The sequence below is a fragment of the Gavia stellata genome, chromosome 2, assembly GCF_030936135.1.
Source record: "Gavia stellata isolate bGavSte3 chromosome 2, bGavSte3.hap2, whole genome shotgun sequence".
NCBI classification, from domain to species: Eukaryota; Metazoa; Chordata; class Aves; order Gaviiformes; family Gaviidae; genus Gavia; species Gavia stellata.
This window is the reverse complement of record NC_082595.1, coordinates 10,948,082-11,196,611: the sequence shown is the minus strand read 5'-3', so window position 1 is coordinate 11,196,611 and position 248,530 is coordinate 10,948,082. Positions and strand designations below refer to the sequence as shown.

Here is a 248,530-nt window from a genome sequence, read left to right as displayed (position 1 = left end):
CCAGGGCCAGTCTGGTCTAAGTGTAAATAACCTCAGGAAATGGGCTTCCTGTGGCATATGCCTTCCCCAGCAACGGTCAGACTACAGGTAATAAAAGTGCATCACTCTCTACAGGGATTTAAGAAAAACTTTACATATGGTGGGGTAGCTGAAGTGAATCACTGCTGACAGGTGCATCAGCCAACCACTAAAAATTAAAAGTTTACTGAAGAAATAATACAGAAACATAACTTCAGTTATGACCTGTGAAGTTGAAATTGTATTAGCACTCCCTCTAGAGCTGATCTTTCTTGACAAAATTAATTAATTTTTATGGACCATAGAACTTCCATCCCTGCACTAGTGCATTTGAGTTTCCAAAATTAAATGGAAATAATAGAACAACTGGAAATGATACTAGAAGACCAGAGGTAAATGAATTTAAAAGGCAGGTCCTAGAGAAAAAAGAAGATCCAGCTGATTTTTTTCAGACTGCTGCTGGAAGGGTTAAGGTTATTTTGTGGGCTCAGATATGTGGGAGGATTACCTTATAGTAAGGTATTTGCAGAGATAAAAATAAGCATTTACAAGACAGTTCTTTTTAAATGATGTTACTGCTAGTTTATAGTTACAGGTTTCTTTACTCTTGTGGCAGTAGTTCTGTGCCGAGGTGGTAGCTTACGCTGAAATTACAGGCTAATAACATTCATCTGGTCACATCTCTGCTACAGGCTACTTCAGCGATCTCTCAGCTGCCTTCCCCCACCTCTTGACATGCTGCCTCAGGGCCACCCCTTGATCAGGTTCAGTTCTCATGATGGTGCTGCAAACACAGTAAGGGCATGGCCTAGGTCCTGTCTTGGCAAACATCTGCCCAGGACCAGGCTGCCTGACAAGCGAACCCAGCACTTGCCTAGCCCCACTGCTGCCTGCCAGGGCCCCTGGCATACACAGAGCTGTGGCTTGGGGAGACAGATAGAGAAATAAGTCCCCTTTAGTACCCTCCCCACATGTGGCCTTACTGTGGGCCCCACACTAAAACACCACGCAGCAGCATCAACACCCAGCCCGCCCTGGGCTCCGCTTTACCAGCCAGTTGCCACAGACCCATTGCAAATCATGCTATGGAGTGCCAAAACACAGAGGAGAAAGAACCACGGAGAAAACCTTCTACAGGACTTGGAGACTCAAGGACCTTTCAGCACAGGAGCCTCTGACTGCGCCACCTCCCAGCCCTGCAACAAATGTAAGGGTTTGGGGAAAACTAAGTGTTTTTAACTCCTTCAAGCCCCAGGCAGGTTTTGAGCTCCCGGCACTCCAGACAGCAGTATGCCAGCAATATCCCAGAAGGTCATAAGGAATGTGTGACCAAGCAAGCTCTGGGTCCTGAACTCCAAGCTTGTCAACTGGAGACATCTCTTGACCCACATTTCACACTCCACTGCTGGTGCTGTCTGCCCAGAATTCAGCAAACTTCGCTCAGGTTATTATTCTTAGAGTTCCTCAATCTGATCAAATCCTGCCAAACATCACTTGTTAAAAATACGAGACCTACAAAGGGTCTTCAGTCTCTGAAGACGTCCTGCTTGCCTTGAATGGTTATGCCAGTAACCACTGACACCAAGAACAACTGCAGGTTTAGTATGAGCTCTGACAAGGGTTAAAAAAGCATAACAATCATTCAAAAACACAATAGTGTACTGCTTTTGGAGTACTTGGAGGCTATGAACTGCTTATTACTTAATGCTGGTTGAGGAAACTTCCATTTAATAAAAGTGACATTTTCAAAATAATAAGGTTTCCAAGCTAAATCTTTAAAACTTGAAGGCTGCTGGCAGCAACACGAGAGGACCCTACGACACTGGTAGAGAGAACTTAGGCAGGGAGAAGAATCTCACAGCTCCTTCCAGAAGACAGCCATGCTCCACTAATGAAACAACAGCAGCTGCTGGGCAGACGGTAACTCAGAGGGCTACAGCCCTTTATACCCCCAGCCTAAGGAAATTCCCGGGCAGTCAGTCCCATTTGCTCTTGTGCCGGTACTGTGCTTTCATTTAGCTACTCCTGCTGCCTCCCTGCTGTCTGCCCCGTTGGTGGGATTGCAGAATGCACTCTCACCCTCTCACGCTTTGTTTTCCTAGGCTTTCCTCAGATACTTTCCTGAGACACAGCTAGATTTCCTCCATAACTGGATTTCCTGGACAAAGAAAATGCATCAGATTCAACTCACCGGACCAGATATCCAAGGCTGTACTTTGGCTGTATTATATGCTTCTTCCAATTAGTGCCACAACCTTAAGCTCTTCTACCAACGCCTGGTCTGCCACTGAGGTCAGAGCAACCAGCCTGCAGGGTCTCAGCACACCTGACTACAGCTGCTTTAGTTGCTGCTCACAAATGAGACATGCCCACCCCCATTTTACAGAGCCATTTACAATTCTTGTTGCCCGAACTGTAATTTCATGCACGCTTTCCTAAAGGGTGCTTTTTTCAATTTAGCTTTCAGCTGAACTGTTTTAGTTTCTATTTCTATCTCCACGCTTCCAATAGCCAGGTTCAATGTGGCTGCTTGTGCAGTGTTATCTTTCTAAAGGAAAATCAAAACAAATACTTTATTTTGACTTGGGGCTACATATGGATTATCTTCACTCTCTTTCCTATCCTCACGCCACAACTGAGAATATCCAATAAATTTTTCTGTTATCATTAGTTCTTCTAAAATACCTTCTGCTTAACTATAAAACTTGCCAAAAAAGATTGCTGGAGAGGTTTGAAAGCGATCCGTATTTCCCTTCACTGCTTGCAGGGAACTATTTCTAGTTAAGCTGTCTTGGTCCTATTGCTGAGCACGCAGTAGCTCCCACTGCACTCAGTATGCTACTGCTGCTTAGCGTTTTCCCCCGCTGAAGAAGAGGCCATAGTCCTCCTTTTATAGATAATCCACACATGTAATATAGCTACTCCAGCACAGTTTCGTTCTCCCCAAGTTGTGTATTTCGGCTAGGAGAATGGGGATGTGGCGGCAAATACCCATATCAAAGCACATCCCCCTCCGATTCGCACATACAAACTGCGGTGACATTCTCAGGGGCTACACGTCCCCCCCAGGCAGGCATTAACAGCAAAGCTGCACCTTCGCCTCATTCCTCACCCACCTGAGTAGAAATACATTCAAGGAAAACTCTACAAGTGAGCAAAGCTTTAAAAAAAACCCCAACAAAAATAAAAGAAACGCTGTGTAGAACAACGAAAGTCATCTCAAAAGCCAACTCTTGGAGGTTGCTCACGTGCTCCTGCCTCCATCAGTACCAGGTGGGAATTTTAGGGAGAAAGGTTGAGAGTCTGTCATGATGGATGAACCTGCTTGTTAAGCTTGTTTTAAACCTACACCTGTGCCATGGGGAAGCTTAAATTTGAACTTGGCTGTGCTACGTGAGGGCTTGAACTTGATTAGGAAGGGGGAACAGGAATGGAAAAGGAAAAAACCAAAAAAACAAGGCTTGAGCACGTGTACTTTGCAGATATGGCTGTGCACAAGCATCTTCATATCTGCTTGTGACAGACATGTTAGGAGTTCAGCTACTCTGGTGCCGCCTTTGGATCTCTCACAGGTTTTTACTCATTCTGCCTTTCAAGAACAGGACAGGTTATTCCCCCCAGCTTCCACATACTGTCACTGAGGTCGTGGTGAATTAGAATGAAAGGAGCAAAAATGCAGTCTTCTAGGTGAAAAATATTTGTATTTGCTGGCATTCTTTATGCGCTATATGCCTGTTGCAGCGAAACCCCTCACCACTGGCAGTAATAAATACCATAGCAACACCACATCCTTCTCAGCATTTTCCAACTGGATCCGGAGCCTTACTAACCACGCTACCTCAGTGGAGCTCAAGGGAAGCACGGAAAGCAGCCAAGATCTCCTCAAGTCTCAGTGCCCGCTGTGGGTGGGCAGGTTGGAGCATAGTGGTCGTCTCTCGCTGACCGAGGGGGCAGACGGCCACCGGGCTCATTGCTCCCCTCGGGTTTTGGTGGGCTGTCCTGAGCGTCTGCCCACACCAGGCAGATTCATTGCTGACACGCACTGAGCAGAAACAGTTTTGATCTTCCTTTAGTGATGGCGGGGGGGCAAATAAAAGACATTGCTATTGCACACATGTGTGAGAGGGGGTAGATTCGCTGCAATTCAGTCCCACAGATTCCCACAGCACAGAAGAGCTGGGTTATACTGGTCGCATTTACTCCAAGGCAAGAAAGCATCAGAGCCTGAGTGCTTCTGACTGCAACAGAGACACTTCAGTGCACCACAGAGCAATTAAAGGACCCCCCATTACCAAACGCAGAATTCCAAACCACGTAAGCAGCACTCACCTCCGCACTCGCCTCCCCACAAGCCCACAAGTCGCAGACTGCCCCGGAGGTCGTTGCTGCTACCCCGGGAGCCGCATACCCAGGCGGGTAAAGCCCCTGCAGCCCAGGAGGGGACCCCAGCAGCTGCCACACATGCAGCAGCGTAGAGGCGAGGAAGGCTCTGTGGGGTCCAGGCCCTCCTACCAGCCAGTGCTACCAGCAAGCGGCCCCTTTACAGCCCTGGGGAGGCTGTTCGTCATTACACACGCTCCAACCCTCAGCTCTCCTCTGGCTAACGCACCTTCAGGCATCTTGTAGGTGCTGCCCTTTACACGCTAACTCATAATAAAATAGGAGCAGTCATACCTGCAGTTACTGCTGAGAGAAGCCAGAAGCCACAGCACACACCCCATGGTCTAGAACCCTTTTTCCCCGCTCTGAACATGCTCCAGGTGCGGTGAATGAGGAGCAAGGGCTGGCACAGGTGTGCAAGGGGGCCACTTGCTGCCGCTGCTCAGCTGAGCCCAGGCCTAATGGGCCAGCGTGTGGAACAGGAACTGCTGCAGTTTGTCACACAAATCTGGGCAAAAAGTGCTGTCGTTAATAACCTTTGGTTTGAAATGCTGTGGGGCTGACGAGTGGAGGGAAGCCGGGATGGGGTACATCATTGTGTGGGCAATGGTATCCCTCTTTGTACTAATTTAAGCTTGCAGCACAACCAGGGAGGCTGCTATGAATGCAGGAAAAGCCCAAGCAAAATAGTGGAGAGTTCAGAAAATGAGAACAACAGCCTCTAGAGACCTCAAAGAACAAAAAAAACGTACATGCCTTCACTATGGTAATTTTCCCTTTTCTAAGAAGTACAGGGAACACTGTATATAACATTAGGCAAAAGAAAGCTAGATTTTCATACTGGCCAGTGAAACAATACTAGCGACTGGAGATCCTGTCACGCCACATACTACAGTGGATGCAGAAATGATGTTAAAAATAGCTCCTCATTGTGCTCCTTCGCTGCTCTCAGTACAGTTTAGCCTCAGCTCTGCAGTCTGAAAGCTTATGCTTTATTGCTGTTCTTTTGAAGACAAGATTCACAATCCCATTACGTGTCCTAATACAGGTGACCAGACCCTCAAAAAAGAGGATGGAGAACGAACCACTAAAGTGGATGCGAAGCTCACAGGGTCTAGGCTGACATCCTGAAGACTAAAACTTTGTATACGTGTCTGGAGCAGCTGCTGGCCCGCAGGAACGGCTGCTGTGTGTGATCCTGTCACGTATGCCCATCCTGACCTGAAAGGATCTCCCATTCCTGTCACATCTGCTTATTGATTTCCTTGCCGAGGTAGCCAACAATATAATATTCATTGCTGCCTGTTGCAGTAGCATCACTGGCGGGCGACACAGTACTCGGTGCTTCCTTCCTGTTGTTTTTGTCTTCGTGTAAGTCCGTGGTAAGGTCACCTTCTTCTGCAGCAGATGACGGGACAGCAGAAACCCCTTTGATCTCTAGTACTCTGGTTTCCAGAGATTTTCTAACAGTTCTCAGGTACTGCAATAGTGAACACAGTCTAAACCACAGACCGACTACAGACACCCTCAGGATATCAAACAATCATTTCAGACAGGTCACAGCCAGTCCTCTGGTGATCTCATTCCTGCTCAGCAGACGCCTGGCCCAGATGGAGTCCACAGTGCAGGACACTGCCTGGGGTGCCAGGATATTCACTTTAGAACACCTGAGTTCAGTTCACAGTGACCCTGGAAGTGTAAATCCTGATTGTCGGGATACACAGCAGACAGAAATCTGAGGAAACAACCGGAACTGTTTACAACCAAAACAGTAATATCAAACTTTACTGATAACACTCGAGATGATACAAACCAACAGCAACAAAATGGCTAGCCAGAAGTTCTAGAGAGTATCTTAAAACCCCCCTGTTGATCTTACAAGCATATGTTCAACACAGAGAAAAGCACACCAAAGCAACTGTAATGTATAAAATAGTTTATTACTATAATAAATAAAATTAAACTTTTTTTTACAAATATTATTTGTGCTTGTTTAAAAATGTTGAATAGGGATATCGTTAATGTGAGTGGCTGCATTTGTAACTGTAACATTCCCAGACAGCGCGTGTACATACATACATACACACACACACAGTCTATCTACTGGCAGCTGCTTTGCTGACCACAAAAATAGTATCTACTCGTTCTCTTTTTCTAGTCATGCTTCACTGAGCAAAGTGACAAATGCAAAGAAAAACAACCAAGAGTATGTGATGGATTTCTGAAAGGATAAAAACAAGTGAAGTACGTTGAAAAGCGCCAAAGCAACTGCATTAACTGCGTAACAATAAAGTGTCCATGCAGTGATGGCGAAATAGTGAAATGCAGACAGGTCTCCAACAGATGTACAAATATTGATTGTATGTAGGTACAATAATATAACACATTCTTTAGAAAACTTAGTATTTCTTTATATAGCAGTTCATCCTGATACAAGATTATTGAACTTCTTTCATCTACAGCTAAAATGATTCTTTTTCTATGTTAGTGTTCACAGATTCAGTGGGAAGAAGAAAAAAAAAAACCATGAGCCTTTCAGAACAGTTAGTGGAAACCCCAAACTGTTTTGTTAACATTAGGCATTTAGATCCAGTTACAGAGTTGTTCTGGGATTACACATCAAATATGTTTACACAACACTCAACAATCAGCTTGAAACAAATTACAGTCGCAGGTAAATTCACATTAGCTTTGTCGAACTGTGTAAAAAAAAAATCTTTGAAACAAACACTTTTGTGATATGGCGGGTTGGCTCCCCGATACACAAAAGTGTTTAGACAATAGTTACGTCTCTTTGTTTTTTGAGGGGAGGGGGCTATTGGAGTAATTAATTATCCTAATAAGAAGGCAATAAGTGGAGAAAGAAATGTGATTACCAGCAAGTGATTTCCAGTAGATTTAGAAAGCTAATCAAAGTGCTTCATCTTTAGGCAACACTGTAAATACTACAGAACATTAAGAAGGAAGGAGAATGGAATCACAGTTTGAATTATATCACTTATGAAGGGGTCTTAAGGCTAAACGTTGGATATATCTTATTGCAAAAAGCTTTATTTTTATTTAATTGAATCAATGCTTGCCACAACAATGTGGTCAAAACTATGTCAGTTGGAGGATACAGTAACCTACTGTGCCTCACCTCAAATTTCTGGAGCTTCCCCTGCACGGGACTCTCTTGAAAAGGTTTGTCTTAATGAATCAGAAGTGCAGCTGAAACACAGACTTTGTTATTGCCGATACACCCACAGGAGACTACGTGGAAATGAAGAATTCAGTACAAGATGCTTTTCACCACCTAACACCAGCACAAGAAAGCAGAGGTGCAGTGACCATGTGTTACACTGCCCATGAGAAGAAGGATAGGCTCAGCACCTTTGAGACAGCCCCTGGTACCAGGAAAAAGAAATCCATTTATTCCACCATCCCTCTTGCAGGAGAAGCCACGAGAAGCACTACCAGGGCAGCTTAGCTTCAGAGATACTGTGAGCAACAAATAGTGGCTTATGAGCCTTATTCCCACCGACTATGATACAGCATTTTTCCAATTTCACATGTATTTCTGTTTTGTGACCATGGCAAGGCTTGCCAGATCTTCTCTCAGTCACAATATTTGCCAGACTAACAGTATAAAGTTGAGGCCAACTAGGGAAACCCAAAGTCACGGCCTTAAAATTTCAACAGTTAACAAACAAGATACTAACTAGGACATTCGGTGGATGTCTACTGGGAAGAGTTAAGCTCCCTTCTTGAACTGGAATCATTAAATAAGGGATGTGCTTTTACTTAACAAAAATGCAAATCATAGACTTATCTATACATAGATATTATATATATGTGTGTATGTACACGCATCTGCAGAAGTGTAATCATACACATTGTTGTTTATATAGTAGAGACAAACATGTATTAAATTCTTTCACAGACTGGTTAAGAGTGATTGAAAATATATCACCAGATATTCACAGTAAATATCTTGTTCGGTTCATGAAAGTGAAGTACTGTAGAAGCAGAACATCACCTTCGAAGCTGTTAAACAGGGTGTTCGCTGGGATTCAGGGCAGCACTGTGAAAGAGATTTAAAGCAAGAATGGTGTTTTTAAAAGTATACATATAATACCAGACAGAAGTAAATGTATCTGAACACAGTAGGGGTGAGGGATGGGTTTTGCTTTTTTAATCCTGTGCTGCATATTAGTATTCTTTCTAAGAGTTTAAGCAGGAACCTTTAGAAGTTCCCATTTTACCAAACCATAACCCAGGCTCTTTCTCTGAACTACCTGCTTTTGACTGAAATCTAATTCCATCGTATAGTAAAAATGGAACAGACCATCTCTTTTAGATTAATGCAGGTATTTAGCAGGTTGTTAAACGGCAGAAGCACTATGCCAGAACATAGCTAAAACTGATGCTTTTTTGGTTTATCTTTTTTTTTTTTATAGTATGTACAAGCATTTGCTTGTTAAGGGGTAGAGTGTCATGTTCAGAGATCATTCATTTCTAAGCTGAAAAATAATTTAAGTGGAAAGGCTTACCCAACATGTAGAGAGAAACAAAAGAAAAAGGAAAAGCTGACAAGTGAAATGGAAGAACAATTATGGTGAGTACACACGACGTCCAGCTATAGGCATCTAGGTGTAAGGCTCAATGGAGAAAGACAGATCTGTAACACAAGTGCTTTCAGTCACTCTCTAATGGAGAAGTGCTGCATCTGTGGAGCCTGGGCACAACAGCAGAGGTCCAAATTAGGCTGAGGTTCAAAGGAGTGATGTCCCATAGCTGGTTAGACAAGGTTTTGCTCATTTTAACCTCTCGGTAGCCCAAGGAATCCAAAGACCAAAGCTCATCCTAGATAGTATATTTTTTTTGAATTCTCTTACAACATATACAGGTTACTGAAGGATTATGCAGTCTCCTACAAACTAATTTTAGTGCCTGCCAGTTCATAAAATCATAATAAAATGGGTCTAATCTCAGTTATAGCTGTGCAAATCTGAATGACATTGACCACTGTCAGTGCTGACCTGGAGCAGACACCCTAAAGGTGTCACTGTAAGGAGTAGAGTGTCTATGGAGTTTCACGACTGTAACAAAATCAAATTTAGCCATAATCTTCAAAGACATTAAATTTTAAGCATAATTCCAGAGTATATTACAATCTTTGAAGGCTTTACAAATGGATTATAAATGGCTTTATAGGCCATTATAAGAGCCTCATAAAAGCCTTAAAAATGGACTCTGTGCTGCACCCACCCGTTGTCAAACAGGGTGTGCAGGAGCACAATATTGTACTGGACTTCAGGCTGTGCTAGAAGTACCCCCAGCAAATGGGGACTTGGGTTCCTTTATTCACAGGTGTGGCTAATTATGGGGCTTTTAGGGCTGACCCTGCCGTGACTCCAGTCCCCAGGCAATCAGCAACACCAGAATAACATTTAACACATCCCTGGGGGCACATAAGAATACCACTGAGAAACATGAACTCAGTATCAGCAACAAAGGGCCAGGTAACCTGCAATTGCACATTTAATTCTATGTCTTCACTGCAATGCTGGAGATACTAGGCACATACTTTGGAGTTTATAAACATGTCCTCCCTCATTCACCTGCGATAAGCTAATTTCCACGTTTAGCCAACAGTGGGTGGGTGGGTGACACTTTCACTAAGTGCTTGCTAAGTTCAGCAAGACTTTCAGCCTTTCAAAAATTTTACAAAGAAAACCTAGTGTCGGGAACATACTGCTGATGAGGAATTTGCCTGGATTATGAAACTGGCTCCAAGTCAGTCTCAAAAACCTTGCTGAAACTTTTGGGTAGTAATTATAAATCCTTGTATATAAGTACACCTGTGGTTTACTTAGACGTAATTTCATTATCCAACAAATTTACCAACTGAGCAGACTAGAAAGAAAAAACCCATTCAACCATTTCTAACTGAAACCATTGGTGTGTGGATTTGTTACGGCAATCACGTTATAGCTATGACAGGTAACTGTTGCCACTTATAGTGATTAATGCACCAAACACAAAGGGTGACTTTGGACAAAGAGAGCCTTCCTCAGTGCTGCATGTCTGCAATGCGTAACTGTAAAGGACACCAGTTACCACTGGAAAAACCTAAACATGGCACCAGAAATAAATCAAGGAAATGGCACCTTGGTTTCAGAGCAAGTCACCTCCCTTCTGCCTTTTTTTTTGGGAGGGAAAAGGTAACCTACAGGTTTGATCCCGATAACTGTTTCTCAGGAATATTTCAGTCCTTGGGTAAGAATTTACAATCTGTGGGCACTTCCATATCGAACCACATTGTAAGACCCTTGGAAGCCAAGTCCAAACCAGCTGTCTCTGGACCTGGAAATGGTGGTGCTGCGCTCGGAACAATCAGCATCTTTGAGAGCAGGGCAGTTGCCGCAGGAACAGATACAAACAAATATACTGACTTCAAGACCTGAGCTAGTAGCTTGGCACAGCACGGCCTCACCACTGTGCCGGTTCATCAGTGGACCTCACACTTCCCCAGGGATGTCTGGCACAGTTCTGCATTGCACTGTGCAAGCATCAGGGCAGCAGAAATCCTTTCAAATCGGTCGTTTTCCTTGCCTCTTCCTTACTTAACATGAACAAAAATCTTCCCAAAAAAATCATGTGTTTTTTGTAAATGACTTAGTACCATGGAAAAAGAATGAGACTTAACTACTCCCACACTGTGTAAGACCTGTTGCCATTAAAAATTAAAACCCAAAAAAGTGTTGCACCATGCTTCTGAGCTCTAACCTACTGTTAAATAGTGAACATACCAGATCAGTGGAGAGAATACTGTGATTATACACCTATATCCCAAGGTGATAACCCAAGACATGATGCCAGCTATGCTATCCTACCTAATGAATAATGAACAGTAGTTTTGGTAAAGTGCTTCAATCTTCCTCAAAAAAAAGTTATGAAAATATAAGTTTTGGAAACATCTCCTTCTTTAAGAAGCAGATCTTTTTGTTTCCTTGCTACAATAGCACTTGTATACAGTAAGCACTGTATTTCTACCTCTACTACCCATTTGCTTACTAGCTAGATTAGCTCAGGAACAATACATCTGGATGTAGAGAAAAATGCCACAATCTAAAATCTTTAAAAGTTTTGTGAAAGCCTTTGGCTACAATGAACATTGTCAAAACAGAGACTTCTGAATAATAGTTCAACAAGAATTAAAAGAGCAGATTCATAGCAAAACCAGGACATAAATGCCACAGTATACTTTCATGGGGAGGCAAATCTGCAGGATCTGTTACTGACATTGACAATACGTTGTGCAGTGGGCTGTGCTCAGGTATGCTGCACACGCAACCCTCCGTCCTCCAGTGGCTGGAGTAAAAAGCAAAGGTAACAACATTCAAAAACATCTGAGACACATGTTAAGTTTTTGAAAATCAGTATCCTTGACTCAGTGAATGAGAATGTGGAAGATCCCATTTATTAACAGACCTGAAATACTGTGGCTACTGGCGAGGATGTTGTTAAATGTAATTGCTTTAGCAGTATGTCAGTTTGCAAGTAAAAAGTACAATTTTTTCATCTTTTTAGCCCTTCCTTGACTACCCAAAAATAACTTTAGTACCGAGTAGCACACATTCTATTGAAATGAAATACATGTCTCCTACTGCTCTTTGCATTATTACAGATATATGAAAATATACTGTGACATTTAACATGCTGTACAGGTGACTGAGACAGTGACAGCAGCCGCAGCAAAAAACCCCACCAAACGCTGAAAACACAAGCACCCTGGCAAGTGCTTATTCTTATAGGCAAAACCCGAGCTAATGACGTAAGGCATGCTCCAAAAACCTCAGAGGTCACCTGGGGCTCACGGGGACAGCTGCTGCTGTCAGAATTCTTATTCCAACATCCCAAGGGAGAGAGGGGGAGCGGGGGGAATGGGCACCAACGGAGAAAAGAAAAACTTTAGAAACTGTACCCTTGCTGTCAAAAAGGCTTCAGAGTCAGCTGCCATCTTGACATGAGGTTGCAATTCCTGTTACCGTACCTTTTTAGACACAGGGAACATGCTTAGTGAACTGGTCCCTCACTCATTTTCAAGAAAGATTAAATTTAAAATGTTAGGGGGGCTGTTTGTTTCTCTGTTGGTTTGCTGTTTGTTTTTAAAAAGAAACACTTCAGCTAGCTCCAAACATGTCTTTTTCTGATTCTGGAGACTGGGGCCTTGATATTTCAAACAACTCCTGTGGCGACTGGGAGCTTCTTCTTGAGGTTAATATCCTAAGTATCTCAGCGAGCTGTTTTTCTATATTGGTCATTTTTGTGTTTAAAGCCTTGATGTCCTCTTTCAACTCGTGTTTCACTTCTAGCATAGTGGCCTGAAGAGTCTGTTCTGGGATGGGATAAAAGGAATGCTTGACTTCGGTGAGGACCGGGCTGCGGTCCTGCGGGCTTCTTGTCTCCCCAACGTTATCCAAGCGCAAGTCACTTTTTGTAATGCCGCTATCACAAGAGTCTGTCTTCTTCAGGGTAGCTTCTCCCGAAGCTTTAGTTCTCTCTGGTAAAGTCTCCATGGACTCTGCTTTAGAGACCTTGTTCCAGTCTTCGCCTTTCCCACAGGCATCTTTGAATTTGGCCCAGCCTTTTCGTCGGGGGTAGTCCCCCGACACTTTACATCCTGCGTAGTCCGATGTGGGGGCCTGCAGCTTTGCCTGGTCAGAGGCCCCAGACGTTGAAGCGGACTGGTACGACACAGGGGTCGCGGGACTCTCCCGTACAGTCACAACGCTGGCTTTGACCACCGAGCGGGCAGCGGAGTGCTCCCCTAAAACGTTGCCCTTCTCCACGTCCAGGTCATCTGGATCTCTGCCCCTCTCTGCTGCGAGCCGTGCTTCCTTCTGCTGCCTGAACCTCTGGAATAGCCGGCGGACTGGGTGGTCTGGGGGTAAGATCAGAGGCGCTTCATTCTTCCTCTTCATTCTCTCCTCTTCTTCACGTTTGACGTCGCTGATTTTCCGGAACACAATCTACAGGGGGAAAGAGATTTCACTCTGTGATTAACTGCACATTTGTTAAGGGGGAAAAGTTGTAGAGAAAGAATTATTGGAAAGAATTTATTTTAACGGACAAATGCACAACTTCTGCACATTTATAGCAACATTTTCAAGTGTCTTGTCTTGTGTGGAACGTGTCTTATTTCATTATTTAAGAGCATACACCATCTGTCTTACAACACCAGAAAGAAAAAAAAAAGAAGAAAAAGATTTCTCCAGTTCTGAGAGGTCAGCAAGGCAGCGCCATTGTAAGTATAATGATCCCAGGAAGTTGCTTGTTCTATTTTGTGTTAAAAGTGACTTCTTATATTTGTTTCCCTGACTCTGTGGTATAGCACTAAGTTTCTAATATTACGAAGAGCCATTGTCATGTCTTACATCCATCTCATCCCAGAGCTCGCTCACTGCCTGCCATGCAGAAGATCTGTGCAGCTTGGCCACTAATGGGGTCACTACAGCAGAGGCTACTCTGGACTCTCCAACAGCAGTTCGCAAAGTGCTTCTTGCCCTCCCACACCTTCTTCTAGAAGCAACTAGCAGTTTAGGGATGAGGCAAAGCTCAAGTCAGTCCCACAGTCAAGGGTACAAGGACAGCGGGGAATGAGCTCTGTGAGAGATGGGGAAGCTGTTCGTGGCTTGGTTACTACAGCAGCTTGAAGAGCTTCATGTCTTGATTTATTTCTTTATTTGTACGGAAAAGGGGGCGCTTTTACACAAAGAAACATTACTTTTCCGTCTACCCTCATAATTATATCTTCCTGAGCCTGTAAGTTAAGTGACCTCTGTGGGAGCAGCCCAAGGGTCTCACAGTACTGATGAAAGCCTCACAGTGCCCTCACACAACCCCGAAGTGCAGCCAGGCAATGTTTCTTCCCTGGACTTGATGGCAATACATCCTCTTGAAAAACTCCATGTGTTTCACATTGGTAGTGGTATTTTCCAAGCAAAAAAACTCCAGTGAGGTATTAAAGGAGAACCAGTAAGTAGTTTGGTTTGAAAATGAGAGGTCCCCTAAGCTGAAGTTTTCAATACGGAGTATGAAAAATGTAGCCCCCAGCTTCTACTGAACGCTGAGACCTAATCTCTTTAGCTGCTTTTGGGAAAATCCACTCAAAGTCCTTACACTCTAATGCAGAAATAACTTTCAGATTCAAATCATTATTAGGAAATGTGTAAATAAACCCATCCCTCTGTTGCAGACAGATTTAAATTAAACTAAACATAATAAGCACTGCTTCACTGGCAACAGAAAATGCGTGTTTCTCCTGACTCCAATGCTTCTTGACAGTTTTGTCATTGTGAAGCAGGGAAAAACCATCTTAACGCTCCGTCTTTGGAAGGAAGACGTTGTCAGACTTGGCAGCGTTTCCCAAATACAAAAGAATAAAATTAGCAGGAAGGATATTTTACTTCCAAGCTGCAATTAGGAAACTAAATGTGAGATAAGAATAAGAAAACAGGGTAAACAGGGTACTCAACAGGTTTTTTTTTTCCCTCAGGAAACTCTATCTGCAGTCAGCTCAGTAGAAAGAGGACAAAGCAGCGTAATCCTTAGAAGTGAAAGAATAGCACTTAGTCACTGGGAAGGGAGAATCAATACAATGCTCCAGGCTAATGGCTTCCCACACGCTGGCAGTGCCCCGCTTTAATTGAAGGAAGAGTGTCAGCCCAGCGTTAGGGCGGCTGCCCTGCACACTCTGGTGGAGCCTAGCGATGCCAGGCAAGGTCTCAGGGGGTCACTCCAGAGCGGGCTGAGGCTGGCTCTGGTGGCACAAAGCCCCATCAAGCCAAGGCAACTATAAGCCAGGTCAATTTGTCTCTGCAAAATTCTGTGTCCCCAAACCCCCTCCTCGCCTGGAGCTTGCGTGTTTGGCGCTGGTATGGACATCCACGTCCCACACGGCGCTGTGCCAGATGGTCATGCAGTTAATGGGGCTTGAGTCACTTTGCACCTGAGCAGTCTCGGTCTGACCTATGTGTCTGTGCTGCGTGTTTTCCCTAAATGCTCAGAAGGGGCATATGACTGGGTGGTGCAATGGTCACCCTCACAGGGGTCACCAGGGAAGGCACCTGGGTGCTTGAAAGAGCTAGAGGCCAGGCTGCTTCGTAGAGTCCTTGTCTAGTCCAACTCCTACTCCACGCAGCCCGTTCAGCACCTTGTCTGGTAAGCACTGGAGCACCTCTCACTATCTATTGACGGGCTTTTGTAACATAAATGGGTAAGTTATTTGACAGCAGCTGTCCCTGCTACAGCACCATACAGATGAGAGGGCAATGGAGCGAGTCTTAAGCAATAACTTATTAATGGCCTAGCCCAACCTATACTTGTACTAGCCATTGCATCTCATGCAGCTGGTAGCGTGGTCTCTATACTGGCGTACACAAGATGCAAATTTACCAGCAAATGCAAAACCGGGAACACTGAGAGACAAGTTGTTGGTAGTGCTTATCTCTCCACAGCCTCCGCTGCTTCCCATTGCACTGCCTAGATGAGCCCTGTTGATGCTAAGCACACTCGGCCGTGGAGGAGCTGCCATCAGCTTTCTTTCTGTGCGGCGGTCAGCCTCAGGGCCCTGAATGTACCTTCACTCCTTTGCCTGCAGGAGATCGGACTGCAACGGAAACAGGAACATATGTGGCAGGAGCAATTACAGAAACACTGCCTTTGCCATGGGTAACTGCTACCACGCTAATAAGACCACTAAATTCCATTTTCCACATGAGGCCTTACACCAGCTACAAGGCAACTACACCACAGCAGCAATCACCTGCGTGAATGCAGAAATGCAATCCTCAGGTCTCCCATCCTGTTCAACGTCTTTTGTACGTATACGTTTATGTGACAAGCTGCACTCATGTGGTACAAATCAAATCTACGCACATTTGCCCAGGGACACAGCCTCCAACTCTGGGTTGGCTTCTTTTAATTAACTCCTAAGACACTGGATAAATACCTGTCAGAGAGCAACTTGTCTTTGGGAAGCCCAGGCAAAGCTGTCACTGGTCTCCTTTTTTGCAAGCTCCCCAATGCCATATTTTCTCAAGACAGCTCCATATTTATGTATTAAGCAAAATTGTTATAACTATGCAAAGCTCAGCAGTAATTGAAAAGACTTCACATAACTACACTTTGAAATTTTTTGTTGCTGTCTTTTTTAAGATTAAATGCAAGTCCTAATAAATAAAAATACAAATAACTGTTTTAAAATTACTGTTTTCTTACAATTGTTGAGGAAAAAGCAATTTTAAAGTGGTTAAACAGCTTCAGCAGCATCCAAGGTATTCAGAAAATGTGGTTGTTACGCTGATGTATGTAAACCTGCTCCCACAAGCAGTAAGAGTGCAAAGGGAAAGAAAATAAATAGGTTTCATTTGTTATAAGGAAGAGAAGTTTGGACCTACACAGCAATTTTCATGTGGAATTTGATAGGGCTACAAATAAGGATCTTAATAAAATGCAAAATATTATGGCAAAGATCCTCAGGTGGTTTTTAGCGCAGTTCCTCTTTATCTCCCTCTCCAAGCATTCTTTTTTGTCTGGAAAGGGATAGTGCTTTGTACCCTCAAAATCTCCTAGCCCGTGTGTTATATGCCACAGGGGTCCTCTACTTTACAAGCTATGTAGTTCTCCATAACATCATCTCCTTCGAGACCTAAGCACACAGAAAAAAATGTAGTGGGAGCATTTTAACAGTATGTGAAGACCAAAATATGGACAAAGAACCTGAACTGAGATGAAATAACAGGAAATTTAAACACCAGGCCTAAAAGTGCATACTTCACACATCCAATCTCAAGTCTTGTTTCACAATTCCATTTTTATTAAAAAGGTGCTGAATATTGTAGCTGCACAGGAAAGCCTCCCAGGCTGCCAGAAATCCGAGTATTGCGGGGGTATCAGCCTAGATTTGCCAAAAACTTGAAAACTAGCTATGTTAGGCACAGATTACTGCAACCATATAAACATTTAACTGAGGCGTGCAGTTATGATGACTCAATAACAATTTTATTTTTGGACAAAGCACTCAGAGAAGTGGAGAAATGTGCTGACACGTCCTGGTGCACTCCTGCACCCGTATGTCCCACTGACCTATGACAGCACACAGCCTGTGGCCACATTCCTGCCTGTGCATGAGCTGTGTCCAAGGAAGAAAGATGGGGTTACACCCAGCACGTTTCCCTTTCCTCAGTATTAACTAGTTGTGAAGGTGAAGTCTTTAGTAAGTTTTGGGGAAAGACTCTGCCTCTTTTTAATCTTCAAAGAATTTTCAAGCTGTATATGTAGAATCAATGTCTTTAGAGATTAAGGTCGAGATTTCTCCCCGAAGTATTAAAAAATTAGGTGGACATAAACGAATACTTGAAACAACTATTTGGTTGTCAAATGTGGAATGCCCAGCAACTGTTACTTGGATTTTCCTGTGCTCAGCACTGTAACCCAAGCATCATTTAAAAAGCACAACATGGACGTTTTTCGTGAATATGACTTCCATAATTTCTTTACGATAAGACCAGAAGAACAGACTGCAATGTGACCTCCAGCATAAGGCAGGCCATAGGATTGCTCTAAAGGAGCATTCCCTGAAGGGAATCTTGTTACAACCAGATTGCATCTTTTAGAAAAACATTCAGTTTGACGGCAATAAAGAATCCATCATCACATCTTGATAAAAGATTCCTGCAATTTTTGCTTCAAGACAGTTTGTCTGACATCAGTCACATTTCTCTTCCTTACTCCCTCAGACACCTAAAATTTCACTTTTAGAATGATTCTAGAGTCTTATGTTCAAAAATCTCTGCAGAAGTATTACAGCTAGTCAGCTACTACTGTGAAGGATTTAGACAGTAATGTTTTACTGATATGAAACAGGCGAAGTCCACATCTTTAGTTAAGACCGCCTTGCAACAAGATAAAAGGCTGACATGTTCAACAGCCGCGCTATCTCATCTGACCAGATGCAAATATAGATGCAGTAATTTGAGTGTCTGCTTCCTTTACACAAAGACGGGGGTGGGGGCGTGAAGAATATGACAGCGGTATATAAAATCAGACATGGCATGAACGGGGGTAGGCGGGGATTGATTATACTGTGTCTTATCCCATACGAAAACTAGAGCATCAAATGACAGCAGGAGGAGTCACATACCAACCAAAGACAAGTTCATGGTTCTTCATCTGAATGTATTAGACATGTCAAAGATGTTAATAAAGGATGCTCTGAATGCAAAAAGTCTGCCTGGATTCAATAGACCAGGCAAGTACTTGGTAGAGAAAGCCATTGAGGGCTACCAAACAGACAAAACTGGTATCCTGCTCAGGAAATCTCAGGAACTGCCACATAGGAAAGTTTTGCTCTTATTGCTTCTTTAGGCATCCCTAGGCAACGCTAAATAATTACATAGGCCAAATCTGGAACTGCTGCCTCACTCACTACTGAGGAAACAGTCCCAATGAGGGTGATGATAGAAGAAGTGCCAGAGGGAAAAACATCAGAAGAAAATATAATAAACGCTCAAAGATCTGAGCCTTAAACATCTGAGCAGGCTGTTCACCTATTTCAGACAAAGCTTTACTCTCATTGCACCCTTCACTTGCATATAGGGAGAGGCAGGACCAACAAGCCATTAGTGAGTAGTACTACATAGATTTGACATCGCTTTGGAACTTGCCCGGGTTTGAATGAAACAGCTAAAAATGGCGTGTTGTTTTGGTACAGTAAGACCACTTGGTGCACACGGGGAATTAAGAAGTCCACTGTCTCTATTTACTCTTCTAATGAACAGCCCACTGAGGAGTTTCACCCGCTCTGAACTGTTGGTAGCCCACAAAACACACTAGAACGATGCTGCCTGCCGAACCGTAGCAAGTCATGTTCTTTAAGACTCTGCACACCCCCAGGAAGGTAACCAACAGAAGGGAGAGGCAGAAGTAACATATTCCAGTCTTGTTGTTATATGATTGTAAATGCAACCACTGTGCCAACACTGCATGAGACAGTCTTAAAGATCAGGGGATGCTTCATTTAAAACATGTTATGAATACACTGAAAACCTTATCCTGTCAAATGCTAAAAATGACCTGCATGCATCTGAAGTGGAAAGGATCTTTTGGTCTTATGCAAAAGCATCCAAATGTCTTTTCAACTTTGATTTGTAAGAACTGATCCAAGACCCACAGGAATAGATAGAAATGTGGATTTCATCATGTTTTGAATCAGACTGTCATCATGAAGTTACAATTATGAGGCTCCTAGCCACAAAACTGCTGCTATCATTAGCTCCGCAAGCTTCCCTTTCCACCTCTATAGCATGCACAAATACTGCAAGATTTGGCAGGTCTTCCTCAGCATTAACAGCAAGTGGCATGGCAGCATTTTCCTCTGGTGCTTAATAATTCTCTTTCACAGATACAGAAACATTCACAGAGTCTGGAAGCGCCAGATATCATAAACAATTAAAAGCTTAGAATTACTTCATACGGTGCTCACAGAAAATGGACTTAAGTGTGAGGAAAACAATCACAAAAAGGCATTTATTAGTATGCAGTCCAACTAGCATCTGCCAAGAACTGATGAAAATATCTTCAGGCTGATGTTAGTCCAATGAAAATTGGATCCAATCTTTCCTTCTTTTTTTTTAAAGAAGAAAGCAAGAGGAAAAAAAAGGAAAGAGACAGAAGGCTTGACAATAAAAGTGCTTTTGACACTGATGTTAAAGAAACCAAAGCTGCATGTGATCAACGTAGTCTATAATGATGACGAATCCCTATAGCAGTGCATTAGCAGGTGTCAGAGAAAATGGTGGAGAAATGAGACTATGTCTTTTGCAATTACATGGGATGGCTTGTCAGAAAGGAGGGAACCACTGGTCCTACCTTCTCACAAAATATAGGATCAACAGTGCAGGCTCATGAAGCTTCCCACCAAAATCTACAATGGGTTTCACTTCCATTATCTATTACCATAGACAATTCCTGGGTTAAATGCTAGTCTCCGTTGCAGCTCTGGGATGTAGAGGTGTAGATGTGTAAGTAGGTATATAAGTACACGGGTCACGTTTATGACAGGTGAGAGTGCAGATCCCATTATGCAGTTCAAGTTTCAAGGCACAATCCTCAAAGTCCACATACCTGTTAAAAGGCTGATCCAAATTACCCAGTTTGTAGTCCCATGTTGTTTGGCTTTGACCCTGGGTTTCAGGAAATGATTTGTGTGTGGGACGTAGGGCCACACAAAAAAGCACAGGTCTGCAATAATGCTGCAGATGTTGGTAAATTCTCTCTAGATTTACTGGCTACAACAGCAAAATTTGGATTCTGCTTCTGAAAAGGAACAGGTTTTTCTCCAGTTCATGTCACATCCATTCAGAGCACTCCCAAACATTTCTAGTTTTGAGTAATAATCTGAAAGCTCAAAGCAAACTAAGATTTGGAAGGTCCTGGCAGTGGGGCTGTAAAGGAGTGCTGCTATCAGGAATGCTGGTATCAGGAAACCTCAGGTATAACTAGGGCACACACAGCCCAAGAGCCAACATGTAGATGGGCACAGCCCTTTTGCATCTCCAAGAAGTCTTTGTCCTGTGGAGAGTCAACCCAACCCTTCAGACAGAGCAGTACCTGCCTACTTTCCAAAAATCGGACTTCTGTGCACTACTGGATCATTAATATACAAGTGTTTGGAAGAAACACAGCTTCATAATTTAATGAGCATCCATGCTATCCAGATGAATAGAGGTAACAAGGTTTTTCGTCTATACAGAACAACATCTGGGCTGTTACTGTCATGAGCACCATCAGCTTCAACAGTACTGAAGCTCTTCTCTGTGACAGCATATTTTGTAGCCTAATTACAAATTCTAGAAATACTGACTTAAATATTAGTGTTTAATCATGTCACTATCATTTATTTAGAAGTTCTGCAAAATTCAAGACTCTACTCCTTTATGTCAAACTCCTCATTCTAGTTCATGTTTACAGGCTATGCTAGTGTTGAGAGAAAAGGAAAAAGATTTTATAAAAATACTATTGAAAATAAGACAGAATTATATGTCCAGAGCAATTAGTGGAAATAATAGACAAAACCTGCCTGATCCACAACAGGCTCACTAGCAAGTTTTGAGGCATCAAGAGATGTTTCTTCCCTAAAATAGGCTCTAGAACATTGTCGTTAGTAAACGTAGACAACCACACAATTAAAACTAAAACCCACACCATTGACACTGGTCAATAGTTTGGATAGACATTCACAACTACACCACATTATAGTTCATTTAGCAACCTCCTTATAAAAAGAATAAAAGAATAATATGACAAACCATGAAAATATACATTACTAAAGATCTACTAGAATGTCATTATTCCTCAGAGGAAAAGGAGCTGTTACAAGCAAATACCTAACATGTAGGCAAAGGCTTTGGGGAAATGATGCCAGATCTGAGTGGGGAAATGTTATACCACCTGAGAACTGCTATGTCCATCAAAATGTGAAATGCTCTGTAGGAACTTCTTGTTTGTGGCAAATGAGGAAAAAACAGTGTTTCTCCTTCCTGCCTGCCAAGTGTCAGCAGTTTCTTGCAGCAACACCTATAACACCTATTTTCACGTTGGTTTATTTTTTTTTCCTTTTTGGCACATGGGGTGCTTTTATATCTGTATACACACATCAGGCACACAAACAGCTCATGTAGAATCATCTTTTACTCCAGATCAACATACTACCCTCATTCTTGGGCAGACAATACTGCCTCAAAAATTGCTCTAAGGAGAGCCCAAGGCACAGCAGGAACTTACTTCTCTGTCATCTAAATTACAACTATACAAAATGTCATATAATCTGTACAATGTGCCTTCTCAAGAGTCAGAGCCTGTTTCCCCAAGCTCCCTGTGGCTTGTTGCCATTTACCAAGTGTTTCCTGAAAGAAATCAGGCAATTTGTGTGAGTCAAGGCTTTGGGAATTCCTCACCCCCCCAACTCAGAGACAGTTTCACTTGAGATCTGAAATGGATGCAGAGGTTGTAGAGCTGAGGAAAGCAATGATGTGTTGAGATAATAGTTAAATTGTATAGTTTGGTTTCAGTGATTACATTTTAGACACTAGCTTGCCATTAAAATAATTTCCTCTGAGTCTCTTTCATGAACTTTTTTTTCCTGCTTTCATTCATCTGCTTTCTGTCATTAGGCTTATAGTGATTGACAGGTATTTTACTTTCCAAGAGGGTATCAAATGTATTTTCAAATGTATTCAAATCAATCAGGCACCATCAGTCCCAAGAGCTGAAGAGTCATTCAGCTACCTTTAAATGCCCACTCACAAGCCAATCCACACAAACACAATGCTCAGTGTCCCTGATGTACAGGGCTTGTGCAGCTCTTGAAATTATAAACTGAGAATTATATTAAGCTCAGCTAAAGTTCCTTGCATAAATTGCCTAAGGCAGCATGAACTCTTCTTTACATGTCTCTCTCTGAGTTAGCAGGCTTAAAGTTCGGCTATAATACTGAAGAAAAACAAACTAACCTGCAGTTTTGCATAAAAAGAGAATAAATCTTCTACCAGACAGTATGGCCGCACAGCCATGCACACCCAAATGCCCAGTGCCACTCAACCGGTCTGTCCTTTCCCTGTTCAAGAGCACTGCTTGGATAACATCACGCTGTTAATAACTGAATGAGAATCAGCAATAAAAAGTACATTACTTGCTATTTCCCAAAGCAGCTGTCAGATCTCTTCAGCCCTAACTAACAGCCCAGAGCTTAAAACCTTGAAGGGAAGAAAACAGTTGACTGTAGCGAGTTGTCTCAGATCTTCTCATTACGAGGAGCTCCTCTTAGCTAGCAGTTGCCGGGAATACGTCTCTGCCAGTTTGCCACAGTCCAGTTCCAGCTGGTGATAAGTGATGGCCCTGTCTTCCTTGTCAAGTGTCAGAACTGATAGCTGTCTCCTGTCTGGTACATGCACAGGTGAGCTAATTAAAATATCAAGAATTGACAGATCCCTCCTAATAACTTCACAGAGAATCCTTTAGAGCTGTACTTCTTGATTTTGTTACAGGTACTTCTATTCTGTAAAAGCAGACACTTAGGTTCCATGGCAAATACACATTCAAATGCTGACAGAGGTAGATGCTTTTCTATCCTATCAGCGTATTTCATTCACACATCTCCAAGTGTTTTACAGCAATTCCTCAATCCTCCGAATATGACCAATGCCATTACTTTTATTTATTATTTACATAGCAGCAATGCTTAGGGTTGTATTAGTCTTTCAGTTTATACACACGCACACAGACCAAAATGCCATTATTCAATGAGGCATGATGGCCTGTTTGATGGAAAGACATTGGAGGCCCAGCACATATTCCAATGACTGATGCCAGCCACACAAAAATTTGTGAGCAGTTTGAAACGTTAGTTGTGCAAGATGCCCCTTTCTGTTATGACTGGTAAAGGTTCACCCTTACAAGTACCAGACAATAGAACCTGAATACAATTTGTCAAAACAGTCATGATTTCAAACACACTTAACATAAACATTCCTGAATGTCTCCTGAAGAAAACAGCAGCTCTAGAAGAGGAAAACTGATAATTCAGCACAAAGCGTATTGTTTCCTCACAATTTTTAAAATATTTATGATCATGTGTATGTCATTAAAAAATGACAAACAGGAATATTGAAAACCTCTACATGCCAACCTCTATAACCAGGAGCAGGAGGAACCGCAAACTCAAGAATCCCTGGCGCCATCAGATGCGAGCCTAAAAGCTGCCTTTGGCCCAGCCTTCATTTGTATCGCACCTCTCCCTCTTGCATACAGATATGGGCAGATATGTATTCACAAAGGTTTATTCTATCCCCAAATGCCATTTCTGTCATCAAAAATTCAGACTGCATTTGCAACTACTTTTGTTAAAAGGTTTTGTACAGAAGAAATGTGCTTGCATCTGACTCTTGGACTCCACAGTCATGGTGCTGTCTCCCTTTCCCTGAGTAGTTGAAAGCACTCATAGACAGCAGAAAGCAAATTCCCTTTTCCCCTCTGCCAAAAGGACTTGAACACTCCTTTCAGGAGCATGCTCCAGTCACCACATCATGGGGCAGGGTTGCCCAGCCAGCACAGAAACTCAGTTCAAACTCCGAGATGCGCAGAGACACAATGAGGGAAGCAATCCCTCCCCTTCCCTCCCTCCCCAGAGCTTTGCACTGTGAGGAGGCAACTGTGACGAGATGCCGCTCGCTGCAAGCAAGACACCATCCAGGATGGCTGAGGCTACTCTGGGGAGAGCTGCTCTCAGTTTCCCCTGCCCTTTCACTTCAGTTACACAACAGGGCATCCTGTCTTCAAGGCTACAGAGCCAGTCTCCGTCTTCTTCACCAAAATTGTTTCCAAATGAGTGAAACGAGGGATTGGAACTGAGGTCCCCCAGCTTCCCTCAGGCAGGTGACAGAAATGGTGCTCCAGCGTGGAGACAGAGGCCCTCACCAGGAGGTGGGATCCCCACATTCTGGTTCCTGCTCTCGCCAACACCCTCACCTTTGGTTCAAAACGGAAAGTCTCAGCTGGAGACACTACGACACCTAACCCCAGAAAGCCCCCTGGATAGCAGTTTTACCATTCTCTTCATCTTCTCAAATCAATGAGAAGAATGAGCTTCCTGAGCCTGAAAGCTAGCCCGGTTTTATCTAATAGCCCAGCTTTATCTAACAGCCACCTCCTTCTGCTTTGCAACTCTAACCCTTCATTTCCCCAAACTAAAATGTTTCATTTCATCTTATGGGCACCTTTTCATTTAAGCTTCCTCCTCTTCCCCTGTTTTTCCACTTCACTGAGGCAATGCAAAACATTTAATTTTCATTTCAGAGGCAGGTTTGAAGAGTTCAGCTGTAGCTTAAGTGAGGCAGAGCACAGACTGTACACCAACGTGGTTACGTGCTTTTAAGCGATCAATAAAATATTGATCATTTAACTATCGTGCTTTGCCATCTCTACCTAACGTCACATTGGGCTAAACTTAAATACCTGGGGTGACGTCTCCTTGCTTCCTCCTAAGGGACACTGTAAACCAGTTTTCTCCTTGATCCACTGTTCTGAGATGAGGAAAGGGAAAGACGTGACACAGAGCTTGCTCTTGAGCAAGCTGTCTCTCTTCCACTGGTAACACTGGGATGGTAATTCTTAACCTCTAAGCCTCACTGAAACATGGCTTATTTTGAGTTTCAGAGTTGTACCAGAATCCCACAGAAGCTACCACCAAAGCCGTATCTCAGATTAGAAGTGCAGTGAAGCCTTGTAATCTCAGTTTAACTCCCCCTTGTACTGAGCCACAGGCTCTTTAGTTCTCCATGTGCATTTATGGTTTATACTTACATAGTATAATTTTCTTATTTGTGAAACAAGAGAAAGGCATTTTCAAGGAGGTTGTCACACTATGTTTTATGTTACCCATTTTCTAGTCTCATATTTCACACGAACTGATTCTTATCCCAAGTGTAGGAATACGAAACACCATCATCCTCACTAGAAATAAAGGCTGTGATCAGCATGCTATACTCTCACTTTCCTGAAAACAGGAAGAACTGCAGACACGGCAAGGTTGGAGAAGCTGCTGGAAGCCCGATGGGTTTTATGCTGCCGTAGACCATGGGCAGGCGCTGTGACATTCTGCTTTGTCACCATCACATTGCGTTGTTGTGCATGGAGAGAGGAAATAAAGGTTTGCCATGTACCTCATACAACCTGGGGTACATAACCAGGGCCTCGCACACTTGAGATCTAGTTAGGATCAGTTCCCAACACAAAGCATAGCCTAAGAGTGGACACTTCAATAGGTGCTGTACATTTTTCTGTTATGACAATGATTGTACTTGACTACAACGTACAAAGTTGTTTAACTGTTCAGTATTAAGCAAACAAAACCAAAAATCATTCTTTTCCTGCTTCCATGAGAGCTCTGCTCTCCTTTCTGCTCTTTCTTATGCCGTTGTAAGACATCTAGTCTCCAAGAATTACTAGTCCCAAAACTCACTTAAATATGTTCAGGTGAGAAGATGGATGATCTTACACCACAGGCATAAGCTGAGACATGAAAAATATGTATCGAGAAAAAGAAACTATTTCCTTAGCAACTGAAGAGTGCAGCAGGCACTTCAGTAGTTAAGTACATGTAGAAATAATACCAGACTCCTTGAAGAGAGTATTTCAACATAATGGAAGAGTGATTTAATGGAAAATTCTAATTAGAGACTAAAAAAAGACATTATTATCCAAAATAAGGTTAGACATGGATCTAAACTCAAGCAAAGACAACAGCAGGTATGGCCCAGTGTACCACTCCGAGTCTCAGTAAGCACTGGTTAGATCAGCCTGTTATCACTGGGTGTGCATATTTGACAATGACACAGCTGAACAATTTAACAGAGAGCTCAGAGAAAATAAGTGTGTTTGCACATACAGCAAACAACATTGAAGAACCTCTTCCTGATGAAGTTTTCAACTAAGAGGTTACGATTCTCAGAAACACAAAGCAGTCATCATTATACAACCAGCACCAGTGACCGAAAGCTGGGTTTTGGCAAGAGCTTCCGCGTTCCACATAAAGGAAAAGTGCTCTTCATTTTTCGCATAATGACATTCTAATCAAATGAATTGCTTTTCGGACCATCTCCCCTACTACGTAATAACCCGTTTCTCATGGGCACTCACCCATCAGTTAGGATTTGCCACCTAACTTCTGTGCACCCACTTCTCTAAGAGAAGTTGTACTGAAATCACAGCTCAAGAGCAGGTGGACCCGAGCCATCATCATGTCTTTCTAATCACAGGCTATCCAGGAGCTGGGAAGGACTAACAGATTTTAGAGGACTCAGAGGCTCATCAAGAATGCATCTCCTCCCCCACCCCTGCTGTCCTCTCAAATGCTCCTGAACTCTCCCAACATGCATCTTTATCACCAATCTGCCCACAGCATAGATTTATATCAGGCTGCAAAATTAAGTCCTTAAAAGGACTTTATCTGGCTCTATGCTACTGACGGCACAGGGGCCTCGCTGCAGAGGTTTGCGCACCGGATTAATAAAACGAAGCTACAGCGCTTTCAGATTTCAAGCAGGTTTTTCAAAAGACCACAGGAGCAAACATTTTCTCTCGAGATGAAATAACACAACTCCTACAGCTCCTGGCGTGGGGACTCCACGTTGCCCCTGTTGAAGCAAGCCTACAGCACGTGCGCACACCTGGGGTAGTCTGCACAAAACAAGTTTGCATTCTTCTAATTTATCCATTTTCCAACACTTTGAGCTACTATTATATACTAAGTAAAGTCTAGAGAAACTTATTTTTTAAAGTTGTGACTTCTACCCCTCCCTTCACAATTTCTGTCTAATACTGGACTTTCTAGCAAACATTTGACTACAAAGGCACAGAAGGGGCAGAGATAGTGCATTCGTTACACCACTGCACTGGCAAATTTGCTTCATATTCAGATGGAAACAATTTGGCTCAGAGGCATCACTGCTTAGTAAATCAGCTGTAATTTCCATTATTCTCATTGTGCTAGAGGAGCATCCAGCCCAAAACGCCTGTTTGCCTGAAGTGGATGGAAGCACCAGGCAACTGCCAGGATCCAGCTTTTGTTCTTCGGTGACAGAAGACTCTGGAAAACACCGTCAGGAATGCATGGCAATCCTGGCAGAGATCATTTAATCCCCCTGAACTCCAAAACCTGCTCACTTGTAACTTGGTTCTGATGCCAGCCCTCAGGACAAGAGTCTCCCGGCAGGATGCCAGTACTGGAGCATCTCTTGATGTGCCTCATGCTTTATGTGGAAAAGCTGTCCTCTAGCTCAGCAGTGGGTAAATGAGCTGCCCCACCACACACTTCGCCTGGGCAGCTATCCCCATGCTCAGAGCAGAGCCCTCAGGACCACCAGCCCCGCAAGCAGAGGGTGGCACAGTGGCACACAGGGCAGGCAGGACGTCCTCGCCACAGGGCAGCACAGGGCTGAGGCAGCACACACGAGTGCTGTCACTGCCTCCGAAAAGTGGCTGAGAACAGCAAATAAACTGCCTGCCTTTGCTCTCTCAAAGCTGGGTCTTGCATCAGAAAAAGTGAAGAATTAAAATACTTGCAAACTGCCCTCTCCTCTCTCCACTCCCTAAAGCTCAGCAGCAGAACAGGCAGGGGACAAAAATCTTTTTCCACCACACAAAGCTGGACCCACGAGGTGGGAAATGCTGGATAGCACCAGCTTCACCCGAAGACCATTTATCTCTAACACGGTGCCAGACTAGACTTTTAAAAGGAGCTTTCTGGGGAAAAAAAACCCCCAAAATCATACATATTTTTGACTTCTCAACTCTCAGAAGGCCCTTAGGAAGATTTGTCAGAAATGTACTGTGCAGGCTGAACGTGGGTGTTGGGAGGAGTGGGAGATGTATCACTAACACCTGCTGCCTGGACGGGCATGATGTGCAGGGCGGTGGGAGGTCTGCATGCAGAGGTGCGCTGCTTGATTGCAGACCACGGCAGAACATAAGCTCAGCTGCTAACAGGCATTACCGTGTAGACAGATGCAATAACTTCCACAGCCGCTCCAAGGTATAAAGTAGGTTTCATTTGTGATGTTGGACTAAATGGAAACACCCTTTGAAGAAGTACTGCCCAGGAATCTTCTCAATTGTATTTCCAAATTCACTTTTTCCCCCAAAAAAAATCTTTCTTATCCAGTTAGGAAAACTCCAGCCCAGCCTCTAACAGGGAAGTTTGCCAGATCCAACATTTAAAACAGATTTTGCCTTTTGTATTCCTTTTACTTAGCATTTGCCATTTCATACATGACTTCTTAGGAAATAAAGCATCTGGTTTATTAATAAAGAGGATTATTTCTAGAACATTAGTTTGGGTTAAAACAGCTAAAATTCAAACTACTGCTCTTCAAAATCATCATCCTTGGAATCCAGTTGAAAAGCTGTTACTTTAGTAAGTCATGCAATTTTTCAGCATTTATCTGAAGTATGGCTATGTATCATCACCTGTTCTGCAAGCCAGCTGCCCTCAGCACATGCTATCTGGAACCCAGTTTGCTGAAAATCTGAGTTACAACAGCATCATCTGATTTTTCTTTGTTTGCTTTTTCATTTACTCTTCTATCACCTGCATCCAACCTTCCAACCTTGTTCAGGTGCAGTGGTGATAAAAAGAACCTTTTAGCTTTGTTATTAGAGCTTCTCCCTTGGAAGAGCCCCAGGTTTGCCAGCAAGGGGTGGAGAGCTGGCTATGAACATCTGGCTGCCTGCTGCTGCTGTAGCGTGCAGACCCAGAAAGATTTAGCAGAGGTGCAGGACCCCCTGTTAGCTGAGTCAAGTTACTTCACAGGGGATATTGTAACTAATCAGCACACAAACCTCGTCTTTCCCTGACTGAATAGAACAGGATTCCTGAGAGGGAAGGTAGAAGTTTTTCTGTCTTAATAGATATTTGGCATATCATGTTGCATTTTATTATCTTCGTGAATCCATCATTTGCTGGATACATCTACCACAACAAAGCTTTGAAGAAGCAATCATCAGGCAGACAAGATGACTTAGCTAAATGTGAGAATACTTTTAGCCCATACCTTGGGGGCAGGGAGAAGCTAGGCTCGCCTCTGCGCCACATCCAGCTACACCAGGTTAGGCGAAGCCTCCACTCTCTGAAAACACTTAGCCCTTGTGCCTGTATTGGTTATTGAAAATGCATCTTGCCCAATGATCCCCGGCATGGATGCTAAAGCAGTGAGTCACTCAATTGCCTGAGAATTTCCAAGGTGTTTACATGCTCCAATACAACATGCTGTTCTTGTTCTCAGAGAGGCTTCTTCACATTCAAAACCTTTTCAAGGTCAAAGCTACAACAAGCAATTACTGACAGCAAAGCAAATGACAAGGAAGCACACCATTCTTTGCTAAGGCACTCCAAAATTTGTTGTTGCTGTTGTCTTTGTAGTTGTTTCTGTTTTTCACAGTCAGAGACTGAGCGCTACCCTGTTACCGCTGTGCCCAGAACTTTAGCTGTGCGTACAGCACCTAATGGGCAGCAGGACGAGGAAAGAGCACAGCTACTCTCCTGCCAGCTTCATGCAGCAATTCACAGACCAATCACACATCACAGATGTGGCCCGGCTGCTCTGCAGCCTCTAGCTCAACCCCAATGAAACGGGAGTCCCATGGCAAGGCTGCTCCGTTTCCCTTCTGGGTACCTCAGGAGACACAAACTAGCCTCCTGAATTGCATGAAAACATTTTGATGACTGTGGTGACACCTGCCAAACAGACGAAATCGAAGCTCCGAACAGACTACGTTATCCTTTCAATATGCACAGACCACTAATTCTCCTAGCCGCAATCTGGCATGATGATCTGTTTTATAGACATGGAACAGAAGACAGAAGAAAATAAATTATTTGTTAAAGGCCACCAGAGAAATCTTTTACAGAGCAGAGGAGTGGACTAGCATCTCCCAGGTCTCAGATTAATACACTACACAAAGGTCCTTCTTCCTCTTGCAGGCTTGGGACTAACTGATCAGAAGCTTTCTATGCAGCTTAGTAATACCAGCCACTGCAGAGGTCCTGCAGGACCTAAATGCTGCATAGTGCTGCATAATGTCAATAGGCTGATGTAGGAATATGATGATCCAGCTATGACTTGCTGGATTTGTAGATAGCTGCACACACAGAAGCTAAACTCAGAAGGTTTCTGGCTAACCAAAATGGCTCCAAACAGAGCAACAATTCACAGACCACATACCCAAAGGGAATATTGACTGGCCTATGTCCTCACTTTAATTGCAGGAACAAACCAGGCAACAAATTTGCAAATGCATCATGCACTGCATTGAGATGTGTTTTAAAAATAGGGGAACCAGGACTAGGATACTGCAGACCCCCTGTGGCTGATGGCAGCAGCTTGCCTATTTTTGTTGCTTGCTAATCTGGCCTTACCAAAGGTGCTAAAGTCAGGAGTCACGGCTGAGCTGAGCTGAGCTTGCTGTTGGGAAGGTCAAGCACTCCCGGGCAGTGGAAGATGCAATGGGAAAATTAATCACCTCTGATGAGGCCATTGCTGCAACTAGGTCTTTTTAAGTCAGATGTTTATAAAAGGAAACCTAAATGCCTGAACAGGAGAGAGTGGCAGATCTACTTTCTCCTTTACTTTGTCAAAGCTGAGATAGAGTCTGGACTCAGATGTATGTCTTCCCTCTTCCCACACTTCACTGCCAGATTGAGGCCTAAATTTTGTGTCTAACTATAGCTGATGGCACCCTCTTAGCACTGGCAGTTTTAAGCAACAAGCAGATGTCACTATGGCCTCTAACACATTGCTGGACATAGCTTTAAAGCATCATGATATTGTTGAAAACATTTCCAGTTCGTATTAGTATTACAAAACCAAACAAATAGACTAGAGACAAAGTTCAAAGTATTTAACAGATAACGAATTCTGCTTTATAACACACAGGAAGCATGTGTCACAAGCAAAAGGCTCAGAAAATTAAATCCTGGCTGAAGAAGCAGGCATCGTCCATACCGTTTCATTTCCTGGCCACTTTCTATCAATTCTGTAAATGTCTGGCAATCGAAACGTCTCCTGCACTCTGTCATCTATAGGAAATAGATCCAGAATCACCGCATAAATAACAGTCAGAAGGAAAAATAAAACCACAAATGATTCAACTAAGGTAAGTGTTGGACTGTGGTTTTACAGGTAGTTCGGTATTAACATGAAACAACACGCTTAAACCCCTCCATGGGACATTTACAGTGCATGTCATTTAACGTTTTAGGCCTTTTCCTGCTATCTACAATGATCTTTTTAAGTTTAGAATAAAAAGCTCCAGCTATAGTCTTGAGTTCACTAACAATGTTTTTGTATGCTCCAGGAGCTCCAGCAGCTGCTGTCCTCCTCGCAGGAGGTGCCAAGACAGAAAGCATTCAAAAGTTCCTGCTGGTGTAATGACATTGTGGAGGAAGACAGGAGATATATGGGAAGTCCTTCATTTCAACTGGAAAACTAGTAAGCACTGTCAAAACCTCAGTCTTGCTGCTCACATAAGAATCAGACTTACTTTTATTATCAACTCATTGTTTCAGGCAGAACTCTAATCTGCAAACAAACTCAGAAATCATTAGCCACCAAACCCAGCAACTTGCCACTTCATATGGCCTAGTAGCTTGAATAGTTTAAGACAGAAAACATATTCAGGACCATATTTACGAAAATACGTGGGGAATCCTCCTCCTGCCCCAAGCAACCCCTGCACCATGGCCATTTCACAGGCTGTTCTGCGCCTTGCCACAGTCACCCCTCCTCACCCAGAGAGGAGGACGTGGCAGGTCTCTCTCCTTCTCAGCACACTGTGTTTGAAAGAAGATTAAATCTAGTTCCATATTCAAAAGGGGTCTTTAACCACCTCAGGAGACAGCTATGAGCTCAGAGGGCTTTTCAACAGTAGGTTTTAGACATCTAATACTTACTGAGATATTTTAATGCCATCATGTACCTATCTTAACTACAGGTGTATAAATTCTTTCATAAATCAAGCTTTGGGATCAGAACAGTTCTCAGGACAGGCCACATTTTCAAATTAGGCACAATTAGAGAAGCATCAGCTATTGCATTCAGGCAGCTGCTCACTGCCTCTGCCACTGCCAAGTCACAAGTCTTCATAAACCCAGCTCCTTTCAGGAACCAGGACAGAAGAGGCAGAAGCCAGCAGGTAAATGACACTCTCCCACGCTTGAATTGGCCTCAAATCAAACTTCCTCTAAAGGAAATATGTACACTTTATTGACAAAGGCCAACAATTTCATGAAAAGATGGAGAAACTGATGACCACTTCAGTGATGCAAGACAAAGACAATGCTTTCAGAAGAATAAAACCTTGAACTCAGGGTACTGCCTTGATGAATCATGTCCCCCTGCAGTGACCAAAATGTTGTTTCTCTCCTCCTCTGTGACAATAAAATAATTTAATGTTTTACAGATTAGCAGATAGCAAGGTCATGTAGTTCTAAAGGACACAATAGTGGCCACTTGTACAAGCAAGCTACCTGACTAGATGGATCTGTCAGCTGCTATGTGATCAATCTTACTATAATTAGCTATTGTTATTAGCAACAAAATTAGCTATTGTTTTCTTGTGCCATAGGGTCCAAGTAGATAACCATTTTTGGTCTACATTTGCTTTCTACTTTACAATATACATTGTTAACTACAGAATTAAGGCATTAATTGCAGAAAGAAAAAAGGACACTGTAGCTTCATAGTGTAAATGTAGGGTATGAATGCCAATTCTATAAATGATTGTTTTGCTGGGAGAATGAAAACGGAAAAGTCTTTGATTCCATAAGACATGTCATAGTCTTTCATATTTTCAAAGGTCATAAGTGGACTTTAAAATTAATGAGTCCTGAAGCTGTTTTGGTTAGCAAAACTCCCAGTAAAAATATGTACTTTAGGAATTGATCCAAAGTTTATAAACAACAACAGACAACTTAATTTTTTTTTTTTTTTTACTACCTATCTAGGCTGTGGCATAAGCTTTGGTCTCTTAAATAGTACCTGTCCACTTCAATACCACCTTTTACCTGGTTATCTTAAGTAGATTCAACTTCATAACAGCTTCTGAGGCAAGGAAAATATTATTGCTTTTGCTGCCTGGATGAAGAATGAAGAGAGTGAATAATCAGCCTAGTCTTTATACTAGATGCCTGCAGTGGAGAGAAAAGCAATCCTAATTTTCCCAGCAATATAGGATGTTCATTGTAAGAATAAATACTCCAAGGAGACATATATGATCGCAGAACAGTTATATACAGTGCATTTAATTACCAGTGCTGTAAATAAATGATTTTGACTTGTGTAATGCAACAGGAATAAGTGGTCCCTACTTTTAGTTCACTGTGATCAGTTGCTTTCAGACAAAAAGGAAGGCATAGTGGTAAAGTGGTGATTCTAACCGCTACCACCGTAATGGAAATGAGAGGAGTTAGTTTATCCAAGGGCATTAATTTGACCACACTCTACGAGACTTAAGTTCAGATTTAAAAAATTCACTTCAGGTAAATGCAAATTGATCTCACTCCCACAATGGTGTGCAGGTCCCATGAATTTGCATTATTGTAAAGAAACTTCTATTGCCAGGTTAAGCTTCTCAGGTAGAAAACACTGCATACACAAAGTCTGTAATTTGCATATCTTTCCATCACCAGAGGATGATACTTCAGCTTCTGAGTGGTGGGGGATTTCAGCAATTTCAAAAACAAAACCAGTTTGATTTAAAAGCCTAAACAAGTTTAAACAGCTAGATTTTCAACGGAGCTCAACACCCTCAACCTCCCCATAGCTCAGTGGCTACACAGAGTGCTCAGCACCAGAGCTGACTTCAAGCACCACTTCTCAGCCTCTGCGAAACCCTCCACAGACAGCCCTCCCTCACACACACATGCACACATGCTCAGAAACGAACTGCACTGGTGCGAGGCTCAGGCAGGGCTCGAGTGTTAAGAAACCCCAAGCTCTGGTTGCCTCTGACAACTCTCCCATTATGCCATGGTCATTATTTATGAAAGCTCTGCCCTCTAACCCAGGGCTCCTGCGTTATGAGCAGTTCTGAGTTCAACAGGTGCTAATTTTCACAGAATTTTGCATGGCCTGGACTATCAACCACTAGCATACGCAGCATCCAAACCCTGCACAGCCAACAGAGTAATTTCCTCATGGGCTTTTCTTGTTGCAGTAACTTTATCCTTTCCAAAGATTAATGAATTCCTCTTTGCAATGCCCTGCGACACTACTACCTATTTACCTGCAGAAAAAAGATTGCACGACTACTCCTAGTACAGATTCATGCTTTATAAACAAGCCAGATTGTTTCTTTAATATCAATGCAGTAGTTCATCCTTTAACTTAAATCAATAAGGATCAAAATAGGTTATGACTTCTATGCATACAAAAAGGCTTGAGACAGTCTGTAAACAGCTGTATGGATTTCGTGGAGCTTGAAGAATGACTTTGTCGGAAGCACGGAAAGTTGCACATTTTCAAATAGTCGGAAAAGGAAGGAAATGTCATCAACTAGTGTTAGTGCAAGTGCATCTCTCAGGAATGCCAGAAAGTAAGTAGGATTGTGGAAGTGATTAAAGCATATTGCAATGCAACACTTACACATACATCTCAACCCATACTCCTTTATACATATAAGTGATAACTTAGGGAGAACTCATCAAACTATATACTGTGATTGATCTTCCTGTAAGATAGCTGTTTGTCTTTTTTTTCTAGGCAGCTCTTTAAGGAAGAGGGAGATAGAGGAAGAAATAGCAGTTGGAAGCAAAGGATTTCCTGAGAATGAAAAGTCTATTTTCAAGAAATTTTTTAAAAAAATCCAAAAGAAATAAAATCGAACGTGCATTGAATTTTTTTGCAATGAGAACCAATGCTGTGAAAATAAAATAATAAAAAAAACCTCTCCAAAGACCTTTGTATGCTAGGGCAGTAGAAATTTTTCTTGAGTCTAAGGAAAATTGAGACAGAGAATAGCTATGACTCAAGAAAAGGTATCTTCTGAAATGTCTGGTTTATCAATTTGATACATTTACATTGAAGAATGTTAAAAAACCCATGCAACGGAACAGAAACATAAGAGGCATGAGTCAGCAACAGGACAGGTTCCATCTTTCATTTGATTTAAAAGAGCTTGAAGAACCTCTGAAACATAGAAGCATTCAGAAGCATGTAACTTGAGGAACTTTATACTTTTTTTCAATCTACACAACGGGGAATGATCGTACAGAATGAATGGGTGTTTTGCAAAAGCCCTGCAGTCGTAGTGAGATGGCTGGTGCTACACTGTTCTTATACAGCATATGTGTATGGAAATCTGTATATCATATTTATATGCTACGATATATTTACATTGTATGCAAAGATTTCATGTGACCAGAACAAGAAGGTGCTTCCTACACTGAAAATACATCATTTGTACTCTATTTTAATACAACTGACACCAAGTAAAGAACGATCTGCAATGCTCACACTGTGCAAAGCCACCCTTGCTCTGAAAAGAAGGAATTGTCAGCTTTCCAACAGATACCTGCTGTAACTCTGCACAATGGAGACAAGATGCCTCGGCTAATGGAGATTTCATTAAAAACAGGCAGTGGGACGCCACTGAGCCCCGATGAGGAGCCGCTTCTACTGCTGATGACAGTATAATGGAAGCATATCCTGGACAGATAACTTTCGAGAAAAAACTCCCAGTTAAAAGTTAGTTTCATCACGTATCCATGTAGAATAACTGTAGGAAGCTCATCTTAGACAGTACAAAAAGACCAGACTTCTGAGACTGGTCACGAGAATCCAAAATGTTACAGGTTTTCTCAGTCTCCAGACTTCTTTCACCACCAGTTGCATTCATTTTCTCCTATTCTTATTTTTAGGAAAACATAGTTGGAACATCTCTGTGAAGTGCCACAACATGATTGTGATGCTTCTAAAAGAAAACTGTAAGGTAGGTAAGGAGCAGAAGCCAAGCTCCTTATCCCAGAGTGAAATTAAATGTCCAACAAATGGCTGACGCAAGATACCTAATCCTCAGCACATCAAGAAGGCAACTTCATTGTTTGTCTCATGCACTAGAATTACATTTTCAGAAGTCTATTTAATCCCTCAGAGATATCATTGCTGTGTTCTGGTTTTCCCGCTACACTGGTTCAATCGCCCTTTACAATGAAAATCTTAGAGGAGATAATTTTGCCTCGGCTTCACTTTTATTCTGCAGGAAAGGATAAGGATGCTGAAAAGGTACCTTATAAACCTAGTGCCAGCAGAGCAAGGTCTCCTCTGGTGACAGTGCTGTGGACAGAAGCTACAGGCTGCTGTCCTGCATGGCCACTTCCAGACACTTGTGTTAAGAAAATCGTTCTGGACACAAAACTCTGTGAAGGACCCAATGCTGCTGTAGGTGGTACAAGGTCTGGGAGGTTGCCATAACACAGACAGGGCAATAGGTCTGTTAAATTTCACTATGGGCCATTCCTGCTCTTAAAATAGCCCAATTTAGGAGCACACAAAACTCCTTCCGATCACATCCTTCAGAGGTCCAAGTTCAGCATAGCTTCACTGAAGTTACTGGAACTGCCTAAAGAGAAAAGTAGTTACCCAATCACTGAAAACCCTGGTTTCAGTAGTAAGAATAAAACTATACAAAAATCCAGCAAATGAAAAAAAAATCTGAGTAATTTTGGAAGACATTCAACCTTTACCTCACTTCAGAGCTTGACATCATCGTATTTCTCTTACCAATTTCTCTAAAGAAGTTTCACAATATTTTTTTGATCACAAATGTAAATGTTACAAAACATCTTTAAAGCTTTAGTTGAAGTAACTTCCACAGCAAGCTGAAATTGGGAGGCCAAGTGCTGCACGTGGCTGTAGTTAGAACCATACTGGAGGTCTTAGGACACCTGAGCCACAGCACTTACAGGTGTAAGTTCCCTACAAGTCACCAGCACTTCTGTTGAAGTGCAACATAGTTTAATAGCATAAGATTTTACAGGAAAAAAGGCTTTGTGGCAAATTAAAAGATTAAAAAATTCAAGTATCTAACAGCATCTTACAGAGATGTTAGACAGTTGCCTACGTGCAGTCATTATTCTGCCTTTATTCACAGACCCACATCACTTACTGTGCTACAAAGTTAAAGCCAATGACAGATCATAGCCTTTTCACATTCACGTTTTGCTCAGCCTGAATCTTTAATGTCCCTATTTTACCATCCTAGATAAGTAAAAAAGTCCTACTGAATAGCAGTTCAAAAATGAGTATATACTACTGCCTATTAGTGTTATCTTTGCTTCCCTCACCTGAGGTATACTTTAAAGCAACAATCTACGTTCAGATCTGCAGTGCAAACCCGCTACAAATTTCATGCACTAAGGTTAAATGCAAGTGTGCAGCCCAAACCTGCATTTTTCAGACATGTAACTCTAGGAAATGAGAAGTAGTCAGGAACCCACCAATACATTACCGTTTTGTCCTGCCTTTAAAATCCTTTCAAAGGTTGACAGGAAGGCAAGTACACGCGCAGGTCTCCAGGAAGAGGTCTCCAGTCCCTCTTCCCATTCTAGAAAGGAGATCTTCTGGGTTGGGCTGCTCCAAAGTGTAGATGCAGGTGTTCAAAATTTGGCTTTTAGGGGGCTATCAGCAATCTCTGTGTATTGCTCTGTGTGTCTCTTACAAAGAAGAGTAAGCAAATTTCCAGACCATGTGTTTTTCATATTTATGTCTGAAAATGCAATGAAGAAATTGGTTGAAGAAATTGGTTCTAAAGCCAGCAGATATAAAAAATAGCCACTACTGACCAGAGGAGAACAATTTTAATACATTAATGCCAATGATAAATAGTAGAACTTGTACTTGCATGAGCTACCCCATATGAGGGCTTCCTGGGAATTTTTAAAAGCACATACATTGAGGGTTTTGTTTTGGTTTTTGTTTTGTTTTTGTTTTGTTCGGGTTTTTTACAAACTAGTATCTGTGCAAATCAGTTCTGAAACCAAAATACAGCACTCAAGAGAGGCATGTGGATTTATGATATGCTTTTGGGTTCAGAATCCAAAAGAACATATTAAAACACTTTTTAGAGATACATGCTATATTTCCTATGCCATAGCTAAAATCTTATTCCACTACTGTTCTGGTGACTCATGGGAGTACAATGCCAATTTTCTTCAATTCAATGCTTTTGCATTAGAGCAGGTAAAAGATACTGCTCAGGCTCAACAAATTGGGAAATACAGGCCTTATTGCTCATCCTTATGAGATGAGCAGAATGGGTACAACTTTTAAACTGGTTTTATAACACTGCATTTGATCAATCACAGCTGAAACTGAAAGCTCTCTTTCAAAACCTACGAGATGTTGTTTGCATGATTTGCCCTCAGTTCACACATAAGACACAAGAAATGCCATTGCAAAAAAATGGCGAGGAGAGAGCAAAGCTAGGGGACATCACAATTGAAACAAGATTGTGCTTTGCATGCATGACCCTTGTGCTAAAATACTTCATTCCCTTCTGTACGATGCTACCCTATAAAAAGGTCAGATATACCGTATTACCAACCTATAAATAATTCAGGGTTATAAAGCTTCTTATCTGATGTTGAAAATGCAGAGGGCACACAAGAGTGCTCTTTGAATAAAGTCTTCGTAAACCTTACAGATCAGAGTATATTAAACTGTGCTGCCTTTACGACAACCCTGAAAAAGGATGCATTATTCCCTCTGCCTACATCGTACATCACTGGCAGGTCCCTGGGACTGTCTGCCCAAGTTCCCAGTGAAGATACATTGCAAAGAAGTTTAGCTACCCCAGCTCCTGACTCAAAGGCTGAGTGCACAGGCTAGTCTGGGCTCAAAAGCTAGAAAGAAACCATTGATTTGCATGTAGCCTCTTTCACACTAGACTTTGCACAAGCACAAAATAATAGCTGATGTTTTCCACAATGAGCTTTGGTCTAAATGCTCAGGAGGGAAAGATACGCTTTTTATCACCCCAGTACAAACACAGATATCTATCAGAAATCAGAATAACACTGACTCCACACTTCCCACACATTGCTGCACCTGCAAACTTAAATATGCCAAAAATCAGTGAATACATTCTGGTGACAGCTCTGATACCGCTATCCATACATTGCCATTTTCATGTAATGCATAGCTTGCTTTCTCTGTTTCTCTTAGAAGAGAGATTTTAAAGAGTACTATCAGAACTTTTGGTTTCACAGCTATTCCAAGTATTTTAGCATATAGCTTTTCAAGTTGTTGAAGTAGACCTGACATTAAATACCAAAATGCCAGCCATTTTAGAATCTCATCTTCTGACAATTATTAACAAAAATTAAATCATCTTATTTCTTCCTTTCCTTACTTGTGACTTAGAAAGTTCACCCTGCTTCTGTATAAAAAGAAGGAAAAGATGGCTTTGAAAATGACTGGACTTTATAAGCTAAATCAAAGCTAAATGTTTCTCTTTCTAGATGACATTTTAAAATATTTGCAATAAAGCAAAAATATACCCTTAATCTGTTTGAACCATTTTTCCTCTGTATATATTTTCCCACTGTTTTTATGGATTAAAAAAATGCTTCAAGAAGAAACATCTGTTTGACCTTAAAGCATACAATCTGTCCATTGTCTCCTATGGAAAACAGAAATTATATTGATTTTCCAGCTTTTTTTTCCTCCTCTGAAATGGAAAATTGAAAATTACTTCAGCATGCTTAGAAGACCTTAGCCTAGATCTGCATGGTCCAGCTGGCAATTCTGTAGGCCAGATTGATCCTTTGGGATTTTTTTTACCTGGGCAACTACCTTTTCCTCTGAAGAGATTGGGAACAGCTGCAGAGAACAACAGCTCAGCAATGACAGATGACTGTCCCTGTCTGTGTCCGTACCTACACCCCAAACTACAGCCACATCAGCCACTGTGGTAGCAGGCGTGGGGTTATGATGCACCTAAGATGCGTCCCAGCACTTAAGAACACTTATCAGTAGGAATGGGGGAGACGGGGGGGAACCATGATCAATCTCTGACAGCTGATGGGGCTGGATCTGCAATATTATTATGTGAATATTTCACTATCATTGCTGATTGTTTAAATATCAGCCCAAAGCACGCTATGTGCTATACAGGCATGCAAAAAGAAAAATCCTTGTCTCAAAGGGAGGCGTGCTGTCCTACATTATATGGCTACCATGCAGAGAGAGCCTTGAACTGCTTCCTTGCATCTTTGGGCGCATGTGTAGAGAAGCAAGCTACCCGCCTGTCTGATCAGGGGCAAAACATGAGTGAGTCAGCCCTCAGCTCCTACCCTGATGAACAGCCACCCAGCACAGGGGGAAAAACCCCCTAGTCAGGAAAGGTAACAAATGCAACACTTCTTCTGGAGGCTGTAAATTACAATTTTCTCAGAACAAAGTGGGGAAGTGATAATTTTTTTTGGATGGCAAATCCTTTCTAAGGTGCTGTGAGGAGCAGCACAGCTGCATACTGCAATTTACAGAAAGATTATGAACTGTGACCGAAGCCCATACTCCCCAAGTTAAATCACTCCTTCTACAGGACTGAATTCTACCGGAGACCTACTGCAATCAATCACATTCTCAGAGAATAACAACTGCAGAATGTACAGCAGCACAGCAGCATCTCGAATGGGAAGAAGAAAAGGAAGAAAGAATACAAGGAGAAATTGTCATGACTTTCATTTTCTGAGTATTATTCTTCCTCTTCACTTGTTTATCTTGTGCCAAAATTCTTATTTCTGATACAGAACAGGAAAGCAGGTCCCAAACACATTATATAAGTGCCTTAATAATATAGTCTTAAAACTTTAAAATGAGTGCTTACAATGTTTTTTTCAATTTATTTTGGTGAGAGAAATAATTAATATTAATGCAGGGAGCACATTATCAATTTACATTCATTTTGCTTGCTGTTAAATTGCTGTAAATCCCCCACTCACTCTTATTACTCATTGCTATTTTCCTGCTCCCGCGGTAGCTGTAGGAGTGAACTCTCAGCTGCTGTCTGTCCACAGCACGTAGCTGTCTGTCAGTCAGCTTTAGAGCATTAACAGTCATGCTCTGATAAATCTGCCATGGTAGGAACAGGATTAGGTCTTATGTTACTTTAGTAGATCAGAACTAAGCCTTGAATCCTCGCGTACATTACACACACACACCAGCAAGCAAAATACCTTAAGTGATTCAAGAGCCCTGTAGTACCTCAGCTTTGCACCATTTGTTATAAAGGCTATTAGGTAATTCAATCAATAGGAGTCTTGTGTCGTATGAGTCATGGTGTGGGGATGGATATGTGCTTCAAACGAGTGATACCAAAGGAGCCCCACCAAGGTACCACGGCAGAGCCAAGGAGAGCATTGCTGCCCAGGAAAGGCACAGCAAGGGATGCTTGAGCACAAAGCTTTGTGCCAACAGCCTGCCCTGTCTCCTTGACTGCTGCCACACACCAAAGATTGGCCAAAGTAAAGGTGATTGCAATGCCCAGCAAGCAGCTAAAAAAGGGATGACCACTGAGAACAGTTCAGTGGATGGTAACAGTGACAACGGCACAGACTGGTTCATGGACTGAGTGCAGGCGTGAGGCTTTCCAGAAGGCTTTCTCCTCGGTCCCCTGTGCCGAATGCCTACTCTTGCAGCCCTGGCCAAGCCTCCTTCCAGGGGCATGGGTGAGCAGCATAAAGGGACACAACCTGTACATCCATCCTGTATCAAAAGCTTTGTGCGTATGTACCCCTAACACATGATTTGGGGAACAGGAAAGCTTCCCCTGTTCATGATAGCCCACATGGTAATTTGTTTTGTTTTAGAGAACCAAACATCTCACTTATCCAGTGACCTAGCTGCAAAGACATTACCCCATCCACACACTCCAGAAATGGTGCGAGAGCAAACAGTATGTTCTCTGAGATCCCACAGCACAGGGCAAAATTTGCCTTGAGGACTTCCATTGCAGCTTCTTGTCATCATTCTCCAAAGACAACTGTGGCTTCAGGTCAGCACAGACAAGCGTGACCCCCAGGAGGGGCAGAATTGCAATTGCAACAACACATAACAAGTTACTGGCCATAGTTACAGATATCTCTTATTCTACAAAAACACAGTTATACAGATAGGAATTATTATAGCAATATATCAAATAGAAAAGCCGTGCAAAACACACAGCAATGGAACGATGTAATGGCCACATCCGCTGCTTCAATTTCAAAGGAAATCTAGTTTTCTGATATTTTAAAGCACTTCAGAAGACAAAGGTAAATACTCTGTCACCTCTAATCAGCTGCAGCTGCAAACAAGGAATGAGCAATGACACCCATGAATGTAAAATCTAGAGCAGTTAACTGCTTAGCTGAGTGGACAGTCCATTTGAACATTTGGGAATCACGTTCTTTTTTCAAACCTAGCTGATAACAGGCATACAGGCACATGGCAAGACACTAGAGAGAGGCTTCCCTTGGCCTAAAATGTACGGCTAGGCTACCCAATTAATATTTCTGTAGTGACTTGTGAAACTGAAGATATCAGATCAGCCGAACTGTGCTGAAACACTACCGTATTGGGAATCCACTGCTGCTTTATTATAAAGAACAGCATTAATGTATTTTGTAAACGTTGTATGCTTTATCATATACCTCTAGATGGGAGTGGTAATTATAACCACTATTTAACATTTTGCTTAAATCTACCTTGGTCTTAAACCCCTCATTTGTAAGAAAACAGGGACCGCTCTTAGGTGTCACACCCTGGGCACGCAGCTGGCTTGGAGGCACATTCTTTCCCAAAGGCAGTGCCTGATCTCTGTTTTCTCTATTAAGACTAAAAGTGCCATGCAGCTAAACCACATGTAAGCAACAAGTGCCTGAAGATCCACTTGCATTTACACTTTCCATATTAAAGGAATTATTAAAGAAAAATAATCAGTCAGAAAGGGGCAGTTTTAGAGAAGGACAAATGAAACTTTTTTCAGATCCCTTCCCTCCTCAAAAGCTATTTCTGGCTTTGCTTTAAAACTGGCTGAAAGATGACAGACATGCAAATCCCTTCCCCTGGCACGTGCTCCAAGAGGAGTAGAGCTTCAGCAAAAGGAGGAGCAGAGACCGAAGCTGAGCATCTGCTGCATTAAGTTGGAGCTCTGCGTCTCCTGGAGCACTCCCCACACCTTCCACCCCCATCTGCCCTGTACCACCCGCCTCTCCTATGAACCACTGCTGAAAGAGATGGGTCCTCATTCTTTATTTCTCCTTCCAGTTCCACAGCAGCCTTCTTGGAGCAGATTCAACTCCTCTCCTGGAAGGTCTACTCCTCTCCTGAACTAGGGAACAGCCACCTCCCACACAGTGTCCAGACAAAGCCCTAAATAGCCCAGGTGCCCTTCTCAGTGAGAAACCACCAAACTGTTGGCTACCGCTGCTACAACAGAAACTGCTACTGGAGTGGGGAATAATTTAGGAAAATCTCAAAGGGACAGCAGGAAAAAGGCAAGCAGAAAAGAGGAGCTCAGCTCAATCTGATTTGTAAAGCCCTGGGCCAAGTATTGCTGTATTTGCTGTATCCTACTTTTGGGACCTGTACGTGCGCAAGGATAAGTCTATAACATACATGCACTTTTCCCCAGAAGGCACCTTTTCAGCAAAAATGCTCAGTGAACTTCCAAGTTAGGAAACTGTGGCTTCAGTTACCATCGCTGTCCCAAACAGCATTAAAACGTCTGTGCAGTTCGTCATGTCAGCTACCGGCTGAACATCTCCTCCTACCTCTTGAGGAAGCAGGAAAACCCCACTTCATTTCTGATGAATGCGACATCAATGTTTGCATTAGACAATGGCAAAAAACACCCATGTCTGTAGAAAATCAGAGGCAAATCTCACTCAGAAATGAGCATGCCACCTGTGTAAGCATGCAGTATCTAACCACTAGGCAACACAATTCCTTCAGTGTGTCCCCTCAAAAAACCTGAAACATGTCCCTGCTTTCTAGCAAACCATTCTGCAGACACTGGTAAGACACTTTCCAGCCTTCCCATAGGACATGCAAGGAACAGCAGCTATTTTTCTCAGCTCAATGGTAGGGTTTTAGAGTATGAAAAGGCTTTAGACACTACTTTTGTACCACAGAAAGGACCATCAGTATCCTTCTCCGTGTGCTGGCTTCTCAAATACATGCTACAGAGATGGTCTTAACAACTGGGGATCAATTTATTTCCCTTCAAAAAATGAATGGAAAATTCTGATGAAAACCAGCTTCTGCTTCTCAGAGGAGGCATTTTCAGAACATCGCACTAGGATGGCAAAGCTGCTCACAGAGAGCTTGCATCAGAAGGGCAAAAAGTCACGAAAAAAGGTGTTAGTGGAAAAAAGCCACAGTAGATAACCTTCCACAGTAGGCAAGATCCATTTGCAGGAGAAACTGTGGCTATCCCTTTAGCCACCTTTAGTGCAGACCTCAAGGAAGACAAGTAGTAGCCTGGTTGGAGAAATGGGGGTACCTCTGTCTGAAAGGTCTAGAGGAGACACCCACTGACACATACCTCAGCACAGGGCCATTATCTGCCACTGAGATTTCATTGAAATAATTTCATAAATAACTGTATATACATCACTTCTATTGCATTGGTCAAGCTGACAGCTCTTGCTTATAAAATATAAATAGAAGAGATAACAACAGGATTAGTTCAGTTTCATCTAACTCAGCACTGTTAATATTTTTCCATAAAAATGCACTCAGGAGTCTGCATTGCAATCATCCAGGCATAACTTTGTTATCATGAACTAATTATTATAGACAGTTTGCAATGGCTACACATTTCTGTCTCTAGTAAACAGATTAAATGACTGCAAGATGTCTACAGCAATAATCATACAAGCCTGTTACAGTGAAAACTCCATTTGCTGGGTCTTTGCCTGTAGGACTGCCAGTGAACATTCAGTCTGAACACAGTGCCATAGGGAAAAATCTTTTGTAGAAAACCAGGAAAAATATAGCTTCACTTTCATAATTTTTTCCTCACAGTGAGAAAACAGTATCTCAGTGCTACAAGACACACCAAGTTAAAGAAAGTTCATCCTCTCCCCCTACACTGGTGGTCAGAAAGAACAAATATTAGCCAACGTACAGAGCAAGAGAGTGGACAGCCTACAACAATGCAGGACACTGCTGATAAGCAACAGCATTGCCAATGATCTATCTACCAATTTGCAGTGATGAAAATGAAACCCCATCTCACTGATGGTTATTTTTCTACCTGGGCCTCATCACTCTCCTGTAAATTCTTTCCTGGAATTTACTGGAGCTGACACCAGCCACAGAGGCAAAATTCAGGCACACCACCCATACAAACCTTTTCCAAAGCAATTATTTGCTTCTGGTGCTTTGGCACCTCCAACTGACTGACAATAAATCATAGCTGTTGGCTGAGTCAACGATTGTTTTAAATGCCATTGTCTGTAAAAACTCATACCAATTTATTGGTGCTATGCTCCGATGAATGGAAGAAAACAGTGTCAAAATCCGTTTTAGAGTGATACCTTTACTGTCAGTATTTTGTAAACAACGTTGAGGCGGATCTGGGTATCAAAAGGGAGCATGTAAATATTTTGTTACAGCATTTATTGCAGGGATTTTATAAATAAATAAATGTTTATAAATGTATATACACAGAAATTGCAATTAAAAGTTCTTGGTTGATTTTGTTCAGTCCCTTTGTTCTTTGAAGTAAAATTCAGGCTTGTAGGAACCTCATAGTACTGTCACAGCATTTAACTGGAAATGGCTATTTTCCACCATTTGCTTTGATGATCTCCCACAGAAGTTTTTCTTTTGCTCCTGGTGACAAAATAAACTTGGTGCAAAGTTCCAGAAATTTGTGATACACATCTGCAGAGCCTGAATTATAGATTTTGCCAATATTCAAAGAGAAAAAGGCAGAAGCAGATTATATACACAATGAACTAGCAGCTTTCTTCCTTGGTCTTAACCTGAGGGTTGAAACCAGACTAGCTGGCTAAACCAGGATTCACAAGAGTTTCCTAGAGGCACTTTTATGAAGAGGACAAAAAATAAATGCAATGAAGTGTAACGGAACTTGTTTGTATCACTCAATTGCCTAGAAATTACCAGGTATGTTCATACTACTGTTGGAAACCTATTATCATTAACAACCACATTGATTTCCATTTACAAAGATGTCTTTGAAAGAGATAATTGCCCAGTTTGACTAGACAATTCCCTTTTAACAACACATAGAAATCTGTGGCATTACAACCCTCTGCTCAACAGCTTGTTCTCTACCTATGCTATGAGTGAAAGACATAGTAAAGGAACACTGGCTCTTTTTGTATTTTATGATTTATGGTATAATTCATGCGATCGCAGTGCTTTTTCCTTTACTGCCCTCCCAGTGTGACTTAAATCTGACTTGGAAGAACGGTAGGTAGTATTTCTGTCGGTGTGTAAACAAACTACATCCATTAAAACCATCAAGTGTCTCTATGTTCATTAAGATGACAACCAACTACTGGTTCTGGTTTTGTGATGTACACTTCACTTGAAAAAGGGGCTGTTGGTATTGCTCTGCTAGTCCTTTAACAGAGGAGGCTGTGATCTCTGAGGTGCGATGCTGAAGGGGAAAACTTTGTGTAACCTCTGAGTCCCGTACAGGTTTCATCAAAAGGTTGGAACAAATGGCATCATTCTGCCATGATGGAGCAGAGCAAAGAAGAGCAGGGCTGGTCAGGGGTGCTGATCACACACAAGAAAAGGCAAAAGCTGTTGCTGATCTTGTGACTGATCTTGTTGATCTTGTTGCTGATCTTGTGCCTACTGCCTAGTCCCCAGATCAGTCAGTTCTGAACTACTTGAGGGTGGAAGGGCAGCTATCAGGAGATGATTTGACCTCACCTACGTCAAGTTAGTGGACAGTATCCTTCCTTCTAGAAGCAAGTTTTAAAAAAATTACTGATCTCCCTGTGACTACCTCTCTTCTAGAAATAAAACTTCTGATGTATAAACGTGAAAGCATAGACCAGCAACAGCGTCACAATCTTCAACAAGGATAATTTGCCAGCAACTCCTAGACTTTAATTTGAGAAGGAAAGAATATATTTAAATTACATTGGAGATTCAACAGTTCATAACAGATTTCCCTCAATTACTATGAGAAAAAGCTTTTCTCTTAGTTCTTTTATAATGTTTATTTGCCTTTTAACTAGTTTTCCTGCAGGCAGATACTATAAAGGCATAAAGGCAAATTTTTATACTGCAACATCTTAAAGGCTGCATGCCTGCAGCTACCTTAATGTTACTCTTTATTGAAGTCAGCACCATCAAATTTATCCTTTTATCATTCATAATCTTCAAATAGCTGATACAACTGCGCTAAGATCCAAACACTTATTTCCAATGCATCCAGGATCGAGCCATTTATTTTGCTTGACTGCTGACAGTCCTACACAGTAATAGGAAACATTTTTGATTAGCTGAACTAAAGCACGCTTCTAGCAAATGAACTCTTGATGAGGGTGCCGTTTCCTATCGTTCACTGAATTTGCTGGAGTTCTCAATATTTAAAGTTGCTTAGACTGATAGTTCATTTGGGCCGGAATTTTATTCTTTATACCTATTTGTACTACAGTTTATAAATTACTATGTCGATCCTGAATGGAACACATGGAATGGGGTAATAGAAATATTTCAGTTGCTGTAGATATAAGGATTTACCTTATCTGCTTCTCTGTCCAATATGGAGCCAGAAAGATTTTACTCTTTAGGGTTTCTGGGATTATATTTTTCATTATTTTAAGCCAAGATCTTGACTTTTGCTCTTCTTCTGTGTAAAATTCCCTACTCATCCTCCTATCCATTAGAGCCATTCAAAACTTAACTTACTTACTGCCCACACCATCACCTGCGCTGATCCTCTCTGGTTATGTGACACAAACCAAGCATTCTTCCCTGCTTTTTTTCTCCTACTGGAATTACATCAGACTTATGATGCTGTCAGAGGACAAAGTTGGACCTTTCCTAATGACTACACAGAGAATCAATAAAAACCTAAAAATACATTTCCCAAATAATTCTATAAAGGTACCTTTTCTGCTCTAAAAGTCTATTTTGGCTAAACACACCCTACAAATATTGGGCCTTACCCTCTCATAACAGCTCAACACTGGGATCTGTATTATCATCAGTTTGTGCTGCAGCCTTTAGACTTATTCAGGAGGGTTTGTACAGTATAACAGGGGTAGGCCAGTGGGTTGTGCAGCAACAGAAGGCAAAAATAACCCTATGTGATTTCAACATAAAGGCAAACTCAACCACAAGTGAAGAGTACTACAGTGTCATTATCCTATGCAAAATGTGTATGTAAATGTAGAGGAGATTCCCCCTATGCTTCGCTAAGCACAGGTGCGACCTCCACATTTATATTCTTTACGGAGAGTTCAGAAAGCTTCTCCTCCTCTCCCCCATCCCTTCCCTTCATGTCAGCCATGGACTTTTCTGCATTGGCAATTCCCTGAAACCACCACTTACTTCCAGTGCCCAATTTGAACAGGAACACACTTTCCCCCTTCCCTCCGAGGAAAAGGAACATTTCAAACACAAAGCAGCAGAGATCTTTCAAAATCCCTCTGAGAAACTCATGGTCTCTCCCCAGTTCTGTTCATCTTTCATGCTCCCCCTGGCAAACACTGTCAGTGAGCCCAAGAAGCAAGGACTGCACGCTTGGGAGCTGCTGGTGCATGGTCCTCAACTGAGGTTCCTGGACAGTGGCCCACCATAGGGAACAACGGAAGGAGAGATGACATTTGTGATAAAGGAATATTTCAGTTTCCTCTGACATTTAATTGTCCACAGTTGGCTTTTCTTGGTTGTGAATGCTATTCTAAACATCAGGTCTTTGTTGCATTAAATGCCTGTCCATTCCCAGCACTAGCAAGCTCCTGCAATGTTTTGCTTCCAAGGCAGAGCACAGGTTCTGTAAAATGAATGGAAACGAAGAACAGATTTGGGGGGCAGGGATGCAGTAGGGAATAGGGAGAGGTGTTCCCTACAGTAAACAGTTCATATAGACGCACTTCTGTGCTTTTCTCTCTATAACATGATAGCAATGATTTGGGGAGCACTAACAAGATCAGTGTTAAAAATGGATTAGGAGCAACACCACTTTTCTTTGCTGGGTCATGCTTTAAATATGCTAAATAAAAATCAATTCATTTTGCAATCAATGGAGAGTTAAATCACAAAACATCTTTTCATCATTTCTTCGTCAGGAATACTTCTGCGTGGCCAAAACATTACAGCATACATTCAAAGTTAGCAAACAAAACCTGCCATTTTTAGTGAATGTTGTGCTAAGATTGCTTTTTATCAGGGCAAAATCACCAAAATAAAGACACAGTTACTGTTGTGGCAGCCATGATATGAATCAAGAGATTCCTTTCACATTGACTTTTCCAGTCATGGGTAAGTGATAGAGAATCATTTAGCTTTTTAAATGCCAGCTTTCTTTAAATCTGAGCTGGGGTAGTTGTTTTCTCTGAGACGTGTTTGAATCCCACCACAATAAAGCCACATTTAAAATTAGCTAACAACACAACTCTGTCACGAGGCTAACTCTTTTCTCTCAGGAGGAGTTAGAAAAACTTCCCGTATTGCAATACTGCAACCTTATCAACAAAGCTAATTCTTACTAAGCTGTTATTTTTACTGTTTGAAATCCATTAACATCACCATTTAAATATAACATACCTTATTTTTGCATTTTAAAATGCTGCTTTAGAGGATTTATTAAGTTATAATCAAATGAGAATCTAGCCCAGGCTACAGAATATACCATCTGACAGCAAAATGGCACAGACTAAAAACATACTAATTTATCTTTCTACTCTGTAAGAGAAAGATTTCACCTCTTTTAATTGTCTTAAATCAAACCAAACCAAACAAACAAAAAATCTCTTAGCTTAGTCTCCTTGTGGCAAAGAATCATATTAAAGGTAGATACAAATCAATGTTACCTTCTCAATCTATTTTCATTGCCCAGGCCAGACAGTCCGTTGGCAAGAGGCAGATTTAGCACAGAGGGGTGATTTCAGTGACTCGCAGGCACACCGCTATTGTATAATCACGCAGAAGAAGATGCAGTGGCTTCAGCTCAAATTGCTTATTTGTGGAAGCAATTAGAACTAAGAGCAGAATAAGGCAGTTGGTAGACGCATTTATGTAATAATTCAGAGGTGATGGATGCAAAAACAAAGGAAGGACATTTGCTGCAAAAGTTACTTGACTTGATGTCTCAAGACTGACAAAACCAAGTAATTAGATGTACATAGAAAGAAGCCATGCTGGAACAGACGCTGAAAGTGGAGGGCTTATACATGCCTCAAGCCAAAGACTCTTCCACAAAAGTGTGTGAACGTTTGTACACAGAGACCTGTCTGTGTAATGCCAGCAAGATTTGAGAGGGCAAAGGAAGGGGGTGTGAAGAAGGGAAATGCCAAACATACTTTTTGGCTCTTCCAGCGCTTCCGGCTTGGAAATACTGTGAAACACAGAACTGACTCAGCAGGTTTCAGACTTTGCACCTCAAGCATAGACACCCTCACACAGGCACGGTCCTAAGGGCCTGTGTGATTCCTCTGATAACATGGAATAAAGACAGTAATAAAACAATTCTTGCCAGCAGGATAGGGGAACATATGCTCAGAAGGCAATGACAGCTTCTGCAGGTCCAGTCCTGCGCTGTCACAGACAACCGCGTTCTCTCCATCAGCTTACGAAGTTCTGTCTTGGACCTAGTTTAACTTTTTTTGGCTCTTTAAAAGCCAGTTTCAACATCTCATCCTTTCAATAATGAGAAACCTTATTTTGAATTCCATCTAAATTTATGCGTGATCAATGTAGATCTATTTGGCATAAGCCTTACTCTTTCTTTAGTAAGTAATGGTCCTGAAGTCCCATTTTATTTCCTCTTGGAGTTCACCACTATAATATTTTATATCAAAAGCAATGCTATGCCATTCTCTGCCTTCAAATTAAAGAAAACATATTGGCAGAAGACTCTGACCACCAACTCTAAAAGGGTTGGAAGAAGAGTATGTCTTAAAAGACCAGCACATGAAAAATAAGGATTACTGATGGATGCCATATTGACCTTGAATCAGCCTGTGAAGCATTCATTGTGGCCAGGAAAATGTTTTCAAAAAGCCAATTTTTGCAGCAAGGGCAGGCTCCCAACTGGCAGTGAGGTTGCTCCATATCTGTTAAGAAGCAGTACCCTGTTTCCTATTACTTGGAAATTGTTGGGATTTCTCCACGGTTTCTCCAGGTAGCTATTTTTTGTACTATCGATACTTATTAGTTATAAAAGAAGGACCATATTCCTAAAAACATGTTGTCACAGTATGTTTATTTGTTATTCAAGTAAATATAGTAGTTGGAATTTAAAAAAAAGTTTAGGGCTTTTTATTGACTAATTAAGTTACCAATAAGTCTAGTGGGATTTCTATTTAGTGCCTTAATCAGATGGCCACTGTGTGAAGTAAAATGTAGTTTTGCTATATGAGTGTATGCCTACATCTTTACCACAGAATAACAAAATACATTTCTGTGAAAACCTTTTCATATCCAAAATCTGTGGCTTGTGACTAGATTCTTTTTCCTTTCCCTTATTTCATATTGAAGCAGCTATTTTATAAATAAATGTTACAGCAGACAAATATAAAAGTTTTTAATATTATTTTAGTGCTTTTAAAATTACAGCCTAATTTAAATAAAAAGAAAAAAGTTGATTTAAAATATTTTGGTTAGCTATAAAACACAGGACCAATAAAAGACCTTGAAAAGTAATGCTAAGAAGGGTATAAAATAACCTTGCTGCTTTTTTCCTATTTTCTTCATAACAGGGAGAAGACCATGCTATCATCAATATTATTGCCTATCATGATCATTAAAAAGCCATGAGAATAGCTTTGGAATTCACAAGATTAAAAAACAAAACCACCCTGCTTTTTAGGGTTTGTACCATACAAATTTCTGAAGATTTATAATTGTGGGATTCCTAAACATATGAGTTGGGTTCTTGCATAGATGCTTGTCGCCAGGAATTGTTCCATCAGGAGAAAAAGCACCAAATGGAGTATTTTTATGAAATTACAGGAGCTGGCAAGCACTGTGACTCTTGCTATTTTATTGTGAATCTTAAACTTTTATAGTTTAAGATTAAACTTTATGGTTTTTTTTTAATGGCCTAGTTCTCAGAACCAAACAGTGCCTGCAAATGAAAATACTTTCAATATGCAAAAAGAAAGAACAAGCTGTTGGTCTACACGGTAGGTTGGCTAGCTCTCAGAAGTGTTAGTTTAAATGTGTGGTTAAAAAATTCTTCAGCATCATGTGCAATGAGATTTCTGGCCCATCCTGAGCCCATCATCTTATACCATCTGCTCTGCTTCCATGTGCTCTCATGAAGGCAGCTCTATCCCCACCTTTGAACCCCAGTGAGGCAGAAGAGATGCACGCTGCTGAACGTTGGGCAGGTGCACTTTTTTCTTCTCTGGCTCTTTCATTAATATCTCTCATTTTCCTAATACTGTAGTAAAGGTAGAAAAATAGTCAAATACAAGCCATTCATCATCCGGAGTCTGTGCACTGAAACAGTGCTGGAAATTAAGTAGTTAAAAAAAAATACATGCTTTTTTAACAGAGGCAAACAGTAAAAGTCCATCAGAAAATGGAAGAAACATTGAGAATTATCACAGCTTCAGAATCTGAAAATTTCAAAGCAAACAAAGGGAAAAAAGGAAATCGCTTGGGGAGTATGTCTGCAGGTTTGTTACACCTCATTCAAGCAAATAAGCCAGCCTCAAGTGGGTTCAGGAGAGGGAAGTACACCTTGGATGTAAAGACCGTTCAGAGCAAAATGCAGTTCTGCATTAGGATTAGATTTCATGAAGCATTCACATCTCAGCACAACCTGGAGGCTAAACAGCAGCAGACAGAAACAAATGGGGGAAGGAAGAGCAGTAAAAGAGGAAGAGCTTTATCCCATGTCGCTGGTGTGCTGCTGTCAGTCTCTGGCTGCGTCGCCATTTATTTTGCAGATCTCAGCTAGGATCAGATTTTTCTGTAATTCCAAGTATGTTTTACCTTTTCTACAAATCAAAAATTTAAAGCTATTACCAAAAACCAAACCACTTATACTGCAATATTTTATTTTTCCCTACTGTGAGAGAATCTCAGCACTGAGGCTTTCAGAGTAATATCAAAGAGAATTACAATTATATAAGCAAAATCATGGGCTTCACTGTAGAAAAATGAAGTCAACTAAGCACCTGAAAACTGAACTGAATGCCGAGATACTCAACTGTACAATGAATGGAACAAGTAAAAGCAGGTCACTACACAATTTTAAATACTATGATGAGGTACATTTGGAAAGGAAACAAATTAAAGCCATTTCTACTAACATCAATGACTTCAGTTTCACAGGAATTACTCAGGTTGCTCATCCACGTTCCCCAAGACTCATCCATATATCTCTAATATATCTAGAGGACAACATGGAGAATGTCATTTAGAAGATAGACGTGCAAGAAGGTAAAAGGGGCTGGGAATGGAGGAGGGGGGAGCCAGTGCTGGAGTGGCTGTCACTGTGACAGAAGGAGGGGGAGCAGGGTCAGGCAACGACGAGTGACGCAGCGTGGTCACCACCCCCGGGATCTGAAGTCTGGAACGTCTGAATAAAGAATGTATTGGATTGATACTGCGGGGGAAACACTAAAGCACTTATCAGCCAAAGTCTTACAACCAGCTTCCTTACCACTTCTGGTTGTACAGCAAGGTGTTAACAAGACCATACTCCACACAGTCCTACGTGGCTTGGGACCCGACCGTTTTCCATCGCAAAAACTATTTTACTCAGAATATTCTGCAAAAATGCTTGAAGCAGCTCGTTCACTTCAGCTCAATCCCTTCCCCGTGTTCAGCAGCTCACCAGCAGCTCTAGTTTAACAACAGCAAAAGATGGTCCAGGTCACTGTTCATTTTGTACAACCTTTTTCAGTGTTGTTGACAAAACGCCTCTGATTCTAATACTACTGACTGCAACCAAATGTCATGAATTCATTATGGATTTCATTCCATAAATAACCATTTTGCTCTTGCATTATTAGATGCTTTTAGAAGTAATAAATCAATTAATAAACACAGCAAGTGGCTTTTCTTTTTAAGTGCTGACGAGGTACAAATTCTGTTAATTTTAGATGTCGAAGTCTATCATTAAACTAGTAGGCATACTCCGCATAATAAATACCCAACCATCACCCTTAATTCCAGTTTAATGTTTGAGCTATGACACGGCATTTACATTTGGGAAAAAAAAAAAAAAAGGTTGAAAATTACCCCTGTTGTGACCAGTTATCCTGAAAGAAATGAGATTAAAAAAAGCAACTTGTTACAGGATTGTTTTTATTCCATTCTGTATGTTTTAGTAATTCTACTTTCTTTTTCCATATAAATCTTTTTGTTCTTCACGGGAATGTTCTGATGGGAAATCACAGAACATACAAATTGGCGAAAAATTGTAAGCAAGTTGTTAGAAAAATTGGTAAGAACAGCAATAAATATGCAATTTAACTACAGTGTATGCATAGCTATGAAACAACTGTGTGCTTTATTCTGTCTGGAAATGCTGATTTGCAAACACTGGGGTAAGTAACATGGTTCTAGAAGGACATTTATATCCCATAGCAAAATGGATGTTCACATTCTAGCAACATGAAGTATTTTTTTTCTTTGGGATCAGAGAAAGAAAAACTGTAACCCAAACACCCAAAACTGGAGAGAAAATAAGCAGAGTTTGCCTTTTTAGAGGTATGCCCAGAAGACTTGAAACAGCCCACGCTAGGAGGAAAGTGCTACAAAATGGCATCGTCGAGTATACCAAACTATTTACATTTGAGCCCCTTTTTCTCTGCATTGGTTTCTATATTTATTTCACACAACTATTTTCATATTCTCAAAGAGCTGAGGTTGAACTTGGCTGTTAAATTTATTCCTCTATACCAAAGAATATGTTTCTCTGTCAAAGACTTATAAAAATCACCTCAAAGAAGTTGACACCTATCTGCAGCATGCTTAGCTTCCCAGCACAAACTGATACAAACAGAAATCTAATCTGATGCTTTTGTTTCTGAAACTCTCAGTGGCATAACTCAGATGCAACCAAGAGAAACATGGGAAATAAATTTGCCCATCATGAACATTTTATGATCATTTGAATTTTGTGTCATGTTACAGGCCATATACTTTTCAGAATCAGAAAAATTAAATATGTCAGACATGCTCAAAAATATTGTTAAAAAATTTAATTAGCCCAGTATTAATTTAGAGAAGTAGGGAAATAAAATTTTTCATTTAGAAGACATAATAATATGTTTGGAAAAAAACCCCTGTAACTTAAAATAATTTTTTTGCAGTTTCAGAAGATGTTCCCTGTTAGTAATTTCCTTTAAAATTTCTCCCTGCTCCTCAGAAGATTTACAGAAGGAGTCTGGGTTGCTGGGGTTTTATGACAAAAGGGAGAATAACTAATATATGTACCACTGTCTTGCACTTCTAAGTGCTAACTTTAGTATTAAGATTTATTTGTAAGAGTTACTTTTCCAAACTGGCTAGCTCTCTAATTTTACTGACTGAAAAACAATTGAAACTGGGGAAAGGACACTCTTTTCCCCTCATTCCAAATTCTTTTTTTTTTCCAGCATTTCTGTCTGTTTGTTTGTTTTCTATTAGAAGATAATCAAAAGGACGTTTTCAGCTAGAAATAATTTTTTTCCTTTGAAAAATTTCAAGGGAATAAGTAACCTTTTTGGTCATTTGCAGTACTGAATCTATGAAGAAAATGCTAGGTTATAGCTGCAACTACTCTCACAGCTCAGATCAAGTCTGATTTCTGCTATCTGCTAATAAAGCACTAACTTCACAGAAGAGACCATCTCACAGATTCTCAAAGTGCTGATTAAGCTTTTAGTTTAATGTGTGGTTACCTTAAAGTAAAATATGTTTCCAATTTAAAAAAAAAAAAGTAATAAATGAAAGGTTTGCATTGAAGGAGGTAGAACGTCTGTACACTTAAGTTCTTCAGTATATACTCTTCACTATACATTGTTCAAAAAAGCATAATGTTGCCCTAAGCAAAATGATGTGGAATCATAAATGAAGGTCACTGCAATGGTGGCTGAGCCACCTTGTCTCTCCGTCAAGGAGGAGTGCAGATCCACTGCAAGGAGGAGAGGTGGTTGACTTAGGTCCTGCCAGTAAGAAGCACACAGGTAGCATGATCTGGGGGAAGCATATGGGTTTCCATTGCTACCACCATGGATGAACTGCCAAAAGTGCATGTAGCTCCTATACATACAGTAAGCAGAGCCAAATGGCTGCTAAGCATGATCACTGTTGACCATACTTTTGGGTCAAAAGCGAAACTTCAAACATGTGTAAATGTATTCACCATGGATAAGAAAATGCTTACATTGGCTGCCATCACATTGTTAAAAATAGAAAAGGGAAAGAACTGCCCAAACATCTATTCCATTTCTAAGCCAAGGAAAGGTTTTTGTTTGTTGGGTTTGGGTTTTTTTTTTTTACAGTGTATACTTCAGTCATCTGCCCAGAATAGATGGGCACTGTGATTTACATTTCTTTTGTGGTTCCTTTTAATGAACTAATTAATTCTACCAGTAATGACCTAGATAGTGCTTAAAATTCTTCTTGCTACAGGAAATAATTTGCATAAAATAATAAAACAAGAGAAATTTTTTTCTTGCTGAACCTGCACTGAAATATGGCACACAAGAAAACCTTATGATCTAGCATGTTGCAGAGGAACATATATCCATCTAGGAAATAATTCAGACCTCACAAAGTAACATGCAAAAGTGCTTGTCCCCTGCCACTATTGCTATTTGTGAAAAAGCAAACTGGGAGAAACCCAATAGTTTAAATCTGTTGGCCTTGAACTACCCACTCATTGCTATTCACACGATTACCAGCCAATATGTGCATTTCTATTTCTCATTTCTCCCTGGAACTCATCTCTGGGCTGAATCACAACTACATGAAAGATGCCTTTTCCAAGGCAGCAGCATTTCAAAATTTAGTGTGTACATCAAATATTGTTTGCTTAGTTTGATCACATTGCTTTTACTAAACAGTCCCTGAATTATTGCAAGCAACACCCAACCCTCTCTGCTGTCCCTAGAGCCGGCAGATTCTCTGCAAACCACCTCATGATGAAAAAAGTAGAAAGGGTTTGGTTAAAAGGTACTTTTCAGGAAGTTTGTCAGCTATAGCAAACCAGTCTCATTCCATGCATTTGCTTCATGGGCAAAACCAGCCACACAGTCTCAAACATGTCATGAAAAAGATACTGGTTATGAACGTTTCAAGGCAATAGTGAAAATGCTTTTTAACTGGAAAAGCAATTCCAATATTTTAAAAGAAAAGAAATCCAAATGTTCCAGAAGGGAAGAAGGACTATAAGACATTCTTCCGAAATATAAAGCAAGGTCTCTGCTTTGACACACCTACCTGCACATCCCACCCAGACACTTCATCCTTACATTGAGAGTTAGGAAAACAATGACTGAAGGTCAGTCAGGCAGCATAATCCAAAACCAGATTAAAATATCCTTCTGTCTTTTCATCCTTTTAAAGATCCCAGGCACTACTGTAAAGTTTTATTAGGCCTAAGTTGTACTAGCTATGTTTTGTGTTTAAAATCAAAAAGTAAATTAACCAAAACATAAACCTGAAAACAACAGCAGGCTCCAAAATTATTCTCTGCTATCCCGCTGACACACAGATTATTTGTTTTTAATTTCCACCCAGTGAGCTGAAAGCAATACACTCTTCCAGAATTTCTTAGACACACGTCCAGCTTTCATGCCACTCGCTCCTCTGAGCAGCTTTGCATTACCATCTCTTCTTTTTCAAAATGCCTCTGCTGTGCGAAAAATAGCCTCCCTCCTCTACAGCACTATTCACTTAACATTGTGGTGTTAAATAAATATTAATATAAGACTAGACTCAGGCTCTTTTATTAGTAGTAAGTGGTACCTTACTCTGCAAATATTTCCATTCTCTTTAGCAGAGCAAGGTATTCCTCTGCAGAAGTAAAGGAGGCTGAGCCTGGCCCAGCCCAGCAGCACCATTTACTCCACTTCGTCCACGGCTCAACTCAGTCCACTCGGGCTCAGACACAGACCACCTCCTGCCTCCGGGGGGGAGAGCAGAAGATGGAGACAGCCTTGCAAGACACCACGCTCAGGTCTGGAGCACACGGACATCCGAACACATCAACCCCTTCCACCACACCGCAACACCATGCAACCCCCTTCCATCTCTTTTCCTCTTGGAGAAGCGCACGTGAGCGAGGCCAGGGCACGGCAGGCTGGGCCAGAGCCTCCAAAATGCAGCTGGCGTCTAAGCTGCACCCAGTGAACGCTCAGGTGCAGGAACAGCCTGTCATAAACATGCACATTCACATACTTGTACCTTTTTTTTCCTCTTGGGTTAGAAGAACAGAAATCTAACTCCCTTGCTTTTCGAAAAGGCAACAAAATATAATTTGGAGTTATCCAGGCTTGTAGCCACTTACTCATCTAACCAATTTACCTTGCCACATATCATCAGTTTGTAAAATATTCCCCTTGATTCAAAGACTCGTCTAATCTCTCCAGTTTTACTTTGTGGTACTTAGAATAAAACATCAGACGTTATGCTGTTCTATGCCATTTCTCCACAGTAAAAAAAATCAAAAGCTGCAGCTTCTTTTGCTCTTGTTTTCTGCTGATAGATTTTTTTTTCTTTCTTGACTCCTGTTTACTATTTGTATTTTAATGTATACTGGATTGAAAGACTGTATTTTTTAAAAGACAATGTTTAAAGGTATTTAGTCATAAGACACATTCAATCCAATTCATACACTGAATTCTATTGAGCTTCCTTCAGCTTGTCTTCCTACGTCTTTCTAGTAACAAGAAGCCAGCAACTAAAAGCAATACTTAAGTTCATCCCATACACAAGTTACATATAAAAAAGCATATAATTTTCATCTCTGTATCCCCCATCTAGCACTATTTCCAGATTTTCCTCACCATTTTTATTTCATTAAATGCTCTATAGTTTGCTGAGCACTTATTTTTTTTAAACAGGGGGGGCTCTGGCTTGCCACTTTGAGCTTTTTGATATACCACATCACTGAATAAACTGTAAAAGGATAAGGTGTGACTTGTCTTCATTCTACTTCATCCAGGGTTTGTGCTTATCATCTAGACGCCAGTTGGCTTGAGATGTGCTCTGATGTACCTATGGAACACAACCATTTCCCTACCCGATTCTAGTGTATTTTTCCTCTCAATCAGATTTCTCGCATTTTTTGCTATTACAAAGAAAACTGAGCAATAACAGCTTAACAAATCACTCATTATCAATCCTCGTATTATTTTCTCAAATGTTCAGCCTCCATGTACCTCCATAAAGTTCTAAATGGATAGTCTGTTGAGAGTCACTAAATAAAAAATTCTCACTACCCTCATTATGTTCGTTATTGCTATCTAAAACATAATTAAGCATCAGAACAGTTACTTTGCTGTGGAACAGAAGGCATAATTTTCCTATTTCACCTGTTTGTAAACTGAGTCAGAGGAAGGTCAGTCAACATTTCCAAAGTGATCTCTGTTTCAGGCAAGTCTACTTTAGACCTCTGATTCGAGACAGGCTTGACAGGAGCTGCAGAAATGTCCCAGTTTCCTTGATAACCAGGTCCAAAATTTCTCCAACCACACAATCAAAGATTTGGTCACCCCAAAACCAGAAGTATGTGGCCATGATTGTTCAGGTAATCTCTATGGACACCACTGCCACAGTAGGTAGGAGCTATATAATGTATTCAACTGCACAGAATTTCAGATTTATTAATAAAACTCATCTATCAGAGTTAATTAATACCGCAGAGCCCAGAGAAGTTTTGATGATTCTGCAATTTAGCTATAAAAAGAGATTAAAGCTAAGCGAAGGGTCTGATGACGTACTTGTGGTTCCTGAAGTTGACAGTTTGTACCTAAGAAGACTAAATTGCCTTGTCCATATTTGTCTGTAGTTTTGGGTAGTATTGCAGTATTAAAAAGACAAGATTTAAGCTGGGGGCTCTTTGTGCTTTATTTTTAACTTTCTGATAAGCAATCAGACTGAAACTTTGAGAGTTAAACTGGTGATTAGCCTGAGCCCTTAGTTAGCTGTTAAATCAGTCAGAAAAGGTATGAAGAAAACCAGAAGCAGCAAACCCAGAAACTCTTGTACTGAGATATGCATAAAGGCTGCAGGGAGAACAACTTCTTCATAGTGAAACCTGTTTTCATATAGACACTGTGCATCTTGGATTTTGGCTAGAAGATGGTGTCCCACCATCTTCTTGATCTTCTTGATTAAATTCTTCTTGATTAAATTTTCATCTTCTTCTTGATTAAATTCTCCAAAAGAGGAAAAAACCCTGTTATCTGCCTTGCATGGTACAAATTCAAAAAATGCTGGTTTATCATGGAAGTAAGCTCCTCAAAAGAACTACTTTGAGTCAAGCAAAATGCTCTCAAGGGTTTTTTTTCACTTGTATTGTTTTGTACTTCCAAATTAAACCATTATGAAATGAAACACCTGACTTTGAAAATGCGAAAACAATTTTACATTATCATTTTTTCTCATCATTTTTTATTAGTTAAATTCAGCATGAAGCTGTGAACAACAAGTAGTCTCACATCTACCTTGGGGGTACGGGAGATGAAGAGAAGAGAGGGAAGGAGCACGAAGGGGTCTACAGGGAGCTATAAAATCATCAGTGTCACGGTAGAGGACAGGGAACAGTTGCTCACCCTTTCTCTTCCAATAAAAGAATTAAGGGGTATCAAATTGTATTAGCAGGTTCAAAACAAGAAAGGCAGCTCTTCTCACGGAGCTGGCTACTAACCTTCAGATCTCCTTGTCATGGGAATTTTTTAATTTTAGCTTTAAGGAGATTCAAAAGGTACCAGGACAAAGTCATAGAAGAAAAACACACAGAGGATTATGAAATACCAGCAAACTGCTTCTGGGTGTTGACTGACAGCCGGCTGAAGATAAGCCAGCAGTGTGCCCAGGTGGCCAAGAAGGCCAACGGCATCCTGGCCTGTATCAGAAATGGTGTGGCCAGCAGGAGTAGGGAGGTGATCGTGCCCCTGTACTCGGTGCTGGTGAGGCTGCACCTTGAATCCTTCAGTTTTGGGCCCCTCACTACAAGAAGGACATTTTGGTGCTGGAGCGTGTCCAGAGAAGGGCGACGAAGCTGGTGAGGGGTCTGGAGCACAAGTCTGATGAGGAGTGGCTGAGGGAACTGGGGTTGTTCAGTCTGGAGAAGAGGAGGCTGAGGGGAGACCTTATCACTCTCTACAATTACCTGAAAGGGGGTTGCAGAGAGGTGGGTGTTGGTCTCTTCTCCCAAGTGACAGGACTAGAGGAAATGGCCTCAAGCTGCACCAGGGGAGATTCAGACTGGATATTAGGAAAAAGTTCTTTACTGAGAGAGTGGTGACACACTGGAATAGGCTGCCCAGGGAGGTGGTGGAGTCACCATCACTGGAGGTATTCAAGGAGCGTGTGGATGTGGCATTGTGGGATGTGGCTTGATGGGCATGGTGCTGTGTGGTGTGGGTGGGTTGTTTTGGTGTGGGTTGTGGTGTGTTTTGTGGTTTGTGGGTGGTTTTTTGTTTGGTTTTTTTTTTTTTTTTTTTAATGGTTGGACTTGATGATCTTACAGGTCTTTTCCAACCGTAGTGATTCTGTGATTCTGTGATCTTTTTCCCTAATTGGTTGGGTGCCAGGAGATTATTCCAAAAAATACTGTGACATTTTCATCCTGCACTTGTGCTGTCCCCTAGGCAGCACTGCTGGAAGCTCTCCAACAGCAGACACCCTCTTAGATGGACCTCTTTATGCTTGCACCTGCGCTCTTAAGGAGGTTGAGTAAATATCTGAGGCAAGATACCAACCCAGCTAGAGCCACATAACTGTGTATTACTATCCTGGACGACGATCATCCGTTTTTCTCTTTTACATGACTGGTAGAAAAGGAGACAACTCACTTTTATCTTCACCAAGTAATTTGACTGGCTTTGCCAAACTGTATTCCCCCCCAAATGAAGGTGGTTTAGAAACCACAGCATTCAAATATATTCTCAAAAGATGTGCTGGTAAAAATGCAAGCACAAGCACTCCCATTTATCAGGACAAACTGAATGATTGCATGCACAGTTCTGGAGCACAACTGCACTAAAGCCACGCATGCTAATGCTTGCAGGAAGAAATGAATACAGAGTAACCCTGGAGCTGCCTCTGCCACTAAGTGTGAATTATAACATTGTAAGTCCAAGTTTGTGTATCTTTAAATGTTTTAGGCAAATAGTTACTTGCACTTACAGTATTCAGGCACAATTTACTTTGTTTAACTGTTACATCAGAAATTCAGCAGACTGCCCATATACTTTGAACGTAATAAGGAAGAGTACATATTTCCTAAGAATTTGATAAAAGCTTTTTACAAAGGTAACTAACATAAAAACCACAGACATCAGTTTCAGCAACAGTGTAAATTAAAAATTCCAAAGAATCTTAGTAAGGAAAGAAAGAGAAAGGAACCCAAAGTCAGGGATTTAGACTTAACAGGATTTATCTTGACATGTAAAATGGCTCCTATCATGTTGTTCTGCAATCTTGAAATTCTAATACGATGATACAAACCCTAGACAAGAGCTGGAAGTAGGCAGCATACGTCCCTGCAAGCACTTTGGACTTTACTCCAGACCTATTCCTTCTGCACAGGAGCAGAAGCCAGAAAGAGATGTGATTTATTTATTTTCAACAGTTTACAGATCTATTAATTCCTACTAAGCAAACATATGACCTGAAAACCTATGTGCAGTGTCCTAGACTTTATCAAAAACCTTCCTTACGTCATTGCTTATAGGCAATGCACTGCCATCATACAAAGGTCTGAGAGGAAAGCAGAAAGATACTGCAACAGGCACAGAATTTATATGAGTGATTGTTATTTGCACTACAAAAAAAGAGGCTCAACATAACAATAAAAGATTACAGGAGCATCCCATTGTGATTTTTGATAGAATAAGTAATACTTAGTATTCAATCAGATAGCTTTACAGTCATGCAAAAGAAGAATGCATCACAAAGGCGCAGAAGCTCTTACTATTCAGGCTGACGCACAAGGTTAAAAAGAAAATCACATTTCTATTTTTGGTCTCTGTGACGTTGAGTACATGGGATGCATGTAAGCCTAACAACTACCATTTAGTGATTGCAAACATTTAGCAGGCATGCTGACAAACTCTGCAGAGACAATGCCATGAAGGAGACTTAGGATGAGAAGGAAAAGCTGCCTACCTCCTCACACTGTGAGCAGGAGGCATGCCTGCTGAGCAGCCCCATCTCACCAGCCACGCGGGTCTCACTGCTTGTTCTCAGGGCAGAGAGGGGTACATGTGACACGGGGTCCTGCCAGCATCCCAGGGAAGTGGGAAGCTGCAATGGGCTGCAGCCAGCAAGGGACTCCTGTGCAGTCTGTTCCCAAATGCTCCCTTCTTGGACATGACTTGGGAACTTGCCGTGGGCTCCTGGCTGTCAGGATTCACTAAGGATTAATGAAAAGAGCCTGCTCTAGCTGACCCTGCTTCAGCATAGGGAGGTTGAAAAGATGACCTCCAGCGGTCTCGTCCACCCCCAATTGGTCTGTGATTCAGTGAACAAGTGAACTGAGAGAAAAGTCACCAAGGTACAAGGGATGCTAGCACATTCCTTTATGTTGTATCTGAGCCTGTTATCATAGATGAGGCTGTAGGTACTTTCATACCCCAGAGAAAGATGGTGAGTGGAAGCTCACTATGGGAAAACCCAGTCAGCCCTTGCTCTGCTCCTGAGGAGCCCTTGGGAAACAAAAGTACCACAGCTGGGTATGGCACCAACCTAACTGTCCTTGGAGGTTCACAGATCAGACACCCCTCCTCTAGGTAATTAATTTTCAATCTCACAGCAAGAATTCAAAAAAAAAAAAAAAGTATTTTAGTATAGTGGCTGCACTGGAGACAGCAGAACTGTGTTGCTTGGAGTTCCTTTAGGGTGACAGAGCTCTGCCTCTCTGTCTGAGCTGTACCCAAACCTGGCAGGAGATTCTAGTTCCAGCCAGTCCGTAGAGAAACCTCTAAAGGACACAGTGTCCCACTACATCTCGAGGCCAAAGTCAAACTGCCACAATAGCACAAGGCAACAGTGAAATTAAATTGCAGTCACTCACTCTCTGAAACCTTACCATCAGATAAATGACATCACCACAAATTAGGCACTGTGGACGTATATAATTAAGTCAAGGTCAGTCATCTCTACATAGGGTTCTCTAGCTAAGCATAGGATTGTGATTAAAATAAGACTCAGAGATTTCTGTAATTCAAGATTTCAAATGACAGGTTTTAGTGATGTGTCACTAAAAGACACTCTAATACTGCAAAAATGGCTACAAAATGCAGCTTTACTTTGTAGGTTTCCAGTCTAAGAGGTATTACGGCTTGCTGGAAGTGCCACTTCACTGACAGGCTCTTTTTCAGGATCTAGCTTACAGAGAAGCCACCCCAGAAAGTGCCTAAGGACCTGGACTAGCAAGCTGGCCGTCTGGGTTTAGCTCCCGAGTCTGTCACAGATTTCCTGTGTGAACTTGGGCAAGACATTTAACGTCAAGGGATCAAAAATAAGAAAGATGTAGAGTAAAATTATTAATAAGGTTAAGTGACTTTTATGGGCGACTGGGCCCTGACAGGCTTAGGAAATCCCTCAAGGTACTGAACTCTTTTGTAACTTCCAACCCTTCAGACAGCGAGAGATTAATTCCTTGTCACTACAACAGGAATCATGCATCATCTGCCTTAACCTGTTTTCCTTCAGACCAGTATCTTTGACATGCTGACTGCACCTTGCAGGCAGCAATAGGCAAGTCTGAGGGTCTCAATTTGCTAAAGACATTTTACTGTTACTGACTTGAAATAATGGAACATCATCATCACAGCCACCCACTGCCCTCAACCCTCAGTGAGGGCACAGGTAAGCAGGAAGTTTCAGCACCTTGCAGTAACAGTCATCGCTGCCCCAAACCAACTTTTTAAAATTAAGTCTGGAGTCGGAATAGTGTCAGACAAGTAAATAGCCATCACCGGCATATTTTGTGTTCTGAGCCAGATCTCTTCAAGTTGAAAAACAAAATAAGTTTATTCTGGCTGGCACAGCAAAGTCAATTCATCTACTCAGGAGTAGCCTGCACCATGAGCAACACTTTGATCATCTCAGCTGTCTGATAGAGAGTCTATCCCTTCCCCTCTGATGCTGAGCTTATTTACTCATCTCAATTCATTCTTAATTAGACTACAGCCTGATATACAATGCACAATTTCTAATTACTGTAGACCACCAATGCAAATCCTGAGTACCATAATCTTTTGTGATAATAGCATATACAACCTCAAGTTTTCACGGAATTCCCAAGGAATGTAAAATCTTGCTCAGTTTCCCATTTTCTCCTCAGATCCATAACTTCCAGGGGTATGTTAAAACCATTTAAGTTCTAGGGGAAAATCCTTGTAAAATCTTCTGTCCATTGGTGTGGAATCACTTCGTACTGTAAAGGCAAAGCCTACTTGTGCAGGACACGAAGGCCTCTTAGGGATCAGAAATACCAATAGAAATAGTACCCTCACAAACCTTTCAAACTTCAGTCTAAAGTTGATAGCTCTTTCGCTGGCCTTTTCTAACAAAAATAATGCCACACGTGCAAAAAAAATTAATGCAAATATATAGTGAAAAGTGAGAATACCCAACTCTCCCCCAAGGGAGGAGAGAGAGAAGGCATGTTGGTCATGTTGCGAGATGCCCTAGACAGGGGGCAGACCCTACACTAAAAATGTAATGAAAGAACCTGCCCAGAATCAGAGAAAACAAAAGGAATGGAGGAATGGCAGCATGACCCACAGCTCACTGCAAGACTCCACAGAGCTGGCAGACCAGGGAGGGGAAAAAGGCAGCAAGAGATGACAAACCTTTTTTCGTAGGGAAAGTTACATGCAACAGTTGAATCTATCAGCTTGTTCCTGCCAAAAAGGGGAAGACGTCACTAACCTGCTTTCCACTCCAGCTCCTTTCTCAGCCCTGCTTCCCAGCCACCTCTTGTGCCTGCTGATACCCAATGGTGCTCATCAGACTGGAATTCCCATGACCCATCCTCTCTCTTTTTGCCAGGTCAGTGAACTGAATGGGCTTGCAGATGGGGTTTGAATAGTGTCAGAATTGCCAGACACAAAATAAGTGACAGCAGTATGCAGCCAGAAACAGGGAAGTGGATACAGCAGGAATTCCTCCCTATTACCAGATCAGGTCAAGCCACCTCATGCAATTTTAAGTTACTTGAAGCTACTCAATCTTCTAGAATATAATTGTCTTTCAAAGGAAGTGTCTCAAAGGAAGAACAACCTGAGAAGCCCCCCATGTAACTTTTTGGATTTATGGTATGTTCCAGAATCACACACGGGAGAATGCATTTTTAGAAGCACTACTTGAGTGCAGATAAACTATCACTCTGAAAAAGCATACAGAAGATCTTCTTACAGTTATGAAAGGTTATCTAGTCTTCATTGTTCAATGGAGATGCAAAGCTGGTTTTTTATTGTGAATTACTAACATCTTTATTTCTATATATACAGAAAAGCTCCATTTTTCTCAATACTCACAAAACCTCCTTAGGTATGAGATCTCATGGAAGGAGTTGCATGAATGGCTCTTTACCTTTCCCGGAAAAGTGTAATGCCTAACAGGGCAATAAGAATGATAACAGGTCTCCAGCACTGAAGAAATGGTCACAGATAATGAAGAAGAACTGTTTTAGGGGAGGAAGGTAATTCAGAGAAGACTTCAAAGTGATTTCCTTGCAGTTCCAAATACTATTAAGAGATGATAAAAAAGAAACTTGAAAAAAGATAAGACAGATGAAACAAAGAGGGCGAAGATTAAAGAGCTACTAGGAATAGAAAGGGCACAAGTTGAAAGCTAAAAGAAAAGTGATTATCTAAATTTCTTAATGCACAAAGTACCAGGAGATGTATTGAAAGAAGATGTGTCAGTCGTTCCAAGAGACACCATCCCTGCTGTGTTTGCCCCTAGAGCCAAACTCATTACCTGTAATGATCATTAGGAAGAGGAAAGATCAAGTACCCACAGGCTTTCCCTTGTTCAGCTCAGCTCGACCAGTAGGTGTCACAGCAGTCAACGTTATCGTTGTGCAGCAATTTCAATCCACGTAGGTATCTAGTTTGAAGAAAGCTAAATTACGGTAGTTAAAATAAATCGGGTTTAATAAAAAAAAAAAAAAGAAGTCGTCATTAGTCTTTTCTATGACTCTCTATCAGATATTTCAAGTATCCTTAAAGAGCTTGGAAAAAATGCAAACCAAACAGATTGCCAAACATGTCAACAAATACCACCACTCCTACGCCTGCACTTAGGGCTTTAGTGAGGCATTAAATACTCCACGCTGGCACAGGTAAAAAGAAGAGGGATGCTTACTGCCCCCTCCCCAATTGTATTAGCCAGCCTAACCGGCATGCAGGGCTGAGGTTTGTTCCCAGACATGCCTGGTCTGCCAACTACAGCTAGCAAACGTCAGGCTGTCACAATATGAACGTAAAGCCAGAGCAGGATGAGTCGCAGAAGAAAGAGAATTTCAAAGCAATTTTTAAAATTCTGTACTCCAGAAGAAATGGCAAACAAACAAACGCATCTGAGAGAGCTCCTTGGGTCTAGCTTCCTTCTTCCTGGTGCATACGCTCCAGCAGCAAAACTTTGGGCTGAATGTTTTCCTACCCTTCCCCAACACTAAGGGAAGCAGATGGGCTCTAATCATACTCTGATATAGCAAAGAAGAAGAAAAGCATATGATGGCATCCCTCATCATGAGTCTGCCTTTATGCTTGCCAGTCAGCTGTGCACATATAAAGCGATCATGACTTTGTTTGGCATTTCCTCTGGAACATATGGTGATTTACTATGCAGTTTACAGCATGTATTGACACTGTTTTGAATTGCACTTAAATCCTTCTCTACTACACGCACAAACATAAATACATGTGTTTTATGTTTAGGGGCATGTCAACCTGATAGCAGAAGAGTCCTGCCAATAGCTATACAGCAGCTGCTGAAAGCCCTCCTGTCCCCAGTGCCCAGAGATTTAAGTGGGAGTAAACAGCTTTGTATTTCGGGGGAGACCATGGCAATTTGCTACAAAGCAAGACAGCTTTAAACAGACCACCTGTGCCCAGAGGACACCCACTGCTTGGCTGAGCACACCAAATGGTTTATGTTTATCAGCATCCAATCCTGCTCTATCCTTTTCTGCCTAGTCCCACTGAGTAGTGGGTTGCATAATGATCCAAGAATAGATCACTAAAATATGAAAATTACTAGACATAGTTAATAATAATCCCTGCAGCTACAACATTTTTCATAGCAAGAAATGGGCTGGCAGGTTACACTATTTAACATCCAAGATGTGAGTCTGAGCAAAAAAGAGGGAAGTCATAAGCACATCAGTCAAAAAGCCCCACAGATTTAGACAGTGCTCAGTTTATTACCAAGATACAGCAAGTGTGACAACTGGATCTTCAAAAACTGTGCAACTTTGGAACAAGTAACAGTTTTCTTTACTCACCAGTAACTGGAAGTGCCAGAAAATACACTTTTTTTAAGTAGCATTAATATGAAGAACATAAGTTAGATTTAGCAGAGTCTGGGATTTCACTCAAATTTCATAAAATCAAGAGAAATATCAATAACATGTCCTGTGAAACACCAAGATTGGAATATTCTTTTATTGTATGTTTTTCTTAGAACAAGAAAACCCATTGGATCGCCGCTGTATTGTCTGCTGATCTTTACATAGTCATATTTGTAACACTCTTGAAAGACTTAAGAGAGGAAACATAGTTTGTCTTTTAAAAGACAGAAGAAATTCCAGTGAACAACCTTTTAACCCTTCACTCCTAGGGAAAATAAATGTAGTGCCCACAAGATGCATCTCATCAAGAAAATGTAATTGTGTATAATATTAGATAGGGCTCTACTTCACCTTGCTTTTAAGAAGCTATTACCATTTGGTGTTCTTAGTGCATAGACTCCACCTTCTTTAACACAGACAAACTAAGAAACCCTACCAAAATAAACCAGTATACTGAACATGCATTCACTTCTCCAAGAAAGAGAAATGAGAAGGAATAAACTACATATGGCAGATGTTCAGATGTTAGTGCTTTTGCTTTATGTCCCACCAGAAGGATAGGATAACATGGTGATAAAGGCAGAATGAGAGCCTACGTAAACCTGAATAGAACTAAAGTTAAAGAAAAAAAAGTAAATATACTATTGCTATTTTAGTGGTACGAGAACTAAAACTAATTAGGTGAAAACAGGTTATTAATAGCACTTTTAGAGCCTGAAAAATGTCACACAAGCAAGAAGTCTGCCTTTAAACGTCTTATCTTAGAGTGCATTAAGCAAGACAGATAAAAAGCACTCATGATTACTCAAGGTACTTAGGTTAGTGGTTCACTCACCTGAAGCTCCCACGGTTCTGCAGAAAGCTGCTGACTATTGGCTTTGAGATCTGAGAAAACTTACTAATGACCAGAATGACGTGAACAAGAGCGCTTCAAAGCATCAGGTTCAGTCATCAAAACATTGCTTTCAACAATGGCTTTATCAAAAGAGTTAGATTTGTAAGTTAAAATCAGACTATTTTTGTCTCCCACAGCCCCTGCTCCAATCTCACCTAATGCTGCATGCACACAGACCCCCACTTAAAGGAGGTAAGAAAAACCCTCAGTGTTCTGCATTAAATAGCTTTCTGGAGACAAGTCATAGTCTTGTAACTCGGGCTCTCATGATGTAACTCACTCCAGGTTCTAGAGGGGAGATGTTCTCTGGAAAGCACAGGTTTCAAGGGAAATCAAAGCAGCAGCTCCTGCCTGGGCGGCAGCAGTAGAATCATAATCAAGGAAATAAAAGGAGCTTGATGGAACCCTAACAAGCATGAGTCAATGTATTTCAGGCTTGTCTGCCATCAGGAAAGGCAGAGATGCTTTACCAGTGCCCAATAAAAAGAGCAGTTTAATTTCTAAGGTCTAGCAAGCAGCTTGTTCCAAATCTGTTGTTTGCTTCATTCGAGTATAAAACAAAATCAAAATTAAATAATTTGTCTGTTTCTCTAAATCACTTAGGATATCTAAAGGCAATTGAAGCTTTTTAGTAGTAAACAAAGAATATTCGGATTGCAAAACAATCTTCACGAATTAATATTACGCTATTAAAGAAAGTATTTCTGAAATCTTTTCTTGTTCACTCTCTGCATTAAGTGCAAGTTACAATATCTATACCCTAAAGAAAAAATAAAATGGGAAGCTTTCTAATGCAATGATGATTAGAATGTCCTAAGATAAGCGTGTGGGAACAAAAGAGCTACTGATCCAGCAATAGCCAAAGAGCGACTAACATTAGCTACCTTTACACTTCACCCATTACAAAGGTAAATTGTTTAGCTTATTATTATTATTGTATTAAAAGACTTCTTCCCACCCTACTCCCACCTGCTCGCTCTTGCCTCACTGACCATGCAAAGAGGCGATTCAGCATGTACAAAAATAAAGGGACTAGAAACCTCTGGTTAAAGAAGGATCAGGAAGTTGTTCAATAGAAACATTCTCCACTGATGTCAGATCCATTTTAGAAGGCTCCCAGCCATGAGAACTATTCCTATTTGCTTGTTTGTTGTACAACTCCATGAACCACAAAATACCCTGCACTGAACTGTGCTGGATATCAAAGCAACACTTTATGCTTTGAACAGTTTGTGCTTGAAACATCTGAATAGCTCAGAAGAACAGTAATCCTCTTAAAAAGCTTATTTTCTTCCAGATCAATTAACGTTGACACTTCTACAGTAAAATTAACAACATTCAGTGTCACACTGCCCTATCAGAACATTCCTGAGTACTGCACACGCAAGATGGCCTCAGGCTGGAGCATGAATGTTGTCTTCTCAGCTGCTGCCCAACCTGGTGTCTCCAGCAGCCTCTAGCTGGTCTTCAGTGTATCCCTGAGAGGGCACCGACTGCCAGCTAAGCCCATTTAGCCTTTAATACACACACTGTTTGTCCACACCATGCACACTCCCATAACACAAAGCAGTCCTGTGGAAGGAGTCCTCTGCTACCTGCCAGCATCTCTTCAGGCAAGGTGAGAGGAATGGAGAAAGAAATCAGAATCAGTAGAGATGCAGATCTTTGAGGTCAGCCTTCCTCATCTGCCTCCCTAGGCCCATCAGGGGCCGCACCTGAAAAGCTAACCACCACTGACCCATAGGTGCTTCTCCCAGCAGACCTGTTTCACATGGGGCAGAACACCCTTTCTCCCCTCTTCCCCAGGCTCTTGGCTCCAGCACTGCGTCCTGAGAAGGTGCTCTTACAGCTCAGCAATATGACACGGCTCACAGACCATGAGATGTAGTGGCTGTCTGAACGGACATGGCTGGCCCAGGTCACCTTCAAAGGCTGCTCAGAAGGTGTGGGGCTCACCTGCTGGTGAGCAGAACGGAACAAAACACACACGCAGAGTAATTCTCAAGGGAAATCGTGACCTGGCAGGCACGCTCAGGCAGAGACAGGCAGTGTGGTATGCTGAGACTAGCTTGGCACATCCCAAGTGCACACATGGTTTCTAAGTGAGTCTCAGTAGTCTGACAAACCCACATTCGGCACTCATCCAGCAACTGTGGAGCAGCAGCCTCCAGCTTCATCACATGTTGTTTTGCTAAGGTGGGAGGACTGCAGGATGCAAGTATATCTCTTCTGGTCCTTAAAGCAGCTTTGTCACTCATGTTCACATGGGAAGAGCAGGAGCAGCAGGATCAATCATGCACTATTTGGGTTACTGTGTGCAAACACCAATTAAGATTGCTTTTGATGATCACCATGGCACAGACCCAGCAGCATGACCTGCCCAGTGGAAGAGGTGGGCTCCATATCCATGCTACACAGCTTTTGAAGAAGCATGTCGAGTACCCCTGATTCTAGGATGCTTTGTGATAGTACTTACTACATGATGCAGCCTGCACCATCGTGGTCTCACATCACTTTCTAGAAAGCACTGTGTTGGTAGGGTTAGACTTGGGGACTAGGGCAATCTTGGATACTAGGTCATCCAGATAGTTGAGAAAGCACCTCAAGTGCAGTAATGTCATCAGAAGGTGCTCCTGACTTCTTCATCTCCTTCTGTTGGCTGCTTTAATAATATTCCTCGGGGGTCATGAGAGCAGAGATGTTGCTGTATTGCAAATTCTGTTGGCAGGAAGGGGTGGCAGATAGGCTGTCAAATGGTGTAATCAGAAGGGTTTCCTTTGTGGCCAGCTCGGGGCAGAGTTGGTAAATAAGACAATTTGAGGTTGCCCTTTATTGCTTTTATTGCGTCCACCTGGTCTAGGAAAACACTGAAAGATAATGAGCTGCCTCTGTCCCCAGTCACCTACTGCTGTCCTATAGCTTTGTGGATTGCACACCAGCTGCTCCATTCATCCAGGTTTTTCCACTAGTCTCTATTGAGAGATACCAGATGCTCCACTCTTTCTCTCCCGCCTCTTTCTCTCTTTAACTTGCTTATCTACTGAGAGGCTCTCTTTGTACATGCAGTATTCAACAGGGGAAGAAGGACAAGCTTGTGTTCAAAGTACCATTTTTCCAGTCTCTCTTGACAACCTTGTCCTTGGTTTTGCTCACGCAGTTGCTTCCTTTAGCACACTTTGTATGTACTATTAAATACTTATTATTCATAGAGTGGCTTGTCTTTCAGACAGAGAGCAGACACAAAGGCCTTCTACAAGACTGCAGCACAAAAGTAGAGTCTGCTCTTCCACTACACATGGCATAATTCAACGTGCTACGCTACATGCTGCAGACCTTCAAAGTTCTTCTACACTGCGTAGAGCATACGGCTAGAAAATCCTGGTTCTGTTCCTCATCATCACTGAGAGACACTGCACAATCCAGCAAGCCACTTTTTGAGTTTCCCTTCACATAAGGACAAGAAATTATTCAATATCTTATAAAAAAATAAAGAAATAAAACCTCTCATGAGATCTTTGAATGAAGTGCTCCATATGTATACCTTAAAATGTTCAGTAAGGAAATTTCAACATGTAAGACAATGACAATATTATTAAAGGTAATCTGGTAGGGGCCTTATAATTTTACAAAGTATGCCTTTCTGAACGGCTCTGTGGTGACAATGATGGGGTTTGGAAAATCCTACTGATTGGAAAATGGGGTGAACCAAGCAGTATGCAATATTTAATGATAGATTTTTCAGAGAGCACATTAAGAAACACCCCCTCAGTATTTTTGAAGTTATGCCTTCATATCACTAACAAATATGCTAGATATCATAAAAATAACAGAGCAATAACAAATTTAGACAAGCTGCCATAAATTTCTGAAATATATTACAAACCAGAAGCCACAAGTTTTTCAAACTCCCTTCATGGCTGTATCTGTGTTACAGGATGGTTTGGGTATGAATGATGAAGGTCATTTATGAACTGTCTTGATTGTCACAAGCAAATTACAGTTTTGAGTGTTACTGACAAAGAACATCATAATGCTTTAATGTTAAAGGATAGAACTGTTCCCAAATGACATCCCACATAAAAGCTTTTCATTATTACTTCTTCCACTTACTCCAGTAAATTTGTCATTGGACTAAGTGCAAATCTCCTCTTTCAGAAAGGGTACAGGATAATCACTGAAAGCATGTAAGCCATTGAACTTCCCAATACAACTTTTACTCCTACAAGACTTGCTGCTTGAGTAATTTGAAAAATGCAGGCAAGGGAAATCAAAGACTAATAATATGCTTCTAGACTATACCAAAGTTCTAATAGCAAAGCAAATATCCATTTGTTAGAGCTAACGCTATTTTCTTCCTCTGCTACTGCTTTGTATCTTAACATGGGTAAAGATTACAACATCCTCATATTTAATCTCTAGCCTAAACCATCTGATCAAGTATGTGGTGGAAGTCAACAGCAATTTTGTTTTCGTTAATCAAGATAATAACTGGCCATAAATAACATCTTTTCTGTTACTGTGAAGTAACAGTGAAACCTTGGAAAACAATTAACAAATTGTCCATCCCCTTACTTAGAGGAAGAATGTAACATGCCTCACTTCTGCAACAGTGCAAAGAATGCTGAAGTTTACATGATTTATTCAAATTTTGTACGAAAAACAGGCAACAGTCTTGATGCTTGGAGGCACAGATTTATCTATTCTGGTCAACCTGAGTATACTATTAGGTCTTTTTAAAGAGTAACGTCCCGAGATTTTCGTGGGGTTTTTGTTTGGGTTTTGTGGTGGGTTTTTTTAAGAATGAAGGAAAAAAAGATTTCCAAAAAGGGAACATAATTCTGCATTTTCACACAAAGACAATGCTTATGGCAGTTTACAAAGTAAATCATCCGATGTGTTACAAATAATTTTGGCAGAAATTTTCTCAGATTCTCTGATGCCAGCTGTGTAAATGAATCACAAAATAATTTTGTTGTGCAGTATATTTATTACAGAGCATATGGGAGAAATGACCAAGCATGAAGTTTATCAGGATGGTGGAAGCACATCCTCTGAAATTTTAAGATGAAGGCATAGTACCTTTAGAGGAATTGCAAGAAAAGGCCACGTTGGGCTGGCTGCATGGTTCCTGGGGACACATGCTGGGGACCTGGTGTAGATGTGGTTTGCCAAAGTCACAAAGACTTGGAACAAGGCACGGATTGAGTGTTTTCCTTTCTGTATTTGGAAAAGACCCCAGAAGATGATGACAAAAAGGAGAAACACCTAAATATATGGGAACAAAAGCACACAGTATTCAAGTCTCAAATATTACTTTAATTGGGTGTCAGGTTTTCACATTCATAATGCTGTACTAATTAAAAATGGATTTAGCAGACTTAGCTCCTGATAAAAATCTGGCAAAAATATTATGCAGTCTCACAGCTGCATAGAGAGATGATGGATTTGGACCTGTGGTTAATTAAGATCACTTCACGTCCAGCTGCACAGTTGTGTGTGGATAGCACTATTCCCACTCCAAGTGCTATAAAGGCAGTATTTTGGGACACTGAGTACGCTCAGAGTAGCCTACCACTGTATGCTCCTGCTTCGGTTGAGGGAGATATTACAGAACTCCGTGTGTGTATAAAAAGTGCCTTTACACAAGACACCAAAGCTCACACCCCATTCTGGAATGTAATAGGTAGAAAGAGAAAATTAATGGAAACCAAAATAAAGTGAAAGCAAGAGGAAGAATACTGACAGTGTTTTCAAGTGGAGCTGAGTGTAAGTAAGTTGCCTCAGCAGTTCACTAATTTAGAAAAATTACCCTAAAAACACTTAGTACATTCATTTGCATAGGGCTTTAATAGTCTACATCAGTGTCAGGTATCACAATTCTGTTTGAAAATATGAATCCAAACAGGTGTTTGACATGATAATGCACTTCCTTTTGAGGAAGAAATCGTACACAATTTGAGGAAAAACCCAGCTGCCTGCTGCAAAAATAATACCAAATAAAGAGGGGCTGATTAATGATCCTACACTCAAAGTATTTCAGTAAGTTCTTATACTGAGCCACAGCCCAACGCAACACCCTCCTTACCACTTGACTTTAGCTGTGGCAATAGTCGGTAGCTACAGTCATAGCAGGTGATTGGCAAGGTGCCCTATCAAGTTTTGTTTGCAATTGGTTCATTCCCATGATGGTAAAGCTTACTGGATTTCAAATTCAAAAATTTTCACAAGGCCACACCTAGTAGTTACTCCACTTCACGTTCAGCAGCCAAACACTTCAGTGTCACACTGGAATGGGCAGCAGCCTGTAAAGCAGGTTGACATCAGACACCAAATTACCTGTGTGACTCTTGCAGCAGGTTTGAGACTAAGGAATGTAGTACGCTCCTGGCTGTATTCCCCCAGCAAGATACTTGTTCAAAGGCAACTAGAAGGCTGATTCTCAACAGTGGATACAGGAGAAACATCAGTTGTCTAAACACGTAGGATAGTTTGACACAAATACAGTGGGCACCTCCCAATGTTCATAAATCAAGCTGGGAAACTGCTTTGTTTCACACAAAATCTTAAGACCATTTGTAACATGTAAGGTGAGCTACTTGTTCTATGCCCATCATATATCAAATAGAGTCCCTGGAGGAGCTGTGGAGACCCAGCTCAGGTACGCAAAGAGGAAAAGGACCTCCTTTGTGTCACTGTCCAAGAGCTCACAATTACAATAAAGGTCTCAACATTTAAGCAAGAGAACAGAGGACCTGTAGGCAGAGTTTGGTCTGGAGCAGGGATCACAAAGTCTCTACACAACATTAGCAGTAACCTCCAGAATTTTACTCCTTTTCTATAAGGGGCAGTTATTTCCGCTTTCATTGGAGAGCTGAAGAAAAGACCAATCCGATCACTTAGATTATAAAGTTTGATTGCTCAAGGATGTAGGTTTGCCACTGTAACTCAGCTTTCATATTGCACAGCTATCTACATTCTCTCTCCTTCATGGAGTGCCTTGAACAGGTTGAGTGTTTGGATTTGCAGTCCTATGAGTTCGGCTTTTAGTGACCTTGGAGAAGACCAGAAGATCAAAGCTGTTCTGCCGGGAAATCACACCCTTTTAGTAAGAGTTTGTCCCAGAGTCAGCTGCTTCCCAGACCACAGACACCAGAGATCATTTTTAGAGTTGAAAAAATAATGATACAGGAGGGTATTAGGTCACTGTTCTGTCTTTTGCTTGGTCAGTAATGCTCCACAGTGTATGAAGGACCAGGGTATATGAGAAAATAGAATCACCAGTGCACAGAGGTTACCAAGGCATTGACGTTGGCATTACCAAGCCATAATTAGTTCCGTTATAATAAATGATAGAACATGGCGCATACAGGTAAAAAAGCCTGGGCAACAACATTTGTATATTAGAAAAAGTGCATAATACTTGAATGACTTGAAAGATTAAGCAATAGACCAGTCATTATACATCTATATACACACGTACACACACAGGGATGACAGGCACCAATAAAAAATATTTTTTATTTTTTAAATTAGAAATCCAGAGAGACACTGAAACTCTGGCCACTCGGTCATGGTAAGCAGTAGAAGATAGACTTCAAGCTTTGGAGAAAGGGTAGGAACTCTTTGAATTCCCATGGAATGTCCCCCTCCTCTTTGTCAGCATGGTCCAAAAGTGGACTAAGGCACCTCAGTATACTTAACTGTGAGCAGGTGGTAGTGCGCTATGCACGTACTGAAAATGAGAATAACACACTGCACAGACAGGCTGCTGTTCAGCCTCCCTTGTGTATCCGTATTACACTTCTATTTATCTAAGTCAAGACAATAGTAAGAAAAATATGAGTTTAAACTAAGGACTGATCCCTCTTACTGTAAAAAACCTCGTGAGCATTTCACTGTTTTCACAATGAAGATCAGATTCCCAGACTGCGTAAGAGCAGTTACACTGTCTTTTGGATTATCATCTTCTGTCCCTGGTTGTGAGCCAACATTTAGAATTTCCCCAGTTCCTAGGAAATTTATTTTCTATTTTAAAAAGGCTTAGGGGAGCTATTCTGAGGAATCCTCATTCACACTAAGTAACCTTTATCTATATTAAAAGTATTTCTATGTTTTAGTCTACATGGGTGGAGGAGGGTAAAAATCAAAGTAATGCATTTTCTTCTGTTGGGATAAACAAGCTGGTGTGGGTGGTTGTGCATGTTAAAAATGAGAGAAAACCCTTTTTTAATGTTAACTTTCTATTACTCATCTGAAAATAGCTTCACAAAAGCCAAATGTGCCTTTTTTTTCTTTAAGGATTAAAATAGTCTGAAAACAAATTTTATTTTAATTCACCATCAACCTTGTTAACTGTATTTTTCATCTACTCAGAATAGCTTTACCATATATGGGAAGACTTTATGAACACTCTACAGATTTTGAAAAGGTCAGAATTTTTTTTTTATATATTTAAGGCTGAGTATTTTATGGGTCATTGAGAAAAAAAAACTTTCAAAAACAATTCAAGTGGGTCTACTCAAAGTGTGATAAAACAAACAAAATATTAATCCTGTTTCTGGATTAATGAATGAAGTGCTTGACCTCAATTTCAGGATGACCAGAACTTGTTCCATTTACCACATCTTTTTTCCAAGTACTGACATATAACTGGAATGTCTTTCATTGACATAACATCGACATAGTTTTCCATACTTCAAAAACACACTGGGAAATAGCTAAAATTCTGATTTTATAAATTCAGTCTGTACAAATTTAATTTCTAATTCAGTGATCAGAATGCAAATGATTGTTATATATTTAGCAACCAATGTGGGAAAACCTATAAATCTACCATAGCACAGGACAGGAAATTTTCTCTTACTGAAGATACTTCAAGACAGTTATGGTTTTAGTATCAGCTTTATAAAAGAATTATATTCTTCCATTGTAAGATGAATTGTAATTCAAAATTCACCCTTACCAGCTCTTCAATCAATTTCTTTTATTGATGGTTACTAATACCTACTGATCACTAGGTTACATTTAATGGGATTTACTAGTGAATGACCTATCAGAATTTCAATAAACAAATTAATATCCCTTTGGTGAAATACACATCTTGCTTTGTACAGTGTACTAAGTTATTTCTTTATAACAGTTGTACAGACATTATACTACAACTTCTAAATGTATGAAAAATTGCTCCTTATTCATAGCAGGAGAAGGCATCTCAAACAAGTGATGAATTCATCAAATCAGTTTAGAAGGGATTAGTCATTTAAGAGCATTTTAAAGCAGCATTTTGCTACTTACCCACATAGATTAAGCTAAGTTACAGCTAAAATTGACGTGAAAATGTATCACATACTGACTACAAGCAACAGAACAGTTTTGTTGTCTGTATTGGGTTTACGTGGCAAGGATTTGGTAGCAGGGGTGCTGCAGGGGTGGCTTCTGTTAAAAGGCACCAGAAGCTGTCCCCATGTTGGACAGAGCCAGTTCTAGTCAGCTCCAAGACGGACCCGTCGCTGGCCAAAGCTGAGCCAATCAGCGATGGTGGCAGCACCTCTGGGATAACGTATTTAAGCAAGGGTGAAAAACATTGCGCAACAGCAGCCGGGGAAGAGAGGAGTGAGAATATGTGAGAGAAACAACTCTGCAGACACCAAGGCCAGTGAAGAAGGAGGGGGAGGAGGTGGTCCAAGCGCTGGAGCAGAGATCACCTCACAGCCCGTGGTGAAGACCATGGTGAGGCAGGCTGTGCCCCTGCAGCCCGTGGAGGTCCATGGTGGAGCAGATATCCACCTGCAGCCTGTGGAGGGGAGCCCATGCAGGACCAGGTCTTCTGGCAGGACCTGTGGCCCCACGGGGGACCCAGGCTGGAGCAGTCTGTTTGTGAAGGACTGCACCCTGTGGAAAGGACCCACGCTGGAGCAGTTCTTAAAGAACTGCTGCCCCTGGGAAGGACGCACGTTGGAGAAGTTTGTGAAGGACTGTCTCCCATGAGAGGAACCCCACACTGGAGCACGGGAAAAGTGTGAGGAGGAAGGAGCGGCAGAGACCAAGCGTTATGAACTGACCGCAACCCCCACTCCCCAACTCCCTGCACTGCTCAGGGGGAGGAGGTAGAAGAGTTGGGAGTGAATTGGAGCCTGGGAAGAAGAGAGGGGCAGGGGGAAGGTGTTTTTTTAGATTTGCTCTTATTTGTCATTATCCTACTCTGATTAAGGAAATTAATTTACTACCAATTAAGTAATTTGTTTTGCCTGTGACAGTAATTGGTAAGTGATCTCCTTGTTCTTATCTCGATCCACAAGCTTTTCATCTTATTTTTCTCCCCCTGTCCTGTTGAGAAGAGGGAGCGATAGAGCAGCTTGGTAGGCACCTGGCAACCAGACAAGGTCAACCCACCATATTGTCTTAGAACTTCTTTGTTAATTAGGTCTTCTATTGTACATATACTTCCCTACTATGTAAACTATTTGTCTGTAGCCAGATCTTCCTCTGTATAAGCATAGGACCCTAAGGCTCAAGGCCATATAGATTTAAATAGAACAGAAATAACTTTAGAGTTTAAAACTTTTGGAAACTAAACTATAAGATGATGTCTCCGAAAGGTAATGGAGTTCCTCTGGGCTGAATCACTGTAGAAATATGAATGTTAATGCTTGCCGCTGGTCAAATCCTCTCCAAGCCTGGGTATTAAGGATTTATCTGAAGGTGTCCAACAAGCTGCAGGAGAGGAGAAGGAAGAAATCCAAGGGCACAGCCTCCTCAGAGCATGGGGTTTCAACATCAGTCACATCACTTAAATCATTCATAGCAGACATGAAAACCTAACAACATGCAACGTGCCTCAGAGCACTTTCAGTCCAGGCTGTAAAGACGATTTGCACAAAAATCTGTGAGCTAGATGAACAGTTAACTTTTATTTGTCTCTAACAGATGAGTAACTTGTCCAAAGCCAGAGAGAACATGCAAAAATGTGATGTGGAATCTACCAATGACGAAGCAGAATAAAATATATTTTGCTTAGATTAGCATGGAGAAACAGGGAATATAAGAACATTCAACTACCTGAACAGCTTTTAAAAAGCAGCATAGAATTGAGTACTTAAGTGTTTATTTGCATTTGGAAGGGGTTTTGGAAAATTACAACTTTGCCTCCTGGTCAGCTAATACGGCATAACTTCCAAGCCACAGACCCATCCAGACGTCTCAGTCGTGTCCAGTGTCCTGGGTTTTCAGCGCTGTAAAATGCATGCCAGTCAAGCGTCAACCCCCTCTTCCCACAGGACTTGTGGGATTGTTTTGGTGAGTACAAACACAGAGAAAGAAGCAGGGCTGTCAGTTTGACCATTCTAAGATCCATCATCAAATGGGCCAATATTCTAAAATTAAAACCTTTCACTCTTCCCATTTTAAGAAAGCTTTGTTAAAATCTTCCAGCAATTCAGCCTTCCATAGCAGAAAAAATTCTGGGATACCGTTTTGAACCTATATAATGAAAAAGAATTGGAAAACTTGTCATGTGGAAAAGCAGAATACAAGGCCATGGATTGCCTCTCTGAAAACAACCTGCTGCCAAGCCCCCTGAGATTTAAAATCAAGGCTTGAAGCACTCCTAGCTGAAATGTTTGATCTGAGAGAGGTTCTTTCTCTAGTTAGAGCTTACAGTATAAAAAGAAGAAAGGTGATGCTAATGCTGAAGAGGAAAGCACAATTATATTTTAAAATTGCTTTTAGAAAGAGGTGGTGGAGCCCTGTCCACTGGCACAGTTGTAGTGGTTAGCTTGTTCTATGCCATTCCATGTACAAAAGCAAGCAATCTTACGCCGGCAGGGAGACAGACTATTCTGTTACTTCTTGAGAGTGTAGTGATTGCATGTTCTGACTAGGAGATTTGGCTTTAAATCACTAAAACATGCTTGCTTTGTAAAAACACAGAGTGTTCTTTGCCATTTCTTTCAGTCTTACAAAATCCCAAATAACATGTCTACATCCTATTGCATTCCTTCTTTTATTCCAGGACACAAATTTCAGCTTCTGGAAAAGCTACTTGCGCTTTCTATCACGATACTCCAAAGCATTCAGAATTAGTCATTTAATCTCTATCCAGGCTAAAATGGCTTACCAGAGAAATCTCAGCTTAATAAATTATGTATAAGAATTCTCTCTTTTATGCAGCATGTGCGATCATTTGAGCTATAACATCATTTATGGCTGCAGCAGAATGAACTGAGCAAATACACTGTGGTACAACCCAGCGTAAGCTAATACTGGTCACAAAGCTCATACACATGGGAAGAAGCAACTGCCAAAACCAGAACACTTGCAAGTGCTGCCAAAGGCATTTCATATTCGTAAAGGTGCCAGCAGACTTGCACCTCATCACAAGCAAAAGGCAATGACAAGTAGCTATCACGCAAGCTTCTCTCTTCTTACGCTTCTACTAACCCGGAGCTATGAAGTCCAGGCTGGAAACCCAGAAGTGTTTAAATATTTGTTGGGGAAAAACAGACCTCCATCCAGCCTGTGAATCCTGCTGCCCTCCAAAGCTGGAACATTTCTCTTTTGTCCAGCACACTCTCCATAAGGGTGAGTTTGTCACTTGGCCATCCCACATACCCCCAGTGTCTACACTTGGGTTCCTCTCTGAGATTCCAAAACTGGGGAGAAACATCAGGTTTACCTGCTTTAATTTCACAACATAGTTACAGCAGGAAGTGCTCTGAGAAATCCTCTGTCAGCTTCCTTTCAGCTGCAAAGCCCTTGAGTCTGACATACAGCCACCTGCAGCCACAAGCTGCAGTTCCAGTTTCTTAAGATGTTGGAGAGAGAGATGCAGCAGCTGATTCTCCCCCTGCTTCCAGTTAGGTGAAAATTTCAGTGACTGGCAGAGTTAATTAAAGGTCTCCTTTCTCTTCCCCTTTAGGAAAAATAAAAAGTTTTCTACGGCTGAGCTCCAGCCAGAGATAACTAGACAGCTAATAACTTCAGGAGGGATTTTAGTCGCTTGAGGAAACTGCTGGGGGAGTCACCTGACAGTGAGCTGGCAGTTTTAGAAAAGAGGATATTTATCTGGTGTTTGTTGAGAAAGTGAAAGGAAACAGTTTTCACAGCACAGACACAGACAGCCATGGCCTGCCAGGGACAGAGCACTCAAAGCGTCTCCCTCGGCCACGAAGTCCTCAGATATCGCAAGCAGTAACATTTCGTAACTGCAGCCCTGTTCTAGGGAGGGCATAAAGGGGACACACAGACAGAAGCATCCTGCCATCCCAGCTCAGCTCAAAGCACATTCAAGACCAGTAGGAAGAGCAGCACAAGGAATGGAGGGAAGACGCTTTTTACTTTGCCTAAATTCGGCTCTAGAGTTAGCTAAGGTCAAGACTTTTGGTACCATACAATGCACCTGCATGTCTGCTTATTTCTGTCACAATCATTAGCAAGTGGATCCAGAGCCCAGTAAGTGTGGGGGACATTCATAAGGTCATCAGTGCTCACTGACTCCGAAGAGTCTGGGAAAGGGAGTCCCATCTCCATGAGGGAAGGGATGACGGGAGGAGACCCAGCAGACAAGGAATATGTGAACATGGTGAAAGAGTGGACCAATGCTAAAGCTCACTTAATCTGAGCGAAACTTGGCTGGAAAGCACCTTGCACTGTGCAGTGAGACTCAGTACCATGGCCAAGTGAAGGCATATGCACCCTGGAGATGGGGACACCCCAGAGGAATAACCAAGTCTAAAAATATACCCATGAGATCCTTCAGGCAAAAAAAATCCCCAAAGCTGCTTTTTCATGTATTTGTAATCTGTACGAATATATTTGGGATGAATATACAGTATCTACACTTCAACTAGTTGAACACTTTTGGAGCCAGAGAAGAAGCTGTTTATTGAAATGAAAAGTGTAATTCTGGTATTTATATTCCAAAGGATATGCAATACATCACAAATGTAACTCACAGAAGGTACCAGTTCGTCTGAATTCTACAAAATTCCATTTGCAGAAATAGACCGGGAGAAGTGTTAGAAGCGACAGGCTGGGGAGCTATTTCTATAAAAGATTTGCAGATATTTAAACCAGATTAAATTCCAACTCTAAAAAGTTGCCTTTTATGTGCATTATCTCCAGTCTCTAAAGTATCGTACCTTCTATGCATTTCCAAAAGCATGTATTATTTACATTATTTAACATTTGCATTCTGATTGCAATCAGCCTTCTTTCAAGAAAATAAATAAAATTACAGTCTGTTAACCTAGAACCATCAAATTCTCACTTCCATTATCAATCAACGCCACTTTTCTGCTGACTGCAACTCAATTAAAATCCAATTATTTGAATAACTGGATGGAAATTGCTATCATAAAATGTACCTTTTTATTAGGAACATTTTGTGTAGAAAATTGACAGCACAGGAATTATGATACTGTGGTTAAAAAGTGTTTTGTAACCTGGGCTGGGAAAAGGTACACCAAAGAACATGGAGGGAAAGAGTGTCACTTCTGGAGTAGGCATTTGATTCCAAAATTGGGACTTCTGGCTCAGAGCAGATCCAAAATGATATGACTCTGGTAGTGTTACTGTGAGCTTTAAGAAAGTTGGCCCTTCTATGCCTCAAAGTTTGTTATTTCTACTGATGTCAAAAAAAAAAAAAAAAGTAGTTATATATTCTTAGACCATCTTACCACATTGCCCACAGTGTTATTTTAAAATATGCCAGTCAGTGATACTGATGCTTTAGGTGATGTCAATACCAAATTCTTTCATTTCTTTTATTTCTTACATTAATTAACACTAGGTAAGTAGCTGGTTTTTAAACTTATAATTAACTGGACATATCTCAGTCTTCTTGCAGCTGTATATCTTCTCCTTGCCCTGCAGGAACTCAATGTCATGTGAAAAAAAGGTCCTATGAGGAAATCTTCAAGTATAAATTTGCTTCTTAGTTTTTAATTACAAAGCCTCTACCAGAGCTTTCATTTATTTGACCAAAGTGTGGATAGCACATTCTTCTTTGCCCAATACTGAAAAGCTGAACTCTTTGATATTGATGACATATGCAGATAGAAAACATCATCATACTATTTTAATTTCAGTTTGCCAACTCTAGGTAAAAAAAAAAAAAAACAAAAACCAAACCCCACCAAAATCGATACTCTAGGCTTAAAATCTAATTTTACAAAACCAACTTCAAAGATGAAAATGTTTCTATTTTTTCAGGTGTAATTATCTAGGACTTACTTGGCACCTGGAAGTTACCATGGAAAACTGTTTTTAGGAACAAAAAAATCTCCTATCAAACATATTTCTTTAGCTGATCTCAAATATCTTGATATCATAATACTTTAAAAGCAAGTAGAGGTGCTCCAATGTATTTATTTTCAGTGTAATATTTTTGTCTTCTACATTGCATCATAAAATCATATCAACTGAATTACACCTACTACAGTTTTAATGAACTTCTAGGTGGTTCACTGAAGATTACACAGAGAATTTAAAACAGGATATTAGGTTATGATGATTCACATTTGACAAAATATCTTGAACTGGCACGCAGGAAGAAATGAGGAGCCAAAAAATCAAGGATAAGAAAATTGAAACATTATAGATAAGGAAAGTAATTCCAAAATGTAATTGCTACTAAAAGAAACACCTGTTGACAGAATCAGTCACATTCATATTACTTTTCCATTGTGATTACTGTTGTTGACTTTTGTTCCATCTATTAGATTTCATGCCTTTCCTTCCACTTTCTTTATAACTTCAGGCAACACCCTTAACATCTTTTTAGCTGCTTCACAAACTACATTTGCAGAAAGTAGTGGACACTTTTTATCACAAGTGTATGACAGTTCGCAAATACGCTGGAATCTGTCCACGTCATAGAAATGTGAAATACTTTCCCATATGCACAGTCCAGCTCCCTATAAAACTAGCACTGGAATAAATACTTATGGCCTTTTGACTCTACATGCTATCAGTGTCTCTTAGGCAAGCTCTGAAAAACCTTCTTATAAGAGAGGCTACAAAGAATGCCAGAATTCAAACAATGGAGTTTTTTCATACAGACAGTCCTTAAAGTGTTCATTTACATGGTGTATGTTAAAATCAAAGCTACTTACCCTTTTTCTCAAGTTGTAGGTTAAAATGAGATTTCTGGAGAAGGAGTGTGAAAAGGCTGTATAGAACTCCAGCACCTTCTGCAAGGCATCTCTCTTAATCACATGAAGATCACAGTAAGTCAAAGCCCTTACATTAGCACAGGACTGGGCGAGGGTAGACTCCTTCCAGAACACATCACCAAAAACGTCTCCTTTGCCTAGAGAAAAGCAGCAGTATTGCTTTCAATAACAGTACTATTTCCATCTCATTTATGCAGTCAAGGTTCTTCTATTTTATGTGGTCAGAAAAAAAAAAATCTTTGAAATATTTCATTGATAACCTTTTCCACTATCTTTTTGTTAATTACAACAGCTCAGCAAAATTTCGTAAGAATAAACCACAGTCAAAGTGTTTCATGTGACAAGTTCCCTTTAAATATCAGTAAAGGTTTTCCTCTACAAAATCAAGAAAAAGCAGTTCATTCTTGGTTCATGTTCTCTTCTGATCCCTTTCAAAGACATTAATTAAGAGGAAATGCTTTTTCCCTTTCTTCTTTTGACTAGCACGCAAAGGATTTGTTTCTTACATCTATGTTGTTGAGTTTTCTTAATCTGGCTAACAATTACCCACTATTGTGTCAATAAAACCATCTTATATAATGCATCAGTGCAGTTACAGGCTGTAACAAAACACCACTATACATCAGTATTGAAGTAAGTTTGCCCTAGTTCGCTAGATCATCACCAGAAAAGTCTGTCTTTACAACAGTGTAAGAGAGCAGATCTCACAACTCTGGTGGCTCTAGTGCATTGCAGCTGGTAAGAGTCTCAACAAAATCCTTCAGTAGTTGTGCATGTCCCCCCCATATAATACAGCAGAGGTTTAAGGTAACAACGTAGTCCAAACCAAGAAGAGTACAGGTTAGTTATCACCAAGATAATACTGACAAGGCAAGAATATTTAGCTCTTACACACTGGAAGAAAGAAAACACGGACATTTCCTTACAACCTTCCCACATGCCTGTCTCTATGAGCTTGGGGCAGCCACTGAAATCCCTACTGAGGAATCCTGCAATGAGGGCATTTGCACCAGCCTGGGCACTACAACGCAGGGCAAGTATACCAAAATCTGCCTGAGCAGCAGCTCCCAGTCAGGATTTCACTGGTTATACCCCAGCTCAGGCTGTGCACAAAAGGGAGTGTTTAGGAGAAAGTTACAAGCTCCTTTACAGAGTAATGGTCTTTTTTTTTTTTTTTTTTCCTGTTTTCCGACATATAATGCTAACAAAGTAAGAATATTCAGTTGTTACCTGCTAATGAAAAACCATTCTTGTTTTGAATGGTATTTTCCTCTTAAACCTCTGCTGTGTTGTATCACCACTGCACATCACTTTTAAGACAAACAACAAAGAAATACGTTCACGGTGTCTACCAAGTTGTGGTAGGGATGGACCAGATGGTCTCTTGTCATATAAGTAATACTTTGCCCATAGCAATTCTTAAAGCCAAAGCATCAAAATAGAAATTACTTTATTGTCTTCACCCAGGCCCTTTTAGATTTCATTCCCTAATAAATAGTCATGTATGAAAGTCTATATGAAAGTCAAGAGAACTATCATGAGTAAAGAGGTCAAGAAAACTTCTAAATTAAACGCAGAACTCCCATCTCAGCCCTTGAGCTGTGCTTCCACCATTACATAATCTCTTCCATTAGATGATAAGCATTTTCTCTTTGAGGAGAAGCTATCAGCCCGATGGCAAGCTACGCTGTAGTGCAATAAGCTGTGGTTCACACTGATGTCCTCCCAGCCTTCCACAAAAGCGCTATGCAGTCCACCTGCCAGGGACCAGTTTAGTCCCTGAACACTTTGGAGGAGCATAGACTATATTTCCATTTTAAATGCATATATACACTGAAATCACCAGTTCCATAAGCACATTTTTTCCTCACAAAGTTAGGCAAAGGCACCATACTGACACCCTTTCTTCCACCTCTAGCCTCTTTACATAGGATAGTGCCAACATCCAGAAATACTACAAAGGCTGCATATCAGTAAGCATGGTGATAGTCCAATAGCCCGGTGCAGTAAGCAACTTTTCATTTTAATGGCAATGACTTTTCACGTTTTCAATTATTTAAACATATGCTTTTTCAGTAGATACATTAAAAATGGCCTAAGAAAAAAGCTTCCATGCACTTAAAATAGATCATCATCTACAAGGCTTTTAGACAGACAAACACACAATATATTGAAAATTGAAGTGAAACAATTTTTATGCACCATAAAAACTGATATGCTTCACTGGGTAAAAATGGATTGTTTGCCTTTGGAATAAATATGCTTTTACTTGCAATCTTCCAGGCAATTAGCTAAACAACTGTTTTAATTAACACTCTGGAATCTATCAAGTATTGAAATGTGCCATTACTGATGAGCAACAGATAGAGCTGGTAGTCCAAGCACAGGGGAGAGGAATTCTAGCTCATTTCTAAGCATATTTCTTAACATTTCCAGACAAGTTTCCCTACCTTAAAATGACAATAATTATTGCCCCACAGTAACATGAAGAATGATTAGTACAATATAAGTACGAACTGCATGGTGCTGCTTTGCCTACATATGAAAAGACAGAGAAGTTAGTTATGTCTTACTCTTTTTACAATTTAATTCTGCTTTTCACATAACACGGAAAGACACAACTGTGTCCTCCTATGGCAGCAACCCCAGCTTCCCCTTGCTATTTGTAACACCCAAAAAACTCCCCTTGCTACAGTTCCCTGCCACCCCAGAATGCCGCTTCCCATTGGTGGCAAGAACGGCACATGAAGGAGCTACGTCTGCTGGGTGCCCACTGAGCCCAACCAGAGAAAAGCAACACATGAACCACAAACCCAGTCTGATCACAGAAGCCTCAATTTTTAAGAAACAAACCAGGCTAAAATAAGAAGTTGTACTGTTTTCTATCATTAACAATTTCCTTGTCGTTAATTGAGTTAACAGCCAGTGATGTAGTAAAAAAAAAAAAAATAAAAAAAAATAAAAATCAATCCTACATTACAGTTCAATTCCCAAAGCAAGGCACACATGCAATCATCACACTGCTTTGTTTCTGATTCAGTTTCTAAATGATGCATACCAAAAGAATCAATCTAGATTGCCAGACTCTAAAAACCTTGTGTTTGACATTCTTAGAAAAATGGGGAAAAAAGGAGCAGTAGGAAGTCTTTATAGCAAGCAGGAATTAAAATTCCACCCAGGAGTATCTGCACTGGATTAAAACAATTGTCCTTTTATACATAATAAGGAACTGTATACCATCTCCCTTCGTTTATATGTTCTCCATAAAATAAGATCAATCACTCAGGAAAAAGGAAGAAAAAAAAAAAGGGCAGATGAAGTGGGTGTTTTATCAAAAACATCTGTAACTGGAAAGCAAGAAGAGTAAGGTGAGACTTCTAAGCATGTCAGAAGGTGGTTGGCAAAGTCTAATGGCTGCATTAGAGGACCTGAGTCAAAAGCCTCTTTTTATGTATAACTCCAGGCTTTATATATTTCACCTTACCTCTGAAGAAAGATTAAAAAGCTAGAGAAATGCAGATGGCCGTTTGTTTGTCAGTACTTTGCATTTCTCATTCCCAGCTTGCTGAATTCCAGGCATTTGCCAGGAACACTATCTGTCAATCACACTTAAAGTGGATGATCTAAGCTTTTACCATCAATCATTTATATTCCCGGCTGGATTTGTGGGCTGAGGACCTTTTCCACCATCAGCTCAGTATGCACTGGAAAGCCAAATAGCTTTCTGCCTTTTATGTTTGCTTGTTTGTTTTAATTATAACAAGTCCCCAAACCCTGATGTATTTAAACACTGAAGAATTATTTTATAAAACCAGCACCTTCTGTTACCATATTTATTCTTTCCCAATCTTTTCTCCATATCAAATTTGCTATTCATCTTGTAAGTGAAAAGAGGATTTCTCTGTTACTACTGCAAATTCAGCCGGAGTCAGGCAGGTCAAGCCACATCCACTCTCTCTCCTGAAAGTAGCACCAGCAATGAAAATCTGATCATTGCAACTTAGCCAAGTGTTTTGCTAATCCTGTTCAAGAAAAGAACCACGCTTGCACATTACAGCTGTATTGCCTTGATGTGCCTATTGGAACAACCCTTAGTTTCTTCACTCCTACAAAGGAAGTATTGAAGAGCTCTCAGACAGAAGATATTCCACCCTATTCTGAAAAAATATGACTCTATGTGAAATATTTTGACTGACAATCTGCTTAGTTCACTTTTGGGTTCTGGGTGTCTGGGAGTCGTGGTGCAGTTTTCGTGTGATAGCAGCTGGGTGAGAAGATGAGGCCATAGATTCATGTGCTTGAAAGTCTTCCAAGTCAGTATGGACTTTGATGAGATTCACACGAATCCACGGATTTTCAGTACATCAGACAAAATATTTGTTAGAATCATTCTCAAATCAATAGTAATAGTAGTTATAGCAGCCAACACTGGAATCTAGCTCAGGTCCCTTCCAGATCTGCCTTCATCTGCATCTTTGAACTATGGAAGAATTGTGATCTGACAGTCTCAGCAAACCCAAAGACAAGCTAGCATGACCAAACCCTGCTTGATGGTACCTCAGTAGCAATGCAGCACTAAGCATATCTTGGAAATCACGTGTCAGCAAATACTGTTATCTGTGATTTTGATCCACAGCAGCTGCCGCACCTGCACAATGACTTTCCCAGCACAGCTCCCCAAAGCACCCACGCTGGCCTGCACCCTCGGGATTTGTTCTCCACCTCCAAGCAGTGGGAGATACCAACCGCCATAAAGTCAAACACAGATCCTTTGTGTGCCAGTCTCTATTCTAGTGACTGCTCAGTTAAAATGCTGGTGAAATTTAAAAACAAACAAAAAACTTGGCCTGCCCCCTCCCCCCAAACAGATTTGAACAGAACCAGAGGATCTGAAGTTAGTTCACGTCACAGGGTCCTACCAATTGTATTCAAGCATAATTCCACTAAGGACAGTGTATTTACCTCTAGTGTTCAAAGCCAGTGATGTGAGACTCAGGCTACCCCACTCTGTGACCGCCATGTGTCTATTTGGCTTATACTGAAAATCTTTCCCTTCCCTCTCTTCCCTCATCTCCTCCTCACCTGAGTAAGGCATGCAGTTTAAATTTTCCCATTTTACAGAGAGAAGAAAGATTTAAGGAAAATAGAGGCACCAGAGCAAAATAAAATTGTTTCTTCTTGGTGCATTGTTTTAAGACAACAAATACCTGCCAGCCAGAAAAAACAGAGCTACCATTTGGCATCAAGGTAAAGTACTCGGTATCTATCCCACAGATAAACTGCACAACTTGACAGCTACTGAATAGCCTGTAGTTTGGTCCTCCAACACAGTACAGCTGGCAGGAGATGATGCATGGAAGTGATTTGCTGCTTTGGATTTTCTTAAGATTTCTCAAGTGCAAACTGAGACACGTAATGAGAAGTGAATGGCCAACTGCACGGCAGAGAATATACTATTTTTCATTAATCAGAGGTTTTAACCACTCTTTTCCTCTAATAAGACCTTAAGGAAAAAAAGCCAGAGTATCAATGCCACAGAACACAAATGAAGTCTTACAGTGATGATAAACTGAAGTTGCACTTTCAGTCATTTGCCTAGTGCACAAATAAAAACACAGTGTATCTGTTCATGTTTTAAAACACAGCTTGGCAAGATTTTGCAGACAGTTTACTATACAACTGCACCAATTTTCTCTGTTGAAGCACATTACTGTGCAGACAAAACAAAAACATTTATTTTAGAGCACGGGATGAGTAGCAACAGCAGGAATTAGTTACAGCTAAGATTTCTATTATTATTATAATTAATGTGAATGTTCTGAATAGAGCATGGATTATATTTCACTACTTGACTTATTGTGATGAGAAGTTGACTTTCAAAATGTCAACTGGGTCCTACCAGGCTTATTCACAAAAAGCTAGGAGGCTTCACCAGAATCTGAATCTTTTATCCTTATTTGCTTTTTAATGGTTACTGGAAAAAGTGTTATAAATACGTCGGCAGTTTGTACAAACTCTGAAGACATGGAAGTTGCCACCTCAAACAATTAGAGTCACAAATGTATTTGAATTTATTTGCATTGGTTAAGTAATAGGAAAAACACAGCTCAATCTGTGTTGTCATCACATGGACAGTGCTAGTTCTCTAATCAGAAAACCTATATGAGAGGCTCAAATTGCAATGTCCTCAGAGTTATTCCTTGATGACTTAGAAACTGGCTTTATGTTATAGCTATTGCTTGAAGCTTACATAAAAAAAACCCCCAAATTTTGGGGCTTTATTTCCGACAAAAGCATTCAAAGAGTTTAAAATACTAGATTTTGCCTTCTGAAATATATAAAGTAAATATATTGAAAACCTCATAAAGTTCATAGCTATAGTATACTTCATTTTATTTAATATTTCTAGCAATACCTTGAGGATAAATTTAACAATGTTTCAGAAACATACCTCTGAAGAAAGTTTGAATTTGAAACTTGGAGAAAACAAAGAAAAATAAGTGTTCCATGAAGATTTAATTTTGGAATTTTTTTTTAACCTGGCTTTTCAGTGAAAAAAAAATTATCCTTCTTCCTCCAAAATTCTAAGGCAGAGACAAAACCCTACCCAAAACAAAAATAAAAATTAATTTAGTGCTTCACCTGCCAGAAATCAAGGCCTTTATAGAAACCCAGTTTTGATTTCTTTGTTAAATTATAATTTCTACCTCTTCACATCTCTGTTTGGAGTACACAGACAAATGTGATGCGTAAGCCTTCCAAACACAGCCCGAGATACCAAGGAACATGCTGGAACAGAGAGACTCATCTCTACCACATCTCAATTTCAGCTGCCCGTGCATCATGGATCACTGTCGCCAGCAACCTGCCAGACATTACCACCTTCCAAAAGGGACTTCTTCCACACGTGGTGGTGTCAGACTGCTTAAGAGCACATTATGCCAAGTTGCATAAATTTGCAACAATAAAACGTGAAACCGTAGAAAAAAAATAATCAATTAATTTGAAGTACCAAGAAGTTCATGACCGAGACCTCTATCCACAGGGAATTCCGCTCTTCCCCAGTTCTTCCAGCAAGTCATTCATCAAGTGTTTTAAAAATCTGTTTCTCCAATACACTGCACAGTCTTAGACCATCTACAGACATCAGTAGACAGGGACTTTGGTGATTCCTACTTTTAATGCTCTACCAGAAGTTAGACGCAGAACAAGTAATATCTGGCTGAAGTCTCAAACAGGCAACTCCTGATGTCAGCTCACACTACATATTCTACGTGTCTGGAGCACAAGAATAAGGAATACTCTGTCCAAAAACACCACTTGGAATAAACCTACATTTCTCAATAAAAGTTTTAGTGCTGCTCCTACATCCACCGTGATATTAGAATTTTGTATTAATGTAAACCTTTTTATGTCAATCTCTTTTAAAAAGTTTAGCCTGATCTCCATTTCTAACTCTTTTGCTAATACTGTGCTTGGACACAAGTTCAGAAAATCAGACTTTTAAAATCACTCCTTCAGTTGATGTTCACTGAATCACTTCATAGAAACATGCAACTTGTCCAATCTGCCTATATATGTCAACCTGAAAAAAAAAAAGCTTTAAACTGTAAATAGAAAACGCACAATAGAACTACTGAACATAAAGCTGGATTTTAATGTCAATCATTCCTTTTTCAAAGCACTGCTGGGCACGTTACAGTCTTATTCAACAGCACAGACAATGCTGTGACATTAGATCATAGAATCATAGAATCATTTAGGTTGGAAAAGACCTTTAAGATAATCAAGTCCAACCATTAACCTAACACTGCCAAGTCCATCACTAAACCATGTCCCTAAGTGCCTCATCCACATGTCTTTCAAATACCTCCAGGGAGGGTGACTCAACCACTTCCCTGGGCAGCCAGTTCCAGTGCTTGACAATGCTTTCAGGGAAGAAATTCTTCCTAATATCCAATCTAAACCTCCCCTGGTGCAATTTGAGGACATTTTCTGTTGTCCTATCGCTTGTTATTTGGGAAGAGAGACTGACACCCACCTGGCTACAACTTCCTTTCAGGTAGTTGTAGAGACCGATAAGGTCTCCCCTGAGCATCTCTTCTCCAGGCTAAACAACCCCAGTTCCCTCAGCCGCTCCTCATAAGGCTTCTGCTCTAGACCCTTCACCAGCTTCGTCGCCCTTCTCTGGACACGCTCCAGCACCTCAATGTCCTTCTTGTAGTGAGGGGCCCAAAACTGAACACAGGATTCGACGTGCGGCCTCACCAGAGCCGAGTACAGAGGCACGATCACCTCCCTACTCCTGCTGGCCACACCATTTCTGATACAGGCCAGGATGCCGTTGGCCTTCTTGGCCACCTGGGCACACTGCTGGCTCATATTCAACCGGCTGTCAATCAACACCCCCAGGTCCTTTTCCACCAGGCAGCTTTCCAGCCACTCTTCCCCAAGCCTGTAGCGTTGCATGGGGTTGTTGTGACCCAAGTGCAGGACCCAGCACTTAGCCTTGTTGAACCTCATACAATTGGCCTTGGCCCATCGATCCAGCCTGTTCAGATCCCTTTGCAGAGCCTTCCTACCCTCAAGCAGATCAACACTCCCGCCCAACTTGGTGTCATCTGCAAACTTGCTGAGGGAGCACTCGATCCCCTTGTCCAGATCACTGATAAAGATATTAAACAAAACTGGCCCCAATACTGAGCCCTGGGTACACCACTTGTGTCCGGCCACCAACTGAATGTAACTCCATTCACCACAACTCTTTGGGCCCAGCCATTAGCAAGTTTTTTACCCAGCAAAGAGTACACCCGTCCAAGCCACGAGCAGCCAGTTTCTCCAGGAGAATGCTGTGGGAAACAGTGTCAAAGGCTTTACTAAAGTCTACCTAGACTACATCCACAGCCTTTCCCTCATCGACTAAGTGGGTCACCTGGTCATAGAAGGAGATCAGGTTGGTCAAGCAGGACCTGCCTTTCATAAACCCATGCTGACTGGGCCTGATCACCTCATTGTCCTGTACGTGCCACGTGATGGCACTCAAGATGATCTGCTCCATAACCTTCCCTGGCCCCGAGGTCAGACTGACAGGCCTGTAGTTCCCCGGATCCTCCTTCTGGCTCTTCTTGTAGATGGGTGTCACATTTGCTAACTGCCAGTCAATTGGGACCTCACAGTTAGCCAGGACTGCTGATAAGTGATTGAAAGTGGCTTGGCAAGCGCTTCTGCCAGCTCCCTCAGTACCCTTGGGTGAATTCCATGCGGCCCCATAGACTTGTGTGTGTCTAAGTGGTGTAGCAGGTTGCTAACCATTTCCCCTTGGATTATGGGGGCTTCATTCTGCTCTCTGTCCCTGCCTTCCAGCTCAGGGGGCTGGGTACCTGGAGAACAACTGGTCTTACTATTAAAGACTGAGGCAAAGAAGGCATTAAGTACCTCAGCCTTTTCCCTCATCCTTTGTCACTGTGTTTCCCCCTGCATCTAATAAAGGACGGAGGTTCTCCTTAGCCCTCCTTTTGTTGCTAATGTATTTATAGAAACATTTTTTGTTGTGTTTTATGGCAGTAGCCAGATTAAGTTCTAGTTGGGCCTAGGCCCTTCTAATTTTCTCCCTGCGAAACCTCACGACATCCTTGTAGTCCTCCTGAGTTGCCTGCCTCTTCTCCCAAAGGTCATAAACTCTCTTTTTTTTCCCTGAGTTCCAGCCAAAGCTCTCTGTTCAGCCAGGCTGGTCTTCTTCCCTGCCAGCTCATCTTTCAGCATGTGGGGATGGCCTTCTCCTGAGACTTTAAGATTTCCTTCTTGAAGAATGTCCAGCCTTCCTGGACTCCTTTGCCCTTCAGGACTGCCTCCCAAGGGACTCTGTCAAACAGGCCAAAGTCTGCCTCCCGAAAGTCCAAGGTAGCAGTTCTGCTGACCCCTCTTCTTTACTTCTCCAAGAATCAAAAACTATCATTTCGTGAACGCTATGCCCAAGACGGCCTCCAACCATCACATGACCCACAAGCCCTTCCCTGTTTGCAAACAACAGGTCCAGCGGGGCATCTTCCCTAGTTGGCTCACTCACCAGCTGTGTCAGGAAGTTATCTTCCACACACTCCAGGAACCTTTGAGACTGTTTCCTCTCTGATGCATTTCCAGCAGACATCTGGTAAGTTGAAGTCCCCCACAAGAACAAGGGCTAATGATTGTGAGACTTCTGCCAGCTGCCTACAGAATACTTCATCTGCCTCTTCATCCTGGTTGGGTAGTCTGTAACAGACTCCCACCATGATATCTGCCTTTTTGGCCTTCCCCCTGATTCTTACCCATAAATACTCAACCCTACTGTCACCATCATTAAGCTGTAGACAATCAAAACACTCCCTAACATACAGGGCTACCCCACCAACTCTCCTTCCTTGCCTATCCTTTCTGAAGAGTTTACAGCCATCCACTGCAGCACTCCAGTTGTGCGAGTCATCCCACCATGTTTCCATGATAATAACTAGGTCATAGTTTTCCTGCTGCACAATGGCTTCCAGCTCCTCCTGTTTGTTGCCCGTGCTGCGTGCATTGGTGTAGATACACTTCAGTTGGGCTACTGATCCTGCCACCTTCAAAGATACTGTCTTTAAAAATAATAAGAAAACTCTAAGGCTATCCATAATCCTGCAACCACTTCTTAAGCCTAAGAGCATAGCAGCTTGGCATTTTTAACACAGGCAGGTGGACCTAAATTTAAAACTCAGGTGAAAAATGAAGTAGAGAAATAAGGGACCTTTTCAAAGACTTGGCATTAAATAACAACAGGCCCCAAACCACACAATTAAATTCGGAAAATGGAATTGTACACAAAACAATTTAGTTTAGGAAACCTGAGTTAGCTCAGGTACTGGGAACAGTCTAAATATAGCAGCCTGGGCTCAGCACAGTTAACTTATCCAACATCTTCAAGCTTGCTGAGAAGCAATCTTCACATGATTGTGTAGAAGATGCCATGCTTTTCCACTGAGAAGTCCTAAGACAGACAATACTTCTGCACTGCTATTTTCCCTCCTCTAAAATAAACCATCTCTGTGGTGCAGTTGCCCTTGCAGTTTGCACTGTCCTATCTGGATGCAAATCTGTCCCACCAAAATCTGAATCAAGCCTCTTGTGTCTAAATCTGAATGAAATGCTTATGGCTAAATGAGTAAGCTAAAACAATTGTAAAGAAAACAAACAATTATTCTTATAACGTTCCTTTAAGATTGCAATTAGATCAAATTAAATCAGCAGGAATTTCTCCACACAAAGCAAATGAAGCATTTAATATCCTGCTGAAACAAAACATGGCAGACCAAGCTCTCCTACAACAGCATGTTAAAACCACAGTCTCCAATCTTGTCAATGTTATAGCTTTGTAAATAAAAATAAAAGATCTGTATTTCAGGAACATTCAAATTTCACTTCCTCAACTCGTATGTGATCTTAAAAGTAAATCTATGTGCATCCTTTGCAAAATTCTCCCCCCCCTCCGCCCCGCCCCCCCCCCCCCCCCCCCCCCCAAAAAAAAAAAAAAATTTACATATCCCACTTGGTCCCTGATAGTGAAGAAGGCAGCCAGGTCTAGACTGTAAATTCCCATTCTTTGACATTCTCTTACGGCATACTTTCATACTTACGTAATATCTACATTCTGTTATTTCTCTTCAGCTTTGATAGCAGCAAAAAGAATAGCAACAGCAAACTGTCCTTGTGGAGGGCAATGATTTTCCTTGCTCATAATGAATTACTGCCTTGATTTCCCTTCCTATCTTATTCACCTTTACCTGCCCTTTGTGGAGTCAGGAGTGGAACTCAATGATTCTCATGGGTCGCTTCCAACTCAGGATATTCTATGATTGTATGACCAATACTCTTTGCTAAACCGGAAGTCAATAAAAAAGTTCATTCTTTTGAATGTTTTTAGCTCAAATAAGGATAGCAAGAACATAATAAATGCAGAACAGCTGGGATGCAATACTTGGGATAAACTGCTTTACTCTTGGGATAAACTCTTTTGTGTGGGGGTTTTGTTTTTTCTTTTTAACTAAACCTTCTAAGTAAATGTGATTTTCCTCATCCATTACGCAGCTCTGAAGACACAGTTGTTTTCAAGCTTTGTTTTTTAGTTGTTAAATAAAGGCTTAAAGGCTCCCAGTCTCTAATTAAATCCACAAGACTAACCTCCAGTCTACCATCCATACATGCAGGGCCCCCTTGCAGGGATCAGCAAGACCACTTCAGCAACTCTGAACAATTCACATAAGTGAAGATCTGCTGCTCAGTCAGGCTCTCTGGGAGTCATTGCCAAATTCTGCAGAAGTCTGAACATTTAAGGACAAGACACTTCTTTCCCCACTGCTACCTAGAGAAAAAAAAAAGGCTTTCACCCTAATTTCAAGGGTCTTCTCCTTCCTCTCTCTAGCCTTTTACTGGAATATTTTCCTGAATTCCAAAAATTACCCCAGTTTCAAGCAGAAAGGGTTGGAACCAACCTGGGTCCAAGAATCACTTGCTTCCTTCAGATTTCCTAGAGAATAGGGATTTTCTCTTCAATCTTGGACTATAATTATGTCAGTCATATTTAACTTAGAATTTATTATTTTCTAGTAAGACCAAAAATGGTTTTCTTGGTCATTCAGATATTTGTACATACACATTAACACAATATAAATCCTTTTCTAACAAGGCCTCTTATCCAGTCCTTCCATGTATTTCCAGAAAATACTCACAAAAAGTTAATTTTGATACTATGCCATTATTTTCTATAATTTTCATTAAATTTTCTATGCACACATGCAATTGGAAACATAACACAAGAACTAGCACTTCCTCTAGCAAATGGTGTGGAGAGATTAAAAAGGTCCAGACTAAAAGGCTGGAGGACCAGGGAAGTACCCTGCTAGCCCCAGCAATGGCATATCATCTGCTCAGCTGGACTTCTACCATTAGCTTCTTGATTACTGCAGTTCCAAACAATCTACATTCTCAGGCTGCACTAAGGAAATGTGTACCTTTGTAGTGTAAAAAAATGTAAAAGGTGCATTGAAAGACAGTTTAGGTCTTCAAGCTGCCCTAAATGAAGAAACAACAACTAGCTATGCAGGCTTATTTCACGCTTCTACTACAATCCCTTTTCCCCTGCATATTTTAAAGAAAGCTGCAGCCAGACCTTATGGTCCCTGCCCAGAACACATTTAATTCAGGAGGAATCTTTTAAGATGATATTTGTTAAGTCAAAATGTAGCAAATCTCTCCTGAACATGAGTAAATTTTAACTTTTCAAAGACCTGCTATAAAGTCAGGTTTTCAGATTGCCAATGGCTCAGCCTGAAAGGTCTGCTCCAAAGCAGAGAAACTAGAGCTGCCGAATGAAGTGCATGTAAATGGTGATTGTTTTTAACAGTGACAAAACAACCCCTTTTCTCTAACCACATTTGGATAAATGGGCAAGTTTTTAAGCAAGAGTAGCTCAAAGAGATATGTGAGTCTCAGATGGATAAAGCAGCATCAGCCCAAACGGGTAGGCTTAGAAAAGTTAAAAGCAAAGCTAAGTTGAAAACAGTCTTTTAATGGAAGTCCTGCACGACCTGTGCTTCACTCAGTTCTCTTCAGGGCAGGGACCGTGTGATTTGTCTCTGTCTTCCACGAAGTGCTGAGTGTACGTCAGCGCTTTACCCTACGCAACACCAACTGTGTAAATGGAAGAACAGTGAGCTACAGAAGACAGAATTGTATTTCATCCAAGCAGCTTTCTGCTAGCTAACTTTCACTTCTACATAACCCCACTCATACACTTACACATTAACATAGAAAACCATAGTAATACAGCGGCTTTTCTTGCTGTCTTCCTTTTCTGACCCATTTGTATTAGAATGAATCACAAATAAATCACCTGGTTTAAATGTAATTTTCTACTTTTTTGGTTTTCTTTCTTTGATACGTCAAATCCAAAGCTTGTGTTGCATGAACATCAGTAATTTCTTTACTTCAGCAGAAATTTTGGACAGAATTCAAAAATATGTCTTTCATCCCAACAAATCAAACTTCATATAAAATGCATCAATTTCTTTGAATTTTTACTGTAAACATTGCAAAGAATTTTTTTTTTTATTTTACTCATTTTTATGCTTGTCTCTACGTCAAATTAATGGTGAAGGCAATCTTAGTACATTTTTTCACTGCTGACCTGTGTGCAATTTCTTCCAACTCAGTACTCATATTAATCCAAGTCAATCAAAGTCAGTGCTTTGTTATAAGAACGTAAGACTGAACTGAGAATATATCTGTCTCTTGGGTATTACACAGAACTGATCTGGAAGGATATTATGCAAGTGTACACAATACACTCCAAATTCCAGGGCTACACGATACACTTTTATATACTCATCTGCAAGGCTAAATGATTTCAGAACTTGAAAATGTTTCATATGAATTGGATCCTTTAAGGATTAAGTGTAGTTTGCCTTTGGTTTATGTAATGCCGTACAGCAGTCACACAGACTAATTTAGACATGCAATTTATTTCTCTATTGTAAGGAAGATACAGGCTATATTGCAAATTGCAAAGGCTGCTTTATTAAGTGACAGCTAAAGCTGAGCAAATAATCCACCTTGAATAATTTACGCACTTATTTTTTATTTTTATTTCAAGAATGTCTGAGAGAAGATTACGTTCTCTCCGACATACCTGTTAACTGAAATTACCCTACAGAATTCTTCACATGGTTTGTTGTTACATGCCTGATGTTCATAGCTATGCTTAGTTGTGATTGGTAAACAGAACTTATGGCATAGGCTGTTCTGACTGAATGATCAGTAACAATCACGTTTCTTGTACAATGTAGATTTTTTTTTCCTTGTAGTGCCTTGTTATCTGGTGTACTTTTATAAGGAAATTGACAAGTTTAACTGAACATGAAATTAAAAAAAAAAATCATTGCTATTCTACAGATAAGAAAACTGGGAGTACAGGCTGGATCGATAGGCCAAGGCCAATTGGATGAAGTTCAACAAGGCCAAGTGCCGGGTCCTGCACTTTGGCCACAACAACCCCAGGCAACGCTACAGGCTTGGGGACGAGTGGCTGGAAAGCTGCCCCGCAGAAAAGGACCTGGGGGTGCTGATCGACAGCCGGCTGAAGATGAGCCAGCAGTGTGCCCAGGTGGCCAAGAAGGCCAACGGCATCCTGGCCTGTGTCAGAAATAGTGTGGCCAGCAGGAGCAGGGAGGTGATCATGCCTCTGTACTCTGCTCTGGTGAGGCCGCACCTCGAATCCTGTGTTCAGTTTTGGGCCCCTCACTACAAGAAGGACATAGAGGTGCTGGAGCGTGTCCAGAGAAGGGCGACGAAGCTGGTGAGGGGTCTGGAGCACAAGTCTGATGAGGAGTGGCTGAGGGAACTGGGGTTGTTCAGTCTGGAGAAGAGGAGGCTGAGGGGAGACCTCATTGCTCTCTACAACTACCTGAAAGGCCATTTCAAAGAGGTGGGTGTTGGTCTCTTCTCCATAGTGATGAGTGACAGGACAAGAGGAAATGGCCTCAAGTTGCGCCAAGGGAGATTCAGACTGGATATTAGGAAAAATTTCTTTACTGAGACAGTGGTGACACAATGGAATAGACTGCCCAGGGAGGTGGTTGAGTCACCCTCCCTGGAGGTATTCAAGGAGCATGTGGATATGGCATTGTGGGACGTGGCTTGATGGGCATGGTGTTGTGTCGTGTGGGTGTTTTGTTGTGTGGAGTTTTGTTTTTGGGTTTTTTTTTGGTTGGACTTGATGATCTTTCAGGTCTTTTCCAATCTTCGTGATTCTGTGATATCCTGACCTATCTCCTGCAGCATCCTTCGGTAACATGGTGGTTACATTATGCAATGCTGAAGGAGAAGAAAGTCCAACTGAAAAGTGAAAAACTTAATTAAACCACATAATTTCTTATCAGGATAGAGAAACCTTCAACCTGGGGGAGGAAGGTACACACATGCGTGGAAGGAAAGGGGTTCCTTAGTCCAGAAACTGAAACACAAAAATTGATAGACATTTATCCAAAACGAAATCTCACAGAATCGCAAACAGATCCCATTTCATTTTACTTTCCTCTCTGATTACAATATTTATAAAGAAAATGACAGAGCTCATCAGCTTTAGTGCGAGCCAGAGAACTGGCTCTAAATTCCAAAAAAATAAAGGTGTGGAGGGAAGAGGATCAACAGTTACTGTCCCAGGAGAACAGCAATAACAAAAAATTTCTATTCATTCAGATACCAAGGGATCAGCCTCCTTTACCTATCACTCTGCAGCAGCAGAGATTAGTGGTTCAGGTTTCCTTAACACTGATAGAATCATAAAACCTAGGACGAGTGTTTTCTAAAGCAAGTATTATGATAAAACATGGAAGTTATTGGTAAAGATGAGGAGAAAATCTGTATCTATAAAGGACATTTTAAAAATCCTATTTCAATGCTTTTTACCTATACTGATTAAATAGAGCAGCAAGATGGTTTGAGGTTTTCTTCTTGTGATGGACACAGGAGGAGGCATTATGGGATAAAAGGTGACACAAACTGGGAGGCTTTAGTTTGTTCTACAATTGCTGTGTTAATTCATGAGAGTTCAACACGGCAAAAGGTAGTAAGTTCTTGATGTGCAACTTAGAAAAGCAGAAGTTCCTAGTATCATATAGCACTGAACAGCACAGGTGATTCCAGAACAAAAAAGAATCAGTTATCTCCCTACTTTTCAACTTTTTAGTTTCTTGTGTGGCACAAAATATTATTAACTTGATTCCCCAGGACACTAAATTCATCCTATGCTATATATACAATCTTATTCAGAAGTAGAGAAAAAATGAACTCAGCATATTTATCAGCCCCTTATTTTCCAGTAGACATTCCTCTTAGGAGAGTTGGGTGTATGTGTTCAGAAAGAGTAAGATTACCAAGCTGTTTTCTTCTCTTTTTCCGGGCTGCTATGAGTGACAGATACTGGATTAAGCCACCGTGAGAATTTACCTTATCACAAAAGGGTCTGACAGAATCAAATGATAAGTATCACCTCCTCAATGCTTCAGCACACCCCATGATTCATCTACATCTATTGGATTATCACACTCTTTTCTCCTAGCTTTGCCTCAGAATGTTGTTCACACCACTATCAGCTTCTTTTTAATGCCTCCAACCTAAAGCTGTCATTCCAAGTTAACACAAATTGGCTCTATATTTTTATACTACTTTGACTGTAAAAGAGAGAAATATTATTTCAACATGATATCCTAAATAAACCTAATTGGAAAATTTTCAGCAAAAGTGGATTATTATCGGGGGGTGGGAGGGAGGCAGGGAAGCCAGGCACTTTAAAAATAAGTTTTCTGAAGTCCTCAATGGAATTTCTAATGAAAAGAGATGTGGCAAGACAGGGAGAACCCCAAGAATGACCAGGATCCCAAGGCTCCAGTACAGCCTCTATTGACCAGAAGAAATAGGGTTGAAGCAATCTGGAGATGAGATGACTGCCCTTCCTATTTACCTATGTGGAACAAGAAGGACAAGTCAATGACTCTATGCAATGCTCCTGCATGACATTAAGCAAGTTTTTTTTCCTCTGTCTTTTGATTTTTCCAGACAATAAACATCTAACACCATACAGCTGACGAGTTATTAAAATATACCCCAGCAGGCTGTGGCAAACCTAACTTGACTGAAGCTTTTTAAAGAATGAGTTAAGTGCTTGAGTAGAAGAGGCTATAAAAATGCTCTATGCATCTGTATTTGTGCACAACGCATATTATCAGCTGTGAAACTCACCCAATATAGCAACAACTTCATCATCCTGGATTACTTCCAAAGACCCCGAAACCACAAAGCAAAGGCTGTCAACACTCTCGCCGGCGTGGTAGATCAGGTCTCCCGGGGCACAGTGCACTGTCTGAAACTCCATGGCAAGCGCTCGAAGGCAGCCGTCGCTCGCCAGCCTGAAGGCTGGGTGCTCCTTGAAAACTTTGCGGTTCAGATGCACGCAGATATCTGCTCTCATGTCCTTAGGGCATATCTGCAAAACCTGAGAAGGAAATCAGGCAATCAATTCCTAAGCATGGCTTATATGTGCCATGTGATTATCCCTAGTTCACTACACAGGGTTTAAGAACTACTTTCCTCCTTCATATAAAATTTCTAATCTCAGTCTGTACATTTATTGTTGTATTATTTATACACGAGCCACAATACCTGAAAGAAAATAACATTTTCATCTCAGCAACATGTTCTGGTGGATATTGAATTACCAGGATAAGGCCTCAGGTTTTTAAGACAATAAAATTAAGAGAACAGCAGTACAGTAAGTGGTGGAGAAGAGATTCATGAAGAATTGTTTCTAGTGGGTAGGTCACTCTTTTCATAGGCATATTCCATGAAAAGCCTGCACAAATTATGTGTTTCAAGTGAGAGAAATATTGTATAGAGGGGAAGTGCAATCTCATATCCCTTTAGCAAAAAAAAAAAAAAAAGGTTATTTAAAGTTTCATTAACTCATAATATTGAGATTTGCAGGTATTCAAATTCACCCCTCAGTGCCAGTAACAGGTTTCTTCTTCACAGAAGAAGAGACTTTAAGGTAATATATTGTTGAGCAACTTTTGATCTTCCAAACGCAATGTTCCTCATGGTAATTCATGATGTGTGCTCCTAAGGGTACACAAACTGACACTTAGCACAGCGGGTACCAGTCAGAGCCATTTCTGAAGGTTTTTAATATAATACAGACAACCAAGTGGAAAGAATACAGAATTATTACTGCATGTACAGATTAAAAGTTCCTGGCAAAAACACTGGAAATACATAACATGAGCAGGGTTTTGGGATGACAAAATCCTTGAAGGACAGTCTGTGATAAAGTACATCTCAGGATGTATTATCTGAGAAAAACATTGAGTAGTATAATTCTGCCTCATTTTGTTTCTCAGTAAGAACTACTCCATCCAATTAAGGAGCACTCTGGGTGAGCGTCAGAGTTACTCCCACACATTTTCCTGGATGGAAAGAGATGGCTGCTTCAATGCAAATACTCCTGGAAAACATAAAAGGTAACACAGGAAGCACTATGGCTATACCTACACCTCACAACAGGGCTCTGTGTAAGATCTGAGCAGAGAACCACGCTCATACTCTGTGCACGGCACTGGTTCCAGATATTACACTTGCTACTCCAACGGCAAATGACTCTACCACCAACATTATCATCTTTGGCCCACCTCCAAGCAGACCTGCTATTACGGATATTACTTCTGAAAGAGATAGATTTCTATAGTGCTTAAGTGTAGGGCGCTCACGGATGATCTCTCTCTGCCCTGCAGTGAGAGGCAGCCAAACCTGCCAGTTCTCAGTTCTCCAGGCTCACAAGAATGGGATGGGGCAGCAAGACCAGCATTTAACATGGAACACAGGCAGTAGCCATAGCTGTCATTGCAATGATCTCATTTACTCTGGCAACAAAAACATTCTGCTTTGGCAAGCAGATGCTTGCCAAAGTTTAGCACTGGAATTACACACACATACACTTCACAGTTACTTGAATATCACACACAAAAAGGGTTGTTTTAATAAAAAGAGGAGTAAGAAAATGTGAATATACAAGAGAATATTTAAAATGAGGCTCTTATCCAAAAAATCCTTGGTTTCTCAGTCTAAGAGGAAGTTAAGTCATTTTCTGTTCTCCATTTAGAGAAGTTGTCTCCTGATTTCACAAAAACAAAGAGTGTTTAAGGACATTTGAAAGTTACAGACAAACAGCAGAAGACTTTCATTTGTATCGGAGGTAAGAAACATATCTTCATGGATTAATTTTAGAATCTTTCAGCAGCTCTTGGTTAAATTTTGTTATACTGGCATTTTCTAGACTTACAGACTTCACTTTTAGCTGATTATTCAATCCTTGGCATGCCTGCAGTTAACACTGAACTGACAAATTTGTGGCCTTCAAAACAGCAAGAAGATTGATTCTGTGCTAAGTTCATCTTTAAATATCTGCCTCATCTGTAGAAAGCTGCACTGCATTACACAGCAGCACAGCTACCACTGGTCTGTCACAGGAGCAATACATGTTTCATTCATTGCATGACATCCTAGAAGTTATACACAGGCATCAAACCAACAGAGCTCAGACCTGGGAGTTTATGGATTGGCACAGCCATTAGTCGGTCTTATACCTCTTATACCTGCTAGTTTTTGTTATGCAGATGAAAGTTGATTTCTTCGTTTCACAGTCATCACTAGTGGCAGTTCAGCTATGAACACACCAATTATTGACATCAACACCATATTACGCTCTTTGATGTCCTGACAATTGGAGACATTTTTTCCTGTTTATTAAAGTAATTCTCAAAGGCTAGAGTGAGTTGTGCTTGGTTTGGTTATCCTGCTGTCTCCAAAGGCATTCCTAAAGCATTTATCTCCTTACCAGAGGAAGCCAAGAATGAACTTTGAAGATAAGCTAAAACAAACATGTTTTACATAGCAATTTTTTCTTGTTGCTTTGTTAAAATGATGAGAGGAGCTTGTACTGGAGGGGTGAAGGAAAGCACCAGCATACACTATGTATCCTCAGATGTTGTCTCTCCACCTTCCCCAAATGTACCTGCCTCAAACTCATAACCCAACACAAAGATATTTTGTGAGAAAACAGGCAGAGCGGCTTCTAATCAGCACTATCCAGTACTAAAATACCGTTTCTTTCTGAAAGCTAGTATGACAGACAGTGCTTCCCAGAATCATGGTCTGGGATCTAAACGGCAGATACACTGAAGACCATTTAGGAAAGCAAACAGTACCCTGTGTACCCATTGGTCTCCAGACAGCCCAATGCAAGACCACATCTGTGCTACTCTTTCGTAACAATGCTTTAACAGCTAGACAGAAATGAGATTGTTTATTCTTTAACTGCATCATCTACAGTTTAGAATACTAAATTAAGCTGCCAACCAGAAGGCTGGTGACCAGAGCATTGGTATGATTTCCTGAATGAACCATCCCACAAATCACATCTCTTTTCAAGCAGAAGAAAACCAAGTATCTATCTCCATAAAAGCTGACAACTAATATGAAAGCATCAAGTAGTTGCTTTTATACATTTGTTCTGGTAAAGGGCCATTTATTATTTTAAAAGACACAATGGGAATTTACTTATTATCATCCTAACTCATTGAACATTTGCCTCACATAAGGCAGATTTCAAACAGTACATTATTATTACAGTAATGACTTCCAGCTTTCATTAATAGCTTTAACCTGCACACAGACTATTACATTCAAATTCTATGAAGACAAAACAAATTTTAGTTTGTATTCAGGCCCACAGAACGACAGGGGTTGGAAGGGACCTGTGGAGATCATCTAGTCCAACTCCCCCGCCAGAGCAGGTTCACCTAGAGCAGATTGCACAGGAATGCATCCAGGTCCAGATGGAGACTCCACAACCTCTCTGGGCAGCTTGTTTCAGTGCTCTACCACCCTCAAAGTAAAGAAGTTCCTCCTCATGTTAAGACGGAACTTCCTATGACCAAGTTTGTGCCCGTTACCTCTTGTCCTGTCAATGGGCACCACTGAGCACAGAGCTACAAACAACTTCACACAACAGAAATATTGCAAAAAAATCTCATTTGAAGAAATTCTGAGGTTGTGTTAGAACTCGGAACTTTTTGTTTAGTTATTTTCTTTGTTTACTGAAAACCAAGGTCTTTCCTTCATCTTTATACTATTTCATGACATATCACCAGCAACACATACATACTTTTACCACTAACATATGTCAGTATGACAAAATAGGTGAAATGCTGTATTTGAAAGTTTAAAATCAAGGGAAGCTACTACTTGGAACTATTTAAAGAATATTTGTCTTCTTTACTAAGAAAGTACCTCCTGTTTATTTTAACGAAATACTTTCAGGATGTGACTTGTTTCCTTGCAAGTTTAATTTACTTACCTTTTCAGTATCTATTCCTCTGGACATTGACCAGGTGGAAACGATGTAATCCATCACACGTTCACTCAGTCCTTTAGGGACCTGGTAGAGCTTTAGAAAGTCCCGGACACTGTTCAGCATTTCATGATATCTGTTTGTATTAGCATACATTTGCTGAAATATGGTTGTCACATTACCAAAAATGGTTGCATACAGAAGGGCTGTAAAAAAGAAGAAAAACAACAGATATAATACATAATAAGTTGTGATGATCACTCTGTGTTCTGCTGTGCTTTAAGACTGGGAATGCCAGGCCCATAGAAATGCATGCAATATCAGTGCTTTGTTAGGAAGGCCTGATGAGCACAAGCATTTTATAGGTCACCTTCAGCACTACAAATTGAGGACCACCACCACTTTTGTGATGGCAAGTCCTGTAACACAGAGTTCCTGAAACACAACTACTTGTCTTTGTCCAAACAACAATGCAGTAGTATCCAAACCCTTGCAAAACCACAACAGAAGACAGAAGAATTTTAAGACAAATAGCTTGACAGCAAATACTTTAAAATTTCATCTCTGGTTTATAGCACCTGTGTTGAAATGCCATCAGTGACAAATTTCCAAGCTTTAAGTGCATTACCACAGTAGTAAGCAGAGTCATCATTACCCACCCCAGTGTGACAACAACAATGCATCAAAGCAGAAGATGGAATAAGTAATAAACAGCTACCATGTGTCAGTGATTTATAGATGTAAGTTTAATAATACATAAAAACTCACACTATGTTTTATATTCTTCAAGAGGAAGAAAAGCAAGGCCTTAGGCAAGAGGTAGAGCCCTCAAACACAGACCAAATGCTGCACAGCTCTTCTGACTTCATTCAGCACAGTTATAAAGCCAGCTGGTTTATCAAGACAGGTTTAAGAATAAACATGAGAAAGAAAAAAAGGCAGTACTTCCAGGTGTGGAGAGAAGCAGATGAAAACACGCAGGACTTGAGAAGGTCTGCCTGCCAAAGCCCAAGACAGAACGGCAGGCTGGTGGAAGTCTCAATGGTCACGTTTTGATGGCTTGCAGAGGCTCTTCCAGCCAGACCAGCCCTGAATGAAAGGGAAGGACAAGGAAGCCTCAAGGGGAGCTTTCCTATGTTGTGATTCAGGTCAGTGAGAGGCTGGCTGTAGAGGGAGAGGAACAGTCAGAGAGCAGATGAGCTGATAACCACCAGTAAGTGCTCTGGTTTGCTGAGGAAGTTCTTCCTCTTTATCATTTCCTGTCCCCCAAAACAGGCACCCAATTGTCAGTATCTCTTCCACTAGAGATAAAAATAAATAATTGAGAATTCATATTTATACAAAAATTTAAAAAATATATTTCCTCATCCCATTCATTCCTTTGAGAATGCAGCTATTTATTCAGGTCAGTGTTACAGGCAGATATCCTGAGCTAAACCATACTGGCAAGTCTAATGCAATGAGTACTGAAGAATGAAGAAATGCTTTAAAAACCAGATTTACTACAAATACTCCTTAATCCATGAGTATTTTGTATTTGAACATCATTACCTTTCCCTAACTACATCCTGTTTTGCTTTCTGTTATGCAGATGCAAACACAACCCTACAATATTGCCACCTTAGGCCCTACTTACATGGACTTTTACCAGGTTCCCTAAAAGAAATCGACCCAGGGCCTCCAAAACTGCGAAGTCCCACTGGAAGGACGCTGCAGCAGTGCAAGGCATCCACAAACATCATTATCCTGCCAGCCAGTATAACACTGAAAATAGGTGACAGATTAGGAAGAGGGTCACAAGCAAATTCTTATCTGTAGATTTCTGGGCAACCATACTTGTGCGCATACAACTATCTCTTGCTCTCTGGTGAACAGCTGAGACCTGCTGGTTCAGTATCGTGGGACATATAGCCCTATGCCAGCAAAGATAAAATGGAGTCCCCACTCTGTCCCATTACTGTCCAGATACATGAAGCCTAAAGAAAAACCACAAATTTCGTTCTTCATTTTTATTATTATGAGGCAAGCAGTCCTAGAGCAATTTCCACTGCAAATTGCAGCTACTATGCTCCAGTATGACAATTATCTTGGCAAGAAAAATTATTCCTGCCTACATTAATTTTAAAAAAAGAAAAAATGCCCAAACTTACCATCCTTAATTTATCATTAGCTAACCACTTCATTACTATTAAAGACACATTAAAGCCAAGGATTTTTGCAGTCTAATCTTAGGTAGATACATTAGCATATTAAACATTGACCTCTTCTGCATAGAAATAGCTAGCTGTGTACCTTTCCTTCTTTTCAAAGGAATAATGAAATGAACCCACTGCAGTACACTGCAGCCTCAGAAAGATTTCAGAAACACATGCTTTACTACAGGAAGAAAGTTGGGCAATTTATAACAGAGCAAAATATCCAAATCCTTGTTTCAAGACTGACTGAACACCAGCATTAGACCACTGCCTTGTAACAGCAACAGTGCAGGTCATATGCCAACATCTAAAGGTCCCTGGAGCCCTTGACCAGAGTTCGTAGTGTTGCCCTACAGACTCTGTAGAATCTTTCAACTCCTTAGCAGTCCTATGTGTAGGGATCACAGGAATTAAGGAAAAGTATTTTAAAGGGTGTAGGAGGATGGGAGGGGGAAATGCCCGTGTGTGGGATGGATTCAGCTCAAGCAAGGCTACAAGTGCACCATGCAGAAAGGTCACAAATTGATCTGACCCCAACAGCTTCCTTGGATGCATCAGCTGGATGGGGGCTGTGAGGTGGTTTTTGAGGAACTGTGTCCAACAATAAGCCTGTAGCAACCATGCCTACACATCAACCAAGGAGAAAATTTCTTCGGCAGAACAAGCAATAGCCTGTTCTAACACTGCATACAAAGCTGCAGTACATCAAGCAGACAGCAAACACCTCCTCTCCATGAATGTCAAGATCCCTCAGAAAAGATAGAGCCCCCCCCAACATTAATATTCTTTTCTGACAATAGATAAAGAAAAACACATTGTCCCCAACAATGTGGCTACCCATTTACAATGCAGTCTGTGTCACCCCATTTAAACCAGTGTTTAAATAACGTCAAAGATAAAAGCATAGTAATTTCAATAGCCAATTACCCGCACAAGTGAATCATGAAGGTCAGACACAGGTTGGAAAGGTCACCAAATCATCTGCTACTTTTAATGATGTAACAAATAAGAATAGAGAAATAAATACAAGTCAGTGTAGGTCTCAGCTACCACAGTAAAAGATCTGGGATCTGATTTTAGAATTATAAGAGGAAGAATTTCTATCTGTAAGAATGAGAGGTTTGCAATTACCCCAATTACAGATGTAAGTGCTGCATGCGGTTCCTGAGATGAATCATCAGATTGATGATGATTTGTTCAAAATGCACTCATCCAAAGCCCTTGCATACAAAATGTGTGCATAAGAACTATACAGCAACAAGTGAGACCAACATCAACTAGTGAACAACCTCTTACATCTTGCCGCCAAGACTTGCAGTGCTTTCTAAAACTGAACTGCCTTCATTTTCACTTTCTGGAAAGCTGATCCAGAAAGTCTCTTGGTCTGCATGTAAGTTCCACTTAACAATTAAAAAGACAAAACAAAACCCTTTTACATACTTAAGGAGTAGCCTGTTCTAACCTAAATACCATTCAAAGAGCAAGCACCTGGATTTACAAATAGTAGATGAATTAAATATGTAATCGCACTTTTGGTTCATTAACAAGTTCCTAGTTTACAACAAATTATTGAGTTCATAGATGGCTGGGAGAAAGCACAGCCTTGAAAACATGTTGCACTATATTACTTCGCACCGAAGACGAAACATAACCATGAATCAACCACAAAAATTGCACGCCTCACAGGCATTTTTCAGATAACATGTTGTGAGGTCACACAAAATTAACATTGATCAGATAAAAAGAAAAGCAGAAATTAATAATTGTATGGATTATAACATAATTATATGAGAAAAACACATTGTTTTTAAATGTGCAATTAGAACAATGTAAGAGCTTATAATTGCTTGAGATTAGGGGTCTTGATTAGTGGTAATTATGCCTGCTTATGGGTAGAGAGCATGCAGTTAAAAGAAAAATGCTGAACTGTTAATTACAGTCTGCAAGCAAATACCAAACTGAACAGGTATCTATCAACGAATTGTTTACAGCACAAGTTTTGACAGAATCGTTGAACTTGCAACTTGAAACCAAAGCATCTAAAGTAAGATTTACTTATCGAGTATCTGTATAACCTTCTAGAATAGTACAGCATTTTAATAGGTTGCCCCATTTTCTATTGACAGATACAGAGCTGCTTAATCTGCTACTTCTTAGGAAGCTTTGTATATTATAAAGTTTCCTATTTGCAATCTTTTATCTATCTTTTTTTATTAATACAATGTATAGAGATATAATTTCGTTTAGCTAGTAAATAATAAATGTAAACAACTTAGCCATAATCTAATAGGTCAATTAATATTATGCACTTTATGAAAATTCGTAATACAGTTACATAACATTTTCACATGGTGTGAAACAAATTACAATTGCTACTATCTTCTTAGCACGTACGTCAATTCCTGAATTTCACAACTTGGGGAAAAAGACATTTTTTGAAGTGAAAGTAAATTCCCAGAGGAGCTCTCCCCCATGCTGTTTCAGTGACTTTGATCCTCCTCTTCCCACAGCTCTCTATTCTCCCAGACTGAACGGATACACTGCTCCACCTCCCTCCTCTTTCACTCCATCAGCTTGTAATTTGCACCTCAGCTTAGGTACCCCACAAGCAAAAGCAAGGCAGTAGCAATGGCAAAGATCAAAGAACTGGCATACTACTATCAACTGAGCAAGTCTGAAAATCAATTCAATGGCAAAGAGCAAAGCAGAAAGCCTGAATAGGCCATGAGGGACATGAGCATCAAGCTATGTGGCAGAACCACTTGACTTCTGGGATGAAAGATGAGAGACCACAGGCAAATTTTATTAAACTCTTAGTCAAATCCTACTGCAAATCTTCTCACACTCAGCATCACATTTGCTGAAATCACCCTGCTGATGACAGATGGGATATGCAAGGACCACACACGGGCTCCAGCTACAATGGAAATGTCTCCCCTGCAGAAGGATAGGCCACCAGTGAGGACACAGTTGATAAGGGCTAAAGAACATCAGAGACATGATTTTTTTTTCCTTTTCCCATCACCAAAAAACCAAGAACTGCAATGAAATGAAAGTCAGAGACATAAACAAGGGAACAGCTGCTCTAAGAAGCCACTTAAGCAACTACCAAGGACTACAGTAGTAGAAACATCTGTGCACCTTAAAATAGGCTGTCTGCAGTGTGTAAGGGCAGAAAGGGAAGAGTTAAGAAAAGCTATGGAACAAACACCACAAACAGCTCCCGCTGCTTCTCTCCTCACACCCTTTCCTAACTCTACAAAATAAAAGCAGACTGCTACTACAGCAGCACAGACCCACAGGCGAATAACCTCCTGTTACCTCAGGGACTTGAAACCACTTACATTTTGCCAGTTTAAGGCTTAATATGGAAGAAGAGAGGTAAGTGTTGGTAAAACACCAAACCTTCCAAAGGTGCTGAATTCCAGCATCCCTAAGGATGCTTCAAAACTGACTTCTTTTTATTTTGATTTGATCTGGTAGCACCCACACAGCTGGTAGCAGCAATCACAAGTGTTTTGGCTCACAAGAATTTCACAAGCCTGGGCATCAGCAGCAGCACGAATCTCTAACAGGTTTTGCTTTTGTCTTCAGCTTGTTTGGGCCGAGATAAACAGCATGGGAAAACACACAGACCAAAACTGATCAGAGGAGCAATCAGAGCCAAAGTGAATAAAAGCCAATAAAACAAACTTCAGCATCAGCCCTGCAAGAAAGCTCTCCAACACAAACAGCTCTCTCTAAACTCACAGCGAAGGGCCAACACCAGTTTGCACTCTATGAAAGGCTGGATCTTGAATCCAAGAGCCTGCTTATGAAAAGAGAGGATGAAGGGCCCCCGGCAATCCGTACAAAGGAAGGGTGGCTATTACCTCCAGGGCCAAGGGTCCTACCTCTGTACAGCAGCACCTGACTAAATTAACACAATCCCACTAATTAACACTGCAAAGTCTGGATTTTGGCTAATTAAGAAGTCTTCAAACAAGTAAAATGGCAAGAATTCTGATTCACAAAACTCATCATTCATTAGTTTTGACAGCTACAGTTTAGTACTATATTTACACTGAAAGGCACTGACAGTCATCCAGTGGGGGATTTAATGACAGCCACAGACTCCACTGCAGCCAATATGCTTGCAGAAAAGCAGATTACTAAAGTAATCAGATGCACAACAAGTCGGAACTAGTCTGTGAGGACTTGGATGTGTTCTTGGTTGCAAAATTAAGGATTAAGAGTCTGGTTATACATTACATTTGTGCTGTAAAGGGAAGCCAACAGAAGACGACACAAGCATGACACTGAACAGAATTAAAGAGAAGAGCATCCTGGATACAGAGAGACTTCAAGCTGGTAGTCTTTGAAATCCCTAACCACAAGCTTCTCTCACCCTTCAGGGAAACAGGGCTGCATGTTCCTATTCTATAAACAAACAGCACTTACAGACCAACGAGTTCACCTGATTCTTCTCACTTAAATTATCTGAAGGCATCAATATTTCTGCAAGGCCCTGTACTTCCACTGACTGGTTAATCCCAATGGGATAACATCATTTTACATCCAAAGGTGCATCATAAACCAGATATGAAGATATGTTCTCCCTCAACTTAAACCTGCCAGATAGCCATGACTAACTGCAAACACAGTAATGCCTAGTAATTAATTGAAATTAGGGCCTTAGCCCTTGATACCAAAAAGACTTTCTAAGAACTGTTACAGTTTAATCAATGAGTCCACAGAAAGTTCCTTGCAGAATCAAATTTTATTTCAGTCAAAATACACCAATATGGGATAGCAAGAGCAAAGGCAAGATGATTTGCAAGAGGAAACGTCAGCACGATTACTCAAAGGTAAGACTAGAGAAAAAGGAAGATAATTCCACAGAAATGGCACTTTCTAGTTACCTCTCCATGTTTTATCCCCCACAAGATAGATTCATCTCTGATAAGGTAAGACAGAATGGCCAGGAAATGTACTGATTTTCACAACTAGTTAAAACAACTACAATTCCTGTAAAGAACAAGATATTTATCAGAACATCTTCAGGAGGGTCATAAAAGGTTTTATTTGTGGAGCAGGATCTTGATGATGCTCTATGTTTTAAGCATGTGTACTTCAGTGAATGCTAAGCCTTGCTCTAGACTAAGCAAATTTGATTATCAAGAGGAAACTAACTGTACAAACAGATTACAGCTGCAAAAACCATCTGTATTCCAAACATACGGGGCCAGACTCACCAGTGGGACACTTTTATCAACAAGGGATGACTTCAGCTCAATGTATTCACTAGCAGGTTTTACCATGATGAGAATTATTAAAATGGCAAAATCTGATTAAATCCTCTGCAATTTGCAAGAAAGGACACTATTTTACTGTTTTGTAGAATTTTATGGACAATAAAATTTAAATTGTCTAGAAAATTGAAATGGATTTCCATTTCATTTCCCAGCACTAATGAACAGATCACCATTTAAATGACGACTGAGCCATTTAAAGGCATCATTTTTCTTCTACAATTTATACAGGGTAATGCATGGCCATTTTCAATTACTTGGTTAAAATTAAATCTCCAGATACTGCTTCTAGGTTTTTACTGTCTTGCACCAATATGAAGGCTTTTGCTTTGAAAGCTGTTTTTTATCTACCCTCAACTTACCTGAAATGGTTACCCCCAATTAGAAGCAAAATCTCTCTTTTTTCTCTCTTTTTTTTTTTTTTTTTTTTTTTACATCTATTACTGAAATGGAGCTACACATAAAAAAACAGTTAGGAAAAGATTAAAGGAAGCAGTGAATACAAAGGAAAAGTTGTTCCCTTTTCATGTGAAACTGCTTACATAAGTAGTTTTTCCGATTCCTCTATCTACTCTATTTCCCCTATGATTTGTATGATGTTTTCCACAAAGCCTTGCAGGAGGGAAATCTAGAGAGGCTCAAGGAGACAGCCTTTTATACAAACATTCTGGCCCTTTCCCTACAATGCTGCCACACGTTCTGCTGGGCTTTGTACTGCTGGCTCAGGCCCATTCCTGTTGACAATTCCTGAGCCTGATTTTGCAGTAACCTACCTGTGGCCTTTGAGAGTTCAGAACTGGATCTGAATTTTGCACACCAAAGCCATCATCTAGCATTTAGGCATACTGAATTCTGGACTCCACTTCCCCCCATCATTGATGCAACGCAAGAGTTTGATGGCTAAAGTCACTTGCTGACAGCTGCCCAAGCAACATTCTGCAGTGTGATTCCTTTTGGTCATTGCTCCAGACCTCATTTAATTAAGATATCTTACATTTGAGGAAATATTTAGAGTAATCCTTTGTTCCCAATGATAAATGAATTCAGGTAGATTCCCTCTACTCCCACCAGAGTGCCCATGTGGGAAATTGGTAGTTGGCTGCGTTTCTTGCTGAGTATGTTCAAATCTGAATCCACTAGTAAGACTACAAGGAGGAAGGACCCAAGGTCCCCCCTGAGGCTGCAGTGATCTCACTTCTCATTAGGCTTAAAACCTCAGCTCAGCTATGCACTGAAACATAGGCTTTAAACACTACTCCACAGGTGTGAGCATGTATGTCTGTGATTAAAATTAAGGACACAGTTAGGAGAAACACTGAGACAAAGAAGCTCTCTTCGACCACTAACTTCCATACACTGACTTACAAAAGTTTTTGCTGTCTATGTAGCAAGTACATCACAGTCTTTTTTTAGGCATTGTCTTCTCTGAGAACAAAAGAAAAAGTAAAGTTTTAATGCCTATAAATTATCCCAATAGAAAAGCAGAGTGGGATGAAGGTACTATGGTTTCATTGTGAAGTGAACCAGAGGTGGGTGGTAGAGTGCTGGCCTCACCCAGCCAGCTGATGTAAAAATTGCACATCCCTTGTCCCACAGACTCCAGAGAGACGTAACTTCTCCAGATTAACTGCATTGTCCCCAAACCAAAAACGAGTTAAACAAAACCCTCAAAACAACAGGAAGCATGTCATTGAGATGAAGCCTGGGTCTTCTGTAGCTTACCTGGCTTACACTCACTAGCACCCTTCAATCTGACTTTACTCCAAGCGGTCACACTGCAAAACAACCAGTGATCTACACATTGGCTGCACAGAGGGGTTGTGTTAATGACTGAGGAGCTGTCAAGCCTCTTCAGTTGACAGGCCAGCCAGCTACAGTTAGGAGTACATCTGCACCCAACAGGATGAATGGATACCTGAGGACAACAATTAATTCTCAGTTGAGATCAACTTTGCTGTGAAATTAAGCTCCTAAAGTTATTGCACTTAACTGGACTGTGCTGTACCTGACTGCTTTGCTTCCCCGCAGCTCAGGCCCTGAAGCTTCTTATGCAATAACCTTGGCAAGCCAGGCTCCTGGAGTGGTGTTACTTCAATAATCACAGAAAGACTGCAAGACGCTCTTCAGCCAACACTGAGTGACCCGCCAATCCCATCTTGCACATGCACCTCTTTTACTTCTGGGTGCAACAAGTACAAACAAGTTATGTGACTATATTCCATACAGGGTTTTCAAACAATTCCTAAACAAACCTAAAGACAAACTGGTCCAAAAGCTTCCACCTTCTGGTGTCATTAAATAGTTACAAATATTTAATGGTGTTTATAACACAAATAAGAATACCAAAGTTTTTAATCATGTTGAGTAAGCCAATGAGGTCTGAGACAAAGACGACATGCACAGATGAAGACTAATTTGAGGTGATAAAGACTAGTTGTCACTGGAATGACTAGGTCTGAGTCACGCTCCTCCCACACACTAATCACAGATGTGCTTGCAGACCAAAAATCAATAGGTACATACAGTATGTACAGGAATGTGAAATGGGAAAAGCTCATAAACAGTTGCTTCTCTAGGGGGCCTGCTTTCCTGACGAGTGAAATGACAGGTTAGTGAAGACGCATATGGCTTATCAAAAAATAACTGAAGCAACTGTTCAGGTTTTAATGAGAAACCATGGATGACTGCATGTGAGAAGAATACTTTCCTCTGGAGTGGTGAAGAGGGTTATAGCCCAACTTTCAGAAATGGGTAATCATTACTGTTCCTATGGCTCCAATCTTGAAGGTGCTTGTCTTCCAGGCTGACTCTGCTGTTTTATTAGAAGTCAGCAGGACCAAAAGTAGCAGTAAAGGTAAGCACGCATACAGCTGGGAGCTCCACACCTAACTTCTAAAAAAGATACATAATTATATTCAGGGGTAGATGTTATTGCATAATTTCTTTTTAAAGTAAACATTACACAGACATCATCTGACATCTAAAAAATGTCAGGTACCTGTGTTTTGTGCTTTGGTGAGTTTGTTAGCAAGCCAGCATAAAATGCGAATATATTTGCACATATACAAACTTGTATAGTCAGAAGTAGTGATGTAGTAATATCCCACTGGGACCTTTTTAGACAACTATACTGCTTGTGCAGTGCCTGAACCAGTGAGGCACACAAGAATGGCATTTGCAGATGCTAATAAACTGAAGCTGGCCAATAGAAAGTACAGAAAACTCTCAAATGTAATGAAATACCTCTGTCAATAATTTGCAGCTACAAACCTTATCCAGTAGTTAGGCACACAAAGATTTTCCTTGCTTAGGGAAGAATGATTTAGGGAAGACTGTAACTATACTCCCCTGCAACCAATGTATATCTGGGATACAACAGGCCTGTGTTTCAAATATCAGTGCAGGAGTAGAGACCTGAACTGAGGTCTCCCATGTTCCTGTAGTGTTCCTTCACCTTTAGGTGACTGGCTATTTTGAAAGAAAGAGAAAGGAGAGGAAAAGAGTTTTTACTATTAGACCTGTTCCAGTCTCCATAAATGCAGCAGGTATATGAACCAAACATTTCCATATCCTTGGAGCCTTTTAACCGTGAAGTAGTTGATTAGAATGGGGGAGAGGCAGATATCTGTGGCCATAAACACAGACCTATCCACTTTCACCTCTGCACAGAGTAATGAATTTTCTGGCAGGCATGCTCCAGGAAGCTTTACTTGGCCAGCCCCAGCAGGTGGAGAACACCTACTATCCTAGCACTCCCAAAAGATCCTAGGAAAAAGGTAATTTCTAAGATTGGTTTAAGCGATTTCACATGTGTGCATCAACAAAGTCTTAGGAACCACAGGGATGGATATAAGGTTGCTGTAGCAACTGGTGAAAGTAGCCAGAATCTCAGTTTAAGGTAGCCCTAGCACATCATCAGGAGTCAAACCTCAAGGTAAGCTGTTCATCACTGTGATACAGGACACATAATAGGAGAACAATGGCTCCTCCTGAACTTAAATCCTGATCTTCGGATTCCAAAACGAAAAGTTCTGACAGTTCAGATCCCTACTCTCTGCTGACACAACACTGAATCTAGCCTAATCCAGCAGCAGTCCCAAGAGAGTCATTAAGGAAGCATTCCCTGACAATTCTTGCAGATTGGGGATAATTTTCAGAACATCAGAGGACTTCCAGAAGAAGAGTTTTTGCAGTTATCAGTCTTTCCCTTGTTTAAGCACTGAAGAACTTGCCTTCTGTAATTCTCTGCCACATGCAGTATCACCTAAGTAGCATCAGATCTTCTTAAATTCTTCCTTCCCACTGATGAAGACAACAAGAAGATCTTACAGCTCATACAGTAATTGGAGACTAACAGTAGGAGTTGGCCAAACAATTGTGGTGAATATATTCCATGTCATTTACAGGCATTGAAGTTATCAAACTATAAAGAAGTAAAAATGCAGGAACTCATTTTAGCACTTAACAAATTGTGGTAATAACCTGCGTGCTCATCTTTTAAAAGCTATGTGAAGAACCGTTTGTAAGCTGTGCGTGCTACTGTGAATATTCATTTACTGGTCTTAGGAACAAGGCAAGGATAAAATGCTTTTCAACAGCTCGAATTTTGATATTATATAGCTACTACTGGCTGGCTGACAGATATTAATGATTCTTGACAGAATACTTATCTTTGATCTGTTGCTGTAATCAATCAGCATATGAGCACAGGGCTATTAAAATATTTTTATGTCAAGCTCACTTGACATGCTTTGAATGGTACACAGCCTCAGCGCTGGGTGTTTTTTTTTTTTCCTCTAGGTTTTTGGTTTGTTGTTTTGTTGTTTTTTAAAAAAATAAGAGCGTCTACCTGCAAACCACACAGCTAGATTTTCTGGATAAGCGTCCTTTGCAGCTGTCCCTAAAGATCATTCCTGATGCTGAGCATTCAGGATCCAGTCACCATGGTTTCAGCTCCCTCGGACAAATATTCCTCTGATGGATAACCGTCTATCCTGCCCTTCTCCATCTACCCCACATGTACACACATACTCTTCTCTAAACCATTGCCCCCTGTCAAATTCTTGTCATCTACCTGGCCCAAAATTACTCTTTGGGTTTCCTTCCAGAAGTTCTCCCCTCCTGTTTTCTTTCACCTCTTCCAATTTTCTATTCAACACTCTGTCTTCCTCCAGCCTTTCAGAAACCTGTCATGGGAGCAGTGATTTAGCAGTCTCTCTGCATCACAGAGCCTGCAAAATTTAAATCAACAGCTTAGCAGACCCATCAAAGAGGCTGCTAGACCTTCTTGGCCTCAATAGAGAAGCCTAATGACTAGGAGGGAATCAATGTTAAATTAGATGGTCAAGAGAACAAGGAGTCTTCACAGGTTGGAGGAGGAGAGGAAGGGGAGGGACAGGGATGCAAGCCTAAATAAGTAAGAGCAGGATGGAAGAGCAGAAAATGAAATGTAGGTGAGGTTAGGAACGTGGAGTACAAAGCACCATACGATAGCTGAACTGGTGAAAAATACAGGGAGAGTTTAAATGTCCCGTTTTCTGGACAGGCTTGCCGTTACTGATACCAATATCCTCAAAGTCAAAAAGACACACTTCAGTAGCCCTGCAGAGGGAGGAAGTAGCTACACAGTGGTATGGTATGTACAGAGCACAGTAAAAGACGTTCTGTACTAGCAAGATGTGAAGACTTAGAGAGGCAAGGCAGGCAAAGCAGACACACTGAGCAGTTTGCAAAAGGTCACACGGGAGGGTGTGTGACAGAGCTGGGAACTCAGCCCAAACCTGCCAACTCCGGTCCTCTCCCCGATGCACTAGCCCCCACTGGCTCTTGCACTGTATTTGCAGTATTTTTCAGCACTGATAAGATATGGAGCAGGGTTTTTTTCCACCTTTTGCTTTGCCCTTTGCCTATCAGCTTATTTCCTTCGCAGGCCTTAACACCCATTTTCTGTGTCCAGAACCTTGTGCAGCTTCTAGAGGATAACAAGCACTGATTCTCTCTGAACACTTAGTAACCAGCTCCTAGGAGAAAACAGAAACACTGTCTCTGGGTGAATCTCCATTTCTCCAGGAAAAAGAAATCGTACCAAAAACCCGCTTAATGAAGAAACTGTTTCAGTTAGGACGACATTCACTAAGATCAGTAAGTGAAATGCAGCAGTAGTAGGCTGAGCTGTGGCTAACACGCATCCCTAAAAGCTTTGCCTGAAGAGTGTGTCAGCATTGTGACTGCAATGCAAGACACTTTAGACTGTGCAAAGCAGACCAGAGAAACACACTGCCTGTAATAACAAATAGTATGGTGAGAATGTTGTCTTTGCTAGAAGCTAATGAAAATAAATTGCTCTTTTTTTAATATCTTAAAGCAAATACTCTATAATTTTTTTCTCCATTTCTCATTTTTTTCTATTTAGGCAATAAGTCAGAAAGACAAAAGAATAAACACTTTAGAACAAGCCAAGGGGAGCAGACAACATATCCAGAGAGATTATCGCAGAGGGCACTAAAAAGAACAAAAATATTGGGTCCTAACAGTATCCTTCATACAAAGCCTAAGTAAACAGGTTGTCACAAGCAGGGTATGGAAAGGAGGGATAGAGTCCTTTGTGCTACTCTGCAGACTGGCAGAAAAGAACTTGAAGAGCTTCTGCACAGCCACAAGTCTCTAAACAGCATTTCACTTGCCCAAGTTCTCCTCATCACTGTGCCATCAGGGACAGCATCCATCCATCTAGAGATCACTGCTTCACAGTTGGAAGGAGAGGAGATATTGGTTCTTCTGAGTATGCTGCCAGTATCTTGAACCTTTTTTCCTCCCCAGCTGTGTAGATCCATCTTGCTAGGAGCCTTTCCTATTTGACGTTATTTTTCTACCACTGACAAGGCAGAGATGTGAAATCTCAAACAGTTCTAAACGCTACCCCTTCCATGCTTCATATTAGTGTGGTCTGAGGAGGGCACAGGAAAGAGGGAAATTGCTCAGCAAACCATTTTTGACTGGAATGTGTTTTCATGTTCCTAACCCAAGTGCAGGAGGGAGAACACACATATGTATATCACACAGAAGATTCTTAAAGGAAGTCTTTTTATACTTCACCCCACACATCAAGAATATGTTTCTCCTTCCAGATAATGACCCCTGAGATCTGAAAATCTCCAGCAGTTAATGCCCAATCCTGACTCCCTCTGCTGGTACCTGCATACAGTCTCCTCTTCCTCAGCCTTAGAAGAGGAGCAACGTCCTTTACTGTTTCCAACAGCAGTATGGTAGTCGGAATGTGCTGTAACAGCAGTTTCATGAACATTTATAAATATTTTGTGAAGTGTTTGAAAAAATACTTTGGAATGTTTGAGTGTTCATTATCAGGGTTTTTTCCCTTCTGTATTATACTACCCTTGTACTGTCTGATAGACTCATACTTCCAGCTAGACTAAAGTTAGAACAGAATTAAGTTGCAATGAATATAAAACCTTTACTTGCCTTAAATCTGTGGTTTCATACTCCATGCAAAAAGGACAACTGTTAATAAAAGTCTTGAAAAAAATCCACACTTCTTCAACATTAAAATAAGAGTGAAAGCACAGACAAAGCTTTAAATACTAGAAGTTGCAAGCTGGAAATGTGGGAGCTCATTAAAAAAGCACTGCACAAGAATGCACAAGGCAAATGCCATTCAAACTTTTTCTACTCTGAAGTTATTTAACCGTCACAGCAATCACAAGGGGTAAGGCAATGTATAAAGGAATTGGCTTCTGTAGTCTTGCTGCTGTTCAGTCTTCTGGAAAGGTATTCACTGTAAAAGTGCCATCAATTTTAAATGCTTCTCAGTTCTGAAAAGCAATCTTTCTAACCTGAGGCTTGATACTTCAAGCTGCAGAGCACCCTCAGTTGCAACAAGCCAAATGACATGGGGCTTCTGAATGCCCCAAAAGACCAGAACCCCAAAATGGGGGCAAACTGAAGTGATCAGCAAGTAGAAATACTTGTTTTACACACACAAGCTAAATTTGTCCTTTTTATTTTTTTGTCTCACCAATTCCAATAATCCACCATTAAGACAACGTAGTTCCTGCATTAGTTCTTTCTGCTCATTCCCTGAGCATTAAAAGCTAAGCTAGCTGTGCAGTGTCAGGGAATTCTACATTTACATATAATACACATTTGCATGGAACTGCCCACTTTCCTTTTTCACTTCATTTACAGCCACCGACACTGTTCTGCACAGACTGGATGAAAACATGCTACAAAATCAGCATGGAAATTTTTATAGGCATGTAAATTATTACAATTGCTACAAGGCTGTGGACTAACTTTGTAGTAAGTTGTAGCAATTTAAGTACTCAAATTTAAAAGATCTGAGGTATTGTGAAAAAGGTGTAGCAGCATCAATGTTGCCACAGGACTCACTGCAGCAGAGTTACAGGCTTTTCTTGCTAAAGTGTCCATTTCTTCTTTGCTTTCTGTCAGCTAACAGTCCATACAGAAGACCTACATTTCTCCTTGCTTTCAGGAAAGCCACAATCTTGCCCAGCCTTCCCAGCTGTATGTTCAGTGAATTGCTGTGAGGGGACACAAGTGTGGTTGGCTTACAGGTGCTTGGCTGAGCTGAACCTAGCTACCATCTCTGATGTTTAGCTTCTAGGCACAAACCTTTAGTATTGGCTTTATGTGTAACACATCTCATTTCTAAAACTAGTACCATCTCCCCATGTCCACACCTCCTTATCCCTCTAAGGTACTGCCAAAGTACCCCTGAGGAAGGCTGCTCAGTTCAAGAGGAACTAACAGAAACCACCATGTCATTAAATGGTATTCTATCACCAGGCTCCCATTCAACAGCCCAACATTTGCACTGTGTTTGGATTGCTGTTATCTGGTCTAAAAAGTCAGTTCAAAGGCTGGAGCTTTCACACAGATGAACAACTAGACAACATGACGAGTGGGGAAGGAAAGGAGCTTCTTCACTGACCGAGTCCTTCTCTCCCTCACAGGTACTCCAAGAAGAGCATCAGTCAGGCACCCTTCGGCTGACACACTGAACCACTACGCTGACTCTTCTGCAATAAGAATTAACAGCCACTGCAATATCTCTGTGCAGAAGATAAAGGAAAAGCAACCAGAACTGAAGAGTGCAAGATTTAATCTGTGTCTCTGCCGTTATCTGCTTCCAAGAAGTCAAAGATGCTACATTTCTTTTCTACCTTGAAATAAGTTTAAAAAGTGCTTTCCACGGAAAATCCACATCCTTGCTGATTTGCAGCAGACCTCTGCAGACTTTCTAAACAGCAGAAACTCAAAAATTCACTGCTTATTTCACCATGGCTACCAAAGAGGGGAATATCTCATAAAGATCCAAACCAGCACCTTCATTTTCCTATCATGCTATGCCACTGCTGGTTCTGCCAAAGCTGACTATGGAGTTCATTATGGCTCAGCTCCCAAATCCTGCCCCTTTACAAGTCAACAGCTCTCCAAAACAAGCTGTCATGCAAAACAGCTAATTGTACTGGGAAAAAAAAGAAAAACCCTACAGCAGCAAAGCAAGACTTTTTCTCTCAGGGTCTGTGCATCCAGCACAGCATCCATAAGCATAACACAAAGTACACATAGCACCAAAAGGCAAATAGGTGTAAACTAGTATAAAAAGACTCTCTCCCACCACTCTAGAGAAGAGTCATACCTTCGAGAGCTTCAAAGAACAACAGTACAGAAGTTGATCAATGGCATTTAGAGTTTGACAATAGGGTTTTAAAAGAGAAAGTTTAAGACCAAAGGGGAAAAAGTTTGTGCACTGTTGGTGACAATAGCACGCACTCACCACTCAACTCTGCCAACCCAAACCAGCAGGTTTTAGAATGACCCCAACTGAGGGGGAGCCTGAAGGCAAATGATTAAACAGCTGTTGTCCAGGACAAGAGTTTAATTAATGTAATCACACCCATAATTAGGTTAATTGCAGCACAAAGGCATCACCAATTAACTCACAAATTGCCCACATATCTAAAAATCAGTGCCTGAAATGAAGGACACACAGCACTCTCTGGTATCACAGTGGGCTACAGAGGAACACAGCAGAAGGGAATCCACTCCCCAAAAGACGACACAAAGGAGGATGCTTTTAAGGATCTCGGCAAACAAAATGGCACAAAGAGCTCCAACTTTAGACAATACAAAACACACCAACAGGTCACACTTTGCTGACAAACAGACACGCTAACAAACACCTGTGCATAGCAACACAGCTTGGGCAAGGTCTAGCACAGAACTGACTGTGCAGAAAACCATGTCTGTGCTCTTTGAGGCAAGCTTACAAAGAGACAGGTACCAAACATCAGCTTAGCTAACCCAGTAAGTACGTACTGTCCAGTATTTAAAAGTTCACTCTGTTCTTCACCTTTTCCCAGATGTTCCTAAGTTTCACATGTGCCCTGGGCTCTGGCAGCACCACTCCTCTGCCAGACACTACTGCTGCTGCAGCTAGGTTGCCAGCCCATGCTGCTTCTCCCGGTGGGTGCTTCCCAGTAGCATGCTGATGTGGTCAGCCTGCCAGGTTGGGCTGCAGGCACTGGCAGCTAAAGGGTGCCGATAGGTCTTAGCTCATCCTCAGGGCAGTGGCTTTCAGGAGCTAAACCTGCCCATCTTTTCCTGAGTCACACTAAAGTCAGGTATCTCCCTGTCACTTCCATGATTCATTCTCTTGTGATTCATCCAGAGAAGGCAATGCATATAATTTTTATGTCTATTCAGCACTTCTACTGACATTAAACTATGGATATGGCTAGCTCAGTAACTGCATAATCTTGCGTGTCTTTCAAGGCCAGCATTTTCCAATGGGTCGCTATTAAAGATCCTTACGTTGGTATCTTTCTTGAAAGAAGGCTTGAGTTTTTTCTAAGAATTCTCCTCTATGAGTATTCTCTTGCTGCCAAATTTCAATTTCCAGCCCTGCTGTTCTTATATATCTTCTCTGAAGATCAAAATTTCCTTTGTTAAATGGACAAACAACACCCTTGCTCTCAGAAATGGCTGACCTTGATTATCTCAACTTGGAAATTGAAAGATTTAGAAAGTTAGGAACATGAGTCAAATGGAAAATAGAAAGAAAAAAATGTGCAAACAATCCTAATTATAGATGTTGCTACATTTTGTTTGTAATATTATCATGATGGCAGCAGACAGATAATAGCAGTAAAATCAGAAATGGTAGGAAGGACTCAGAACACAAGCAATAACATCAAACACATCATCAGCCTGTGGAAGGCACAAAGCCATCAGTAAAAAAGCTCTTTGTTTTGGGGTTGAGTTTTTTTCCCATTCTAATGGGAAGACACTGGTCCAATCAAGCTGTTTTGAATTGATGATCATAGTTGTTATGCTCTGTTTACTTGTCTGATTGTAATTTTTAAAGTCCACAGTCTGAATTACAGCATACCCAGTGTATTCAACTACACAATGATAAAACACAGAAAGAGCAGAGAGATCACGCAAGGAATACAGAAGCACAGTATGGTTTTGTTGTTGCACAGATATCAGCGCTAAGCTTATCAGCTGACACTGGGAAGGTGCAGTCATCTCTCTCACTAGAGAGACTGCATATCTGCAAGTTGCAGCTCCTTCCTGACAGGACCAGAAAAATTAATACCAGCATTGAAAATGCAGTTGTTTCCACAAATAACTAGGGGGTTTAAGATGGCAGAATTAGCCTATGCTACTAGGCTTCTCCATTAAAGTTTCTCATTCACATTTTCCCCCTCTATTAAAAATACCCTGCTTAGGTGCCATTGACATCTAGGTAAGTACATCATTAACCTGAAAAATCATATACTCTTACACCCATTCCCTGTCTTCCAAGGTCAGGGTTTTCTGGTGGGTCACCAGCAACAGATATTTATAATTCTTAAGACCAGGTTTGTTGGGTTTTTTATAGGTGCTAAGCACTCATAGCTGTATTTTGTGTCAGGGACTTAGCAACATAAAGTCAGGTTTACCGTGTACCAAATCAGGAGTTGAAATACAAATTATCAAGCACCCATGAAAATATTGGTCAAAATAACTTGCCAAGGTTTAACAGAAAAATGATGTGACAGCACACGAAATAGTCTCCAATTCTGTCAACAGGCAATTTTTTGTTTGAACATTCAAAATTGACATAATTTGCAAATCCACCCCAATAACATTATATGAGGAAGAGCAAGTACATTTACAAGCAGGGATTCTGAGTCAATCTCAGAAGAAATCCAACCCTTCAATGAAAGATGTTTTGCCTTCCTTTACTGCAAAAGCTCTCAAAACACTGGCAGCTCCTGCGGGGCCAGAACCTTTGAAACTCCTCCCAGAACGCTTCAGGAACAGCATCGCTGGAGTCAGCAGAGGAGAAATCTGTGCGAAAGTAAAATCTGATCCTTAGGGTAAACAGGTTTTTTTGGATTGTGTGTTGATTATTTCCTTCAGTTGGCACATTTATATGCTGCCCTCTCTCTCCTAGAGGAGAGAACTTTTGACTCATTGAGAACTGGGGCACACAAGAGTAGCTTGCTTTCCCTTCCCACCCTAGATGCAGCTCAGCAGACTCTGGAGAAAACTTACTGGTTTTCAGCTATGATTACAGCTAGTGCTCTTTTTTCACTTTAGATGAATCTACAGCCTGTTGAACTGTGAGAAGGAAGCAATCCTGTAGCATTTAAAATGACCTGCAATTAACGGGCATTTCAAACATCAGGTCATTTGGGAAAGTAGCCCTGCTTTACAGGAATGCAATTGGTCCACCAGGCAAAGGGCGACTGATGGCAAGCTCCTCCAAAGCTGTTAAAACAGAAGTACTACTGTGTAGCTATTGAAGGACAAAACTCTCCTGTTAGCAAGCAGTGTGGAATTTGGCTGTGCAGTCTCAGGCAAACATTACTGCATATCAATCATTTTGTGCCTCACTGCATAGAAAATGGTACAAAACCAGATACTTTCCTCTTAAAAGTATAAAGCAGTACTCTCTGGCAGTATAAGGTTAGAGACAGCAATTACAGGAGGAAAGCAACGCTAGCAGCACACATACACGTGCAAACATAGATTTAAGTTCTTTTTTTTTCTCCACCCATACTGCGTTCTTCTGGGAAGCAGCTTCTTTCACTGCCCATTTACCCAAGATCAATCGAACTCTTCAGCTATCTGCAGTATTACCTTAAAGCCTGGGCCTATAAACCCCTGCCCCCTCCCAAGCCCTACCCAGTCAGTACACTATGTTTTCATATTGTATGGGATATCTGGCGACACCCAACATCAAAAGCTTACAAGAAACATAATCTCTCATTCATGTGCAGCCACCAAATGTTTTCCCAGATTCTTTCCCCACTGCTCTCTACTTTTGACACTATCTCATATTAAATCTCTGCTAAAGAGAGATCACAGCCATGATGTGGCTTACAGAACAGCTGTAGGAAGGAAAACGCTAACTACTATGAGAACGGTATTTATGTCATCAACACTGATTTATGCACATTTGTGCAGACTGTGCAAGGCTAGAAAGTTACTTCTGTTCCTCAGCAGTTCTACCACAGATACTCCCCCAAAGCACCAGGAGAAGATAAGCTTCATAGCAGACTGCTGTCCTTCCCAACCAAAGGCAAACAGCTTGAGAAGTGTGGCTGCACTCAAGCTCCCTTATCTTCCCTGCTTTTCTGAATCTCTTATCTGCCCCACTATTTCACTGGCCACTGTACTGCTGAACTGGACATTTCACTGTGCTATGGACTCTTGCAATCGTACCAGTACTCTATGTACCGAACCATTCATACCTTTCTACTATAGTTGCCTGCTGCATTGTATTTTCCATTTTAACCCAAACTGGTAATGGCTGTGAGTGTTTTTCTCATGTCTGGCTGCCCAATGATACAACACAATGGTCCCATAAAACATTAGACTTCCCTCCAGTCTTCTGTATTATTGAAGTCTGTGTACGAATAAAAAAGAACTCCATCCTGGATCTGAACTACACCCTCATAAGGGAGGTATCTTTTATACTGGCATAATCACGATCAGAATCTCAGACACTTTGTACAGTACAATAATCAAACCTGATAAAATCAGTACAGTCAACTGGCCATATTTACCTCATGCCCCAGCATGCACTCTTCCTCACATAAATAAGTATCTCAAATTCCCTTTTCAAGTCTTTGTCTGCTTCAAAGCATCATGCTTCAAACCATGCTCTTTCAGCCGCAAAGATGGAAGAATGGAAGTATTATTCATCTATTGGACTACAGGCCTGTAACTAGTATGAGGAAACAACCATCTTAAACATGCATCATGTAAGATTCTGGTTTTTGGGAAGCAGTCAAAAAAGAAGTTTAAGAGTTTGAAATGGAAAAAGAAGAAACCTTCATTTCAACTTCAGGTTCTGTTTCTCTGTCTCAAGGCCTGTTCCCCCTTTTGTGCACCCACACACACCCCAGCATGAAAGCAAAAGCAGCAAGGGAAACTCAGTAGCTACATGCTTCCATCTCACACCTGTCAGTGCATTTACTAACAGACCAACAGGAGCCCAAAAAGCAGATGGTCAGCTGTACTGCCCAGAAAGGACAACCTTCTGATGCCATTACTGGAAAACAGGAGCATCCGTCCACTTGGCAGCTTCAAGTCACACCCCAGGAGATGCTTGGCAGTGCCATACAGATCTCTGCCTCGCAGGTACTGCTGTTCCCATACTTCTAAACACAACTGGAGAAGCTTTGATGGATTTGTCTATCATAGTTCTCACAAGGAGTGTGCTGTCTTCTCTTACACCAGCAAGAAAAAAGAAAAAAATCTGACCTGCCTGCCTCTTCCCTTTTCCTGTTTTTTTTTCCAGAAAGCTCCCCTCATGGTCAGACAGCATATTCTAGTGCCATTCCCAGCTTGTACTGGGGACTTACCATGCTCAGGTGCCTCTCAGGAACACCTACACCAATGCAGGCAGCATGGGGAATAAACACAAGGAGCTAGAAAGACTACGTATAGTTACAGGGAGGAGACCTCATTGGGATCATGGACACATGGTGGGATGGTTCACACAACTGAAGCCCTGCAATGGATGGATACAGGCTTTTTAGGCAGGGCAAGCTGGGAGGGGCCTTGCCCTTTGTTTGAGAGAGCAGCTGGATGCATGGAGCTCTGCCTGGGGATGGTTCAGGAGCCAGTCGAGAACTTATGGGTCATGATTAGTGGGTAGACCAACACAGATGCCATTGTAGTAGGTATCTGTAATAACACCTGTTTGCATTTTAGCAGAACTTCAAGCTCAAGTTAAGATTGATGCTCTTTTGAGGGGCAGGTCCTTCCCCACCTCCCTGCATGAAGTCTAAATACATAAGAAGCACAAAGAAGGGAAAATAGGTTATGGGAGGTAACACCACAGGTTACACTTCAGGTACAGGACTCAGGACCCCTGTGTCACACTACAGGGCACTAGCAACTAGATCCCAATGCCTCTTCCAGCCAGCTTCTCGCACAGCTTCCTGTCACTTAAGTTTATTACACACCTGAAGGTTCAAAGCAGTATTAGACATTATTTTCTCTGCCTGAGCAGATCAGAACAACATAATAAGCCAAAGGTAGCACATAACTAGGTCTTCTCCGCCTTTTAGCTGCCCACAGTCAGTGTGGCACCTACATGACACAGTGGTTCTCTCCAAGTGATTTGCCTATTTGGTAATTCCTTTATGATTTTCAAAGGAGGTTGCTAACTTTATGTAGAATAAGGCTCCCTTCCAGAAAAATGCTCATTTTCCCCTCCCACATTCTGTTGCTGTTAGCTCATTATTAACCTGCAGTCAACTTATTTGCCAGGAGTGTGAGAAAGTCAGTTCCTGAAAATTTTAGTTTTGGCATACTTAGTTCCTGATAAAATTGATTTTATAATTTTCCCAGTCATGTGAAGAAAGGCTTTTATGAAGAAAGAATAAGTAGAATCAAAAATATTCAAAACAAAAGGCAATTAAAAGTGAATCAAGAAATCAAAGCCTATTTGCATCTTTGCAATACAGGAAATCACCTTTCTTTCCCCTCCCCCTGCATTTAAATGCACCAAACTGAATGAGAAGCTTAAAGTCCAACAAATATTTACGGAATAAGAAGTTCAAGGAATTACAGCTTATAATAACTTCCCTCTCCAAAACCAAAAGGGACAGAAGAAGGCGAGTTGAGTGTCTTTTCCAGTTTCTTGTTTCTTATGAAATTCTCTCTCTGAAAAAAACCAAAACACAAAACCCAGGATGAAGCTGCTAGTGTGGGATGACAAACCTCAGAGCAGTGACAGGCCCAGAAATGAAGGTTTATACAGGGAAGTGAGAGAGAAGTAGGAGGAAAGAACTGGTGGTCCATTATAGGAAAAAGAACTGGAAATAGGAGAATAGCCACATCAGATTTAAGGTGCACTTCTATGAACTATTCTCAGTGGATACTGGGTTATTTCAAACAACACAAAATCATTGCCAAACCTGTGCGTTTGATGCAAAAGGATGCACTCTGTCCAGGACCACATACACAAAACACCACGGTAGATCTGACCATTAGGAGGTAGAATTCCACTCATTTGCCCTCTGAGTATGAAAGGGGTGAAAGATTTTGAAAAAGGAAAATTAAGATAGGGTTGGTTCAAAATTGGAGCAACTGTGCTACTTCATATTTTACAAAAGTTGTACTAAAAGTACAAACTGTTGATAAGTGATACAACTATAGTAAATAACCTTATGGTTTTCAGAATTCACTTAATGAACTGCCTAGCAGCTCTGAGACTTTTTAAGGTCTTCATGGACCAGGATGATCCAAAAACCCTGGCATTATTTTCCATGCTTTTCTAGTAAAACTTAATTTTACCAGAAAATAACTCACAAAAAATCTCATTCAAGTTCAATTTCAAAGACAGAAATTAATTCTATATCTTAAGTCCAATTTTCTCTCCTTCAATTTGGCCTCTGAACACTTGCAAGATGTTACCAGTCTCCAGCTGCCTCTTATTTTGTAGTGAAAATCCCTCAGGATCTATCCATTAACATTGAAGAACTACCGAACCATGACCATGAATCATCCCACTCACCTGCATGTATCAAGCAACTCATTTTTGCTTTTGAGATGGTGGCAGGGGAGGGCAAGGTTTGCCTATTATCTGACCAGAAGAATTTACTTCTATGCCACCTGGTACAGCTACTGGTTTGATTTCAAAGAAGGAGGAAAAAAAAAGCATTCCCAATTCGTGTTGATGTGAGTAAGAACAGTCAGGCTTTAATACCTCAACTATTTCATTCCTTACCATAAGGCACTTTGGATTTTAGACCCTACTGGCTGTCAAAACACTTTGGTTAGAAGAATACATTTTCTACTTTCCTTCCAGGCAAGAGGGCCTATTAATAAGTTACTTGTCTCCTTCCACATTTTTCACACCAGTTGCAGCAAAAGTTGCTGTACTGTGGATAAAAGATACTGACATATTCACATATATTCGATATTTTCTCAGATCAGAATTTCTTCCATCAGGCTGCTGCTGCTTATGATAGGATACATCTTCGGATAACAACTCAAGTCCAGATCTTGAATATTTCAGAGCTCTCAGCTCCGAGCAATAAACCACATATGACCCACAGCAACATCTACATCCTCTAGACCATTACTTACCATTTTTATAAACTGACAAATCTTTCTTTAAAATACACAACCAGCCAAATGCATTAAAACTCACGGATCTGGCAAGCATAACTAATCCTTATTCATTCTCAAGATGTTATGAGACAGCTCATCTGAGTGGTTAGGGACGTCTCATGATCCATAAACCACTTACCTATTACAGCTAGGTAAGTTGTTTCTACCCCAAAATTTTGTAAGCTACAGCAGATCTGTCTGACTCCAGTAGCAATTAGACAGTAAAATAACTATAGGCACTTCCCTTTCCAACATTAACTTGAGTTAATGATGTTCCTTCAGAATTCAAAACAAGTTGGTTGCACATGCTGATGAAAGTTTGAAAGAGCCAGCACATTTCAGTGTTTTAAATCTGCTCATAGGAAAAAATGTTAGAAACGGCCTAAAGAAAGCAACATTCTGCACTAATAAGCATGTGATATGAAAGACATCAGGTGAAAAAGAGAGACATCCACAGCTGGGATACCTGTTTATTTTCCTTATCCTCCTCATTACTATTACATAATTCAAGGTAAAAATTTAGAAACATTGTGCAACAAAGAGAAAAAAGGCAATTATCTATAACATTACTGTAGTGTGAGCTCTCCCCCACATGCCCAAAAAACCCAAACACTTTACAGCTCTCATCTTCTTTCCTGTCAAACAGAACTATTTTTTCTCCATTTGCATTTACAGTCCTTTCAAAAGTTGTCCAGTGTTTTGGGGAGCAAGATTAAACTGCAGACAGACTGTAAGAACCTTGAGAATTAAAAATTTGCACAAAAATCTCATTCAAAAATTATCCTGATTGGATTTGCATGATACTGACGGTGATTTGGAGTAAAATTTCCAGTCATTGTTTAGCAATTAAGTTCTAGTACGTTCTGAGATAGGGCCATTCCCTAGATCCATTAGGCTGAAGTACAGCCTGAAATTTTTTAAGTCATTAAGGCAAGATGACACATCATAGGGCAATTCATCAGGCATATATATGTGATATAGCTCTGGAATTTTTATCTTCTTTTTTCCCCCCCAACCAAAAGTACATAGCCAATTTACCCTTGCCATTTGAAAATTGCATTTTGCGGGAAATTTAATAGCAATAATTTCATCTAGCTTTAATGTGGTCATATACACTTTAAATAACAAGAAAAAAAATATTGCTTACTCACTTTTACATAGTAAGAAACAACATCTAACACAGAGTTAGTTTGTGTTTCTCCAAGCAGCCCAGGAAGCAAAGTACCACATTAACATACCCCCAAACACCATTCTATTTCTTCTATAAATATTGCTTTGAAGTGTGTTGTGGTGAGGAGATGACTAACCCCATATGAATGGGGCACTCCTCATAAAGCCATGGTCGTTAGCTCAGACAGATTTATTAGAGCATTAGCATTGGCGTTGTGAACCTGAAAAAACCTTCCAGTCCATCTTAGCCTGGAGAAAATGATTTTTGTAAAAGAACCCTATTTACATACGTGTCACCTAAAGCGTGCCCTTTTGCTGGCTTTGACACCAGTGTTTTATGTTTCAGTAGAAACAATCCTTAAAAAATCTGCAGGCCTTGGACGACCCTGTCCAAAGAGGAGGCAACTTTTAAGAGCTACCGTTCAGGGTTTGGAGCTTGCTATGTTGTGAACTCTATCAGCACTGACCGCATCCCTCCAGCATGCCTGTCAGTACTGAATATCAGTGAAGTAACTCTGTATGGGCCAGATGCTCTGGTTCATCAGTGGGTCTGAAAATGCCACCATGACCTGGTGCAGTCCCATGTTTACTGATGAGACATACCGATGGGCTTCACTGAAAACTGCATCCCTTAGGACTCAACTGTCTGAAGGATTGTTTATACAGCTTAAAAGAATGTCGTCTATCCATTTTTTTTTAATCACAATGACTTTGGGGTTTTGGGTTGGAGGGGGGCAGTGTTATTTTTTTGGAGGGTTTTGTTTGGTTTGGTTTGGTTTTTCCTCATTCTTTCTCTTAATAAGAAAAATTGAGGTATTTTCACATTTAGAGATAACCAGACCAAATCCTGCCCTGAGAGCCAAACCCTCCTCCTAACCTACAGAGAAACTCTATTCGGATTTTCTGCTGGCCCTACCTCTTTGCTGAAACTTGGTGTAGCTGAGAAACATATCCATGACAATTCTGGTGGTTCATTCCAATGGAGAAAGCATCCAAGCAAAATTACACTCAGAATTCCCAAACAGTTGCTTAACAATTATAGCAATAACGCACCAGCTCTTCAAACATTATGACTAGCTTCAAACACGAAGTAATAAAGCACAGCAGAGAGGGGTGAGGGAATAGGTCTGGACTGTCCCAACTTTAAAGAAATAAAAATTAAAAAAAAAAAATCCAGGACTTTAAATTAGGAATTACTGGCTTGAGTAGTGTTGCTGGTGGCTAAGATAGATGAGAATGAAAAGCAATGCAAAACTATCAGCCATATGGGAAAGCATGCCAACCGCAACCTCAGTGGCTAGCAAGAAGTCTGTGGCATCTAAGAGACTTTTGTCACCTTGCCAGGGTTAGTGACAAAGAGCAGGTATCCAGGACACCACTTTTGCAAGGCAAGGTTTCTTCTTCCTTTCCCAGCATGTCCCCAAATCAAAACATCGCACTTGCAATAACCATGAATACAGAAAAAGTTGCTTTGAGTTTGAAGTCTCATAGGCCTTTGTGCTCAGCCGGAGTGATATCCTCAGCAAACCTGGCTGGCACTTGGCCCGTGGCTGGCCCTCAGTTTCAGGCCACCAACTTCCAGCAAACCCAATTTCAACATTGCCCCTGCCCCCTGTTCCCTAAAAGGAATACTAGGGGTACACATGCTTCTCTTATCGTTAGATACATGTTTGGTAAGTAGCCACACAGCATGGCCACATCCATTTGCTCTAACAACTGATGAACTGCATTATGAGGGGAAAATCATGCCTCAGAAACATCAAACATGATATGATGCTGCAACGCATCTGTATCTTGTTCAGGTAGTTTGTTAATAACATTCTAGTTTTCATCAGTTTGTCGCTACCCTTGTTCACAAGAGCCTCTGAACACTTCCTACCCTGCTGGGGGTCACCAAAGCACTCTAGTCCTCTGTGAGGCTGTGAAGGAGCAACACTGACCCGTGTGTCATGATACCAGCCACCAACATTTTCTTGTATTTCAGAGAGTTGTTCACATTACTAGGGCAGACTTCTCTTCCTTTCAGCACGAGTGCTGTAAATAAAACTACCTAGTTATGTTTTCAAACTTACTTAATGTTATGTTTTTATGTCTAATGAGAAAGAAGCTATTCACAGACAAAGCTGAACAAAGCTGAGACAGCTACTCCACGCTCCTGGAATCTGTGTCTACCTTAATCAGAGACAGCAGCTGAAGTGCTGCAGGACTGCATGATGCTTGTGTTGCACAAGACCAATGAAGATGAGCATTTTTGATCTCTGGTCTGTTTTGATTAATGAACTCAGTGGCTGAAAATTTATTACAGTATGTGAGCATGCGTGTCCTCGAGTCTGACCTTTTAACTCCTACTTTTGTTCTGTTTCTATGATCCCTCTCACTATCTGGTCTAATTATAATGTTCACAGGGGAATTTATGATTTAGTTTAGCATTCAAACGTGTGCCTTTTCCTTAGTGAACTTCATACTTCGGATGAGTCAAGCCCTGTAGTTTCAAGGAAGTTCCTACCTAACAAGGAGAATTTAGCGTGAACAGGCACCAAAAGCTTGGGATCTTTCAGTGCAACTGAGAACACTAACAAAAGGCTCCCGAAATTATAGATTTTGCTTAGTTGCTCAAAATCCAGATAGGCAAGTATCCATCAGTATCATGGTATGTTAAAAGTGGAAAATGCAAAGCATTTTTAAAACTGTTCATCCCTACTCCACCTGCACAGCAAGGGGATTGCTGACACAGTGCCCAGATATGAAAACTGCAAATGAAAGTCCTGGGGTTTCTGCTATTTCTTAGGAAAAATAAACAATACGCAACCCAACCTGACAGCTTCACTGAACAAAATATACGAGAACTGTTATTTTGAGGCATATGTCTCCACAGGGAAGAAACTAAAAATTGAAATAGCTTTTTTTTCCCCCCCAAGTATTAAAAATGGAAAATATATCTCTTTCCACAGACTCAGACAGCGGTTTTAAACCTGCTTTTATGTAACATCAGCCTCTCTGAAAGATCTGTCTGTAGACATATTCCCTATTAATTAGCAATTTAGTGGCCATCTGTGAAAAGGGATAAGCAAATATGTTTTGATGCATTTAAAATAAAGCTGAGGAGTTAATTGCTTTTACTTCCAGTAGTAACACTCATACTTCTCTCTATATATATACATGCATACAATAAATAAAGTGAGGCAAAACCATGGAGGTCAGTTCATTGACAGATGTGAAGACAGTTTGCTTTACAAAACTATAATTTACCATATGTTCAGGAAAACCCGCTACATAGTAGTATGAATTGTGTATCTTATCAGAAGCATCAAGCCTCCACAGAACAGAAATCCTAACAGCAGCCACTGGGTACTTCATCTCTATTTTAAAGTAATTTGTTCTCCGCAAACAGATGTGCATTATTTGAGGTCAATCAAGAACCTTTTTCACCTACCCACATCCCTCTTTGGTGGAGCTGACCAACGGACCATAGATCCCCAGGGCTACACGATGAGTATGCTGCAGTCCCGCACAAATCTAATTAGGGGTTGCACCTACCCATATCAAAATAACCAACAGTAAAACACTTTCTCCCTGAAAACTGCAGCCACAATGAGGTCAGTAGGACAGCACGCGCAGTCACTGCATTTGAGAGCACAAGAACACCTCCCTGCAGAAGGTTGCCCCAAAGCAGAGACCAGGGCCACTGAGACCAAGCCATGCTTTCTTATACTTTGTCCCAGTGTAAAACCAACCAACCCAGCCAGTCCCACAGGCTCAATACCCACAGACAGCTTATTCACCTCAATCATCCCTTCCCAGTGTCTACACACTGCTAATATGACATACCCACCCTTCCTTCTGCAAGATCACATACCTTAAACTTTTTACTAGGACAACATTTGCACTCAACTCAGCCAAAATTCCCACCGGTCCAGGATAGCTTCACTAACACATCTCTAAATTTTTAATTAAAAGTTACCTGGATTTATTATTTACCATAATGAAAGATTGAATAAAAGAGAAAATGGAAGTGGTCTTACCTACTTTTTTAAACAGCTATCTGACATTATAGTGAAGTACTGTTACTAGTGGTCAATGGGTCTCAAAGAGTTAATGTAACACAAATGTATTTCTACCACAGGATCAGATTTACAGAGGGAGCAAGCAGTGAGTAGAAGGGGATACATCAGTGGCTGAGCAGCAGAGAAAAACAAATTTTGTCTTATGGAACACAGAACATAATTACAGAGTATTAACTCCATGTCTGTGCATAAGCATACTAAACACAAATGGCAGGGACACTAGTTATGAACTGCTTACGCTTTCAAATACCTGTAATAATCAGAGCCCTTTTGACACAAATGTCCTGTTTGGATGTCACCATAGTCCGGTACTGACTGTACCACAAGCCTTTCAGTCAGTTTGCCAGTGGAGAAGACAGCAATACATGTCTTAAAATCACTTGTTTGCACAGTAACGCGTCTCCTGAAACAGAGGCTCAACAGACAACACCCCAAGAGCAAAGAAAAAAGTATTGCTGCTACTCATGACTTTCCTCCCCAGAAACTATTCAAGATACTCAGCCAGTAAATGAAGTAAACCAAAACAAAACTGAAAACAAAGTTTGCTAGAAACAATGACCAGAAAGCCTTGCAAAACTGCGCCACCTGGCAATGCTCTTCAGGGTAGCACACGCCATGTCCAGCCTTCCCCAGAGAGACAAGAACTTTCTCCAAACATGGAGAAAAAACCATATGCTCTCTTCTTCTTCTTTTAAGCATAAGAATATATGTGCGATCTCTCTCTATGTAAACACATATGCTATGTACGTATGTCTATATGCATGTGTATATATATAATGTATTTATTCTTAAGTTCACTGACTAGGGAGAGTTCACACTTCTATAAGCAAATTCTTCCTTTCCCTCCACCTGATGCCAACGTCTGCGCTCCAGGGAAGCAGTCCTTGAGTGCCCCTACTAAACCATGGTGGCATAGCTCATGGAGCAAACTGAAGTCAAGACCATTGACAGCAAAAATCAGAGGGAGGGTGAAAAGGCAGCGCTATGACTCTAAGCTGGATCCAGGAATGAACAAGCACCACACTGTTGTAGTTTCTCGGTCAGCCACGAGTGGGAGGCAAGTGCCCACCGTGCACTGAAGTGGGACCTGCACCCTAACTTTCTGCAGCGTAGCTACACATGCCGTGCAAGGCAGGGGTGAAAATGTCTGCGACCCCCACATGTTGAGCACCATCTCCATTTCAAGAAATTCAGTTTCTTCTACAAATAAAGAGAAGATCAAAATTTCAAAGGTGATCTTGCTAATAAAACTGTGACTGTGGGCTTAGCTGGCCACAGTATTGTTTAACAAGCCACTGTTCTTTTGACACAGCGCTTATTGCTATTCAAAAAAAAAAAAAAAAGACAGAGGATAAAACGCACAAAGGAAATGTTATCATTTTCTTTCCGCTCATGTAAATCTGTCCCCATCAGGCTAATGGAAGTTTTACTATTTATTCACAGGAGGTTAATTGGCCCAAGGGAAAAAAAAATTACTTGCTTATTAAAAATTTCCCAACTATTTAAAGTAAAATTTGTCTGGAATCACTTTGAAATATTAATGCTGGCTGTTACACATTTGTCCCCAAATACTCTTTTTTCTTTTTATTACACTATAGTGGCAGTTTTGGAATCTTAAAACCAATCGTGTTAACATATTGTCTTACTCGACTAAACAAAAACAATAACATCCTCAAAGGAAAAGTGAGAGTGTTGTTTCCATTTCATACAGAAAAGGTTGTAAAATTACTTTACTTATTTCACTGTACTATTTAAATATACAGGTATGTATTTTTGCCTAGACTATACCTAGCCACTTCAAAACCAAGATAAATTCACATAGTTCTTAAAGACTTATCCTTTAGCAGGAAGTAGTTAATGGAGTGATATGTTTGAGGTTGGACTCAGCAAATCCCACCTATCTTCAGTTGGAGTTTTAGATAGTCAAAAAATTAGGCTCCCTCTGCATCCTTCATGGAAAGAAAATGGCATTCCCTGTGCTACTGAAAGATAGCAGTAGCTTTTGAGAATGTGTCACTAGCTAGGTGCTAAAATAAATGCAGTGTTAATGGCAAAGTATAAATGAGAAATCATATACCCTTTCCTTTTATTAGTGGGCAGTAACACGTCAGCAGAACTGATTTGAAATTACTTATTTCTGATGCTTTGGACATCCACAGCCTCTATCAATCCCATGTGCAAATCTATGTGATCTGACATCTGCAAAATGAGGACCACAACAGGAACATGTAGCCACCAACTGTGATATAAGTGAGTAGCTCAGCTCATAACAAACACGTTACTTGGCCAGGGACAAATATGAATTTCTGAGTGATGTACAAAAGCTTTCACCAGGAAACTTCTTTTCCCTCCCCCACATCTATCCCCCACTTCTATCCCCCATACATTTGCTACGTACCTTTCAGGTTCCCAACAGATCAGACAAAATTCTTATAAAATAGCCCTAGTTCAAGCTCAGCTCTATCAATGTTTGAGAGCTTAATTCTACAGGCAAAATAGGGTTATTTTAACATAAAATTTTATGGTGGAAGAATGTCTGTCAACAATTAAGCTCTAAATAGCTGCAAACTAAACAAATCAGTCTTGTTCCTCCCATCTTGAGGAATGACCACAGCTCAAAACTTCAGCATGTTAAAAGCAATCAAGACTCTACAAAAAACAGAGGTAAACTCAAAGATCGGATTACTTAGATGCCATTCCCACAAACACATATTATGAATAGTCCTAATGGTTTCCAAGCAGTTGTTCACAGAATAAAGGTGCTTAGATACACAGACAGTTATAGGGTTAGAAATGTAAGATTACAGAAGTCCAAATACAAACAGAATTGTTTCTCTCAAATGTGACTGCATTCACAAGATTTAAAATTACCAGAACACTTATTTTTTACAACTTGCTGAAATTAAAGTTCATTTCAGAATTCAGAGCAGGTATCTATCAACATTAATCTTGCATAAATTCAGTTTCTTTCCACGACATTTTCATATGAAGCAGGTACAACTCCAAAATATCCCCATGTACATTCTTGATTTTATGAAGGTTATGTTCATTCAGTATTCATAGTACTAAATAATAATATTGAATAATACTAGCTATTCTTGTCTAGCTAGTATCATGAGCATAACCCAATGAACAATAAGCCAAAGGTCAGGATTAAACAGGTACCTTCATCAGGAAATATGTTTGGAAGCCTGTTTTGTACCACACTGCTGCATTGTCTAATGCACCTTCTCACAAGGAAACCACATAACTGGCTCCAAGTTTCATAAATTTCCCTTCTGCTACACAGGTGTTTTAATAGGATGATGGGGCTCTTAGCAGTGTAAAAAGCTAGAAGAGCAAAATTAATATTTTTTATAGCTGAAATATCCCAATCCTTATGTGATCAAGAATGCTTGTCTTTATACTTCTTCTCACTAAACTTCAGCCTGCTTAATACTGCACACATAATCTCAGTATGTAATTTCATTGTTGCTGTAAAATGACACACACATCAGAATCAAAGCTTCACGTTTCTATCATAACAGGCACCGTGCTGTTAATGGAGTTTTATTATATATTTTCTTTTCATTTTCTGCTTAGCGAGGATTGACTTTTTTCTCCTCTAGATGTAATATTACCATAGAGAAGCTTCTCTCTCCATACAATGATATGCTCTTCCATGTACAAAGTAGAATTTTTTTTCCTTATTTTGGTTCAGATTCCACCTTTATCTAGAAAAACATGACCTAGTTTAACGGTGGCCACCGTATGGCTCTTAACTCCAAGCAGCTCTCAAGGCATTTTGATTGCAAATCCTGCATTGAAGTGACATAACATGGCCAAAAGCTGGACAGCTTGGCAATATGAATCCCTTGTGACAAGGAAATGTGAGCCAGAGGTGCCCAAGGCCAATATCATCCCAGCTGCTTTAGGATCTGACTGTATGCTCAGCCCACAGTGGAGTTTGTGGTGTCTAGAAAGCTACTGTTCTCTCTCCCTTATGAGATGCTCTTGGACCTCCTCCCACTCACCGACCCACTTGTCCAATATATACAGCTCTCAGACATACAAAGGTTTTGCCACATACGAAATGGAGGCACAAACGTTGTCTGTGCCCACTCTGGTGTGTTAATTTTTAATACTTCAGGCTTTACACATGAGAATATTGAAAGGATATTGACAGAATATTGCTTCCAAAATGACTGAGTTTTTGCTAGTCACAGCAATACTCCCACTTCTGATTTTATAACTAACCAGTAAGAAAGTGTGTAATAACTATATTGCCACCAAAAATATTTTAAGATGAATAATAATATTTGACATAATTCCAGATGTTCTTATGATATCAGTATTCATGACACACGGCTATTTGGCATTGTGTGTGTGAGAGACAGAATCTCTAATACTTACAGCCAATCATCATCATAGCAACAGCAAAGATCTTCTCCCCATCTGTAGTTGGAGCGATGTTCCCAAATCCAACACTGGTGAGGCTGGTCATCGTAAAATACAACGAGGAGATGTAGACTGAATCTTTGCTTGGCCCACCTTCCCATTTTCCAAAGCCCGATGAGTTAAAGCGGTAAGGTGTTCCTATTGACATCCCCAGCTGATAGAGCCAGCTCTCAGTTCGGATCGTGTTTGTATCCTCATCAATAACTTCATAGTCTCCTATGCTGTACCAAATGCAGGCCAACCAGTGTGCTGCAAGACCAAACACGCACACCAGCAGAACCAAGACTGCTGCTCCGTATTCAATGTAGTGGTCCAACTTCCGAGCTACGCGACCCAGACGAAGTAGCCTGACCACTTTAAGCGAACTGAAGAGGCTACTGATGCCCTAGGAGGATAAAGCACAGTAACCATTAGAATTTAATATTAAAGCAACAATATTCATAACTGTGGTTTCCAAAGACACGAGGTGATCCATCACAAATAGATGGTCAACAGATAACACCTGAAAAGAAAGACTGTGAAACATGAAAAGGTTAGTGACCCTTTTCAAGGACAGACATATGAACTCTTGTCTTCATCCACTAACATTTTGTGGGTTGCTCTCTGAACTCCCCTTTCAGATGGTTTAAATAGGTCTACAGATACGTTTGTAAAGGCTTCAAATGACAGACTATTTATTGCACGTCCAGTTGTGCAAGTAGACCACCCCTGAGCATCCTGATGCTACTTTAGGCTTACTGAAAATAAATGTGGAAGTCACTGACCATTAAACTATACAAATCTAATGTTGAGAGGAACATCACCAGACACCTATTGAATTCACTCCAGCGTCTGGAGTCATGAACCTCTTATGGCTATTCTTGACTTCCTTACAATCCTGGGCAACGCATGTCCTCTCATGTCTCAGATATAACACAGCTTGCAGTATTTAGCTCAAACGTACCAGGAAGATAAATAAGGAAGGCCAAAAAATACTGGAAGTACTTGGTGATTTGTAATTTTTCAGTGTAACACGGCATTTCCTATTACTTTACTTCCATATAAGAATTCACACATTGATAATAAGTCCTCTGACATTTCTCACATAGACTACACCAAACTTAACTATTTCAGATATCTCCCTGTCTAATTCCCACATCATATTCTTTTTATGACAGCTTTGTTATCAGTGTAGTATTTCTGTGCTGATACTAATACGGCTTCCATAAAGCATGTAGGATTCCATAAGCCAGCATGTAGGATTTTGTATTGTTAACTTTTAGAAAGATTTGCAATCCCATGCGCAATAAGTTAAATAAAAAAATTCAAAGCCATTTGGGGCACTAGAAGATCTGAATAGCCTTTCATAAAAAATCCTTTCTTCTTTTTTCTACTCCCTCTTATCAAGACTGTTTCATACATAGAAGTCTGATTAAAATTTAAGCAGACTGGTTTAATGAGTATTTCTGGAAATGCATAATTGCATACTTCTGGTCACCAGCTTTTACTGGAAGTTTGTTTATTCCTGCATAAATACAACTGCTTCAGTATCTTAGGCTGGTTCAATGCACTAGAAGAGATGTTTTATTAAATAATTACATAAAGCATATTGACTCATGTTCCCCAGGACTGCAGCAATGAATTTCCCCTTTATTTCATGAATTTGTCATGATTACATTGACTCATTTTCAGAGACAGATGTAATTTGTTACCTGGGAACACACTATCAATTTCTATTAAGTATTTGGACAAGATCTAACAAAACCAGGGGGAGGGGAGTAAAAAGGAAGGAAGAAAAAAAAGAAAGGAAAAAGCAGCCTTCCTTTAAATCAGAGATATTTGCAGAGATCTGGAAGAGACCAAGAAATCTATTCTTTTCATTCATCTATTCATTTCTTTCTTATCCATGCCACACTTTTCAAGTCACTGATGCAAAAATTCCTTCACAAAGTAGAAGTTAATCTCCATTTCCCATTCATTCCGTACCCAGCTTTATTTTGTAAACAATGGAGCAAAGCCATGATGCCAGTTCAGAGAACATGATACAGAAGGCATAAGGCCTTCATTTCCAGGAGAGGGAAAGCAGGTACTTCCGAACACTCAGTATGGAGAGGAAAAGCAAAAGGGAGAACACAAAAAAACTATAACATGATAACCATATTTTAGAACTGGATCTGCAAGTCCCTGCATGACAAGCACATACAGTCTCTACATTTTAAATATCCACATTCTGACATTAAAACACAGCCTTCTGGCCTTTTTCCTCAGGACCAATGCCCATTTCTCTCTTTCCTCTTTACAAACTTTAAGAGCAAAACAATAATGTTTTATGTTTTGAGAAGCCTCCAGTAATGGCCTGCTTTTAGCTTCAGTCTCAAAGCCAAGCTTTTTAATCACACAGTGCTTACAAGTCTCAGGCAAAGGCAGGAAATTTTTCCACCCCAGCATTCTAAATACCAGTTTTCTTTTTGCTCAAAAATAATGGTGCAAAATTTGTTCTTAAAATTAAAACTGATCACTGGGATTTTAAAAAAAAAAAACACAAACACCAAAAAAACCTCATGCTATTTGTCAGTGAGAGTCCTACCAAAGACAAAAATAATAATGATTCAGGAAGGACTTCAAAGTTTGGAATTTTGTTAATTCTTATTTGGGGGGGGGGGGGGGGAGGTCAAGGACTAGAAATACTTGGGGTAAAAAAAAAAAAAAAAAAAATCACAGAAGGGGAGTTTAAGAAATTTGATATGAAAAATGAGAATACAAAATAAAATATTTGAAAATAGATTTAAAACATTTAAGGCAAACTACTTTGCTTTCAGAGTACTCTTATCCTAATTTCCCTTGTGAAAATCACAAAAAGAAATTTAGTAAAAACATTTCAAATGTGATAGAACTGCATCATTTGGGAGAAAGAGATTCTACCAAATTCGGACCAGAGGTAGAGAGAATTAGGGTTTTTGTACAAAAAGAACTTGCTTATTTACAGAAAATAAATACTTGATTTGGTTGCATTGAAAGGATGCATTTAATATTCAAATTAGTCAATATTTCACCTGACTGCATTGTCAACAAGATTCTAAAAGTTCATAAAAAGCTAAAAAAAAAAATATTATTTTTATCTCAGCATTAACAGTGTTTTCTATTTTATTTCCTCAGAGGAAATTATTTATCTACTCTAAATGGATCAATATCAAGAGGAAGAAATGCCCAGGGAAATAATTATTCATATAACTCTCTTAAAAAATTTCTGACAGAATTTCAAATTGAAACAATGGAAACTTAATAGACTGTTTCATAGATGATACAGTAGAAAAAAAATCAGATCATTCTCCAATACTTTAAAACAGTTATTTTTGTCACTAAATTTAGCAAGCAATATTTTAATACTCACAGGAATAGATCTGCTGGACTCAAAATTGACATTTTTAGACAACCACTGTCCAAAATAGAACTGTACTTTTAGATTACTGTCCATTTTAATGCTCTTATCAGTACAGATTATTTTTATGCTTTTATCTTACAGATGGCTCCAAGATGTCACACAAAAGAGCCTGAACTCAATTTACTCCTCTTTATTGTGTGTCCCACCCTCTTAGCTCTGCTATTCCTATAATCTTTGAGAGGCAGATTAAGAAACACCCAGAGCTCCTTTTGCCCAAAGGACATAGATAAACCTCAGTTCATAAAGAGCCAGCAATCGTACTACAGGTCCCAAACAGGCACCCCCAGATGCTCTGCTCTAAAGGATCACCATAAGGAACTTCTGTGTGGCAGGCAGGGAAAGGACAAGACTAAGTAATATCCCACAAAGTCCTACCTGGGCCTGACTTACAGTTCCACCTATTAGTACTCTATTCAACAGATCCCTTCCCCTAGGGGTATGCAGAAGCCATAGTAGAAAAATAGTATATTTTTACTATATTTTGTTACGGAGATCACTTGTGTGCAGCACGTAAATATGCAGCACCTAGTCAAATATGGCAGAAAATTCTGAATTTCACACAAACTTACATATGAAATTGTTTGAAGTAGCTGAATGACACTAAATAAATATTCTACTGCTGTTACCTGCATATTGATGTTAACAAATATTTAATAGGTTGGCAGTTTTACTTTCATTGCCAGCAATGGCTGATGCACGAAAATGGAAGAATCTGTAGCGAGTCCCCTCCAAACCAAAGGGCAAGCTCAGAGCCCTGAGGGCCAGAAGAAATAACTCTATTCGCTGACTGAGCAAACCTGAATGTCAAAAATCCTTAAAGTAATAAATACAACCATTCCCCTTTCCTCTCCTCCCATGCAATCTTTGCAGAGTGGAACTGCACCTCAAACACAACAGAAAAACAGATCAGCCTCAGTTCTGGAGGAAAGCAGGACCCAGATTTTACATTTAAAGAGAATGCTTCAGAAGTTTGTCCATTAAATATTGCCAAAACTAAATTTCCATCTATAATTTGTCATTAATTAGACCTACTCACTAGATACTGTGCACATTTACACAGAATTTCTTTTGTATCTCTTTGTTTTGTGCAAGACATGATCTACTGCCAGTACACCCCTTGTCTCACACTGATATCAGCCATTTAAGTAATCTTCTCTCCAAACACAGGATCCAGGATACCCGTGTTTTGGCTCTAGCTTTGCATCAGACAACCTAAGATTTGTGCCATTACTTCCATCTCCATAAAAGATAGAGAAGAGATGCTGTGATGAATTACTGTGTGAAGTGTTTTGAAAACATAAGGGCTGTAGCAGAGTAATTATTAGTTACTTGTGTCATTATGGCTCCCAAGAACACTCGCAGTGGACACTACAGTGCTAGATGCTGTACAAATAAAAAGCAGTTGCTGCTGTTCATTTGCGATGCCAAATTAAATTCAACTCAATTCAATGAATAATAAAATCCCACCTAGAAAAAACAAAATACAAATTGTTTAAAGAACAGCAATAAAAATTAACTACAGCCAAAAAAAAAAAAAAACATAAGAAATAATCCATTTTCCCTTCCAAACAAGATGTAGGATGAACAACTTCAGAAAAGAACTAAAATGCAACTTTCATCCCGCCTCTTACAGCTATAGTAACACTAGCACTTTAGTAATGGATTCGATCTGCATGAGAGTATTCACTTTTTAGGTCATTATTTACTTTCCACCTGTACACAAAGCAAGCACTTAACCCAAGCATTAAGGGCTTTTTCTAGGCTCAAAGGAAGTATAGTTTACTTCCTACCTACTATCTATTATAAAAAGGAGAAATACTCAGTATTGACACAAATCTGTTCTAAGTCTTCCAGCACTTTCCTCTCGCATCACAGAATCACTAAGGTTGGAAAAGACCTGTAAGATCATCAAGTCCAACCATCAACCCAACACCACCATTGCCCATCAAGCCACGTCCCACAATGCCATATCCACACGTTCCTTGAACACCTCCAGGGATGGTGACTCCACCACTTCCCTGGGCAGCTTATTCCAGTGTCTCACCACTCTCTCAGGAAAGAATTTTTTCCTAATATCCAGTCTGTATCTCCCCTGGCACAACTTGAGGCCATTTCCTCTTGTTCTGTCACTCATCACTTGGGAAAAGAGACCAACACCCACCTCTCTGCAACCCCCTTTCAGGTAATTGTAGAGAGTGATGAGGTCTCCCCTCAGCCTCCTCTTCTCCAGGCTAAACAACCCCAGTTCCCTCAGCCGCTCCTCACAGGACTTGTGCTCCAGACCCCTCACCAGCTTCGTCGCCCTTCTCTGGACACGCTCCAGCACCTCTATGTCTTTCTTGTAGTGAGGGGCCCAAAACTGAACACAGGATTCAAGATGTGGCCTCACCAGCGCCGAGTACAGGGGCACGATCACCTCCCTGCTCCTGCTGGCCACACTATTTCTGATACAGGCCAGGATGCTGTTGGCCTTCTTGGCCACCTGGGCACACTGCTGGCTCATCTTCAGCCGGCTGTCGATCAACACCCCCAGGTCCTTTTCTGCGGAGCAGCTTTCCAGCCACTCGTCCCCAAGCCTGTAGCATTGCCTGGGGTTGTTGTGGCCAAAGTGCAGGACCCGGCACTTGGCCTTGTTGAATCTCACACAATTGGCCTTGGCCCATCGATCTAGCCTGTCCAGATCCCTCTGCAGAGCCTTCTGACCCTCGAGCAGATCAACACTCCCACCCAACTTGGTGTCATCTGCAAACTTGCTGAGGGAGCACTGGATGCCCTCATCCAGATCATCGATAAATATATTAAACAAGACCGGTCCCACAGCTGAGCCCTGGAGGACTGTAACTGTTAAAGTTCTGCCTTCATCTCAATTAAAGTGACATGCAGGAGACTAAGAACTAACCATTAAAAGAATGAGAATGAAACAGGAAAAAAAAAATAAAAATTAATTATTAAAAAAAGGGGGGCAATGAACCAAATTTATCACTACCGTAAGTGAGGCAAGAGCCATGGAAAGCACTGCCTTCTTTCTTGACATTTGATTCAGAGGTCAGCTGTGCCACAGCCTGGCTCTGCCTACCTGCAGTAACATGGCAGCCCTGTCAGGTCATTATTAGGACTTCTCATTTCTCTTATTTGCCTCTTCTGATTTTCTTAATTAGGCCTGAGAACATGACCTTTCCTACAGTGTGCCATATTTAGCAGTCAACAAATGGATAACGTTATGTGCAGAGGTCAAAATCAGTATCTAAGGTCAAAATCAGTATCTAAACCCTCTGGTTACTGCTGTGGTTTTCAGCACTGAAGAAAGTAGATCTCTAGACTCACAAAGATTATTTTAGTCAGACATCTGTGAGCTTGGTTAGAATTGAGGGAGAAACTGCTATAATTCATTTATAAGGGTGTGAAAAGGGATGGAAAGGCTGATTTTTCATTTATAAAACTATGCCCATGCTTGCCTTACACACATACACGCATACTCAGGAAACAAACTACTTTTTTTTACTTTTAAAGGAAGAACAAAGATAAAGATAACACACAAGTAATCTAAAGAAATCACACTTTCCACACTAACAAATAAAAAATTTACCCCGACAGACAGCAATCTGCTTCCCAATGCTTCCTATGCAAAGCAGCCGTTAATTTCAGAAGCTTTTTACTTATCTCAAAGAGGCAAAACACCCAAATAAGATTTAGCGTTACTGGCATCTAATACCACTCCATCTTCCCAATGCTAATCCAATCCCTAATATGAAATAGACTATAAAGCAACCATTTAGCTACTCAAATAAATACCCTTTGCCGTCTCATCTGACTTTCTGCCTCAGATCGATACAAGTATGCTGAATGGGGGAAAAAGAACAGAGTAACTGATCCCCGTCTGTGAAACATGTTTCCCTTTATATGCAGTGTAAGTATCACTCTAACAGCAGCTTTTTGAAATAATTCAGAATCTAATATATTCAATTAGCTCTCCTTCTTGAACAAAGGCTATCACCACACATTATCACTAGAAATGTAATTCAGCATTTTAATTCTCTTAGCCTTATACAGATTGAATAGCTTATGTAGAATACTATTCTCTCTTTTAACAGTATGATAAATCACATCATGATTTTTAAAGCTACGAAGAAGTAGCCCTGAAACCCAGTAACACCCTTACTTATCTGTGACTTAGCAAAAAGACTAATCTGCACATTAGTAGCGCAGAAGAGGAGCTAATTGGCATCTCAACAGCCACAGCAGAACCTACAGAGTAGGTGCTGGGCAGGGACACAGCAACACATCCTTCTCTGGTATTCTCTTTTGGGAGGGGGTATCCATCAGCAGACAGTGTAGATGTCTCTGAGCCATCAAGGTGTATGAACCTAGGGGAGACCAGGAAAGCAAGCAGAATTGAAATTAATTAAACACCGTATGCAGGCTTGGAACAAAGGTGAGAATTTAACCCTAAATGGGTTTAATGGCAGAAGAGCTCTCCAGCACCTATATACAATAGCAACACAATTTGGAAAACAGAGGATCTGGGGGGAAAAGGCAGCCTGCCCCTTCAGAGGGTAGCATAAAAGAAGCACTTCATTAGTAGCATGGAGGTTGAGTTTATAAGGAGTGAAGTTAGAGAAACTCATCTTTGATTGAAAGAAAAAAAAATAGGAGGAAAAAAAAAAAAAACAGAGAGAGACACCCTGAATCAAATCCTCGAGAGGCTGTGAACAGTAAGTGCTTCTTTGCCTCCCTGGTTTATCCTGGCAATCCACTTCACCGCAGGAATCTGCTTTACCCCATTTGCATTTCCCCAAAATACTCCTTCCACCTACCTCCCTGTTAAGGAGTAATTCCTGCCTGGCACAGCCCCTTGGGGCCATGCTGCAGTGCAGAGGCACCTACAAAAGTCAAACAAGCAGCACTCCCCCTCCATTACCACCTTTCCTTTCTTTTGCACTCCCCTTCTTCCACAGGTCAAGGCCCCCAAGCTCCTTCTGAAGCTCCCAACACCACCTAGGAGCCACACCAACAACCCCCCTAGCCTTGGCCAAGGGCCTCTGGCAGGTTACAGCCCAGAGCACACACGTCCCCTGGGCTTTGCCCTATTTCTCAGGCATCTCTCAACAAAGGAACACCCAATCAAGTAAACCTCCACCACCACCACATCCCCAACCCAAGGTCTATGCTCCAGCCCTCCCACTGCCCCACCTGGGTACAGTAACCCAATTGCTTGATTATTCCCCAGGAGCACTGGTAAGGAGTCACCCAGGCCAAGGGGTCTCACCAATCCCTTCTCATCTACTTTCATCACATCCAAGAACCACAATTTGCCGACATTTCCTCTATGCCTCGATCATACTCTGTGATACTTAGCTGTTTTGTTATAAGCATTACATAGCAAGTAGGTTATGACTACTTTAATTTTAATTAGCCACAGAAAAATATTCATTCATTACCAGATTTATCAATACCCCAGGCAACGCTACAGGCTTGGGGACGAGTGGCTGGAAAGCTCCCTCGCAGAAAAGGACCTGGGGGTGTTGATTGACAGCCGGCTGAATATGAGCCAGCAGTGTGCCCAGGTGGCCAAGAAGGCCAACGGCATCCTGGCTTGTATCAGAAATGGTGTGGCCAGCAGGAGTAGGGAGGTGATCGTGCCCCTGTACTCGGCGCTGGTGAGGCCGCACCTCGAATCCTGTGTTCAGTTTTGGGCCCCTCACTACAAGAAAGACATAGAGGTGCTGGAGCGTGTCCAGAGAAGGGCGACGAAGCTGGTGAGGGGTCTGGAACACAAGTCTTATGAGGAGTGGCTGAGGGAACTGGGGTTGTTCAGTCTGGAGAAGAGGAGGCTGAGGGGAGACCTTATCGCTCTCTACAACTACCTGAAAGGGGATTGCAGAGAGGTGGGTGTTGGTCTCTTCTCCCAAGTGACTAGTGACAGGACTAGAGGAAATGGCCTCAAGTTGCGCCAGGGGAGGTTCAGGCTAGATATTAGATATTCTTTACTGAGAGAGTAGTGAAACATTGGAATAGGCTGCCCAGGGAGGTGGTAGAGTCACCCTCCCTGGAGATATTCAAGGAGCGTGTGGATGTGGCATTGTGGCATGTAGCTTGATGGACATGATGCTGTGTGGTGTTGGGTGGGTTGTGGCTTGTTGTTGTTGTGTGGTGGGTTTTGGTGGTTTTTTTTTTTTTTTTCCAGGTTGGACTTGATGATCTTACAGGTCTTTTCCAACCGTAGTGATTCTGTGATTCTGTAATAGACTCACATGCAAAACACAGTATTGCCTAACTGGACAAATCCAAATAAGAGAGGTAAACTACACACTGTTTCAAACAGATTTCATATTATACAGCTGTTTACAGTCTAAAAGAGTTTAAAAATTGTATTTTCCACTTTGCAAAATTCATCTAACCCAAAATCTTTTTCTATGGACCCCTGTTTATTCCACAGAACTATAAATATGATAATTTATTCCCTTGCCCCTTATTGCAAGCAAATGGTAAAAAAAGTCTAGGGAAGTTGCATGCTTTTCAGTGTAGCTACTTCAGTAATTCCTAGATAGCTGATTTATATTAGTGTGAGATATTATTCCACTAATAAGGTTTAAATTAATCTATTGCAAAAGTACTGCCTCAGAGAGTTGCCAACGATCTGACCAGCAACATATTCATTTTTTCCTCTCACAACTCACTGTTTACTTTCCAGTCACACCATGCTCACTTAGCACTAAGTAGCTTAATTTACTTCTATTACTCCTGTATTGTGTTTTTTCTGGGACTTTTTTTATCATCATAAATTTTGCCCTTTCAAAGCTGTATATCTTCTTTGCCTACATGCTAGCTTCTCTCTTATTCATCCACTTAAGTGAACACTAGATCACTTATATTGAATACATCTTTCCTGATGATCATCTTCTATGCATATGATTTACTTCTCTTCTACCTCAAATAATAAGAGTGATATATGGTTCTCAATCTGGCATCAGCCAACAATTGATTATAGTGTTCCGTTCAAATATAGATAGCAATTACTACTACAAACTCCCTATTTCAGAGATTTATATGGTGGTGACATGACTGGATTCCACTTCTACCATGAGATTTCACAACAACAGTGTCACATGTCATAAGTCAAATTTTTTCCAGTATAAATTATATCTTATGGTATTATAGCTGAAAACCACAGTATAAAATTGCTCAAGCTGACACTCCAAAACTATGCTTCAACTTGCCTTTGGAATTCAAAGTCTTGAATTGCATTGTTCTTGGCAAAAATTGTGGAATTTTCTTTAAGCCTGTTTTTTATTAAACCTACTGATTGATGTCTGAACACAAAAAGATAACATTATCCCCCAAAGTAGGTGGTATTTTCTTAAGTGAGAAATAATACTAATTATTTCTAATAACTAATGTTATTGTGATCATTCAAATTGAAAAGAGACTAATACCACGTGTTTTAAGGGCTGTGTAAATTTTAGAGCAATATTTTCTTTTCTTACTCAAACTATACTACAGCATGACATATTTTCTTAACAGTAGAAAGTTGAAGCCTAGCATTAAGTTGATTCATCAACCAGTGGAATATTTTTTTTCTTGAAGTTCTACGGCATGTCAAGAAAGTAATTTGTATTTAACTGTATAATTAGCTTCCCATATAGAAAAGCCAGGAGAAACATTTATAACTTTTCTTTCATTTGGGTAACAACGGAAATTTCTCTACAGCTATTCTTTCCTTTATTTGTTGAATGCTGTTCATGTCTGAATATGAAATACTGTACTAGCCTCTTTAAGCACAGAACTTGAGATCAGAAGCTTCATACATTCTCATATTTAATTCTATGGCCTTGAACAGCAATGTTTTTTCTTTCCTCTTCCATCTGTAGAATGTGGCTATTCATACTTAAGTGCCTCTTCCATTAATTGTAGTTATTAATAGTTGTATTGATTAATAGTTAATGAATTCAAAGTATTTTTGTGGACAAAAATATTCTCAACAGTGTGGAGAGGAAACTGGAATTTCAATTATATTAGGAAATGTGAACTGAAAATATACTAATGTTCCAAACTGCAACAAACCCAAAGAATTTTGAAATGAAAAACACGGAAATCACACTCAATTTTGTTTCAAGAAAATATTTTCCATTATATCTTATAATGGAATAATGAAGTAAATTGCAAAACAAAAAGTTACTTCAAAATAGAAAAAAAAATTCAATATCAGAATTTTTTAAAATTAGTATCTGCTTGTCAAAAATATTGATCAACTCCAGTTTAATATGCTATAATTAATCTTATATTAGTGGATGACTTTAAAGATGACAAAAATTATTTCATTATTAATCTATCAAGACCTAAGTGATGGGACAGTCCCAAAATTACCCAGAGCCAGAAAAGCCTCAATACCCTATATACACAGCTTTTTACTTCTTCAGCTCCAGGTCCTGTGTCCCTTGAAAATCAATTAGTCCCCATCACAGTAATTACAGCATTCTTAAAAACAAATTGACTTGTCAAGTTAGTTCCTCCATGACATCCTCAGTGTCTTCAGTGATGTTTCTTTTAACAAAGAATGACAGCAGGCAGAAAAAACAGTGACCTTCCACCTGCCCCAGTCCCCCTTCGCTATAGGGACTGCAACAAAGCCAGGATTCTATTTCCTCATGTTTAAAATCATATATGGAAAACATCAAAACAGGAAAATAGCAATTCATATTCTTCATCTCATTTTATCACCACTCTTGACACTGGGTATCATTTAATCTCTGGCTATTTTTCTGAGAGTATTCACATTAGGACTAAAAAAAAAAAATCCCTGCAGCAGCCATGGCCACCTACTAACTCCAGTCTCCTGGCTCCAAGGGAATTCCCTTTAGCAAAACCAAAGTGACGCACAGATAACAATCCAGTTTGGCTACTTATAACTTGAGCAGTGCAGCCTCACAGCTGACTTAATCCAGCTGTGAAGTAATATGGTCTGCAATTCAGGGTGACAGACAGGTAAAATTTAAACCAGCAAGTTTGAAAGAAAAGGAGTTGACCACAAGGGAATCCTCTACACAACAGAGAAGAAGATACAAGGCAAATCCTTTTTATTTTCAACACACTTTGAATGTGGGGTTTGATTTTTTTCTTCTTCTTCTTTAATAAAAGGTTATCTTTCTCTCTACAGGCAGTTCATGAAACAGTGATCAGCATATACTGTCCTAAATCCCCACCTGATGTGCACTACGTTATTCTGCTGGCATTGCTGGCAAAGCCCCTCAGGTCCTGTAAACCAGTCTATGAGCCCTTAATAGAAGTACAGCAATTTACACAAGTGGAAACTCTGATCTAATGACCCTACCATGATTTATACCAGCTAAATGTCAGAACCCACTCCGGGAAATACAGACGAACAGTCTTGAAAGGATAGCATCAAGAAAAATGTTCTTTTCCTTGGGCACGATAGCTAGAATAACTAAAACTAACACTGTTATACTGATTAAGCAGAGTGTTGAAGAGCCATAGGAAAACTGAAGTACCAATCAGCTCCTCATTGTTACAAGGCAACACTGAGACAGAGAACCTGGAGAAATTCAAACTCACACAACAAGAATTTCTCTGCAGAATTGCTACCATGAGTCTGAGAGCGCCTGTGCTCAGCTCAAGGGTTGTCACAGCCACTGGTATAGACATGTTCCTCAGGGATGTTCTGTCGGTCACATCGCCAGTCTACAGTTATGAAATGTTCCTCCAGCAAAATCATCAGCAGGTTGCTACTATCTGCAGCGGGTGAGAAAAGCTTCCTTCCTTTTTTTTTGTCTCTTGCTTTTTTTTTTAATATTTTTTTTTTTTAAATTTAAATCTTTCAGCCTAAATGTCAGAAACTGACATATAGCCACTCCTTCCATTGCTTTATCAGTGCCACAGCAAAGTAATATGTGAAAGCCCTGCACAGTAATCTGCAGCCTGGGTCCTTTTTATGACAAACAAATATTTAAGGACAGGTCTCACAAGGCTTTTTTGCTTGATCTCATTTGTGTTATTTCAGTCTGCAGCTTTATATAAAATGAAAGCCTCTCTAGAGAATTAAATATCAAATAACATTATGTTTTTTCCACTGCATCCAATAGTTTGCCTACTTGTCCTCAAGTCATTGAGCAAAATACTTTAAATACTTTAAATTTTATAAAAACCTGTGTTGCGTATTTTTACAAAAGTAATGAGGTTTTATGTTTTTAACCACATATTTCACTTGACATAATTTTCTTCTAATAACTACGTGGTCCTTTATAGCATGGGCATATTTTAAAGGAATTCATAAAAATTAAATTTTACAGGCTAGAAATTAAATACTAAGCACTGATGAGATGTCTATGTATGTTACAGGTTTAGTACGTGTCACAGATAAACACAGACACCTAATTAGTTGATAGTACAGATTTTATAACATGTAATTAAAAAGTGGACTGCTGGAATCCTCTTTAAGATTTTATTAACAATTCATTAACTCTCTGAACTATCCAGGCATGGAAGCTTAATATATTTTGTTTAGGAATATTTTCCTGGCAGCCTGATCCAGGAGGAGAACATGCAGTTAAAACAGGGTCGTATTGTGGTTTTAAGTGTCTGAACGTTAGTTCTTTTGCTGGCTTCTGACCTGTTCCCAAAGAAATGAGAAAGAATTAAGGAGGAATCTAGATATCCAGATTTCTCCCTATGCTTTCCTCTAATTATGCAATTACCAAACAAGCATCAAACCAGCATCTTCAATTGCTTCACCTTCCTTTAAAACAACTGTTGCCAAACAATGCTGCATAGATCACCAGGTACCCACACAGTACTTTCTAGTGGTCTAAGAAGATTTAGTGAGTCACTGCCTGCCTCTGCCACCTGCTATATTGTATTAGAAGCAGCTGAGAAAAGTGTATTATACTTTTCAGTTGTTCATGTGAAGAATTACCATTAGTGGACATACCCTGTTCAGTCAACAGTGAAAGCAAGAGAACCCTGCCCCAAGAAACTATCTTGACACACCAGTTCAAGCTATTCATGGTAAGTCAGATGAAACAGTTTTCCTCAGTGCTGTACAGAGGTTCTGCTGTCTGCTTCTGCCTGTCCTCCTGAACTCTGAGGATGTAGAACGAAGGAAAATAAACACGGATTTCTGACACCAAAAACCTCAGCGTCTCCCAGTGCAGTTAAAGATGGACCCTTCTGGCTAGGACTCATAAGCAAACTTCTATATGGGCTGAGACATATATACACTAATTCAATATATTTAAAAGCATACATTTCTTTCTTCTCTCCCTTCCCCTCCACCCAACCATTAAGTAATAATTAATAGGTGGAAGTGGAACTAGTATACTAACCTCATCGACATTCTCAAATGCATTGATGACATCATACGGCAAGCATGAGAGCAGATCGATCACAAACCAGGTCTTCAAGTAATTCATGCGAATCAGCTTTGGGTCAGAGATCACCTCTCCTGCTGGCCCCACAAAGGTGGTATGGAAATTAAGCACAATGTCTACCAAAAAAATGACATCTACAATGCTGTCGACTACTAGCCATGCCACATTGTTCTGTTTGGTTTTAAAGGAGACATTGTAAGGGACCAAAATAGCAGTGTAGAAGGTTAAAATCAAGATGATCCAGTCCCAGGTAGTCTTGAAAACACAATAATGCAAAATTATATGCGGCGGAGTCTTTGGGGCCTCTTGTTTGTACTGCGGGAGGATTTCAGAGCCCAGCTGCAGTACCTGTAGTCACAGAGATTTCAGGAGAAAAAGAAAACATGCTTAATTTTTTAACATTGTTTTTCACATTGTAGATTCTCAAGCTCAGTACAACAGTTGATAAAAACGCATGTTCATTAAATCCTTTTATCACCACCAAATGGTAAGCAAGTCAGGATAAGTATTCTGTTAAACAAATCAGCATCAACCTAAGAACAGTTGTTGTTTCTTTTAATGCCATTAATTGTTTTTTTGACACTAAGCCTAATGTGCTGGCTCTCCAAGACATATAGAGAAAAGACAGTTCCTTCAGCAGTCTAAATAGATGAAACAGATAAATGATGGGCAGGAAGGCAGTTGCAAATAGAAATCAATGGCAAAATCAGGAACAATACCGCAACTTCTGACTTCAAGTCCAGCACTGGGACCACTGGACCACATTGCTTCTCAAGATTGTCTATTTAACTCTTTACTATATCTGAAATAGTCTTATACCACAATCTATGATGAATGCACGGGCCTTTGTTCCTCTTCTCTGGGCCATGCAGGACCAAAGGCCATGGATAACTATTATTAGGCTCAATAAACTCATTTTGAACTTCAACTTTTCACTGAGAGAAGATCAGTGTCTTCCCTATCTGATGGTGTACAGTCAAGTTACAATGCAGTTAGGTGTGAATTCAAAAAAGTGCTGCAGCAAAAGCTGATCTGTCAGCATGTGTTTTAAACCCTGGGCCTTAAGCTGGGCACATGTTCCAAGTGTTTTGTACAACTGCAATCTCAATCAATGCTGCCCATTTTAAATCTACTGTCTTTCCAGTTCTGCACAGTAGTGCAAAAAGAGTATGACCAAGTCTTTAAATCTTGGGAACTGAAGTTTCTTTTACATACCTATGAACAAGAATGTGTTTGTTTACATCTATGGATATACATGAGGGTGAAACCAACATGAAAGACCTGTCTCCAAATAAAGACAAGTTAAATTTTAAAATTAAATTTACCCTGAAGGAGTTATGGGTGAAAACTGAAAGGAAGATGGAGGTTTCCTTAAGTGAGATGTGTTTGCTAATGCCAAACTCATAGAACCTGTGAGAACTATTTAGGAGCATGGTTCCTTTTTCACATTTATTTACATCATAGTTCAGAGCAATAGGGAGCAGAAAAGGAAATTAAATGGCCACCTTCTCAGGGAAAAGATCAGACAACATAGCTATAATAGGAGGATGTCTTCCTTTCATGCTCCTTATCTCGGTTTTTTTAACGTCAATTATTTGGACACGGGTTTTTATCTGCAGGCTTTTCTGAGTGCTTTTTATTATTCTTTTTTTGTGAATTGGTGGGCTTTTTTCCAACAGATTAAGCCAAAAGGGACAAAAGAAAACAATCGGCTACAAGAGTCCTACTTGGACAAAACAGCCTCAGAACAAGTTCCCTGCTGCTTTGAACCTCACATAATCACTTACTCTTGAGCACAACAGGGGTCAGACACTGTAAGATCACAGTCCCTTGCACATGTGTAAATGACAATGGGAGCTGCAAGCCTGCTGACTTTGAGCCCAGTATGTTCTCCAGAAAAGTAGCATGACCTGCTCAGCGAGACCTGCATGTTAGCACAGAGGCATCAACAGTTTGAAAAAAAATAGGAGGACTTAGTATTTTTGTTTCACTGAGTTTCTAGAATGACAGCAAAGAGGGAAAAGGAACATTTTCCCCTAAATAGAACCCTTGCAGACCAAACTAGGACTCAGACATGTCCACTGCAGTATTAAGTGCTCCTCCTGGTCAGAAGCAGCCACTCCTGACCCTGATTCATGCAAGTTCTCCATACTACGAAAAGGAAAGGAAAAAAAAAAATTAAAAAAGTTGCCTTGTGGTGAAAGGACCTGGAAGCAGCACAAGACAGAAGCAGTCTTTTCTCTGCAGGAGGCACTGGCCAGCCAGTGCAGTCCCCAAAAGTCACTGGTAGTGACTGGAAGAGGCACAGGTTGTGTACTGAGTTAGTATGTGTACTCACGAGCATCGTTCCCTTCAGGGCTTGTTTGCAGTCCCAGCGACAAATGTTAGGATGTCTTTTCTCAATAAAAGTTCTAGCTCAAGATCAATATTGCATATACTTCCTGCCCTCCTTTTTTAACATTGCAGCTGTACCTGCAACTGCAATCAGTTGGAAAGCATTGAGCTACTATTGGCTTTTATGAGGATTTGCATCAGTAGCAGCCCTAACGTAAGATCCCAAACCTGAAATACGCTTCACTGGGCAAGGAGAGTCCTCTGTAATATTCACTCACTGGAATAACTGATCAGCAAAACCAAGCACTTTCTATCACGTAGTAATATTTTTCAGTCAGTTAACTGGATTTCAATTCTAATGCTGAGATCTTGCTAGCGTGGAGAGATTGTATCACCCCATCAATGCAGGCTGAAAACATAATTGTTTCTTTTGCAATCTCATGTCTCCTAGAACTTATTTTTTTAGCCTCTGATATTATATGAAAAAGTCAAACATTTTGGTAATCATTCTAATCAGCACAGGAACCTCAACCATGAAACACTGAAAAAATAATTTTGTTAGTTCTTGTCGGATTGATTCTTATATATACACACGTAAGTTCTAGGCTGAGAATTGCTTAATGCACTCCATTTTGGCCACCACTGGTCTTTTTGTACTCCAAGAACTTGTGGAAATTTTGCATCATCCAAACTAAAGTTACTGGAAAATGTACTAATGTATTCCCATATACCTGAATAATGGGAACAAAGGCAGGAACAATCTGTTTGGCAATAAAGAAAGGGTTAAATTATGATGTCCGTTATTTTGCTGTAAATCAAAAAAAAAACAAACAGTAAAGCCAGTGGAACTGCAGGGATGTAAAACTGAACTGAATGCAGACAAAAACAGACTTCTAGTTTCAACTTGTTAAGAAAATAAGCAACTTTGCTGCTTCAGTGTTTTAAATTGTCATCACCAAGTACAAAGCACTCTCCCCTAGCTTGTTTGAGATTCAAAGGGCAGGAAAATAAAAGGATTGATGTATCCTTCCCTTTTTATTTAGAAAGTAAATGTACTCTATCTGAATGGCTAGGGACCTTATTAATAAGTCTTTTGAACTTCCACTACCACCTTGGAGTCTCCGGTTAAGCTCTACCAATGGCTATCTAAAGTGACCAGGGTCCGTGGCGTTAGCTGGTCTCCAGTGGAAGGATGTGCACCAGCAGTGTGGGTATAAATCTCAAAAGAAGGGGCAGGGACAGGGCAGGAGATGGGCATCAGGGAATGAAGTTGGGATATCAATCATTCGCAAGGTGTGGAAAGCCACCTGCAGCAAGCCTGGGATGTCTCCAGTCTTTTGTTTGGGTAGGGTGGGGGTGACAATTTCTAGCCCCCCCTCCCTCTCACTACATCACTAATGTGGACCTTGTAAAACCACTCCATCTTGCTGGCATTGCTGGAGAAATGAACTGCCATTTCACAGCTTGAGATGGAAGAAGGGCACTGCCCCAGCTCACACCACCTCTCCTGGCAAAGGCAACTTGCTTTACAGATTGGCAAAGGTCTTGCAGCCTCCGGGACTGCCAGCCAAGAGCTTTCAAAGGCACCAAATTCTTCTTTTCATTGAAGGAAGAGAAAAATCCCTATAAAGAAGCTTAATTATCTCAGAGAACAAGCATGTGCTTTTAGCATTAAGTACAACAAGACAGCTCAGTGCTGTACAAAAATAATGGAAAGAGGTCCTCAGAGCTTAGTGCTAAAGCTCTAGGTTTTGTCATGTTGCTGCACTGGAAGTTTGGAGAGATCTTTTCTCCAATTTTCACACCAAAGGCCACACACAGTCCACCCCTGGGTCATCTAGAGATTAAGAGCTATAAACCCCACCCTCTCTGCACTATATAGCAAAGCCAGGTAGATGCAAAGAGAAGTACCTTCTGCCCTATTCCAAGGTGCTCTTGCTGCACTCCAGCCTCTAGGGAGAGTAGTGCTAACCTGAAACACAGTATTTGCTGAAGCAGTCAGGTTTGGCTACCCACCCACATGAACTAATTAGATTCAAACTGCTTGTAAAGGTACTTTTCCTGGAGAGGAAAAAAACCCCAAGAGATTAATATAAAAGTAATCATGAAGAAAATGTACACAACTATATAAACCAATACACTGAGCTTCCACCCATATGCACTGAACAAATACTTCATTACTATCATTTTCTAAATAACTGAAACAGCCCTGGTTTTGGAAGACTTTTCTCTATTATACAGTTATACCATAGTGAAAGAAATATTTGTTTCAGAAAGTTATTAATGAAAGTATTATTCCAATTACTTATGATTCATCAGCCACTACAGTTGTATTATCTGCGTTTATTATTTGTGGTAATGATGCATGATGTTTTAATGGCTCTCTAAAGCTGGAGAATATTATTTCAAGAGCAGAAATGACAAATTTCATCATGGGTTTCACAAGGCTGTGTTCATTTTTTTTTAACATAACAAAATAAAAAAAAAATATCCTAGATTTGTTAAAAAATGGTGACTATATCACCAGTCAGGACTCATAAAAGTGCATCAACAAGTGGTTACAATGATTTATTTATAGACTGTATGACTGGGGAAAAAAAACCCTACACAAACAATCATTCATTTTCAGCTTAATCTCTCTCTTTTGTGTTTTCAACTGCATATATTTGCTTTCTCTTACTCTCCCTTGCTTTTGTTTTCAGAGGCACCCACACAAATTGCTTGCAAACCAAGGGCTAGGTGCTAAGCCTCAACTTGAAGTAGATTTTAATGGCAGTTATAAGTCCCTGGTAAACAAGGTTTAAAAAAAAAATGGCAGAAGTTCCGTTATTAAGCAGTGCTGCTAAGCACCATTATAATTTTTCTGCTTTTACTTTTCATAACTATCACATTTTTTAAATTATGACACAACCTTGTTTACCCAGAACTGCCTGGTAAATATACAAAATACATCAGCTAACACCATAGGTGCAGAGGACACATGTACTATGCAGTGACCAGGAAGAATGGTTCCTACAATCAGCTCCTTGATGATAAAGCCACAGAAATGCATTAATTACTTTGTACTCTTATTGCAAAATGTACTCTCAGAGTTACCTAACACCCTTGCATTAATTGCATAATTAATTTAAGCAGTTTTCATATGACTGCTATTTGAGAAGTCAGGCTAAACAAATCTACACATACTGGCAAAAGTCAGAGACTGAAGCTTAATAGACACTGCTTGTATTATCCACAGCCTGTGAGTAAAACAAAGTAGTTTGACACTAACACCTTTCTTAAACTAATATTTCATAAACAATAAAAGAAATTGTAAGCTTTTGTGGCAGGCTCCTGTTTTGTGTTTGTACAACACCTTGCCCCACTCAGGTTCTAGGACACGACTGGCTCCTCAGATATTCAGAAATATAAGTGATAAAGAATTAAGAGCAACACCAATAATATTCCAATAAATGAAGAGCCTTCCGAGCAAACAAGAATGATGTGAAATGCCATAGTGAGTAGGAAAAGAAAAAGGATGAATTTTAATTTGAACTTAAGATTTCAAGCAGGCTACTGCAGAGATGAAAGAAAAAAAAAAATATTTGAAAATACAACAGTTCAATATTATTGAGAGATCTTTCCAGAGTAAGAAGCCTGGCACCCCATATGTCTTCAAAGGAAGAAAAGTGGGCTTGTCTGTATGATTATCTGCACTCTGCTTCTCTCTAGTGTAGTTCTATTGACTTAAGTGGAATTACAGCAGATACACAACAAGGTACCTAACATCACAGTTGGGGCTAATGTTCTTTTTAAAATAATGACTGCAATATTCAGTCGGCAATTAAAGAAACTCATTTCAGACATGTAAACTATACACTTGCCCTTTATTATTTGTAATGAATCAACTGGCTGTGCCAGTTAGAATACTTGCAAAGACTTGTTGAGCACATCAGCTTGCAAGAAGTTTCAGTAATGTGTGGTCACTTAGATCCAGACTGAGGTTCACTGAGCCAAACAGAATAACCTTAGACCCTTTGCCTTACATTCTATTGCCTACATTTTAGCATGAACTAAAATTCAAGGGTAGACATCTAAACAGAAGGAAAGATTATTTGATGCTAAGCCTTGAGTAGGATTAGGAGGGAGACTATTCCACATTCCAGGACACTAAAGCCACCTCAGGGTGGACATGTAATAATCACATGGTATTCCTACAGTATAGTGTCCATGTGAATGTCTGCCCCTGCCCTGTGGTAGTATTATCTATATTATTTCTGTACTTCCAACAGAAATCAGTTTTCCATTCTTGACTGCATCTGTATTAAATACTGAATAGGTAAGCTCCTGGCCGTGGGAATTTCATTGTCACGTGATAATAGTACCGGCCTGGGTAGGAGTTGTTTATTTTGCATAGAAGCTAAGACGTATACAGGGCAAAATTAACAGAGTACTGACCATATGGAGACCCCATGGAGCCCATCAATGGCTTACACCTCCAGCTACACAGGAAGATTAAGAATAATTGACAAGCATCACAGCTGCTGCCATGGCATTCACAGCAATAGGTGAAACAAAAGTGCCACGTTATATTGGCCATGCTGTCATTAACACCATATCAAGACTTCCCCTAAGCTGTTTTTACACCAGGGAGACTCTGCTGCTTGCCCAGGAGACAGCTACAGGAAACCTGGGACAGTCTCTCCCCCTCGTGGCGAAAGCCCTAAACCCCCAAGTACTTCAAGGAGCCTTCTCTGCCTGGAGCTTTTCTCAAAACTTTGAGAGTTTACTTAAATCACAAGGTTTCATTTTCCTAATCTGTCTGCAGTGTTGCTTGTGGCATCTTACAGCTGTTCTGTCCATAAAACCAGAAACTCAAACATATGTTTTAACCAGTTTGTAAAGCAGGATTAGGATCCCACTGAAAAAGAACTAGACACAAATGAATGCAGAGAACAACCACGTCAAGGATTTTCCAGAATTTCCTTCTGTACAAGCTTGAGTTTTTCTCACCTCCATTTTACAGAAGTGAATAGTCCAAGATCCTACTAACATTGAGATCCTCAGAAGAATGGAAACTAAGCAAGACAATATTACTTTAATAATAATGCCATTATAAGACTTTGCTGAGATATGGAACACAACACTGCAATTCGGTTACATGAAGTCTTTTGGACACCTGTTTCCATTCCACTGTCATGGGACACATTTCACAGCACATATGCCATATTCTGAGCTCCCATGTGTGCCACCAGGCTTCAGATTCCAAGGGCAAAGGGGACAGACAGTGCTTGGCTCATGCAGAGACAACGTACCCATAAAGGCTAAAACATTTCTTTACGTCTTCTCAGAGAAAGAAAACGTTACCTCAGCAAGTCGTGAATGCTTGTGAACGTTCTCTCCTTTCTGCACGCTCGGAGCAAGCTGCTGCAGCACGCCTCGGCTGCTTGTGAGGGCACGGGTCAAGCGAGCAAACTTTCCCCAACCTTGAGAAAACACGCAAGATTATACACATTACCAAAAAAAGCTGCAAGTGTACTACATAAAGCCTCCCATAACTTAAAAAAAAAAAAAAAGATAAAACAGAGCAGTCTGCTTTAATACTGACCACAAGAGAGTATAATTTAACCAAGTACCAGGTAAAAGCAAGTCACAAAATAGGTGTCAGGGTAGTAAAGTAATAAAACCCATGACTGCAGTGACTTTGTAGTCAATGGCTCTACAAGAGTGCTGTTACATGAACTGCATCTTTTGTAAGGATAAATGTCCACTTTACAATAATCTTCTATTAAATCCAATGGCCAAATTTGGATCTCACAGCACTGCAGAAGACACCCCAGACTAATGAAGACATAAGACTAGAATCACACACAAAGAAAATTACAGTTGCCTGTAACAGAAGTGAATCTGGCTTCAGATGTATTAAGCATAGATCTGGCGTAAGCAGAGAAGGTAATGAAAAGCAGAGCAGACAAAGCAAAACAAAATCATTAATTTTATCCTCTCTAAACAAAAGGGGGAAATATACAAATAGATTTTCTCAAACTCTAATAAAACATTTAGCAGCTTCTGGCAGAGAAGTCATATGCTGAATTTTAATTCAGAATATTTTTTTACAGTCATTTCAAATACCCCTCAAAATAGAAGGCCTTGAATGACAGTCACAACAGCTAGTTACAACTATAATCTTTATGAGGAGTACTTTGCCATAACAAAGTCAAGCAGAGGTTACATCTGGATATTTTTGGTACTCTGAAAGGAAAGTATTAGTGCATTTAGTCCCAATCTTGAAAAATGGTAGCACCACCTGGGAACTGTTAAGCAGTCTCACCTCCTACTCCAACTGAGGATGCTCAGCACTTTGCAGATTCAGTTCTTAATGAGAACCTGGTTCTGGAAGAAGTTCCCTTCACATTATGGTTTCATGACCAAAAGAAATGGTACTATTAGCAGTGACTGTTTTTAAAGACCGGTCTGGAGTTTAGCCTGCAAGTGATCCATGACAAGTACAGGAACATGGGTGGTTAAAATACTGCCCAGTACTTTGAACATATCCTTGCTTGACATCTTACTTTAATGGAGTTTGCAGGAACATATTTGGTAATTTGAGAGGTGAGCACAAAAAATAAACAAATTGCATGGATCCACTATTGAACAAGATTTTCCAGGGCACACCTGAAAAGAGAGTTTAGCATTTTCTCTTTTAATAATATGCAAAACAATGCATTTATTAAAGGGAAGAACTAAATTCATCATACCTCTCCAATACCAAGAATAAAACGGAAGATTTTCTTATGCCTTAAACCACATCTTAAAGCAAGCCTGTCACCAGTAATTCAATAGCCAAGTTGAGTAGAATTAGCCAACACTTTCAGACAGTATTCAGCAACAAGTAGATTGAATGATTTCCATCCAGGAAGCCAGATCTTTCCTGGTAAACCCATGTAAGATTAGCAACTATACTAAAGGACTTTTTCTCAGAGAAATAAATCAACATGACAGAACCTCAAGTAAGGTCAGTTTGTATCTGTTATAAACCTGACCCAAAGCACTTGATTTCTCACAATACATTTCCACAGAAGGTGGTGGGTTTTGGTGGTTCGGATTTTTTTTAAAAAGATACGTTTATAAATGAGTATTCTTTCTCTACTGTACATGAAGAAATCCAACTACAGTTGATAGGCTAAGGCTTGAAGGCCTTACTACCTTCTAACTAAAGTGAGTAGAGGTTAAAAGAATGGATCAGGTGGGAGAAACCATTCATAATGGCTAATCTTCAGCTGATATACATCAGACTAGCCTTTGTAAAGCCAACAAAGCTACAGAAACCCACACCAACCTACAACTTTGCTTTTCAAGAATGTATATGCCAGCACTACTGCATTTTCTCCCTGTTTTACAGGACCATGGGAGAAGGCTATCAGCATCGGTGTATTTTCAGCCATTTAAATCCAGACTGACGAGGCCCGAGGGACGTTTGTTCCAAGAGGATATAAACAATACCCCCGTTTTCCAGAGCCGGGAGACGGGTGCCACGGGAGCGGCGGGTAGGGTGGTGTCGCGCAGCCGCGGCCCTCGGTGCTGGCCATGGTGCTGAAGCGACGGCCGCGCTGCGTCGCGCCGCGTCGGCTGCAGCCCAACAGGGCTTGCTAGCAAACAGCAGCCCTGGCGACAAGCAAAAAAGACAACAGAGTTCCAGCTTCACATGGGAACTCGAAATCTGCCTCCCTTACCAGACACATAATGTTTATAACGCCAACTAACACAGACAGCCCCTTCTACTAACTCAAAACAGACTGACGGGTAGGGCATTTTCCTGGAAGATTCAAAATTTGGTTCAAAAATAGAAGACAAATGTGGACTGTGTATTTTCTTCTTATCATCGAGTTTTCTAATAATTGGCCTATTCAGACATAAACACAGAGACAAGGAAAAGGAAACACCTCACGTGAGCTTTCTTGCACAAAAGCACTGCCAGACATCTGTGGCATGGTTTGTGGCTGTGAATGCTGGGCACCTTCAGGTACCTCCCCCTCTTCCCAAGAGTCATCTCCTTTTGAAAGCTACAGCTTAACCCATTCCTCTGTCCTCAGCATCCCCTATAAACACCTCCCCTGCCCTGCATATTGCAGATCTCATTTGTGGTGCCCAAATGGTATGTGAATGAACTGTTCCCACAAACACGCGATCTCTTACCACATACTCCAAACTCTGATCTGAAAACAATATAACTGTATAGGCAAGAGACTGTGTCAAGAGGCAGGGGTTTTTAGCTTGGCTTTTTGAACCAGTGCTGACCTGAAATGGCACGGTAGGAGTATATATCCTAACTCTCTCCATACATTGGGTACAGCAAATGTGAGCTCACTTTGGAGTTACATAAGCCACTGTGTGATGAAATGCCTAACACCAGGCACTGAATCACAGTGAAAATGTCCCAGGTGTATGAATCTCATCTTCAGGACAGAACACTCTCCTCCTTGTATTGCCTTTCTTTTTTGTGAAAGGAAGATAAAAATGTGGGAACTTTGAAATATAATTATAGCAGACCTGCAGATTGTGGCATAGGGAAAAGAAAAAGAAAATGAGAGAGAATGCCAGTACTAATCCTACTGAATAACTTCTCCAATACTGCTTGAATTTATTGCAATTTTTCCTGCAGAAGCCCAAGGACAGCCTACAACAAGTCAGATACTTATCCAGTGAAGACAGGTCAAACAATGGACTTAAGCCACAAGAGAGAACACAAACATTAAATTCTGAGGGTCGTGGAGCTGATTACAGGAAGAAGTTGGAGCTTTCCAAGACAAGAAACTAGGTTTCAGAATGATGTAAGAATATATTTATGTTAGTCCTGCTAGGACAGGGAGACCAGATGATATGGATTAGGAGTACTCTTTCAACACAAGCAGTTGGTATATTCCTACATCCATTCTTTTCCTCTAGAAATAGGGAAAATATAAATTAACTTGAAATCTAATGACCCTAGGTGATTCTTATATAGGCATATATATTCCTCAAACAGACAAGAGCACACACAGCAGAGAAGACAGCTTGGAATTCAGGAACCAAAGCTGGATGCCAGCCCCATGGTTGTGCTTGCCTATGCCTCTGTCTTTGATTCTAACCCATTTTTATCATTGTTTGGTCTCCTTTTTCAGTTCTGCAGAAAACATCATGCAGGGACAAAGCAATGAGATGGCACTAAAACATCTCCAGCTTCAAAAGGACGAAGAGCCTTCAAGATTAACACCACTGATTTCAGCTGTCCTGCATTCCATGATGGTCTTTCAGTTTTCCACCATTTCATTACAAAAAGCTGAATAGAAACTGCTTCTGAAAACACCCAAGAAGACAAGATGCCTACAACAGGGACAAAAGCTGTCCCCTGAACTTTGTTTCATGGGGAAACATGGCATTGAAATACACCTTTGTGATGTGATGTTTAACTCATCAAGACTTCTCTTCTTTAAGAGATGAATCTTCATTTAACAATGCTCTTAAGTTGAAGAAACCAATTTTCTGTATTTTGAGGTGAGCATGATCTGTTGATATTCAATCCACAACAACATTTATTGTTTGTAGGTAGTTATTTGTTTCCTACCACTCTCCTCGATTTGATCATGATGACACATAAATTCAAACATTAGGAACTGTAGCAGTTAAAGAACCCTTGTTGTCAAATTGCTGATCCATGACTTACACAAACCCTAGAGTTAGAACAAGGAGACATTGCCTGCTAGAGAATAAGCTCATTTGGTCACAGGTCTATTGTTCACACAGAACTGTGTAAATGTGAGTAAATCAGGATTCTAGCAGTTTTTGCCTCCACTGAAACCACCTTTGTTTTCTTGCACATCAAAGATCCCTGCTTACATCCATCATGCCTCTCTGCAGTCTTAATGCTTCTTCCCTTTGAAACTTCACGACTAAAACTGTCTTATTTTTCCATTTGGACTGGGAAAGCATACCAAAGTTTTTTAATATACTCACCACTTCCCTTTCATTTGTTTCCTTTTTTAAGAAAACATTTCATCTAGATGAAAGTAGAGTATAACTTAATCAAAATATTTCAAACACTGGCTTTGCTCATATAAATACATCTTTAAAAACGGAACAAAAAAATTAGACAGCAACAAAAATAACAGAAACAAAAAGGAAAAAAAAGGAAACACTTGGAGTTTTCCCTGAATTAAGATGGAGGAGGCAATCAAAATATTATTTTTTGCATAGCCCTGCTTGTGATGCAAAGGACAGCTTAGCTGCAAAAGGAAATAAAGCTTCTTCTGCAGAGGAGATGATAACTAATGATTGCTACAAAGCACAGGAGGTTACAATAGCTAGGAGGCTAACAAACGTTCTCCTATGAGATTCAGTGATGTTGAATTTGATCACCTTTTTGCATAAAAACAAAGTATCAAAACCAAAAATCAGGATTCAAAGCATAATTTCCAAACTTTTATAAAGCAGCATAGATGCATCTGAATATGTTCACATTGTATTTATAGATGCAAAACCTGTTCAGGCAAACTTCTTACTAGCTACTCAGAGAGCAGGCACAGATTCTATTTGTCTGCACAAATTATTGTTTTCATAAAGTGATGCATTCCACTTTATACACTATTCTCAAACATCTCATACTTGGTGTGTTAGATCTCAAACCAAGACAGACATATGCAGAAAAAATGCATGAATTCCAAATATAGCGTATACTCTAAAATTCAGCTAAGAAGGTGACCTATCACTTCACAAGCCAAATTTAGCTATGCTATAGCTTGATTTTGCCTACTTCTATTCAAGTAAACCTATTTTTTCCTGATTTTTTTAAAGGGGCAAGCATACGGGGAAGAGTGGAAAGAGGCTGTTTAAAAACACTGTATTATCAACATCACTGACACACTATTTTTAAGTTGTTTTATTCAGAATGGACTATTTTTTGCTGCATTTAAAAGCAAATGTACTTCTATGGCAGTCATAAAATAAACATCATCTACATTATCTGAATCAATTAACAAAGACTACAATTAGAAGTCTACTTTTTACATGACTTTAGAAATATTTTTTTGTTTCATCTATTCCAATGTCTGATATTATTAATAAAAAAATATTAAGACTTAAAAATGGTACCGGGACCTTCCACCTCTCTGAGTCACTTTCATATAAAAGATGCCTATTCATTTTTGTGTACAGGTTAAACACCTGTCATTAGAGCTCAACACTTTTCACTCAAGGAGTCACTACATCATTTGCAGCTGAACAATCAGGCTTCAAATTGCCAGCAGGTGATAGAAAACTAAGATATGCCACAACTAAGCAGGTTTAGACTGACAGATGAGTTGCTCTTAAAATTGATCATGTTCTTGTACTACGTCACGTTTTTCTCTACATAGACATACAGGCATTGTTTTTGAAAAACTTAAATACTTTATGCTGTGTCACTCTGCAACTATGCAAATAGCACATACGTTAATAAAATATCTTCATTTGCAGGCAGCCTATTACATCGTAAGTGGTCATATGCACAGGAAACTGATTTCACATATAAACACAGTAAAAGTAGTTGATAAAAGCTGACTGAAGGTGAAAGAAGGAAAAATAATTGATTTAGCAATCAGTTTTCAGTTGTTTCAATTAAACAATAAATCTCTAAGTTCACAGTTTTAAGTTTTCAGATTGGGAGTTAATTTGGTTTTAGAATATGAGAAACATTCCTATGAAAATTGCTATCCTTCAAAAGCATGCTACAAAATTCCTATGTAATGTTGTACATGGTGCAAAGAATATGCCTTCTTCAAAGCTCAGGTCTGTAAAAGCAATGATTCTTAGAAGAAGCTAATACAGTTTTACCTTTTCTAGATCTTCCAAAAATGTTTTTCCCCTCCATGAATCCCAGAGCCCACTACAGACAATTATTTGACACTCCATACCTGCCTTTTTTTTCCCCCCTCACAGTATACAATTGCACAATGAGATCTAATATTAAAAGACATGGTCATGCATGTAAAATTCTTTAATTGTTTGACAAATCAGCTCTTCTTTTCCAAGAAATTGCTCATCTAGCCATCAAGTGACACATACAGTATCACCTCCTGAGATGCATGCAACACAATTCCAAAGCTAGCCTATAGCAAATAATTTACGGAAGAAAGGCAGGCACAGGGAATAAATTAAGGATTAGAACAGAATGTGCAGTTTCATTTATATCATGTTTGATCTGTGTATACAGTGACAGAGAACTTTTCACCAGCATGAAACTGGTGCAACTTCATTAATTTTAGGAGATGTAGAAACAATATTTGGAAGACTGACTTAGTGCACGAACTCTTCTGTACGTAAAGTCATAGCACTCACGGAAGGAGTACAAAGCTGTGAATCAGTGGCCTCTAAATAATACATACAGTTCTTTTGTCTGCAACTTTTATTAGTCACTTAGCCAATTTCCATGGGCCAGATGAAGAAATTTTACTTATCATCTTAACTCCTCTGCAAGTTGGTGCACTTATGTGTAGGTTTAGTGCTTATATTGCTTTAGATATGGAACTGCTAAGAATTACCATGATTACTGTAAGAACAGCATGATTTCAAGATCCAAAGGAGATTATAAAAAAAAAAGTAGCATTCCCCTTCCTTCAACAGACTTCTCTTGAAAACAAAAAAGTTACAGTGTTTCCTTGTGTTGAAAGTGAAGGACAAACTCTTTTCAGAGTGCATATCACTATCACATTAAGGATCTTCTGCAAAGCCAAAGAGAAAAGACATAGCTACCACACCTGACTGAAAGTCCTGCTTATCAACTGACTAAATGAAGCAAGGGCTTTCACTCCCAGGAAATAAACGAGAGCCAGCTTTATTGCATCATGCTGATTTATCTTTGCTGTCAGTCCTCATCAGGATACAGTGAAGACCACTAGGCGGCGAAAAAAAAAGTACTGTAGACCCAGCCTTTCCTTTTAGTTTTATTGAAGCAACGAAGAACCAAACAAATAGCATTAAAACCAGAAAAAAATAACGCACATAGCCTGGAAGAGGGTATGTTTGTCAAGGTTGTACTTCCTTTTTCATGGTAACAGGTGTTTCCACTTTGAGAAACTACATTTTTAAAGAATAACACTTTGAGCATAAACGTAAATCAGTTCACCTTCACAGTAAGTTTCCTGTTTAATTTAATACTACAAATATTATTAAATACTAAAAAAATGCAAACAACAGGAGAACTTACAGCTTTTTTTACCCCAGAGGACGCAAGTCTCTGTAATTCTTCATATGGGTACAAAAAGTCTTATTCTGTCAGGATCTGAACCTGAGTGCAAGTTTATGCTGCTGTCACAGCTGAGTTTGCTTCCAGGTTTCCAGGGTGTAACTCAGCAAAGGGTTAACAGCAAAACACAGCAATGCTACTTCACTCACCAGGACAACCTAAATCTGACTCAACTTTATGCTAACTATATGTTAAAGGAAACTAGTCCAGAACTTTAATATAAAGAATTCCATAATAATGGTAAGTAACATCGATCCAGGCAGAATAAAATTATTCAGATCTTTGCTAGACTCAGACAGGGTTAATTCCTCGGTTTTTGCATACAGTCTCATGCAGAATTTGTACAGGGCCCAAGACCCTTCAGTTCCCTCTGACATCAAAGAGGCTGTTTAGCAACATTATGACTCCTTGAAGGCTATGCTGGAGTGTGGATTAATAATGAATTTAAAAGGAAGAGCAGCACCTATTTGCAAAGTAAACTCTGTTTCCTAAAACACTTGGGGGTTTCATTAGCAATGACCCTTTCCAGTGCAGGCCAGAGCCAATTCACTCAAGAAACCAGCAACCATTTCTTGTACAAATGCAGTTCCCGGTGGCATAGCTACAAGCTATTTTAACATCTAATTTTTTGGCTTTGGTATTTAAAGGACTTCAGCTCTTTCAAGACCAGGGCAAACAAACAGAAGCAGTATAAATATATAATTGTGAAAAAGACAAACCTTTACATGAATCATCCTCGATGGGCTGCTTGAAAGCTGTTATGTCATTGAAAGTGCAAAGAAATAAAACCACTTTATCCTGCTCATTTCGAATTGGAGCAATTTTCACAAAGAACCAGACAGGTGTTCCTGGAAACAAACATACCAAAAAGTTGGTCAATGGTAGGCAGAACAGTAAATGTGCTAGTTTAGAAGCTTACACTTCAAATCAGCCATCTGTAAATGTTACTTTAACAGTGGGTTTTTTGCAAACACCTATTAGGAAATAATAACAAAGCAGCTGACAAGCCTGTTAGTTAAATTCTCTTTTCTGGTTCTGACAAACCTTTTACTCTTCAGGAATCACTCGCTATTTCTGGGCTTCACCTACAAAGCGAATACCTGAACTTGCGAACTGCTTTGTGATCTCCTGAAAGAAGAGTCCCATATACATGCAAAGGGTGCACACAACACAGCCTTGCTGGGTCTGTGCAGGACTTGGGAACAGGCCAACTGTGCCTAGACCAGGACCATAATACAGAGCCTCAACTCAAGAGCGTGACCAGTTTAGTTGACCTTATACTTCTCTGCAAACAGGGAGCACCATCCCCTAACAACTACATCAGCCAGCTTCAATAGACAGGCTCTGGGAGCTCTGGTCTAGCCTGCAAATCGTCCCATGCACAGGAAATCATTTGCAAACTGCCTTTCAGCTTGTCCTGAGCCTGCTCACAATCACTCTAGTGTGAAGCAAGACTCCACTGAATTCAGGAAAGAACATGCCATCAGGACCAGGCCATGGGCTGTGGATAGGAGTAAGTTGTACTGCATAGAACTGTTCTTTTCTAATTACTGCAGTAGATAAACTACTAATAAAAACTGCTTGAGAGATCAGAGCCTGCACATCACAGAAAGAGATGATCCCAGATACTGACCCTTCAGATACTGCTGTCAATTTTCCTTGACATCTATCCACACAGATCACCTTGAGGAGAGAAACTGTCAGTCAGCCCTGCCTTTCTGTATTTCTGGCAGTTCTGCTGAGACTACTGAAAAGACTCTACTGATAGCAATGAAGTTCCATGTAACAAGACAGTGTCTACCACTCTCGTCTCACAGGAGTCACCACACCAATGTTAGTGATATTTGAGTATAAGCCGGTTGGAGGGCTCACAACAAAGCAGTTGGCTCTTGTATGTCATAATATGGCCTCCTTGAAGGCACCAATTTTCAGTCTGCAGTCTTAACTTTGGTCATAAAAAGATGACTCCTTCTCCAACAGTGAGGTACATGGCAATCAGGAGACTCCAGGGTCACCAGGCCTGGTCCTGCAGGGAGTTTGTATGTGAGTTTTCAGACTGTCTCTACACCCTCAACAATGATGAAAAAACTTAACATTGCTTTTGCATGTATAAGATGCAAGAGCCAAAGAGCGGATTCAGGCTTGCTTGCTGTAAGTAACATTTCTCTTGAGTCTCCCTTGTGAACTATGCTTAAGAGAAGGGTCTACCTACCAGGGGCCATTATAAAAATCAGCAGGATTTTGACCATCTGGGAAAGCCAAAATAAAAAGCACCACACATAATTTTTGTCACTCATGCAGGAAAGCCTATTTTAGAAAAGGTGATCTTAGAAGACTATTTCTTTTCTTTCTCAATCACAGAACACTCCTTTAGCCTAGAGATCAGATTCTTTTTCACTCGAATTGATCAGTATTTTAACATGAGTACTACGTGGTATGTTTCATGCAATAGTTAGTTATAACTAGGGCCACTTGTCCTTCCTGACTGTCCAAGGTTCACAAAGAAACCTCAGGTAGTTCACAAGTTACTGTTCAGTAAAACAAGCAAAGGCAGCTTTTTTCCTACTATGTCAATATAAAAGATCTTGTTACTGGTACCTCACCTGGCTGTTTCCCAGCTTCTGTGCTTAGCAATCTTTTCTGGCCACAGAAAGCCAGGGCATCTCCAAGACCCATCGACAACTTCCATAAATGAAATTCAATTCCTAAGGTGCCCACTGTGCCTGCATAGCACAGGCAGTTCCAAACCCTGGCTAAGATTCCATGCCATATGTACAACCACCTCCTTAAACAGCAGGGTATATGATGCATGGAGGCCTCTGCTCAAAAAGCAGAGAAACCCAGATGGAATCACTGATGGCCATTTCTGGAGCATGCCTACATGGCAGAAAGTATTCAGGGGTCAATATTTTTTTTTTTTTTTTTAAAAGAGGTAGCGTTCCTGAACAGCTCCTTTCAATAAAGTATGAGCAAACAAAAATGCTAAATGCAAGAAAAGATTCAGCAAAGTAACTGTGCCAGTAAAATCATCACTAACTTGCTAATGAGGTTAAAAGACACTGCCACAAAGCAGCCAACAGCAATTTTCAAGACAGTAATGCCCTTTACACTACCATTTCTCAGGAACTCCTAAAATTGCCAATCTCCATTTCTTCTTGCCTACTTGTTTTTTCCATCTTCACATGTGAACTATTCTGAGGCTGATCAAATCCGTATCTTGCTTTTTACACAGACTCCTTGGTGACTAATTGCTTTTTATTTTACCCACTTCAACACTCTTCACTAACACTGCAACTTTCTAATCAGCCAGGATCTCCATCTACAGCCTTGCATTTTGATCTCCATCTATGTGCACTTGCTTTTTTCATTAGGGGTTTTTTTTCCCCCTCCCCAAAACCACTTTCTATTGTTTTGCTACTTCAAGCTACAGCCATTCTGCTATGGGCTGCTCATAATATTAGCCTTCATAGCATTGAAGCTGAATTACATACTCAGCTTCAACTCTGCCTTTCAGCTATAAAAACTTATTACTCTGCTTTTGAAGATGCTGTACACATCACAGAAACAGAAAGGATGCAATTCACCCTCTTATTCTGGCTATTTGTCAGATGCATGCTGTCATCTTTTTATGATTATGGTATGATATGTTGTTGCAAGATTTTTCTAACATGTTCTGAATGCAGCAAGAGGAAAAACTTTTTCTGATAACCTGTAGAAGGCTGCTGCAGGGCAAGGAGCTTATACCAGCAGGGTTCTCACTTTCTGACTCCCTTGACTCCCACTCCTGTGCTGCATTATTTATAGTAAAAAGGAAAAAAACCCACTGTTTTACCTAGAACCATGTGTAGATCTTAGTGATGTGCCCCAGAGGCAACGAGAAAGAGCCAGATATCCTTGATAGCTAAAAGCAGGTGCTTTTGATGACTGTCACTATTTGGGTACCCTTATAATTTCCAGAGTGTCAGAGTGCTACGAACAGGGTGTATTCCAGGACAGAACATGAAATCAAGGTGGCACAGGTGGTGCCTGTAAACTATCTTCCAGTTTTGGATCTACACAGTAACACAGCAACAGCAGAAATAAGTAGATGGAAAATTCTGCCAGGCCATGTATCTACCTCCACAACGCTATTTCAGTATTTTTTACCCTGCAGTGTGTTTCCCACCATCTTGTCAGTCTCTTCTGTGAATAGGAGGCAAGTGGATACAAAAAATACAATCTTGAGGTGAGTGCTCACAGTGTTGGGTTACATGGGCTTCCCACAGTGCTCTGCAACCATGAGCTCATTCATAGCAGAACTGGGATCTGAACTGTGGGAACACTTTGAAAGGCTCAGCGAAGATGTGTCTGTGCTTAGCTTTTTTCCTGCATACTGCTTTAATTATCAGAAGAATTTTACTTTTTAAACATTAAACAGTTTATTTAACTATTAAACAGGAAAGCTTAAAGTATAAACCACTTATAAATCAGGTCGGAAACTAGAATTTCAGCCTTCTACAGACAGCCCTCATACTCTTGGTGTCAAAGCGGATGTCCCTGCTCAGCCAATTACTACTGGCAAGAGGCACAAACAAGGTCATTTTAATGAAAAACGTGATTTTCAGATTCAGCCTATGGGTTATTCAGGCACTGAGAGAAACTGCAGCATGTTTCAGAGCTCTCATAGCAAAACAAGAGTTACTTCCCCATATGCCCCCAGTTTGCACTGATGTACAGCCATGCAGAGACTGTTTAGCAGTGTTTCCAACAATACATCTACTTTCATTTACATTTTGGGTTCAGTCCTGGCAAACTCTCTCACTGGTGAAGTGCAATGATAATTCCAATGCACAAACAAAGAAGTAAACACTCGTGAGCCACGTTGGCTTCTGTTAGATTTTGAATCAACAGTGAAAGAATCCAGAGTTTGACTAATGGCATAGGACCAATCCTCCTAGGAAAGGGAATGTCACTTAAAAGCTGGTGGAGAAGCAGCATGAACTGGGATGAAATGAAGGACCAGCCTGTCTCGTGGTTTTCCATCCTGACAAACAAAAATAGGCTACAACGAATATCAAAATCGCTGTCTAAATGCACTCTTTCCCCATACCTTGAACATTCTAATCAAAGAGGTCAATTTACCAGCTGTGTTTCAAAAGTACAAAAAGTGCACTCCTTAAATAAAACTGCAATAAGCAATTTTTCTTTCCACAAAGTAAAATAAAATTAGTTTATAAATACAATGAAAAAAACATGTTTTGACAATTCAACTGATGTCTTCACTGCCCTTACTGAATGGGGCAAGCTTCCTCAAAGCAGCATAACCTCTGTATTACTTGATAAAGTCTCAGTCAAACAGTCATCAGACAGGTATTACCCTGAAGATATAAACAGTCAAGCAGTATGGAAATGGAAAGGACAGAAGCATGTGCTGAGTCTCCACCAACTCCTACATGCAGCAATGCAGACAGCAGGACTTCAGTTATATAAACAGCACAGCTGACCATTACAGTCACCCCTTTTGGAGTTTCACTTATGCCCAGGTACTCAGCATGAGATTGTTCCTCTCTATCCCACACAGACTGAATAGTTTGCCCAATATCAAATTAGCAAACCAGCTGATGAGGCGTGATCAGGAAGAGTTAGGCAAGCCACTATATCCACACAGATTTTAAGTAGGAGCACAGAGGAGCCTCTGACATTTGACCATGCAAGACAAAGAGCAAAAGTCTTCCTATAGACTCTACCTTCTAGCAGAGTGTGCGCTGAAAGAGAACAAACCAACTCAGTATGTAGGAGTTCACCACTCTGTGCCAATAGTAATAGACCTTACAATACATTTCCAGCACTTTAAAAGCTGTTACCTTCATGTTTTCTGCATCTGGTGCTGCTATGCTCTGGCAGCTAATGCTTCTATAGGTCAGATCTTTACATGCTAAGATAAGGAAAATCAATTTCAGTCCCCAGAGATGGAATTGCTACACACAGGGGTTATTCTATGACACTGGGACAACACAGTAGGAAAAACATTCAGCGCACACCCTTGTACTGCAGCAGTGTTGATATGGTTTACCTGATTCTGAGTTCTCTGAAGAACAGAAAGTGAGTATAACGAAGGGGGAGACACAGGGAAGTCTTGAAATGTTCTTTCCATTTACCCCAGATAAAATATTTAAGGACTACTACTGGGAAGTCTCATTGCTCTGAATACATTTAAGGAGATAACAGCAGGTCTTGCTTGGCAACACATTTGAAGTAGATGATATCAATGGGAATTATGAGTTATGTTAATCTAAAATAGTTTGATTTGACCTTTCTAAAGGTAACTGAACTCATGCAGATGGATTTCACAGAAGAGGAAATGCATGTGTGCATGCTGCTTGACAAATATGGAGCTAGATTTCAATAGGAGGCTCAGGAGCATACATGCCACTTTACTCCAACACCCTCATTCTTTCCTGCTTCTGGCCCTATGCAGTGATTTGGTTTAGCAATTTATGTACCAAAGGTTTCCATCTGCAGACACTAGAGGCACAGCACACACAAATATAAATGGTTTTAACCAATACCAGTTATGAAAAATTCTCCCTAGTGGTGGGCAATCACAGGTCTACCACCCTGAAGTGAATTTTGCTCTCTATAAGTTCGGATGGGGTTGTTGTTTATTTGTTTTTTAACATCTGTAGAAAGCACTGGTCCCAAAGATAAGTGTAAGCAGAATCTGCCAAATCTCTATTTTGGGGTTATTTGTCATTCTTTGACATTTAAGAGCCTTCTAATACACTGTGGGGGGATGGTGCATATGTTAAAAAAAAAAATCCAACAAACAAAACAAAAAAAAAATCCACACAAGTATTCATGGTATTAAATTTGTTAAACATTCAAGCACCCAGAAAACCAGGGAAGTGAACCCCAGCACAAACTGAAAGGGAAGCCCAGCCTTTGGGATTCTCACCGTAATATACGTACTCAGAGAAGAGCTACTGCTTATCTGAACCACTTTGCAGTGTGCAGAAGAATTACCTACAGCCGACCCTTTGGCTGCTGCCATTCCACTGGCCTCACCTGTAGAAAACCTCTGAGAAAAAAAAAAAAAGAGAAAAAAGGTGTCTTACAGTTCTCTGCAGCACTGCTGCAAACTGTAAGCAATGGGAATGTCTTTGCTCAGACAGAGGACGCTTGAAGGCTCTGTAACTCTTTATGCATTTTACCTTTGAAGAGTCCAGCCCACTTCAGATATTCTTCCACTGAAGCAGATCAAGTACTGCATAGGAAAGGGGGTTAGATTTCAAATGGGCACCACCTCTTCAGAGGCAGACGGAAGCAAGTGAATTTATATTCTTACAAATTTTACTTCAGCAATAACGGAAGCAAGTGCATCTAGAAGAAACCTGCCTTTGCACTGCTTGTAACCCAGACCTATGTTGTAGATGGAAAACTAGGCAATGAAAGTCCAAGTTTAATTTACTCAGCCATTTTAATTTTTGAGGCTGACCATAAAGTGTAAAAACCTAACAAATGGCTGTCAAAGTCTCATAATAAGTCAGACTTTTAAAGCTGCATCAGTTCCAATAAGCTAAGATATGAGTAAGACTAGATACAAAATATTTTCGAATACATTAGGCTGTATCCTTCCTTGGTGTAAGTTAGCACAACTCCACTGATTTTAGTGAGAATTAGCAATGTTTTCATTTTCCCATATAAAAATAAACAATACTTCCAGCATCACTGGACACTCACATCTAATCAAACAATGGAACTGAAGCTCTCACATGAAATTACCGTCAACCTGTCTGTTGTCATTTTGCAGTCTAGATTAAAGAAAGCTTTCACTTTGTCTCCTTCCAGGTATGGCCGTGAATCCCCACTGAATGCAACAGGATGGCATCAGAGCAACAACAATAAAAATCTGGTGGCTGTGCACCTGCTTGCTCCAATTGCTTCCAATTATCCTGAATGAGCTTTGCATTTCTAGGAAGCAATTCTTCCAGAGAATAGCAATGATCGTCACATAAATAAGCAAGGGCCTAGCCCAAGGAAACATCAAATCTCTATCACATTTTTACTTCAAGTTCTGAAAAGAGGGAGGACAGTCACTTTTGGATGGTGGGAGGGCTGGACAGAGAAAGGGGAGACCAGGGTAGAGACAGTATCCATAAATGCAAACATGATGAAGGCAGAAAATTGTATCATTCTTCTTTATACTACAGTCTACGCTGTTTCTAGAGTTGATGCTGTGAATTGCAATGAAGCTGGTGGGCATACTGTACCTATCAACATCTGGATGGGATATTTCTATAGCACAAGCAAGTAAATACTAGCACCGGATCACCACCATGGAGAGTGCCTTGTCAAAAAAAAGCCTATCACTTCTAGTAGCACTACTAAGTGTTTCAAAATATTGCTGACATATCTAGTGTAAGATCAGGACATGATTGTTACTCAGACAGAGAGAGATGACTGCTGCTCATAAGGATAGAAGATGAAGACTGACCTGCACTAGCAACATTGTATTTAACTTGAAACCCCTGCTTTGTTTTCCTTTTTTCCCCCAAAAGGATCGATTTTATTGTTAAAACAGCTAGAAGTACATTAAACATACAGGCTGTGGAAAATGTCCCAATTATTCAACAGCACAAAAATGGAAGAAAAACTTGCTATTTATCATGACTGTTAGTTTATAGGGAAGGAGAGGACAGGTAAAGAACAACAAAAATCTACTTCCTGTTTAATTTACTGGCTAATTTGAAGAAGAAAAACAGAACGAGGGAAGACTAGAGAGACCAAAAAAAATAAGAAACGAAGAGCAGGAAAAAAACATGCCTAACAAAATTCAAGGTGCGTTCCAAAACCTTCAAACTGAGAGTAGGTTGAAATCAATCATGTTCATTGCCCAAGCAGGCAACCGCCATGGTTGCAGGAAGAGTTAAGGTGACCAAAGGCAAGACCACTTAGCAGTCTGGGTGCTAAGTGACTGGTAAACAAGCCAGTGTTTTTCTATGATGAGGCTTATTCTGAGAAAAAGCTACAGGATGTCCTGGTTTTGGTATTTTTCAGTTACAAGTCTCTAGTGTTATTAGTCAGTCTCTGCAACAGTAGTTAATGTACCTCTACAGCCATGAATTTAACAAACGTAAGAGCACTGCTTTTTGTTAAACTTAAAAGCAAGCTCTATGCTTTCCTTTTTCCCACGCCTGTGACCCTCTGTGCACACAGCAGAACCATCGCAGCTCTGCTTTTTGGCATGTCGCACAACACAGCTTCTGCACAGCTGGGCTTTGTTCTAGGCCACCTCTCCTCAGGGAAGTGCACAGCAAGGCAGGAAACATTCCTCACTCCATGGTTACCTTGCTTTAATTCTGCATAAAAGACAGAGAGGCCCCAGGCTCTACTACAGGCCATATACTGCAGCAATGACAGAAGAGTAGCTGCATAGCCTCTTGGTGCCAAATCACTGTTAACTAAGAGAGAATTCCAGACCCTCCTAGACCCCATGACTGCAGCTTATTTACTTGGCTTTGGATGCATAGATGTGATGTGCATATGGTCCCTACGGCCACTAACTGAGCTAGGAACAGAAATCAGCTTTAAGAAATAGGTAAACATTGAAGGCAGGTAACACTAGAAGGAAGGAAGCACAAAGCAAGGCCATTCAGATAGCACATATAGCTTTTCAAATTAGTTGGACCAGCAAAGCTGTGCTCCAGAAAAGCCCTGAGCAATGGCACCGTGTCAGAGGTCATGATGCTCTGAACAGGCTAAAAATAAAAGGAAGACTAAAAAAGAGATGAAGCAAAAATGTCTTAAGAATTTTTTCTCTCCCTAAAAGATGACAAAAAACAATTCCATGTACTTTTACACCACGACTTCTTAGAAGAATAGATTAATTGTGATAGAAAACAAGCAGCTCCACACATCCACAGATCAGCACTAGCATACATAAGCATTATCTTTTAGGTTTTGTGAAGTGCCTGTGGTTCTTTCAAACTCCAACAGTCAGTACTAGCTGGTCTTTTCCACAGAAAGACTGATGGTTCACACATACAGGTAGACTGGATTACCTTTCCCTGAAAAAACTGGTCTTTCTAACAGAAAACAAAGCAGCAATGAGGTTAATTGTTGAAAATTACATCATAGCAGTTTATGTTATATTTTGTGGTTAAAGTCCCTCATTCCCACCAATGCAGAACTGATGAAATTGATCAATTATAGCTGTAATGGGAAGGAGCTGCTAGCAGAACGCTTCTGCAAGGTACCCTCCCCTGTACACAGACACTACCAGTTCCATGATTAGAAGGCAAAATTGTTAAGAGCAAAGTAAGTTACAGAATGCAGACTTTCAGCTTAACATTTGGCCAGGCTGAAGACCCCAGTGTATTTACACTTCAGGTGACATTAAGTAGATGAACATAACTGTGCCATGACATGGTCCAAACTAGATGGGCAACAGGTTTTGGGCAAGTAGTTCATCTGCTGATGTGTACAGTTACAGACAGACTGAAATTCCTAGGAAAAAAATCATATCCCAGTTAAGGAATTTTTGTCCAAAGCAAAAGACAGTTTTATCTGAAAACATCAGAAATAGTTCAGCTTCTAAAACAAAAGATGGGTTCTTCTTATTCCAGAACTACATCTAAATACTGGCTTTGCTATATCAAATTTTTAAAAACTGAAAAAGTATGTTCTCTGTAACAAAAACCATTTGCACAAACCTAGCTTGTGTATTATCATTGCTGATGGAATATTGAGTGTTGTCTTAAAGCATCACACACAAATTGCTCTAAATGTCAGAACAAATTAGAGAGCTTCGTCTGCCTCCCTGAGTGACTTTCATCCCTAATGTTCTCATTTCTCCCTTATAGATCAGCTGGTAGAACTGCGGCTTATTTAGCCCTAGATAATGCACAGTCCTCCAGGCTGACAGACTTGCAGTTTACACTATAATTTAAAACAACTTCATACATCTATGTTAACGAACAAACCAATCAACTACTTACTGTTCTTCTTGTACATTAAGATTTCAAAGGAGTTCATCTCATAGTTCTCAAACGTTTGCCGGACCTTGTCAATTGTATCTTTGTCTGTCAGCTCTCCATACATAAAACTGCAAATAAAGCGAGAAATTCAAGTCAGATACTAGACAAAGACACAAAAACATTTGTTTACAGCGTGAAAAGGACCTATTTTAGAAATAGCCCTTCTTTGATTTTGTTTCACCTGGAAAGCACATTTGACAGATGCAGCCCCAGGAGATAAAAGACAAAGCTGGAATAAACAGACTACTTTTCTCCTCAAGCAACAAGCACAACACTACAAGCTATTTAACAGAAAATAAATCTGTTCTCAAATACCTGCAGGTGCTGCTTTTTTGCATAACTTCTGCTCTGTGATATCCTGATAGCTTGCAAAATCCATCGTTGCTGTAGACAATGGGCCAATCCACTATCTGGGCATTACCCAAGACAAAATTAGTATCTGTTTGAAAGAACACATCAGTTAGACATTAGACAAGGCTATGGTTGCATTAGAGGAAATACTCATTTCAGGACCCAATCTGGATTGCTTCAGACCCTGCACAGTTTTTCCCAGATACTATTCCCACTGCAGTCAACAGGATTATTCCCATTTTTAATTTTAAGTAAATTCCTATTTTAAAAAAAAATATTAATTACTCATGCAAAGCTTAAGAGGATGGTTTTATGGAAGTGAAACACAGGATGGTTAAGCAGGTAAAATTCATCTCTTGATTGAGGACAGAGTCACCAAACTGTTTCCCTCTGTGCCACATGCACTGATTCACCGTAACACTCAGTTTGAATGTGAAGCCTCTTACACAGGGCCAAAATGGCACATGACTGATATTTCTCCTCTCTGAATGTAGACACAGTGGCTCCTCTCAATACAGCCTTCACTGCTGGCCACACAAGCTCAAATACTTCTTGCGTGACGTGTATGGCACAGCGCTCCAAACTAGACACCAGACAGTTAGGGTTAGTACTTACAGCAGTAGAAAGAACTTTTTGTTTGCTGTACAAGCCAGAAGGAGTTTCAATCGGTAAGAAAAAAAATTGAGCAGGATTCATGCCTCCATTCTCACTGGATCTGTGCATGCTACTTTTTTTTTTTTTTTATTGATACCTCATTCAAATTATGAACATACTCAATGCCAGGCCCAGACCTTGCTTTTTTCTGCTGGTTTGGCTCTTGTGCAGTCAACTAATTACACCTGTGCCAAGACAGACAGCAGTGCTGCTGCTTGAGCACTGGCAGGCAGGCAGGAGATGGTGGCTCCTGTCACAGCTGCAAAGATGCCCTGGCTTTTGAAAGAAAGGCTAGGCAGCCACATGAGGTTGAGGCATCCATATTTAAGGAGAGCCTTTAAGGGTGTCCACTATGCTATACACTTTTCAGGATCTACCCCCAACTGCTCAAACATACATAGCCATCATTAATGTTTCCTGCAACCAAGGGACACAAGCAAGACATTTTAACTATTAATTTCAAAGAGTTTTGTTTATTTTAACTTTCCCTTTCAAAATCTTTTGTCCTGTTGCAAACTTCAAGTGGGTTTAAATAAAACATTCCTGTAGCTATCTAAATCTATTGCCCAATCCCATGAGCATGATTAAGTGTATCTTTATACACTCTTTAGAGTGAAATACACCAGTAGTATAACTTCAGGGCATTTTAACTGCTTTGTTTCTCAGCCTTTGTTAAATACCACAGGTTTTGCTTGGTTGAAGCACTTTGTTCCAAAAACAATACATGTCTTTTACCTCTTCCTATGAATAAGCAAGCCAAGTCATCTCTCATTGCTAAAGCAAGTGCTTTTGAGTGTCTATTATAAACACTACATTGCACTGTGTGAGGATATTTTTAAATTTTCATCTGGAAGTACAAAAAAATGACAAAAAAATATGCAAATACAAATGTTAGGCCAGGTCCTGCCCTGATCTGAATGGTGTTATTTCATGCATGCATTTCTTTTCACCATCTCCCCTTCTCAAAACGTAACTTACCCTTCTCTCTACTTCCTCAAGAGCTCCTTGAAGAGCTTCTATTAACTTAAGCAGTGACCTTCCTTTCACACTTAAACCTCAACATTGTCTTTGGATAAATAATCTCTTTTTTCATTAAAAGCTATATAGGGCACTTTTCTGATGACCAATACTGTCCTAATCCTACTTTATCCAGCCTTGCAATGCTTCTGTGAGGCATGACATTGCTTTTATCCCCTTTTTACAGGTAAAAACAAAGCACTAAGTCCACAAGGGGATTTAAGCACCAAAAGGCGAGATTGCTACAACCTAGCCCCTAGATGCCCAGTTCTCAAAGCCTTGGGAGCTGAAAGACCCATGTGCAGTCTTGGTGAGAAAGAACTGAAAAACATTAGCAGAGCAAATAGAAACCTGCCCAAGTTAAACTATGGAAAACAATAAAAAAAGGGGATATTTCAAGGGGGTTTTTTCCCTTTCCTATAGTACTTATGATACCTAATATTTTAACATAAGCCCAGTTCTCACAGACAATAGCCAAGATTCTTTGCCATTATTGCAGGAGCTAAAGAATCCCATTCCCACTTGCTTACCTTTTGGCCCAATGAAGCCTATGTTTTTTTGGACTGGCAGTTTCCAAAGGATGCTTAGAGAATACGCAAATATTTCCCTCCTCCCTGGCAGCCTAGCAGTTTGGGTGTTTTCCTACGAGATGTGCGGGCTGCCTGAGGGCAGTGAAAGCTCAGCCTTCATTTCAACTCCTGAATGACCATTCTAATTATCAAGTCACTGAAGAGAACAGATGCCAACATTCTCACCATATGAGTTTTTAAGTCAGTGGGACTTGGCTGTTGTATTTAATGCATCCCTATTAGGCAATCCTGTTAGTCTACATTGGGTAAGCCTCTCTGGCGGGTGGAGGTAGAATGCTTCATTGGAGAGTCCAGGTTGTGTTTAGTTGTGAGTTACAACCAAGCTGAGAGATCTTTATGTACATACAAAGCTTCAAAGGCAAAAACTTGGGCACCTATCGATTCAAAGAGCAAGTCAGAGGTTTTGATGTTTTGTAAGAGTGTCTCACTTCTAGCTAGTTCCCACTTCATGCATCCTCACCCTTCTTTGATCCAGGCTTTACATAGCTTAGAAACACACAAGAAGTAAATACTACAGTTGGACCTATTCTCTGGACTCAACACCACACCCCTGATGCATCTTTGGGCTTGCTCCTCCAGCTCCATTGCCACACTTTTTTAGTGCTTGCCCTGGGGTGATCCCTAGACCCTGCATGGATCAGTGCTTGGGAACTCCCCATTTAGCTGAAAGCCTGCAGAGAAGCCATTGGCCCCTGTGAGCACAGCAGCCAGGCAGCCGAGAGAAGCTGTAGCGTACCACCATCCAAACAGCCAAGCCAGGAAAGAGGTTTCCAACCCACCACTCTTTGCCAGCTTTCCTTGGGAGGTTACCAAGCTCAGGATGATCAGTTCCTCTGTTCCTGATTTTGTTGCAAAGGGAGAGATGACTGCAAACTTCCTATACCCACTTTTTAACTTGCTGTGGCCTAACAGCCCACAGAGTGGGAGCCCCAGCATCTGCAAAGAAAGGGTCTTGGAGACAAATAGGAATTTCTTTCCAGTTACTCACTCCTCTTCCCAGATGTCTTTAAAGACAAAACAATGACACAACGGTGGTTCTGTGCCTACGTGGAGAACATACCGTGTTTTGCCTGTGCGAACACTGGCAATACACAGCATAAAATAAGGACTCCCACTTATAACTCCCCTGCATAGTTTATTCTGACAGATAACCTGGAGGTAGAAGGGCTGTTCGCATTGCTATCACTTACATTCAATTGCACTGACGTCCCTGACAATGTGCTTCTTGGAGACAGCTCATAATCTGTTAAACAATTGTTCCTAACATAAGAAAATATTAAATAACATCCACTGAGGCAAATATTGTCTCTCCATCTGTAGGGACACAGGGTCCCAGAGGCCAGGAAACAGCTGTGGCTTTGTTGCACAACAGGCATGAATGAGGGATGCTCTAGTGAACTCTTTGAGCATCTCAGGACAAAGCCTCTTGGGGACTCACAAGTGGGTCAACAAGGCCAGGAAAGGAGTTGGTCAGAGGAAGACCATGAAGAAATCCATTGCTAAATTCTCTTCAAGAACAGGGGTTAAAATGTACATGTGATAGCTGCAGTACTGAAACTATTTAGTGACTTGAAGCACCTCTTTGAAAGGACTCAAAGGACTCCCTTACCAGGAAATCAATTTCTATCACAATGTCAATTGGGTTAGTGGTATTGCCTGGCCCAAGGAGAAGGTGTAAGGATCATTGGTCTTTCTTATCAGCTCCAAGAAGAACTGAGTTAGGAACTGGAAAGGGTAGGCTCATATGAAAGAAGACCTGGGCTTCTGGCTTGTGCTGCATTTGGCACAACCTGAGCAAGACCATTGGGAGGCATAGAAATGCGTAGAAGCATAGGACAGAGCACATCATGCTGCAGAAACACAACTAAGAACTGTATCATCTCAAAGGCAGCACAGTTACTTGCATAAGTAGGGTGGGCCCCTGTGATGAGAGTCTGCGGCGCTGGTTACTTTGTGAAATGCCTCACTTCATATTTTCTAGCCTGCATTTTCCACAAGTCAGTTCTGTTCACTGCAGTATATCCACATGTCAGCCTTCGCACACTCAAATGTCAGACCCGTTTTGGATTATCACTTTAAACTAGACATGGCTGCTTTAAAGCAACAAGAAAAACATTTTAACTCCTTCAAAAATGTAAGAATGGATTTTGCTCAGTCACTGAAACCAGTACCTTCCTCCACTCACAAAATACACCATCAGAGAAGAATCTTTCCAAATAACAGCGACCCTTTAACAACAGCAATAGCAAGTCTCTGGAACACCCAGCTTCACCAAAACTACTGTTATCTACTGAATCTTGTTGTTACATATAGTGCTTTAACCCAAACTGACCATGAGCTCAAACCCCCAAAATGCCTGAGGACAAGAACCACCTCACAGACACGTATCTGACCAGGACTAGCTGACTGAGGAGAGGTCACCTCCTTGCAAGAGCATGGAGCAAGTTACTGAGATGCTTCCTCCCTGCCATTCCCCTGCCCTGCTGCACATTTGCGCCCATAGCATCCCAGCCTCTCCTGTAAGGTTGACCTTGCAAAGCTGAGCCCCCCACTTCCTTCCAGAGGCCAGCACACAAGTTCTGCCTTCCCTGTCCCTTCAGTGACACATGGGCCCTCTTCCAGGACACACTGTTCAGAGACCAGTAGCCAGATGTGCTCCCGCAACGTTGCTAGACACATTCCCACATTGCTGCCTGCACAGAGGAAGCACACAGAGGCAACCGAGAGGAAACCTCCACTCAGTGAGTTGTAGTGCAGGCTGTGGTAACAACAGAGGCTGGTGCCCAGTGCGCTTTCAGATGTGTATGCAGGTCCGTCAAAGCCCCCCACAAGTGTGCTCAGGTTGGCGCAGTGCACAAATGTCATTTAAATACATTAATATATTTTCCCACAGTCATCACACAAATACAAAACTCAAAAGATTTGCTCCTAATTTATTCCCCTCTCAGTGAAAGGAGAATCAGGCTCATCATGGTGAGAAGATCTGCTCTTCACCAAACTTGCTAATTCTCACATCAGTCTCCAACAGAACAGAAATTGCCCTTCTCATTCCAGACCACAGCCTTCATCATATTGGGTGAGGACATAACCCTGGTTATTGATACCAGCATGTCTTTTTTTATCATGTCTCAAACTCCTCCTATGGATCTTCAGTGGAGCAAACCTAGACCTCTAGCATTACAAAGTACAAACCACTACTACAGCAGAACTAAAAGAACTGCTTAGTAAACAGGTTTCTTACCCTACCTGTGGTCACTGGGGATAGGGGTGGGAATACAGCCTCCTTAGCTACTGTTACATTAGCTGGGCATAAAGCAACATAGGTGCTATGTCACAGCCAGCGTAAGAAATGCGCAACTGTCATATGATTAAAGACTGTATCACAGACCTTAAGTACAAGGGACAGAAGAGTTTCTAAACAATTCTGGTATTTACGAACTTGTGACTTTGCATCACAGGTAGCATCATTTGGATATAGGGAAAAAAGAGATGGTTTCATTTTTGGTAAGGGGCACAATGCATGGAAATAGAAGGTTGTTTATAAGTAGCCCTGTCAAAAATTGCTACAGTCACACAGCTCATATTATGCTTTTGCAATTTGCAAAGGATAGGCATGTATGAATTTTTGCTCATGGTTGGCCTTAGCTTTTAAAAAGTAGAACAGAAGCTTTTAGTCACATTGATTAGTTACATTGTTCAAATGTAAGTTCTGAGATCAAAATATGGCCCTATATCAGTACAAATAAGTCAAACTGAATTTCAAGCATCTATTCAATTCTTTCTTTGCATACATGGGATTCAAGGCTCGGGCTGCAGGAAGGAAAGACACAGGAACCAACCAAATTTGCATCTTAAGAGAAGTACTGTAACTGTATTCAAAGCAACTACAGAGCTGCTCAAAGGACCAAAAGACTATTCACATAGTAGAATAAAAGTAATAAGAAAAAATTCTGCTCTTCCACTCACATTCTCCTGTAGAAGTCAATGGTGTTACATGGATACACACACCCACTCAGGATCTCCTTGTATTCATTCCTAGAGTGGAAGTGCGTCAATGTTTAAATATCCCATTGAACAACTTGATCTCTCTATAGAATAATGATACAGTGGCCTCAAAATTGTACATCCTTAATATCAAGACCAAATTATTTTAAGCTGTAGCCTCACTCTAATACAAAACAACCAATTATAAAACCCTATAGATAGGTTCATTTGGGCTTACATATTTTATAAACGTTTTATATAACTATTTATTTTACAGAAAGAAAAATGGATTTAAAAGCTCCTTGGCTGCTACAGCATGAACACAATCCACTAAATGCAGGTATTTCTTGCTTTATTCAAACATGACTTACACTGTCATGTGTACTCCAGAGCATAGTGCAAGTACAGGCTGAAAAGAATTATTAAAAAATTTATTTCATCATACTTACCACAAATAACAAAAGAGACACTAACTAAAACGACAACTTCAAGTGACTCAGTCTGAATCATTACAGAAAATGAATGCTAATTTCAGCCAGCAGTATAGATAAAAACTACTGGTTCCATCTTAACATTTGTTATTTTCATTGTTATAGCAAATATTTCACAGCAGGCCTCTACCATGAGAAAAGTTTCAATTGAAAAGAATACATCCTTCCAACACTAGTAGCTGTAAAATCTTTATGATTATCTGTATTTTTAAAAAATAAAAAAAAATTAGTGCAGAATAATGGAACAAGAATAGCCGAAATGGAAAGTGCTGTCATATGTATTTTAGGCAAAGCATCATTCTTCGCCTATCCCTGAAGTACTGTTCATACCGAGAAATTAAAAAAAAAAAAAAAAGACAAGACATTTAGACAAATGTGACATTAGCATGAGATAATTTTCAGAAATTAGGAAGTTCATCAGTTGTAAGAGTCATACATTGCACCATCCTTAATAAAGGACAAAAATACTGTTTAGCAGTGAGACTTCACCATTTAATTGGTCAGGGTTTCCCCCCCAATCTGATCTTAAAAGAAATGTTTTAGTTGCATCAATTATATGGGTCTTCCATCAGTTTAAAAAAAGCCATTTGATTTACTGATTATAGCTACAGCCATCAAAAGCCTTAAAGCATTTGACAAGACCTAAGTCCCCGCTCACTTTTAGCTATATGAGTTACAAAAATGCATTAACAAATTCTCCAATGAATGGGTTTCATTAAGATTTGGTTTACAATCTTGTTCTAGGAGTTAATGCAGAAATGGATTGATATGTTGAATTATCACAGTAGAACTTCTTGAGCTTTCAGAACATTAATTTTAAAACACATTATCTATGATCTCTGTGCTGTACTTTTTTTTCTTACTATCTATAAAAGTAATTTTAAGGAAATCAGGTCATACCTTTCTAAATGCATAAAGATGCACACACAAAACTAGAAGCTTCTGGCCTAGTAAAAGCCAGCAAAAAAACATTTTATATTCAACTCAAGTGATACTGAGAAAAAAAAAATTAATAGTGAATAGATATTTTGATATACTGACCAGTTATATGAAAAACATGGATGAAAATAAAAGCGTCTCCACAGTTGTTAACTTAGAGAAGAAGGAAGATCAAGAAGAAACAAAACCTTTCCTTTGTTTCATTCTCAGTTTGGGAAAATGCCCTTAACACGGAACCTACAAGTTGTCCCCTTGTGGTTTTTGAAGGTCTGCTGCTTTCATGGCTAATGTCTTGTTCTAATCAGTGCCAACAGACAGACTTAGTACACTCATGGACTTTACTCAGCCAAAAGTGATTTTACAGGAAATCTTTAATAAACTGAGTCTTGCAGGATTAGATACAAAAGGCTACAGACTCAAGTTCAACCACTGGGTGCCCGATTTGTAGAGGATAACATTCACTTTGCCTTGCATAGGGCAAGCCATAGTAATGGCAAGAGAAACAAAATCTTTGGCTAAAGACACTCTATACATATAGCACCATCTTATTACCGATCCAGCAGTCTTCCATGCACTTTCCGTGAGGTGTGACACTGGCAAAGAGCCTTCCATGCAAGGCAAGGGAAGGATTCTCCAGGCCAGACCCCTCTATTACATTACATTGGGGTTTTTATGCTGAAATTAATCCACTGAAGTCTGGAAGGTGGAAGAAACTTTAAACTGGCAGCATGGAGCAGAAAACCTCCTGCATATCTGCTATAGCCTTCCAAGTCAGCCCAGGTGGGAGCTTTAAGAAGTAGGATAGCTTAACACAGACACTGCACCTCATAAGGAATACCTCAATATTGCTCTTCCCTGTGCACAGTTAACTCTGTCCTTTTCAGTACTTTCACATCTAAAACAGTCACTAAAATGCATTTCTCTATTCAATAGAACCTCACTAGATCACACTAGGATGTAATTCACCTGCAGCACAATGCTTCTGAGCTGGTCCTCTGCAAATAACGAATTTCACCCAGTGTTGCTTGAGGAGTCATTGAAAATTATGGAAATCTATGAATTGTCAGGAAACGAAACATATGCTATCAAAAGGAAACAGAAAAGTATACTCCACCCCAAAAATGTGCTTGCTCATTTCAACAAAAGCAGTCTTGTTCTCAGTATGAAAATATTTTCTTGATGACTGATGGTATTTACCGCAAATGTTGCAGTAGTATGAGGCACCCCAGTGATGCCCAGGACCTGACTACCCTTGGCACATCACATACAGAAGAGTGATGCAGAGCTTGTCTTGTTCATACACATAATCCCTACAAACATAACAGCTCAGTAGTCTGAAAGCAATTAGACCCACAACACTTAAGATAGTAAACCCTACCTTTGGGGAAGCATGCCTATACTGCTTCTGAACTCAAATCGCTTTAGCTGCAGCCAGATCTGCGTCTCCATACCATCCTGCGCACTGCTTTAGGTTTTGAAGAGAAAGCAGGCAGGGCCAGGTTGCAGCAGACACAGCACTGTCAGGTTAAGGATCCTTTGCAAACATTTCATTAAATGAACATTTTATTCAAGTGCAAAAGTATGAAAATAAGACTCAGTTTAGTTCTTCATTCTCTGTTAGTTTCCTTTGCATTTCTCTCTGGCTGAACACAAAAACAGGTTTTTCAGTTTCAGAGCTGTTTATAATAAAGTTAATTTCTCTCCTAGGTCTCAGGCAATGGTACAAGGTTAGCATGCCCAGGTTGCAGAATGTTTATAGTACTGGGACTTTATAGTCTCCAATGGAAATAATGCCATGAATCATGGAAATGTCTGTCATTCTCAGGATTTGTGTCTGAAGGTGCTTTTTCTTTCCCTCTACAGGGAACTTGCTGCATTCTCCATCAAAGGGTGCAGGTTTGCTTCCGTACTTGACAATCTCCTTAGGGTATTCCCAGGGGATTTAGTGAAAGCAAGACTAAACTCACACAAGCCTTATGCCCTCTAACCTCCTCTTCTTCCAGTCTCCTTGTTTTGTCAATAAATCAGAAAAGCATCTGTGACTTCCACTGACATTCCGAAGCCGTATAAACACAAGGCTTGCTTTTGCCATCCTTGCACATGCACAATTATCACGTACCTCAGTGAGAATTTTGACCAAGGAAGGACTTCAGAATCTATCTGGCATTTACATAAACTGAAAAGTATTTTTACTTCCAGTTATTGATAAAGCATTGGAATATCACGAAGAATCAGTATTCTCTATAACATACTGCACCGTTTCAATTGGGTGCCTTGGCCATGAACCAAGATTATAACTGTTATTGTTATAGTGCTTGTATACTGTGGGTATATTAAGTTACCCAAGAAAAACATTAATATCACATTAGCAGTAACCATCAGGGGCTAGTGATTCTTTACATACTGCACTGTTTTACAGCATGGGCTCATTTTCTGTCCCATTGGGTGTTCCAGTCTTTAAATATTTCAATGATTCAAACAAATTTTTGTCAACCAAGCACTACAGCCAACATTTATTTTTCTAGCTCTACATGACTATTATAGAAACACAGCTTTTAAACGTTAAATACAAAACAAGCAAGATTATGGTGTGTCTCATTTCAAAGAGGAAAGAGCCTTACGTTCACACTTCATCCAAATGTCTTCTTGGGAGAAGAAATCACAGAGGACCAGATGAGGTCCACAGGTCTAGGTGGATGACACTTTATCTATTCCTTTCTCTGTGTGCTACCATAAGGCCATCCCATCCCAGGATGGGCTGAGAAATTCTCAATTCCTTCTTTACTCCACCATGTTGACAGAAAATACTGTGCAGCTTCTAACCCTAGCATAGTTCTTTTGCCTGGCATTTTGTGCATGAGAACCTGTCTCAGTGGATTTGCAAGCTAAGAAGAAGCTCTCGTCCCTAATAACTGTAAAGGAGACGATTCAGACCAGTGGAGTTTGAGGTGGGTCTTGCTGCAGGTGCTGAGATATAAACATGAACAAAATACTAACCCTAACAGAAAAACCCTGAACTTGCATGCTTACGTACATTGCTATTACCTTTAGCCATTGAAGGCGCATCAGCTTACCAGTCCCACATCTAATATGAAAGGCTGTCCAAAGAATTATTTGTTAAACTACTGGTAAAAGAAAGTATAATTAGTGCTGTCCTTAGAGCAATGCTTCCAAAAGAGGTTGCATGCCAATTACTTTGTTATTGCCATACGGCCTCTTTCACTGAGTTAACACCCCCTGCCCCAAAATAGAACACACAGCACAAATGTGTTTTCGTCAGTTTACCTGTGGCTGTGCATGCATGTCATATACAAGTACCTTTAAGTGAAGCACTTATTCAGTATTTATTCCTGTTCTATGACCAAATTCCTCTCCTTTCAAAGGGAATCCTCCCGAAACTAGGAACATTCCTATATGTGTATCAACTCAATATCTGTTGGCACTACTTAACTTGCTTGCATGTGCCAGCAAATACAGTTTGCCAACAAGCCCAAGGTTTATTTGGCAAATCCCAAATGGCCTAGATAGTTTCATTGTGGGTCACATTACTACCCAATCGAATGAAACCAAGAAGAGGGAGCCAAACCTCAAGCTTTATGGGCCCATTTACGCACTCATCCTGTGGGCATCCCAAATCATCTCAAAGGCCAAGTAGGCAGGCCAAGACAAGACAGGCAACAAGGAATGGGCATGTTTCCATAGTGCCCCCACGCTGGCCAGCACAGCCAGCGCCCTGAGCACAGCCAGGCTGTGCACAGCCCTGCCTGACGAGGAGAAGAAGGAGACTATCCTTGTCTCCTGAAAGAGACGGAGGTTAGAAGAGGCTGATGGTCCCACATTAGAACTCATTCATACAGCATTGGTGTGTGACAGCATCGGTGTGTGACAGCATCACATTTATACCAAAGCTGGACTGGGTCCAGCAAAAACTAGAAGGCACATTACAGAAGAAACGGGCTTCTAAACCTGAGTCACTTCCTTAAGCTTCTCCTAATATGTCTGAACTGTGCATCATTTCCTACCAGGCTTAATCTAAAAACTTGTATTGATTACAGTCCTCAGGACTTGCTGAGCATTTGGAAATGGAGTGCTATCATTTTACCTGTGCTGTCTAGCACCACGCTCTGTTATGACACCTTCTTAATATAATGGGGGAAGAGAGGACGAAACAGAGCATAGCTTCTGCTGCATGACTCCCCCCCCCATCTCCAAACCTCAACTGATTTACTGCATCATGGTTTTGGCACTGAAAGTCGAAAGAGAAAATTGGGTTTTAGTTAAGAAAATAATCTACAAAGTCAAGACAGTTTTGACAAAAGCCTTCAATAACTGGTGTTGGAAGATTAGAGAAGCAGCCTGAATGTGATGAAATGTAACATGTCATTTTTTTTTAAAAAAAAAAAAAAAAGAGGGCAAGATTCACTGTACAAATGGCGGGTATTTTTTTCAGGAATGCAGCTTCCAACCCCTTCCATTCTACAGGAAAGTTGCAGAGAGAAACAACCTGTAAGAAGAACCTTCCAATTTTATGTGAAAATATGGTCTTATCAAAGGCTATTCTCCAATAATATCACCTAATTGAAAAAAAAAAAAAAAGAAAATCATTCTTTGGATAATTTGAGTTTTTAGCTGCTTATCTAGAGTATTAATTGCCTTTGTCTTGTCAGAACAAACTGATTATATTTTAATTAACTCGTCTTGTCTTCAAAAGGAGCTTGATCCTGCATATTCTCAATCATACTACAAGTTCTGAATCCCTTAAGTAACCCTACTGAAGTCAATGGAAGCATTAAAAATGGCAGAACTTGGGCTCGGAGCTTCAGAAAAAAGGCACATGCCTCGGTTTAAACAAATACATAAACGCTTGCAGGGTCGCAGGCTTACTGAGGGAGCAGCTTTTGGTAAGTCCCTAAGTGAAAGAATCTGGATAACATTAATGCATATTTGCATGCAATTGTGAAATTCGAGGCATTTTCCACCCCACAGTTTTCCAAGAGAAAGACCTGGTTACAGTGCACTAGGAAAAAACATTATCTACCCTCAGCCCTCAAAATGGCAAACTCTCTCCTCACTTAGGACAAATCTTCCCTTCCAACTCGGACAGGCAGCCCCCGCCGATCCCCCAGCACCGGCCTTCCCCCCCGAGACCACCTTCAACCCCCGCACCGCCTCCGCGGCCGGAGCCGCCGTGCCCCCGCAGCCGCAGCCCCCGCCGAGCGCCGGACCCCTCCGGCGGCCCGACCCGCCTCGCCCCCCGTGCCGGGTCAGGCTCCGGCGCTGCCCCCGGCTCGCCCCGCGGGCGCGGACCTCGCCCCGCACCGGGCACAGCCCGGCCGGCGGCTCTCCCCGGGCGCCCCGCCGTGCCGGCGCACCTGCAGCCGGAGCCCCGCCGGGAAGCGGCCGCCCCGCTGCCCGGGCCGGGGTTGGGGGGGGCGGTCTCCGCAGGACTTGGGCAGCGCAGCCGGCCGGTGGCACCGGCCTCGGCCCCGGCACCTGGGTGCGCCGCTTCGGCGGAACCGCCTGGGAGCGGCCGGGGCTGCACGCCCCTCCGCCCGGGGCTGCCCCCGCCGAGGAAGCGGCAGGCTGCCTCGCCCCGGTGAGAGCTCGCCCTCAGCCCGGGACGCGGGCGGCGGCGCCTCCCCGGTCCCCCCTTACCGTTAGACCTTCGCACGATGTTCTCCAGAAACGTGTTCTGAGGCGCCACCAGCCCTCGCCTTCCCCCGGCCATAGTCGCTCTGCGGGAGCGCGGCGCGGAGGCTTCGCTCAAGGCCGCGCCGACCCGCGCTCTGCCGCGCCGCTCCCCACCCGCCCCGCGCGCCTCATGCCTCCGCCGGGACCGGCACGGCTGTGCGGCATCAGCCCTCCCGCCGCCTCCCGCGCACCGCAGCCCCGCGGCCGCCGCCGCGCCGCCGCCGGACCTCCCCGCAGCGCCCCCTGCCGGGCGCCGCTGCGCCGCGCCGCCCCGCCGCAAGGCCGGTGCTACAGCGCCATCGTCTGGGGGCGGCGCGGCGCCGGCGCTCGCTGAGGGGCGGCCGGCCGAGCCGCCCGGGCGCCCGTGGGGGCCCCGGAGCCCGCCCGCCCCGGGAGCTCGGAGCCGCCCGCCGCCACCGGCACCGCTCACGGCTGCGCCTCAGCGGGAAACGCTAGGGTGGGGCGGGCGAGGGGCCGGCTCCCCAACGGCCGCGGAGCCTGCGAGGGCTCTGCCCGTCAGGGGGCAGACGGCGCCCCGCGGCGCCCTCGTCACCCGCCCGGGGGCGGGGGTGGCTGCGGCTGCGGCGGGGCTCGGCCCCCCCCCGCTGCGCCCCGGGGGCTGAGGAACTGCAAGTGCTTTGAAACCACTCACAAACCCATGGCGGCAGCTCGGCGGGAGGTACCGCCGCCTCCCGGGAGATGCCGCCGCCTCCCGCCTCAGGTGGGACGCCGCCGCCGAACACGGAGGGCTTCGCTCTCAGCCCCCCGGCTGGCTGCGGGCGCTGGCCGCTGTCACCCCGCACCGCGTTTCACGCTCTCCTGTCGCGATTGCTGCTTAGTATTACCTGGTCAAACTGCTTAACAGCTCAGTGGAAGCGGGGAGATAAACTACTTAAACACAACCTTTGACAGGTCTTAAACTCTCTGAAATATTTGATTTGCAATGTTTTTTCATTCAGGGATTACAAGACTGTGTTCTTTCCCCCTTACCAATCTATCAGTAAATGGAAAATACTCAGATCAACTCAAAAGGCAGATTTTCTTGCTGGCACTGGCATTTACTTGCTGTAATGCCTCGTTAAGTGCAGCACCTTCAGGCTCCGCATCTCAGGGCGTATTCAAGACACGAGTGTGTTTCCACAATGACGTGTGTGGGGAAAAGCTATTTCTCACAACAGGAGCAAATACAGCACAGCAAAGACGATGGTCCATGTCACTCAGGCTTTTTAAGCGTTAGCACTGCTCCCCCCGCATTTTGGCACTGCCCAGCTAGCTCTCTCGCAGGTAATGCTTGAGCCAGGGCCACAGCACAGCCAGGAGCCACAGCTGGCTCCAGCGCGGCCACAGGCACGGTCCGATTGAGCCACGCAGCGTGGCCCGCGGTTGTGACCGAATGCTGACTCTACGCACGTGCTGCCACAGAAGCCCAATCTTCCTGTCGCCGACCCGCTGCCTACCACAGCATTTTTAAGCGACCAGACACACACTACGTGCTGTGAAGAGTTGAGGGGTGGAGGCAGGTGACAACTTTGTTGCAGCAGGAGCTACCGATCGAGTCCCAGAGTGTCCTAGTGTCAGCAGCCCCTCACACAGCCGGAGACCTGGGTGACTCCTAGAACCCCAGAATGGCCCAGCCCTGCTGCCAGGCATATGAAGTAGCTGTGCCACGGAAGCCACTTTTAAACTGGTCATGAACTGTATGCTGGCCATCCCTGGATTTGCTGCCAAAGAGAGACAGGTTAGGAGAGAAAAACCAAGCGCCTGAAGTTGCAAAGAAGCTACTAATTCTCCCTGAAAAGTTGTTGGATATTGAAAAATCCCATGGAAGCATTTATTTGAGTCTTTACACATCTAAATCTATCCCCAACAACTGTACATATGAAGACCCCAGGTTACATAGTTCCTGCTAGCTTCAGCAGCACAGGCCAAACCTGAAGAGATCTTAAACTCTGGCAATTTCCCCAGAAAAATTGTAACTGTAACCTTTGACACCGAATTTACACAACTGCTAACAACCAAGAGTGAGGTTTTGAAAAACTGGGATCTGGCAGACTGTTTCATTATTCCTCTAAGCCACTGTGCCAGAGGGCTAGGTAAGTGCATGCTATCTTAGCTTCTGCCACGCTCTGCAGGAATATCTATGACTTGGAGACATCTGGCAGCTGGCATACAGCACAGAAACTTTGAGGCCTTTAAAGAAAAAAAGATTTTAAACTGAATCAGCAAGTACACAGAAGTGGGAGCAAGGGGACACAGCATAAGAAAGAAAAGCTGTATTTTTTCTGAAACTCCATGAAGTGTGGGCTGGCTGCAGTTTGTGTTGCATTGTGTGGTCCAGTCTCTGATTATGTAGCTCTGATTATCTAATTTTTCAGAGCACCATGCTTAGTCCCACAAGTTCCATGTCAAAGGTACCATTTTAGCTAGAATGGGGTTTACATCTATCTCGTAACATTGCAAATGCATACAACATTACAGCAAATGGAAGATTTCTCCTTTATCTTCAAGCTCCTTTAGACGTTTTCCCCTAAATATGATGGAAATATGCATCCATATGCAAAATATGCAAAATATTTTGCAAATTATAAATGCAAAATTTATAATTTTGCAATATGATTGCAAAATATGATCCCTGCTGGTGGTACGAGTTTTTCACCACTAGCACAGAGGGACACTGTGTTAATGTTTTACTGTGATTATTTTGAATTCTATACTCATTTTCTTGCCATTACTGATAAATTTTGCAAATGATACAAAGCTGGAAGCAAACCCTCACTTGAAGCAGCGCACATACACTGTCTGACTTCATTATTAGATGGTTACCTCACTCCAGCTGTCATTTTTTTTGAAAGTTGAAAACAGGAATTGCTTAATTTGCTTGTTTGCTAAAGCCTACTCGACAGAACTTAATACCTAACACTTCCACTTAAGGCTAATATAAAAGGTCATAGTTTGCTATAGAGGACATTCAGCTGTATTTTATTACACTGCTCTTTCAGCCTGTTGTTTTTTCCTGAAAAAGGCCCTAGGTCAGGACTTGTAGTACCCCAGTACGTGACCGTCCCTTGGCTGCAGAGCCTTAAGCTACTGCTCCACAGTCACTTTGAGCAGCTGTTGCTGCAAAAAGGACAGATTTGCCTTCATCTAAGCTGTGTATATTTGCCACCCCACTTGAACTGAAAACCAGCCTGAAAAGAAACCCAGCACTGGTGGTGAATGAAGAAAGGCAGTTGAGACACCTCCCTTTTTGGCAGCAGCCTGTATTTGTGCCAACCCCTTTACTAACATGGAGTAAACTTCCAGTGTTGGTACATACAAACATATTGAAAATTCTATCATCAATAAAAACATTAGTTCCAGGCACTAATTTGTGGGAATGTCCCTAAACCCCATGGCATCTATGAAACAAAAATGTTGGAACAGGACAGAGCTCATTTCTTCCACCTCGTCACAAGGCTCACTCCTGAGAGATACTCCTCTAACTTCCTTTAAAAACTTCCCCTTAGTCAGCCATACAATGTCTCTAGGTAATCTGTTCCAACATCTAACAAATCGTGTAAGAAAGCTTTTCCTAAATTACTGCCAAGTCATCTGGTCTTTAAAGCTAGTAAAAGCTCTTTCTTCAGCCGACACAAAAATCACCAACCCTTTTGCAAGTTTTCAAATGCGTGAAGAGTTGCTATAATGCTCCTCTGTCTGCTCTCACTGCCTTTCAGTCTGAACAAACCCAGTTCTTCCAAAGCTGCGCAAGACTTTTGCTGTTAAGACTGTCAGTTCTTTGGGACTTGCCGTTTCACTTTTGCAGCACCAAATCAGTAAAGAAACACAGTGGTTAGTGAAGTCTCATATGCTCAAAATTTAATTAATTTATATTGAAAAGCACTGTTTTTATTCAAGGCCTTTTTTATTCCTACTGTTTTGCACACTTTTGTTGCCTTTTTGTTCTTCATAAAATAAGTTCTTTGTAAAAAATAAACTGTCAAAAACCATAATTACAACAATGCAAAGTTGTAACAAACTACCACCAAACCTGAAAATAAAAAGAACATTCAACCTTTAAATTTAGTTCCATTTGTATACTACCATATGGCTTTTGCTAAACTGTCAAAATAAAATACATTAATTGATAGGCTTAAATTACAGTAGGTAATGCACAAGTTAGTCTGTCATACAGACACTAAACAAAAAAAGGAAATTCTGAATTCAAACTAAGACAGAAAAACAATTATAATTTTTTTTTTTTTTTTTTTTTACATTAAAATCAATAAAGCATTTATTATTCTTACCCCCAAAAGTTTGCAGGCTAAGGCCTCAATCTACATACACACATACATGAATACTTAGTTGCCTGTGATTAACATTATTTGTTATCTTACGGAAAAAGCAATGAGAAACAAAAGTCAGACCTTAAAACTAAGGTGATTCCATAGTTTAACAAGTACATGCATATCTATCAAAAGGAAAGAATTTGGGAAAACATCTGTGCATCTTACTGAAACTGTTCAATTTATTTCTGCAACTCATTTTAACCAAAACGCTCCAGACATTGGCAAAATTCAGCCTGAGGTTCCTAATGGTCCAATTATTTCTGCAGTCTAAAATTAAACAAAACGTTTAACTCAAAGAAATACCCAGTTACACAGCAAACTGTAGACCTAAGAATTAAGGAATGTTAGTATTCCCAAATAGACATAACAAATTTGTCAAAAAATAAATATGGACACTTTTCCAATTTTGGAATTAACTGAATTTCCTCCAGACTTTTTATGGGTAACAAATATGGAAAAATAACTAAAAAATCCTACATTCTGAATGGAAGAAAAAAAAAATCACAAAATGAAACTGATGAGAGAGTACACAGCCAGTTTTTTATTTATACATCTAACATTTGGAGTGTGGGCTAAGAGGGAAGAACTGTTCCTTCTTAGAACAGCTCAAAGGGGCATAGAAAAATTTTCACCATTTGGACAGCATGTCCATCTCCATTTCTTTTAACAGGAGATGGCATGCTGTCCTCCCAGATTTGGGGGGGGGGGGGGGGGGGGGGGAACAAAAAAACTGCAACTCAACACAAAAAACATCCCCACACATCCCAATTAGGACACCAGCTACTATCACCATTCTCCTCACTGCAGGTGTCTCTACCCAAGCCTCTCGGCTCAACCCTGTCCTGCCCTGCCCATGGTCTCTCCCAGCCTCACAGCAGAGGCAGTGACGCACTGAAGTGTTACTATCCAGAAGAGGAAAAGAAATTAACAACAGTTTCTTTGGATCCAGGTGTGGTAGGATTTTATTAATGTTTTTATTGTGTACTTCAGTTGGCTTTGTTTTTCCTGTGTCTGGGTCAATAAAGAACAAGGCAAAATGAAGGAACTTGGGGGCAGCTTGCTTGAATTCTAACAGAATGCAGGGGCACCCACTAAGTAATTGTAATAAACATTTTTATTTGCATGCCCTGTCCACAATAAGCCTAGGAACCCATAGTTCTGGGCAATAGTTTTTTGTTAAGTAGCAAGGAGCACTGCAGGCTGTATTACTGTGTTAAGTTACTGACTGCTTTTTTTCCTCTCAACTGTGGTCCAGTAGTCCCTGATTTAACATTATAAAAAAGCTAATTTTAATCCTACATTTTCATAATATGCTGTACAAAGAATAAAACCAAAAACTAGCTGTTTCGGTCCCAGATTCAGAAAAATAACTCCTAGTTAGAAATATGCTTGCGCTAGCTATCAGGTCTTCCATCTCTTTTTTTCCTACTTTGGCCCTAAAACATCCCCTTTTAGCTACTGCCCTTGATCTAAACCACTCAATTAGCTTTCTGAACAAACCTTGGATTCTACTATACAGCAGTTTCCAGCAATGTAGTAATACAAAGAATTCCTAAATAATATGGATTCAGACTCCCCAAATTATAATATGTAGCCTAAACTCTGTAGTTTAATTTAAAAAGCAGAACAATCCTAAAAATCTCATTGCTTGTTCTTTGGACAGAAACATCCTACCTGAGAGGCTGACAGTGGTAAAGACACTGCTACTGCCTCTTTTACAGTAGTCTCTCCAAGAAATGCACCTCAAAAAGTACCCAGTATAAAAATATACCTCACACAGTAAGTTTCTTGCACTGAGCTTGTATTTCATAGCTTTTGCCTTAAATGTGCCCAGAATTCCTGCTTTGGAGTTACGTATTTTATAAAGTTGATCTCTTACCTCACAACCTTACTGACCAAATCTGCTTGTACAATTTCAATTTTAGAAGATTTGTCAACACACAGAAACCAACTCCCCCTCCAAAAAAACCCCTACAACAGGGAAGAAAAAAAAGCAAAACAAACTCTTCTCACTTGATTTCAAAGTTTTACTAAGCTTAACATTTCATCATGTGTTTCCCACTTACTGATCTTCCTGTCAACAGGCTGGATTACTGGCAGTATTTGCTTTCTAGACAGGACTTTGTTGCATTCTTTGACAATGGGAGGGATATGCAGAAGTAGCCAACAACTCAGGAGCACAAATCTGGAAAGAAAGACAAAAAAAAACAACCCACAACATTGTAACTAGCTTAGTACTGCCACTTTTTTAAATTTAAAATGTAAATATAGTGATTACCAATTTTCTCATTCTAACTAATCTCTTACTGTTATCTTCTGCAGTTGCACTGAGAAAAATTCCTAATTTTCTAAGTGTGATCATATCTTAGTAACATTTTTCCCAGGGCCTTTATCGGCACTGGACTCGTATCTAGTCCTAGTGACTAATATCACACGACCCTAAAGTCTGATGGGCTATTGATTTTTGCAAACACTTGGACACCTGCTGTGTTTTTTCTATGCCTTTTCTAACTTCAGTTAATTTTTTTACAACATATTCAGCTCAGGCACTGCCAGGTACAATGTTCATAAAGAGCTCACATTTTACAGATGTTCAGTCATGAATATAGATGCTCTATGAAATTCAAAGTTTTTAAACAAATAGAACAGGATTCCTTGTGCTTTCATTGATTATTGTGAAGCAAAGACTGCTACGAGTTAATTGATATGAAAGCTTCTGTGTAGAGTCACACAGTACAGTGAAATATCAGGACATTCTGTAAAAAAGATGCACCGTAATATCCAAACCTCTCTCCAGCTACCTAACCAAAATACAGTGTATGGCACAAAGGAAAGTGAAGTTAGGGAATGAGCGGTTAGGCTGGGGCACATGCTTACTAGCAGTGAATGTTTATACATGAAACATCAGCAGAAGCATCGTCTATCTAAGATGCCTTTGGCAGTTCTACAGTATCTGTAGGGAGTGGATCTCAAGCAGTGGGCTCAGTGTGCAATTCTGAAACCTGGATCATCTCTTTGGTTTTTCAGAACACAAGATGCCTAACACAAATGGACCTCATAATAGGCTCCCAGGCTATAACATATTTCAAGTTTTAATTAGTTAGACCCTTAAACTGAGGATAAAAGCCACCTTCATTTAAATGGATGTAATTTAGATGAAAGGTAGTGAACTATATATGAGCAAGTAAAAACCTCACCTCCAGCATAAGAGTATTTAATACATTGGTTGAGAGTGAATTTGAAGTGGGTATTTTTCTAAAACCTATTGTGGAAACCAATGATAGCAAGGTCCTAGTGGTATCCAGCATTTTTCACCCTGAAGTTATATAAGCATGAGGTTTTGGTTTTCCTCTTGGTTTAACAAACACTCCAACAGAAATACTGTGAAGTACTGAATCTTCCCAAGGAGGATTTTCCTAGTGTAGACTGATCCTTTATGTATTCATAGAATGGTTGGGTTGGAAGGGACCTTAAAGATCATCTAGTTCCAACCCCCCTGCCATGGGCAGGAACACCTTCCACTAGACCACGTAGCTCAAAGCACTGTCCAACCTGGCCTTGAACACTTCCAGGGTTGGGGCATCCACAATGTCTCTGGGCAAGCTCTTCCAGTGCCTCGCCACCCTAACGGCAAAGAGTATCTTCCTTTTATCTAGTCTAAATCTACCCTCTCTCAGTTTACAGCCATCACCCCTTGTCCTATCACTACATGCCCTTGTAAAAAGTCCCTCTCCAGCTTTCTTGTAGGCCCCCTTCAGGTACTGGAAGGCTGCTATAAGGTCCCCCCGGAGCCTTATCTTCATACCGTACCTTCAAATGTAAGATTCTGGATTTCAGTTTTATATTTATGTAGTTTTATCTGCCTCAGACAGGACAAGAGAGAATCATCATTCCTGAAAGCATTATATAATACAACCTGAAGAGCCAGACGCAGCCATATTGATTTGTTTGTTGTTGGGTTTTGGTTTTTTTTATTGACAGAATACACTTAAGAGAACCATTTGTACTCCTACAAAAATGCAGTGAAATGGTATTATAACAACAATTTCCATGTGGGAAAAATAAACCTTACACATTTCAGAAAAATTAATTAACAATTGTATGCTTGCAACTCCATGTTATAGATATTCTCAAAGTGGAACCTCTCGCTGATCTGTCCTAAACTGTATACCTGAACTGTGGATCATCACATCAGCCTGTATTGGGTTTGCGTGGCAAGGTTTTGGTAGCAGGGGGGCTGCAGGGTGGCTTCTGTGAGAAGCTGCTAGAAGCTTCCCCTATGTCTGATAGAGCCAATGCCAGGTGGCTCTAAGATGGACCCGACGCTGGCCAAGGCTGAGCCAATCAGCGATGGTGGTAGCACTTCTGGGATAAGAGATTTAAGAAGGGGGGAAAAAAAAACTTGCGCAACTGCAGCTGAAGAGACGAGTGAGAATATGTAAGAGGAACAACTCTGCAGACACCAAGGTCAGTGAAGAAGGAGGGGGAGCAGGTGCTCCAGGCGCCTGAGCAGAGATTCCCCTGCAGCCCGTGGTGAAGACCGTGGTGAGGCAGGCTGTGCCCCTGCAGCCCATGGAGGTCCACAGTGGAGCAGATATCCACCTGCAGCCTGTGGAGGACCCCACGCCGGAGCAGGTGGATGCCCGAAGGAGGCTGTGACCCCGTGGGAAGCCCACGCTGGAGCAAGGTCCTGGCAGGACCCGTGGACCCGTGGGGAGAGAAGCCCACACTGAAGCAGGTTTGCTGGCAGGACTTGTGACCCCCCAGAAGACCCACGCTGTAACAGTCTGTTCCTGAAGGGCTGTGCCCCATGGAAGGGACCCACGCTGGAGCAGTTCATGAAGAACTGTAGCCCATGGGAAGGACTCACATTGGAGAAGTTCATGGAGGACTATCTCCCATGGGAGGGACCCCATGCTGGAGCAGGGGAAGAGTGTGAGGAGTCCCCCCCCTGAGGAGGAAGAAGCAGCAGAAACACCATGTGATGAACTGACCACAACCCCCATTCCTCATCCTCATGCACGGCTGGCCGGGAGGAAGTAGAGAACTCGGCAGCGAAGTTAAGCCCAGGAAGAAGGGCGGTGGGGGGGAAGGTGTTTTAAGATTTGGGTTTATTTCTCATTATCCTACTCTGATTTGACTGGTAATAAAATATACTCATTTCCCCAAGTCAAGTCTGTTTTGTGCCTGACAGTAATCGCTGAATGATCTCTCCCTGTCCTTATCTTGACCCACGAGCCTTCCATTCTATTTTCTCTCCCCTGTCCAGCTAAGAAGGGGATTGATAGAGCAGCTTTGGTGGGCACCTGGCATCCAGCCAGACCCAATACACAGCCAAACAATAGTTACAGTAGGAAAAGATATGATACTTGAATAGCAATAATGCTTTGGTACCTACACAGTCCAGCCACACTGACCTCCAAAATCCAGCATAGCTCCGTAACACTGGGATTTCTAAGAAATAGTGTATACTTTTCTATAGAAACCATGAGATGGAAAACAAAAATACAAACTCGTGTTAATACCTCAGGAACCTTCATTTGGTCATACAGAGTCAGTGTTATTTTCCACTTTATGCTCCCCACCCCCTGCCCTTAAACCACAAGAAGCCAGGTAGGATAAGATATGGAGAACAAAATTTAGCAGGAGGTGCCAGTATGCTGTAGCATGAAATGTTATTACAGTCCAAGGCCCAAGACATACAGCAAAACAAGCTGCCACTACTTGTTACTACACCACTCTCTATACTTTTTTTTCACATGCAAAGATACGTCATTTTCCTCAAATGAAGTTCTTAACACTACTACCTTTGGTTCTTTCAAATCCCTCAAGATTACCCCTACAATGACACTGCATCTTAAATGGATGGGTAGTACAGGATTACAGTAATTTTATCCGGTTTGTTCACATTAACATATTACTGATGCTTCCCTTATTCTCCCTTGGTTTTCCTAATGTTGGTTACAGACACTGAATGGATCCTCATTAAACAGTAAGCTGTTTGGGGCAAGGTTATCTCTTTTTCAGGATTAGGCTCATAACATAGTAACATACCAGAGCATAATTTTTTTTTACTCTGATATGTGTTAAAGGACATTTCTCTCAAGGAAATGAGTGTTTGTTATTGTTAACTGCAAGGAGAAAATCTTGCACAGTATGTTCCTGTTGTAATGTTACTTCAAAGAAGGAAAAGGGGAGAAAAAAATAGGAGGGAGCATAAACATCATTAACTCACAGCAAATGGTCACCTCTTCAGGTACAACAGCAACGGACAACCTGACAAGAAAGAATAAAGCATGGGTTTAGCGCACATTTCACTAAATGCATGAAATCAAAGCACTTGTTTTGCTTTGCATTTAAATAAAACCCAAAAACTAAGCAAACAAAAAACCCCACAAAAAATCCAGATGCCATGCAAGAGAAGTAAAATTACATTTCTTACGGAAGTCCAACAGGTTTAAGTATCAGTTAGGTGAGATCTGCTTTTCACTCAACAGTCCTGTGAAAAGTAGTTCAGGTAACTGTATGCAAAAGCAAGACAGGGCAAAGTAAAAGCACACTAGCTTACCAAAACAATTACAATGACTTTTTTTTTTTCCTGTGAGAAACAACTGGCCTAAACCCATATTATTTGTACAGAGATGCTGCCATTTCAACCACATACACGAGCTATTCATACACGGACTGAGAATCTTCACTGACAATACCAAATGCCAGTGTTCTGATTCAAAGACATACTGCTATCTGTTACCAAAATTTACTTTGAAGAGAGTATGGAAAAATATAAATGATGTCTGTAAACTGACTTTGTGAAAAGACCTATTGTCCTGAGTTAGGTAACATAAGATTAAGCCAGCTAAACTCAGGCTTTTCCCACAGTGTGTCAGGATAATCAACTGGACACAGAACTGTCTTTACTTTCTGTAAACGGTACAGCTTACCTGATATTTAGGTTATCTGTAGAGAAATGAAATAATGAGACTGAAAGGGCTGATCAGGAACACCTGTTCCTCCTGTCAAGAAAAAGAGGGTATTTGGAAAATTTTTCATTTTTCCTTTAAAAGGAAAAAAAACCCCATCATACAGTGTCAGTGGAACTCACTGCTATAGAAAGTCACTGAAACAAGAATCTACAAATACTTAAAGGTGGAACAGATATTTTCATAACACATCTAGAGGAACTGAAATTACATTTTTTTTTTCCCCAAAAGATACTAAGCTTTACACTTCAGAGCTTCAACAAGTCGTCTTAGAAGACCAAGAATAGGCTTCTTGCCAAGAGAGAACGGAGATTATGGCATCTGCCCCAAAGTAAGTTCCTCTGTAGACTTTGCTGTTCGTAACTGCCAGGATCAAAGTACTGAACAAGATGGATGTTAGTACTAACCCATTACGCTAGTTCTTCGATAAGCCTTCCTACAGTGCAACAAACCATTTCAAAATACTATTTTTAACAGAGTGCCAAGTCCTAACATTCCCAGCTTCATTCAACATATCAACCGCTAACACCCACAGCCGAAGTCTCAAATTTTGGCAAAAGTTTCAGAAGAGTATCATATGATCAGCTGGTGGCAGGTATTTAAATACAGAAAAGCATTTACAACTGCTGAAGTCATCAGACTTCTCAAAGAAACTGCAACATGATTTTCTCCATTTCCCAAGAATAAGTTACTGACTGTCCTTATACAGACAGTCTATACTCTGTAGTGCTAACTAAATTCCATCCAGATTTGGAGAGCAGATAGCTCTTGAAGCCTATAACTGGAAGACAGCACTACAAAAATAAAGCAAACAAAAAAAAAATCTCAAATCTCAGCTGGGGGATATTAACAGCAGCAAGTCAGTTAGCGAATGTTTTACTGTTGCATTTCACTGACCAGTTATAGAACAAATTTTTACTGATTTCTGCCTCAATAAAACATTAATACTAGAACTCAGAAATAGTCGTAAGTGCCCAGATTGAGATCGATGGCCTGATTTTCCAGAGCTGTAGAAACCCCATGGCTTCCATCATCTTCCACTGGTTCCACTACACCATGGAGTCTTTGCAAAAATTTGAGAACATTGCATGAACAGAGCAACAACCACCAGTCTGAAAGAACTAATAAATCTCACCCTCACGGTCATCCCATTTTCTCTGTGTTTCACACAACACGTGTTATACATTCGTGATTTTTCTGAAGAAGCATCACAAATTAATGTGACCTGCTTCTAAAAAGATCTAAAAAGACACAGATTTTAAATGGTATAAAGGACATTCCCAAGCCAGGGAACTGTCAAAATGCTCTTTCCAAAAAAACCTGAAAGAGTAGAACTGTCACCATAAAACAAAAATGCCAAGCATGTGATCTGCAGTACTCTTCATGAGCTAGACATCTCTTAGGCGAGATGGACATAACGTACAAGAAAGATATCGAGGTGCTGGAGCACGTCCAAAGAAGAGCAATGAAGCTGGTGAAGGATCTAGAGAACAAGTCCCATGAGGAACAGCTGAGGGAACTGGTGTTGTTTAGCCTGGAGAAAAGGAGGCTCAGGGGAGACCTTATCGCTCTCTACAACTACCTGAAAGGCAGTTGTAGCCAGGTGGGTGTTGGTCTCTCTTCCCAGGTAACAAGTGACAGGATGAGAGGAAACAGCCTCAGGTTGTGCCAGGGGAGGTTCAGATTGGATAGAAGGAAAAATTTCTTCCCTGAAAGGGTTGTCAAGCATTGGAACAGGCTGCCCAGGGAAGTGGTTGAGTCACCATTCCTGGAGGTATTTGAAAGACGTGTGGATGTGGCACTTAGGGACATGGTTTAGTGATGGACTTGGCAGTGTTAGGTTAACAGTTGGACTCAATGATCTTAAGAATCTTTTCCAGTCTAAAAGATTCTACAGAAATGTAGGCATGTGAAACCATTTAGCATTTTAAGAAATTATTTTCTTCTGAATAAACAGTCTTTGCTTTCCCAGAGCTCACTACTATCATTATCCGCCACTGCAAGGTAATAATAATGAATTGCAGGAGTCCACAGTCTAAAAGCCTGATTTTAAGCAGTGAATTCCAAGAACCTGCTCCAACAAAAATGATTGCAAGAGGCCTCAAACCTGCGTGGAGCAACCTCAGAAGCCATGTGGGTTTGAAGCTCAGTTAATTCATGGATAGCAAAAGCTGTTTCCCTTTGAGCATCTATTTCTACTGAAACATTCTAGCAACCGTTAGAAGCAAGAACTGCTTCACCTTCCTTGTTTGCAACCTCTCCATTCCTTAATTCCTTTCCTCTCTGTTGCAATCCACTTTGCAGTCCAGCAATCCCTCCTCTCCTGCCCAAACACAACCTTTCCCCCCCAAACTATGACTCTGGGAAGTAAGTTTTAAGAAGAAATGCATAACCTCCAAGAATGAAAAACTTGCAGGCTCATGAAAAGACTCTTTAGACTGGCCCAAGTCATACCTTCTGCATGCATTGGTTACATTGCTGTCCTCTACGGCTTACGTTTAGAAAGAAAGATTAAGAATAAGGATATACGTGGTAATATTAGTCTAAGCCAGTTCCTCATATGTAGTGTCTACAACAAATGCAGGACCAATCTCACATACAGTTTACTTTAGCATACAACATTTAATCCAGGAGCACCCAGATACTGAATATGACAGAAGAATTATGGAGAGGGAAAAAAAGAAAAAAAAAAATTAAAAAAGGAAGATTTCCATACAAGAGAAGGCATATTCCAAGGCAAGCTAACTTTGAGATTGCATGGGGAAAAAAAACTCACTACACGCATTTGCTATTATTTAAGTGCTTGACTTAGTGAACATGTGCTTTTTTAATGTATCCTCTGAAATGCAGTTTTAACAGTAGCCACGCAAATACCAGAAACAAAAAGGGGCAAGCTCTTAAGACAATTCTCCTCCCAGTCTTACTGACAAGGAATCTTTCTTCCTTTCAGGTGATTACCTTCACAACACTTAGCACCTTAACAACTTAGCACTCCTGAAAGCTGTAATAGCTTATTAAAATTTCCAGTGGCTTTACCAGTTAAGAGAACTGACAGATATATGCAGCCATAATGCTGCACGTATGCCCAAACCTCACATCCTTCGAAAATAAAGCTAAAAAGCCTCAAGTACTGTTTTATGAGAACTAAAATAACAAAGCCTAATTTCCTGCAAGTTTTCTTATTGATTTTGCATCTAAAAAGTGCAAATGTTGGTTGAAGATTTTCCGGTGGTTCTGGTATTTGTGAGTGCTTTCTCTTATGTGAATTCTTTTGTGTACATTAAAATGTGAGATTGCATTACAGCTTCTTTTTCCTCGATTGTTGAGGCACTTGCAGGTAGTCAACCACCTTTGCTTCTACACTCTCCTTACTAGTCTTTTTTTCCAACTCTTGGAGAGAGATAAGAGCAAGCATAGAGGAGTCAGAGCTTGTTTTCTCCCACTTTTGATGGTCAGCTGCCAAAAGCTTTCACAAAAACAGTTCTTCAAAGAGTAAAATATTCCCAGAGCAGGAAGAATCTTGACAATATTTTTCCACCATATTCTAGGAAGCACATGTAAATCAGAGATTTTTCAAAAATGTAGAACTTTACCATATTGGGCTGATTTCAAGACAAGTATCAAACAACAGCGCCCTGCAAACACAACAAACTACCTCATGTTACAATCCTACTGTAAAGCACTAGGGACACTTAGTAGTCACAAGGAGGGACACAAGTAGTCCTCTTTCCTTAATCTCACTGTAAGAAAGCCACTGTACCATTCTAGCTAGCACTCTTCAATCAATCAACCAACCAACTTGGGGCAGACGGCCGCCTGGACAAAGTTTGGGAAGAATGGCTGAGATGCGACCAAGTATAGTGGATTGTGTCAGACTGTCTTAGTTGGAACATAAGCCTTGACTACAATATATAGCAAACGTAACTTTAACAGTTGTTTATACTTTTTTCCCCACATCAGGCAATCAGACTGCCAAGTTATCACTGCATCATTAAAAATACCTTTAACACATAAAGTATAGCCACAACATTAAATGCATTTGCAGAGAAACAAACCAGACTAACGCATGTCCAGATTAAGTACCAAGACTGTTACCATACTGTAATTCAGCCTCTATCTGGAGCCAGTCTCAGCCTTTTTTTTTTTCCTCCTCTTACGACCTGGATATTTTGACACGAACTGGATGGTGGCACCTGAGCACTTGGTAACACACTGGAATGACGTTAAATAAATAAATAAATAAATTCTTTTGCGCATTTAGAAAGAAAAATCAGCACCATTTCACACAGGCTTCACGGCACCTGGAACTACCTGCCATGCTGCCCGTTTCTGCTGCCGGCTTCGCCGTGCCCTCAATCCCCTCAACCCGATTTGACCCCGGTTCCCAAAAGCTGTGGCTACGAAGGCAGCCCCGCCGGCAGCGCTGCCCAACGGAGGAGGCTGCAGACCGCGCCGGCCCCCGGCCACCGCCGGCACCGGCTTTCACAGGCGGGGCCCGGGCCCAGCCCCAGTCCCACCCCCACGGTGACCGCCCTCCGGCCCCGCCGGCGGCCGCTCCTCTCAGGCCTTCCTCCGCCGCCCCGGCCTCACCCGGACGCTGCCCCACAGCCGGGCCCCCCACCCGCGCGCCCTCCTCTCCCACGCAGCCCCCTGGCTGCGGCCGCAGCGGCCCCTCACCGCGGGCCGTAGCGCCACCAGCAGCCGCACCGCACCACCCCTCCCCGCCGGGATCCCTGCGCCGCCGGGGGAAATAGTCCCCTCTCCCCTCCGCCCCCGCCCGCCGGGGGAGCCCCGCGGAGGGGCGGCGAGGCCCCCCGACGTCGGGGCGGGCGGAATCCTTCCGCCGCGCCTCCGAAGCTCTGCCGGTATCCCCGCCCCCTCGGCTAGATCCGGCCGGGCCGGCGCGGAGGGATTCCCGGGGGCTGCGCGGCGCCGGGGGAGGGGGGGCGGTGTGAGGGGGGAGGAGGTGCCGGCGCCGCGGCGGCCCGAGGGGGGGGTGGGGAGGGGGCAACATGGCGGCTCCGTATTAACTTCCCCCCCTCGGCAGCCCGCGCTGCCGCCGCTCTCCCCCGCTCCCCTCCCCCAAGGCCTGACATGCCGGGTATGATGGAGAAGGGAGCGGAGCTCCTGGGGGGCAAGAGCCGGGCAGCCCCCAACGGCACCAAGAGCAGCAGCCCCTCCAACGGGCACTACTCGGAGCCGGAGAGCGGCGGCGGCGACAGTGGCGACGAGCACGGTGCGAGCCTGGGGCCGGCCCCGGGCCGCCCCGCCAGCGGGGAGGTGGGGGGGTGGCGGAGGCGGCGGGAGGGGCGCCGAGCCGAGCCGCCTCCCCCTTCCCCGCGCCGGTGTCGCGGCGGCGCGGGCGCTGCCGCCGCCGTTACGCCGCCGCCGCGCGCCTGTACTGCGGCGGGCCGGGCCGCGGCCGCGTGGGGGGGCGGCGCGCGGGAGCGCGCGGCGCGGCCCCGCGGCTGCCGGGCGGCCCCGCGGTGCTTAACGATGGGGAGTGTCTCCCGGGAGCCGCCGCCGCCGTCCCCATTGTTCCGCTGAAATAAACTCCCCCTTCCCCCCCTCCGGCCCCCTCCTCGGCGGTCGTCGGGGCTTAATCCGCGGCGGCGGCGGCGGCGACGGGCGGGGTGGCGGGGGGGGAGGTGGCTTATTCCGCACGGCCGCGGCGAGGCGGCGGGGGCTCCCGGGCGGCGCGTCCGCCAGCCCGCCCGCCCGCCCGCCACACGGCGGTAGCCTGGGACGGCGCCCGCCCGGGGACACCCCAGCCGTTAATTTCTCTCCCCCCTTTGCGTTGCAGATGTAGGAATGAGGGTCGGAGCGGAATACCAGGCGCGCATTCCTGACTTCGAGCCCGGTAAATCGCTTTTCGGCTGTAACCTGACATCTTGCCGCCGCTCCCGGGGCGGGAGGGATGGGTTTGGTGCCGGGGCGGGCTCGGCTCGGCGCTCTGCCGCCGGCGGCCGCGGGCGTGTATTTATTTTGCTTTTGAGCCTTTGTGTTGGCGACCCGGTGCCGGCGGCGGGCGGCGGGCAGGGGCGGCATCTGCTCCCTGTGCACCGGGGGCGGGGGGAAATACCCACTTCGTTATCAGCCGTGTTATGCGGACCCGGCGGGGGGCGGTGAAGCAGAAAAAGGTTGGATGCTTTTTCTTTTCTTTTCTTTCTTTTTTTTTTTTTTCCGCCTTAAACCGTAACGCGTATAATATATTAAGAAGGTGATTTGAAAATACTTGGCGAGGGGTGATGGATGTTCTCGGGCGAGGGTGGGAAGTGATGCGCCCAGCCGGAAGCAGAGCAGACCTGGCTGCGTGCTGGAGGCGCTGGCTGGAAGATGCGCTCGGTGGGAAACTCCTGCCCCCGGTTTTGTGTGCTGTAGTAGCCTGGCTGGCCCCGCTGTTGCAGGCTGAGCTGCTCCCCTCCGCCTTCCTCGCCACCCCCCAGCCCCACCCCGAGGAACACTGGGTACGCCCGCAGAGCCTGGTACTCGGTTTTAGCGAGTTAATTGCTAGAATGCTGTCTTGCGTTACTACGCTGAGCAGTGAGACCGTAGGAGCGTTTAGCAGTTCTGCTGTAGTGGTCAGATGAAGCCTATCTACTTTCCTGTTCTCCAAACAGGCTCCACTGGTGTCAGATGATTTCCTACCGGAAGAGGATTGGGCCAGAGCTTCTCACATAGTGCCTCCTAAAGCTGGAGCGAGCCCCTCTGGATGGGCGCAAGTCCCCACAGGCCGAAGAAAAGGCCGGGGGAAAGAAAGGGGGAGGGTGGGATTAAACGGATGCATGATCTTGGCATAAGGGAATGCCTTTCCCCTAGAAAGGAGCGCGTAGTCTAGGTCTCTTTGTTAATACGACTAACCTTTTGCAGCCTTTATTTTTACATTGCCTACATAAAAATAAACATAAATAAAAATGATCGCTTCTAACGTGCAGCCTGGGCTTGTTTTTCCAACAGGCCACTCAACTTAGAAAAACACATAGTGTTTGTTTTTCTTTTGATTAAAAGAACTTCTCTTCCCTTGTAGGACAACTGAGGTTCTGTGGTTTCAATTTTGTAAACTATATATGCAATAGTATCGTCGCGTTTGTAACTACAGAACTAATTTTATGCTTTCTTATAACCAGACTTTTTAGAGCTCCTAAGTGTTCCTGGGGGGTGGAATTCAACTGATGCTCCTTTCCCCGATAACTGGCATAAATATGTACTCCTTTACTTTATCAATTTCCTTAATGATGGAAATTTTTCTCTAATAAGTCTTGTGTAAGAAGCATAATGTATAGTATTGTTCTTCTTAGTGTGTGTATTTTGATTATTAGGGCAAGAAGACAGTAACTTTTTTTGGAGCACCTAAGTCTTACAAAATTAAAAAAAAAAGTCCATGAAGTGTAAAAGTACAATACACAATTACCATGTTAGCAGATTGGTTATCTGAGGAGATCTCAGCAAGATCTCATGCTTTCATCTGTTTGGGTTTTCTTTTTCCTGATGAGTCTTGAGGCATCATTTCTTAGAGATGGAAGTAATACTGGACAAAAAGCTGTGCTCTTATCATAGCTACACTTAGATTACTGGGGTTTTTGTAGCAAATGATGTAATGGACACTCCATCATGCTTCTAGGTTTGCATATATGGACATAGGCGCTATCTCTAACTAACTTTAATGCTCTTTCTTCTTGGCATTGTTTTAATGCCTTTTTTTGAGTGTTTACCAGGTATGTTAGAATGTGTGTTTATTTACAGTACTTTGAGTGCTGTTTTTCTAGCACCCTTAAAACTAATAGGTGGGAGAAGGGAATCAATGACGGATGAAACTAGATAAAAGTCTAAGATACAAAGTTAGTCCTCTGGTACACACACAGAATACTCAAATGAGTAGAATAAATACCGATCCTTTGGCCTCACTTAGCCTGTGTTGAAAAATATTCGTAAGCAATCATCTATGACAATACATTGAGTAACAGAACATTCATGATTAAAGTTGTGATGGTAGTAAACGTATTTTTTTTTAACTTGAGTTCATGTCTAAAATAAGAATTGTTTTAAAGAAAAAGTGAATCAACTCTTTCTCAGTGTCTCTTGGAAGAAGTGGATTGTGGTTGAAGGCAGCAACAATTAGGAGAGTTTAGTTTAAACATACTCTTTCTTACGCCTTCCCCTATCATCCCCTTTTTACAAGCAAGCCTTCAGATCGAGCTGTAAGGGAAATAGCATTTTTAATTGTCCCTAGATACTACTGCAATGAGATAAATTTTCTCACTGCAAAAAATGGTTTTAATGAAATAAAAATCCTAAATCTCCTTACCTAATTTACTGAGTTAATAAACCATCTCCTGCACTCCAGATTTTTGTCTCCTCCTGCTGGTTTTCCTATAGTACTTTATATTCTTGAGGTGAAATTTTTTCCGCTTGTACTTTCCGACCCACCTATAGATGTAGCAGGATGTTACAAAGCTGATATCCTTAATGTTACAGGCTGTTTGCATTCTCTTGGAAAGCATAGTAGGGAATGCTGTCACTGAAGATGTGCCATACTCTTGTGTCATCCACACGTCAGATAACTGCTAGAGAAGTTTTATTCTACTTGGATTTGGACTTCCCAAAGGCTTTAGTGTGAAATTTGCTTGCTTAATGCTGTAATACTTATTTCCCATTTACCCTCTTCTCAGAGGTGCGGGCAGGCTGTCAAGAATGTTTTGTACCTATTAAGGTCACTTATGGGAATCCATTTCTGGGTACACCCTTATAACTCTTCTCCCTCTAGTCTTCCAGCATGAAAACAGGCTTTCTTAAATTGAAATTATTAAATGGTGTGGTGAAGTATATAAATTTTTCCATTTATTCCATGCCATCTGTCCTCACATTCCCTGATTTTTTTATTTATTTGTTTGTTTACTTATTTTTAAGATTTCCAGTCCTTTATTTTACAAATTTAGTTCTTCCTCCTGTTAGTTTCTGTGTTTCTGTTCCTAGTTTAAAAGCTTAGTCTTAAGCAGATGATGGTGCTTTGTATGCTGGAAACCAATATACTTTTAAATTGCCATGCTGCTCCACAATGTCCTTATTAAGTCTTGTATGCATCCAGATTTTCATTTTATTCTCACTACTTGGAGTCGTGTACAGAAGAGCATCACCCGTATGTACCTAACTTCTAATGCTAAGCTGAAATTTAGAAAGTGCTGGTTTGCTGCTACAGTTTCTCTATTCTGGAAGCAGTGGAGAGTGCCTGTGGGTCATCTTCAGCTAGCCCCTTTCTCTAAGTGGTATTGGCAGAGGAGCACAGCAGCTGAAGTCCAGAAACCTCTTCCTAAGTGGCTTGAATGTGGTGTTTGGGCAGGGGGGCACTTTGTTGTATTTGAGATGTAACTCATGGTCTTTCTCTTCCTTACTGGCTTACAACTCTGTTCTTATAGCATGCTTTGGTTAACATGTTGCCTGGTATTTCTAGCTGCTGTCTACAATAAGAATGGATCTTGCAGGTAAAGATCATGTTGCCCTTGAGACACAGCACAGCCTTTTTGGGGGGGAGTGCAGCTCACTGGAATACTTGGGGCACAAAGGACAAGAAGCAGTTCTCATAAAGGTAGATCATGGTCCTGCATATGGAGATGGAGGGATCCCTGTTACTGTAGCTATGGACGCTCTGTGTTGAGGATGAGATGCCTTCCTTTGAGCTACCTGTATGCATCCCATCCTTCCTTTGTCATCCTTGCTTTCCTTTTGGCAGTGTGGAGATGCCCCCTGAACGGACACAGTTGTCTGATTCCTGCTGGAGAAACAGCACTGCTTCAAAAGGGTGTTCTGGTGGGAGCTGCTCATTAGTCATGTGAGAGTGGCACCTCAATAAGGGAGTGTCTCCCCATACATGATCTCCTGCAGGCTCAAATGATAGGACTCTGAAACTAAGTTTTTTCACTTCAGTACTTGGATATTCAATACCTGATAGTATCTGTGATACCCACTTGTCTGCAGGTGTCTGGCTGTTTTTTTGGTTTTTTTTGTTTTTTTTTTTTTTTTTTTTAAGGAAAAGCCAAGGGTATATTAATTTTAAGTTTTGACATTTCTTGCTTACAACCTGAAATTCTGATGTTTGTCTAGTGGTCCTGTTTTCTCCTCATCTCTTGGTTAAAGAGTGGAGTACAGGGTAGCTGTCATTTATTCATGATAAAAACTGAGTGAACGAGAGAAATGTGCCTGTAACATGTTTGCGTTACTCTTCATGAAATATTTGCGTTCCTAATGACTAAAAATGGCATGCTTTTTTGTTCTAAAGTAGAATGTTATATTAAGGAATTTGTTTTTATATAGCAAAACCCTTTCAGAGTTTAGTACTGCTTATGCCTTGAAACTGGTGCTTTATGAATGTATGTACATTTTTAACTTGTTACAGAGTTTATGGTGCATTTAGGTTATCTGTCTTGCACATCTCATTTTGGACGATGCATGAGCTCTTTCAGTTTTTCTCATTAACTGGTTTTCAAGTTCACAGTCATAATGGATCTAAAGATTGCAAAGATGATAGCAAATACAAAACACTGCCAAACTGAAGAGGGAAGAGCAACAAAACAGTAAATAATTAGAAAGCACTAAGTTGTTCTCTTTTCCAAAGCATTGATTTGTTTTGTTTTGTTTCCTTCAACAAGATGTGGAACCTAAATATAAAGTGTGGAGGCTTAAAATGGAGTGAAAAGTTATGTTTCAGTGAACAAAAAATCTGTCCCTCTGCAAGAAGGATGCAGGGAAAGTTCCTCTGAGGGTGATTCCTCAAGGAATTCATATTGACACAAGTGTAAATGCTCCAGTTGTTCAGCAATGTCTTAGCAAGATAAACTGTTGTAAGGAAATAGATTGTAAGAGGCTTTATGTAGTAGCGTACATTTGTAAAATATAATGAAAGGTAAATATTAGTTAATGCTTTTCCAGTATTGGGGAATTTCCTTTTCTTTTACAGTATGCTTTTTAAAAATCAAAGACTCTGTGACTTAGTACTTTGTACAAAGTTGCATCAGTATTGCAAAAATTGCTCTGTCTTCCTGATAGGTTAGGTAACTTGGACTGCTTCCCTTGCTACATTGAGGTGGAGGTGAAGCACAAACAAAAAAACCACAACCCCCCAAAAAAACCAACTGAACAAAAAAAGATGGCTTCTGCACCTAACTACTTTTTACAGCTACACAGTTTGGTTGGCTATGAATATCAGAATTACATGGCTATAAAAATCAAAACTAGAGAGAGATGAACAACAGTATTTTTATGGTATAGTTGTTAGTATAGTTCCTTGCTGAAAGGATCAGGGATGGTGACTGTTTTCTACCCCCATCTCGGGGTTTTTTTGTTGTTTTAAGGAAGCCTAACTTAACACCGTAGATCTTGATACTCCTATGATAGTGGTAAATGTTAGAATACTAATAGACAATCATAACTTCTGGAGGATTGTTCCAACACCAGTACCTCTAAATTTTGCACCCATGCCAACTTTAGCAATGCCAACTTTAATGCTCCAATTGTGGTAATCATATGTGGTCTAATATCCAGTTACGATTGAACCTCGTAAGAGTAGTGTTCAAATTCAGCCATTCAATGTCTTAAGAAAATAAGGTCGAATGAATGTTTTTTGTTTTTTTTTTTTCCCCCCACTCCTTAGTGGTTGGGCTGGACTTCCTAATATGGTTGGCTTTTACTTACTGTCCTGTGAATAACTGTTCTCTAGGTCATATTTATAAATACTGAGACATACTTGTTTTCTTACAGGTGCCACAAAATACACTGATAAAGATAATGGAGGGATGCTTGTATGGTCTCCATATCATAATATTCCAGATGCCAAGTGTAAGTCCCGCTTACGAATTTGGATGCTTAAGTATAACTAAATAATTGTTTCTGGTGTGCCTGTTCACTCTTTATTTTACACACAGTGAAACTGCAAATTAGTAAATTAAACACAAAGCTTCTCTTTTATTTTTTTTATTTAGAGAACTCCGGGGAAAGGAAAGATCGCCTTCTCTTATTTTATAGTTAAGTCTTTGTTTCAAATCACACTGCCTGTGTTATATCATCATCAATGTCTGTGAAACCTTTAGTTATTAATAAAAGAATAAAACATCTAAATATGAGGAACTTGCTGCTCTAAATTTCTAGGAGAAGGAGTTGCAGTGGATAAATTCAGAAAAGATGTGTTAAGGTCCAGTTCAAGGGGAAATTATTGTTGCTGTCTTAACAGGAAAAACTGAGCATTTTCTCCCTTCAAAAGTGACCTGAAATACAGGAGTCATCTGACTAAGTGTGATCAATTATCTCTTTAATCTAATTTAAACCTGCCTCCTATGCTAGAATTTCCCATATGTAAATATAGGGGAGTAAACTTTAAGGGTGCAGTCATGAGCCTGGTCCTCAGGACAGTTTCTACCTATTACCAGTAGTTAGAGGTTTGTGTCCCTCTACATTTGAGGGATCATACCTTCTACTACTGCAGAACAGTTCAAAATAAAATACAAGTATGATTATTAAACACTTTCATCATTCCTCTAAAGTACCAATAACTCTTTCCTGCAACAGTTCATGTCGAGGACATCTCTGGTCCATTTGAATAATGAGGATACAATTATTTCCTTTCCTCAGTCATGCTTCCTTTCAACTACATTTAGTTGCCACTTAATTATAAACCGTAGAAGGTGAGTGGGAAGACTTTGTTTCTTTAAAAATAAAAAAAGTACCCACTGAAGATCAAAACTAGCAGGACTTAATTGCAAAATGATGGAAAGTGTTCAACTCAAAGCTGTCTCTAGTATGGCCAAATATGATTTAACAAATACGTTATTGGCAAGTTTGATGACCTAATTATTGAATTTTCATATTCTCTATTGAAAACTGTCTTCATGCCATGGTTAAAATTAATGTTGGTCAGTAAAAACTATATTAATATCAAGGATATGTATAATTATTGATCTAGGATCTCTTTATATTAATTTTTAACATGTTTGGGAATACAAACAGTAGAAGTAGTTCAATTTAAAACTGACCCAGGTGTCTGGACATCCCCCCTAGTGTGTCCGTGTTCTTAAGAGTGGGTTCCAAGAAGACACAGCCTTTCAATAACCATCTAGTCTCTGATTTAAATAAATAAATTATGAGCCTTTGTGGCTTTGTTGTAGTAAAAATGTGAAAGAAAGCTTCTTTTTCACTGAGAATTAGCTTGTGTAAAAAGTTTATAGAATTAAATGTTGGGTTAAAGACAGTGGGCTTATTTGTTATTAATAAAGCTGTGAATATATTTAACATTTCGGGGACCTGGGCCTATGCAGTGTATTAAAGCATGGGAAGACTGTTTTTCCATATTAGGTGGCTAATTCTGTGTCACCTTATAGCAGAATAAAGCACTAAAGACTAATTCTGGCATTGCTTTGTTACAGTGGATGAATATATAGCAATAGCAAAGGAAAAACATGGATACAATGTGGAACAGGTAAGTGCTATGAATTAAGAGTGCTCATTTAAAGGATTTTTTTTTTTTTATATAAAAGTATATCACAACTCTTTTTTTTCCCTTGGTTACCATTAATTAACGCTGTTTCTCTTCAGGCACGGCAGCAAACACTGCAGTTATATGGATCTGCATACAGTTGTGGTCTGGATTCTCTGCAAAAGATTGAGCTCTTTGTTTTCATGACATGCTCAGCTTGTAATGTGCACTTTTGAAAGGTTTGGTATGTTTCTTGATACACTGGGCATGTCATGCAATTGTGTGTGTATATTTAGCTAAAGAATTTCTTAGGAAAGCAGCTTACAAATTTAATGTTTAATTTTAGAATTCACATATGGTACAATTTTGAACCATTAATTGCAACAGGGACAGTACTGGAAAGGTTTCTTGCATATTTAAAAAAAAAAAGAGGCAAACCAACTTTGAGTGTTCTTTCAGAGGCAGGAAAACAGAATCAAATTCTAGGTTTGAGAGTAACATACAGGTTTGCTTTTTTTTAATAACCTTTAGTCACCATGCCGTAAAAAGTACAGGATATAACTTTGCTAATCTGCACTTAGTTCTATTGTAATTTTCTTCAGAAATTAACCAATTTGTGTAAAAGTGAGCTTACCTATTGCAAAAAAATATTCAGTGTACATGTGGAAACAAGTTGTATGATCAAGTTTTGGAGGATGGAAGCTCATAAAAGCAAAGACTCGCTAGTCAACTGCTATCTGAAAAAGATGCTGCCAATGTTACAATGTCCAGAATATTTGCAGTTTGGTGATGTTTGTTTATGGCTTGGCTTTTTTAGGCGAGAAAGGGAACTGAGGGATCTCAAAATAAGTCTACAAAAAAGACTAATTTTCAAAACAACTTCTGATACAAAATATTTGTAGACTGTTCACAGTGGAATAGAAATTATCTTTGCAAGAGGTGCTTGTCACTTGCCATTTTAACAAGAAAAGAGGCTTTCTATGTCCAGGTTACTAGAAGATGTGAAATCAGGGGTTTGGAGAGCTGATGAACAACTGGTGATCATGTCTGCACTGTATGGTTGAAACTGAGTGGATTACATTTCCCAATTCCCATGCCAGACTTGGCATCAAATCTGTCATTGATTCTCTGGCAGAAAGTCTAATCAGTGTAAAATTCTTTAAGAATAACGAGAAATGAAATTATGAAGAAAATATCTTTAAATATCAATTCTTATTAGGTGCACATGACATGGAAGGGGCCTTGCTGTTATTTGTGGATTGGAGAGTTGTATAAAGACCACTCTCACTTTGAACTTTCAGGCTTGCATTTTGCATGGTCTTCTGACTGCTGAAAAGTTTGTTTGTTTGTTTTTTTGAGTGGGCTGGTAATAAAGGCCTGAAGACCTGTAAGGAACTGTGTAGGTCATATATGCTTGTAAAGAAAGAAAGCAAGTCAGATCTAAGCCTATCAACCTAGTTCATGCTGCTTCAGAATTAGTGCTGCCATGCCAACCTTAAATTGTCTAGCTTTCATAGCTTTAATGAAGCACAGACGTGCTCACTCTTCATATTGTCTCCACAGAGAATTTTGTAACCTATAGTACATAGCCCATAAAATTGTAAATACGTTTTGAGAAGGGGTTCTGATAGTCAAATTATATTTTAAATAAATAAATTGCATTTTTTTTAATTTAACTTGTCTCAACATTTTAGAAAGTTGACTAAATCCAAAAAGGGACTATTTCTTTTCAAAGGCTCTCGGCATGTTATTCTGGCATAAGCACAATATTGAGAAGTCTCTTGCGGATCTCCCTAACTTCACTCCTTTCCCTGATGAATGGACAGTTGAAGATAAAGTCCTATTTGAACAAGCATTTAGCTTCCATGGAAAGAGCTTTCACAGGATCCAGCAAATGGTAAAGTAATACTTTCATAAGAAGCATTAAACAGTTCAGATGCACAAAGAACAAAGGCTCCTGTTGGGGTAAAATTTCATGTTGATTTCTGTGTAAAAGCTTCAGGAACAACTTTGAATATAAGATTTAAGTTAATTTCATCATAACTTTTGGACATGTAGCTTTTTCACACTAATAAAAAAGCCTTTTAGCCCCCCTCCCCCTTTTTAAAAAATTTATATGAAATACATCCCTCCTTTCCATCTCATCCATGCATTTAAGATATGTGGGTAAAGGTGGTTGTAAATAGAGCAGAATTATAATCTTAGGTGGAATTTTAATTTTAAAAAGTATTGATATGTTAATGAATTCTTCTAGCTTCCAGACAAGACTATTGCAAGCCTTGTAAAATATTACTATTCTTGGAAAAAAACTCGCTCTAGGACAAGTTTGATGGATCGGCAGGCTCGAAAACTAGCTAATAGAAATAATCAAGGTGACAGGTAAGTTTGATATCCCTAAGTAGCTAACCAGAGACTGAAGTCTTTCTAGGTAGAGATGTCGGAGTAATTTCTTCCAGCCATTATGGTTCAGCATGAACCATGTTTTTAGGTTTGAGCATCTGTAGTGATGTCTCTGCTTTTAGCAAGGGGTTTGGTACCTGTGCTTTAAGAACTATATCATGCAGTCAGTGTGAGTTGTAATAACACACTTGAGTGCTTTAAGGGATAACTGTAAAAACAAGGGTTTAAAAAGCCTGAAGTCTGGGGATGTCGTTTAGAAATAATACTTTATTTGAGAAGTTTAACCCTATATTATTGTGGGGGGGGGAGAGTTTGCTTGTGGGTGTGGGGGTTTCCTGGGTGGGATGGGTTTTTTTGTTTGCATTTTTTTTTTAACTAGAATGGAATTAAAACTGAAAGATCAACCACTGTAAAGAGTTGTAGCAATTAGAATGCCCAAGTACTGTTTTATAACGAAACTTTATATAAATATAAATCTTATTTTAGGAGACTTAGAACTGCTATCAGTCAAAGAGAATTAGAACTCAATTTTAAATTGTTTTGGGTAGGAGGGAATGATGTTTCCCCTACTTACTATGAAATTAAAATTATATTGCACTTATATACCTGAGTATTAGCTTGTACTTTTTTAAAAGTGATTTAATATGTTGAATGTGTAACTAGCATAATCATGTTTATATTGGAAAGTATGATTTTACATCTACAGAAAACTACCTAGCTAGAGCAAAAGGGGAACTCCTGAAATCTAAAATTCGTGTGCTTACTTAGTGACCCTATAGCTGAAAAATTACAGCAGAAAATAAATTTGCTTCTAATACAGCATTTTGGGGTTTTTTGGTAATAACTAGAAATTTTTGTTGTTTTTCTACATTAATTTATTCAGAAATTATATTGTGTGAATGACTGGATTGGACTCAGCTAAACTAACTGTTACCTTTTCACTGTTTTCTCCTTGATTTAATTCAGCAGAGTTCACTTCCTCCCCGACCCCCTCCCCAGTTGCTAGATCTTTAGCACTTTGGTGAAAAAGCAGTCCTGTATTTTCCCATCTTACATTGTCCCCTTTTGCTCCCCACAGACTTCATCGAGGGTTCATACACCTGGTGTGGTGGTTAGAGAACTGATCTATTAAAACTAACGTGGCAAATGAAAGGTTATTTCTAGCCTTGGTATAGTTGACCGTGTAAGTGTTCATGCTGGCACAAGTGGTTGAATTGAAGAAAGGTGACACCAAATTTTTTGGCAGCAGTACCAGCACTGCTAAAGTAATTCTGAAACTACAGTTTAGGTTTGCTTGTTTATCATAATAATTATTAGAATTTCATAAAGGAAGTATGTTTGTAACAGCTCTCTTTTGAAAACTATGAATAACTTTGAGATGACATATACTTAGGGTGGATATTTTAGAGTAGATAATTCTGTCCTACCCTGATACATATTTATATTTGGGGTTAAAAAAATAGATAAAATGACCAGCTTCTTATCTGTCCTCAGTGATGATGACGTAGAAGAAGCTCATCCAATGGATGGAAATGATAGTGATTATGATCCCAAAAAAGAAGCCAAAAAGGAGGTAACAGATAGCTTAACGGTGAATGTCAGTTTGTTTGTTTCCTGTGAATGTGTTACTGTGAAGAATATGACTTCTAGTAAAGAGGTTTAGCTTGCAGCCTGCTGAATTCACAGGGTTTTTAGGTGATCAAAGTCTTGACAACTTCTGATTGAAACAAAATTTTATCGCTTATTTTTTCCATTCTGTGGACATAAATGCATCTCTCATTACCTTCACTATCTTCTGAGAGATCTTCAAGTTTTAAGAGATGTATGCTATTGCTACCTGGTAAAGCAACATTCCCCCTGCCTCTGTCTTGTTAATACGTTTACAGTTTTACTGGTTGTGAATTATTGGAAACGAAATGTTTTCTTTGCATTTTAAAATTAAATGACATTTTTCCAAGAATAACTTTTTTTGCTCTTTCAAAGCCACAGTGAAGTTATGCATTTCAACTAATATGTAGCTTTACTGAGAACCTTTCTACTAATAAATGTAGAGAAAAACATTGTCTCCTCTAATGAGCACTTACTGTTAGCTTTACTGTTAGCTTTACAGATGAGTGCTGTGTTTGGGGTATGTACAGGTTTTGGGGTTTTTTGGGTGATTCGTTTGGTAAACATTAAGTTATTTATGAACAAGACTAGAAGAACACAGTTAAGTGTGTAAATGTTTGATTGTTCCCTTGATCAACTTAATGCATTTGTGATTTTTCCTAAAATGGTAGAGTTCATGCTTCTTGAGAATATGGGAGGAGAGGTAGTGCAAAACTTCAACATTGCCATGAAGTGGTATCTGGGATTGCTAATAAAACTTCGCAGTTCTACCAAAAAAGATGCTGAATAAGAGACTGATAGGTTCAGATTCCGTTCTCAGCTTTGCAGTGACCTTCAGTGTATCGCTTTATCTACCTGTCTCAGGGGAAAAAAAAAAAAGGGCAATTACAATTACCCCTTTCTGTAAAAGGGTTTGAGATTTTTATTTTTTTAACATGCCAGGATATGTTTTTTAGAACTTGAAATGGCACAAGGTCTAATAATGAACATTTTTACTTTTTATTCTGTTGTTGTAACGATGTTCTTGCAATCTGTTGATTTGAATTGCTGCCTAAGCCACTTCTAAATAAGGGCTATTTTGTTCAATTTACTTTCCTTAGTTATTGTTTGAATCGCTACATGCAGTCCAGAATGAAAGTAGTGTGTTCATAGACTTCTAGGTACAGGACAAATAGGTTTGCAATTTCTGATGAGCTATTTGGATCTACATAAGATAATTTTGTGATCTAATATCTCTGGTAGGATTTGTGTACTTTTACTTCCTAAGCAAAATATAAACTGAGTAGGCTACTTGAACGCACAGAGCAATGGAAACTTTTTCTGTTACCAGAGAACACTAAAACAAGCCAAACACTCTAGCTTGGCAAGACAAAAAGCTTGAGAGAATATTTTCACTTTAAATCCAGATTGAACAGATAGGAACTGCAATTTCATACTGAAAGAGCAACAGAGAACCAAAAAACAAATAGTATAAATGGGCCAGAAGTAAACTTAACCTTGGGATTTTTAGATGTCAAAGATGTAGGGCTCCATGTCGACTTTCCGAGTAAGAGCAAGTATCTTCAGCGCTTTTAAGATTGCCTCTATGAAGTCTGTGGACTGGATTAAGATGTTACATTAGCTGGAAAGAGGATGTGGCAGACGGTCAAGCGTAGTAGAGCAAAATACTGTTTGCTGATCTGTACTAATGCTACAGAACAATGGCTGCTGCAATTTGTTTTCTCTTCACTGTGATCAGATGACTACCTCCTCTTAACCTGCATAGATGCCAGTAGGGAGGAGCAGTAGGGAGCTGCTTGAAGTAGCAAAAAGCCTGAATCCCATCGCTGTTCTGGTACTTAGCATTGTTTTGAATTGGAAAATCCTTGCAGGGAAAGTAATTTTGGCTTCTCTACTCCTGGTCTATAGGCAACCTACCTGGTTGCTCTATGGGAGTCCCATACATGCAGACTAGCTGCTGTGCAGCAATACCCATTGAAGGCAAAGCTGAAATTTTTAGGTGTCCAAATATATCAAAACAGCAATTACAAAGATTGCATCTCCTCTTTGCTATCCCTTTCCACTTCAAAAAAGCAAACAACAAAGGCTTAAGTTTGCTAAATTACATGGATTTTTATAATTACTGCAAAAGTAAATCCATCCTCTCTCTTCCAAATCTCAAATCCCCTCCCAAAGCGAACAGCAGTATTGCTTTCCGATAGGGAAAAGTGTCATCTTGCATTCTTGTCCGTCCTGGTTGACTTTCACTCATTCTTCTCCCATGATCTTCACCTGAACTCTTCATATCTGACCAAAAATAAATGTGTAATGATTACTTGGTTTAAACGCGTAATATATATATATATTCTTTACCTTCTGCTTATATGAGAGGTTCTCGATTTCCCCCCCCCCCTTCTTTCACAGTATTCGGTCTGTGATTTCTATACCATTTTTTGTATTTTCAGCCATGTTAAAAAAAAAAAAAAAAAAGTTGAAAACTGGCCTTTCTAAGACTAATGCAGGTTTATCCAGCAAATGACTGGTATGCTCCATCAGCTCATCTGCAAGACTTAGTTTGGATACTACATGCAGAGGAGGATGTTAGCTTAAGTTTTCTTGGTCATAAATATGACATTACAATGCTATGTGATGCTTTATTCTTTAATAAAGTTGTATATAGGATACTGTTATTCTTTAATGGTTTATTTCTTGTAAATTAAAGGGCAATAATGAGCAGCCTGTTCAGACCAGCAAAATAGGTCTGGGTAGAAGAGAGTATCAGAGCTTGCAGCATCGCCACCATTCTCAGCGTTCCAAATGCCGTCCACCAAAAGGCATGTACCTGACCCAGGAAGATGTGATAGCTGTTTCCTGTAGTCCCAATGCAGCCAACACAATTCTTAGACAGCTGGATATGGAACTAATCTCATTAAAGCGACAGGTACCATGGGTTATTGGTCTTGTTTTGTTTTCATCTCAGATTGTTCTGATTGTAATGATTTTGAAGATTATCTATGAAGATTCTGAAACTTCTTTAATGTGAGTCTTCCTAATTTTGTTCCACAGTTATCACCAGAAATGCTGGACAGTAGCTGACTAGCTATTCTTTGGTTTTGTTGTTTTATGTTCATCTGCTCTTGTGGATAGTATGATACAAGATGACTCCCTTTAAAAAAAAAAAAAGGTGGGGTGGAGTGTGGCATGAAAACAGTGTTACAGATCTGGGGACAGGAGAAAACCGAAGTCACATGTGATTTGATTTATTTTTTTTTTAACTTTGTTAAAAGTATTTGTGTGACAAGTGAGAATAAGACCAATGAAGCAGTGGGAGTTACATTTTTTTATGCTTAAAATTGTAGCTGTTTTTCTGGATGACCTTCCCCACATACCATGAAAGTATGGGGGGAGGGAAATTATGGGCCTAGTTATTTCTTTGTCTGAATTGATGAGCTTTCTCCTACTTATTAAATTTAGAAAAGCTTTATAGTCTTCACCTTTAAGAGGACAATTGCCTGCATCCTTTGCATGAAGAAGTTAACTTTTGGCACTTGAAGTTGAAACACAGAATCTATTCAGCTTGTAAGGGTACAGCAGAATGTGCATGCTTGCTTTCTAGGAGCGATGGGGCTACAAAGTCAAGGCTTATCTCCTGGAATTTCTGCCTCCTTATAGACGGCTAAGAGCTGCCATGTTGCAAAATCATGGAGTGAATAAAGGGGTTTGTGGGGTTTTTGCTCCCTTGTATTCTTTTACAGGAGAAATATGCTTCTTTCTGTCACAGCAGGACTCTGGGACTAAATAGCATAGGTGGGTTTCACTCTTTAGCCTAAGTGTAGGTGAGTTACAGCCTTGAGGTTGTGTTTCTCTTTTTTTCTTGCAGTGATTTCAGAGACACAGCCTTTGGAGTCTCCCACTGAGTTGTCTGCTTTTGTGTCCATACTTAAAGAACACTTGTAATAGCTGTGCACCATAGTATGCAAAACTATTTTCTTACCTATGTTACCTTATGTGCATCACTGTCAGGTTTAAACGGTTATTAGATGTGTATCTGTATGATTTGGAAACTCTCTCCTTTTTATAGACTAAGATATCTTATTTAAATATTTTAAATCATTCCAAGAATCACCCTTAAAGGAAATCATGGTGATCTAACGTCAATAAAAAGCAGCCTGTCAGAAGGAACTAACTGGAAACATCTCATAAATTTTTTTTTTTTTTTCCAAAGTGCTTTTTGGAGAAGGAATAAGTTAATGTATACAGTACACCTCACCTAGATTTCTAAGAACCAAGTTTTGGGTCTAGAATATTCTGCATTCTTCTTCAAGAACATATGCATCATTATCAAAACTTGCTTGTTACGTCCTACTTCTAATATTCCTACAGACAAACGGTTCTTTGGAAAGACTGGCTTAAATATTTTTTTTTCTCCATAGTAAACTGTGCTGTATTTTTAAATTTTTTTCTTTTAAAACAGTTAAAAGTAGTGAAGCCTTAAACCATAATATTTCTCTTTCTAACTTAGGAGGTACACTTGTGGCAATCCTAGTGAAGATATATGTGTAAAGTGACCAACTTTCTTTGTGGAGCTGATTAACTTTGTTGTTTTTGACCAAGGTTCAAAATGCTAAGCAAGTAAACAGTGCACTTAAACAGAAAATGGAAGGCGGGATTGAAGAATTCAAACCTCCTGAGGTAAATCAGAATAAATATTAGAATTTGTGGCCTTGCACTTACATTAGTGGGAAGCTACAGAAATGTGTTTTGCTGCAGTACAGTGTTTGCATTTCAGCAGCCCCTTAAACAGGATCCATTGAATTACATGCAGGGGTGAGTCTGTCTGGCTTCTTTACAAGAAATTAGTGGTAGGCTTTTTTATGGCAACTGGCTGAATAAAGAAGCAGAAGAAACTGAAATGTCATGTCTGTTTGTGACAGTAGGGAGCTGAAACTGAGCCCTGATGTATGGGGGGTTTTCTGATTAAAAGTAGTTAATGTAGATTGCTAGCAGTAAATTCTATGTTGTGTGTGAAGACTTGACTATATATACATTTGGGCATCCAAAGTGCATGATTTATTACTACTGCAATTCTCTTTTTGCTTGTTTCAAAGGCTTGGATATGAAACATAACATGAATGCAAAACGCTCCAGACACCAAGTCCTAATAGTTTAGATAAATGTAACTGTAAATTCAAATTCTGTCTGCATAAAGATCATTAGTTTGTGCATAAGTTATGATATATCTGATATTAAGAACTGCAGTAAAACAGAGGAAAAACTATTGCTGTAGTTCAAAGCTCAAATCCTTAAATGCTACTTCCTGTTCATGAAAGCAGTCTTAAACTATAAATTTATGGCTTATAAGCAAGAGATTTTTACCTATGTTACAAAATGTAGTGCAAGTAAAACACATTCTGATGCTCAGATATTTTGCAGCTGTTGAAACATTTTAATGATCTTTGTGCCATTTTTCTAATTTTAATAGTCTAATCAGAAAATCAATGCCCGTTGGACCACAGAAGAGCAGCTTCTTGCAGTTCAAGGTATGTTAATAGTAGTAGCGACTTGAAATCTCATGCAAAGGATTTGAAGAGGTACTCAGGCTTATGTTTGTATTTCCCTCTAATGAAAAGCTAAACTTTATCTGGTTTTACAAGAAAGTCACTGGGAAAGCAGCAAAACTAGTGAGAATATTTAGGGCATTCATTCAAGCAACATGACACTAGTGTTTCAGTTACTCTCATTAAATCTCGAATAGAAAAGCTAACCTGGGTTTAACAACTGTAGTAGTACTGAAAATCCCTTCAATCATCTTCTAAATCACTTTACATTAATTTTTCTAAAGTGGAAGACTGAAGTAATAGTTGAAGTAATAAAATTTGAAGCAAACACTTATTAAGACATCTCTCCATATTCTTGAAGTAGGAAAAAGCAGAAGTAAAACTGCTTTACAGTTACTTTTCTCTGTTCATGAGGGAATAAAAGAGCAGTTATCTACCCAGTGGAGGTCTCATTGGAGAAAAAACATTTTCTGGTAGGCTATTGATACAGCTAATTTGCAGTTATTTCATTTATATGAAGGAAAACTGAGTCTTGTCTTGCTTTAACATGCACTGCCTAATCAAGAAACATGCAAGGGAAATATCTGGAGAGCCTAACCCTGTCTTGAAACCACTATATTCTTGAAACCACTATATATTGACTCTAATTCTATGGATCTTTTTTTTAAGATAATATAATCAGTTCAGTTATACACATCTGCTTTATTTCTCTGTATTCTTCACCTTTAAAATGAAAGACTGAATTTTAGTATAAGACCTTCAGTCGGATCAGGATATCAGTGTAAAGTTGTCAGGTGTGCCATACCTGGTAGTTATTAGCCAGATGACTGAACCTAAAGTTAGGTTTATTTTGAAGTGTGAATGGAAATGCTGAAGAGCATGGTGTGTCTGAAGTTATCCCTCTCAACTTACATGCCTCAGACTGGGATTTACATCTCCAAACTGTTTTCTGTCCTAAGTTCATCTTCTCAGTATTGCTAACAAGCTCACTTTTTTTATTTTGTTCCCAAATGCAACTGAAGGAGATGCCTATCTTTAATATGATAGTCTAGTAAGTAGAATGCTTGCTGAAGAAGTGGGGAAAATCCAGGTTCATTGTGCCTGCCTTAGCATGAAAGGATTCAAACCATCTTGCATTTTCATAGTTTAGTTATTGGAGCTCTCACTAAGCATCAGTTTGGGAAGTGATAAGAATGCATTTAGCTTTTGTTAAGCTATGGCACTATGTGACCGGCGAGGTAAATAATAAAACTAAACTGGAGCATGGGCAAAAGAGAATGAGGGTTGGTGATGACTCCCTAGAGAGGAGTTCTAGTCTTCTGGTCTCTAGGGAATGTTTCGTGTTTTATAAAGGTAGTCAGCCTTAATATTTAAGGGTGGGGTGAGAAATCCGGCCTTCTGGAAGAAACCTGTTTTCACTGAATTTACATGTGCTTCTTATATGTATTGTTTTGTTTTTAGTCCCCTTCCTTTGCCACTGTATAAAATGGTGATGGGAGAGAACCTTAATGCCAGGAACAAAGTATTCTTATTATCCCTCTCTTACCTACTGCCCAGTAGTAGAGTCTCCCTCCTGGAATGAGAGTGCTGTAGGTATTAACCTCCCATCCCTCAGGCTAAGGACCCTGATCTCTTGCTTCAAAATAATTGCTTGAGCTAGCAGACTTATGCATAAAGGAGCCACGCTGTCTTTTGCCCTGACTCTGTTTTTAGAAGAAAGTAGCCGTGGTTGCTGTACTAAAAGCTACCATAATGTGTGTTAGGCTCGAACTTGGGAGTTGACTTGAGCATGGGGACATTGAGTTTGTACGTTTAAAATAGATTTATTTCCTCAAATGTATTGCTATATTTTGGCATGTGCTTTTAGTAATTTTACAGAAATCATAAGCATTAAGCAGGTAGGTGGCACTTCTGTGATTTGTTCACTTGAATTCAGACAACAAACTCAACCATGGAAATCATAAAAATAATTTGCAGTAATTTAATATTGGTACTGTTTTTCGTAAACATGAAAAAACTCTTTATCATCTCTGGGCTAATCTCAAGAGATTGGCAGTAACTAAAGAGGAGGTAATGAAAAAACCCACCTTAAAAATAGAACTGAGTGTGTAATCTTAAAAGCAGTGTGGCTGCCTGCAGCGGGCTTGTGGACTCAGGCTTACGATCCCTAAGCTGATCTTTTGTAGTATAATTTATCAGGTTACTGTTCAACTGTTATTGAATGTAATGGGCCAGTTCATCACTTGAGGTGTTTGTAAGTTACAAATTTTATTTATATATAGAAATGTATGAGCACAATCATCTTTTCAAACTAAGATCTCAGCCATATGAAAATTGCAATTGCAAAAATGTTTTAACAATTGTTCAAAACAACAAAATTTGAATTGAAAACCAGTGCATGACTTTCATAGCATTGCAGTGGACAACAGTTGGGACAACCAGGATCTAACTCTATGTAAGGCAGTTGCCAGGAGCACTGTAATCCCATCACAGTGAAACTGCAGCTCTCGTAACCTGGAGGTTGCCGTTAACTATTTCTGCCTCGTTGTGGTGCTCTATTATATTGCTTTGGACCCAGGATAATGTTTTGTTTACTGTGCTGCACAGTGTTAAGCAGGGCAGACACATCAAACTTGGGTTTATGAGTTTCTCTTGAGTTAGCCATTCAAGATGAAACATGTAATAGTGAGCATACACATATTCCCCTGCACCTTTGCAACTCGGTGGAGCTTTGAAGAGCTTAAAGGATTCCCATGGTCAGGGCTACTTTCAAATGAGTTGGGAGAAAGGCATTCATACCTGTGAAATGAGGCTATGCAGTCATCTTTAAGCTTCACTTTCAGCAACCTAATAAAATTATTCTTATTGAATAACAGATTAAACACTTTAGAAATAATTTGGGTGGTGTTTAGCACAGAATTTGTATAAGGATGTGTAAGTAATGTGCACCAATTTGGAAGGGATGATGGGTTGGCATCAACTCTTACAGATATGCCAACACCTTATGCATAAAACTTTCATAAACATGTATTGAACTTCCTCTGTTTCTGATGCAGCTTAAAAGGATTTTACTACACCATGCTAGAGCAGTACTAAGTAACGCTCGGAAAAGGATCCAAAATGAGTAGTGCTGTGTGTAGCTAAACTAAGGAAATTTTATTTTCTTTAGATATTTCTAGTTGGGCTCTTGGTGAAGGCAAGATACACTGTTTTCAAGCTGTTTGCTTGGAAATAGGCTTTAAGACCTTATTTTTCATAACTTTAGTTGAAGTTACCCAACAGGCTCAGTCGTTTTGCAGATTAAGGGGAAGGAAGAACTATAGACAGCATAGTGACAGAAAAGGCTGAAATCACTAAAAGTCTGAATTAGGTTTCAAACAAAAACGTGCTTTGTTCTGCTGGGCACTTTGTGCACTTGATTAATTGTACAAGATGTTAGATATGTTGCAATGGACATTTAGTGATCATTATAAATCAGTAAGGCTGATAACGGTAGGGCAATCGAATATTAAAACACTGGAGGGAGTGCTACGTGGGCGCACACAGCTTTTAAGGAGTATAGCTGATACCTTGTACAACTGATAAAACACAGAGCCAAATCCCTGTCTTTGCTTTGCCTAGATACATGCCCTCCCACATGGCTCTGCTAGGTCCCTTTGTTTTCTTTCCAAGGTTCTTGCAGTCAGGATGGTTGGATTCTTTTGTATGCCCCAGAAAATATCTCAAATAATGTAGCTGGGTGCCTGATGGTTGAAACATCAGCTTCAGCTGCAGAAATTGTTACTACCCTGGAGCTGAACTTTTCTCTTAAATTGCAGTGAGTGTACATTACCACATCAGAAGTGCCTATTAACGAAGAAAGTAGAAAAGAGCAGAACAAGCTGAAGGTCATACTCTTCACAATTAAGTTGAAAAGGAACATAGCCTTCAGATTTGAAACAAATCTCACTTTCCAAATCCTTTGCTTCACTTTCTGAAGTGAGGCATGAAATCAGGCATACATTTCTTTTCCTGTAATGAGACAGAGTGCCTGTCCTCTAAGCACTGTAATACGTTCCAAATGAGTTCAGTTATCAGGAGCTTCACAGAAGAAGTCAAATTGTAATTCGCTCATGCATAGCTGAGAGCAAAAATTAGTCTTCTGTTTACTCAGTCTGGAATAAAACTCTGTTTTATTTCTTTTTAGTCTCCAAACTTTTGGACACTTGTGATTAAAAATATACTTTCTGCAGCTAAAAGCTGTGTTCTAGGATGCTGGAGAGTTTGAGGATTTTTTTTTTCTTAAGCGGGAGAGAGGAAGAACTAGACACACGACCTAAATACAACTGAGAGAAAATCAATAAACTTTAGGTTATAATGCCAATTTTAGGTTAAAAACCATGGAATGTTGTACTCAAGGGTTTTTTTTTGTGTTATATGCAAATGTAGTTTTAGAACTTTAAAAAGTACATGTTGGGATTTTCTTTGAAGTATTTTCTTGTGAAGTGCTTGTAAACAAAAGTGACCTACTGATGTCAATATGAAAATGAATGAGAAGAACGATGCAAAGATCTTCTGTCATGCTTTTTGCGGGTGGAGTTGTTCCTGGAGGCTTGCGCTGGGCTGTCTTACAAACAGACACCAATAGCTTATATTTACTTACATTCCCCAAGGTGGTTGTCCCAAAACCCCAGATTCTTCTACTCAGCTTAAATGGTGAATGAAAGCTTTAAAAAGACTTCTGTCAGGTGAATGCTTGCCAGTTGCTCTTTGTAGCCTCAGTAGAGCATGTCACAAGTGCAGGAATGAGCAGTATATCATGACTTACAGAACTGTGCCCCCCTGTTCTGCCCTGCGCTTAGTCCAGTAGCTACTGCCCTTTACCACTCCTGCTGCACAGGTTGTGGGCAAAGAAACATCTGCATGCAGCTGGCACAGAGGGAACCTATAGAAGCTGTCAACATCTGTCACTTGACATTTCTAGTGTTATACCCTGTTTACAGCTATACACATGTGCTCGGTCACCTTCCCTCTCCTGTCTTGAACTTGTCTTGGGCTTCTGCCCTTACTGCAAGCGCACTGAAGGATTTACTTTATTTGTCAGAGGCCAGATCTCTGTGGCTTTAGGTTGGGAGGCTTGGTGAGTAAGCCAGGATCTTTAAGAAGAATGGGTAATGACCTTTTAATAAAGTTCTTGATTTGTATGTTGATAGCTGTGCAATTAAAAATTATTTTGTTTTAATGGAAATTGAGACCTTCTCCTAATTGAGAAGTCCTCCTAATTAGCAAGTCCTTGGTTTGCAGGCCCCATAGGTTCTCTCTATAAATACATCACACGTAGCTGTGTCTGACTGATTCTTCACAGCTATGTTATTTACTTTGCCTTCCAGGTGTCCGAAAATACGGTAAAGATTTTCAAGCTATTGCAGATGTAATTGGCAACAAGACTGTTGGCCAAGTGAAGAACTTCTTTGTAAACTACAGGCGTCGGTTTAACTTAGAGGAGGTATTGCAGGAATGGGAAGCGGAACAAGGAACCCTGGCTTCTAATGGTGATGCTTCTGCTTTAGGGGAGGACACAAAAAATACTTCTAATGTGCCATCAGGAAAGAGCACTGATGAAGAAGATGAGGTGTGTTTTGTGTACCAGAAATAAGTAAGCATGGGTTGAGGAACAGCATTTTATTTAGTGATATAATGTAAGGTTAACTGGTGTGGAGTGGCAAACCGCATTCTAAAGAATGATGATGAGCTTGCATAGAACTTCAGCCAATGTCGTTAACCAGCTGGGAGCAGGACTGCACCTTTCATAGTGACGATCACGTTACTGTTTTATTGTTAAAATACAGTTCTTGTTCTAGAAAGAAGACTCTTGCTTCATAAATATTTTTAGTTCTGCTGCCTATAATGTTTTGGTTGGTGATTTCTTTTCAGTAACTTCTCAGTTTTTTTGTTTTGTTTTTTAAATGCTGTTTCCTGTGTAGTGGACAGTGGCAGCCCAACTGCATCGCGTTCTGGCTGGGATGGCTGTTCACGCAGTCTTGTCTTTGTCCTTTGCGCAGGCACAAAGCACTCCGGCCACTCAGTGTTTAGGCCCTTCACCTCCAGCACAGGCATCTGCTCCAGCACCTACTGCTCCCATGGCAACTTTAAATCAGCCGCCCCCGTTACTTCGTCCAGCGCTTCCTGCTGCTCCTGCTCTCCATCGTCAGCCTCCACCACTTCAACAGCAGGCACGATTTATTCAGCCAAGGCCGACTCTAAATCAGCCTCCCCCACCGCTCATCCGCCCAGCTAATTCCATGCCTCCTCGTCTAAACCCAAGGCCAGTGTTAACCACGGTTAGCGGCCAGCAGCCACCCTCGCTTATTGGAATTCAGACAGAATCTCAGTCCACTCTGCACTGAAGTAATAAAGCAGAATTATGCTAACTCCTACATTTGAAAAATTGTATTCATGTACTTTTTTTTTTCCAAATAATGAAGGGGAGAAAAGAGCAAGCCTTCACAGGTATCAGACCAGTTTTACAGAGGAGCAAGCTAATAACTAGAAACAGAACCACGTGAATGACCACCTGTATAAAAATATTTTTATGTCGAAGACTTGTACAGCAGAACAATGCCTACAACACAGCCCTCCTCTATACGAATAACTGTTGAAGGACGCTAACTTCTTAAATGAATAAATGTTCAACACACCAAGATTTTGTTTAACTGATTTTTACTCTATTTATTTTATTACAGTTCTTTGTAGTCAAGCATCTAACTACAGGAAAGTAGTCTGGCAAATCTAGGAATAGATAATATTGTAGGAGACTTTAAATGTAGCGTTGGGGGGATTTTGTGTGTGTGTGAATTTTTTTTTTTTTTACTTTTAGTGCAAAAAAAAAAAAATGGCCTTAGGTTCAGAATTTTTGGCCCTTTTAAATAACAGTAGAAACATTTCACGCACTTGTAAAATGTAGATGTTTCTTCTCTTCATATTTTTTTCCCAGAATACTTTTCCGTGTTTAAAAAGGTACTGTCTTATCAAATACTCCTCTGAAAGAGTATTCTGAAGACTCAATGAGCTATTGTACCAAACTTACTAAATCTCATGCGTGTTCTACTCATGGAAGTTAACTGAAAACAGGAGTCCAGTTTCCTGCTGCAGTATCTCTTATGGGCTGGGGTGGAGAGAGAGGCAGCAACTTCTACCACCCAGGGGGATGACAGGAGAGGAACCATATAGCAAGAACCATTAATTTAATTTGTTATTCCACTAATTCTTCTAATTTAAGTACAGCAGAATTTCATTCCTCTGAGGATGGCTGGCTGTCTGCAGTTCGTGTATGTTAGGTCATTGATACCTTGCCTAAGAATTCATGAGGGAAGTATAGAGGCTGATGGTGGTAGTAGAATATTGTGGCAATAGATTTACCTGCTGCTGGCCCAGTCTTACTGTTAAATTATTATCTCTGATCTCTGCTATTTCTGGTGGAGTTGATTAGCTGTGTTGAGGCTGTTGTGGGGGAAGGGGTTTGTTTTGTTTTATCGACTAAGTAAAATCTGCATTTGGGTATTAATTATTGCTTCCAAATTTTAGGAGATTGAAAGGTTTTCTTTCCACTGCATTCATTAAACTCTTCTTGTCTGAAAACTTGATTTATGCCCAGCAGTGTTTTGGGGGGGTGGTTTGGTGGTCTGGTTTTTGGGGTTTTTTTTTAGTTTTAAAAGTAGATGCCTCTACCCTCCAAGTAAACCAGGCTGCACATTTGAGTAGCAGTGCTTGAAACTGTGTGATCTGAATCAAGCTATGGAAAAATAGTGCATTCTTGACTGTGTAATAACATTCATGTTGACTACCATACTATTGTAGAAAATTATTTTTGCTTATAGCTGAAATGGTGTTTGAAAATCCTTTTAAATCCATTCTGTTATTAACTAGATTTGCCCTTGACTAAAATGAGACTTATTTGAAAATTGAATGTGCTCTCCCTAGGCTTTTTCACAGATAAATTGAATGGTCTAATGATCAGCTTAGCAGCTGGCTAAAGTCTTTTTTTATGTGCAAAGGGAAGTTCTTATAGCATCAGATCCTATTTCATGTGTAAACATAGTGTTAAAGTTTGGTAGTTGTGGCCTGACTTGCAGTTAAGGTGTTGACCTTCATGGCTTAGTTCTTCATTTAAAAATATTTTCAGACCAAACTTGAGAGATTTTGCTTTCCGAACACCTTTTACTAGTGTGCTGAGGTCTTGTACGAAAGGTCCTTCTTAGAATTTTTCTTTTGCATCAGAGTAGATGCTTAGCCACTACGTAAGCATCAGATGACCTCTCATCTAAGAAAAGCAGCATTGTAGACCAAGCACCAAGGAATTGGTGGTCACTGAAACTTGTGTTCTGGGAGTCATAAGTGTCCCCTCACCAGCTACACACAAATCCAGCTGCTCTCCAGTCTTTAAAATTGATACGAAACCGATCTCGTACATTTTGACATCCTAAGTATCTCCGTTTAATTGTTAACAGTGATAAGATACATCTTTAGGATTTCTTTTTTTCTTCTTTTTTTTTTTTAGCATTGCGTCTCCCAGGTGTGTGTATTGTACCTTTGCTAATTTTTGTCTTGTCTCTTGTCGATAGACTTCAGTATGCAGAATGTTGGGTGTTGCAGTACAGTTGGCCGCCACCAACTGCTATAAAACTGTTCAGTACATTGTAATTCCGTTTAATCTTGTTTAAATATTCTATAACTGGGCAAAGGTGCTGTATTTGAAGGGGGGAGGGAGGGTCAGAGATAGGTAGTATTTCTTAATTTACATACACTGTAGCACACAGTAGGGAACTCCTAGCATTTGTAGTACTAAATAAGTATGTACATAACAAAATGTCTTTATTGTGTGCTTTGCAGAATATGTGCATACAGTTTGCACGTCCTGTTTTGGGGGGTAGGGTTTGTTTTAAGCAGTGTTTGCCTGGAGAGTGATATGCTTGCTGCTTAATCAAAGGATTAAAGTTTCAAAGAAATCTGTGTCTTCTATTTTTATGTACCTTGTAATGGTCGAATATGTTAGGGCCCTTATACTGTGATTCTCTTCTAAATTCATTTATATTTTTTTAAGAATTAGAAATAAAATTATACAATGGTGTTGATTTCAGTGAGGAATTTCTTTTGCCATATCTAGTCTCCTGTTTTGTAATGTAGTCATGAACTCTGACTTCAAGGTTGGCTTAATTTTGTCACTTTAAAAAATTGTAAAATGTTTGCACACTAAAATTTGGCAGAGAACGTGTATCCTACATTGTTCAAAGCTAATGTAACTCTACAGCTTTTTGTACAGTTTATTTTAGCTAATAAAGCAAAACGGTACTAAAAAATGATAGATTTTACAAATGCAAGGCATAATCTGAACAACATGTCTTCTAGGAACAGCACTTGCAAAATATGGATGTACAAGAACTATCAGATTTAATTGTTGCACTTTAAATCAGAATGGGTATGAAGTTAAGCAGGTATTTCTGCATTAATAAAACAATCACTAAATATTGCACATCATAGTAAAGCAGTTTAATTTGTCTTACAGTTGATCACGAGCAAAAGGAATTATAGTTCCCTCTGTCCTTAGGTTTTTGTTCATCTTTATATTGTTGGGATTTTTCTTAAATCATAGAGTGTGTATTTTGGAAACTTCACAGTTCATAGAAAAAGGAACACAAAGCGGTAGCTTATATGTGTGGGAGTTTGTGTATGAAGAAAGCAGAATTACAGAGTTTAGGATGAAGGTTACTAAAACAATGCGGTTGTGCCTCTTGCTAGCAAAAGAAAGGCATAGACCGAAGTTACAGCTGGTGCTAGGCAGAAATGTGGTTGTCAGGCAAAAGCAAAGCCAGGGCAAAGACAAACCTGTCAAAATCGTTTGCTTAGAGGTGCATTTCAAAATGCAAAGGAAGCCGTAGAGGAGTCAGCAGCTGTCACAGCTCCAGTGCAAAATGGTGCACTGTACATTGCACTGAATACAACTTGGTAGTTTTAATAAACATGGTGAATCTCCAGCTTTTCCTGAGGTTGAAATAGCTAAACCTCAGAGTTTCTCTGAGCGAGTTAAAAGCAGGCACCACCGCGATAAACATCTGCTTTAAGATCACAGGAAGTTGTACATGAGATACAAAAGGCTAATAGAAACTCTTTTAATATCACTTGTAGTCTGTTACTGATAAATTAGGCATCAGAAAGCTATAGTCAGGTAGGGAGGAAAGACAAAATAGGCAGCAATATCTGCACTATTTAATAAGCAACTGGCCCCTTTTTTTATAACAGATATCCTTAAAATTGTTACTAAAGTAGAACTTCAGCAAAATAAATCCTCATTGCTTTTACTGATGTGGAAGTTTTCCCTTGGACTGGCACAAAAGGAAGCACTGAGATTCAGGGATTGTGATCTCTATTGCTGCTTCAGGGATATGAATTTGTCTTAATGCAAACCAGGTCTCCTGTTATGCTCACGGAATCCTAAGAGTTGTGATTTTAAAAGTAACATCTGTACCCTGATGTTTAATGATCCATTTGACAGATCTTTGTCACCACAAAGCTCCGTTCTGGGGGATTGTAATGGTCTGCAGTAGAAGGAGGATCATGAGTGCAGAAAATGTCCATCTTGGGAACCTGATCCCATCTCCAAAGAAACCATTTATGTTTATAAATATTTACTTAGAGAAATATAATGCCTGTTGTTCTGACAGATGTTCCTGTGAACTTCCCAGACAAGTAGTACCCAGACTAATCAGGATAAAAGCTAAGAAACAAAAAAAGTCCTCAGTTCTTGCAAGAGGGAGTGTTTTAAAGGGTCTCTGTTGTATTAACAGCCTTTACACCTTTGCTGGACTCCTGGAATCTTAATGCACTAAGGACCAACACCCTTGGGAGTACCAAGTCTGAGTCATTTTAGCAAAAGAATCCGAAGCCATTTTATTACTATTATTTTTAGAGTTCATCATAAGACAACCCAGATAAACAATATTGTTTTCTTTTCCCGATTGTTTCTTTCTCATCAGCCTTAGTGCTTTTGTGCATGTGCTAGCATGGTATTTTCCTTAGAGGCTGTTTTTCCTGGAAGTGGTTTAAACAGGTGGAAGACGGAACAAAGTGCAGCAGTAGGTGATGGGGAGCGAGCAGTAGAACAATTGCATCAGTACTGTTGGCTGGAGGATGGCTGTGTTGTGTGCGTTTGTAAAAACTTTATGTCTTGAGTAATTAGCAAATAATACTGGCATGTGGTAATAGCTAATGTCTGTGCTCTTTGCGTATTTAGCATGGGGTTTGTTTTGCTGTTTCTGTACCGTAGATGTAAATAATAAAAAAGACTAAGTGTGTTCCAGGCAGGCAGGGAGGTGCGAGTAGGGCGTAGTGCCCGAAGGAGGAGTGGAAAAGTCTGCTGATCCTTACCAACGCAGCGCTGCTCCTCACCGCGGACTCTCAGGAGCCCGTCCTGGAACGCTTCGCAGCCTGCGGAGGACTTTCGTCCTGGCTTTATCAAATCTTGCAGAGCGCTCGGGGGGCTGCAGAGCCCTGCGGCGACCTCCGAGCAGGCGGCGGTGAAGAGGGGCTGCCGGGGAGCCTTCCGCGGCCACGGGGGCCCGGAGCTCCTCTCCCAGATCCCAGCTAAGCGGCGTTGCCCTTTGTGAAGGTGGCGGGGGACGGCTGCCGCTTCCTTTCCAACCCCGCAGCACCGACGGCGTCCGGAGCGGCGCGGTGCTGTCCCCGGCTCTGCAGGCGGGGCCGCGCCGCCGCCGCCGGGGTCTCCCCGCCCGGGGGTTGCCACGAAACCGAAAGCGGCTCCCGCCGCCGGCGGCAGCAGCGGCAGCAGCCAGGGGCGGCGGCACTACCGCTTCCTCGCCGCGCCCCCCGCCCCGCCGCCGCCGCCGCGTACGGAGCCGCGCCCCGCGCAGCCAGCGGCGGCCCCGCACCTCCCGCGCCCCGCCGCCGGCGGCGGCCACCGCGGCCCCGCCACGGCCCCGCACGGAGGGCAGCGACCGCCGGCGCAGGTGCGGCGGCGGGTGGGCGGGTTGGAGGCGCCGGGCCGGGCCGGGCGGTGCCGCGGATGCGGGGGTCACGCCGGGGCCGGGGTGGGCAGGTGCCGCCGCCGCGGCCGAGAGCGTGTCGGGGAGCGGGAGCGGGAGGCCCGCGGGCGGCGGCGGCGGTCGGTGCTGGCCGGGCCCGACGCCCGGTCGCGGTCGTGGCGGGCGGGAGGCCCCGGGCGGTGGGCGACGCCCTCTCTGAGGGCGTTCTTCCTGCCCCCTCGCTTCAGAGGGGGAGTCTGCGCGGCGCTTTTCCGCTTAAAAAGGAGGCCCCTCTCGAAACCCTGAACTTGGCGCGCCCAGGAGTTTCGCCGGGGTGCGGAGGGGCTCCGCCGGCGGCGCGGGAGGTTCCCGCTGCTCTGCGGGGCCGAGCCCTGCCCCAGCCCCAGCCCCTGCCCCTGCCCCTGCCCCTGCCCCTGCCCCTGCCCCAGCCCCTGCCCCTGCCCCAGCCCCTGCCCCTGCCCCTGCCCCTGCCCCTGCCCCTGCGGGGCGCGGGCGCCTCTCCCCGTTGACCGGCGGATGCTCCAGCGCCGCCCGCCCGCGGCGCTGCTGTGGGGAAGCGTAGGCCCGGTGCACGCCTCGGAGGCTGGCGGGGCCGGAATTTCGGAGGCTGAGCAGGAGAGAAAGAAGCGGGGACCGCTGGGATGGATGCCTTTCCAGCGGCTCCGGTCGTTTTAAATTGCGGGGAACCGTCAGGAGCATCCCCGCTGGTGTCAGCCGAGTTCTGCTGGGGGGGGGAATTTCTCCTCTGCGTGTGTGCGACGAGAGCCAGCCAGTCCTCTGACCTGCCGTGGTTAACAGCGCTGAGGCAGCGGGCTTTGACCAAATACTTTCAACACTCTTAAGATTTAGAAGGAAAAACGGAGAGCTCCTATTGTCGCACTTCTTGAATTGCTTTGCCTATTGCTAGCTTGGCTGCGCCTTCCCGGTGCCAGCCAAGAACAACTTTCCTCATAACTTCCGTTTCATAAATACGGGATGGCTGAAGGAGTGCAACGATGTGCTAAAAATAGCTGGGTGTATTCAGGTCAGGCATGTCTCCAGACTGGCGGCAGTAACACAGTCATATTTTTAAACCGCCCCAGCTGATTCTGCACAGTGCTCGCAGGTTTGATGATGAACGTAAAATTGAGGCGCTCTGGGATGCTCTCGCGCAGGACTACCAGCCTGGCCAGTATTGCGCTTCAGCTTGTTTCGTCTGAGGACTGCATCACATTGTTGCTTTTGGTCTTGGCGCGAGTCAGCGTGGTTGTGTGTTATGCTCGGCCTAAAACCACCCAGAGTAACTTCTTTTGCTGTTAGCCTTGATTATCTTTTTTTCTGTCATGTGCAGAAGTGTTTGCTGTGGGTGAGGACCCCGGTGTGCCAGGAGCTGTGCGAGCAGAGGTCAAAAACGCAGCCCTTGCAGAAAGGGGTTTATAGTTCAAGTCAGGAGGGAGGGATGTGCCTGCATGCAAGAGCAACAGGAGACAGCGGGACCCTCCGAACCAGTGTGATAGTCGGCGGTCGCAGCTTATCAGAAGCCAGTTGTTCCCAGCTGCTTGGCAAAGGAGATCTTACAGAAGAGATTTGAAGTAGAATAGCCTGCAAAAAATCTGCCCTTACAGTATGTACTTGCTCAAATACATAACAAATAGGCAGTGGAGCCTGGTATCATCATGAAACCAGCCCTTTTAAACCATCAGATATGAGGCAAGGGAAATTGGAGGGACACTAGAACAGGCTTTGAAAGTCAAGAGGTTTTGGTGCAGTGGGAAAGTGGAGGGATGGACAGAGAAGTGATGTGGTTGTAGCTGTGGCTTCGAAAAATGATCCCTGTCGCAGCATCCTGGGTGGATAAATAAGTAAAAGATTGCATTTCAAGAGAATTGAGTATTTGGAAAACTGGCAGAGGATTTTGACAAGAGTTTTATTTGTGTAAGTGGACAAGCAATACCATATCATCCGGAGATATGAAGCAGAAGAAGTTGGTGAGACATTGTGAAGATCTAATGCTTTAAGCCCAAGAGAGGGAGATGAAGGTTATGGACCTAAGTGGAATATGGACTGGCTGTATCAGGTTTAAATACTGAGAGACCGTGCAGAAGGCGGCCTGTTAGGGAAGGCTGGGGGCAGCGGGCTACCTCGCAGCAAGAAATCACAGAAGTCATCCACAGCCCGGATACCGGAGGAGAGGCCAAGAGTTCAGCTTCTGCAGGAAAAGGGTCTGCGGCAGCAGGGCACATCTGTGAGTAGTTAGCAGGAAACTTTGGCTGAAGAGGTGTAAGCTGCTGAAAGATAAGATTCAGAGTAACATCAGGAAGGAAGAAAGAAAAGCTTGTGGCGCTCACAGAAACTGTGGAGGCTGCGGGACTAATTGTGGAGTTTAGAGAGGATGAGGAATGACATGCAGGAGAGGACAGGATTTTAAAGCTAGAAAGCTGCTGTTGGAGACTTTGACAAAAGGAATTTCAAATGAGCGCAAAGGGCAGAAACCAGACAGCTCTTTATTTCACCCCACAGGGTCCCTAATCAGTCTCCCTAAGACAGGAGCGTAGTTTTTATGCAGCCATCAAAGCTACGGGCCAGGTCAGGAGCTCTTCGTTCTGTGCCGCATATTGTTTGGGTCGCTTTGCCAAATCCCTTCAAGTGGGCAGACTTGTAGAGTGCTTGATCTCCTGGGCTTTATTTGTGTCCTGTCTTTAAGCTAACCTATAGCCCTTTATCTTCCTCAGTTCTTTGTCTGACCCTTTGATTTTACATGGATAGATGTCATTTATCATTAATACATAGCTGACTATGAGAGAGCATTCCTCTCTCTGGCCCTCCAGGGAGTCTGTGTGCATTGTAACATTTCTTGGGCTCCTGATCTTCTTGAGACAGTTGGTGGTGGCTGCTGTGATGTACGTAGTGTCTTTCATCTCGCAGACACGCTGTTCTCAGCAGCAGTTAGCGGCGGGCCCGGAGCAGCATGCCAACCTGAGGGTGCTGCTGCAGGACCCCAGCCAGCGGGCTGGGATACCTTACGGCCAGCGCGCCCTTGGGTCTGGGCCCTGAGTTGCAGTGAGGATTTCGGAACCTCTTCTTTTGCTTTCTGGTCCTTTTCTGTCCAAGTTTCTTGGCGAATGACTGTGAAGAGTTAATATTCACACTGATAGTCATCGGTCCCTTATCTGTACCAGTCTGGGCTGCAGTGTGCAGTTGTTCCACCCTCTTCCCTCAGCCCAGGAGAGAAGCTAACCTCTTCACCCGGCTGCGTGGCTGGGCTCAGGAAGGTGAGGAAACTT

The 248,530-nt window shown here is 41.0% G+C and overlaps 2 protein-coding genes and 1 long non-coding RNA gene across 8 annotated transcripts; 1 reads left to right on the top strand and 2 right to left on the bottom strand.

Moving 5' to 3' along the window:
- Positions 1-12,566: 12,566 nt before the first annotated feature.
- On the bottom strand, positions 12,567-198,957 carry KCNH1 (potassium voltage-gated channel subfamily H member 1). Its single transcript, XM_059833561.1, has 11 exons — positions 198,885-198,957; positions 185,519-185,642; positions 185,165-185,271; positions 174,908-175,036; positions 166,298-166,416; positions 158,573-158,965; positions 143,771-144,200; positions 109,001-109,200; positions 104,833-105,085; positions 86,968-87,164; positions 12,567-13,415 (listed from the first exon to the last, which is right to left on the bottom strand). The coding sequence occupies exons 1-11, from the start codon at positions 198,955-198,957 to the stop codon at positions 12,567-12,569; spliced, it is 2,874 nt and encodes a 957-aa protein (XP_059689544.1).
- A 5,004-nt stretch (positions 198,958-203,961) lies between these two features.
- On the bottom strand, positions 203,962-214,932 carry LOC132320800 (uncharacterized). 4 transcript variants are annotated; one of them, XR_009484597.1, is made up of 6 exons: positions 214,906-214,932; positions 210,190-210,261; positions 209,682-209,769; positions 209,484-209,524; positions 208,666-208,724; positions 203,962-205,433 (listed from the first exon to the last, which is right to left on the bottom strand). It is a non-coding gene; the product is annotated as an uncharacterized LOC132320800 (long non-coding RNA). The 4 variants fall into 4 exon arrangements; XR_009484595.1 differs by lacking the exon at positions 214,906-214,932 and adding an exon at positions 214,324-214,427; XR_009484601.1 differs by lacking the exon at positions 214,906-214,932 and adding an exon at positions 214,324-214,427 and having other exon boundaries at positions 209,682-209,747.
- Positions 214,933-215,259: 327 nt separating this feature from the next.
- Positions 215,260-240,138, top strand: RCOR3 (REST corepressor 3). 3 transcript variants are annotated; one of them, XM_059829490.1, is made up of 12 exons: positions 215,260-215,464; positions 216,032-216,088; positions 221,980-222,057; positions 223,638-223,690; positions 225,423-225,584; positions 225,942-226,066; positions 227,582-227,660; positions 230,397-230,615; positions 232,289-232,366; positions 233,157-233,214; positions 238,602-238,843; positions 239,274-240,138. In XM_059829490.1, exons 1-12 carry the CDS (start codon positions 215,323-215,325, stop codon positions 239,616-239,618), a joined length of 1,638 nt encoding a protein of 545 aa, XP_059685473.1. In that variant the 5' UTR covers positions 215,260-215,322; the 3' UTR covers positions 239,619-240,138. The 3 variants fall into 3 exon arrangements, with proteins under 3 accessions (XP_059685473.1, XP_059685487.1, XP_059685480.1); XM_059829504.1 differs by lacking the exon at positions 238,602-238,843 and having other exon boundaries at positions 239,274-239,558; XM_059829497.1 differs by lacking the exons at positions 215,260-215,464; positions 216,032-216,088; positions 221,980-222,057; positions 223,638-223,690 and adding an exon at positions 223,921-223,931.
- The last annotated feature ends 8,392 nt before the right edge of the window (positions 240,139-248,530 follow it).

Coding starts and splice junctions, on each gene's coding strand:
- KCNH1 (XM_059833561.1), bottom strand. CDS start 198,957: ATGGCCGGGGGAAGGCGAGGGCTGGTGGCGCCTCAGAACACGTTTCTG. Junction 185,643..198,884: donor CATCGTGCGAAGGTCTAACG/GTAAGGGGGGAC, acceptor TCTTTCAAACAG/ATACTAATTTTGTCTTGGGT. Junction 166,417..174,907: donor CGAGGATGATTCATGTAAAG/GTTTGTCTTTTT, acceptor TGTTTTCTCAAG/GTTGGGGAAAGTTTGCTCGC.
- RCOR3 (XM_059829490.1), top strand. CDS start 215,323: ATGCCGGGTATGATGGAGAAGGGAGCGGAGCTCCTGGGGGGCAAGAGC. Junction 230,616..232,288: donor TAATCTCATTAAAGCGACAG/GTACCATGGGTT, acceptor TTTTTGACCAAG/GTTCAAAATGCTAAGCAAGT. Junction 233,215..238,601: donor GCAGCTTCTTGCAGTTCAAG/GTATGTTAATAG, acceptor TTTGCCTTCCAG/GTGTCCGAAAATACGGTAAA.